This window comes from Chrysemys picta, chromosome 10 (assembly GCF_011386835.1).
Source record: "Chrysemys picta bellii isolate R12L10 chromosome 10, ASM1138683v2, whole genome shotgun sequence".
Lineage (NCBI taxonomy): Eukaryota > Metazoa > Chordata > Testudines > Emydidae > Chrysemys > Chrysemys picta.
Window position 1 is genome coordinate 54,296,207 of NC_088800.1, and position 288,358 is coordinate 54,584,564.

Here is a 288,358-nt window from a genome sequence, read left to right on the forward strand (position 1 = left end):
GATTCACCAAGGGGAAGTCGTGCCTGACTAACCTAATTGCCTTCTATGATGAGATAACTGGCTCTGTGGATGAAGGGAAAGCAGTGGATGTTATTCCTTGACTTTAGCAAAGATTTTGATACGGTCTCCCACAGTATTCTTGCCGCCAAGTTAAAGAAGTATGGGCTGGATGAATGGACTGTAAGGTGGATAGAAAGCTGGCTAGATCGTCGGGCTCAACGGGTAGTGATCAATGGCTCCATGTCTAGTTGGCAGCCGGTTTCAAGCGGAGTGCCCCAAGGGTCGGTCCTGGGGCCGGTTTTGTTTAATATCTTTATTAATGATCTGGAGGATGGTGTGGACTGCACTCTCAGCAAGTTTGCAGATGACACTAAACTAGGAGGCGTGGTAGATACACTAGAGGGTAGGGATCGGATACAGAGGGACCTAGTCAAATTAGAGGATTGGGCCAAAAAAAACCTGATGAGGTTCAACAAGGACAAGTGCAGAGTCCTGCACTTAGGACGGAAGAATCCCATGCACTGCTACAGACTAGGGACCGAATGGCTAGGTAGCATTTCTGCTGAAAAGGACCTAGGGGTCACAGTGGACGAGAAGCTGGATATGAGTCAACAGTGTGCTCTTGTTGCCAAGAAGGCTAACGGCATTTTGGGCTGTATAAGTAGGGGCATTGCCAGCAGATCGAGGAACGTGATCGTTCCCCTTTATTTGACATTGGTGAGGCCTCATCTGGAATACTGTGTCCAGTTTTGGTCCCCACACTACAAGAAGGATGTGGAAAAATGGGAAAGAATCCAGCGGAGGGCAACAAAAATGATTAGGGGTCTGGAGCACATGACTTATGAGGAGAGGCTGAGGGAACTCGGATTGTTTAGTTTCCAGAAGAGAAGAATGAGGGGGGATTTGATAGCAGCCTTCAACTACCTGAAGGGGGGTTCCAAAGAGGATGGAGCTAGGCTGTTCTCAGTGGTGGCAGATGACAGAACAAGGAGCAATGGTCTCAAGTTGCAGTGGGGGATGTCCAGGTTGGATATTAGGAAACACTATTTCACTAGGAGGGTGGTGAAGCACTGGAATGCGTTACCTAGGGAGGTGGTGGAGTCTCCTTCCTTGGAGGTTTTTAAGGCCCGGTTTGACAAAGCCCTGGCTGGGATGATTTAGTTGAGAATTGGTCCTGCTTTGAGCAGGGGGTTGGACTAGATGACCTCTTGAGGTCCCTTCCAACCCTGATATTCTATGATTCTAGGGTCTGAACCTCATGTGATAAGCAATTGGATCAACTGATGGTATACAGTATTACTGTATTATAAGAGTGAAGTCTTTTCTTAAAGCCTATGACACTGGTGATTAATGTTATTGCGAAATGTGTGCTTTAACATACATTTCACAATGACAATATAAGGAATTATGGATACTCATTGATATTAGGCTGTACAGTTGGCCTACACAGGAGGGAATGTCACAGCTATCTACCTGTCTCCTACATCAATTAAACATGTGGAATCAGAAACAATGAAACTCTGTTTACATAGGACTTATTCAGGGGGATAAGAAGCCCACAGGAAGGGAAGAACAGCATGAGGTCATCTTGCCTCTTGAAATAAGTTCATTGAACTTTGAAAGATATAAGCAAGGACAGGCTCCATCTTTGGCATCCATCATTAGCCAGACACAAGGGAACAGAGCCCTTGCAAATTAAGAAAGATGGGTCCTTCAAACAAGTGGGGGGCTGAAGTCTCTGGAAATGAATAAAGACTGGGAGTGGATGGTTCATTACACAAAGTAAAACTGTTTTCTCATGCTAATTCCCCCCCCTACTGTTACTCACACCTTCTTGTCAACGGTTGGAAATGGGCCATCACTACAAAAGTTTTTTTCTTCTGCTGATAATAGCTCACCTAATAGCTCACCTTAATTAATTACCCTCATTACAGTTGGCATGGCAACACCCATTTCTTCATGTTCTCTGTGTATATACATTCTCCTACTGTATCTTCCACTGCATGCACCCAATGAAGTGGGTTTTAGCCCACGAAAGTTTATGCTCAAATAAATTGGTTAGTCTCTAAAGTGCCACAAGTACTCCTCGTTCTTTTTGGTGAGAGAAACCATGTTGAATAAAGCCTGTATCTTGCTAGATTAAATTGTAGACTTTTAGAAGTGTATTTTATTCAGTTTTACTCATAACTCTTTCTGTCTTCATTCCTTATACTTGAACTCAGCTAATCCTATGTCCACTTTGTTAATAAACGTATTTAATTTTTACCATAAACCAACTCACTGCTGTGTTTAAAGGGAAGGGTGTATTGATCCCCAGTTAAGTTAATAAGCTATTATGTGGTTTTGTGTCTTTAAAGAAACAAACAACCCATACTATTTCTCTGAACTGTCCAGGAGAGGGCTGGGCACTGCATAGCACACAGTTTTGGGAAAATTCAGAACTGGGCATGTGTTGGGGTCACCCTGCAAATGGTAACCAAAGCTGGTGGAAGCCAGAACTGGGCTGTGGAGCTGTAGACAGCCTGCTGAACCAGGGTTGTCTAGCACAATGGTTCTCAACCAGGGGTACGCATATCCCTTGGGGTCTGCAGAATTTTTCCAGGGGGTACATCAACTTATCTAAATATTTGCCTAGTTTTACAACAGGCTACATAAAAAACACTAGTAAAGCCAGTACACACTAAAATTTTATACAGACAATAACTTGTTTATACTGTTCTATATACTATTTCAGAGGTTCTCAAACTGTGGGCGAGTTCATTTTAATGGTGTCACCAGCGTTAGACTCGCTGAGGCCCAGGGCAAAAAGGCCAAGCCCAAGTCCTGCTGCACGGGGCTGAAGCCTGAGTTTTCAAGTGAGGTGAAACTTGGGGGTATGCAAGACAAATCAGACTCCTGAAAGGGTTACAGTAGTCTGGAAAGGTTGAGAACCACTGCATACAGACACTCAAAATGTGCAGGTTGTGAGCTACAACAGCAAAGCATTGTGAGGAACCCAAGGTTACAGGGCAGACAGTGACACAATCCCTCACTGGTCTGGATTGCACCCCAGAACACAACACCAGGGACCTCTTGATGCCAATGGGCAGAGGGCATGGAGTGCATATGCAACCCTCATGCCTAATAGGAAAATATTATTTTAAGAGCTCTATAGAGCAGGATGGGGAGGGAGGAACAAGTTGTATCTAGGTTATTGTTGCTACGCAGCTATACAATTAGCATTCCACACCCAGAAGTTTCTGGAATTGGGTGTGGTAGTTTTGGGTATGCTCAATAGATTCCCGGTTGCTGGACTCAGACTCCATTGAGGGCAAGTAATCAGGGCACCTTCTTTAGAAAAAGACATGCGGCTTGTCTGGGTTGGGAGAAGCTGAGTCCCAGGAGTCCAATGCAGGCTATTTTCTCCTAACTTGGAAGCATTTTGCAGCAGGCTAATGATACTGTTAATCTTCCAGCAAGGAAGCCCTGGCAGTGTTAGTAATAGAAAGAGGAAATTGGGAGGGAAAACTAATTTCTTTCATTTTAATGGTATACTTTGAATGTTTGTTTTTAGCCAAATTGTTTTAGTTAAATTGTCTCAACCAGTCTGGTCCTCCAACTCTTTTCCTATTTAAATGTGCTGATGGGGAAAGAATCATTTATATTTTGCTATTTGCAGTTTTGTATTTTTCTTGTAACAGGGTTTTTGTTTTAGATACTTAATCTAAGGGGTTGATTAATTAGTTAGCTGACTAGCTAATTGAGGCCTTGTCTACACTGGCAAGTTTCGGCACAGTAAAGCAGCTTTCTGCGCTGTAACTCCTGAGGTGTACGCACTGCCAAGCCACTTAATGCGCAGAAACTGCACAGTTGTAGCGCTCTAAAAAAACCACTCCGACAAGAGGTGTAGAGCTTTCTGCACCGGGGCTACAGTGCTGCGGTGCCAGTGTAGACACCGTAGCAATTACAGCACTGTGATTGGCCTCCGGGAGATGTCCCACAATGTCTGTTCTCACCTCTTTAGTCATCGGTTTGAACTCTACTGTCCTGCCCTCAGGTGACCAACCATCATCCCCACCCCATACATTCCTTTGCAAATTTGAAAGTCCCCTTCCTGTCTGCTTGGTGATGTGTGCAGTGGTGTCAGTGCAACTTTCCAGGTGGCCATGCCTGCTCCACGCACCAGGCGATCCCCTACTTGGAGCAATGCCAAGCTGCTGGATCTCATCAGCATTTGGGGAGAGGAGGCTGTGAAGTCTCAGCTGCACTCCAGTTATAGGAATTATGATACCTACAGACAGATTTCATGATGCATGATAGAAAGGGGCCATGACTGGAACACACTGCAGTGTAGGGTAAATGTGAAGGAACTGCAGAACGCCTACCACAAGATGCGGGAGGCAAACTGCCGCTCCGGTGCTGCGCCCACAAGCTGTTGGTTCTACAAAGAGCTGGACACCATTCTTCGGTGGCAACCCCACCTCCACTGCGAAGGCCCCTGTGGATACTTTGTTGGCTCGTGTGCCAATCGAGAGTGGACCAAGCCAGGAGAAGGAAATCTTGGATGAAGAGGGGGATGGGGATCCAGGGGCAGAGGATGACTCGGAGGTCAGAGATGCATGCAGTCAGGAGTTCTTTTCTACTCTGGAAGAGCCTAGCCAGTCACAGCAGTCGGAGCTTGGCAAAGTGCAAACAGGAGAGGAGGCCCCTGGTAAGTGGATCTGATTTGGGGAACTGCTGAAGCGAGTTGTTGGGGGGCAGGAGAGTTGCAGGAAGCAGGCTTGTCTCCCACCACATGCCTGGTCTGAATGGCGGAACAGGCTGTTGATTTACTCCCTCACTTCACGTGAATCTCCCTCAGAGATCTCCAGGAAACTCTCATGGAGATACTGGGCAATCCGCTGCCGCAGGTTCCTCAGCAGAGCTGCTTTGTTTCTTGCTCCAATAAACAGTAACTTTCCCGTGCCGCTTTGCCATCATGGAGGTTGTGAGGGGGGACACCATTGCTGCACACAGGCGAGCTGCATAGGGGCCAGGGCTGCGGCAGCTCTGCTCCTCCCCTGACTCTTCGGCTCTGTTTAAGAGCCGAGCGCTACGGGCTTTGGGCAGCCCCCATGCCTCCGGACCCTGCACCGCCGGAGCCCGGGAGGGGAAGTGCCCGGCCGGGGGTGCAGGGTCCAGAGGCATAGAGGCTGCCCGAAGCCCAAGCGCTACCGGCTTCACAGTTTGCCGGGCAGCCTCCAGACCCTGCGCCCCCGGCTGGGCGCTTCCCCTCCCGGGCTCCAGCTGCGCTGGGGAAGCGCCGGCCGGGGGCGCAGGGTCTGGGGGCTGCCCGGCAAACCGTGAAGCCGGTAGCGCTCGGGCAGCCCTTTTCGCGTGTCTGGGAGTGGGAGGGAGGAGGGGGCGGAGTTAGGGCGGGGTTGGGGCGGAGTTGGGTGGGAAATGGGCGGGGCCAGGGCCCCGTGCAGGGTCCTCTTTTTTTATTTGTTAAATATGGTAACCCTATATTAGCTCTTCAAACCAAGCAGCTCCGTGCCTGCCCTCCCCTGCAGCTGTTGTTGCAAAACTCTTTCCCATGCGCATCCTCCTCCCCCCCCCCCCCACACACACACCGCCAACACACTCTTATCAACCTCCTGGCTCCATTCTCTACCCGGAGCATTCCACTCCTCCCTCCTCACAGTCCAGCACTGTGAACTCCCAATATCCACTGCACTCAACACTCATCCCTCTGCAGTTTGGCCCTGCTGAAGTACAATACCTGCTGCGTTGTACTCCAAAGGAGAAGGTTGGGTATGATCCCTGGACATACACAAATCTGTAGCTGTCTTGCGACACACCCCCCCCCGCCCTTCTCCTCTTGAGACCTTCTCTTCTCCCATTCCCCTCCCTGCTGATGAATTTTTTTGTTTGACTCTCTCCTCGGCTTGTTGTCTTTAATAAAAGAATTGTTTGTCTGAAAGCAGACTTTATTCTATTAAGTGAAAGCACAAAGAGCACTGTAAAACAACATACAATTATGTTAAGCCCTCTTCTTGCATCATGTGCACCAATCATCTCCTAGCATTACAAGCACTGCAATCCCAAGCATAGCAACAAATACTAGTGGCTTTCAGCTTCAAATTGCTGCCTCAAGGCATCACGGATCCTTCTGGCCCTGCGCTGTGCCCCTCTAAGAGCCCTGGTCTCTGGCTGTTCAAACTCAGTCTCCAGGTGCTGAGCCTCTGCGGTCCAGCCTTGAGTGATGCTTTTATCCTTCTCTTCACAAATATTATGGAGCATACAGCATGCGGCTATAAGCACGGGAATATTGTGATCGGCCATGTCCAGCTTCCCATACAGGCATTGCCAGTGGGCTTTTAAATGGCTAAATGCACTCAACAGTCATTCTGCACTTAATCAGCCTGTTGAACCGCTCCTTGGTGCTGTCAAGTTGCCCTGGGTATGGCTTCATAAGCCACAGCATTAAGGGGTAGGTGGGGTCTCCCAGGATCACAATGGGCATTTCAACTTCCCCCACGGTGATCTTCTGGTCCAGGAAGAAAGTCCCTGCTTGCAGCTTCTTGAACAGGCCAATGTTCCGAAAGATGCATGCGTCATGAACCTTTCTGGACCAGCCTGTGTTAATGTCTGTGAAATGCCCATGGTGATCCACACCTGGAGAACCATTTAGAAATACCTCTTGCGATTAATGTTCTCTGTGGTACGTGGTCTGGTTCCAGAATTGGAATGTGCATGCCATCTATCGCCCCTCTACAGTTAGGGAAGCCCATATGTGCAAAGACATCCACAATGTCACGCACGTTGCCCAAAGTCATGGTCTTTTGGAGCAGGATGCGATTAATGGCCCTGCACACTTCCATCAACACGACTCCAATGGTCGACTTTCCCACTCTGAACTGGTTAGCAGCTGATTGGTAGCAGTCTGGAGTAGCCAGCTTCCACAGTGCAATCGCCATGTGCTTCTCCAGCGGTAGGGCAGCTCTCATTCTCATGTCCTTGTGCCATAGGGCTGGGGCGAGTTCATCCCACAGTCACATGAATGTGGCTTTCCTCATGCAAAAGTTCTGCAGCCACTGCTCGTCATCCCAGACATGCATCACACTGTGAACCCACCACTCAGTACTTGTTTCCACAGCCTGAAAGTGGCGTTCCACTGTGGTCAGCACCTCTGTGAATGCCACAAGCAATCTCGTGTCATAGTTACTACATGTCACACTCCTCTTGCCTTTGTAGTTTAAGGAATAACTCCACTGCTACTCGTGACATATTGGTCAGAGCGAGGAGCATACTGGTCAGCAGTTCGGGATCCATTCCTGCAGCCCAAAAGAGGCAGGGTGCACAGTACACAAACCATTGAAAGATGGTGCCAAATGCAGACGGAAGCACAGGGATTGCTGGTATGCATCATAAGAACATAAGACTGGTCCTACTGGGTCAGACCAAAGGTCCATCTAGCCCAGTATCCTGTCTTTCAACAGTGGCCAGTGCCAGGTGCCCCAGAGGGAATGAACAGAACAGGTAATCATCAAGTGATCCATCCCCTGTCACTCATTCCCAGCTTCTGGCAAACAGAGGCTAGGGACACCATCCCTGCCCATCCTGGCTAATAGCCATTGATGGACCTATCCTCCATGAATTTATCTAGTTCTTTTTTGAACCCTGTTATGGTCTTGGCCTTCAAAACATCCTCTGGTAAGGAGTTCCACAGGTTGACTGTGCGTTGTGTGAAGAAAGTACGCTATATCCACTGAATCCCCTTGGTCCACATGCTTGTTGATCCCCTCAAAGAATTCTAGTAGATTGGTGGGGCTAGGACCGGTGCAAGGATATTTTGAGCCATAGGCAAAACTTCCACCTTGCGCCCTCCCTCTCCCCCCACACATCGGTTCATTGAGTGGCAAATCCCAACGAGCCTTTATAGACCCCAGGGGCCAGCCTGCCCAGGGGTCAGCCGTGCGCAGGGGCTGCTCCCCAGACCAGGTTCACCCCTCCCCGCCCCTGAACTCCTCTGGAGGGTGCAGGTGCACAGCCTCCCCGCAAACCCTCCCCACCCCACCCTGGCAGCCCCCGCCCCGAGTCCACTCACTGGCTTTGCTGGGCTTGGGCCGCTGCAGTAGCTGGGCAGGGAAGAACTGCCTTCCGAAGGCACCGAAAAGCCAGAGTGTCCCACTTGCGGCGGCAGCGGCAAGCCCCAGCCATGAAGGAGCCGGCGCGGCGCAGGGGGGCAGCAGCCCTGCAAAGGTGGTGGTGCCACTAGCGGGGAGCAGCCACGCCCCCTGCCCCTCCTGCCAAGGCTGCAGCAGATGCATGCAGGCACCGGCCCCCATGCGCCCCCCGGTTCCCCCCTCGCCTAGGGTTACCATATTTCAACAGCACCGGTCAGACGCTGGCTCCACGTGGAGGCAAAATGCGCAGCCGGGCTGCCACGCGCACAGTCCTTCCCCCACAGAGTGCTGAGGCAGCGGGAGGGGGGGAGCTCCGGGAGGGGCTCACATGCTAGGGAACTGCAGAACCTGAGCAGAGCGAGGGGGGTGCCGGGGCACACACAGGGGCCGCCACCCACATGCATCTGCTGCAGCCTGCAGGAGCCTCCCCGGGGGGGGGAGGCCACTGGGCCGCAGCCTGGGCAGGAGGGGCGCGGCTGCTCCCCGCTAGCAGCACCGCCGCTTTTGCAGGACTGCTGCCCCCTGCGCTGCGCTGGCTCCTCCATGGCTGGGGCTCACCGCCCCCAGAAGCTGATGCTCTGGCTCTCCAGTGCCTCCGGAAGCTGGCTCCTCCCTGCTGAGCCAGGGCACTGCTTTTTGGCGCCCCCAACAACTTGGCGCCCTAGGCAACCGCCTAGTGGTTGCACCGGCGCTGGGTGAGGCATGATTTCCCTTTACTAAAACCATGTTGACTCTTCCTCAACAAATTATGTTCATCTATATGTCTGTCAATATTGTTCTTTATTATAGTTTCAACCAGTTTGCCCGGTATTGAAGTCAGGCTTACAGGCCTGTAATTGCCGGGATCACCTCTGGGGCCCATTTTAAAAATTGGCATCACATTAGCTATCCTCCAGTCATCTGATACAGAAGCTGACCAGGGGCATTGGGATGCTCTGCGATCCCCTCTGCCTTCCCACAAGTCTTAATGGCAAAAGAGAAAGAGGTGCTCTGTGGGATGGCTACCCAGAGTGCACCACTCCAAATAGCACTGCAAGTGTGAACACACTATTGCGCAGGCAGCTGTCAGTGTGAACACACAACAGCGGTTTTCTTTCTGCACTCTCTGAGTGGCGCTGTAACTGCTGGTGCTGTAACTTTTCCAGTGTAGACGTGCCCTGAGTGATTTCAGCAAAGGAGAAGAAAGAGTCTGATGGACTTCAGTTGGAAATTTCTGCAAGCAAGAGGTGGGAAGATATTATTGAAGTGCTTGTCACCAGATTGTATAGATCTGGTGATCAAAGACTAACAGACTCAGGTGAACTCAACCTAAGCTCTTGGGAACTCTGAGTTATTTTTCACTGTGTTTTTGTGGGGACTGACCTGTTTAGGTTGAATTTGTTTTCTTTTATTGATGTTTCTGTATAACTGTGAAGGTAATGTATATGGATTATAAAGTAGCCATGTTATGCTGTTGAAATTAAGTTATGTTTCTTGATCATAAGATTTTATAAAATTGGTACTTAATTCTTAAGTTAATTCCTTTTGTTCTTTTTTGACTTGATTGTAGGGGAGGTTCACCCGGTGCAGTCCTTGCTAAAAATCCTCAATGACTGAATTCTGGGTCTCCATATGCTTTTCTATGGGAGTTGTTTTTAGGTACTAGGAGAAGGGCAGTGAAGTACACTCTAGCCCACCCAAAGGTTATATATATAAGGGTTAAAGAGACCCCCTGGGTCTGGTATCTACATGCTAGTTCACCAGAGTGTCGTGTAAGGTCTACTACAAGCCTATGTCACACTCATCATCATAATCTTTATGAAATGTATGTGCAGATAATAGGTAAGGGGATATGTGTATATCTATAGGAAATTGTTTTTAAAGCCCTTAAGTTAAGGCAGGTGACCCAGGTTCCATAAGACAAAAGGTAAGAAACCCTTATCTCCCTGGCAGACCACTGTATATTGAGTGTCTTACAATGGAAGTCTATTTGCATACTATGTCAAGTCCTAAGAAAGAGATTGTGGGAACATCAGGAGAAGAAATTAACAGGAAGAGGTAAACAGAGGGACAGGGGATCCTGTTCACAGGTGAAGAACAAAGGACTGGTCTAATATATCTAGTAGTACAGAGAGATGTGTTGGAATCCTTCATCTGGGAACATAAGCTGCCAGTGGGTTTGGTCTCAAAAAAGGTGAGTCTCAGTCATCTTTGTTGAAAAACACCGTGAGAAGGACTTTGGGTAACCAGTACCTCATTAGACAAGAGGGCATCTTGTTAAGTAAATTAAGGCTCTAGAATGCATGTTATGATTATATTTTCTATGTAACCCTTTTGTTTAAAATATTTCTGCTTGCTATCATTTGAATCTCTGTTCTTTGTTAAATAAACTTTTACTTGCTTTCTGTATCAGAAACAAATCTAGTGCTGTGTGTCAAGCAGAGCAGTGTTCTCTGCTGTAACTAGTGAGCTATGATCTACTGTTCCTTTGGGTACAGAGGATCTGGAAATTCTGTAAGCATTCAGTGAATCAGAGGCTGAACTCTGCAGGCGGATGCTTGGAGGGCTCAGGGGTTGGAGCGTGTCTGTTGTTAGGGACAGTAGAGCCTTTGTAGGCTGAGAGGGGAATGCTTGTGTTGCCAGTAGCTGGTGGAATCAGGAAACTGACCCCTGGCAGGTACAGAAAATTCTTCCTTATGCTAAGGGCAGATGGTAGCAAGGTGACCCCTGGGCAACCTCAGGAAGTGTCACACGAACCAACATAGAATATTTATAGAATATTGATCCCGTCAAACTGACTTGATATTTAGGAGATCACAAGTTTGCTTGATTAAAAGGTAATGTTGGTGTAATATACTTGGACTTCTGTAAGGTGTTTGACCTGGTACCGCACAACATTCTGATTAAAAAATTAGAATATAAAATTAATATGGCACACATTAAATGAATTAAAAGCTGGCAACCTGATAGATCTCAAAGTGTAGCTGTAAACAGAGATTCATCATTGAGTGGGTTTGTTTCCAGTGAGGTTCCACAGAGATTGGTTCTTGGCCTTACGCTATTTAACCTTTTTACCAAAGATCTGGAAGAAAGCAACATAAAATAATCAGTGATAAAGTGTGCAGACAAAAATTGGGGGAGTAGTAAATAATTAAGAGGACAGGTCACGGATAGAGTGATCTGGATTGCTTGGTAAGCATGGCCCAATCAAACAATGTGTGTTTTTAAATGACTACATACAAATGTATATATCTGGTCTACATTCTTTTTTTCCTATACTTACAGGATGTGTGACTCTATCCTGGGAAGCAGTGACTCTGAAAGAGACTTGGGAGTCCTGGTGGATAATCAGCTGAACATGAGTTTCCAGGATGATGCTGTGGCCAAAAGGGTTGTGATCCTTGGCTACAGAAACAGTAGACTCTTGAGTAGGAGCTGAGGTGTTATTTTACACCTGTTTGTTGCTGGTACAACCACTGCTGGAATACTGTGTCTAAATATGGTGTCCACAATTAAAGAAAGATGTTAATTGGAGAAGGTTCAGAGAAGAGCCATGAGAATGATTAAAGGATTAGAAAACATGCCCTATATGATACATGAAAGGAACTCCATCTATTTAGCTTAACAAAGGAAAGGGTAAGCAGTGACTTGATCACAATTTATAAGTCCTGTGACAAAGTTCCTCCTCTATCTTGGTGGGTCCTGCACTTATTGGCAGATTTTCTTGCCTCAGAGATTCACCATGTGAGTTGGAGAACAGCCCAGAGACCTTCCCCTCTGGGAGAACCCACAGTCCAGGTCAATTGGGAGGTTTGGGGGGAACCTGGGCCCACCCTCTACTCCAGGTTCCAGCCCAGGGCCCTATGGACTGCAGCTGTCTATAGTGCCTCCTGTAACAGCTGCAACTCCCTGGGCTACTTCCCCATGGCCTCCTCCAAACACCTTCTTTATTCTCACCACAGGACCCTCCTCCTGGTGTCTGATAACACTTGTGCTTCTCAGTCCTCCAGCAGCACACCCTCTCAGCTCCTTGTACCTCTTGCTCCCAGCTCCTCACACTCCCACCACAAACTGAACTGAGCTCCTTTTTTAAAACCCAGATGCCCTGATTAGCCTGCCTTAATTGATTCTAGAAGCTTCTTCTTAATTGGCTCCAGGTGTCCTAATTAGCCTGCCTGCCTTAACTGGTTCTAGCAGGTTCCTGATTACTCTATTACAGCCCCTGCTCTGGTCACTCAGGGAACAGAAAACTACTCATCCAGTGACCAGTATATTTGCCTTCTACCAGACTCCTGTACCCCACTGGTCTCAGTCTGTCACAGTACCTACATGGAGAAACAAATATTTGATTATAGACTCTTCAATCAAGCACAGAAAGGTATAACAGGATCTAAGAGCTGGTAGTTGAAGCTAGACAATTTCGGACTGAAAATATGGGATACATTTTTTACAGTGAGAGTAATTAACCATTGGAACAATTTCCCAAAGGTCGTGGTGGATTCTCCAGCACTGGCAATTTTTAAATCAATATTGGATATTTTGCTAAAATACATGCTCTAGGGATTTATTCTGGGAAAGAGCTATATGGCTCGTGTTATACAGGAGGTCAGAATAGATTATTACAATGATCCCTTCTGGCCTTAGAATCTGTGAACCTATAAAAATCAAATTATCTTAACCAACTAGTAATTCAAATCAGCAAAACATACAGCATCCCATTCATACCCAAGAGCCTTCCCCAAAAGCCCAAACAGATGGACTTTTCAGTATGCCAATAAGGTCAACAGATTTGGGGTATTTCAGAATAAATGGGGGTCTTCAATCTCATTTCATTTGTTGCAGGTCATCTTTAAACCAGTGTGCCAAGGCTGGGGAACAGGAAGCCTAGGGACTACCGTACTGATGGAGATCAAAAGAATATTATAGAGTCCTACCAAAATCTCAAGAAAACGGGCTGTGTAGGAACAACATTCTCTCTGAAAGCCCTCTGAAAATCCTCTGGTTGCATTAGCTTCTGAGGATAGATCAACAAAATCCCTTGTCCCAACAGGACAGATGTGCCCTATCTTAGGAGGAAATGGTTGGTCCATGATATAGGTATAACGTCCAATAGTCTGCAAAAACAACAAGGAGTTCGGTGGCACCTTAAAGACTAACAGATTTATTTGGGCATAAGCTTTCGTGGATAAAAAACCCACTTCTTCAGATGCATGGAGTGAAAATTACAGATAAGGCATAAATATACTGGCACATGAAGAGAAGGGAGTTGCCTTACAAGTGGAGAACCAGTGTTGACAAGGCCAATTCAGTCAGGGTGGATGTGTTCCGCTCCCAATAATTGATGAGGAGGTGTCAATAACAAGAGATGGAAAATGTCTTTTGTAGTGAGCCACCCACTCCCAGTCCCTATTCAAACCCAAATTAATGGTGTTAAGTTTGCAAATGAATTGTAGCTCTGCAGTTTCTCTTTGAAGTCTGTTTTTGAAGATTTTTTTTTGAAGGATGGCTACTTTTAAATCGGTTATTGAATGTTCAGGGAGATTGAAGTGTTCTCCGACTGGCTTTTGTATGTTACCATTCCTGATGTCTGATTTGTGTCCATTTATTCTTTTACATAGAGACTATCCAGTTTGGCCAATGTACGTGGCAGAGGGGCATTGCTGGCACATGATGGCATATATCACATTAGTAGATGTGTAGGTAAATGAGCCCCTGATGGTGTGGCTGATGGTGTAGTTGGGTGTCGCTTCCATCTCCCTCCTACGCTTATGGCTGGATTCAGACAAAAAGGGCACACTGCCTCCTTGCCAAGGTCCTTTTGGTTCCAGGGGCACTGAATACCCAGCTGTAGATAACTGCACCAAGATTAGTCCAACAGTGATATTCAAACAAGTTTTAGTAATACACACAAAATCAGAGTCCTCATCCTTTACTACATGAGAATTGGCCAGCATTTTATTTATCACCAACTATTCCTTAATCATAATGAACTAAAGAAAGCGGATGAAATTCTGGCCCCATCAAAATCACCTTCCTTTTCTCCAGGCCGCCACAACTATACCAGAACTTGGCAGAGCTGTCCCACCCTCTTTGGTTGAAAGTAGCTATTTGGCAATTAAATAAGGATCTACAGGGCAGACTGGAAAAGTTATCACAAAATATGAACCTGTCCCAAAGCATAGCCTCTTGCCACTAACAAACTTTTTTAACTTCAAGTTGTCTTCCATCCCAAAGTTCTAATCTCTTCAACAACACAAATCTTGTATTATTATTATTTTTTTTAATAATTCAGTATGTATTCCCATCCAATGCAGCTGCTTTCCATCAGATCCTGTAGGAAATTAGACATTTTATATTTAAATCCCTATGTCACTAGGATCTGAACCTTTTCAGGGGGAGGGAGGGCTTTACCCCAACTTCCTGCATTATCTTTTAATTTAATGATTTCTTCATGGCTCTAGGCTTCCATGATAAATGGTATTTACCTTCATGTGTGAGATAAAGATGTGAACACAAATAATTCTAAAGGTAGGCTGTGGGTTTGAGTAAATATACCAATTAATAGTTAAATTCTGAAAGCCACATTGCTCCCTTGCATCCTGAGCTGAGGGATTTCTTTCTTGATAACTTGGCTTACATAAGAGTGATACTCACGGAGGCAAGTCTTCGTTGTAAGATATTGATCATGGAAGCTATTATCTATAATAATAGGGCCAGTTATAATAGTAATATTAATTTCATCTTAATTGCTCATTGTGGACTGTCATAGTATCTAAATGCCTCAGAAAGGGCAGGTTTTTTCAGCAAACAGTATTTTAGTATTGTGCCATCCTTTTATTGCACAATTGCTAAACAAGTTAAAAGGAAATAGAAAAAAATCACTGTCTTCATCTTCAAAGACTTCATTATAATTAACGCACATGGAGAGAGATTCTTTGCTACTCAAACAATGAGGAGAATATTTTGTTTGATATCCTTGTAACAGCACCAGGGACAGAATATTGTGACAAGAAGGTTCCATTAGGGCTTAACAGATGGAATTGGCCATTTGGGAAGGGGACAGCTGGGGAATGGTCAGTAGGAAACTGACAACTGTGAGGAACGGATGGATGCTAGGCAGCTGCAAATGACAATTGGGAATGTTAGATATATGGGAACAACCGTTAGGAACTGGGCAGCTTGAGAGTGGGAAATGGGAACTAAGCAGTTAGGCATGACTGTGGGACTGTTGGAAGTGACAGTTAGGAATGGCAGGTGGGGCTGGGCGTTTTGGGAGTGAGATTTGAGAGTGATAGCTGGGAATAGCAGATGGAAAATGGACAGTTAGAAAGAAAGGGGAAAAAAATGAAGAAAATGCAGTGACAACAGCAGGGAAGCCAGTGGGGAGGGAAAAATGTGAACCATCAGGAAGGAAGAGATAACAGAATTCATGGTAGAGTGTGTGTGAGGAGGACACTGTCCGTTACATACTAAAGAGCTGAAGGAAGGGAAAGGGCAATTGAAAAAAAAGTGAATTTCTAGTTAATTCTCTCACTGTGCTGAGAACATGGAAAAGTGAAAGTCTGCTGTTGTGCACTTTGTTTAATTATGCAAATACAATCTCTTTCCCTATTGAAAAATGATCTGTAAGGTAGTAAATTTTATTGAGAGTGAAAGAGGTTCAGGTACAAATACAGCTAATAAAGTAGTTATTTATATAACATGGTATGATGACTTGGGGTTCCAGCTATGAGTACCAGAATAGGATCATTATTTTCAGTCTTGTCCCATTAATAGTAGAAGGGATGGAATCTTGGGACTAGAAAATTCCATAGCTGTAGAAATCTGAGCAGCTAGACAGTGAAAATGGGGGTTATGAAGAAAGTGGGGCAGGGTCCCTTGGAAAAGAGAAGGGGAATAGACCATTAGGAAGGAATCAGGGTAAAGTGTGTGAGGGGAGTAGTGTCATGGACATGAAAGTGAGTGAAAGGAAAAGAACTGGTGGAGGATGTAGAGGAGGCTTTGCCTGGTTTGATTTGAGTCAGATTATAATATCCTTAACGTCTGCTGAGCTGCCTTTGTGCGTCAGATTTTCCTTCCCATTTTCATATTTCACCAGCCTCCACTGAAGAGAGAGGGAAAAAATAAAGAAAAACAACAGAAAACATGACAGGGAAAACATGGTTAAGGCAAGAAAAATGACAGAGAAACCCCCCTAAAAAGATGAGTGAGATCCTGGTTATTATCTCTGACCCAAGTGAATTTCTGCCTGACCATTTTTAAAAATAGAAAAATAAAATCTATTATTTTATTTTGTTGAATAAATTATTCTAAGACAACGGTTTGTTCTTTAGGGGGAGAGACAAACAGATTCAGGGGGTCAGCCAGGAGTACTGAGATATGTGTGTAAGATGGCATGAGGATGTGTGGTTGTAGCGCAAGTAACAGAAAAAGGAACTCAGGCAGCAGAATGACCCAATAATAAATAAATCAGCAATACTTTGCAATGCTGTAACAGTCACCATTTTAGGAAGAGGAGTTTTAGAAACATGAATTAACTTAACCTCACCATGCTCTTGTGAAGATAGGTGAGCATTTTATTGTACCCATTTTAATGACAAAGGAACTGAAGCACATCCGAAGAAGTGGGCTGTAGTCCACGAAAGCTTATGCTCTAATAAATTTGTTAGCCTCTAAGGTGCCACAAGTACTCCTGTTCTTTTAGCTCCAGGAAGGTATTTAGGCTCATGATTTCCATTGCAATTACTGAAAGTTAGGAGCCTAGCTAGCTACATCTGTGGATCCGGGCCCGAGGGGTGACTAGTTTAAGGTCACACAACAAGTTTAAACCAAGAAGAGAACTCAGGTCTGTGCCTCAGAGAATGGTTCTATTGCAAAATGTTACTCTCTAAAAATAGCAGCATGGATTTCCCGGTGTATGGTCTGTGACGGGTGCTATACCAAACATGCTTCCTTTCCAAGGAAATGGCTTTCTAACTGCCCAGCGCACACAGCCTAGAATCTGAGGGTCAAACTGAATTTCTTCCTCCTAGCCTATCCTCACAATCCGGGCTGTGCAAGACCGAGCGCCTCTCCCTGGCACGGGCGGGACCCTCAGTGAGTTCACCCGAGCTCCGTGCACCCCGCCGGACACGGTGGGACTGAGCAGGCGGGAGTTCGCCCAGTGAGGCTAGGGCGCCCCTCGTTTGCGGCAGACTGTGCGCACAGGGGATGGAGGGTCTGGCCCGGGGTCCGCAGCCTGAGCGCTTCGCCAGGAGACGCAGGGACCGGGCACCCAGCCTGGCTCCCTCCACCCCAACCTGGGGGCGCCGCCCGGGCCCAGCGGCCCCTGCCCCGGATGGCAAGGGCGGCGGCGCGACAGACACGGGTTGGGGGCGGGTGCGCGCGCTAGCGCCAGCGCCGCCCGCTGACCGGGCTCGCCCCCCCGCTCAGTCTTTGGGGCGCGCGCCCGCCTTCTCGCCACGGGGGAGGGTGGCACGGGCACGAGCGCCGCTGCGCGAGCCCTCAGCCCGTTCAGTGACAGCCCGCAGCCGAAGATGGTGGCGGCGGAGACCCGCACCCCTTTGCACCCGCACTCCCACTGCCGCGCCTGAGCCGGCAGCCCCGGTCCCGGCGCCCCCGCCTGGAGGAGCGGGCGGCAGCGCCCCCCCCGCTATCGCCCGGGCGCGGAGCTCCCTGCCCTCGGCGGCACGGCGCCTCCCCGCCAGAAGGGTAATTGAATTAACTCGCCAGCAGGGAGCCGGGGCCGCCAGGGACCCCGCGGCCCCCGAACGCAGACACGAGCGGAGGCGGCGGCCGCCCCAAGCGGTGAGCCCGGCTGGCGGCGCCTGCGCCTGGCCTTGGCGGAGCCGGGCGGCTGGCAGCTGAGGGGGCTGCCGCTCCACGGCGCTCCGGCGGGACTGCGGGGGCCGCCCCCCCCTTCCCGGCCGGTCCCTGCGCGCCGGGAGCCCGTCAGGAAAGAGCGGGGCGGCTCCGAGGCCGAAGGCCCCACCGGTGGGAGTGGAGCCCCCACCCCGGCGAGTGCGAACGGCCGCGCCAGCCCCTGGGGGCGACAGGGAGCAGCACAGGCCGGCGGCTGCCGCACCACAGCGTGGCGGCTGCGTCTCCCAGGCGTCCCGAGGCTGCTGGTGCGAGGGGAATTTTGGGGACGAGGAAAATAACCCAGCACCAAGCGCTGGGCCGCCTCGGCCCTGCCGGAGCAGCGCGGGCTGCGGGCGGGAGCCAGACAGGGCCAAGTCGGGCTTGTTCCTCCGTGTCAACGTCAGGAGTGGGGATGGTGCGGCCGCGGTGAGAGCCACACGCTGCTAACAGCCTGGCCTGGGGAGGCAAGGGGCTTTCTCCCTTCCGCTTCGGTAAGCTGCAAAAAAGATGGAGAAGAGATCTTTTCCCGAAGGGGACTGCTTGTCACTCTCCCGAGACTGATCTGCACTTATTGGAAAGGACCTGGGGAGTGACAGCAAAACTGCAACTAACTTGGAACAAATCGCGGCCAGTTTGTGGACAGCCCGCCGGACATATCTACTACAGCGTTAGATTGGAATATGTGGGCCTGCCTAGCTCCCAGTCTCCTGTTTGTCTTGCCCCGTTTGAAGGATGAGTAACTGAATCATGTGGGCCTGCCTGGTGGTTTCTTTAAACAGGCAGTGATTTCTCAAGGAATTTAAAAGCAACTGTCCTAGGAAAAGCCCCAAGTCAGAAAGTTAAAGGATCACTCTATTTATTGTTTTTAAAGTCCTAAGGACCCATCTCCTAAAGTGCTTAAAGAAAATTTGACAACATGGCTTCCCCACCACACCAGCAGTTACTGCATCACCACAGCACTGAGGTGAGCTGTGACTCCAGTGGAGACAGTAACAGTGTGATGGTCAGAATCAACCCCAAACAGCACCAGGGTTGCTCCTCTTCCAAGCATTGCAAGTACAGCATCTCCTCCAGCTGTAGCAGCTCTGGGGAGTCAGGAGGTGCCCGCAGAGCAACAGGAGGAGGGGGAAGCAGTGGTACAGGTTTGCGCAAGAAGAAGCTGCCGCAGCTTTTTGAGAGAGCCTCCTCCAAGTGGTGGAACCCCAAGTTCGACTCCAACAACCTGGAAGAGGCCTGTATGGAGAGATGCTTCCCGCAGACCCAGCGTAGGTTTCGCTATGCCCTTTTCTACATAGGTGTGGCCTGTCTCCTCTGGGGTATATATTTTGGAATCCACATGAGAGAGAAACTGATTGTCTTCATGGTGCCAGCTCTGTGCTTCCTCTTAGTATGTGTAGCATTTTTTCTGTTCACTTTCACTAAGACCTATGCCCAGCATTATGTGTGGACCTCACTGATCCTCACCCTCCTGGTTTTTATTTTGACTCTGGCTCCACAGTTCCAAGTTTTGACACCTATCTCAGGAAGTGATGACACATCCAATCATACTCCCCCTGTGAGAGCCACAGACACTTGCCTTTCTCAAGTAGGCAGTTTTTCTATGTGTGTTGAAGTGCTCTTGTTGCTCTACACAGTAATGCACTTACCTTTGTATTTAAGCTTGTTTCTGGGACTATCCTACTCAGTCCTTTTTGAAACCTTCGGTTATCATTTCAGTGATGAGGACTGCTTCGCACCCCTTGGAGCCAGTGTAATTTACTGGGAACTGCTGAGTAAAGCCTTGCTTCACATCTGTATCCATGCTATCGGTATTCATTTATTTATCATGTCTGAAGTCAGATCAAGGAGCACATTCTTGAAAGTGGGGCAATCAATCATGCATGGAAAAGATTTGGAAGTGGAAAAAGCACTGAAAGAGAGGATGATTCATTCTGTGATGCCAAGAATAATAGCTGATGACTTAATGAAACAGGGGGATGACGAAAGTGAGAACTCTGTCAAACGTCATTCCACCTCAAGCCCCAAAAACAGGAAGAAAAAACCCTCCATACAGAAAACCCCCATTATATTCCGTCCTTTTAAAATGCAGCAGATTGAACAAGTGAGTATTTTGTTTGCGGATATTGTTGGCTTTACTAAAATGAGTGCAAACAAATCTGCCCATGCATTGGTGGGGCTTTTGAACGATCTGTTTGGCCGCTTTGACCGTCTGTGTGAGGACACCAAATGTGAGAAGATAAGTACTTTGGGAGACTGTTATTATTGTGTAGCAGGATGCCCAGAGCCCCGAGCGGATCATGCCTATTGCTGCATTGAGATGGGTTTGGGTATGATTAAAGCCATAGAGCAGTTTTGCCAAGAGAAAAAAGAAATGGTGAACATGAGAGTTGGAGTTCACACTGGGACAGTCCTTTGTGGCATTTTGGGGATGAGGAGGTTTAAGTTTGATGTGTGGTCCAATGATGTCAACTTGGCCAATCTAATGGAGCAGTTGGGAGTGGCTGGAAAGGTCCATATCTCGGAAGCTACTGCCAAATATTTGGATGACCGTTACGAAATGGAGGATGGAAAGGTGATTGAACGAGTTGGCCAGAGTGTGGTAGCTGACCAGTTAAAAGGTATGTGCTTTATTGTGTAATGAATCTTCAATGAGGGGGAATGTACAAGGTTTCCTGTTAACTGACCTGTGCTTTACTGACCTAGGCAAATTGAGTAGGTTTTACATTTACCAGTACAAGCTGGAACTCAGCAACTTAACAGAAACTGCAGAATGTGACACTTCAAGCAGGGATGACAGGTGTGAAAGAACTTCTAAAGAACTTGCAATATTTGCTGACTTCAAAATTCCTTAACTCCCATGTGGGAATGTCACATGATAGAAAGTAGACTGTTAAATGTCTTCATTATTCAACAAAATGTTCTTGTTTCAATACAGTGCGACATCTTCCTAATTAACTTCTTGTGCCATACATAAGGCATGTGTGTTTTGCAGGCTTACATATAAAAATTGTGAGGTTTTGGTCCTGAAAGTTGGATTTTAACCACTTAAAAAAAAAAGAAAATGACTTAACGCTAGTTATTTACCTATCTGAATAGGCATTTTGGTGGGAAATGACACATGGATTCATAGAAGAAAACTGAGCAGTGTGTATAGCTGGCAGTTTGATAGCAAGTTGTTACAGCTGTGGAGTTAAAACTTGGGGTTGGAAAAAACTACTCAAGATGGTTCACTGAGCTAATAAATGCTCTAATCTTTGTGGCTCTAAGAAAAGTTCAGGTACATGCAACAAATACAAACTTGGTATTAAGAGAGGAAAAATAGATCTCTCCAATATCTTTCATTGTTTATATGGATGTCTAATATTCACTTTTTCTTTGGTGATCATTTTAAATAGAAATCCTTGATTTTTTTTGGATAAAGAAAAGAATGCTTGAGAGTGCATGTATAAATGATTGAAGTATTGTGGATCTAACTGCATCTGTCTTTGAACATATATCTTTTCTGATATCTAAAACTCTGCCGCATTGTGGGTGCATACATCACAAGCATTTTCTGTTTCTACGATGTCATGCGAGTGGTGCAGATGCATTCTTTGCCCTGCAGAGTTTACTGTTGAAATTGGATAATAGATTAAATGAGAGCGGGAGTGGAATGTAGCAGAAAATAAAAAGTATTTGAGATTGTTTAGGTTAGGCATGATTTTTACAGCTTTTATATTTTTTCATTGTACATAAGAGCTTGTGGAGGACATGAAGGGGCAGAACTTGTGGGAACCATATGGAGAAAGAAGGTTGATTATTGGTGGTAACAAGGTGAGAAGTAAGGTCAGAAGGCTTATGGGTAGGCCAGTGAATATGGACATTAGGAGAGTAGTGCAAAACAATGGGGTAGTAGAGTGAGTGAGTGACAGTGAGTTGGTATAATAGATGAGCAGAGGGGCAAAGTCAAATCACATATGGCAGAGAGCTGTTATGGGGAAAATATTACCCATTTTCTTGATGAGAACATTGAGTTATTTGTCCTTACAGATGCGATGCTAAGGTAATGATGTGTGAAGTGTAGATGGAAGGGGTGCTAGAGAGAGAAATGGGTGGTAACACAGGTATTTGGAGGCTCTGAAGGCACAGTTGGAGGCATTGAAGCAGAATCAGGGCTTCTTATTTTACTCAGAGTTTGGGTCAGGGATTTTAATTTTACTTGATGCTGGTAAAAAGTGTTGATACAATTGACAGCTGAGGATACTGAAATCTTTAAGCTTCATTTAAAGAGGGATAGGCAAGAATATACTTTTTAAAAAGTCAGATATTGGAAAAGCTGTCCCATTACTGACCTAGGTTGACTCTGGCCTTTCTGGTAATCGGAAAGGTTGTGGATAAACAACTCTGATTCCTTGATTGTTGTCAAACTGTGTACTGAGATAGGTATATTTCAAAGCTGTCCTTGTGTTGGTGGATGAGGATCTAGTAATGGATGAAGATTAAATCCCCTTGCTGGTCTTATTAGGTCTATCTGCTGCCTTCAGAATCATTGATCACAATGTGGTATTCATACACTTGTGCATGACAGCAAAAGTTGATGGTGCTACTGTTATGTGAATTTGTTATCTTCCAAGGAGATCACAAAGTGGAGTGTAGAGCAATTATTGCTCTACCTCGAGGTTGCTCTCTTGTGGTCTTCGAGGTTCCATTTTGTCTTCACATAAGTATAGAAGGCCATTAAGAGGATTAGTAAGGAAGCATGGGTTGTATTATGACAGGTTTCAGAGTAGCAGCCGTGTTAGTCTGTATTCGCAAAAAAGAACAGGAGTACTTGTGGCACCTTAGAGACTAACAGATTTATTAGAGCATAAGCTTTCGTGGATTACAGCCCACTTCTTCGGATGCATAAATAAATAAAATGTGCTGTACACAGGGTTACACGTTGAATCCATTCAGAACTGACAGCTAGTGCAATACCAGCAACCTGTTTGTTAACCAGAATATCCTGCTATGAGCACATTCAACAAGAGCTTCATGGTCTATACTGGCTGCCTGTGGTTTTCTTTTCGGAGTTTAAGGTATTGATATTGACCTAAAAATGGCTTAAGAGTTTTCTGCCTGAAAGACTGCCTCTCTATGCTATAGTGCTGCTGTTAAATTTTGTGGAGGCACTTGAGTTAGACTCCTCTCAGTATAGGAAGTGGATTTAACCTATTATACTATCAAACAGAGATTAGATGGTAATGTCTTTTAAAGGGATGTTATCAAATTAAATATCACATTTTTCTTTTTTTTTTACTTATAATTATTATAAAAAAATTAGATGTTTTTTTCCCCAATTTATTTCGTGCCTTTGACAGTATTTCGTGTGTAGTCAGTTTCACCTGTCGCTATATGAAAGACTTGCACAAACAGTGAAAGAGAAAAGAAGTAGGGTAAATAAGGAAATGTGAATTTTTTAAAGCACAAAATTTGGCAGGGACTCCAGTAGGCGTAGAACCTGCTTTTAACTAAATTTTGAAAATGGACTAGTTTTCAAGTTAAAGGTGTTTGGATTAAAACTGGGACCTAGAGATGAAAGACAGTACCAATGAATAAATTTTTTTCTAGCGCCCTTCACTTGTGCCCCCCCTACCCTGTTCATGGAACAATTACTTTAATGAGGAAAATGTGAAATATATAAAGTTTTTTTTCTCCCTTCTCTTGTTATAGATCAGCAACTATACTTCTTACTTAGATCTTCTTACTTGTTCTTTACATATACACCTCTATCCCGATATAACGCGACCAGATATAACACGAATTCAGATATAACGCGGTAAAGCAGTGCTCCGGGGGGGCCGGGCTGCACACTCCGGTGGATCAAAGCAAATTCGATATAACGTGGTTTCACCTATAATGCGGTAAGATTTTTTGGCTCCCGAGGACAGCGTTATATTGGGGTAGAGGCAGTGATGAGCTGACAAAATTTTAACAAACGGTTCCCTATAAAAAGTTCTGATTTAAGGGATGTTTCACAGTATGTATTTTTTGTACCAATAGGGTTACCATACATACGTATTTTCCCGGGAGGCGATTTAAGACCCAAAAAGCCTGACATGTCCGCGAAAATATGGATGTATGTTAATTCTACCTAAAGTTCTTTTTTAAATAGATGGGCCTGATCTAGAAATGAGCTCCGTTTCACATGTGTGGGTCCCCGCCACTCCCTGGAGGGGCGGGGGGGAGGCGGGGGATGGGTATGCACATGTGTGGGTCCCAGCTGCTCCCTGCCTCCCTCATTGAAGCAGGGTTTAGGGTTACTGCCCTGGGAACTGCAGGGCACCAGTGGACGTGGGGCCGGCTGCAGACACAGGCATGGGGCAGGGCTAGCTGGAGGCAGGGGGTGCAGGGCTGGCTGCAGTCAGGGCAGGGGGTGCGGGGCTGGCTGCGGGCAGGGCAGGGGTGTGTGGCAGGGGCTGGCTGGCTTCGGGCAGGGGGGCGGCAGGGCTGGAAACAGGCATGCAGGGCTGGCTGGCTGGCTTCGGGCAGAGGGGGGCGGCAGGGCTGCAGACAGAGGAGTGTGGGGCTGGCTGGCTTCAACAGGGGGTGCAGTAGGGGTTGGCTAGAGACAGGGCAGGGGGTGCGGCGGGGCTGGCTGCGGACAGGGGGTGCGGGGCTGGTGCGGGCAGGGCAGGGGGGTGCAGCAAGGGCTGGCTGGCTTCGAGCAGGGGGGCGGCAGGGCTGGAGACAGAAGAGTTCAGGACTGGCTGTCTTCAGGCAGGGGGGTGCAGCAGGGGTTGGCTGGAGACAGGGCAGGGGGTGTGGCAGGGCCTGGCTGCGGGCAGGGAGTGCAGGTACTCACACGGGGAGAGCGGCTCGGAACAGCCCGAGCAGCAGGACACAGCCCAGGCCCAACAGAGCAGCCGGGGACCCACCAGGCAGCAGCGGGAGCCCCAGGGCCAGAGGTCTGAGGAGCAGCAGCAGCAACAGGGCCAGGCGGCAACCCACATGGCTCCCGCAGCGCCCCCTGGCAACCGAAGGAGAAATTACATGCTTCCCGTCCAGAGCCCATCAGAGGCGCAGCACCGTCCGCCCCCACCCCCGCAGGGAAGCCGGTTAACAAGCGGTTCTAAAACTGCTTCAAAATTTAACAACCGGTTCGTGCGACCCCGTGCGAACCAGCTCCAGCTCACCACTGGGTAGAGGTGTGTGTGTGTGTGTGTGTATATATATATATATATGTGTGTATATATGCAAACAGAAATAAAAGTGTGTATGTATGTGGTTTTTAAAAGAAAACAAAATCATATCTGTGTGCATTGGGTGTTGGATATGGTCCCTTTCCCTCATGACAGCAGTGCTGAGAGCTATTATGATGTGTATTTTCTGCAGTGTGTTGTCTCCTCATTACCTTTTTTGCAGGGGAAGGATACCACAGTGTTAGGTGGGCATAAGAACATGAATAAAACAGAATAAAGAAACAGCACTGATATCAGTTTAGCATGGCAGCAGTACTTTGTACAGATATGTGGGGAATCTCAGTCCTGCTTCAGAGAGATTTATTTTTAAGCAGGAGTTCTGAGAGATTTCTGTATTAGGAATTGAAGTCTCCGATGGTTGCTTGTTCTCTTCCCTTGTCCTATGTCCAGGACCTGCTGAGAGGCAAGATGGGTGTTTGTGAGGTGATGCAGTAATAGGAAGTTTTCCTTAACCTCCTGAGTAGATCTTCTGTGGGAATGAGTTGATAGCAGACAGAGAGAAAATTGTTGAACTGGTGTAATCCTAGGATATTAGCACTCTGCTCTAGCATTGTAGTGCTAACTGTAACAACAGACATAAGATTTATTTACTCTTCAGTATTTCATTTCTCAAGCTCCTCCTCTTCCCTCTTGATCTTCAGCTTAGTTTAAGATTTTCTTAATGCCATTCTATTTTGCTTTTTTATATTGCCTCTTTTAATTGTTTGTAGTGCCATAGTGGGAATGGTGGGCTTGTTAAGTTTGATACTAGCTACTTTACATTTCTGGAACACATGCTGAGACTGCTTTTTGTAAACTTAAAAAAAATTCTCTGGGTGTGTCTGATTTAGAAATTTCAAACAGTTAAGTCTTTCTTTCCCCATTTTTGCTGGAGATCTCCTTGGATGACTAGGAAGCTGGAGTGGGAGCTTTTTCAATCATGTTACTGTGATAAAATGCCATTACTCACAATAAAATCCTAAGAGTTGTCAGCATTGGAGACATATCAATGAAAATGAGAGTTCTGTCACCAAAATTGAAGTTAATCAGGCAAGGTGTTTTGTGAATATATATATATATTTTTAAAAATAGTCATCATAATTACAAATTTCTGCTTGATCCTAGTTTCCAAGTGGAAAGTAGGAGACAGTTGAAGTTAATTGGATTAATCTAATCCAGGGCGGGGGAGTACCTCCCTCCTCTGCTGCATTTCCCCTCCCCTATCCATCTGTGTATGCGCCTATGCACATGTGCATGCACATGCTTTCTCTTCTTCGGAATACCCGAATCCTTAGGAAGAAAGCCTTGCCCCTGGAGACCTTGAGAGGTCTAATGCCAGGAGAGGCATTGCAGGGTTTGGCTGGGGAGTGATTGGGGGGAATCTCCTTTTGTGCTCTAGAGGTCAATAGGTGGCTCATTGGGCCTTTTCTAGGAGGGAGGCTAGGATTCCAACAAGCCTCCCCTACTGTTACTTACACTTTCTTGTCAACTGTTTGAAATGGGCCATCCTGATCATCACTACAAAAGTTTTTTGTCCCCTGCTGATAATAGCCCATCTTAATTGATTACTTTCATTATAGTTGGTGTGGCAACACCCATTTTTTCATGTTCTTTGTGTATATACATCTTCCTACTGTATTTTCCACTGCATTCATCTGATGAAGTGGGTTTTAGCCCACAAAAGCTTATGCTCAAATAAATTTGTTAGTCTTTAAGGTGCCACAAGTACTCCTTTTAGCAAAATAAAAGAAAATCTATCATTTGATATATCTGATACCAATCCAGGTGTTTTGCCTGTGTTCTAATCTGGTTGAAGTTATATACGTTTGGTTAAAATTCATTCATTTAGGTATTGTTCTGGGGTAATTAAGTGCCAGTTAGTGATACCCTTATACATATTGTATTTTTACTTAAACTACAAGTAGTTCTAGGAAATCAATGGGCCCCTTGTGGAGAAATTCATATTTCACATTCATATGCTATTCATAAAGAGTATTAGAATCTGGCCTTGTGTGAAGAAAAGGGTTGAAAGCGAAGAAAAGGGTTGAAAGTAATGTGATACACAAGACTCAATTCCCTTGCCAAGTTATTCCTGGATTCTTGTTAATTAGCAGTCTCTGAATTGGTTGCAGACCTAGCAGAAAATAGATTTCTTGCTTTCCTTGTAAGGACAAACTGTGTGTGCGTGTGCGTGCGCGTGTGTGCATGCTTTGAGGAGGAGGGTGGGGGATGAAAATTACCAATAGGCAATAGAGGTTGACAACTTTGGTAAATGTGGACATGTACTATGGCTGTTCTGACAAATTAAAATGCATATGCTTGTATTTAATGACACCGTAACTGAGAGATGTGTGCCATAAGAATAAACTATGCTTTCAAAAGTTGTTTCATAATAGCAAACATTGTTTCATGTTATAAGCATACAAAAGGACTGTTACGTCTAAACTTTTATTTAAAACTTCATATGTTCATGATACTAACAAGTATGTTAAAAGTAGAAGTGACATTTTACTGTTTGAAAGAAGCGTGGTCTTGAAATTTCTTTTTATCTCAAGTGCTTTTTCATAGTATGTTTTCATGATTTTTGTTTATGTAAAGTACTGTACATGAGATGGAGTTCATTGCATTGCTGCCATACTGTTAGTTACCAGTAAAAACTAAGATGTTTTATTTAGAAAACTCATCTAGATCAGTTTTTAGCAAGTGATCCTGACGTCAAATGTGTCTTTATTGCTGGTAGTTCTGTAAATCAAATCTTTACACGTTGTGTCTCTTTAGAGGACTAATAGGCCCCATCCTGCAAAGTGCTGAGCATCTTTGGCTCCCTTTGATTTTAATGGAAGATGAGAAGGAAATAGCACTTGGCAGGAACAGTTCTGTAGTGAGGAAGTTCAGTTTACAATGGTTCTTACAAAATTATCAGTAAATATTTTAAGGCATTGTTTTCAAAGAGACTACACAGTATTAGATCCAAATATTTTTCTGTATTATGCATTACGATGTCAGCAAGGATTATCAAGCAATCTATGGTTCAGAAGTCTGAGGGGCATGTCTACACTGCCCAATAGTTTGGACTAGAGGGTGTGAATAGCAGTGCACCCCAGAGTGTTGCGCAGTAACTTCCCCCATGTGGATGCTGCAGGCACAAACTAAAAGGTTCCTTCTTTGCATTAATGTAATCCAGTTTGAAGAGGACTAACTTAATGTGAACTGGGAACCTTTTAGTTAATCTCTGCAGCATCTCCTGGGGGAATTACAGCACAGCACTTTGGTGTGCCATGCTATTCTAACCCCAGTGGTCTGAACTTGCAGGGCAGTGTAGATGTGTCCCGAGTCTAAGTTTGTGAATTTACTGTTAGTAATGGGTAGCTAGTAGGGTTGCCAGACATCTGGTTTTCGACTGGAATGCCCAGTCGAAAAGGGACACTGGCGGCTCCAGTCAGCACAGCTGACTGGGCCACTAGAAGTCCGGTTGGCCGCAGTGGTCAGGTCCACGTGGCTCCCGGAAGCAGCCGGCATGTCCCTCTGGCTCTTAGGTACAGGGTGCAGCCAGGGGGGCTCCACGCGCTGCCCCTGCCCGTGGTGCAAGCGCCGCCCTGAGTGCCGGCTCCGCAGTTCCCATTGGCGGGAATTGCGGTCAATGCGAGCTGCGGGGGCGATGCCTGTGGACAGGGGCAGCATGTGGAGTCCCCTGGCCGCCCCTCTGACTAGGAGCCACAGGGACATGTTGCTGTTTTCCCGGGAGTCTCATGACGTAAGCGCTGCCTGAAGCCCGCACCCCAACCTCTTGCCCCAGCCCTGAGCCTACTCCCACACCCAAACTCCCCAGAGCCCGCACCCCCTCCTGTGCCCCAACCTCCTGCCCCAGACCTGGGGCACCCTGAACCCCTCATTTCTGGCCCCACCCCAGAGCCCTTACCCCCTCCCACATCTCAACCTCCTATCCCAGCCCAAAGCCCCCCCCACACTCCGAACCCCGCGGCCCCAGCCCAGAGCCCCCTCCTGCACTCCAAACCCTTCATCCCCACCCCAGAGCCTGCATCCCCAGCCAGAGCCCTCATTCCATCCCGCACCCCAATCCTCTGGTCCAGCCCAGTGAAAGTGAGTGATGGTGGGGGAGAGTGAGCAATGGAGGGAGGGGGGATCGAGTGAGTGGGGTGGGGCCTTGGAGAAGAGTGGATCAGGGGCATGACCTCAGGGAAGGGGCAGAGCAATGGTGTTTAGTTTTCTGCTGTCAGAAAGTTGACAATCCTAGTAGCTAGTATTGACATGTTTGAATTTTTTGTTTTAAAATGTCAATTTAAGATTTAACACCCTCCCCCTAAAAGAAAAATAAGTCAGACATCATGGGCCATGTTATTCTTTTGAGTTCAATTGAGTTGTGCCAGTGGAGGATAGTATTTAGTTCTATGACTTATAACCTTTTCTCATATATTTCAGCTCCTTAAATCTGGTACTCAATGGATTTAATAGAAATTTTTAGTTGGCTTTTTTTTTTTCTTGTCTCACCCTCTTCCTATGACGTACCTTTCTGCTATAATAACTACATTTGCCTACCTATATAGTATTTACAATGGTGGTGTAGCTGTGTTGGTCCCAGGATATTAGCAAGACAAGGTGAGTGAGGTAATACCTTTTATTGAACCGTCCCAGATCTGAAGAAGAGCTCTGTGTAAGCTTGAAAGCTTGTCTCTTTCACAAGCAAAAGTTGTCCTAATAAAAGATATTACCTCACCCACCTTGTCTCTCTCTCTAATATTTAGGTTATTGAAGATATGATTGAAATAACTTTTAAATGTTTTTCTTGCTGCTTGGGAAAGCATTTTAGACTAGAAACAGGAAGTTCTGTTAGATGGAAATACTGCAAGAGAATGTGGTGTGTTGGCTATCTCAGAGTGCTGGTGAAGAGCCTGAGGGAAAATAACAAATCAAACAAGAATTTCTGGGACCCTTAGTAATCAGTAATTCCACTTCTTCCACTGAGAATGCTCAATTAAATAGGTCATCATCCGTTATGAAATGTTACTACTGCTGGAAATTCCTCAGGGATGAGAATTGTAAACAACAGGGCCAAGGGTGTTTACTGAAGTAATGTTTCCCTACCTTGACTGGAAACTTTGTTACTAAATTGGTACCTGATGGTAGTCTTTTGTAAAGGTTTATAAAAACTATTTTTTACATTAAAATATATTGTCAGCTACTTGGTATTTATTTATATAATATTAGTTTTGTGCGTGTATTGCATTCCAGTAAATATGTATACACCTCTACCCCGATATAATGCGAACCGATATAACGCGGTAAAGCAGTGCTCCGGGGGGGCGGGGCTGCGCACTCCGGCAGATCAAAGCAAGTTCGATATAACGCGGTTTCACCTATAACGCGGTAAGATGTTTTGGCTCCCGAGGACAGTATTGTACCGGGGTAGAGATGTACTTTTAATTTTTTTGTTAAATTTATCAAATTTAAAAATAAATCCAATAACGTAAAAACACACACAACCCTGAATTTCAGTCCTAAACTAAACTAATTGGACATACTATTTATGTGTATTTTAGATTTCCACTAATAGCTCCAGTCCAGTTTTCAGTTCCTCTGGTTATCTGATAATCTCTCTCTCTCTCTCTTTTTTTCTATCTGGGTTTGTGTTTTATATTGCTGTCCATCACTGTAGTATCTGAGTGTCAGATCAAAATCAATAGCTAAGTTCCTAGGGTGCTTCATGGAGTTTCTGGCTCTCCTCCCTTTTGAGAGTAACATCTCTGCTTGGGGATATGTGTGTGTGTGTGATTTGTTTGAATGCTTTTGTTTGTTTGTTTATTGATTTATTTGTGTTAATAGGGTTGGGTTTTTTATTTTAATTTGCAAGTCTTTGGGTAGTTGGAGATGTCTGTGTTGTGAGTGTCATTTTTGCTATAGGGAAAAAGCTTTTTTGAAGAGGGAAGTTTTACAGCATTTCCTAAAGACAGTCAGATTCTGAATTAACCTAATCTCCTTTGGAAGTTTTGTTCCATAGCCAGATCTCCTCAACCAAGAATTCTTTGTCCCCAGCTCTCACATGTTTTGTGATCTGTGTTGTTCCAATGCAACTGTCTTTGTAGTTCATAGATTGAAATTCAGCATTTAATATAGTTGAGACTTGATCCTTTAGCTACTTTGAAGATTGGGACTGAGGCCTTAAACAGGGATCTGAAACTGACTGTGAGCCAGTGGATGAACTGGAGCACTGGCCCTCATGCTCCTGGTGGCCTAAGCCTTGGAGTAGCGTGGGCAGACACACTCTGTACCAGCTAGAGCCAGAGCATTGTCTTCACATTCAGCTTCAAATACAGTGAATTATAGTACTCCTCACCTGGAAGGGAAGGTTGATGTTTCCTAGCAAGCTGGAGGTGAAAGAAGTAGGGCCATCAATTAATCGCAGTTAACTCATGCGATAAACATAAAAAAAAAAGTTGCAATTAAAAAATTAATTGTGATTAATCACAGGATTAATTGCACTGTTAAACAATAGAATAGCAATTGAAATTTATTAAATATTTTTGGATGTTTTTCTACATTTTCAAATATATTGTTTTCAATTACAACACAGAATACAAAGTGTACCGGGCTCACTTTATATTATTATTTTTATTACAAATATTTGCACTGTAAAATGATAAACAAAAGAAATAGTATTTTTCAGTTCACCTCATACAAGTACTGTAGTGCAATCTCTTTATCGTGAAAGTGCAATTTACAAATGTAGCTTCTTTTATTACATAACTGCGCTCAAAAACAAAACAATGTAAAACTTTAGAGCCTACAAGTCCACTCAGTCTCACTTCAGGTTCAGCCAATTGCTAAGACAAACAAGTTTGTTTACATTTATGGGAGATAATGCTGCCCATTTCTTATTTACAGTGTCACCTGAAAGTAAGAACGGGTGTTCACATGGTACCATTGTAGCAGGCATTGCAAGGTATTTATGTGCCAGGTATGCTAAATATTCATATGCCCCTTAATGCTTCAGCTACCATTCCAGAGGACATGTTTCCATGCTGACGACTCTCGTTAAAAAAATGTTAATTAAATTTATGACTGAACTCCTTGGGGGAGAATAGTATGTCTCCTGCTCTGTTTTACCTGTATTCTGCCATTTATTTCATGTTATGGCAGTCTTGGATGATGACCCATGTTCGATTTAAGAACAGTTTCATTGAAGATTTGACAAAATGAAAAGAAGGTAACAGTGTTAGATTTCTAAAGATAGCTACAGCACTTGACCCAAGGTTTAAGAATCTGAAGTGCCTTCCAAAATCTGAGAGGGATGAGGTCTGGAGCATGCTCTCAGAAGTCTTAAAAGAGCAACACTCAGATGCGGAAACTACACAACCTCAGCCACCAAAAAAGAAAATCAACTTTTTGTTGGTGGCATCTAACTCAGATGATGAAAACGAACGTGTGTCAGTCTGCACTGCTTTGGATTGTTATCGAGCAGAACCCGTCATCAACATGGAAGTATGTCCTCTAGAATGGTGGTCAAAGCATGAAGGGACATATGAATCTTTAGTGCATCTGGCACATAAATATCTTGCTATGCTGGCTACAACAATGCCATGCTAATGCCTGTTCTCACTTTCTGGTGACATTGTAAACAAGAAGCAGTCAGCATTATCTCCCATAAATGTAAACAAAATTGTTTGAGCAATTGGCTGAACAAGAAGTAGGACTGAGTGGACTTCTGAGCCCTACAATTTTACATTGTTTTATTTTTGAGTACAGTTATTTTTTTGTACATAATTCTAAATTTGTAAGTTCAACTTTCATGATAAAGAGATTGCACTACAGTACTTAGGTGAATTGAAATTTTTTTTTTGTTTTTTACAGTGCAAATATTTGTAATAAAAATAATAATATAAAGTGAGCACTGTACTCTTTGTATTCTGTGTTGTAATTGGAATCAATCTATTTGAAAATGTAGAAAACATCCAAAATATTTAAATAATTGGTATTCTATTTTTATTTAACGGTGTGCTTAATTGTGCGATTAATCATGATTAATTTTTTTAATAGCTTGACAGTCCTAGAAAGGTGATGTTAGAAACTCACGCTACCTGGTCATCCAAGCTTAGTGAGGAGTCAAACAGGGCCCCAGGAACCACTCTGACAAGGTGCGGGAGGGGCCTCCGGACTGGGCCGGGGGTTGGGGTGCAGGGGGTGGCTCCGGGGTGCAGGATCCAGGCGGCGCTTAACTCAAGCAGCTCCCGGAAGCAGTGGCATGTCCCCCCTCCAGCTCCTAGGCGGTGGTGCGGCCAGGCAGTTCTGCTGCACACTGACCCGTCTGCAGGCGCTGCCCCTGCTGCTCCCATTGGCTGCGGTTCCTGGGCAATAGGAGCTACGGGCTCAGCGCTTGAGGCGGGGGCAGCGTGTGGAGTGGAGCCCCCTGGCTGCTCCTATATGTAGGAGCCAGAGGGGGCACCATGCCACTGCTTCCGGGAGCTGCACGGGCCCCTACTCTTCTCCCCAGCTGGAGTGCTGGAGCGGGGCAAGCCCCAGAGCCTCCTCCCAGTGGGAGCTCAAGGGCTGGATTAAAACGGCTGGCCGGCAGGATGTGGCCCGTGGGCTGTAGTTTGCCCACCCCCATCTTAGCTAGTTCTAATAGGCATTCTAGTATCTTAGCAGAAGAGGTGGTTGCTTCAGTGGTGAATGATATATTTGGTTGAGTATTGTATGTGCACTGTTGTTAGGTGAGCCTGTGACTTCTCGCCATCTTGTGATCTTATATAAATATAAAGGAAAAGAGGGTATATAGTATGGAATCTTGTGGGACCCTGCAGGTGTGGGCATTCAGAGAGAAGGAGTCATTGCCCATCACCACTCTGAGCTCTGCTGGAAAGGAACAATTGGAACTTCATTGCTGTGCCAATGGCTGCTGTATCATGTAGGGCAGGTCAGCAATATGTTGTCTATTGTTCAGTAATACATTCCACTCCTGCCTCATGTTTGTGATACAGTGTCAATAGATTTAAAACATTGTAGATGATTTTTGAGTGCACACAAACTTCTTTTTAATATTCTTATCGTCCCGCGCTATTTCCTGCAGCTCCCATTGGCCTGGGACGGTGAACCGCGGCAAGTGGGAGCCGCGATCGGCCAAACCTGCGGGCGCAGTAGGTAAACAAATCGGCCTGGTTCGGCCCGCCAGGGTGCTTACCCTGGGGAACCGCGTGCCAAAGGTTGCCCAACCCTGTATTAAGGTTATAACAACCAACAAGAATGCACTTTTATGTAGAAATCCATGATTAAATCGAGTCTTTCTGACTAGTGATTTAAATCAAATTGATTTAAATCAAATTGATTTAAATCACATCCATCCTGGACATTTTTTTGAATTTTTGTATTTAGTTTAATTAATCTACTTTTGCAGGTGAGAGTTATAAAATGTTTCAAAATATAACAACAACAAAAAAATGTCTTTTACGTGTTTAAATGTTTGCAGGGTTGGGACCAAAATGTGGAAATCCATACTATATAAATAGTATATACTTTAGGTTTATCATTTTAAATGAGTAAATTTTTGACTTAATTTAGATTTGAATGGTGTGCATCTGGTGTTACTCATAGATAAGTATAGAGCAAATACAGTTATAAACCGGTATGTTAGTTATGTCATTGCTTTCCATAACGGAGATGGCTGTGCTTTGTTATGTCATGCTGAATGGGCTTCGTTTGTTTTCTGTTCAGAGTAAAGGATTTTGTTAATTCTTGGATTGCTTACCATTAGCCTAGAAGTTGGACCATGTCCTAGCATTTTATGCATTTTTAAACAATAAGCCGTGCTAGTTTAAAGAACATTTTTGATAAAGCCTTTCAGCTAGAGTGATAATTGAAATTCATAAGCAAATCAGAAATTTGTTATGGCAAAAATGTTAACTCTTGGAAATCAAATGATTTCCAGTATTCATAAAGATACCTTTCTTTGAGACTATTTTATGGAAATATAACAGTATATATTTGGTAAACTGCTTAAAAATTCAGTTTATTTAAAAATTACATTTAACATAATAGAGAGATGTAATCTACACTATACTTAAATTGAAAAAAGATTTGAAAAATAGCAAATGACTTGTACAACTTTTATTATGAGTAAAGTGGAATACTTCTAATAGCTTCATTCTAATAGCTCACATAGCTTCATTTTACATTTATTTATTTTTTTAAACATGACTGTGTGTAGTGTAAGGGTAGAAGCCAGAGGTATAGACATTGGGACTGGAATAAGGATAATAGATAATTGCTTCCATTGCCTGCTAAATTTAGAAGTGTACATTTAGAAGTTTTAAATCTCTGTCTGTCATTGGCCAACAAAGAAGCTGACAATATGATTGGGAGACACCAACAAAATGCACTTGAAACAAAGAGGCACCAAAAATGTTCAACCAAAATGAGGTCACAGTCCTGCAGATCCTTATTCATGCAAGGAGTCTCTGCTGATGTTAGGAGTGTAATTAATTTAAGTGGGAATACTTGTGTCAATGAGGATTTTTGAAATGAGTAGGAGTGTTTAGGACGGGTCCCTAATGAACTGCACAACTGCAAACTAAGGGCTGCTAGAAAACATAGAATGGCTAAAAGACAGCTTGGTCCAGATGGGCACTCACTATCTCAGGACATGGTGGAAGATACATTAGATTACAGCCTTTTGGCCATGAGTCAGTCAAATAATGATGTCCATGTCTGAGATGATACAATTAATTTAGAACCTTGTAAAATGTATGAGCACTTCACACTTTTATGTATGGTTGTCTTTCTTTTCCTGTTGTGACTGCCATTCCTTGGGAGTTAAGAATGCTCCTTTCCTAGTCATTCTAGACCTCTTACAGGAAATCTTAAAATAAGTCTATTATGGGTTGGTTATTTCAGGTGCAGGCTGCTGACCTTACCAGCCTTGATGACGGTTACTCTTTCTGTCCTTACTCTATATATCTAGTATTGACTGGCTAAGTTACACAAAAATTTACATTCCTCTTACCAGGATTCCTTTATGGAGATGGTACTCGGAGTGGGAAGGTCAGTATGTGTGAAACAGTGATTAGTGTGGTAGACTAACTCTTCATTCCTCATCTGTGGATAATCTGGTCTGTGGCTAGAATCATCAGAGGCGGAGGTGCTGAGTGTGAAAAGTCCCATCTAGATTTCCTGCTATCAGGCTGTTCACAGGCAAACAAACATGCTTATCATCCATATTGGTTTAGCCAACCCCTGGAAGGTAAGTGGCAGATTAAAAAAAATTATCTAAAAGTATTAAGAAAATGCTTAGAAATTATATTTACTTTTCAGAAGTATCCATAAAATAACCTCTGGGAGGAGGAGATAACTGCTTTGGTTTAATTAAACTTATTTTCATTTATAACTGTAGCTAGAAAGCTCAGCTTTCCTGTTTGCAGTGCTTTTCAGTCAGAGTTACAAAGCTACTGAGCTTGTTAATTTCAGCTTCCAGTTTCATAAACTTTAAGTATTACTGGTATACCATATTATGTAAAAGAGAGTTTACAGGAGTGAACCATAAAATATCACATCTGATAGACAAGTGTTTGCTCATTATAGCTAGAATCAGTATACAGTCAGACATATCCCCCCAGGTGACACACACAAAAATCCTATAAAATAACAGAAAAAATTGCCCGTCAATTATTCATTATTGTTCATTCTAAGAATTGATCTGTGATAGGCAAAGTTGAGCAATAATAAAGCTTGAGTGTAGTGAGCTAATGTAATGAACTTGTTTTTTTGTGTTTAATAAGCAGCAGTATTAAACCTATATCAAAAGTGATCTTCCAGAATACTTTGTGCGTAACGTTTAGACAGAAGATTCTAGAAACTTTTAGTGTAAATGAATTCAAATAGACTAAATGTAGAGTATTAAAATTAGAACACTGCTTTGGTTTCCATGGGATATGGCTAATATGCTTGCTTGATTATCCCGTTCAGGACACTATTTGCTTGTAAATTATCCTTAAAACTCTGAGATGTGGATGTTTTCCCATAGCCAGTTTTGTTCCCACAAGTTTCCTTAATATAGCATCATTTTTTCCCCAGTGAAGCTGACGGAAGGGGGAACCTGGGTAGTTGTATTTTTCCTTTTTGTATTGCTTAAGACTTTAATCAGTGTAAAGTTACTGTTTTGACTAATATAAAATTTGAGAAAAATACGGTGCTTTTTTCTTTTCTGCTGCTTATAGATCAGAGTGTTTTATAAGGTAAAATGTATACCTGACTGAAACTAATTTTAAAACTACTTTAAAATATTTTATAGTTTTAAGTTCCTCCCAACAACTGTAAGTCTAAACCAAATATCAGATAGATAAAAAGAGAAAACAAATTACTAGTTTTCAATCATGCACACATGATGCCTTTCAGTGTCAATATTAAGTTTAAAATGTTTGGTTTAAAACTGTAGTAGCTAATGTTCACAGGTAGAGCTAGAATAACTATTTGTAGTAAAGAATGTGTTTGAATTTCACACTCTCTCATGAGTGGGTACCCATTGTTCAGTACAGTATCAACGTTTTCCCCTTTTCCTGCGCTTTGGTGGTGGAGATTATTCTTGAAACATTTTTTGATGGTTTGTCAGCTACTCTTCTTAGTACTTTTGAGTTATTGCACTCATATTTGGAGCCTAGTTTTCTGTCTCTGTACAAGAAGGCAAAAGTTTCTCGTGAGTTCTCCCTGAGGACTACTTTGTTTCCAGACAGGATTTAGAATTATTTTTCTCCCCCAGGCTAACAGCATTTCTGATAGGGAGATATTGTTGTCTGAAGGAGTTCTGGAAGGATAGGTTTCTCCCATCTAGTGGTGCAGTGACTTCAGGGGCCTCAGCACTAAGAGCAATGTCATCTCCCATGTGCCTGTCTTTCTGCAGCAGCATGAAGAAAAGTGGGTTAGTTGGTGGTTCTTTGTTTTTTTTAAGCACTTTGGGGCCTTTCCAGAGATGGGATCTGATTTCTTGATTTTCACACTACTTCAGCCAGCCAGATAATTCCTTTTCAGATAATGAAGGATCAGGTTAGGGTATGTCTACACTACAAGAGTAGTTCGATTTTACTTAGTGAATTTGTGGAACCGATATTACAAAGTCGAACGTGTGTATCCACACTAAGGACAGTAATTCGACTTTGTGAGTCCACACTAATGGGGCAAGCGTCGACATTGGAAGCGGTGCACCGTGGGCAGCTATCCCACAGTTCCCGCAGTCCCCGCTGCCCACTGGAATTCTGGGTTGAGCCCCCAATGCCTGCTGGGGCAAAAAATGTGTTGAGGGTGGTTTTGGGTAACTCGTCATTCAACCCGCCCTCCCTCTGTGAAAGCGCCAGCGGGCAAAAGTTCACTCACTTTTCTGGTGATTGACAGCGCGGACGCCACAGCACTGCGAGCATGGATCCCGCTGCGATCATCGCTGCAGTTATGGCTGTTGTCAACACCTCGCACCTTATCATCCACCTTTTTCAGAGGCAGATGCTGAGAAATCGGGCGAGGAGGCTACGGCAGTGCGGTGAGGACATTAAGTCTGAGAGGGGCACAGACCTCTCACAAAGCACAGGACTCCGCGCCGTGGACATCATGGTGGCAATGGGTCATGTTGATGCTGTGGAATGGCGATTCTGGGCACGGGAAACAAGCACTGAGTGGTGGGACCGCATAGTGCTGCAGGTCTGGGATGAATCCCAGTGGCTGCGAAACTTTCGCATGCGGAAGGGAACTTTCCTTGAACTTTGTGAGTTGCTGTCCCCTGCCCTGAAGCGCAGTGACACCCGGTTGCGAGCTGCACTGAGTGTACAGAAGCGAGTGGCCATAGCCCTCTGGAAGCTTGCAACGCCAGACAGCTACCGGTCAGTCGCGAACCAGTTTGGGGTGGGCAAATCTACCGTGGGGGTTGTTGTGATGCAAGTAGCCAAGGCAATCGTTGATGTACTGCTGCCAAAGGTAGTGACCCTGGGAAACGTGGAGGCGATCATAGATGGCTTCGCAGCGATGGGATTCCCAAACTGCGGTGGGGCCATAGATGGAACTCACATCCCTATCCTGGCACCGGACCACCAGGCCACCCAGTACATTAACCGAAAGGGATACTTTTCCATGGTGCTGCAAGCACTGGTGGACCACAGGGGACGTTTTACCAACATCTACGTGGGATGGCCGGGCAAGGTTCATGACGCTCGTGTTTTCAGGAACTCTGGTCTGTTTAGACGGCTGCAACAAGGTATTTACTTCCCGGACCACAAAATAACTGTCGGGGATGTGGAGATGCCTATAGTCATCCTCGGGGACCCAGCCTACCCGCTAATGCCCTGGCTCATGAAGCCCTATACAGGCGCCCTGGACACTGAAAAAGAACTCTTCAACTACCGGCTGAGCAAGTGCAGAATGGTGGTGGAGTGTGCTTTTGGCCGTCTCAAGGGGAGATGGAGAAGCTTACTGACTCGCTGTGATCTCAGCGAAACCAATATCCCCATTGTTATAGCAGCTTGCTGTGTGCTCCACAATCTCTGTGAGAGCAAGGGGGAGACCTTTATGGTGGGGTGGGAGGTTGAGGCAAATCGCCTGGCTGCTGATTACTCACAGCCAGACAGCCGGGCGATTAGAAGAGACCAGCGGGAAGCGCTGTGCATCCGGGAGGCTTTGAAAGCAAAGTTCCTCAGTGAGCAGGGTAACCTGTGACTTTAAAGTTTGTGTACTGAGAAGCTAAACCTGCCCCCGTTTCTTTACCCAGGTAATGTTGACTATCCTATCCAGTTACATACCCCCTTCACCCCCCTTCCAACACACGTTGCGAAATAAAAATAGTTCAACTTTGTTAAAGCACACCGTTTTCTTTAATACTGTTTTCGCGGGAATTTTTTAAAACTGGGACGCAGACTGTGGTGCGGAGCGGTTGTAGTGTAGTGACGCGAATGCAGCTTCTAAACTCAAGGATTGACAGGCTCCGCTGCGGTGGGATGGTTGTTTCAACGGAGCCTGTCACCCCTCCTGATCGGGACTGTGTGTATGGGGGGGTCTATGTGACTTTGTGGCAGGGGGAGGACGGTTACAGATCCCCTGCTGTGTGGCTCTGTGATCCTGCCTAAGGACCGCCGCTTAAGATCTGTAACTGCCCTCCCCTGCCACAAAGTCACAGAGCAACCCACCCCCCACCACATAACATGAAAACAACCTCCCAGACTAACCAGGGTAACTAGTCACTGCATCACTGCACTGTGTATGTGCCCTGCTGCTGTGCCTGCCCCCGACTATGTACCCTGCCAAAGGTGACTGTCCTGTCCAATTACCAACCCCCTTTCCCATCCTCCTCCAAAAGAACATGATTGAAACAGTAGTTTACAGAAACGTATTTTTTATTATCAACTACACATGGCATTGGGAGGTGAAACTTGGACGGGGGCTTGTGTCAGGCGGGAAGGAAAGAACTGTTCAAATTTTGGGGAATGAGAGCCTTCTGCTACTAGAGCTCTCTGCAGGGGTGGAGTGAGACTTAGCAGGGACTCTGCCGCCTCTCCTTCTTTGCACTTTGGGTGAGGTGGGTATGGGACTTGGTGGCAGGGGAGGGCGGTTATAGATGGACTGCAGCGGGGCTCTGTCCTCCTGCCTCCGTTCCTGCAGAACATCCACAAGGCGCCGGAGCGTGTCCGTTTGCTCCCTCAGTAGTCCAAGCAGCGTTTGAGTCGCCTGCTGGTCTTCCTGCCGCCACCTCTCCTCCCGATCCATGTTGGCTTGGTGCATTCGGGTCAAGTTCTCCCGCCACTGGGTCTGCTGTGCTGCCTGGGCTTGGGAACAGGCCATAAGCTCAGAGAACATGTCCTCCCGTGTCCTCCTCTTCCTACGCCTAATCCGCGCTAGCCTCTGGGAGTGTGATTCCAGGCTAGGTTGTGAGACAGTCGCAGATGGGGCTGTGGAAATGGGAAAAAGGGAGTGAATTCCTCAGAAAGAAAAATGTAGTTGTGAACAAAGAACATAGTCTTTCTCTGTGAACAAGACCATGCACAGCACCTATCACATGCGCACTCAGCACAAGGTCGAATTTTCGGCCTTCGCATTCAGTGCCTGGGGTCTTGCACAGCACATTTGAGAAGCGGGGCAGCACAACGGAATTTCTGTTGCAGGCAGACATGGTAAGCCGTACACTTGTGGCAGTTTAAAACTTTTAGATTACCACTGGCCTCATTTCACATTTAAAGCTATGTCAGTTCCTGCAGCCAGCAATCCGGCAAGGGGGAACTCTGCCCCGTCCCACCCCCTCGCGGCTGTCCCCGGGAACGATCCCTTTCGGCTGCCCCTCTCCCGCCTCCACCGCGTGGCTAAAAACCAGCGGTTACAGTTCTGTCAAGGAACGGGAAAGCAGTCCCAACACTAACATTCCCCTACCTAATTAAAAGCAGGTCACCATGGGCGACATCACCCTGATGAGGATCTCTGAGAGCGACAGACAGAGAATGCTCCGGGAAAGCCTCCAAAGACCAGGGCCGTATGCCGCCCTGCTATGCAGAGCAATGATTCCCGAGTACGTGATAGTCTCGTGGCGCGGCAACGTCTCGTACTTCGGAGGACCCAATAAGGCCGCTCTCCCCAGGAACCTCATGGAACGGCTTTCAAGTTACCTCCAGGAGAGCTTCGTTGAGATATCCCAGGAGGACTACTGCTCTATCCCCGGACATATAGACCGCATTTTACTGTAGCTGCAGTAGCAGGGAATAAACAGTAGAGCGGCTTGTGCAGGACAATCACTGAAAACCGGACATTGCTAGATTTTTTTTCAAAACTTGCACTGCCCATGACTAAACCGTTAAGCGCATAGGGCACACTAATCATGAACAACCCATTCTTTAAATTGTTAATATTCCTGTTTTGTTAAAAATAAATGTTTAGATGTTTACAACACTTACTGGCTGATCCTTCACCAGATTCTGTGTCCGGGGTAACGGCTGGGGACGCTTTGTAGGGGATCTCTGTAAGGGTGATGAAGAGATCCTGGCTGTCGGGGAAATCAGCGTTGTGAGCGCTGCCGACTGCCTCGCCCTCCTCATCTCCTTCCTCATCTTCCACGTCCCCTAACATGTCCGAGGAACCGGCCATGGACACTACCCCATCCTCAGAGTCCACGGTCACTGGTGGGGTAGTGGTGGCGGCCGCACCGAGGATGGAATGCAGTGCCTCATAGAAATGGGATGTCTGGGGATGGGATCCGGAGCGTCCGTTTGCCTCTTTGGTCTTCTGGTAGCCTTGTCTCAGCTCCTTGATTTTCACGCGGCACTGCGTTGCATCCCGGCTGTATCCTCTCTCTGCCATGTCTTTAGAGATCTTCTCATAGATCTTTGCATTCCGTCTTTTGGATCGCAGCTCGGAAAGCACGGACTCATCGCCCCACACAGCGATGAGATCCAAGACTTCCCGATCAGTCCATGCTGGGGCCCTCTTTCTATTCACAGACTGCACGGCCATCACTGCTGGAGAGCTCTGCATCGTTGCCAGTGCTGCTGTGCTCGCCACGATGTCCAGACAGGAAATGAGATTCAAACTGGCCAGACAGGAAAAGGAATTCCAATTCAAATTTTCCCGGGGCTTTTCCTGTGTGGCTGGTCAGAGCATACGAGCTCGCACTGCTGTCCAGAGCGTCAACAGAGTGGTGCACTGTGGGATAGCTCCCGGAGCTATTAGCGTCGATTTCCATCCACACCTAGCCTAATTCGACATGGCCATGTCGAATTTGGCGCTACTCCCCTCGTCGGGGAGGAGTACAGAAGTCGAATTAAAGAGACCTCTATGTCGAACTAAATAGCATCGCAGTGTGGACGGGTGCAGGGTTAATTCGATGTAACGGCGCTAACTTCGACATAAACGCCTAGTGTAGACCAGGCCTAAGGCCTCATCAGTCTTTTGAGAGGATATGGTAGGACCTTAAAAGGGAATATCCTGGATTGTCTGCTGAACGTCTGGTGGGAAACCAGATGATTGCAGACGCCAACATCTGTCCATAGTTAGTGTGGACACCTTAACTCTAGACACCAAGTAAGCTCCGTTCAAAACTGCTTGCAGGGAGGTTCTAGCCACTAGTTTATCGTCCTCTATTCTGTCCTGAAAATTATGCCTACTCTCCTCTGACAACTTGTCCAAGAACTTCAGAATGTTGTCCCACATTGAGAAATTGTATCTAGCCAATAAGGCCTGCAGAGTGGAGATATGATACTGAAGCCCAGATGTGTTCTCTCTTCTACCCCAAAGGACAAAGAAACAAAAATGTGATTCTTCATTCCCTGCTAATAATACCATTAAGGAACCTGGCAAAGGGTAAGTGTAAAAATGTTCATATCTTTGAAAAGGGACAAGATACCTCCTCTCAATTCTCTTAGCTGTTGGGGATAGAAAAGCGCCAGTTTTTGCCACAAGTACTTTTGAAGGCTCCAGAATGGCCTCATCAAGTAGACTCACTCATCTGAAAAACCCTGCTGAACTTAGAATATCCACTAGTCTATGGAAGCTCTCCTGAACCACCTCAACTTGAATGTCAAGAGAGCTAGGTACTTTCTTTAACATTTCTTGAAATTGTCATGGACAAGAGAGGAATCCCCAGACATTGTGAGCTAATCCAGTGATGAGAAGTTTGAGTTCAAAGAGATTAAGTTTAAACCTCCTGTAATGACGAGACTTCTTGATACTGATCTCAACGTCAAACACAGGAGCCTTAATGTGTTCATGGGATTTGACTCAGAGCCTGCTAGGTGACTTTGCAGCAGAAGGAACGGGAGAGGCTGTGAATGGGAGGCATGCCCCAGGAGTTCCAAAAAGGCCAGTGCTATGTCATGAAACTCTAGCCATAACTGCTCCATGGGTCTTGGTCTCTGGAACATCTTCAAAAATCAGACAATTCCAGGACCAGGATCTTCCCACTGATGATGTCTGTCAAAGCCTCCTATCTCAGGAAGATGGTGCCTAGGAGCCAACCTCAAACTCTGAAGAGGAACTGAAGTCGTTTACAGGCCATAGTTGTGCCATGCCCCTTGATGGCAGAGATGGAGAATGTCTGTCTGGATGATGCTGGTCCTAGGAACAATATACTGGGTTTACCCCTCAACTGGACAGGATGAGAAAGAGTTGGACGTTCTTAGGACTTGACCATCAATGGTACTGTGATCTGCTGTTCCTGCCTTGAAGTAGCATAGGACCCTTCTACTGGCAGCGAGTGTGCCAGAGCCTGGGGAAGGACCAGTACTAATATATCTACCTCTTGCACAACTGTAGAATCCAGCACTGAGAGGCAAAGTCAGGCTCTTTCTGCTACAGAAGCCTCAAGTATTGTCAGCACCGCAATAAGAGTTGGCCTTGATGGCCACAAAGCCAGCGCTGAAGCTGACGACTTGAGCCAGAGCTAAGCAGAGGCCAGTACTGGGGAGCATCACCTACCTGCCTTATCTACTGCTCTGCTGATAGATGGCACTAGGTATCTCAATCTCCTGTCAGGATCAGATCTACTGAATGGTGCTCACCAGATCGCTTGTGCTTTTTCCTCAGCAGACGACAAAGGGATCAGTACTTTTCTTTTGATGGTCTTCTCTGGGGGAAAACGGCAATGACCAGGGCATTCTTAGCCAAGCCATACTTGGCACCCACACCAAGGAGGCAAGGCATGGTGACCAGAAACAGCTCAATTCACTACCTACAGATAATGCTTCTCCTGTTTAATAAATTAGTCTTAAAATAGAAAACGTGTTTTGATATATTAATTTTTTCTAATGTATCCAGCATTTAAGGTAGTTTTATTTAATAAAAAATTTAAACGCTGTTTTTGTACATTTTTAATTAAGTTAGAATGGAATTTATTGGAATTAATTTGCAAATTGGACACCATTAAATTAGGCTTGAACAAAGACTGGGAGTGGATGGGCCATTACACAAAGTAAAACCATTTCCCCATGTTTATTCCCCCCCCCCCCCCCCCCGCTCCTCCACAGTTCCTCATATCTCCATGTCAATTGCTGGAAATGGGCCATTTTCATTACCACTACAAACAGTTTTTTTTCTCTCCTGCTGATAAAAGCTCACCTTAACTGATCGCTCTCCTTATAGTGTGTATAGTAACACCCATTGTTTCATGTCCTCTGTGTATATATGTATATCTTCCTACTGTATTTTCCACTACATGCATCCGATGAAGTAGGCTGTAGCCCACGAAAGCTTATGCTCAAATAAATCTGTTAGTCTCTAAGGTGCCACAAGTACTCCAGTTTTTTATTTAGTAATTTTCTTGATTTTTTTTAATTAAAAACAAACCATACATGTACCCTGAACAAGAAACCCCAAAGAGAACATTACCATGTTGTTTTTTATATGTGGTACCAACCTTCTTCCTTGCCCCCAAGATTCCTTCACATGACTCCCTCTTGAGTTCCCTTTCCCAGCATTTCCCAAACTTTCCTACACACCATCCTCAAACATCCCCCTCTCCTGCCCTCCCTGTTGCGTAACTCTGGTATAATGGATAGTTTTTTTTAAAAATGTTAAGGGCCAACATTTTCCCTGAAGCAGGTTGGCTTCACTCCTATTAGAAGGCGGTGACCATTTTGAAAGGGCATTTTGCTAATGGAAGCTCTGTAGGTTCACTGTCATTAGGAAGAATAGATTATTAAAAATATCAATTTTTTAAATTTACCTGACTGAGCCACAGCACTTTGAGAATATCTGGCATAGTGCTGCAACATCTAGCCATCTTGTAGCAGAATACCTGGGGCTTTTACTAAAGTAAATTTATGCTATTCAGTGCTAGGAAAGGAGACTGCTGGGTCGGAGGAGACAGGAAGAGCTTTTAAAAACTTCAATTCCTGTCTTTCAATCCTATCTTTCAAATTCTTAATTCATAACATATTCCAGAGAACATTACAAAGAGATCATTTTAACTCACAACACTCAATTATTACATCAAATTGTTTACATTATCAGTTTAACAACAAATATATACACAAACATGTAATGCTAAAAGTATTCAAAAAAGGAAATAGTTAAACTAGAGTACTTATGTGATCATCTAGTAGTAAGTCATAAATGAAAGCATAAATAGAGTCATTATTTTTAATGGAGAAAAAAGTACAACGTTTGTTTATACAAGGTTCTGGTTCTCCTCCAAGCTTCAGGTTCCAGCCTGAAAATAACTTTTTAAAACAGCTGGCATATTTTTGGGGGGGGGGGGGGGGTGGCTGCTTTACCAGTGAATATGATTTTTCTGCAGATGTGCACAAGTCATGGCTTGTATCCCATGTTTTCCTGAAGGAGCTATTCCTTTGTGGGCATCTGAGCGCTATATTCAGAAATGTAAAGGAGCGTTCAGGAAGAATCAAGTAACTAGTATTTCTGAACAAAGACAGCAACTCTTAACTTTTCGTTTTATTTCCATCTTCAGCTTCTGAAGAAAACAAGATACCATCAGACCCGTGCAAATAAAATAATTCCCAAAACAATCATGCCAAAACAAAGCCAAGATGAGCTCAAAATAATACAGCTCCGAGATTATATTGTCACAAATTTGTTCTTATGGTAAAAGGAATGATTCCTCACCTCTAGACCCCAGTACTTTTCAAATCCAGCATTCCCTCACTGTTTTCCCTCCCCTTCGAAGACACTTTGAAAGATGACAGTAAGGAAACCTTTCTTTTGAACCAAAAGTCAATTGCCCAAGAGGTCCTATTCCTCCCCACAGCGAAGTAACAAAACAACAGCATCAATGGTCTCAACATAGCTCTAATAAAAGGCTGTGTTAAATAACTGTCTATTGTAGGTACTTAAATGGCCCCCCATCACCACAGTGTATGAGTCTCTCAGAAGCTTTAAAGTATCTGTCTTCATCATGACCCTGTGAGCTGGAGGAATTTTTATCATCTCCGTTTTACAGATGGGGAACTGAAGCAGAGAGACAGGGGGTAGTCATGTTAGTCTGTATCTACAAAAACAACAAGGAGTCTGGTGGCACCTTAAAGACTAACAGATTTATTTGGGCATAAGCTTTCATGGGTAAAAACCTCACTTCTTCAGATGCATAGAGTGAAAGTTACAGATATCAGGAATGGTAACATACATAAGCCAGTAAGTGAACACTTCAATCTCCCTGGTCATTCTATTACAGATTTAAAAGTCACTATCATTGAACAAAAAAACTTCAGAAACCGACTTCAAAGAGAAACAGCAGAACTAAAATTCATTTGCAAATTTAACACTATTAATCTGGGCTTGAATAGGGACTGGGAGTGGCTGGCTCATTACAGAAGCAGCTTTTCCTCTCCTGGAATTGACACCTCATCTATTATTGGGAGTGGACTACATCCACCCTGATTGAATTGGCGCTATCAACACTGGTTCTCCACTTGTGAAGTAACTCCCTGCTCTCCATGTGTCAGTATATAATGCCTGCATCTGTAACTTTCACTCTATGCATCTGAAGAAGTGAGTTTTTTACCCACGAAAGCTTATGCCCAAATAAATCTGTTAGTCTTTAAGGTGCCACCAGACTCCTTGTTGTTTTTGAAGCAGAGAGAGAGTAAGGCCCAGATCCATAGGGGGATTAGATGCCTAAAGACAACATTTAGATGCTAGTGCGATCAACAAAACCTGCACTCGGATACTGCTTAACCCTGTAGTGACGGAGAACCTTAAAATCATTAAGTGCCTACATTTCCAGAATACCCTAACCACTAGACTATGGGATATTGAGACGTGGATCTCTCTCAATTTCTCCTGTTAAAGACGTTTCATTCTGTATAAATAATTAAATATGCATTGGACCAGAGACAGAGAATGACTCTATAATCCAGTACTTAGGGCATTCACCTAAAGTGTGAGAAAACCCCTGTTCAAATCCCTTCTCCTCAGCGGGCAGATAGATGAACTAAACTGAGGTCTACCACACTCTAGGTGAGTTCCCTAATCAGTAGACTAAAGATTATAAGGGAGGCCACCACTGACGCTGCCTCCATCTCCTCCTCCTCCCCGTCCCTGCTGTTTTGTGTGCACTTAGGTGTGCGCCACAACTGTTCTTGCAAGAAATGGCATAGGCATAGACACCTGCCCTCCAGGAAAGGGTTCACAGCTGTGGATCTCAAGCACAGATAAACACCTCCCTCCAGTCCAGACTTAGGCACGTATCTCCATGAGAGGGATGGCATCTGATTCATAGATTCCAAGGCCAGAAGGGACCATTATGATCAGCTCATCTAATTTCCTGTTAGACCACAGAACTTCCCCAAAATAACTACTAGAGCAGATCTTTTAGGAAAACCTCCAATCTTGATTTTAAAATAGCCAGTAATGGAGAATCCACCATGACCCTTGGTAAATTGGTCCAATTGTTCATTATTCTCACTGTTAAAAATGTATGACTTATTTCCAGTCTGAATTTGTCTAGCTCCAACTTCTAGCCACTGGATTCTGTTATGCCTTTTTCTGCTAGACTGAAGAGCCCATTATTAACATCTGTTCTCCATATAGGTACTTACAGACTATAATCAAATCACCACTTAACCTTCTCTTTGTTAAGATAAACAGACTGAGCTCCTGGAGTTTATTGTTATAAGGCCGGATTTCTAATCCTTTAATCATTCTTGTGGCTCTTCTCTGAACCTTCTCCAATTTATCAACATCCTTCTTGAATTGCAGACACCAGAACTAGACAGAGTATTTCAGCAGTAGTCACACAAGTGCATACCCACCCCCATCGTTTCATGCGACACTGCGTTGCATCCCAGCTCTGAACCTGCCCCCGTGTCTGTACCCTGGTGAAGGTGACTGTCCTCTCCAATTACCAACCTCCTTCCCCCCCTTCAAACATACTCTCCTCTAAAAGAACCTACCGCGATGTCCTCGGCGCTGGGTCCCCTGCTTTCTGACAGGTCCGTGCTACTCTCAGACTTCAGGACATCACCGCGGTGCCGTAGCCTCCTCGCCTGACTTTTCTGCATCTGCCTCAGGGAAACCTGTATGATAAGCTGAGAGGCGTTGAGAGCGGCCACAACTGCAGCGATGGTCGCAGCGTGCTCCATGCTCGCAGTGCTGTGGCGTCCGCGCTGTCAATGACTGGAAAAGTGCGCGAAATGATTTCCCGCCGGCGCTTTCAGGGAGGGAGGGCAGGAGTGATGGACGGATGACGACAGTTACCCAAAAGCACCCTCGACACATTTTGTTACCCAGAAGGCATTGCCGGCTACACCCAGAATTCCAATGGGCAGAGGGGACTGCGGGAACTGTGGGATAGCTGACCACAGTGCACCGCTTCGAATGTCGACGCTTTCACCATTAGTGTGGACGCACAAAGTCGAATTACTGTCCTTAGTGTGGACACACACGTTCGAATTTGCAATATCGATTACGAAAATTCGATGCAAGTAAAATCGAACTACTCTCGTAGTGTAGACAAGGCCTTAGAAAGTCTCAGGGATTCCAGAGCCATGTTGAAATTCTTGGATATTTACACACCTCTTCCTACAAGGAAGCAGTTCTGCCCTCAGCCTCTTCAGAGATTCCCATCCTACCCACTTAAGCACCTGGATCAGTTTGGGTTGTGGGAAGGGGGCGTGGGTGCGGGGGATTCTGGGTCCTGTTCCAACGCCCTGTGATGCATTGCTTCGCATCCCAGAAATCCCTTTGTTTCCGTCCACCTTTGGCGCCATCTTTCAATGGTTTCTGTCTGCGGGAAATGGAGTCCGAACTGCTGAGGCGTCTTCTGACGAGTCTCGCCAGCATGTCACGTTTGGCTGTCGAACTATTCCTTAAGATCCAAAGTGACAGTGAGAGTGAGGAGTCCAACGATGCTATCGAGCCGCGTAACGCATATGACACGAAATTGCTTGTGGCATTCATGGACATGTTCAGCACCGTGGAACGCCGCTTTTGGGCTTGGGATCACATCGTCATGGAAGTCTGGGATGATGAGCAGTGGCTGCAGAACTTTCGGATGAGAAAAGCCACTTTCATGGGACTGTGTGAGGAGCTTGCCCCCACCCTGCGGAGCAAGCACACGGGATTGAGAGCTGCCCTGCTAGTGGAGAAGTGGGTGGCTATTGCAATCTGGAAGCTGGCAACTCCAGACAGCTACCGGTCGGTCGCAAACCAGTTTGGAGTGGGCAAGTCGACCGTGTTGATGCAAGTTTGCAGGGCCATTAATCGCATCCTACTCAGAAGAACTGTGACTCTGGGTAACGTGCAGGACATAGTGGATGGCTTTGCACAAATGGGTTTCCCTAACTGTGGAGGAGTGATAGATGGAACGCACATTCCTATTCTGGCACCACCCCACCTAGCATCCGAGTACGTTAATTGGAAGAGGTATTTCTCTATGGTTCTCCAGGCGCTTGTGGATCACCGTGGGCGTTTCATTGACCTTAACAGAGGCTGGCCAGGAAAGGTGCATGACGCACGCATCTTTCGGAACACTTGGCTGTTCAGGAAGCTGCAGGCCGGGACTTTTTTCCCAGAGCGGAAGATCACAGTAGGGGAAGTTGAAATGCTCATTGTGATCCTTGGAGATTCTGCTTACCCGTTAATGCCATGGCTCATGAAACCCTACACAGGGAGCCTTGACAGCAGCAAGGAACGGTTCAACTACAGGCTGAGCCAGTGCCGAATGACTGTGGAGTGTGCCTTTAGCCATTTAAAGGGCCGCTGGTGATCTCTATGGGAAGCTGAACTTGGCCGAACACAGCATCCCCGCGGTTATATCCGCGTGCTGTACCCTCCATAATATTTGTGAAGGGAAGGGTGAAAGCTTCACTGAGGCATGGACCTCTGAGGTTGAACACCTGGAGGCTGAATTTGCACAGCCCTAGAGCAGGGCTATTACAGGGGCCCAGCGCGGGGCTGCAAGGATTAGGGATGCCTTGAGGGAGCAATTTGAGGCTGAAAACCAGCAGTAATATCTGGTGCCCTGTACGGGAGTGAAGTGCAGTAGTTCCAATCTTTAGGAATCAGTGTTTGCTAAGCAGACTTGGAGTGCCTGTTTATTTCCTGGGCTAAGGAATCTTTTACTTTGAAAACATTCTTTATTAATGCATAAAGCCAAAAAATCCATTTATTGAAAAGAAAATTTATTTATTGAAAAGAAACACAACTGCTTGGGAATCAGAAAGGGCAAGGGGGTGGAGTGGGGAACGGTACAATCACAGATTCGCGTATGTCCTGTCTGATGTGCTGTGCAGTGAGTGCTGCACTTCAGAATAGCTATACTGCATGGTGATGGGGTTTGAGTGCAGAAGGTAAGGGTTGTGGTTTTCAGGGCTGGGTGGTGAAGATACTGGTGTTGGAGGCAGCTGATGGCGTGAAGAACCTGGAAGTTGGGGAAAGTGGGTTAGAGGTAACAGTGGGGCACAAGGGAAAGAGTTTTGAGACAAGGGCTAGGGGCGGGGTGTGTTTGTGTTTGCGGTACTGCTCCTTCTGCATGGCTACGAGCTCCTGGATAGCGTTTGCTTGGCGCTGCAGGATGCTTATGAGCTGATCCGTGCTTTGCTGCCAGTGCTCCGTGCTTTGCCGTCGGTGCGCTGCGTTTTTCTGGCGGATCCTGCTTTCTCTCTACCTCCAGTTCTGTGCTTTTTCATTCTCTTTAATAGATTGCCGCATCACTTCTTCTATTGCAATGCGGCTTCCGCCCTGGCCCATATGCAGCTTGCCTGTGTGCAGCAATGGTCCCCCCGCCCTTCGCGGCACAGTGGCGTGGACACGTTAGCCTGGCTGGGAGAAGGACCACAGTGGCTCTCCCGATAAACCTGCGCAAGCGCATTGCACACGTTCTGGATGAGATGTTCAAAGAGATTACCGAGGCCGATTATTGCGATGTGATAAACCACATCAATGCGCTATTCTGCATCTAGGCATGCATGCCTAACCCTCCTCTCCCAAAGAGCCCGCACCGAAAAAATTCCTTCCCGAAAAAAACCCGCTTACTGGGAACCTGCTCTTCTGTTTGTCCTCCACCAAGTACCGGCCGCTGCGACTGGCTACCTTCCTCCTGGCTCGAGAAGAGCTCCTGGCTGCATGCCTCCAGGGATTCCGGGGTGTCTCCATCCGCCCCACCACCCTCACTCCCGTTTTCCTCCTCCTCCTCCCACCCCGGCTCTGACATGTCCATGGTGGTGCTCGGAATGGAGGTAGGGTTAACCCCAAGTATCGCATCCAGCTCTTTGTAGAATCGGCAGGTCACGGGGGGAGCATCCGAGCGGCCATTTGTGTCGCGGGCTTTGCGGTAGGCACTCCGCAGCTCCTTCACTTTAATCCTGCACTGCAGGGCGTCCTGGTCGTCGCCCCTTTCCCTCATGTCCTTTGATACCTTCCCGAAGGTATTGGAATTCCTGCGGCTGGAGCGCAGCTGGGACTGGACAGCTTCCTCCCCCCAAACACTGATGAGGTCCAGCACCTCGCCATTGCTCCATGCTGGGGCTTGCTTGGCACGTGGAGGCATGGTCACCTGGAAAGATTCGCTGATAGCACTCCACACAACGCCTTGTTGAGCAAACAGGAAGGGGATTTCTAAAATTCCTGGGGAATTTTAAGGAAGGGTCACATGGTTGGTTGCCTGAGGCCAGGGCAGTAGAATTTGAACTGATGACTAGAGTGGCTAGAACAGGTATTGTGGGATATGGCCGAATACTTCTGGAGGCCATTCACAGCGCATTGGGCGGCCACACTGGTGCCGCAGCGCTGCAGCGGCGGCGCAATACACGCTATTCCTCTCGGGGAGGTGGAGTACATGCAGCACTGCAGCCACAGAGATACAGTGCTGCAAATGCCTTGCCAGTGTGGACGGGGAGTGAGTTACAGCGCTGGGGGTGGCTTTACAGCACTGTAACTTGCAAGTGTAGCCAAGGCCTAAGGAAAACAGGGGTGCAGGTATTTCCCTGTCTGGATGGCAGACTGGTTTGGGATCATTCCAAACATCAAGTGGAAGTCAGTCTTACCAAGATCCAGTCTCTTTTCCAGTATCTGGGCCCATTGATTAATGAGGACAAATCTTTCCCTTCCCCCCAGTACAGTGGAAACAATTATAGGGACAGTCCACAACTCTACAGCATTCTTGCCACAAGTCAGGTTCCAGACAATACTATGTATTTCTTTGAATCTCAAAGTCCATCTGCTCACAACAGTAAGAAGCTGTCTAAGGCTTCTGGAACACGTGGCTTCCTGCATGTATGTGACTAAGCATGCCAGACTTTGTTTTAGAAAGTTGCAGGGCTGGTTGAAGTCTCTTTACTCTCCATCTTGTCATACATTGGACATGCTACCTGCAAGAGTCTTTGCCTCTAGGCACTGGTGGATGGATCTTATCATGTGTATGGGAGTTCCCTTTGCTCCTCCTCTGCCCACCATGACTGTAGTTATGGACGCTTCCTTCCTGCATTGGGGAGCTCATCTAAGGAGCCTACAGATCAAGATTTGTGGATGAATTAAGATCTCGCCCTACATGTTAATGTACAAGAGTTGCAGACTATTCACCTGGCATGTCAGGTTTTCCTCCTTCATACTAAGGGAGCTACCTTACACATCCTAACAGACAACACTGTGGGGATGTTCTACATGAACAGGGGAAGGGGCCAGATCAGATCATCTGTCAAGAAGCAATAGATTTTTGGGACTTTTGTATCAGTGATGCGGTTCTCCAACTGTGGGTCGTGACCCCATTTTAATGGGGTTGCCAAGGCTGGCATTAGATTTGCTGGGGCCTGGGGCTGAAGCAAAAGCCTGAGCCCCACTGCCTGGGGCCAAAGCCCGGGGGTGTCAGCCTAGGTGGGGGGGCTCAGGTTACAGGCCCCCCACCTGGGGCTGAAGCCCTTCAGCTTTGGCCCCCCTGCCTGGGGGCAGTGGGGCTTGGACTTTGGCCCCACTTGCCCAAGGTGGCAGGGCTCAGGGAGGCCCAAGCTTTGGTCCCCCCTCCTGGGGTCGTGTAGTAATTTTTCTTGTCAGAAGGGGTTCGCGGTGCAATGAAGTTTGAGAACACCTGATCTAAACTGAGCATTCAGCCAAAACCATGAATAATCTTTCAAACCAGATATTGTGAAATTCATCCTTCAGTCTTGGGGGCAGGTCCCCTGAGAGAGTCCTATTCACTACTCGTCTGAATAGAAAATGCCTCCTCTTTTGTTCCAGGACATAGTAGAGTCTGGACTCCTTGATAGATGCTTACATTGAATTGGTTTTGTTTTAAAGTGAAAGGGCAGTCAGGGAAAGCTGCAGGTACTGTTGCAAAGCTGTTACTACTGAGGAAAAAGGCTAATCTGCTTTTTGGGGCTGCCTTAGCCACTGCTGCTAGTCACTCACTGGAACCCCATCAGTTGTCCCTACCATTGTAGCCCTACCATTGTCTGCTCTTTGCATTTTTAGTCTCAGGGAAGCAGTACAGGTTGGTGCAACAATCTTGACGCAACTCAGTGTCTCCCCAAACTGCCAGGTGGAATAGAATATCTTCATACTTCCAGCAGCAGGCCTCTCTAATGGCATGTTTCTCCTGCTCTGCAATAACACTCATTGGGATTGGAACCTTTAGGCTAGACCTCAGATTTGGTCAGAAAGGTAATTGCTAAACGGTAATTCATGCATCAGCCTTTGACAACCTTCCAATTAAGTAAATAGAACCTTTTTGCCTAGGTGGCCCAGTCCATTTGATTTCCCAATCCAAAAGTCAAATAGACAGTTTTTTTTTTATCCCAGGATTCCCCTGGGCTGAAGGCTATTGGCATAGGCCAATACAATTGCTGTCAAGATACTCCCTCTGCTGCCACTGGTGATGGCCACAGCTCAGTGGTATCTTCAGGATTTTCTCTTTCAGCGTTCTTTTGTTTCCCCATGTCATTATAGCCTGTATTTGGCAGCAAAGCAGCACCCACGAGAATTGCCTAGAGTTTTGGCTCTAAGAATCTGCAATATCATCTTTTTTCCTCGAGAGATTGCTTTACCTGCTCTGTCTGCCTGTTGCCCTGTGGGTTTGTACCGAACCAGGAAATGAATTGTGGGCCCCATTCAGACATTAGTCTGGTTGGCAGTCTCTGGAGCTAAAAAAACATGGTTTAGAAAAATTCAGATTGGCACCTGAGCGGTAGGGAGAGAGCGAAAGGAAGTAAAATGTGCCATCTTAGTGAAAATGTCAATGAATACAAGGATGATAGTGCTCCCAACGTTGGGAGCAAGGTAGTTCTACAAATGAAGCCCAATAAAGAACATGGATGAGTGTTGAAGTGAGGTGGGCAGGGGCTGGAGTAGACAGAACAGTTTATCATGTGGGCACTTTCTCTGACAGCACAGGTCAGAAGAGCCAACATATTTTTTCATGTCAGTACTTACCATGGCCAATAGAAACTTTGTATCACCAAGTCCTAAGTCTTACTGAGGCCAAAATGGCCGGCAACCAGCATGTGATGGCACATTCTTACCACTTTGAGCCTCGGCTGAGCTTCCAGAATGTAAAGACATTTCTCAAAATACAATAGACCATCATGCAAATGGAAATCTGAGCTGAATGGGTGTCAGAGGTATCAAGTGTCTGACAGATTTTGTCCACCTGTGTGTTTTTTGGGAGTAGAGTCCAAATAAGGGACAGCAAATCCCGGACTGTAGTTCCACAAATACAATTTTGGGGTGCCATGTTTGGTTTGGTGTATTTGTCCTGGTGCAAAAGAGCAGCTGCTTTCCCTTTTCATGACCCAGAGAGGCACTGGTAGGCAATGATGAAATCAAACATAGGAAAGAAAAATGACCAACGCTCTGGATGCACAAGAATGGGAGCTGAAGTGAAGGCTTTCTTAGCTGGTCAAAGGCAGACAGTACAGACCTCCACCGAACGGAGAAAATGAACCAATTTTTGGAGAAGCGTAGTTATCAGTTATACTAGTTGGGAGAATCTTTTAATGAAGGGCTGATAATTGGTAAATCTGAGAAACTGTGGAACCTTCTTTACATGCTTTGGGTGCTCTATTCAGTGATGGCAGACACTTTCTGTGGGTCCATTGTTAGGACCTCGGATGGAAATGATATAACTGAGGAACTCGATAGTGTCCTTGTCAAATTTGCATTTTTCCGGTTTGACATAAAGACAATTCTGGCAAAGTTGGTCAAGAACAAGGCACACATGTTACTTATCTATCTTTTGGTTTTCAGAGAAGACAAGAATATCATCAAAATAAATAACAAATTGGTCTAGCATGTCCCGGAAAATGCCATTCACAAAATGCTGAAGCGTAGCTGGAGCATTATGTAGCCCAAATGCCATAACTAAATACTCAAAATGCTCATATCAAATGTGGAATGTCATCTTTCACTCATTGCCTTACCTGATACAATACAGATTGTAGGCTCTGTAGAGGATCAGTTTAGAAAAAACCCTGGCCGAGCGAAGTCTTTCAAGAAGTTCATTAATAAGCGGCAAAGGATAGTGAATTCTCTGTTCAGAGTTCAGTAATCAACACGGGTGCAGGAAATCGTCCTTTTTTTTTTTTTTTTTGCCATGAAAAGGATTCGGTACCTTGTCAGAGAGTTAGAAGGATGAATAAACCCCCTCGCTAAATTTCTCATGGAGTTATTCCCAGAGCATCTGGAGTTCCGGTTCTGAGAGGAAGTAAAGACATCTGAAGGGAATGGCAGCCCCAGGCTGCAGGTCGAGGGGGCAATCAGAACTGTGATATGGTGGCAAAACATCTACCCTTCTTTTATCAGATACATCAGTGTACCTTGATATTTCTCCAGGATACCCAAAGTGGATAAAGGAGGTGACAGAGGAAGCATCTACCTTTGAACCCTCCCTCTTCCCCCCGAGCTGCTGCATCATGAGGGGGTTTGAGTCTCAAACGCAACTTTGGGAAGCATAACTGGTGGCAGAATCTTGACATAAATGCACCATGCTTGCTCCCCATGGGATGTGCAGGTTGTGGGCAACCAGCCAAGGAATTCTGAGGATGATAGGAAAGCCTGGAGTGCAGATCAGTACAAATTGCAGGACCTCCCAGTGGTTCTGGAGTGTGGTCACAGTCAGCAGTTTTGTATGATGAGTAACTGGGTCAAAGGAGAGGGAAGACCCATCAATGGATTCTACTAAATCGGGTATGGTCTTATGCTGAGTAGGAATGTTATGGGTCTGAGCAGAATCTAGGTTCATGAAGTAGTCGGAGGGCCCTGAATCCACCAACACCCTCAGCTCGACATCAGACATGGCAGGATGTCGTAACCGACAGCTCATTGGTTGACTATGGCCACGATACTGGTTCACAAAAGGGGCTTTCCTAACCGGGGCAGGCCATGAGTCTTACCAGGGCACCCTTGGTTGTAGTGCCCAGGTTTCCTGCAATATAGGCACACATTTAAGACTTGTTGCTGGTTCCTTTCTGCATCATTAAGACAGAGTTGAATCTGGTCAGTCGGGGGGGGGGGGGGGGGTTTGAAAACTGGACTCCCTCTCTAGTTGGCATTCAGCCAGGTAATTGTTTAACACTAATGCACAGCTTGACCAGAGCATATAGGTTAGATGGTGGCTCTACCTGCACCAGCTTGTCCTAGATTTCTTCATTCAAGCTATGCTGGAAATGGTAGTGCTGTGCTGCCTTGTTCCATCTACTGTTGACCGCTAAGCCTGTAAATTCCGCAGTGAACCTAGCTATTGGTCTAGTGCCCTGCCATAGGTTCTGAAGTGTGCTCTTGGCAGAGTAGGTTCAATTCAGGTCATTGAAAACAGTTGCCTTGGCTCGGATGAATTCTTCAAGTTGTCCCAGCAAGGGACTGGAAGTCTCCAGGAGGTTGGATTGGGTCTAATGGTCAGAGCCATGGGTGTGACCAGGCCTGGAGGTTAGAGCAGACACGAGTTAGAGTAAAGAATCGTAACCACAGGATGCCCGGGAGTATAATCGAGAGCAGAGCTGAGGGTCAGAACCAGGGATCAGAAGCCGAAAGCCAGAGCCAATGGGTGAGCTGAACACATGGTCAGGAAGCAGAATTAGGGGTGTCGAGGATGGAGAAGGGCACGAACTGAAGCAGGCACAAGAGCAGACTGGGCAAGAAGCAGGACCTAGTGCAGCTGTGGGCATGGAAAATGTTGAGCAGCCAGCAAGCCATGGCTAGTTGCTTGGTCAAGTAGTAGCTAACTTTGCTCCCCCACCAATCAGGGAGTGCAGGATCAGCTCTGTCCATTGTGTTGCTGGGAAGCTGACCCTGCTGCAGCTCGCTCCCTGACACCCTGCTCCAAAGCATGAAGGTGCCAGAGTTTCTCAACGAAATGGTTGCAAGAATTTTTTAACACAGATAAAACTATATATTTTCCCCAGTCTGTGTATTTCAAATTTGAGTAGCAATCTTTAATACTGTGAGTTCAGATTTGTGGATCTTAGAGAATTGTAGTCACTCTCTGATTGATCTGCAGAAACCGTACTTGCAGGTGACCTGCTCTGCGCCTCACTCTCCAGTGCTGTCTGTTTCCATTGATGTTTCTGATTGACTGAGCGCAGCACAGAAAGTTATACCAAGTTAACTGGTGTTGCTCCAACTCTGACTGGCTCTGGAGTGATAGGGTTTAAAACAGGAGAAACTTCATAAGTTAATATATCACCCATTTGGTGCATCTGTTTTATGCTTTAAAATTACTTTGTGATTAGTTCATTACCTGATTTATTGTTTATGAAGAATCAATTTTGATTTTTTTCAGTAACAGCACAGAATACATCAGGATTGCTATGTGAAGATGGTTTAGTTTTTGCCTGAGAGACTACCCATGCCTTTACATGTAACGTCAATAGTTTCTGCACTCTCCTCCAATCTCCACTCTCATTGACATTGTGGTCCATAAAAGGAAACAATTTTTTTGGCAAAACTGTAGCTGCCCAAACCCATTTACTAGCTGGGAAAAATAACCCATGGCTTGTTGGTGCAGCCTTGTGATGCTGTACAGATTAAAAAAGTAAACATTTACTTATACTAACTTGCATTGTTAGTTTTTCAGAATCCTAGGGGAGGGGAAGTAATTGGTTGTGCCAGCTCATAAATGGCCACAGTGTAGCAACTTAAAACCTAGAGGTAAGGGTGGAGAAAAAAATAGGCTAGACTTTTTATTGTGATGAATACAGCAAACAGTCACAAACATCTTACTTTCCAGAATTATGTAATTTTGCAGTAAAAATTGACTCTAGTTTTTAAGGTGTCTAGCCTGGAGATGTTTTTGTTTTCCTAACCTCAATTACAAAGATTGATTTAACTGTGTATTAAGTTATTACATAGCTTTTGCATCCATATCTTCCCTCATTGGTTTTGATTCATTTTTGTGCTTGCAGCAGTTTCTCTTTAAAACATTCTACTTTGCTTTTTGTTGGCATATTATGTAAAATATAAAAGCTAAAAGTTTCAAAACACCTTATGGTTAAGATATGTATAAAAAGTAGCTGTAGTGCATGAATTACTGTATAAGAATTTCCAGTGTTCTCTGAGTGTGCAACATTGCTCGTTGATTGTACACCATATTTTTTAAAGCTAAGTTAATATTTCAGAAATCAGCCAGTTGTTATAGTTTGAGCTACTGTCAATCAAATAACCAGCAAATTGTTCTAAGCGTTAATTAGCAAGGCTGTACTGTATCTCAGACTGCTTTAAAAGTTCCTGTCACAAGTCACTGTGATAAATTCTGATCTGTTACACTCTCCTGTACCATTGACCCACAGAGAATTGGGCACAGAGAGATTTTTGAATCATACCATTCAATCCATATTCTGGTCTAGAGATACTCTGAGTCTTGACCTGCCTCAAGTGATGTCTGATTCCTGAGAAATGGAAACTGCCAAAGTTCATGGAAGTGGCTCATTGGAAAAGCCATACTGATTCCATTTGAAATCCTATTAGGGCCAGTACTCCTTGAGTTTTAATGATGTTTCATATCCATTTGTAATAAAAAGGCTTTCCCCATAACATCTGTATAATAAGATTCCAGGATTGTCACTCTGTATGTCATTCTAAAGCCTAGAATGTTGAGTCAGTTTGAAACAATGGAAACACAAGCATGGTTTAAACTAGAGCTCTTTTTAACAATATCACCAGGTTCAATCATCACTGGGATTTGCGGTCTGTTACCATCCAATTTTTAAATTCACAGCCATTTTGACTTTACAGATTAAACCCTATATGACTGCAAGGCATGTATTTGCCATGCCAAAAGTCCTAGACCATTGTGATATCAGAGATAACTCAGTTACCACCAAAAAAAAAAAAAAAAACCAGGAGTACTTGTGGCACCTTAGAAACTAACAAATTTATTAGAGCATAAGCTTTTGTGGGCTACAGCCCACTTCTTCGGATGCCCACGAAAGCTTATGCTCTAATAAATTTGTTAGTCTCTAAGGTGCCACAAGTACTCCTGTTCTTTTTGTGGATACAGACTAACACGGCTGCTACTCTGAAATCAGTTACCACCCTTATTCTATGGCTAATTTGCATGCAACTGGTTTTTTTTGGTATATAAGGGAGATTGTACAGATGGTAGAGGGATTACCATGGTGGCTTAACTGCCACAGTTCTTCAAAATTACCCACACAACACAGCCAGCACACACACTAATCCCAAACACACACAACCCTTCACGGCAGTACCCACCCCTTATTTGTTACTTGCCCAGTTCCACACAAATCTCTCAGCACAACACAAACTTCTCACAAATCAACTCTCCCAGCACAACACACACATTCATCCACCCTCACGCATACTTACCAAAAAGCATACATTTGAGTGGCAAATCCGCAGGCCCATTGCTACTAGAAAATAATATGCATATAATTAAAGTGGTGTATAGTCCCCTTTTGTTGTTGTTTGTAATTCCTCTTAATATGACTTAATGTTTTTCACCTTAGTCATCACAGTGAGAAAGTGTAGTTAACTTTTCTCACTTTCTTTGGAATTTGCACTATGACACCTGTGGGTTGCAAGAGTCTGAGATAAATATGATAAATTTACATACTCGGTGTCTTGAAGCATTTAGGCACATGGCACAAATTAAGGGTGGAATGAGAAATCTCTGAATTTCCTGCCTTTGTGGATTTAAGTAAGATCCTAAATGTTATTTTAACATAATTCTTGAGTTTAGTAGTACTTACAGAAGTTTTATTGCAGCATATCTATGTCATCAAAACTGGCCGTCTTCCATTTGGGCACGAAACCAGTGAAACGGAAGCTTCCAGTATACTTTGACATTGCATAACAGCTGTGCACGACTTAAAGCTAGTTTAGCCCAGGCTGAATCAATCTGATCTTTGAACTTAATGTTTAATTTTTTTTCTGTTGAAATAATATTGTAAGGACACACACCTATGTTGTTCAAGAATTTATTACAATGGCATCTGGTAGCACTAGTATAGCTTAGCATCTGTTGCATCTATTAAAACTTGGTTTGGGCTGAAACTTAGCGTGAAAGGGTTTAGTTTGAGAGATTTTTAAAAATAAATTTCTAAAACTTGGGTTTTCTTCCCAGACTTATAACTAAGGTTAAGATTTTGTCACGGTTATTTTTAGTAAAAGTCACGGACAGGTTACGGGCAGTAAACAAAAATTCATGGAAGTCTGTGACCTGTCTGTGACTTTTACTAAAAATAACTGGGGGGGTGGGGGAGATGAGGGAGGCTGACCTGCTGGGCCTGAAGCCCAAGCTTCATGGGGGGGGAGGACTGACTGCTGCAGGCCCTCCCCTCCCCCCTGGTAGTGGCTGACAGCTTCAAGGTCCTCTGCTGCCCCAAGGTGCATGGCTGAAGCGGAAGTAGTCATGGAGGTCTCTTAAAGTTACGGAATCTGTGACGTCCATAACAAAATCGTATCCTTACTTATAACATTTTGATTAAAAATTCAGAATATCAGCAGTTTTGAACTTCACTGCAAAATATGAATGTTACTCTTTTTGAAAACTTTTTCTTAATGTTCTCAAATGTAATCTTCATAGAATGTATTAATATAATATAAGGGTCATCCTGTACTGCTGACATGATATATTTTGTAGATATGAACTTCTGTGACTTTAATTGTTGCCATCATAGACTATTAGGAGAGGCTGTTATTTATATAATGTCAACTCATGCTTTCTTATATTTTATTCTCCTAAAATGTACTATTTCTGTTACTACTACTACCGAGTCCTATTTTTCAGTCTTTGGCTTAGAAGCCTGTAAGGCTGCGGGACTCACCCCTGCGGCACCTCCTGCTGGTCGTCTCCGGGAATTACCTCTCCAGCCGTTGGAGCGCCTTCTGCAGGCCGGTGTCCCGCTACCGCTTGGCCCCCGTGTCCCTCCTGGACCCGGTGCCCCATTATCTGGAGTGCTGTCCCCTGGCAGGAACCCCTTTCTCTCAGGGCCTTCCCTCTCTGGGGAACCCCTAACCCTCTAATCCCTACCTTGCCTCAGTCGTGGGCTACTGCCAGTCACCAACTAGCCCCCGTTCCCTGGGGCAGACTACAGTATAAGCCACTCATCACTGGCAAGGAGGGTTTGGACCTGCTGCCTCTGCCTACCCATGGGCTGCCCTCTGCAAGGGCAGTACCTGCTGGCCTTCGGCTAGGCCGCAGCCTGGAGCTTTCCAGGCTGAAGCTTCCCCAGCTCCTCTGCCTTTCCCCAGCTTCTCTGCCTTTCCCTAGCCCTGCTCCACTCAGGTACTCTGCTCAGGTCCCTGCAGCCAGGTCCGTCTCCCTCTACAGCTAGAGAGAAACTGCTGAGCTCCTGGCTCCCAGCCTCCTATATAGGGCCAGCTGAGACCTGATTGGGGCGTGGCCCAGCTGCAGCTGCTTCCCCAATCAGCCTATTAGCTGTTTTTCCTGCCACAGCCCTCTCCTAGGGCTGTTTTAAGCCCTTCAGGGCAGAAGCGGGGTAACCACCCCGCTACAAGCCATTCTGCAGTTTTTTCCTTCTAGGACTCAGTAACTGTCTGCAAGAGAAATATTGCACTGCATAACTGTAACACTCATTGTTGGTTCGCAACTCTTGTCCGGCCTGCCATACTTACTGCATCTAACATACGGTTGTCATGATATATACCCAACATGAGGCATGCAATATCATTGGAAAAATAACTCACTGATCATTAATATTCTTGTGTGATATATGTATGGGATGTGCACAGAAAGTTATGAATATGTGCTAGAATTATGTTCTTAAAATGTGTTTGACAAGCAATGCATAAGCAGTCTGCTTTAGACAAAGGAATATCTATTTCTCTGACTGGCCTGATCAACAAATAGAGACAATGAAGGTGCATTTATGTGAAAGGTAAACAAAACAGGAGCATTGCCAGCAGATCGAGGGACATGATCATTCCCCTCTATTCGGCATTGGTGAGGCCTCATCTGGAGTAGTGTGCCCAGTTTTGGGCCCCACAGTACAAGAAGGATGTGGAAAAATTGGAAAGAGTCCAGCGGAGGGCAAAAAAAATGATTAGGGTGCTGGAGCACATGATTTATGAGGAGAGGCTGAGGGAAGTGGGATTATTTAGTCTGCAGAAGAGAAGAATGGGGGGGGGGATTTGATAGCTGCTTTTAACTACCTGAAAGGGGGTTCCAAAGAGGATGGATCTAGACTGTTCTCAGTGGTACCAGATGACAGAACAAGGAGTGATGGTCTCTAGTTGCAGTGGGGGAAGTTTAGGTTGGATATTAGAAGAAACTTTTTCACTAGGAGGGTGGTGAAGCACTGGAATGGGTTACCTAGGGAGGTGGTGCAATCGTCTTCTTTAGAGGTTTTTAAGATCAGGCTTGACAAAGCCCTGGCGGGGATGATTTAGTTGGGGATTGGTCCTGCTTTGAGCAGAGGGTTGGACTATATGACCTCCTGAGGTCCCTTCCAATCCTGATATTCATAGAATCATAGAAAGCCATCAAGCTAACTAGGGAAGGAGGTAATGATTCATCTATCGCCAGTGGAGCTGGAACCAGCACGAACCAACAGACCACATGCTGTCTCTTCCAGAAGGAGAAAAGGAAGTTTATCTGAAAATACATTTCAGTGGTTTACTGAGTTATAAAGAAGGGGTTCTAAACCTCAAATGATAAATCATTGAATTAACTGATTGTATACAGTATTACTGTATGATAAAAGTATATCAAGTAAAGTTGTTTAGGAAAGCTAATGACACTGGTGATAAATGCAGTTGTGAAATGTATGTATTAACACTATATGAGGAATTATGAATACTCAGATGTTATGCTTTAAAGTCTGTGACCAAACAGGGAAAAACAGGTTTTCTCCCTAACAGGAAGGAAGGCATCTATCTAGCTGTCTCCAGTGAAGTTAAGCCAGGTGTGATCAAAAGCAATGGAAGCCCCATTTCCATACAGGTCAGCAGGGGAATGAGAAGTCCTCAGGAAGGGAAGAACCGCATGAGGTCATCCTGAGTCTGGGGACAAATAAGGAGAGAGAAGAAACTATCTTGACATCTATTACTGGACAAACACAAGGAGCCAGAGCTTTTGCAAACTGAGAAAGATGGGCCCTTCAACCAGGGGGGTTGACATCTCTTGGAACTGAATATAGGTGAGAAACCTGCTTAGGCAAAGATCTTTCACCAAAGAAGACAAAGGAACCAAGAAGACAAAGGAATTTTGGACTTTATGGGAGCTCCCGACCAAAGGGGTGGTTAGCCATCTTGCAAGAAGGAGATGTGGTAAGAATCTTACCTTGAACTGAGAGCATAGTTTTGATAAATTACTAGAAATCATTTTCACTTGTATGTGTGCATAATCATTTCTGATTTTTATCCCTTATACTGGAATTCACTTAAAAGCCGTCTCTTTTAGTAATAAACTTGTTTTACTTCTAATCTAAATCAATCCAGTGCTATGTTTGAATAGAAGTGACTGTTCACTCCAGTTAAGGCAACAAGCTGCTGTGTCTTTTTAAAGGAGCAATGGACCTTATTGCTCCTCTGAATGTTCCAGGAGAGTGCTGGACATTTCAGGGCAGATGGTTTGGGGAAAATGCGTGACTGGGAGTGTGTTGGGGTCCCTTGGCTAGTAGTAACCATGATTGGTGGAGACCAATGTGTGCCTCTGATGTAACAAGCAGGCTACTGGAGTCAGAGTTGCTGAACCAGGGCTGCTCAACACATAGAGACACAGTGCATACTTGTATGCTGGCTTGGAACATCCAGAAATGGAGCTGCAACAGCAGAGCATTTTATGGCACTTAAGGTTACAGGACAAGCAGTGACACAATCTCTCACTGTTCTGAATTGCACATCAGAATGTCACAATAATAACCCCCTGGAACAGCCTCTGGCTGTGAGGTAATAACTCTCCTCAGTATTTTTCTGCAGAACCTTCTTCCCTTCTCTTAGGAAAACATCCTCCTCCTCTTCATCTTTTCCTAGGAATTTTTAATTAGGTACCTTTCAGAGCTGCCTGGGCACCTTGCCGGTTTTACAATTCCAAGGGCTGCCTTTTCAGCAACACCCACTCCTGAAGTCTCTCTTCTTCTCCCCTGCCCTCAATTTAGTGATTCCTTCAAAATCCCCAGTGATTATGACATCCAGTCACTTCCATGGGTGTGAGCTGACACCCACTGGGTAAATCCTGCAAGAAGAGAATGACTAAAGGCGATTACTTCCGTTTACAGTCTAATCTCCTTGTAATCAACATGTTAGGAAAGAATACTGAAAAATTATGCATTTAATGCAGAAAATGTTTATAGCCATATTTGGTCTTTGAAGAAAAGATGTAGATGATGTTACTTCCTTTATTTGACCAACAAATGTGTAATGTAAGTAAACTTTTTGTGGCCAAAAAAGCCATTTTCTAGTTGTTAGAAATGTACCGTATAATAAAAACGTAGTCTTTCATTTAGAAAAGAAATCTTTTCTATAGCAATCCGGTATCCTAAATCAGGGAGATGCAGTAGCACTTATTGTTTATCGTTATTGTTTTAGTGTTGTTTATTTTTATTATGATTATGCCTAAAGGCCCCAACCAAGATTAAGTCCCCATTGTGGTAGGCACTGTACAAAAATGGAGTAAGAGAGAGACTCTGCTCCAAAGTGTTTACAATCTAAAACAAGTCAGATACAATAAGGGGAAAAGGGAAAAATCTTCAAGCAGAAATAAATACACACATACAAGAAAATATAAAAATAATCTAAAAATAACTATTTCCTTTATTATCCTTGAAATAAGATTGTTTTGAAAATGTCATTTAATTTCCCCTTCTCTGTCTTCAAGAAACTTGGAAGTCTATGCCCATAGCCATCAAACATATTATAGAGATAGGAGCAATACAGTTTTAGGTACTTGTGTCTGGTGAGAATCCTCCAAGGAAAGCTTTCCAATTCCTATTATATATCTGTCCTGTGAGTCAAGTTTCCATCTGTCATTCATATATGAGAAATAAAAACTTGACAGCATGGTTATTAAAAGGACAAGATTCATGAAAGAGCAGATGAGGTCAGCTTGTCTGTCTTCAAAGAAACAGGAAAAATGCTTATGTTAGAGAAAAAGCTAAAATATATACTTATGTATTCTGAGGCAGAAGATTGTACACTGACAATCCATGAACATCTATGACTTCTCTGCCTTACTAAGCCCCCTCTTTCCTCCATTGATTCAGTTAGCAAATTCTTATTGACTTTTCTTCTATCTTCCACTGAAAGTGCATCATCTTAACCCTCAACCCTGACTGTTTTCAATATCCAATTACTCCAGTCCTGCTCTAGGGCCACTGAACACCTTTGGCAAAGTGCCATGACCGCACAGACTTCCTGCACTTCAAACTTGTTCTCTTCTCTCTCGTCTCTGCCATGTTCCTTGCCAAACAATGCAACTTCTCCACCTTCTTTGACTCTTGCCGTAATTTCAGATGTTTGTTCACAACCTTAAAACTCCTAACAATGCCTCCTAAAAACTCTCTCTCCATCCTGGGACCCTTTTCCTACTCAGAGATGTGGGATTAAAATTTTCATAATTGTTTAAGTCACTTAAGAGTCTAAATCCCATTGATCTTTCTCAATGGTATTTAGGTTGCTAAGTGACTTAAGTGCTTTGGAAATTTAACTCCGGGCTGATTTTTTTCAAAGAGATCAGTCAGTGCTGCAGTGATCTCTTTCCACTCGCCTTGCCTTTTTTCTCCTCTCTTGTCACTGATTCGTTTCTTGCCTGCTCTCCTTCTCTACCCCCTACCTGTGATCTCACCTTCTTCTGCCTCCTGATGTCCCTTGTCACTTCTCCTCATCTCCTTCTTCCTTAATTTTTAATTCTGGTCTGTATTCTGTCCTCCAAAAAATGTGACCCATGGTGCCTGGGGACCTCCCTGAAAATGCCAAGGTCAGGGTAGACTGCAAAAAGGAGAATAGATTCTCCCGAAGACTGGTGGTCAGCCACTCCTTACAGGGCTTTCTTCCTCTTCATCACCAGATGAGGCAGTGGCAGTTACTTCTGTAGCCCGGGCCCTGGAGGACAACAGGGTTCTGCAGCAATTGCTGCAGTGGGTTGCCCAGGGCCTGGGCATTCCAGGCAGAGGAAGTTATGGAGGAAGCTGATCCCATGGTGGATATTCTTGCCCCCTCCGGCCCTGCACCATTGCCCTGCCCCTCATAAAAAACATTTTGATGCCACAAAGACTTTGTGGCAGATCCCAGCCTCATTGCCCTCCATGGCTAAGTGAAATGAAAGACGCTATTTTGTGCCATCAAGGGGCTACGAGCACTTATATATCCACCTTCCACCTGATTCCATGGTTGTGGACGCTGCCAACCAGCATGAGAGCCAGGACTACCAGGGATCTTCCCCAAAGAATCAGGAGGCGAAAAAACTTGACCTCTTCGGGAGAAAGGTCTACTCAATTGGTGGCTTGCAGCTCCGCATTTCAAACCAGCAGATACTGCTATAATACTTGTGAAGCAATGGCTAAGTTTGCGGACTTAGCTGCCGCAGGACTCCTGCTCTGAGTTTTCAGCCCCGGTGTAGGAGAGCCAGCTTATTTCCTGAGCCTGGGCGGGGCAGATGCGGCTACTCGGGTTATGGCCATGGGGGTTGCCATGAGAAGGAGCTCATGGCTACAGGTCTCTAGTCTGCTGTATGAAGTCCAGCAGACTATCCAAGACCTCCCCTTTGAGGGTTCAGCTCTCTTTTCAGAGAGAAAAGATAAAAGGCTGAATAGCCTAAAGGACTCAAGAGCCACCCTCAAGTCGCTGGGCCTCCACACTACTGCCACGCAGTGGAAACACTTCAGACCACAACCTCCCCCACAGTTCTAGTAACCACAGAACCAACAGAATGGTTCCCGGAGGAGAAACAGGAGCGGCAGAAAAAGACTGCACCCGTCCTCAGGCCAGGGCTCTAACCAATCCAAGCCGTTTTCGGGCCAGAAGCAGGCCTTTTGAAGGCACGCTCAAGGATGGCGCACCAGTGCATGGACTGGATCCAACCCACTATGCCTTCTCATCCCGACTATCCCCTTTCTACCCTGCTTGTCCCGTATCACATTGGACCGATGGGTGCTCCGCACAGTAGAAAGGAGATACTCTCTCCAATTCTCGGCTCTCCTGCCCTTCCACCCCCTCTTCAGGGACCCTTCTCACGGGAAGCTCCTCAAACAGGAGGTGCACTCGCTCCTATCGCTGGGAGCAGTTAAAGGTTCCTCAGGAGCTGAAGCGCAAGGGTTTCTGTTCCCGGTATTTCCTAATACCGAAAGCGAAAGGCAGGCTGAGGCCCATCCTAGACTTGCGACAGATCAACAGGTTCATGAAGAAACTCAAGTTCCGCATGGTCTCTTTGGCCCTCCATCAGCCCTTTACTGGATTCAGGGGACTGGTATGCTACCATCGAGTTGAAGGATGCGTATTTTCGTATAGAAATCACACCGTCCCACGGAAGGTACCGCAGGTTTGTGGTGAGCAACAACCACTACCAGTTCACAGTCCTCCCGTTTGGGCCCTCAGTGACACCTCGAGTATTTACCAAGTGCATGGCAGGCATGGCTGTGTTCCTGCGCAGGTGGCAGGTATATGTGTTCCAGTACCTCGACGACTTGTTGATCAAGGGCTGCTCCAGAGCCCAAGTGGAGGCACAAGTCGACTTCATAAGAATGACATTTGATGAACTTGGCCTTCTCCTGAACATGGGGAAATCTACGCTGTCCCCGGTTCAGCGGCTAGAATTTATAGGGTTGGTACTGGATTAGACACAGGCCAGGGCATACCTTCCGGAAGCAAGGTTCTGGGCCCTGGGTAATATCATTCGAAGTCTCAGGCAGTTCCCCACCACCACAGCAAGGAATTGCCCGAAACTCCTGGGACACATGGCCGCTTATACCTATGTGGCGCAACACGCCAGGCTCAGACTCCAGCTGCTCCAATCGTGGCTAGCCTCAGTGTATTGGCTGGTTTGGGACAGTTTGGACAGGGTCGTGACTCTGCCTCACCCGGTCCTCGACTCCCTCCTGTGGTGGCTCGACCCGCAGTTAGTGTGTGCAGGGGTCCCCTTCACCAGCCCTCAGCCATCCCTCTCACTAGTGACCAACGTGTCAGCCTTGGTCTGGGGAGCACATCTGAGAGACCTCAGGACGCAAGGCCTCTGGTCTCGGGCAGAGCTCGCTCTCCACATCAATGTCAGAGAGCTGAGAGCAGTCTGCCTAGCATGCCAGACTTTCCAAGCTCACTTGGCAGGAAGATGTTTATCAGTTATGACAGACAACAGCATAGCAAGGTATTATATCAACAGACAGGGCCGCTCCTCTCCCCTGTGCCAGGAAGCGCTCATGCTATGGGACTTTTGTGTAGAGCATTTGATACACCTGCAAGCATCATACCTCCCTGGAGTACAGAATGAGTTGGCGGACTCTCTCAGCAGGTCATTACACAGCCATGAGTAGTCCCTACGCCCAGATGTCATAAACTTGGGGCTTTCCCCAGATAGACCTGTTTGTCATGCAACGCAACAGGAAGTGCCAGCAATTTTGCTCCTTCCAGAATCATACAGCCCAGGCTCCATCACAGACGTGTTCCTCCTCCCATAGGAGGCCATCTCCTATACGCATTCCCACCCATCCCTCTCATTCACAAGGTGCTCCTCAAGATACATAGGAAAGAAGTTTTGGTGATATTGATAGCTCCAGCCTGGCCCCGCCAACACTGGTACACATCTCCCCTGGAGATGTCTGTGGAAGCCCCAGGCACCTTGCCACTCTTCACGGACTTAATAACTCAGGATCATGGCCGTCTCCAGTACCTGAACCTTGAGTCGTTGCATCTAATGGCGTGGAAGCTCCATGGCTGAACCCGAGGGAGCTCTACTGCTCGGACCCGGTTAGACAAGTCCTCCTTGGCAGTAGGAAACCTTCCACCAGGGCTACCTACCTGGCCAAATGGAAGAGATTTTCAATCAGGTTGGCACAACACTGTCCGTCTCCAATGCTCACTTCTATGCCACTCATATTGGACTACCATCTCCATTTTAAGCAGCAGGGGCTGTCTATGTCATCAATAAGGTTCACTTGGCCGCCATTTCTGCCTTCCATCCAGGTGCAGAAAGCCGATCGGTCTTTGCCAAGCCAATGGTCAGCCGTTTCCTGAAAGGTCTTGACAGGCTATATCCACACGTCCGACAACTGGTCCCGGCCTGGAACCTTAATCTGGTCCTTTCCAAACCGCCATTTGAACCGCTGGTGATTTGCTCCCTGCTCTACCTCTCGTACAAGGTGACATTTCTGGTAGTGATAACCTCACCCAGTAGGGTGTCTGAGCTCAAGACCCTAACATCAGAGCCTCCTTACACAGTGTTCTATAAAGTCAAGGTTCAGCTCAGGCTACATCCAGCTTTCCTCCCAAATGTTGTCTCCCAATTTCACATCAACCAGGACAATTTTCTCCCAGTGTTCTATCCTAAGCCGCACTGAAGTAGCAGAGAGCAGAGGCTTCACTCGTTGGACGTCCGCAGAGCGCTAACCTTTTACATCGAAAGAACAAAACTGTTCCAGAAGTCCATTCAACTGTTTATGGCTGTGGCAGACAGGATGAAAAGTCTTCCAGTCTCTTCTCAACGAATTTCGTCATGGATCACGTCCTGCGTCTGAGAGTGCTACAACCTAGCAGAGGTGCCTGCCCCTCTGCTCATAGCTAATTCCATCAGGGTGCAGGCTTCTTCAGCAGTGTTCCTGGTGCATGTTCCCACACAGGAAATCTGCAGAGCAGTGACATGGTCCTCAATACATATCTTTATGTTCATGTCCATTCCAATACCCACCCTCCTACCCCTCTGTCGGAGTAGCCAGCAAGAAGGAACTGAGGAGGTGGCTCTATATTGAGCGCCATGAAAATGTGACTCTGGGGGGTGCCCAGGCTGACCTGATGGATGCTGCTATGGGAAAAATCTTCCGGCTGTCGTACATATGCCGGCTACAAAAGTGCCATGCAAACACCCATTCTCACTCTCAGGTGACATTGTTAATAAGAAGCAGTCAACAGTATCTCCCGTAAATGTAAACATATTTGTTTGTCTTAGCAATTGGCTGAACAAGAAGTAGGACTGAGTGGACTTGTAGGCTCTAAAGTTTTATATTGTTTTGTTTTTGAGTGCAGTTATGTAACAAAACAAAACAAAATCTACATTTGTAAGTTACACTTTCATGATAAAGAGATTGCACTACAGTACTTGTATGAGGTGAATTGAAAAATACTATTTCTTTTGTTTATCATTTGTGCAGTGCAAATATTTGTAATCAAAAATAATAATATAAAGTGAGCACTGTACACCTTATATTCTGTGTTGTAACAGAAATCAATATATTCAAAAATGTAGAAAAAACATCCAAAAATAGTTAATAAATTTCAATTGGTATTCTATTGTTTAACAGTGCGATTAATCGCAATTAATTTTTTTAATCACGGTTAATTTTTTTGTTAATCATGAGAGTTAACTGTGATTAATCGACAGTCCTAATTATTATTATTGGTATTGCAGTAGTGCTTAGGAGTCCCAGTCTTGCCTGTGTTCTTAGATTATGAACTGTTTGGCCTTGTCTTGATTAGGTTTTGAAGGTGCATTGTTACCTAATACGTGTTAACTAACACGTTTTATAAATCTAGTGCAGATAAGGCACATCTGACTTTAGCAGATGGTAAACTGGTTGCATTAAAAACTACACTCTCTTCCTAGACTCCCCTTCTAGGCCAGTTTAGTACTTGTTAAAGACAATGTAGATTGTCTTACATTATGCTTTTAAAATGTTAGTTGGCAAGTTCATGTGGTAACATCACACTTTAAATCCTGCTTTAGAAAAGTCCTTGGAGGCAGGCATTACATAGTATAAGTATGATAAGAATTTAGCACTTTGTGGATGTTACCATAATGCAAACCTAATACATTTGTATCCCCTTTAAAGGATGGTCATTTGTTGTGTTTAATGTGCTCAGGTTCAGGTGGCTGCCCAGAAATGTATGTTAGGCAAAAGGTCAGTTAACTAGCCACTCTCAAATTTACTGATTCCTGCAAAATGTGAATCAAATAAATATGATTCAGATTAGAAAATGTTGTTCATGGGATCAAAATGTAGTACTTCCAAATCCTTACAGGTGCACTTATGAAATTAAATTTTTTATCTTCAAAATAGATTTCTTGACAACAGTAACTTCTTCTGTATGGTCAGTTATTGATGATGATGATGAGCACTATAATAATGTCATTTACTCACCCTGACCTTGAAAAGAGAGGATACTTATGTATAAAGAGTGCAAGTGCGCCTAAAAAATTATCATAAGTTAATGGATACCTTCAGCGGTACCATAGCTCTCTTCTTTACCTTTTATGCTATCTGAAAAGATGGTAAAGGATCCAAATGGTCTATTGCTAGCTGAATTTTTTTGATATAATAAAAAGCGTTACCAGTCTCTCTTCTCCCCAGAGGAGTAAAAGGGTGTTTTCTGGAGGAACTGGCTAAATAAGGGCATGTGCAGCATCAAAAGGGATTTGCAGAAGCCCGAGCTTGACCAAGTAACTGTACTAGTTGCACTTGGTCATCTGCTGAAGCAACTTTTGCTGAAAGATCTTTCAGGCTTTCCTTCATGAAGATCTTATTGATTTGCTTAGTAGCCTTGAGAATTTTGTATAAGACTTCCTTAATTTTTCTTTTCCATCTCAGTTTTAGTCACAGCTAGCTTCTTCTCTTAAGCAGGGGACTGGTGGTATATTGTAAGTTGAATAAGAACATTTTGTTAGAGGATTTATTTTTGAGAAACCCTATCCACTAATACAGTGGTTCTCAAACTATGTGGCTGGCCTCTCAAGGGAGACATGGGAATGTGTCAAGGGAGGCGTGGGAATGTGTCAAGGGAGGCAGGAGCTGTGTGCTCTTCTCCCCGCTCCCTCCCCCCAAGAGCTCTGGCTGTCAGTCCTGGGCAGCTGGGGCTCATGCAGAAGGGCCGGGCACACCCAAGAGGTGTGGGGATGAGAGAGAAGGGACAGCCGGAGCCCTGCCATACGGGCTCTGATAGCTGGAGCTCTGCCGCTCAGGCTCTCCTCCCCCCCCCAGTCCCTCACTGGGAGGCAGCAGTGGGGCTCCAGCTTGTCAGCCCTGGTGTGGCAGCAGCCGCGCAGAAGTAAGGGTAGCAATGGGGCTGTAAGTCTGCTGTGAAAAGTGAAATTGACAAATAATCACTTTTCACATTGCCACCCTTACTTCTGCACTGCTGCTGGTGTGGCGCTGCCTTCACAGCTGAGCACCCAGCCTGCTCTCCGCTCTGCCTTCAAAGCTGGGTGCCAGTATATGTACCTGGGTTGGGAGGGCATAAGGGACTACAGACACAAAGAAGGGAGGCCCAATCAAAGAAGTTTGAGAACCACTGCACTAATACAGTTCCTCTTTGGGGAAGAATATAATAATAAAGAAAAAAGATAAAAAGATAAAATTGTTACATAGTTATCAATTTCTGTATTTCTGCTGATGTTTAAACGACAACCCTGGAAGAACTCTTTCTGGCGAAAATTCCAAAGGGGTTGTCTCTTCCAGAAGATCTGCCAGTGAACTGACACTAGCACAAACCTTTACCTTATTTTGAACTATTTTGGTTCACCTCGCTCTCCTCCCCTCCCCTCCACTCATCCCTACCCCCCTCCATTTGAAACGAAGGTTGTGTAAAGCAAAAAGCTAGAAAGCTAGTACAGTTGAATAGCAAGTAATGTGCTGTAAAAGATTCTGGATCATTTTATCATATCTAAGGTTAAGATCTTGTCACTGTTTTAGTAAAAGTCATGGACAGATCTCGGGCAATAAACAAAAATTCACGGAAGCTGTGTCCTGTCTGTGACATTACTAAAAATAACCGGAGGGGGCACGACTGGGGTGGAGGAATGACAGCTGGAGCCCCACCACCATGTGTGGGGGCACAGTTCCAGCCGCAAGCACAGGTGGGGGGGGCACGCAGTCCCAGTGCCAGCCCTAGCTGTAGCAATGGGGTAGGGGCACACAGTCCTGGCTCCAACCACAGCCACAGGGGGACAGAGGTGGCAGCCCTGGCCCTGGACATAGCCATCGGAGTGGTAGGGTGGGGGATATATGACTCTGGCTTCAGCCCCTGTCACAGCCATCCGCCCTGGCCAAAGCCTTGTGGCGGGGAGGGCGCACAGCCCAGCTTCAGCCTCGGCCGAAGTTGCACAGTCCCAGCTCCAGCCCCAGCTGCAGCCATGGATGGGGGCCCACACAGTCCCGGCACTGGCAGCAGCCCATGGGTGCTTAATCATAGGTCCTTTTCTCTTAAAATGCCAGGGTAGTGTATTTTTTAGAGCAACAAAATTTTAAGGACAAATACTGCATAATCAAAGCAGCATGTACTGCACTGTTCCAGCACGAACGTGTAACAGACATTGCCCTAATTCAAGAGTTTTGGAAAAACAGATTGGACAAGGTTTCATATTCACATCTGAGAAATCTTAACCTACGTAACTGTTTATATACTTGGTAACTTCTTGATTTTTTTATTTGACTTTTATAAATACATGTTTCTATTTCTTTTTTATTAATGTTAACAACACTTGTATATTATAACTCTTGAATGCATTTTTAAAATCTTCAATACCCACTGGTTGTATTACTAGATAGTTATAGCACATAACTTATATCTTATCTTGCAAAGGATATCTTGAGCAAATATTTGATTTATATTTCCTGAGGAACAGTCCATGTAATTTTACAATAATGTGGAATTTAGTTTGAATGAGCCATCTAGTGTAGCAGTTCTGTATGTGTTTCACTTGCAGTGGTTGCTTTGTGTACCAAAGATTCATTGGAACTAGTTTTATTGACACGTTTCTGTGATAGTATAATAGTTTACGTCCATTCCACAATTCATTTGGTATTTACAGTGTTGCTATGCAGTTGACTCCACCCCAGTCCTCTACACCTGATGTAAGCCATAGCTTTTGGAATTGATACCTATGTCATCCAAAAATATTTTGACATCCAAAAATATTCTCTCTTCCTGGTGACAATTTTTGTTGTTGTTTTAAATCTTAAAAAAAAAAGGGAAAGATCAAAGCATAGTCTGTTCTTTCCTGCCCTTCTAGATATACAAAACAGCTGCACGGCACAATCAACTATTGTAGTTACGAGCCCAAGTTCTATAAATAGATATAGCTTCAATCTTAAACTGTTCTGCTAGAAAGGCCAGGAGATTTTGGCTTCAAATTACAAAACATTCACATCCACTGACATATTTCTTTTAAAACTATGATTTCTTAAGCAGCAGTATTTGTATCACTACATTTAAATTTAAGGGTTTTTTTTTCCATGAAGGTTTTTAAATATATTTTTAATGTTTTCAGCTCTCCTACCCTGTTATTTTTCAACATTAATTTAGAATCACATACATAAGCAATTTCTGACTTTCTGAAGAAAATTACAATTGCATTGTGTGTGTCTGAAGGACTCAGCATGTTTTTGCAAGGAGGTGGTTTCACTGTGATATGTCACCCTTTAGCCTCTAAATCTGCTGGGCAGAAATTGATAGAATAGTTAAATGTTCTTTTGAACTGGAAAATCTGCAGCTTCGTCAAGTAAATTCAAAACTGGCAGTTGTTAGTTAAACATGAAAATAAATAATACAATCTGTACTGAATCTCTTGGGCTGTTTTATTTTGAGTTTATCCCAGACTTTCAGTTTTCAATGTGCCGCACAATTTTATTTATTCACAGTGCATAACTGTATTGGAAAAGTTGGAGATGTGGGAGCTAGATGTTTTGTTAAATGATGAGGGGAGAATTAGGGAATTTGGTACTAAGAAGGCTATGGAGATGATTTGAGATTTTAGTATCCACAAGGTGGTTGAGGCTTTTGTCACTTGGCCAAGTATATGCTTTTCCTCTCTTCCTCATGGGCAAGTGGAGGTGATTTGTAATGTTTTTGGGGGTTCAACTGCAGGGTGGATTTGATTTAAATCACTAGTCAAGACTTGATTTAATCATGGATTTCTCCATAAAAGTGCATTTGTGTTGGTTGTTATAACCTTAATACATATTCTTCACAACTCAGAGATAGATGTAGGTTTCATTTTTAGAAGGTACACACTATACATTTTTAAAGTGATTTAAAAATCACTGCTGCCATTATAGGTTTTCTCTTCTAGTGAGAGAATGGTATGGTAGATCTCAAATCAATTAAGGCTACACTCAGAAAGACCTCAAGACTTCTGGAATATGCTGCTCAAACAGTTTCATTTTTGTTGCTACTGCCTGTCCCTCCCTTCTCACATTTATCTAGGGTGACCAGACAGCAAGTGTGAAAAATTGGAATGGGATGGGGTGTAATAGGAGCCTATATAAGAAAATGACCCAAAAATCAGGACTGTCCCTATAAAATCGGGACATCTGGTCACCCTACATTTATCTCCAGACTTCTTCTCCTTGTCCAGATCTATTGCGCCCCTAACAATCATCTATTGATTGAACTTTTTGAAACTTTGCACTTTTAGAGAGAGGTAAGGGATTGACTTCAGCATTAATGCTGTGTTGAGTTGAAAGGGCCAGTTTACACTTCTCAGGTATTTTTTTTCAGGCTGTTTGCAGATTCCTGAAGACTGCACTTTGAACTCAATTTGCTAATGCCATATCAGGGGTCAAAGAGAGGACAACAATTCCTGTGGAAGGAGGAACAGCTGTCAGAGAGCCTCCTGACTGAAGAAAGTGAGGTATCTCTGAAAAGATCCTTCAAGGCTTCAAGCCTATCAGTATAACTTTCACATTAGGCAGCATGCACCTCCCAAAGGATGGTGAAGTGGCTACAGGCACTAGCAGGTCTCCAAAGATGATAACTCTGAGCTGGCCAAGGGTCTCTAACATAGGGGCTCTTGTTCCTATGTGACATAAAATCCAAGTGACTTCTGGAGCCATGTTCACTTTGGAGGCAGGCAAGAGAGCCCTGTGGTTAAAACATTTGGCAACCAGTTTTTCCTCACTGGTCTTGCTTTCACCGGGCCTTTCAAAGGCAGACTTCTTTTCAGGGAAGACTTGGAGAAGAGCCAACAAATCTTAGCTGCTCAAAGGACAGGAGCCTAAACCTGGATAGGTCCAGAGGGGAACGGCAGGATTGCAGTCCAACCAAAAGCAGATCCAAGAAGACTAGGGCCTACTTTCCAGGAAAAAAAACAGCAAAGAAAATTCAAGAAGATGGCATGCTTCAACTGAATTAACTTTTCATTTCCAAAGAAGAGGTGCAAAACAACAGGAGGTCCTTTCTGATTTTAAACAGTCAGCCTGAAGCTACAAGGTCCGAGTCAGGAGTTCCTGCATCAGGGAAAGATGGATGAACGTCTTAATCACCTGTGCCCAAACAATATTTGACTAATTATTACATGGTAGCATATGCTTATGCAGTACAGTTCGGTTTACACTGACGAGAGACTGTCTCAGTCTGTTCATTCATTGTCAGGAGTTAAAGGTCAAGTGGCCTCTGACTCCACCATTTCTAAATGGATTGGGAACTGTTCAGAGGGGCTTATGTTGCAGTGGGAAAGGAAGCATCACAGTCTTTTAAAGCTAGCTTTACCCGTTCAGTAGAACCTTCATTGTCAGAAAGAGGAAAAGCTTTTTTTAGTAGAGATTTTGCAAGGCTGCCTCTTGGTCTTTTACTTGCACCTTTGTCATATATTATTATAGAATAGTCTTGCAGTCATAGCCTTATCAGAAAGGTGTTGTAGGAGGTAGTCAAATGTCAATCTCACCCATTCTAAAGTAATTGATTAATTTGGGAGATCCCAATAATCTGGACTAGTATAGATCATAGAAGAGGAAATTTTCCTTATCCTGTATCTTTTTTCTTTAAGATCTTCCATACCTGTCCAGATGCCCTCCCTCTATGATTTACGTGCCTGTCACAGGGTAGCTGACCCTTTACGGAGAGTTGGGCTTTTGCCCCATCTCTGACTAATCATTTCTCTCCCGGCAAAGGTGATAGCTTGAAGATCAACTGATCTTCATAAAAGCCAGCAAGTGTTCAGTTGCTGGGGAGAGCTGCAGAGGGAGTAGGTAGGCTCCTGTTGGAATCCCTAGGTCATGAGAAAGAGCCCAGTTTGTATGCAACTCCCAGGCATATGGCCTGTGGAGTGTAACCCTGCAGGCAGGAGGCTAGGAAGGAGCGTAAGAGCTGCAGGGAGTAGATACATTTTCTGCAAGAGCCTATCAGTGTGAGGTGGGGGAAGGAGAGTGTGTGGGTGGGGGAAGAATGAGATTGGTATATTGAACTTGTATAAAGAGTGTTATTTTTGAAAAAATCAAATGAAAGCCCTGAAGAAAAGGGACTGAAATCTTGTGGCTGGAGAATGTCCTTTAGTGGGCAGGCTAATTTACAGCACCTTTCACATTGGTCAGATATTTTCAGAATATTACTGTTATTAAAGGCATTTTTTAAAGGTTATTGAACAGTGTCAGCCTGAATTTTTTACTCCTTTCAAAGTTTTCATCTGAAGGGCAAGAGATGGCTAGGCCCTTCTTTGAGAAGATTATGACTTCCACCAAATTTTTAGGGTGGGATTTTTTTCAATTGAATTTAATGGGAGCAAGAGTTAAACCATTGCTGAGAGTGTTTGAAAATTCTACACTTCATTTTCTGTGAGTAATAGGCTAGATGAGGAGAAAAAGGAACCAAAATCTTCTAGTTCGGTAGTGCTACCTGATTAAGGAAAGGAGGAAGAACAACCTAGTTTCCAGATTACTGGAGTATCCCTTTTAGTAGAAAGTTCTAGTCCATGTTCTCTGAACATACAAATGTATATTACTAATAATGTATTTGTTTTTCCTCTAGAATTTACATAATGACCTCTTTATTCTATCCAAAAAACCCATATCAAGATGGACATGGGTGGATACATGCTACAATTAAACTGCATTTAGATAGCTAATACTCTATCACTATCTATGCAAAAGCTGTGCCCTCCCTTCCAGCTCAATGCTGAATAGACCTTTATTTCACAACAAGTAGTCCAATAGGTTGTGCATATGACAACCTACATAAACTTCCATATGCAAAATCTCCCGAGTGTAATTTCCTGCATCAGAGCATACTTCTGTAAAGTGTGCTCTGAAACAGGTATTCAGTGTATTCAGTGTCCTATCATATCCCCCTTAGTTGTCTCTTTTTTAAGCTGTATGGTCCCAGTCTTTTTAATCTCTCCTTGCGTAGACACTGCTCCATATCTTTGATCAATTTTGTTGCCCTTCTCTGTACTTTTTCCAATTTTAATATATCTTTTTTGAGATGAGGCAACCAGAATTGCATTTAATATTCAAAGTTTGGGCATACCATGTGTTCATATACTGGTATTACGCTATTTTCTGTTTTTATTATCTATATCCCTTTCAGAGGGATGTTTTCAGAGAACTATCCACAATGACAGCAAGATGTCTCTCTTGGATGGTAACATTTGCACTTGTCCTTGATGGTTTTCCATTGACTGTTTTGGGATGGGGCAAGGATAAACAATGGAACCTTACATTACATCACTGCTGACCAGGGAGGATGACAACTTCCTCCCACTTGAATGGGCCATCACCAAGATTCAATAGTGATTAACTTTTATTCCAAGACTATAAAGCATAGTTTTCAATATAGTTACAATTAAGTATTACCCATGTACACATCTTGCAATGATTATGAGTATTGGTAAGTTACAAGCTTTCAATAGAGACCTCACATGCTACCGTCCCTGGATAAATGCCATGAAAGTGATGTATAAGGTGTAGTGAGTTTGTCAGGTCTGAAACAGGAGTTGCTTGTATAGAATTGTGAACCCGTTGCCCATTATAACCAATCTTTGTCACACCTCCCCCAACATTGATGCAGTAGGGCTAGCCACTGGCTATTTTGCAGTTGTCATTTCTGGGCTGTCTTTCCTAGACAAAGCATCTGTTACTACATTTACTTATCCCTTGATGAGCACAAGCTCCATCTCACATTCCTGTAGCACTGTGCTCCAGCGCAGCAGCCTAGAGTTGGTCCTTGTGGTTCTGTGCAGTGGGGTGTTTCTTGTTACTTTCCCCAGCTTGCTTTAAAACTGTCCCCAGTCTGGAGTTGGACACATCTGTACATAGCTTAAATACTTGATTAAAATTAGGACTTGCCCATACTGGCTTTCCTGACAGAACCTCTTTTACTTTATCAAAGCCCCTTGACAAGTCTCAGTCCAGTTTATTCTTTTTACAAAGGTCTGTGTTGGCTGATAAAATATCACTAAAAGCTCTCTGTGTCTTCAGTCTTTGGCATAGGCTAAGGATCAGTTCGTGTGACAGCATTATATTTTCTATAATCAGCACAGAACCTTATGTTTTCATCCTTTTTGGGATTCATAACAACTGGGGAAGCCCAGGGACTGTTAGACCCAGTGATTACACCCAATTCCAGCATGCTCTTTATTTCTGCCTGAACTTGTCCCCTCATGTTATCCTTTGCACATTGTCACTAATGGGCCTCAGTATCACACACCTCAGCCTTCTTTATATAATCATTTATTAGCTCTCCTTCCCTGCCAAGTAGAGGATTTACACTTTCCTTCATCTTTCTCTTGCTCCTAATGTGTTTAAAGAACCTCTTCTTACTGCCTTTTATGTCCCTTGTTAGGTGTAACTCATTCTGTCCCTTAGCCTTTCTGATTTTGCCCCCATGTGCTTGCACTGTTCTCTTGTACCGCTCCTTAGCAGTTCATCCCTGTTTTCACTTTTTGCAGGATTCCTTTTTGATTTAATGGGTGGGTTTTTTTAATATGAATAAGCCAAGCCAGTTCTGCTCTGAAGAATAAAAAAGTGAACTCTATAGAAAGTGGGTAGAATCAGGAAGCAAGAAAGGAAACCAAATGTTATGAATGAGTGTCTGGACTATTGAAATAAAATTAGAATAAAAATATTTTGTGGAAATAAATATGCATAGTAGTTGCAAGTTGACTGTATTTGGAAATAAAGGTCTTACCAAATGGCCTTAGAGTTAATAAAATCAAACCATCATTCTGTATTTAAAAAAGAAGCTCAGAATACTTTCTCAAAACATCAGTCATATCGCAACACTCTAACTTTATTAAACTATCCCAACCATCATGGCCTCTCAGTGGATCAGTTTCTTGGATCTGTTGCCACTGTTGCCAGTGGTATACATCGCTGGGTAGTAGATTATTTAAATACCATTTTAATGCAGAATTTATATTTCTATTATTTAGTAGTGGTACAATTTATGTCAGCAGTAACATTCAAAGAGTAGCCAGGTTAGTTTTCAAAAGGTTTCCTTTTCCGTTTGAGATGGAAAGTACAGCACAAATCCAGACAGGAGTGATTGTTCAGAAAAGAGTGAGTTGGAAGAGATAACATGTCACAACCTGTTACCAAATCAGGAATGGATAGTGATGACAAATGGTAACAGGGACTAATTTCCTAAACACACTGATACTGTGCTGTATCCTGGGCAGACATTTGGTATATTGTACCTACCTCTATCAAAGACCAGGGTTTTTGTCTCTTTCGGACTTTGACAGCTCCCTTGTAAAGCTTGTTCTGCTAAAAAAAAAAAGAATTTTTATTTTGAATTGCCTTCACACTCAGTCCTCAATAACAGCTGTGCAACCCCATGATCTTTAATGGGTGTTATTAAAGGTAGAATTTGGCACTGCAACTGGGACTTGATTATCAACTCTGTGGCTAATCATAGACTTTAAGGTCAGAAGGGACCATTATGATCGTCTAGTCTGACCTCCTGCACAACACAGGCCACAGAATCTCACCCTCCCACTCCTGTATCAAACCCCAACCTATGTCTGAGGTATTTAAGTTCTCAGATTGTGGTTTAAAGACTTCAGGGTGAAGAGAATCCTCCAGCAAGTGACCCTTGCCCCACGCTTCAGAGGAAGGCAAAAAAACCTCTGCCAATCTGCCCTGGAAGAAAATTCCTTCCCGTCCCCAAATATGGTGATCAGCTAAACCCTGAGCATGTGGGCAAGACTCACCAGCCAGACACCCAGGAAAGAATTCTCTGTTGTAACTCGGATCTCACCCCAGCTAACATCCCATCACAGGCCATTGGGCATATTTACCACTATTAGTCAAAGATCAATTAATTGCCAAAATTAGGCTATACCATCATACCGTCCCTTCCATAAACTTATCAAGCTTAGTCTTGAAGCCAGATATGTATTTTGCCCCCACTGCTCCCCTTGGAAGACTGTTCCAGAACTTCACTCCTCTGACGGTTAGAAACTGGGATTTGATTATCAACTCTGTGGCTAATGTATGAGCAGTAATAATGTCCATCTGTCTTTCTTGCATAGCCCTGTGTTCATTGCAGTGCTAACAGGAGGGAAAAGTAGTAACTTTTGTTATTAAAGTTGAGCAGATTAGACTGTGAACACACAGAGCAATTTAGGTGAGGTGTTTGCATCTCCCTCCCCCCATGGCCCTGTGCCTCCACTCCTATTCAGCCCCTGTCCTCCGCCACTAGCCCTTATGAGCCCTGTCTGATCCCCACCCCAGCACTCCATAGCACCTATCTCCTGACCTGGCCTGACAAGCGCTGCGAAGGCAGCTCTCTCTCTTCCTTTGCTGGCGGGAAGCTGCAACTTTGTTCTATTACCACAGCACCCTCATGGGGAGCAAAAGGCAGAACTGCAGCAACATTTTGGAGGAGCTTTTTTCTGTGCAAAAAATTAGAAATCTGAGTGGCTCATTAAATATGTGCGCGTGCAGTGGCGCAGAATTCCCCCAGGAGTAATGTGCATCAAACCTGTCCTCCCTTTTCTACGCTGGCTTCCCATAGGCTACAGGGTCTCATGCTTTGTTGCTTCTGTAGGTTGCGCTCATTGTACACACCAGGGGCGTCTTGCATCCTCCATCCCCCCACAAGCTCCGTCTGTGATATACTCCAATCCCCCTCTGTTTCAGGGACTTGCCACAAACCCCATCCTGCATGTCTAGGGCCCTACCAAATGGACAATCCATTTTTGTAAATTTCACGGTCATAGCATTTTTAAAACCTCTAATTTCACAGTTTCAGATATTTAAATCTTAAATTTCATGGTGGTGTGACAAAGTATGAATATGTGTTTTAGAACAGCAAAATATAAACATGTAAAGCCCTTACATCAGCATTTCTCAAACTGGTGGTTGCAAGGCTATTGGGGGCCGGTGGGAGGGGAAGGGGGAGAAGGAGGGTGTCGCAATATTGCCATCCTTGCTTCTGCATTACCTTCAGAGCTGTGTGGCTGGAAAGTAGCTGTCTAGATACCCAGCTCTGAAGGCAGCGCCATCACCACCAGCAGCACAGAAGTAAGGTTGGAAATACAGCATACCATGCCACCCTTACTTCTGCACTGCTGCTGGTGGCGGTGTTGCCTTCAGAGCTGGGCAGCTGGAGAGTGGTGGCTGCTGGCCAGGCACCCCGCTCTGAAGGCAGTACAGAAGTAAGGGTGGCAATACTGTGACCTCCCTCCCCCTTACAATAGCCTTGGTCTACACTAGAAAGGTTTTTGCCAGTATAGCTATATCTTTTGGGTCAGGACCCCAGTTTGAAAAATACTGTATACTTTTACCGTATAGTATAGGGTAAAAGTACACAAACGACAAGGTTTCATGGGGGATACCAGATTTCATGAATTTGGTAGGGCCCTACTCATGCCACTGGCTCTGTGTGCCCAGATTTTCCCTTCTGACACATACAAGGAGCTCTGTGTCCTCCATTATCCCCAGTGCCCTCTTTTCCCTCAGAACAAGGTCCATCGTTTCCCCCCCCCCCCACTGAAGTGCTGTGCCCCTTTGCTCCCCAGGGAGGTTGTGTGCCATGGGGTCTGTGTGCATGTCTCTACTCCTATACTAGGTTTCTTCATTTTTTACTATGCGATTAAAATATATTGAATTCCTTCAGTGTTACATTCTGAACAGTTGTGTATAATTATTTACTTTCAACTAACCTTGCAGAAGGAAAAAAAAAAAAAAAAAAAAAACTAGGTGAGGAGTAGAGATTATTTGTTGGTTTTTGGTTTTGTTTTGTTTAATTATTACTTGGAAATACTTTGTGTTTCATTGATAAAATGTTCCTGGATTTGAGTTAGTTTAATAAAAATCATGGTAATTTTGCATTACCCTTTTATAAATCAGTCTGAAATAGGTGTATGTATTGTCTTTGAAAAGTATGAAGTTTCTGATCATTACAGTAATTTATCAACAGATTATTCAGGAGTGTTGTATATTTAAAATATGATGATGCTTATGTAGATAAAGTGATATCAAAGATCTCTTAAACAGCAGTCGGGCCACATTGAAAGCAGAGTTTCCTCTTCACAGTTGAAAACACATAAAGTATTCTTACACCCACAAAGTTAATCATGTGATTGAAATAATCTGTGTATTGACAGAATGGAAGTCTCTGCAAGTGTAAATTGTCTTTCAGTAGAACTGTGTGTATCTATACCAGCTGAGAATTTGGCCCACTGATTTTTCACTTAAATTTCTTTTGCATACCAAATACATTCCTGTGCTCATTAGTAATAGCTTTCTGCCTTAGGGAAGTTTGAAATTTAACCAACTAGTTATTATCAGCAAATCTGAAAATGTGTTTGCAAAGGATGAACAAATCAAATATGGAACATGAACAGACTGAAGAGCTAATTGCCTTCTTGAGTTGGACTTGCGTTTGGTATGAAACAAACTGACTGAACTGCCAGGTTTATATAGAATGCAAAGAATAACATGGTATGACTTGTGAAATAACAACCTTGGAGCAGCAAAAGTATTTCTTGTATCCGTCTCCATTGTATGCCACTTGAGGGATTTCTACTTTTTTGGCTGACAGCTATCTTGGTATCGTCTTTGGACTAAAAAATTGATTTGAGTGTCAGCACTAGAGCCATGTTGCTCTTGTTGTGGGGACTGCTCTGGGGATTAACGCATCTTCATATACAGTAGCAAGCCAAAGTAACTTGACAAAAATCATGTATTCAGTGAATGAGTAGTTAATCATACTTGATGTAACCTTCATGCTCGGTAAGTTCAATGACATTACATAATGTCAGTCAAGCCACTTTGAGTGACAAGTGACAATTTGAATGAGATTTAGGAATATTTTTAGTATGCAAAGTGCTATTTTGGTACATGAAAGAATTAATTAGATGTTTATTATGAATACATTTAATGGGTATGTTTTGTTTAAGTGAAAATGAAAATTAGTTTGTCAGGTGCATGACTGTAGTGACTGACAAGTTATTAAACTGGATTTTGATAGAGGGTTTTAAATTCAATGCACAATCCTAGGATTTAAAACTTTGAATCTCTGGATAGGAGTCATCTGAGAGTTTGATTCAACCTTGATTTAGTTTGCCAGCTGTCTGACTGGAATTCTTGAGATGAGCTTGAGATCTTGGCCTTGCTCAACAGCTAGTCAGTGATCTTCCTTAGCTCTTCATGGAGACAAGTGGAGTGCATCTTTCTCTCCACCCTTTTCACTTTTACAAGGAATAAGCTTTCCCTTTCCCTCAGGGCTTAGTGCTGAACAGATCCCTTTAGCAGTGATTATAGTACAGTAGAACCTCAGAGTTACAAATGCATCGGGAATAGAGGTTGTTCGTAACTCTGAAAAGTTCATAACTCTGAACAAAACATTATGGTTATTCTTTCAAATGTTTACAACTGAACACTGACTTAATACAGCTTTAAAACTTTACTATACAGAAGAAAAATGCTGCTTTTAACCATCTTAATTTGAATAAAACAAGCACAGAAAGTTTTCTTACCTTGTCTAATCTTTTTTTAAACTTTCCCTTTATTTTTTTAGTAGTTTACATTTAACAGAGTACTGAACTGTATTTGCTTTTTCTTTTTTTCCTTTGTGTGTGTGTGTGTGTGTGTGTGTGTGACTTCCTGATTGCATACTTCTGCTTCCAAATGAAGTGTGTGGTTGACTGGTGTGTTTGTAACTCTGAGGTTCTACTGTAATGGAGATGAGAGACAGTAATATTAGAGGAGAGGAAGAAAGAATCAGAGATGGAAGTAGTATGAGTAAGTGGCAAGCAGATTTGCAGGGAAAAAAGACAGCTTTCTCCCTAAGGCCTTGTCTAGGCTGGAACTATGTCTACGCTAGAAAGGTTTTTGCCAGTATGGCTATATCAGCAAACCCTCCTAGTGTAGACACAGCTTTTATTTTTGCCTATATAATTTATAACGATTCAATTAGCAAAATAAACTAACCTAGCAAAAGCACTTGTATGCAGTTTATAAATGTCATAAAAAATCCCATAGGCCTAACTGACATTACTATACAGTAGAACCTCAAAGATACAAACACCAGAGTTATGGACTGACTGGTCAACCGGACACCATGTGGAACCAGCAGTAAGCAATCAGGCAGCAGCAGAGACAAAAAAAAACCCCCAAAACAAAAACAAACACCAAACCAGCAGATACTGTACTGTGCCTGTATTGCATTTAAAGGTAAGCACATCTGGGCTGCCTGTTTCGACCCCTTCCCTCTACTCACCACATGGGGGGGCAGCCACTTACAGGTAGGAGGTGAAGATGCTGAGTTTCATAGGAACAGCTGTGAGCCCCGAACCAGGCAGAGCAGGGTCTGCAGCTTTCCTGTAAGCCAGGGGCATAGTTCTCTCCCCCATCCCACTTTGGGAAAGAAACTTCCTGAACTCCTGCTGGAACCTGGCCTGGAGTGTTTGCTGCTGGAGCCCAAGCTTTTACCTGGAATCTGTGCTCTGGAGGAGCAGCTCAGTTTTAAAGGGCCACAGACTGCACTGCACACCCACTGTGCTGGGGTGCCTCAGGGTGCCTCAATCATCACCCTTGCAGCCAGGGGGCTAGAACCAGCTGCCTGTGCACACCCCCACTTGCCGGGCAGCCACATACAGGTAGGAGGTGAAGATGCTGCAGTTCGCAGGCAGAGCTGTGAGCCCCCGCTCTGAGCAGTCTGCCCTGAGGAGCATCCCATAACGTCTTGTTCAGCGTTATGAACTTTTCAGAGTTACAAACAACCTCCATTCCTGAGGTGTCCGTAACTCTGAGCTTCTACTGTACCAACAGAAAGTTTCTAGTGTAGAGCTAGCCTAGGAAGAAGGCATTGTTTTTTTTCCTAAATGTGTTAGCTAATACATTATGTTTAAAAACATGCTAGCACCTAGAATAGACAGGTTTTAACAACTTTAAAAATGATGAACCCTAAATGGAAATATGGAACAGAAATGTAGGGCTGGGAGGAACCATAAGTCATCAATTCCCACCCCTTGGGCTGAGGCAGGACCAAGTAAACCTAGATCATTCCTGATAGGTGTTTGTCCAACCTGTTCTGAGAAAACTCCAAGGATGGGGATTCTACAGTCACTCTTGGAAGTCCGTTCCAAAGCTTAATATCTAACCTAGATATCCCTTGCTGCAGATTAAGCCCATTACTACAGGATAGTATTCCAAGAACATTTCTTTGGGAATGTGGCCAGGGGTGAATAGCTTCTCCTTAATAACTGATTTAATAAGTGTTCAAATAAATTAGAGTACTTGATCAATACAGTAAGTGTTCAAACAGTGCTGATATGAGCTGTTGATGGGTGAGAAAACACTGACCTTGTTCTCTACTTTGGAAACTGATATATTAAAAGTAAAGGAGCCGTATGCAGGTATGGGAATGGCCTCTGTCTTGAAAATGATTGCTTTTGCTTTAATTATCTTCGTGGGTTTTTTTGTTTTCATTTAGTGTGAAAGCTTATAAACCTTGTTAAGGCTATTCTTTCAGTTAATGAAGTTTTATTCAAACTAATGTGAGTTTAACAAACAGCAGTTAAATGTCAAGAAACTTTCGTATTGTCTAGAATCTGACACCGTTCCAAAGAACTATTTTTAAGGCTCCTTACAGAATGCAAAGGTCAGTAAGCATGTCCAAGAAGCTCTGGTGGCAATAAATGTTTATTGAGAAAAGCTGACTTATGTATTGCAGTGAACATTAGATATAATATGAAACTTGGATGATAAGTAGAAATGTACACAAGCAGCTTTGCCAAAGTACTTCCATACCTTTTCAAACAATATCTTTATCTCACTATGGGTTCTTGTAGTACAAAAGTGACAGGTTAACACAAACATTTAATATGCAAACAGTTATCCACTACTGAGATAAGGTTTGAATGTGCAAGTGTAGTTTTAGCCGTTGTTAATGCATGTCTAGTAATGGCTACAGAAGGGGCAGAGATTTCTTGCATGTAATAAGTGAAGACACCCAGACATTTTGAGAATATATTTTCACTTATGACCTATGTGAAAATTTTGGCTTTTATTGCATGTGTTTGGTGGGTTACATAAAATATAGTTCTACTGTGAAAAGTAACTATGTAAAAATGGCACCCTCGTACTCAGCAGATTGTCGTCTTTTGCATATTCAGAGTTGCAGATACCATTTAAAATAAATTTACAGCTTTTTACTCTTGTTATATCTGCAGAGCCAACATAGCTAATAATGAGTGGACTTTGGAGTCTGTTCCAGAATTGTTTATTAAATTCCCAGTCAATTACTCCTGTGCAAAGCCACTGAAAGCAGTGAAGTTGCATAGGTGTCACTCAGCGCATAATTAGAAGGCAATGGTGTAACTAATTTGGCATGCAGGATTTTCATTACCAGTGATACACATGATGGAAAGAACTCAGCTTTACTGTGGCCCTGTCAACACACAGAAATTGCACAATTTAAGTAAATAGATTACTAAATTGATTTAGTTAAATTGGTGCATCCCCATTCTGTGGATACTCTTTAAATCAGTTTGTGTGCTTAAAATTGAGTTAATTCAGTTTACCAAGTGTCTAAGCATGCCTCTAGAACATCAAATTATGATGTTTTATGAGACATACTTTCATCCATCATGCATGCTTACTGTTTATATTGCCACCGGTAATTCTTGCCATTATCTTCATACATTATCTACAACAGTATGCAGTAACTTTTTGGGCGAAGGAAGTCAAGAAAGTTACTAAGATTAGAATAATTTGTAAAGAATTTATTTCACTCATTTTTTGTTGACCTCTATGTTCATAGAATCATAGAATTGTAGTACTGGAAGGCACCTAGAGAGGTCATCTAGTCCAGTCCAGGGCCGGCTCCAGGGTTTTTGCTGTCCCAAGCGACGAAAAAAAAAAAAAAAAGCTGCGATCGTGATCGGCGGCAGCTCAACCGCGCCACTTTCTTCTTCGGTGGCAATTCCTTCTTCCTCCGAGAGGGACCGAGGGACCCGCCCCCGAAGAGCCCGACGTGCCGCCCCTTCCCCTTGGCTGCCCCAAGCACCTGCTTTTTTTTTTTTAATTTTTCTTTAATGAAATAACAGGGACAGGAGTGCAATCAAAGGGTCAAAAGAAGGGAACCTGATGGGGACACCGAGCAGAGAACGCCGGACAGCGCCCACTGCTCCTCAAAGGCGTCAAGGGAGCCAGTGGACGCTGCCCACAGGAACTCTGCCCGGATACGTGAACGGGCCCCACAGTCACAGTAGTCTCCATTGGCCAACCTCCTCTCCCTGATTTTATAGATGGCTGTTTTAGCCAGGGCCAGGAGGAGGTCTTGTGACTTTGTGGGGCCATGGATAGGGAGTGCATAAAGACGGAGGTGAGGGGAAAAGTGCAGCCAGAAACGTAACAGAATATTTGTGAGGAGCCGGTATAGGGGCTGCAACCTGGCGCACTCCAAGTAAATGTGCGCCAGGGTCTCCCTCACGCCGCAGAATGGGCAGTCCCCTGCACTCATGGCAGGACTAAGTATCTAGACCAGCGATTCTCAAACTTTAGCAACCCGAGGACCCGCATTTTGATTTAAATTTTTTCTCAGAGCCCCATGCTCCCCTCTCAGACCCAGGCCCCACCCCCGCTCCACCCCTTCCCCAAGGCCCCACCCCACCTCTTCCTGCCCCCACTTCACCCCGCCCCTCCTCTTCCCCATTTCTTTCTACTCCATCCCCCGAGTGCACCCCATCCCTGCTCCTCATCTTACCTCCCAGCGCCTCCTGCACGCCACTAAACAGCTGTTCTCCAGTGTGCAGGAGGCACTGGGAGGGAGGGGGAGGAGTTGATCAGCGGGGCTGGTGGCCCCAGACAATATTCCGCCCTGCTCTCCCCCGAGTGTACCCCCACCCCGCTCCTCCCACTCCCTCTCAGCGCCTCTTACACACCGCTGAACAGCTGTTCCCCAGTGTGCAGGAGATGCTGGGAGGGAGGGAGGGAGGGGGAGCATTTGAGGGAGTGAGGGGGTGGAGTTGATCAGCGGGGCCGGTGGCCCCAGACATGATTCCTCCCCTGAGCACACCCTGTCCCCACTTCTCCCCCTCCCTCCCAGTGCCTCCTGCATGTCGGGGGACAGCTGTTCCATGGCATGCGGAGGCACTGGGAGGGAGGAGGAGGAGTTAATCAGTGGGGCTGGTGGCCTCCCTCTCTCTGCGCCGAACCACTTCCGGAAATGACCGACATGTCCCTGCGGCCCCTGGGGGAGGGTGCAGCCCTACACACACCTATCGGAGGAGTGTGTGCGCCAGTCGCTTTGGAAGCCACGCCACCCGAGATAAGCTCTGACCCCTGGCCCCCTCCCATACCCCAATCCCCTGCCCCAGCCCAGAGCTCGCACCCAGCACACAAACTTCCTCCTAGAGCCTGACCCCCACACCCTCTCCTGCACCCCAACCCCCTGCCCCAATCAAGTGACTGCAAAGTTTGGGACAGTTTGTCTTTGAAAAGAGATGAATAAGAGGGGACATGATAAAAGTATACATAATAATGGACGCTATCGAGAAGATGGATCAGGAGCTGCTTCTTTTTTTCCTGTCTCATAACACAGGAACTGGAGGACACAGAATGAACCTGAAAGGTGGCAAATTTAAAACCGTTAGAAGGATGTTTCCCACAGAGAGACTAACTCTCTGGTTTTGCAGGATCTATGTAGTCCTCCTTTTGAGGTTATCAGAGAAGGCTTTTTATGTTTTTAATCATTAATTGTTTCTAATAGTAATAATTCCTGCTTTCCAGGCTTCTGAGATGGCATTTTTTTCTTACAAATCCATTATTAATTTTACATAAAGAAAAAGTTGGTCTGTGTATTGCAGGACACTTATTCATGCTGTATTTCAGCAGAATCAGGACATTTTAGTTACTTCATTTTTGCTATTCTCCTTACAGTGAGCCTGAGATCTGTCTACTTATCTTAAATGACAGAAGGACAATGAAATTCTTTCAGAATAGATCATAAGACTTCAGATTTGAGAGCTTGTTCATTTACTGTGAGGGACTGAAGAAAGGGCACAAGGCCCATACAAACATACTGTCAAAATGGATTAGCCTATGTACTGTCCTGAAACATATGCCTCTTGAGTTAATCATATCATCTCCCTTGAAAAATAATTGCATCTTTTGAGCTGAGAGTGAGGCAACATTTCCGTAGAATAGATCCTCCAAACATTTCAGTAGAACTGCTCTACTCTTTTTCTTGAGAAGCAGTCCCAACCTAATATTACATTGAGAGTAGTGGTGACCATTATAGTTAAGGTTGCATAAACAGTTCCTTTATTTCACCTTCCCCTTCACTTATAATATAACAAAGTGTTCACTCCTTGGGGGGAAATTTTCCAGGGTGGATCTTTGCAGAAGTATGGGTTTTTTTTATAATATTGAAGCAAAAACATGTCAGCCATTTTGCAGTATGAGAGAAGAGAGTGCGGGAAACGTGTCTTCCTTATTATAATATTCTTGTGCTTAAACAGCTCTAGTGCTGAAATATCTGGAGGTAAAAAACGGAAATATAGCATGGCAATAACATATGGAAGAGTAATTTGGGGGGTGAAAATTTGTTTTGGTTTGTCCAAGTTGTGAGCTCTTGGAAAGTGCACTTTGTCCACTTTTCTCCTGTTTGTGATAGGTGGGCAGGAAGAGAGATGCTTCCTGTGGCTCTCCTCAGTTGGACAGGACAAAGCATTCTGATGCTGTTCAGTCAAATAGTTTCATATTTTGTTTTTTCTTTAAAAGTAAAAAATGCCATTAAATATCAGATATGTTAAGAAACTTAAAATTTCATTGTTAAACTGATAAATCTGGAAATGACAAAATTAATGTTAAATTAGCAACCTTAACTCTGTCCCTTTGTTCTTATATGTTATGGTACAGTCTTTAATTACATGGTACCATAACTTCTTGACTAGTATAATAAAATACAAGGATTTTTTTCTATTTCCTTGGATACACATGTTGAAGAACTGGTAGTACTGTGTATGTCAGACATACTGCATTAAAGTCATTTGTATAAAATAAGTACACAGTAAGACATTCTCACATAGAGTACTACTGTAACATTACGCAGGGTACAATCTGGGCTTTTGAACAGCTGTGTTCCCCCAGTTCTCCAACCTGTGGTGTCTCTTACACTGCTTTACTGTGAGAACAGCCACTCCTGATGAGTCAACACTAGAGATGTAAAATGTTAACCGGTAAGCATTAGTCTTATCAGTTAACCTGCCTTAACTGTTAATTCCTGGACTGGCCAGCTGGCCAGCCCCAGCAGCCCCCACCAGCTGGATGGCCTGCTGACCCCAGCAGCCCTGCGCCACCTGGAGCAGCCAAGCCATGCTGCTCGGCTGTAGCAGGCCTGGCCTCATCGCCCAGCCAGAGCAGCGCCAGCGTCCGGAGCAGCACCACCTGGCTCCTGGAGCAGGCCCAGCCAGCCGGCAGGAATGACCCCAACTGCTTAATCAGTTAACCACTTAAACGAAATATTTAAAAAAAAATTTAAACGGTTAACTTTTTAAACGGTATTTACATCGCTAGTTAACACAGTCTCCAGCATGTAAAGTGCTCCCAGTTGCACAGTATGAGTGCTACTAGCTAGTCCCTAGTCACTTAAACTGCAGAGCAACACCAGCAAGCTGTCTAGTCCCAGATTTACTCCTAGAAATGTGTGTCTTGTACTGTCCAGCACAGCTGAACAATGCAAGCTCATTTAAAGTCCGTCATTTCATCAATGGAAAACGATATGCACCAGCTTTGTTATCCCAAATGGAGTTTCCCACCTACTTTAGTCCAAACAAGCTGGTTAAGATAGAACAATAAGATAAGTTTATTAACTAAAGAAAGAAAAAAAAAGATTTTAAGTCACTACAAAGAATGATGCATAAAAGTCAGGATTGATTACAAAAGAAATAAAAGATAAAGCGCAACATTCAACTTAACAAACTAAAATGGATTCAGAGCAAATATGTCTCTCTCACCTATATGCTATAATAGGCTGGATGTTCTTTCCAGCCAGGACTCCCCCACACAGTTTGTATGCCTTTCTTTGTTGTTCAGATGTTGATGGTGTCATCAGCAGAGGTAAAGGGAGGAGTGGAGTGAAGTGTTTTTACCCTTCTTTTATATCTCAGTCCTTTGTGCTAGAAAGATGTTCAATTTTCAATTGTGTCATTTGGTGACAGCCTGTCTCTTATGGACGTGAACTTCCAACCGTCCCTTAGATTAAATGTAAATTTCTTGTTCACACCTTCCCGTTGCTGGAGAATGGCTGCTTAAGCAGGTGATGGCCCTTTAACACTTGCCTGGGGTGCCCATGTGCCTTTGTCTCTGAAAAACTGGTTGGGGCCTGCTTTTCTTAATGGTGGAGAATGTTATAACAGTGTTATACAGCAGAATCTTATAACTTTACATACAATGTTGCCATACATATTATACCAAGACAATAATGCTCAGCATGTTATGTGTTTTCAAATGATACCTCACAAGACATACCTTGTACAAAATTTACCAGAGTCTTGTAAAAGTGGTAGACATAATGATACACATTTTCACAATTACATATTAAATATATAGCATAAGGAACAATGGAAAATTTACCAGTAAGCCAGTAGATGTGCTGTCTAAATTAGCTTAATCGTTAAATACCTCTTTTGCTGAATTGCACATGAGGAAGTCTGTGCTGCTGGCTGAAAAGAAACTGCTGAGGAAGGACCCAATTCAGCAGTGAGATGCAGAGACAAAGGTGAAGGACCTGTGTAATAACACTCTGGACCATGGTCTTTTGTAAGAACTGAACCCAGGACCTCTAGATCTAAAGACATGAACCTTCACTGCTTAAGCTAAAGGATCAGGTGTATGAGTTAAAATGCAGTAATTAACTCAAACCTTGGTATGTGGTCTAGCCACTAGAGGGGGACAGAGAGCCACACTGTGTTAGTCTGGTTTATACCTGTGCAGATGAGGGAAGTAAAAATGCACTGTACTGTGGACATGTTTCCTAAAACTGTGGAATAAATGCAGCTACAGCTTGAGTTATGGAACCAGCTCCACATCCCCTCTGTGAAATTTTTAGTGTGTATCTCCATGCATTTGGGGAAAAGGGTGAGATTATGCAGGAAAGTAGGCATGGCCAACTTGAGGGCTGTTCAATGTTTAGGGTCATACCAAATTCACGACTATGAAAAACCCGTCACACACTGTCAAATCTGTTTTTTTGTATACTTTTACCCTATACTATAAAAATACCCTATACTATAGGGTACAAGTATACAGCATTTCTCAAACTGGGGGTCCTGACCCAAAAGGGGGTCGCAAGGTTATTGTAGGGGGTCACGGTATTGCCACCCTTACTTCTACTCTGCTGCTATTGGCCTTGCTGCCTTCAGAACTGGGCACCTAGCCAGGAGCTGCTGCTCACTAGCTGCCCAGCTCTGAAGGCAGTGCAGAAGTAAGGGTGCCAATACCGTGACCCCCTCCCCAATAGCCTTGTGACCCCCTTTTGAGTCTGGACCTCCAATTTGAGAAACGCTGAGTCTGATTCATGTTTATATTTTACTGTTTTCAAATACATATTCATGTTTGTTACAACACCGTGAAATTTAAGATTTAAATATCTGAAACCATGAAATTCAAGATTTTAAAAATGCTGTGGACGTGAAATTTACGAAAATGGACTGTGAATTTGTTAGGGCCCCATCCAAATTTAATATCAGGCAAAAGATGTACATAGTGGGAGCAGAATGAGACAGAAATTACAATGCAACCTCAGCGCTGGAGTAACAGATTAAATGCAGAGATGAAGTAGCAGATTATATCCTTTGGACCTTCAACCTGTTCTCAAAGAATGAGAGAAAATTGCATTCTTTAGATTTTATGTCTAAAATATTAGTTAACTAGGACTACGGGTAATTTCTTCAGGAAATCAGATAAACTTGCTTTTGCACAGCAAATAAGGGCCAGCTGGCAGGCTTGGCTAGGAGATTGTTTCAGTTGTATGTGGGTCCTGCAAACTTGCTGGAAAAGCCCCTCCTCCTTCAATTAAAGATCATTCTAATAGCGCTGTATCCTGGGCATAATGCCTTGGTGTAGGAAATTTGTAAGCTAGGACTTGGACTTTCTGTACGCTCTTTTGTTAAGAGTTACCCAACTGGATGTTTGATCATCTGCCCATGTCTCTTTTAGGAGGAAGGTACTGCAAGCAATTGTTATGTTACTATCCCGCTCTGTAAATTGTTGGCACTAGTTAGTCCCAGTAGTCAAGGGCTGATGCAAAGAATAAATTAGAAACTTAATTTTTCCTATCAGAAAAATTGTTCACTGTGAGTACCTCTCCGGGTGATGTAATTTAAAGTAAGACAATTTATAGCACTGATTTAGATGGCTTGAAACGTAAAAAAAATTATGTATTGAGGCTTTGTTAGAACTAATTAGGAAATTTGTGCTGTTGCACCTTTAGGTTAAAATGTATAATGAACTAAATTACATTTTTTTTAACATGTCACAACTGGTGTTAGGGTATCTTTTTGAAATTTACAAAACTGCTATAGGCAAAAAAACCAAAATATTGAAAGTCAAATACTTAAGCACATGTGTAACTTAACTCACATCAATAGTCTTCTTTATTTCAGTGGGTACTCGTGTGTTTAGAGTTAAGCATGTACATAATTGTTTATAGTATCAGGGGCTAAAATTGTATTTTTATTAAAAACTTCTCAGTGTCAAAACTTTTGTCACTTCAAAACAAAATTTCTTTAGTGTCAACAATGAAAAGATATTTAGACTTTCAACACATTAAAAAAGTTATTGTGAACCTTTTAAATACACACAGATTAAATTTTTCAAAAATGGGAGCTTAAATTTGTGCTTCTAAGTCGCATTGACTTCAGACTGGAAACCCTGACAGAGGAGTATAGCCTGATAGAAGCATTTCAGCATTTTTGGCTTGTGGCAGTTTGTTATATTGGAAGGTAATGCTGGTTGCAAATATATCATGAGCTTTTTGCATATCCATTTTGTGTTTTCACAGTAGGGATATTAAACAGGTGCAGGGCTTACCTTTTCCAGCAGAGGATGAGCATAAGTGTGAAACTTTTTAGTAGATTAAATCTCTGAAAAATCTGAAACTCGTCATACAGTTAAGGAACTAATTAAAGAAACAAGTTAAAAACTTTCCCTTTAGCAACTTAATACTATAAAAATTGGAAAAAGTAAATAACAAGAAACATGTAACTATCAAACCTAGTTTAAATATATATTTTTAATTATGATTTTTATTCAGCTGTAACCTGGGTACCCTCCACTTGTTTAGACTGATTATCCAGTCATTGAGTTAGGAGGATTTTTATTCACTTTTTCATATGCTTAATTTTTCAAAGGTGGAACATTCTGTTGCTCTAGAATTAAATAAAAAGTGAGTTTGAATTCAGAGGTTTTTTGCAGTGGTTAGATTTTGTTGTTCTTCGAGTGCTTGTTCACATCTATTCCAATCAGGTGCGCGCGCGCTGCGTGCACAATCATTGGAAAGTTTTCCCTTAGTAGCACCCGTTGGGTCAGCTGTTGAGCCCCCTGGAGTGGCGCCTTTATGGTGCTCAATATATGACCCTGCTGACCTGACCCCACCCCGCCCTTCAGTTCCTTCTTGCCGCCCGTGACGGTTGTTGGAACAGCATTCGCTTGTCTCGAAAGTGCTTCCCTTAGCTTGTTCTTTAGGTTCAGTTTAGGTTTCAGTTCTTAGTTCAGCATAGTTTAGAGTTACAGGTTTGGTTAGGGACCAGGGTTCCACCCTATCCCTTTCCTTCCCTCGGCTATGGGGCAGGCCTCGCGGCCAAGGGTTTCAACTGTGCGGGACCTGCAGTAAGACCATGCCAACGGGCGACCCCTACAACGCGTGCCTGAAGTGACTGGGAGAAGAGCACCGAACAGACAGGTGCAAAATCTGCAGGTCCTTTCAACCCAGGACAAAAAAAGAGCGGGACTTCTGTCTCAAACAGCTTTTGATGGAGTCCGCTGTCCGTCCTCAACTCGCCTTGGAGCACGGGGACCAGGCACCGAGTGAATCGGTGCACAGTGCTTCTGCCTCAGTGCATGATACGGCACTGAGGAAAGAGTCCAGAGACCCTCGGCACCGCTTCCCGTTATCGCAGATTATCCGGCACCGTTCCCACTCGCCGGTACCGCACAAGCGGAAGAAAATGGACAGAGGCCGCTCACTGAGGCTGAAGGTGTCTCAGCCTCCGGATGCATGAGAAGTGCATCCCAAGAAGGAGCATTCAGCACCTAAGGGTCAGGAGTCAGCACCGTTGACTTCAGTTCTCTGGGAGGGACCGCTGAGTCCGGCGCCCAGTGACTCCCTGGACAGGCAGTGCCAGGTGGAGGAACTGGAGCTCCCCTCCACGCCGGACACTTTCGAAGCTGCCAGTTGATAGAACTTATGGCACCAAAACCCTGGGCGGTCAGGGACAAGCCCCCTGTACCTCCACGCCCGGTGCCATCTAGAGGAAAGCTCGCTATGATGCGGCGTTCTCCTCGGCACCTCTCGCCATCGCCCAGGCACCAGCAGCAATCTCGGGACTCCTTAGACTTGTCCCTGGTGCTGGCCGGGCAATCCAGATCTCCAGCACCATTGGAGCAGCACTGACCTCCGGTGCCCAGCTCTCAGCACCGATCCCCAGTGCGGTAGCATCAGCACCTATCCCTTGCAGAGTACTCGTCGGGGCCACCGTGGTCGTTCAAGTCCACACTGCGGTCGTTGGATTCAGATGCAGAATCCTTCTACTCCTGCCACAGTGGGCGCCGTTCCCACAGACACGGGAGTGAGGCACCTGTAACTTGACCTCCATGCTGGCAGCCTCAGCCACAATGGCCCTTTTGGCCCCCCTGGGCTTATCACCAGGCACGGGGTTCGTTCTCCAGAGACTCTCGTTTGGTCATCTCCGAATCCAGAGCACCCCAACCACCTAGGGATCACCGAGCCCCTAAGGGTTCGGAGTCGGCTACTTCCCATGTGCAGGTGACCCAAGTCATCACAGAGGTTGTCGCGGCGACAACACCGATCGTGGACAATAGCCTGCAACCAGGGTCAGCCCACGGGGCCCAGATATCGGACAGGAGGAGGCCAGAGAGCTTGAGTGACAAGAGAACCCCATGCCACCCCTAGCCTCCTCATCCTTATCCCCTGACAAGGCAGTGGCAGGGACCTCGACCTCTGGACCTCCACCAATAGACCATAGGGCACACCAGATCCTTCTGCGCAGGATCGCCTGCAACATGGGGTTGCAGGTGGAGGTTTTCAAACATGAGGACCCCATGGTTGATATCTTAACGCCAGAGGGCCCGTCCAGAGTCGCTCTGCCCCGATTAAAACTATACAGAGCAATGTAAAAACGCTCTGGCAGACCCCGGCGTCCATCCCCCCACTGCGAGGGGTGTCAAATGCAAGTACTTTATCCCGTCCAAGGGATATGAGTATTTGTTTTCTCATCCGCAGCCATGTTCCCTGGTGGTCACTGCAGTTAATGAGAAAGAAAGACCGGGGCAACAGAGGCTGACTCCGAAGTCAAAGGAGTCAAAACGGTTAGACCTATTTGGCAGGAAAGTCTATTGAACTGGAGGCGTACAGCTAAGGATAGTTAATCAACAAGTTATCCTTAGCAGATATAACTTCAACTCGTGTGCCTTGATGTTGAAGTATAAGGCGCTTATACCATCGGACTCCAGAGCTGAATTTACTATTGTTGAAGAAGGGAAGTTGCACCCCTCCCTTCAAGTTTCCCTGGATGCAGTGGACTCTGCCGCCCCCACACTTTCATCTGGCCTAGCTGTGAGAAGGGGTGCATGGCTGCAGGTGTCTGGCCTTACTCCAGAAGTGCGGGAAACCCTGCAGGACCTCCTGTTCAAGGGCGCAGGGTTATTCTCAGACCAGACTGATTCTAAGCTGCACAGCTTAAAAGACTCTCGGGCAAAAACATTTCAAGCCCCAGCCCCAGCCCCAACAGCAAAGGTCCTACCATACTCACCCTAGACAAGACTTTTACAGACGGCGTCCTAGAAATTCTAGGTACAAACCACTTCACTCCCAGTCAGGACAAGGCCAGGGCCCGACCAAGCCATCGTGTGGCTCAAAGCAAGCATTTTAGACCTGCGTGGACTCAAAAGGTTCATGGTAAAGTTGAAATTCTGCATGGTCTCCCTGAGCACAATTATCCCTTCCCTGGATCCGGGTGATCTGTGTACTTCCACATAGGCATTCGACCTCAGCACAGATGGTTTCTGCAGTTTGTGGTCAGCCACAAACATTACCAGTTCACAATCCTCCCGTTTGGCCTATCAAATGCACCCCAGGTGTTCACTAAGTGCATGTCAGTAGTAGCAGCCTTCCTCTGCAGGAAGCAGGTACAGGTATATCTCTACCTAGACGACTGGCTGCTGCGGGGCCATTCCAGGAAGCAGGTGGACTCTCACTTCTGACTAGTCGAATCCACGTTTCAGAGACTAGGATTCCTCCTCAATATGAACAAGTAAACCCTATCACCGACCCAGAGAATAGAATTCATCAGGGCAGTATTGGACTGAGTACAAGCAAAAGCGTACCTACCAGAGACATGATTTCAAGCCATAGAGGGCATCATTCAGGGCATCATTCAGAGCCTCATGCAGTACCCAACCACTATGGCTCAGGGTTGCCTGGCCCTCCTCAACCACATGGCAGCCTGCACTTATGTGGTCAGGCATGCCAGACTCAGGCTCAGGCCACTCCAAGCGTGGCTCGCTTCTGTATATCACCCGTTGCATGACAGGCTGGACTCAGTACTTATGTTGTCACAACAAGTACTCCAGTCCCGCCAGTGGTGGCTCAACCCCCCCATACCGTGTGCGAGGGAGGTCCTTTCAACAGCCCACTTGACCCTAGTAATGGACGCTTCATCGTTCGATTGGGGGGCACACGGGGGGGACCACCAAATGCAGGGGCTATGGTTGCAAGACGAGCTCTCTCTTCACATCAATATCAGGGAGCTCAGAGTGGTACAATTGGCCTGCCAAGCGTTCCTGTCCATACTGTAAGGCCAGTGTGTGGCAGTGATGACAGACAACACTACTGTCATGTTTTACATCAACAAGCAAGGGGGAGCACGTTCCTCTCCCCTATGTCAAGAAGCCCTTCAACTTTGGGAATTCTGCATAGCCCACTCCATTCATATGGAGGCGTCCTATCTCCCAGGTGTGCAGAATGAACTAGCGGACCACCTCAGCAGATTGTTCCGCAATCACGAGTGTTCCATTCGACTGGATGTCATTCACTCCATCTTCCAAAAGTGGGGATTTCCCCAGGTTGATCTCTTTGCCACCAGGAACAACAGGAAATGCCCAGTGTTCTGCTCCTTTCAGAACCACAGCCTGGGCTTCCTCTCGGATGCGTTCCTATTACCCTGGGTAGACCACCTCATGTATGCCTTTCCACCAGTCCCTCTCGTGCACAGGGTACTGCTCAAGATCTGCAGAGACAAGGTGAAGGTAATCCCCCTTGCTCCAGCAAGGCCCCATTAGCATTGGTACACCACACTTTTGGAGCTGTCAATGGACTGCCCGATAGCTCTATCACTCTGCCCGACCTAATCACACAGGACCACGGTTGCCTTCACCACCCAGACCTTCAGTCCCTCCATCTCACTGCCTGGAAGCTTCATGGTTAAATCCAACAGCGCTCTTGTGCTCGAGTCCTGTGAGGAACGTCCTTCTCAGCAGCAGGAAACCATCCACCAGGGCCACTTATTTAGCCAAATGGAAAAGGTTCACATGTTGGTGTGAGGAGCATCATACACCTCCCTTACATGCACCAGTTCCACTCATCTTTGATTACCTACTACACCTGAAACAACAAGGCCTTGCACCGTCCTCTATTAAGGTACACCTCGCGGCCATCTCGGCCTTCCACCCGGGAGCGTCCAGCCGTTCCATATTCAGCAATCCCATGGTGGGGCGTTTCTTGAAGGAGCTGGAAAGGTTATACCCGCATGTTCATCAGCCAGTATCGGTGTGGGACTTTAACCTGGTATTATCCAGGCTTATGGGGCCCCACTTTGAGCCACTGACAACTTGCTTTTTGCTCTATTTGTCCTGGAAGGTGGCCTTCCTGTTCGCTATTACATCAGCTAGAAGGGTGTCTGAGCTGAAGGCACTAACCTCTGATCTACCTTATATGGTCTTCCACAAGGACAAGGTGCAACTCAGGCCTCACCCGGCTTTTCTGCCCAAGCTGGTGTCTCATTTTTATACCACCCAAAATATCTTCCTGCCCATGTTTTATCCCAAGCCTCACATCAGTGCCTGTGAACAATGGCTTAATTCGCTGGACATCTGGAAAGCGTTGGCATTGTACATCGAGCGTACTAAGCTGTTCAGAAAATCGAACCAACTATTCGTCGCACTGGCAGATCAGATGAAAGGGAGCCCAATCTCTTCTCAGTGTATTTCGTCTTGGATCACAGACTGTTTCCACACATTCCTATGAGCTGTCCAAGGCCCTAGCTCCGCCTATTACGGCTCACTCCACAAGTGCTCAAGCCTCTTCAGCATCATTTCTGGCCCAAGTCCCGGTACAGGAGATCTGCAGAGCAGCTACTTGATCATCGGCGCATATGTTCACCTCTCACTACTCTATCACCCATTATTCCAGATATGATGCAGCTTTCGGCAAAGTGGTGCTCCAATCAGTAGTTCCTTGACTCCGAGCCCTCCTCCAGGGTACAGCTTGGGAGTCACCTGATTGGAACTGATGTGAACAAGCACTCGAAGAAGAAAAAATGGTTACTCACCTTCTCGTAACTGTTCTTCAAGATGTGTTGTTCACGTCCATTCCAATAGCCACTTTCCTTCCCCCCTGTTGGAGTAGCCGGCAAGAAGGAACTGAAGGGGGGTCGGGTCAGCAGGGTCATATATTGAGTGCCATAAAGGTGCCACTCCAGGGGGCTCCACGGCGACCCCAGGGGTGCTGCTAAGGGAAAACTTTCCAACGATCGTGCATGCAGTGTGCGCACACCTTATTGGAATGGACATGAACAACACATCTTGAAGAACAGTTATGAGAAGGTGAGTAACCATTTTTTTTCTGTCTCTGCCTGTTGATCAGAAGGTTAATTGTGTAGTCCCAGAAAAATGTGGAAACATCCTGAGAACTATTTTACAAGAAATAAAAGTTCCTTTCTCTCATCTTCTAGTCATTGCAGATTCAAGCAGGATTCTGCATTGTGGGTTTATAGAGCTTCTTTTAGATGTGTTTTTTCATGGGTTTGTGTTTGCCTGCAAGTGTCACTTATCACTAGAAAAAGTAGTACATCTTTACCTCGATATAACGCGGTCCTCGGGAGCCAAAAAATCTTACCGCGTTATAGGTGAAACCACGTTATATTGAACTTGCTTTGATCCACCGGAGTGCGCCGCCCTTCCCCCTCCCCCCCGGAGCACTGCTTTACCGCGTTATATCTGAATTTGTGTTATATCGGGTCGCGTTGTATCGAGGTAGCGGTGTATCTGCCTTTTTTGATTGCACTATGGTTTCTGTAAAGCCAATACTCTATGCCCACTTCACTTTAACTAGTTAATGTATTTAAAAGATGACTGATTGGGCACTTCATTGAGTACTTATCTGTGTATATTTTTCCCCTGAATAGTTAAACTTTCTAAAATATTGATGTCCATTATAATAAATATCAGAAGAATATGTACTGCTGAATTACCACTAATCTGTCTGATAGAAAGGAGCTCCAGTGCTCTTTGGAGTAGTGGGTATATTACTCTAGGGAGACACTTCAAGTAAATTTGAAAAGCTTTAGCAGCTATTTGATTTTGAGACTCAGACAGCTGATAATCTTTTTAGACACAGCAGTAACAGTACAAAAGATTTAAATATCAAAATCCAAAGGACACACAAATTAATGGAAGTGATAGCAGGCATAATATTATTGTTGATTATAAACATCTGTAATTGTTACTGGAAAAACCTGAAAATATTCAGGTTTTAAAAGAAAAAACTTAAATAAACCTGGCTTGGCAGGTAAAAGAGAGACATTAGATACCAACGGAAAACAATTAGTTTAATTAATTAATAATAGGAGTAGTTGTGTCCTGCAGGTAATTTTTTGCCACTGTTTTCCATCTCATATTGATCTCCAAAAATGTCTGTACATTAGAGACCTTAAAGAGCAACTCCAGACTGCTCCAGAGAGGTCTGATGGTAACATATTTCATTACATGGGGGAATCAAAATTTGGGTTCTAGTTTTCTTGTTCCCTGGATTGGGCTTGGAAACCAGTTGTTTTTCACTCTCTGGTGATTGGAAGACTGAAGGAATGATACACAGATACTTTAGAGCAGTGATTTTCTAAAGGAGTCTGCACTTCCATTTGAGATTTTTTTAGGGGTCCGCAAATGAAAAAAGGTTAAAAACCACTGCTTTAGAGGTAGGGGGAAATGATTTAGGATGTTTTTTTTTTTTTTTTAAAGAAAAATAAAAGATTGTGGAGAAACTTCATCCCCAAAACAGAACCCTAGAGTGCCTCCAACCCAGTCAGGAGAAATTCTGAACTGTAATCCCTTTCTTGTGAGCATATTATGCTACTACCAGACAGTTGTGAGCCTCTAAAGTTTCTCTCTCTTTCTAAATTTAATATCTGGGCTCTTGACAAAAATAACAACTTCCTACAAAAATCAGATACTAAACTACCGAAAAAGAATAGCCTGAAATTCATGATAATTAATGCTACCAGGAAACACCTGCAGCCCAGTTGCTCTCTCATGATCAAGTTGTTTTCATCAAAAGTCTGACCAAATCAATAAGTTTATTTCATGCCCTGAAGACTGCAGCAGGTCATCGGTTGGAATTAGTTCCACTAGTGGAATGCCACCTGGTCTTGAAATGTTCACACCTATGAGCTGATAGCAGGAGTGTCTCAGTCATTATTAATGGATTTTTCAGGGGGTATAGGGGAGAAGCTGTTACTTTTCACTCACTTTCAAACTTGTATAACATGAAGACAAGCAGGAGTGATGGAACAATTTGTATAGTGGGAGTTCTGAGAGACATTGAACCAAACTGTAAAACCTGTATATGATGGAAACCACTTCAAGCCAGGGGGTGCAGCAGCACCCCATGTTCCAGTCCCTATGAAGACAAGTGAAGGAAACAATTTGTATATTTCATAGATAATAGCTGAAGGTGCCCATTTCTTCAGAGGATAGAATAAAATGTAAATTAGAGCAGGGTGTTCTTTCAGTTAGATGTGCAACATATAATATAGAGATTAACAGATTTCCAAATATTTGACATCCCAGAGAGGTTTTTGTGAAATAATTTTCCTCTCTTAATAAAGAGATAAAATAAGATGCTGGAGAAGGCTTGGTAATGTAGATTTTCATTGTAAAACCACATGAAGTGGCATTGTTTTAAACAGTGAATTGGAATAGGTCTGGTAGAGAAGAAATGAACAGAGTAAATTAGAGAGGAAACTTTTTTAATAAAAATGTTTGAGGTTTCTTCTATGAATGTAATAATGCTAGCATATCGTAGAATTTGCTTTACTGTGACGGACTAATTCATATATGCTGTGTTGGGCAGCAAGATATACAAATACCGCACCAAATGCTTGTGGTGTTATACATACAATAACAGCCTTCCCCCTTATTGGTAGCAGACTGATTTAATACTGCTACAGTACTTGACTGATTAAGCCTGCTGTGGGTTGTTTGGTCTGAATATTTTAGGTATTCTATCCTTTTTTTTTTCTTCAATGCGACAAAATAAAATGTTGATTGTAGTTACTGGCTAGAATTGCGGGAGAAAACGATGCCTTTTTATAATGGGTTTGAGAGAGTTTCATCAATTTATCAATCATAATAAATAATAAATGATAAGCTTTACAAAATGAACAAGCATTGTTTGTCAGCTTTGATTTAAAAAAATCTTTAATTAGATTGACCACAGATGCTCTCTTGCTAAGCACTTTAATTAGAATCACTGGCAAAATAGAGCAAAGCATGTATCATTATGTTAGGGTGGCAGAAATTTAATAACAAAATCAATACAAATAAATATGTGGAAAAGGTCAACTAGGAAAGTACTATGATGATTAAAGATTTTAAAACGTTTTTGTTAATTTTCAAATAATTACAAGAATTCCATCTAATTTGCTTCCTTAAGCCTTGATCCTGCAAACACACGTGCTTCACTTTAAGCATATGAGTAGTGCAATTAATTTTGACATTATTAAAGTAAAACATTTATTTAAGTGTTTGCAGAATGGTGGTGTTAGTGTGTCTATTGAATCAAACATTTTGTATTATGCTTCCTGATTAGTGTGTGTGATGGGAGTTAGGAGGACAGAGAAGGTGGTAAGCGGTGTTTTTTTTATAGGTTAGGTTCCCTTTCTTAGGGCCAATAATCAACTATTTTAACAAACTTAGACCCTAGAACTAAAACATAAGGGACAAAGCCATGTGTGTGAAAATACTTCTTAGTGTCAAATGTTACAAAAACTAGTTTTGGTTTGTAGGGTTTACCAGTTATAGGAAGTACGAAGGGTGGAATGGGGATAGAGGAATCACAATCCATTGTGGTTAAAGGTTGTGAAGAATTGAGAAGCTGCTTTTCCAAACAAGTTTTCAATTACTGCAGTACAGGCTTTTCACTTTTTTGTTGGATGGAGAACTCAAACTGGAGATAATTTTATTTACATAACACACATACAAAAATATTGTCAAAGAGCTCAAATGCTGTACAACAGAACAGAAACAAATAGTGTTATAAAAACAGAATAAAATACTGCCCTAACATACAAAACAAAGGGGGGCAGCACATTTTTAAAAAGGGAAGAAAAGCATTGGACAGGAAGATAATAAATGAGCACAACAACTTTAAGGGGACTTTTAAAAATGGGGGAGAGAACAAATTTTAGTGGATAGTGAGTTCCTGCTGCAAAGCTCCCATAATAAAAGTGTAATTGCTTGCTGACTGATTATTGTGATGGGTTCCTTAAAAGAGCTGCACATAAGTGCATGCCCATCAGTACAAGTCTCAAGGAGCCAGTGTCAGATATACAGTAGCCAGCCCAAGCCAGACATAGGTAAGAGCTAGAAAAAGGACTTTAAAGTCCTACATTTTTATCAACTTGCAAGTAACAGAACAGCCCTCCCCACAGTCAAGTGAACACGGTGTTATAATAATTAAATCATTATCACAAGCAGATATACTGATAGTGTAAAACTGTCATGAAATAAATAAAGGTTCAACTGGTTTGAATGGCACGACAGAAGAAAAAACAACAACACTTCTCTACCACATCAGACACATGATTTTCCATTTGAAAGGCATGGTCCAAAATTGCTAAAATTAACCTAATTCTCTGTAGCTGAAGAAAATCTGCCCAACAAGTGAGGACATGAAGGGGAGTGAGCCTTCTTATAAGACAGATTTTATCCAAAAGTAAGAATCCAGTCTTCCTACGGTTGAGAATAAATCAGCCCCAGTGCATCTAGCTGGCAGTATTTTTGAAGAATTCTTCCAGAACAGAGAAACAATTGCAGGATCCTCAGGGCAAGAGAAATACAATGCTGTTTATTGTCAACATAATGATGATACTTTAGCTCAGGTTTCAGAAAATGATCTCATTAAGAGCCTTTATCTATTTGACCAAAAAGTAAAATAGAATAGAACCTTTAATGACACCACATTTCTCAATGAGTATGCACAATTGCAGATTAATTTCTATCTTCTAGGAATAACTAGAACCACTGGTAGACAATTCCAGAGACACCAGTAATGTTACTCAGTTGCTGAAGCAATAGCCTGTGGTCAGTCATATTAGAAGTTGCTCAGAGGTCCACTATGACCAAAATGGCCAGCTGACTCTGATGTAAAACCAGCAGGAGATCATGCATGGTCTTCATGAGCACAGTTTAAAGGCCCAGTCGAGTCTGGAACTTACCTAGGATATCATTGCTGTTCCAAGTGAACCTGGAATTGAATAGCCCTCATTCTTCTCTTTGAAAGGGTGAGTTTGCAACTGGGAAATAGTGGACAAGCATTCCAGTGTCAAGTGATGGTTTCTTGAGGAGAAAGGTGACCCTCAGTATTCAGGGATGGTTAGTGCCCTTCCTCATTAAGTGAGACATTCATAATGCCTGTCAATAATGGAATTTAAGGCTAATTCACTTGCCTTAAGCATCCAAGCTAGATAGAGGTCAAAGCCCAGAGTGGTGATGTACTTTAGCCATCTCCTTTCCAGTCTACGGTTTAGCTATTGCAACTGTCAGAACTCACTGTTAAACCACAGTGGCTTATGGGGAACTAGTGACAACACATTACACTGAGGGGCCATGCAGATGAGCCCCATCTAAAGGCATAATTGTCTGTGAGCTCATGAACTACCTGACTGGAGAGGAAGGGGAGACAAGGTCTGCCCCGGAATCCATAGATAGGCTACAGAAATCCATAAGATTCATAAGTAGCTGAGTCTACAATAAAACAATTGGATCCTCACAGAATATGGATATCAAATAGTCTTTGTATTGAAATGCATGAAGTGCTGGTTAATAGGCAGAAGGTTTAAAACAAACAAAAGGAAGTATTTTTTCACAGAATGCACAGTCAGTCTGTGGAACTCTTTGCCAGAGGATGTTGTGAAGGGTTCAAAAAATAACTAGATAAGTTCATGGAGGATAGGTCCATCAATGGCTATTAGCCAGGATGGGCAGGGATGGTGTCCCTAGCTTCTGTTTGCCAGAAGCTGGGAATGGGATGGATCACTTGATTATTACCTGTTTTGTTCATTCCCTCTGGGGCACCTGGCATTGGCCGCTGTCAGAACACAGGATACTGGGCTAGATGGACCTTTGGTCTGACCCAGTATAGCTGTTCTTATGTTCTTAAACACCAAATGGAGTGACCATTAAGCCTCACTTACTTATTTTTAAAATATTTTTGGACAAACTATATAAATGCATGTAGCACATACAATTCTTTAAAAATATATACATTTCCGAACACCCAACACTAGAATGGCAAAAACATCTATGAATTGCCAATGCATCTCTGCCAGTTCTCGGCTTATAAATTAGGGTATGTCTACACTGCAATCAGAGGTATGATTGTATCTTAAGTAGGCATACCTGCACTAGCTTTAATCTCGTTAGCATGGCTAGTGAATATGTGGCAGCATAAACCCCATCCTATACTGAAGCCCATGATGCCATGTCTTCACTGCTATTTTTGGCCTTGCTAGTTAGATTTAAGATAGCATAGGTATGCTGCAATCACGCCTTCATTTGCAGTGTAGACATACCCCTAGTTAAATCAGTACAACTTTTGGATGTGGACGAAACCGAAGGGAGTTAAGCACCCATCTATGACCCTAAGAACACTACAGAATTAGGTTAACACAAAGCAGCTTAGGTCAACTTTATTCTATAAATGTCTACACTAAAATTTCACTCCTGCTGAGGTAACATGCTCGTTACACCAACTTAATAACTCCACTTCCATGAGAGGTATAGAATCAATATCCATGTAGTTAGGTCGATGCACACTGTGTTGTTGTTTACATCAACTGTTACTGGCTTTCAGAAGCCGTCCCACATTGACAGTGTGGACACGCACTGCCAACACCAGGAGTAAAGTGTAGACACACACAAGCGATGTAATTACTGTAGTGGCTATATGGTGATGTAAGTTAGAGCAATTTAATTTTGTAGTGTAGACATGCCCTCAATATCTGTGAAAAGGAGGCCATAAATATTTTGCCAAAGGCCACTGAAGGAGTTGGTTTCAGAGCTTGGATTAGAATTTTGAAGTTTCTGACTTCTAGTCCCATGCATATGCCATAGCTTTGTCTAAATGAGTACAAGAGGGAGAGCAGAATAAAGTATGCATCCTTCAACCATCTCTACAGTTGTTGCAATTTGTTAGGATTTCCTAGGATCATGTATTTCCAGATACAATAGAAAAATGTAACTCCCAACACGTTAAAGCTAATATTATCCAAACTTTTCAGGTTTGTGTACAAATGATAGTTATTTCTACCTTATCATTGAGTCTTGAAATTCATCAGGTGTGGAAATCTATTATCCATATTGTGTATCTAAGAAATCAAAGAATGAAAAACTAAGAACTGCTTCCATAAATGACTTTTTAATTGTGTAATTTTTCCATAGGTTTGAAGACTTACCTGATATCTGGTCAGAAAGTGAAGGAGTCCCATTGCAGCTGTTCACAGACATTGGTTACTGATCTGGAGGCAGGAGACGGAGCCAACATACAGGGAGCGTCATCAGCTGAGAATATTGGTGACTTGGCAAAGACTCTCAAACACTCTGAGAAACCCAAGGTTAGGGGTGTTGGTTTTTGTTGTTGTTGTTGGGGTTATTTGTTTTGTTTTTTTAATTCAGGCAAAGTATTTTTAGAACCCTAGAGTTATGAAGCAAGTTATGGGCATAGGGATAAGAGAGGCTGTGATGGGGTTCACTTACCACGGTGGTGCCTCCTGCTGGCCTTCCTGGGGATTAGCTCTGCCAGTTGGTGCACCCTCTTTCAGGTGGTGCCTTTCCCGCCTTCCTCTCACCTTGTGGACCCATCTTACTCCAGGAACTGCAGCCTCCTCTTCATGAATCAGCCTCCATATTTTCCCCTTCCATGGTTACCCAAAGTCCTTCTATGCAGACAGTCCCAGGTAGACTTCTCTTGTGCTTCCCTGATGGTGCCACTTCTCCAGTGGCCAGTAAGGGAACCCAGGCCCGTTCGCTACATCTGGTTCCAGTCCAGGGACCCTCAGCTCAGTAGTTCTGGGCTCTGCCTTCTCAACCCTCACTGCTCCTTTGAGAATTGCTTTCTACTATTCCTGGTTCCCCCCCTTCTCTGGGAGTACCAGCTCCAAACCCGTTCCCTCATCCCTCTTCCCAGGGAGACTGCAGACTATCTTCCTGCAGCCCCCAAACACTCCCCCTTCCCAGGGAGTCACTGCACTTTCCCCAAAGCCCTGTCAGGTCTCAGCTCCTGGGCTTTATAGGCCCAGCCTATTCCTGCCCAGCTGAGCCTTCTTTAATCAACTCCCTGCTCCCTGCTCCCTGGCTACTCCTCCACCTGTAGCCTGGGCAGTTAATTTAACCCCTTCTAATCCTGTGTAAGATGAACACCCCATCACAGAGACCTTCTGTTGCTTGCTTGCTTACATGCTTTGTTTATTTTTTATTCAAAACGTCAGTTTGGTCTATGAGTAAAGAAAAATAAATTCAAAGCTATTTATCCAAGCACCTGACAAATCAGCCTTGAAGTAATGTGGTGAGTTTTCAGATGTGCCGCTGAACAAATAATTTTTAAAATATCTGTAGTTCAGAATAAGTATAAGTAGGAGCATTGCCAGCAGATCAAGGCACGTGATCATTCCCCTCTATTCGGCGTTGGTGAGGCCTCATCTGGAGTACTGTATCCAGTTTTGGGCCCCATACTACAAGAAGGACGTGGAAAAATTGGAAAGAGTCCAGCGGAGGGCAACACAAATGATTAGGGGGCTGGAGCACATGACTTATGAGGAGAGGCTGAGGGAACTGGTATTATTTAGTTTGCAGAAGAATGAGCTGGGATTTGATAGCTGCTTTCAACTACCTGAACGGGGTTTCCAAAGAGGATGGATCTAGACTACTCTCAGTGGTATCAGATGACAGAACAAGGAGTAATGGTCTCAGGTTGCAGTGGGGGAGGTTTAGGTTGGATATTAGGAAAAACTTTTTCACTAGGAGGGTGGTAAAGCACTGGAATGGGTTACCTAGGGAGGTGGTGGAATCTCCTTCCTTAGAGGTTTTTAAGGTTAGGCTTGACAAAGCCCTGGCTGGGATGATTTAGTTGGGGATTGGTCCTGCTTTGAGCAGGGGGTTGGACTATATGACCTCTTGAGGTCCCTTCCAACCCTGATATTCTATGATTCTATGAATAGACAAATTAACAAATTCCTCTTTCAACAGTCTGAACAGAATGTTAAAAGAAAATGTATCTGTGCTTGATGTAGGTACTTTGGCACACTCCATTAGCTCATTTCTAACTCCTGGGCTACTACTTTTCTATTCTCTGTTGAGGGATGGGAATACCACTGCTCATGCTTCAGACTTCACACTATCAAATTCTCTCCTTTCTCGGCTGACACTGGCTCCCTCTCCTGTTTCTTCCTCTTTCTCTCTCTCCCACAAGAGCCTTCAAAGTATGTGCAATCTAGTAATCAAGTAATTTTGCTTATGAATATGCAATAGATATCAGTAAACCCAGGGAAGACAATACTCCCTGTGCAGTCAGTGATTGTAGGGTTAGTCTATGTGAATTGCTCTCCGTGTCAGTTGCTGTAAAATAGATAAATGTGCTCTGGTAGGCTAGGACATTATATTTTACTTAGCTGCTTGCTTTAGAAACTTAGTTTAAGTTATATAGAGATAAGGGCAGTAATTTGTATGAATTACTTTCTGAGTATTGAAAATGACAAACGTTCTTAAGAAGAAAGAAAAGGTAGCCTAGGAAATGTGGATTCTGTTTATTGTTACACTGTATTATTTCATCTCAAAACTAAATTGATAGAGAACAAATTATTATTCTTTCCTTGCACTTGTGTTGTGGTTCCTCCTAGCCAGCTGATGGAGTTAGACAACTGAAGACCAGATCTTCCAGAGTGATATGGCCACTTGGACTGCACTGCCAGCAGATTGCAGTCATACATAAAACCAGCGAATCTAGCCCTGAGAGCAGCTCCTCAATGCAAAATGCATTTTGCGGTGGAGTAGAGTTGACAGGAAAACGTTTATGCCACCTCCATTTTGCTGCTACTGTAAAGCCGGGGGGGGGGGGGGGGGAACAGGGGGAGGTGTCACCAGTGCAAGGAGGGCATAACTTAGACCCCTCTATATCATTTGTATCCCTGGTCATAGGTTTGGCCCCTCAGGTTGCTTAGCTGCCTGCAAAACTCAGCGCAGCCCTCAGGCTCTTCTCACCTACATCTGGGAGACCATGCCTTCACACAGTGGCCCCAGGATTAAGGGAGTGGAGAGATGAGCTTTATACCACTTTAGCGTATCCTGTCTCCCAAACCTGTATACAGCTTGGTTTATCCCAAGTCTTTTGGTGACATGAAACCCCTCTTTCTATACATTCTTTATTTACCTGTTCACATAACACTAGAAGCAGGGGTCACTCAATGAAATTAATAGGCAGCAGGTTTAAAACAAACAAAAAGAAATGCTTCTTCACACAACACACAGTTGACTTGTGGAACTTGTTGCCATGGGATGTTTTGAAGGACAAAAGTATAACTGGGTTTAAAAAAAATTAGATAAGTTAATGGAGGATAGGTCCATTAATGGCTCAAGATGGTCAGTGAAGCTACCCCATGCACAAGGTTGTCCCATAACTTCTGACTGCCAGAACCTGGGACTGGATGACAAGGAAAGGATCACTCAGTAATTGCTCTGTTCTGTTCATTCTCTCTAAAGCATCTGGCACTGGCCACTGTTGGAAGACAGGATATGGGCTAAATGTCCCATTGGTCTGACCCACTATGGCCATTCTTATGTTGTTATATTCTCTCTCTCTCTCTCTCATATATTCTGCCTAGCCAGACTTAAGTTGTTTTTGTCTCCTACTGTATCTCAGTCTAAGCTGTAGCATCCAGGCTAGGAAAATCATATTGACTAAAAACCCAGGACAATAGAACAGAGCAAGTATTAGGTTTTCTGTCTGCCATACAATGACAGTGAGACAGAGGGACCACTGAGTGTTATCCGTCTCAGCAGTTTTGTGCTAACAGCTGGAAGTGACAGAGTCTAGAGGAGACTAATTAGAGAGGTGCAAAAAATTGAGCTGTTTCAGGCATGAGAGGAGGAGAAAGAACTAAGCAGAGCAATAGAACTGAATTGCCAATGAGAGCAGAGTAGGGCAAAAAAAGAAGGGACTAAGCAGAGCAATAGAACTGAGCTGCCAAACTGAGGGGACGAATTTGGGCCTGGTTGACTTGGCACAGATGTAAAGCCTTAACAGGAAGGAGAATGAAATCATGGCGAGTGCACTACTGAGTGTGCCTGAGACTTAGCTTTGAATGTGTTGTCTGTTAGTGCTCTCTCTCATCATAGGTTTTTTCGTGACTGGAGGTAGTCAGATGGTTCAATGGCAGTTATTTTTACCAGAAAAGTAAGTGATTGCTTAATTTGCCAAGCAAGCCAGAGTAGGCTTTATAGTAAAATAAACTACAATTTAATTACTTGCTACTGCTGCAAATATGATTTGATTTTAGCAGGGAGATGGCTTCTCTCCCATGCGTGTTTGTAGTCTTTCAGGGCCTGGCAATGTAATTTGTAAATCAATCCAACACTTACTGTTTTAAATGCAAAGCAGGCAACATTGGCAGTGTGGGAAGAGCTGGTAGAAAAATTTTCTTAAGAATGATTTTCTGACTAAAAATGCTTTTTCACTTTCACTTTGTAAATGAAATTGACAAAAATGTTGTCAGAGGGCTGCCAAACTGAGATCCCTGGCCTCTCTGCCTTCACATCTACTTCCCCAGATCTAGGAACCTGAGAGGCCCCCTGGAGCTGGGAGTAAGGCAGGGGGGCTGAGCACCCAGCTCTCTTTTGGTTCTTCGGCAGCAGAGCTGGAAGCATAGGCGTGCGCAGCCCATTTCATTAGGGTGTGCACCCAGGGAGCCCCGCCCCTGCCCTGCCCTAGTCCTGCCCCCAGCCACTCCCTCCTACTTCCCGCCCCCTGACTTCCCCCCTCAGAACCCCCAACCCTCCCTGCTCCTTGTCCCCTGACTACCCCCTCCTGGGTCCCCTGTCCCTAACTGCCCCCCAGGACTCCACCCCCTACCTAAGCCTCCCTGCTCCTTGTCTCCTGACTGCCCCCCTAGGACCCTACCCCCTACCTGTCCCCTGACTGCCCCGACCCTTATCCACACCCCCGCCCCCAGACAGACCCCCAGGACTCCCACGCCTATCCAACTGCTCCCCATCCCCTGACAGGACCCCCAGAACTCCCGACCCATACAACTCTCCCGCTCCCTGCCTCCCCCAACCTCTCTCCACACCCCTGCCTCCTGACAGCACCTCCCAGAACTCCTTACTCATCCAGCCCCCCCCCCAGCTCCTCATCCCCTGACCACTCCCTCCAGAGGACCCCCCCACACTAACTGCTCCCCCAGGACCCTCCTTGCTCCCTGTCCCCTGACTGCCCTGACCCCTATCCACCGCCCATCCCCTGGAAGACCCCGGGACTCCCGTGCACCATGCAATTCCCCCTGCTCCCTGACTGCCCCCTCCAGAGATCCCCTGCCCCAAACCACCACCTCCCTGGGATCCCACCCCCTATCCAACCCACCCTGTCCCCTGACTGCCCCCACCCCTTATCCAACCCCCCTGGCCCCGGACCCCTTACCATGAGATGAGGCGCCTAGCCTCCCCGCAGAGCCAAACACTGCCCCGCGGGAGTGCACAGCCCCGGCCCCCAGAGCACTGCATGCGGCGGCATGGCTCCATGGGAGGTGGGAGCGTGTCTGACTCCCCGCGGAGCCCCGGCCCCCCAGAACGCTGCGCACAACAGCATGGCTCCAGGGGAGGGGGAGCATGTCTGCCTCACCGCGGAGCCAAACGCTGCCCCGCGTGAGTGCGCAGCCCTGGCCCCCAGAGCGCTGTGCATGCAGCAGCTTGGCTCCAGAGGAGGGGGAAAGGCGGGGGAGGGGCCGGTGGCTTGCTGCGTTCAGCCGGGCGTTCCGGCCCGGGAGCGCGGACCCCACGGCTTGTTGCACCGGGGAGTGGAGCCATTTTCCCACCCCTGCATTAGGGTGTGCCTGAGCACACCCGGCACACTCCATGTGCACGCCTATGGCTGGAAGGAAGGCTCTTCTCAATTTCACCTGAGAATGGGAAAAGGTACCTTGCAGTATGTAAGTTGTTACAACATTTCAGTAGCATCTTACTCGCCTCCCCTCAACAATAATATGCTGTAGTTTAAATGCAAAACCTCACAGTTGAGCTAGGACGTGGGACTTGTACAGAATTAGGATGGTGAAGGAAAGATGCAGAAAATTTTAACTAAATTTACTGCATATAGCTAGAGCCCTGCAAATCTGCAGATAACCGCTTTATATCTGCGGATGCGGATATCCTTGGACCATTTTTATGGATTGCGGATCAGATGCTGATACACATTTTGTATCCACGCAGGGCTCTACATAGCAATTACTGAGTCAAGTAGATGACTCTTGTATAAAACATTGTAATCTGTTACTTATTTTGGTACCAAGTTTTTTGTACTGTATTTTGTTAAGCTTCATATTTTACTATGATTAGAAATCATAAACTACTGTAAAATATATTAGTATCACTTCTCTAACACAAAATTAAGATGTGGTTTTACTTGCACTGGTATTCATTGAAAGTTCATTCATCTACTATTCAGAATGTCTAGGACACACATTCACAAAGTATTTATAAATGTTTACAGTTATTAATGAAGTTAAGAATTGAGACTTTCTGGGGTTTCTGGCTGTGTTGTCATTTGTTGAGGCATCACAGTTCAAAAAGAGGGCAAAATCTGCCTGTTTGCAGATAAGGATGTTCTGTAAGTAAGCCCCTCACCCCGGGAGGAGCAGGCATGATGGCTCACTTGCTGAGAAAATCTAGAACATCCATCTGAAAAGCAAAGAACTTCATAGGCTTGTTGAACCACTGTGTGGACCAATAGCCTAGGGAATAAGGACCTGGAAGAAACTCCATGGAGTAACAGTTCTCAGACTTTCAGTGTTATCATGTTACATTTAAAACTCAAAAATGCTTGACCAGGCTACCACCTCATAATTTCAGTCATTGTTGTAATAGTTTCTTAATCTTGGTTTTTGAAACAAACTGCATACTGCTAAATTGTGGCCTGCATATTGCCAGCAGTATATGTACCACAGTTTTGAGAACTGCTGCTATATAGTGACCAAGAGAAACCATCCCCCTTTCCTACGCATCTGAGGGGTACAGACCCACACCTCTACAAAATAACAAAGATGATTGCCAAATGGCATTGGGTCAAGGGAAGAGGAAGGGTGGGGCCTTGCTTAAATAGAGCTTTTTGAAGGAGTGAGAGGGGAATCCTGAAAACAGGATACAAAATGGCCATAAAAAATCAGAGGTTAAGCCACACAAATGAGTAGTTGATATATTTGGACCAAAGGAAAAAGAACTCCAAAAGGTCAAAACACACTTCTCTGGGCTCAAAACAAACAGAGAAGGAGGTCCTGGGATACTGGGTTTGGGGAAAGTGTGTTATAGATAACTAAAACTGCTTGGTGGTAGCCCTGTCAAGATCTTCTCCAGTACAGTAGGTTGACAAGACTTGATTTTGTGTGCCCACTTTAGCATTCTGTCCCCAAAGGCAGATGTGCATACAGCTGACAGTGATCTGTTGGCAAGTGTGGTGACATCAAAAGCCACACAGGAACATAGCAGTTACTATAGTGGGTCAGATTCATGGTCCATCTAGTCCAGTATCATGTCTCCAACAGTGGCCAGCACCACACAGTACAGAGGAAAGTGCAAGAAATTTGCAAAAGGCCGATGTGGGATAATCTCCCAAGAAGGCCACATCTGAATCCTCAATAGTTAAATTGTGTTAAAATCAGAAACGTGGGGTTTGACGGGTTCCCCCCGGGGTGCCACCTTGAACTGGTGTACCCCTGAGCCCTCTGACTCACCAGCCTGGGCTCCCTCCTACGCTGTGCTGCCGTGACAAGCTGCAAAGCCCTCCAAGCGAGCACTTTCACCAGCATTCACACAGGTAGACACTCCCAGCTGCAGTTACGTGCAGGTTGACCAGCCACTGCATGAATGCATAAAAAGTCTACAGCCAAAATAGCCACCAGCTTCCCAGCTGTACCATCCTGCCCTGGTCAAAATCCTTATCCAGTTTGCCTCCCCCTCAAAGTGGAGAGGAAATGTAACAGCCTTTGCCCCTTGAGCTAAGATTTCCAAGTACTTATTTCAAAGTCACTTGTTTAGATAAAGTAAAAATTTATTAACTACAAAAGATAGATTTTAAGTGATTATAAGTGATAGCAAACAGATCAAAGCAGATTACCTAGCAAATAAACAAAAATGCAAACTACACTTAACATACTAGATAGATTGGGTCTGAATTAGCAGTTCCTCACCCTGACTGCTGGGGTACAAGCAGGCTTGCAGATTCTTAAGGGTCAAGCTGCATTTACTTTGCAGCTTGGGATCCCCTCCCCCGTTCGAAGTCCTTTTTCTTAGGAGCTTCTCTCAGGTGTTCAGTTGTGGGGGAGTGAAGAACAACATATGATGTCACTCCCTGCCTTATATAGCTTTAGCATATGGTGGAAACCCTTTGTCCCAAACTTAGTTTGTGGAAAAAACACTGGTGTCCAAGATGGAGTCCAGAGACATGTGGTCTGGTCACATGCCCTTGCAGTGTTATAGCAGCCATTGCTTACAGGCTGGCCAAAACGCCCGCAGGAAGGTTAAGCTATTCCACAGTCCATTGTCTTTGCTGATGGGCCATTAGCCCCGTCTAGCTGCTTCATTATTGTACTTGAAAGTCTGGCTGTGGGTGTTTTCCAGAGTAAGCCCATTTGAAATACAGATCCCTAATCAATATTTATAACTTCAGATACAAAAATGATACATGCATAGAAATAGGATAATCATATTCAGCAAATCATAACTTTTCCAATGGCACCTTGTACAAAATGCATCACAATTATGCCATAATTATATAATAATAATATTACTAGGATGAATATGGGGTGTAGTGTCACATGGGGTTTTCATATCCAAATTTTGTGTCACTATTAACTGTTATAACGCTTTATATTCTTGTTATCCATATAAATGTCCAATCCTTCCTCGAACCTTGTTAAATTCATGATCTCAATGGCATCCTGTGGCAATGAATTCCATAGTCTAATTGCAAAGAATTGTAGAAATATATGTCTGGAAAGGACCTTGAGAGGTCGTCTAGTCCAGCCTCCTGCATTGAGGCAGGACAAAGTATACCTAAACCATCCCTGATAGGTGTTTGTCGGTAGTGTTCTTAAAAACCTGAAATGACAGGGATTCCATAACCTCCCTTGGAAGCCTATGCCAGTGTGTAACTATCCTTATAGTTAAAAAGTTGTTCTTAATATCTAATCTAAATTTCCCTTGCTTCAGATAAAGCCAATTATTTTTTGTCCTATCTTCAATGGACATGAAGAAAAAGTGATCATTCTCTTTTTTATGGCCCATAACATATTTAATGAGTGTTATCAGGTCTCCCCACAGTCTTCAAGACTAAACATGCTCAGTTTTTTTAACCTTTCCTCATAGATCAAATTTTCTAAACCTTTTATTGTTTGTGTTGCTCTCCTCTGGACGCTCTCCAATTTATCGTTATGTTTGTTAAAGTATGAATACCCAGAACTTGACACAGTACTCCAGCTGAGGCCTTACCAGTGCTGAGTAGAACAGGATGATTACCTCCCATGTCTTACGTATGATAGTCCTGTTAATAAACCCTAGAATGATATTAGCCTTTTTTTGCAACTGGATCACATTGTTGGCTCGTATTCTCTTTGTGATCCACTATAATACCGAGATCTTTTTCAGCAGTACAACCACCTAGACAGTTATTCTCCATTTTGTACTTATGTGTTTGATTTTTTCCCTCCTAAGTTTGGTACTTTGCACTTGTCTTTATTGAATTTAAACTTGTTAATTTCAGACCACTTCTGCAGTTTGTCAGGTTTAGTGGACAGGATTAGAATTCAAAAGTGCTTGCAACCCCTCCCACTTAGTATCATCCACAAATTTTATAAACCTACTCTCCACTACATTATCCAAGTCATTAATTAAAATATTGAATAGTACTAGTCCCTGTACTGACCCTTTTTGGATTCTGCTACATATGTCCACTCAATTTGACAGTGAACCACTGATAACAGCTCTTTGAGTATGGTGTCTCAACCAGTTTTGCACCCATCTTATAGTAATTTCATCTAGACCACATTTCCCTAATTTGCTTATGAGAATATCATGTGGGTGTGACGAACTGGGCCTGTTCTCACTGTGGTCTGTGAATGCTGACAGGGGAGTGTGGCTGGGATAGTCTGCATTGGGGGATGGGAGTTTCCCCAGGCGCATACCTGAGTGTGTAACATGAGAACCCAGGAAGGGGTTGAAGGCCAGGTGACTCCTTAGCCCGGGAAACTGAACAAAGGCTGTGGGAGGGGTCGCGGAAGGGAGTGTGCTGGAAGCAGGCTGGAGAGATGGCTGGGAGACAGAGATGGCTCTGACCCCCCTTGAGGGGGGGGTGGGCTGGAATGCCCTGGGACCCCAAGCTGGACTTAACTGAGGGGGTCCTGTTGTCTGCGCCTGCAAGACCTGTCTTGGACTGTATTCCTGTCATCCAAATAAACCTTCTGCTTTACTGGCTGGCTGAGAGTCATGGTGAATCGCAGGAAGCCGGGGGTGCAGGGCCCTGAGTTCCCCAATACTCCGTGACAACTGGTGGCAGCGGTGGGATCTACTGCACCCCGTGGACGGCGCTTCCTGCAGTAAGTGACTGGGGAGCAGTAAAACGAAGGGGGATTGACGGGGACCAGGCGTGCTGAAGAGTGGGAGAGAGACGGTTATTACCCCTGGGAGTGTGTGACCAGCGAGAAGGACTTTTGCAGTAACAGGGTCCCCTGGGGGGATCGCAGCGAGTGGTCCCAGGGGCGGAGGAGTCTGCAGCTCGACCCTGGCAGAGAGGTGGTGACCTCGAGAAGGGCTGGCACACTAGGGGTCCCCCTGGGAACCGTGGGGAGCTGTGAGCACACAGGCCGGTGAGTGGCCAGCAGGAAGATGTATGCCAAGCGGCTTAAGAGCGACCTGGTGGAGCTGTGCAAGCAGAGGCAGCTGCGCATTGGGAGGCTCACCAAAGAACAGCTCATTGCCCAGCTGGAGGCGGAAGATCGCGCGAATGAACTGATCCCTGTGTCTCAGGGAAGCAGCCTGGCAAATGCAGCGCAGGCACCAGTGTCTGTCCCAGCTGGGAGTGGTCAGCCGGCTGCTGAGGGCTTCCCGAGACCCCTCCTTCCTATGCCTAGGGGAAGGGTGGGGAGGAGCCCAGCAAATACCGAAGGCGCCGTGACCCCCCCGGCCAGCAGGGGGTCCCCCCGGCGAAGCCCGCCGGCCAGCAGAGGATCCTCCCGGCGACGTTCGGCATCCGGGGAGCGGAATTGGCTGGAATGGGAGAAAGAGCTAAAACTGAGAGAGCTGGAGGATCGTGAACGACAGAGACAGCATGAACGGGAGGAGAATGAGAGACAGCATCAGCGTGAACGGGAGGAGAAAGAGAGACAGCATCAGCGTGAAGAGAGACAGAGACAGCATGAACGGGAGGAGAATGAGAGACAGCATCAGCGTGAACGGGAGGAGAAAGAGAGACAGCGTCAGCATGACCTGGAACTGGCGAGATTGAAGGGCAGCGAACCCCCGGCTGCGGTGAGTGAGGGGGGACCCAGGACTGCACGGGGCTTTGATAAGTGCATCATGGCCCCATACAAGGAGGGGGAGGACATGGATGACTTCCTGGAGGCCTTTGAGACGGCCTGCGAGCTGCACCGGGTGGATCCCGCGGACAGACTCCGGGTCCTTACCCCCTTACTGGACCCCAAATCCGTGGCATTGTACCGCCAACTGGGAGAGGCAGAGAAAGGGGACTACGAACTATTCAAAAAGGCCCTGCTACGAGAGTTTGGGCTGACTCCTGAGATGTACCGGGAAAGGTTCCGGAGTCAAGATAAAACCCCTGAGATCTCCTATTTGCAACTAGCCGTCCGCATGGAAAGATACGCCAGCAAGTGGGCTGGTGGGGCCCAGACGAAGGAGGACCTGATTAAACTGCTGGTACTGGAGCAACTGTATGGGCGGTGCCCATCCGACCTGAGGCTGTGGTTGGTGGACAGAAAGCCAGAGAACCCGCGACACGCCGGGCAGCTGGCTGATGAGTTTGTAAAGAGCCGGTCAGGGGGTGGCAGGGAGGAGCCCCAAAGGAACAGGCCCGCCGCGATGCAGAGAGAGAGTCACCCTGGGACCTCCCAAAGGGGGAGTATGGGGAATCCCCTCCCACGGGGAAGGCCCAGCATCAGGGACAACCGACCGGCTCGAGGGGACCCACGGGACCTGAGCTGCTATTACTGCGGCCGAAGAGGCCACGTTCGGGCCCAGTGCCCCAAGCTCAAGGACAGACTGAGCAGACCGAACCCGCACCGGGTTAACTTGGTAGAGGCCCAGATGGACGAGGGGCAGGCTTCCCACGCAAGAGGGGCTGGCAGCTTATCAACTGCTCTAGAGAGAGAAGGGCCCCCGGCCAGCTTCTCTGGAGGGCCAGATGCTCCGGATTCAAAGTTCTCCGTTTACAGGGTTGGTGCGGGGCTGTCCCTGCGGAGCGAGTGCCTTGTTCCCCTGGAGGTGGATGGGAAGAAAGTTTATGGATACTGGGACACGGGCGCAGAGGTGACACTGGCCCGGCCCGAGGTGGTGGCCCCAGATCGGGTGGTGCCCAACACCTTCCTGACCCTGACCGGGGTGGGCGGGACCCCATTTAAGGTTCCCGTAGCGAGGGTACACCTGAAATGGGGGGCCAAGGAGGGCCCCAAGGACGTGGGAGTGCACCACCATTTGCCCACTGAGGTGTTGATGGGGGGGGACCTAGAGGACTGGCCAAGCAGCCCCCAGACCGCCTTAGTTGTGACCCGCGGTCAGAGCCGGCGAGGGGCACTGCGCCCTGGCCTTGGGGGGGGTGCCTTGCCTGAGGCGCAGGACCCTAACCTGGTGGGGAGGGAACGCCCAGGGACGCGGCTCAGGGAGGCTGCAGCTTCGGACCCAGCGGGCGAGAAAGAGCAGGTGGCCATCCCCGTCCCAGCTGCTGAGTTCCAGGCCGAGTTACAGAGAGATCCCTCCTTGCGGAAGATAAGGGACCTGGCCGACCTCAATGCGGTACAGACCATGGGACGAGGCGGCCGGAAAAGGTTCCTGTGGGAGAAGGGGTTCCTGTACCGAGAATGGGCTCCCCCAGGGAAAATGGAGTCAGGGGGGATCAGGAGGCAGCTGGTGGTACCCCAGAAGTATCGCCGCCAGCTGCTGTGCCGGGCCCATGACATTCCTCTCTCAGGGCACCAGGGAACCTGGCGTACCCAGCAGAGGCTGCTACGGAGCTTTTACTGGCCTGGGGTCTTTGTTACTGTCCGACAGTACTGCCGATCCTGTGACCCCTGTCAGAGGGAGAGGAAGGCCTGGGACAAGGGGAAAACAGCCTTAGGACCCTTGCCCAGCATAGAGGAGCCTTTCCGGAGTGTGGCCAAGGTTAAAAGGGCGGCTCTAAACCAAGAGAGCCCAAAGCACAGACCTCCAGACTGGAGCTCTGGGAGAAGACCACAGCCCAGTTGGAGCCCCAGAGGTATGGGGGTGGGAAAAGGGCACAGGCCGCATAAACCTTCCCACATGCGAACTGCGAGTGCCATCAAGCACCCCCGATCTAAGGGGGGGCGTGAAACTGGAGGGGCCTGGTGTAATTCTCACCAAGGAATGGGAGGGATGCGGGGGCATCCATGGGAACGGGGGTAGGTTCGAACTTCCCCGGGTCACTGGCTAAAGTGACCCTGCTCAGTTCGGTCTCGAAGGGGGGAGAGATGTGACGAACTGGGCCTGTTCTCACTGTGGTCTGTGAATGCTGACAGGGGAGTGTGGCTGGGATAGTCTGCATTGGGGGATGGGAGTTTCCCCAGGCGCATACCTGAGTGTGTAACATGAGAACCCAGGAAGGGGTTGAAGGCCAGGTGACTCCTTAGCCCGGGAAACTGAACAAAGGCTGTGGGAGGGGTCGCGGAAGGGAGTGTGCTGGAAACAGGCTGGAGAGATGGCTGGGAGACAGAGATGGCTCTGACCCCCCTTGAGGGGGGGGTGGGCTGGAATGCCCTGGGACCCCAAGCTGGACTTAACTGAGGGGGTCCTGTTGTCTGCGCCTGCAAGACCTGTCTTGGACTGTATTCCTGTCATCCAAATAAACCTTCTGCTTTACTGGCTGGCTGAGAGTCATGGTGAATCGCAGGAAGCCGGGGGTGCAGGGCCCTGAGTTCCCCAATACTCCGTGACAGTGGGCCTGTGTCAAAAACCTTATTAAAATGAAGATATGTCATGTCTACAGCTTCCACCCATCCGCAAGGCCAGTAACCAGAATGACTGGTCTATTCCTCATTGTTCTCCTTTTTAAAGATAGGTACTATGTTTGCCTTTCTCCTGTCCTCTGGGACCTCACTTGTCCTTCATGAGTTCTCAAAGATAATCACTAATGGTTCTGAGATTGTTTCAACTTAAATACCTGCGGTGCATTTCATCAGAACTTGCTGACTTGAATAAAGCTAACTTGCCTAAATATTCTTTAGCCTGTTCTTTCCCTATTTTGGCTTGTGTTCCTTCCCCTTTATTAATATTAATTGGGTTGAGTATTCTGAAGCAAAAATAGGAATTAAACACCTCCGCCTTCTTGATGTCAGCAGTAATTAGCTCTTTCCCTGCTAAGTAGAGGACCTATGCTTTCCTTCATCTTTCTCTTGCTCTTAATGTATTTATAGAACATCATGTTATTGCCTTTTTTTGTCCCTTGCTAGGAGTAACTCATTTTGTGCTTTAGCCTCTCTGATATTGTTCCTACATGCTTGTGCAATTCTTTTGTACTCCTTCTTAGCAATTTATCATGTTTCCACTTTTTGTGGTATTCCTTTTTGATTTTCTTCTCCTGATGGAGCTATATTGGCTTCTTATAATTCTTCCTATCTTTCCTTGTCATCAGGATAGTTTGATGTTGTGCCTTTAATATTGTGTGAAAAAGTATTTCCTTTTATCAGTTTTGAATGATCTGCTTTTAAGTTTTGTTGAATTCCCCCTTATTTTTATGTTGGGATAGATCAGGCTTCTAATCTCTCATCTCCTCTCTACTTTTCATTATTTTGTATCCTTTTATCATGTTCTCCCTCCCCACATTTAAGTCCTCTCTGAGATAAACAATCCCATTTTTTTAAATCTCTCTTCATATGAGTTTTTCCAGGCTACTAATTCTCCTCACTCTGCTCTGAAGCTCCTCTAATCATGCCATATCTTTTTTGCTACACATTAAGGCAGTGGTGGGCAACCTGCCCATGGGTCGCATGCTGCCCATCAGGGTAATCTGATTGTGGGCCACGAGACATTTTGCTGACATTGACCATCCACAGGCACAGCCCCCCGCAGCTCCCAGTGGCCACAGTTTGCCGTTCCCAGCCAATGGGAGCTGTGGGAACGGCGAACCGCAGTCACTGGGAGCTGTGGGGGGCCGTGCCTGCGGACAGTTAACATCAGCAAAATGTCTCGTGGCCCATAATCAGATTACCCTGATGGGCCGCAGGTTGCCCACCACTACATTAAGGCCTTGAACTGTTCACAATGATGCCCAGATTTTTTACCTATGCAGATACAGTTATTTAGAACCCTGGAAGGTGTAAATGTAGTTCAAAATTTTATCATACAAATGTGTATTGCTTTGCATTTATCAAAATTGATCTGTATCCATGTTATCCATTCACTTAGTTTGGTTAGGTTTCTCTGAAGTTCCTCACAGTCTTTTCTGGACTTTACTAACCTAAATTACTTTGTGTCATCTGCAAATGTTTCTGCCTCACTGCTCACTCCCTTTTCCAGATTGTTGTTAAATATATTAAACAACACTGGACCTAGGCCTGGTCTACACTATGAGGGTAGGTCGAATTTAGCTGCGTTAAGTCAGTTTTATAAGGAATGCGTCTACACAACCAACCCTGTTCTGCCAACCTAAAGGGCTCTTAAAATCAACTGCTGTACTCCTCCCCGATGAGGGCAATAGCGCTGAAATTGACCTTCCTGGGTCGAATTTGGGATACTGTAGATGCAGCGCTGTGCAATTCAATGGTATTGACCTCCAGGAGCTATCCCAGAGTGCTCCAATGTGACCGCTCTGGACAGCACATTCAACTCTGATGCACTAGCCAGGTACACAAGAAAAGCACTGGGAACTTTTGAATTTCATTTCCTGTTTGGTCAGTGTGGCGAGCTTAGCAGAACAGGTGACCATGCAGTCCCAGAATCGCAAATGAGCTCCAGCATGGACCGAACGGGAGACACTGGATCTGATTGCTGTATGGGGAGAAGAATCTGTGCAGGCAGAACTCCGATCCAGCAGAAGAAATGCTGATATATATTCCAAAATCACACAGGGCATGGTGGACAGAGGCTACACCAGGGACACACAGCAGTGCCGCATGAAAATTAAGGAACTCAGGCAAGCCTACCAAAAGACAAAGGAGGCAAATGGTCGCTCTGAGTCAGAGCCCCAGACATGCTGCTTCTATGGTCAGCTGCATGCCATTCTGGGGGGGACCCTACCACTACCCCACCACTGTCCATGGACACCTGCAAGGTGGCAGCCTCATGCAACAAGGAGGAGGACTTTGTGGATGAGGAGGAGGAGGAGGAAAATGCGCATCAGGCAAGCGGAGAATCCGTTCTCCCTGGCAGCCAGGACCTTTTCCTCACCCTGGAGCCAATACCCTCCCAGGGCGTATTGTTCCTGGACCCTGAAGGCAGAGAAGCACCTCTGGTGAGTGCACATTTGTAACTACACTTCTGGGGTTAAAAGCAATTGTGTTTAATGTTTGATTTTCCCTGAACAATTGGGATGCATTCACGGCCAGTACAGCTACTGGAAAATGTGTCTGGGGATGGAGCGGGAATCCTCCAGGGACATCTCCATGAAGCTCTCCTGGAGGTACTCTGAAAGCCTTTGCAGAAGGTTTCTGGGGAGGGCTGCCTTATTTCGTCCTCCACAGTAGGATGCTTTACCGCGCCAAGCCAGTAGCAAGTCTGGAATCTCTGCAGCACAAAACATGGCAGCAAATGGTCCTGGGTTTTGGTCACATTCATGAAACATTCAGTCTTTATCTTTCTGTGTCAGCCTCAGGAGACTGATATCGTTCATGTTCACCTGGTTGAAATAGGGGAATTTTTGTAAGGGAACAGTAATCCCCTCTGTTTGGTGATCCCTGGCACATTAGACCCCGGTCATGCTGGGCTGTTTGAGCTTGGCTAAAAGGGATCATCCCGGAGAATAGCCACGCAGGGGTGGGGAGGAGTGTCCTGCACATCCACCCCAAAACCATAGCCCCTCCTTTTAAACGGCAAACCCAACCGGCATTGGTTGCTATGGGAAAGGAGGGCACTGCAGTTTGAAACCATTCCCACATGTTATGAATGTGGAAGAAGCCAACCCCTCGTACTCTTTGGCTTACCATGGCTGCCTAGAAACCGAATTCTGTTGCCCAGCCGTGTGTGATGTGTCACCATACCGGCAGGCGCTCAATATAAAAGGCAAAATGCAACCTTGTACTTAAAACACATGTGCTGTCTGCTGTGAATTGCTTGATTCTCTGTGAAAGAGTCTCCCTTTTGCTCTCAGAAATTTATCTTCTTAAATTCTGCTCTCCCTTTTTCTCCCCTGCAGCTGCAAATGTTTCTATGCTCCCCATATCAACTCTATCCCTGAGGTTATCGCAGATTAGAAAGCAAAAATACCGCACTCGCGATGACCTGTTTTCAGAGCTCAAGCAGTTCTCCTGAACTGATAGGGTACAGCTGAATGCATGGAGGCATTCAGTGGTAGAGGCCAGGAAAGCATACAGTGAGCGTGATTGGAACACACAGGAGGAGATGCTGAGGCTAATGGGGGAGTAAACGGACATGATGAGGCGTCTGGTAGAGCTGCAGGAAAGGCAACTAGAGTACAGACCCTCGCTGCATCCGTTGTGTAACTGCCTGCCCTCCTCGCCAAATTCCATATCCTCCTCACCCAGACGCCCAAGTACGTTGGAGGGGAGGCTCCGGGCACCCAGACACTCAACTCCAGGGGTTGGCCCAAGCAACAGAAGGCTGTCATTCAAACAGCTTTGATTTGTAGTGTAGCTACAATAAGCAATGTGGCCTTGTCCTTCCCTCCTCTCCCACCCCACCAGGGCTACCTTTTACTAGACAGCGTTGTCAGTGATCTCAAGTTTTTTTTAATAAATAAAGAATGAATAGATTCAGAACAATAGTGACTTTATTTCCTGTGCCAGCTGTGGTCGAAGGTGGGGTGGGGGATTGGCTTACAGAAAAGTACATTCACCAAAGGGGGCGGCTTTGCATCAAAGACAAACACACACAACTGCCACACCATAGCCTGGTCAGTCATGAAACTGTTTTTCAAAGCCCCTGTGATGCGCAGCGCACCTTGGTGTGCTCTTCTAATTGCTCTAGTGTCTGGTTGTTCAAAATTGGCCACCAGGCCATTTGCCTCAACCTCCCACCCCGCCATAAACGTCTCCCCCTTACTCTCACAGATATTATGGAGCACATAGCAAGCAGCAGTAACAATGGGAATATTGCTTTTGCTGAGGTCTAACCTACTCAGAAATCAGCACCAGCGCCCTTTTAAATGTCCAAAGGTACATTTTGCCACCATTCTGTACTTGCTCAGTCTATAGTTGAATTGCTCCTTACTGCTGTCCAGGCTGCTTGTGTACAGCTTCATGAGCCATGGGAGCAAGGGGTAGGCTGGGTCCCCAAGGATAACTATTGGCATTTCAACATCCCCAATGGTAATTTTCTGGTCTTGGAAGAAAGTCCCTTCTTGCAGCTGTTCAAACAGCCTGGAGTTCCAAAAGATGCGAGCGTCATGCACCTTTCCCGACCATCCCACGTTGATGTCAGTGAAACGGCCCTTGTGATCCACCAGTGCTTACAACACCATTGAGAAGTACCCTTTGCGGTTTATGTACTGTTTGGCAAGGTAGTCCGGTGCCAAGATAGGAATATGCATTCCGTCTATCGCTCCACCACAGTTAGGGAACCCCATTGCAGCAAAGCCATCCACTATGACCTGCACATTTCCAAGAGTTTCTACCCTTGTTAGCAGAAGATTATTGATTGCCCTGGCTACTTGGATCACAGCAGGCCTCACAGTAGATTTGCCCACTCCAAATTGATTCCTGACTGACCGGTAGCAGTCAGGCGTTGCAAGCTTCCACAAGGCTGTCGCCACTCGCTTCTCAACTGTCAGGGCAGGTCTCACCTTGGTATTCCTGCGCGTCAGGGCGGGGGAAATTAACTCACAAAGTTCCATGAAAGTGGCCTTACACTTGCGAAAGTTTTGCAGCCACTGGGGATCATCCCATACCTGCAACACTATGCGGTCCCACCAGTCTGTGCTTGTTTTCTGGGCCCAGAATCGGCGTTCCACTGTATCAACATGCCCCAATGCCGCCATGATATCCCAATTGCCACATCCCGTGCTTTCAGGAACGTCTGTGTCCATGTCCTCCTCACAATCTTCCTCATGTTGGTGGCTCCTAGCTAGGCTCTGCACATACTCCAGGATAATGTGCGAGGTGTTTACAATGCTCACAAAAGTAGTGTGCAGCTGAGCGGGCTCCATGCTTGCCGTGCTATGGCGTCTGCACGGATAACCCAGGAAAAAAGGTGCAAAACGATTATTTGCCATTGCTTTCAGGGTGGGAGACTTGACGACATGTACTCAAAACCACCCGCAACAATGTTTTTCCCCCATCAGGCATTGGGAGCTTAACCCAGAATTTCAATGGGCAGTGGGGACTGTGGGATAGCTACCCACAGTGCACCACTCCGTGAGTCTATGCTAGCCACGGTATTGAGGACGCACTCCGCCAACGTAATGCGCTTTGTGGGGATATGCACGATCGACTATAAAAATCGGTTGCTAAAGATTGACATCTATAAAATCGACCTAATTTCATAGTGTAGACATGTCCCTAGTGTGAAACCATGAGGTAGGCACCTTTTGCCATGATGAAAATCGACCATTTGTTTCCTGTCTCTTTTTGGTTCAGGACAGTATTTTGCCTCTCACCTCATGACTACATTGTTTCTTTAGTAGCCTCTTGTGAGGGATCTTTTCTAAATCCTTTTGAAAGTCTAAATGAATTATGTCAATTGTTTCTCCTTTATCTGCTGTTTTATTGTCATGTTCAAAAAATGTGATAGCTTAGTGAAACATGATTTTCCTTTGCAGAAACGGAGCTGTTTAGAGCATATCATATCATATCATATCATATCATATCATATCATATCATATCATATCATATCATATCATATCATGATTTTCCAGATGCTCTTATTCTGTTTTTAATTATTGTTTCAACACTGAGTGGGAGGATGAGGCCATCGAGAGGAGTGAGGCCTCGAGGAAGGGGGGAAGAGGGAATGGTAACTAACCAGTATCCCTGTATATACAGGATTTCAGCATAATCCAGTTGCTTTCCTGTTGAAGCCTTGACTTTTATATTTTCTTATTTTTATGATTTTTTTAACTGTACAGTCTCAACATTGCACTAACAGTTATTTGGCATGTAATTTACAGCATAGACGGCAAAAATGCAGTCCAGCACAATATTTCTAATGTGTTCCATTGGAGAGTATCCTGTTTATTATCTGTATTCCACCTGTGAGTCCCCTATCATGCTGCTGATCCAGAGTCCACATTAGAGGCAAGGAGTCCTTTAAGAAAAGGCCACTGAGTAGAGAGCCACTTGCACTAACTTATAGGTGACATATTAATACATATTTAACTTTATTTTAGTGTGAAGATGACATACAGTACTGTACAGTACACCTCTACCCCAATATAACGCTATCCTCGGGAGCCAAAAAATCTTACCGCGTTATAGGTGAAACCGCGTTATATCGAACTTGCTTTGATCCGCCGGAGTGCGCAGCCCCCCCCCCCCGTGTTATATCTGAATCCGTGTTATATCTGAATTCGTGTTATATCGGGGTAGAGGTGTATATACAGAGTTTTAAATTGTGCACTATGATTTTTAGACCAACCAAAACAGGATTTTTAATATGCTTTGTGACAGCTTTGGGGCAGTTCTTTGGATGGAGCCAGACTCCATACAACACAGATAGAGATGGGGGTGGGTGGAGTGCAAAGTTTACCATTGAAGTCTCTCAATCCTGGGACTGTTCTGTGCAGTCGGTTCCCCAGCATAAATTAGAGCAGCCTGAGGGTTGCTTTGACTTATGTTGGCTATTATAACAGCCCTAACGAGCTGAAACTACAACCAAGGATTGTTAAGGCTTAAGGTTATCCCAGCCTTGGCCTTTGTACTAGCAGCCCAGGTAGGTGGCAGTGTCTGTTGCAGCTTTCTATTATTGCATGAGGTGGTAGGGCTTTCTCTAGAAGCAGGATGTACTGGCACAAAGTAGCTACACCACATTGGAGAATCTGGTCCTGTACGTGCATGGAAAAGCATGTCTCATCTGTCTAAATATGCTACTACCATACATTATAAATTAATTCACAGGGATTAAACACAGTGCATAATAGCCTATTATACTCAGTACTTCAGGTAAATATTACCCATAAAACTCTTAAGTAAGAAGAACATCTGGGATCGTTCACTGGCATTCCCCTTTCTGCTCATTGTTTTCAGTTCTGCTGTTTAGTTTTCACTTAACTACACAGCAATTATTCACAATAGCATTTTGTGGCCTTACACAGCATCCAGCTAAAATTGCAGTATGGTTGGACATCCTATCATGCAATTCTTATTGAAAGGGAATCTTGGAATATGGACAGTTTTGAGAGTCTACGTGTGGCAGTGAAAATGAGTCTGTTGTGAAATGCATAATTTTCTGATGGTATCTGAATATTTCTGTTTTCAATTTTTTGTCTTCTTGCAGACGTGTCCTTCATGTAGCGTTACATTTGCTCCCAACAGTGATGTCAGTATAGAGGAAGGAGCTATCCAAAATGGCTGTCAGGATGAACATAAAAACAATACCAAGGTAACTTACGTTTTCTCACTCCTGACTCCCCTACATCAGTTTTAATAGCCTCATTTTTGTACTGGGTTCCTCCTCACTTCAATATAACTGGCAAGCAGCAGAGCCAATTTCAGAATTTCAGAATAATCCAGTAGAATTTGGGCACCAAATTCTAGTCATTCTGGCCAAGGTTTCCAAAAGTGACTAGTCATTTTGCATGCCTCAATTTTTTAGTGCCCAACTTGACACCTTAGAGCAGGCCTGCACAACATGCAGCCCGGGGGCCGCATGCGGCCCACGGGGGGTGAGTAGGTGGGTTCACTGTGTGGCCCGCGGGGCGTGAGTAGGCAAGCGGCGGGTGAGGGAGGGGGGCTGAGGAGGCAAGCGGGCGAGCAGTGGCAGGGGGGCAGGTGAACCGGCAGCGGGAGGGGGGGTGGACCTGAGGAGGCGAGCGGGTGGGCAGTGGCAGGGGGTGAGTAGGCGAGCTGGGGAGAGTGGGGGGGCTGAGGAGGCGAGCGGGCAGGCAGTGGCAGGGAGGCAGGTGAGCCGGTGGCAGGGGATGGGGGGCTGAGTAGGTGAGCCGGGGCGGTGGGGGCCTGAGGAGGCAGGCGGGCAGTGGCGGAGGAAGAGTAGGCAAGCCGGTGGGGAGTGGGGGGCTGAGGAGGCGAGCGGGCGGGCAGTGGCGGGGGGGCAGGTGAGCTGGTGGCGGGGGGGGGGGGCTGAATACGTGAGCCGGGGCGGTCGGGGGCTGAGGAGGTGAGCGGGCGGGCAGTAGCGGGGGGTGAGTAGGAGAGCTGGGGGAGGGGGACTGAGGAGGCGAGCGGGTGGGCAGTGGCAGGGAAGCAGGTGAGCTGGCAGCGGGGGTAGGGGGGCTGAGGAGGCGAGCGGCGAGTCGGTAGCTGACCTGTTCTACTGATCTGGTCTGGCTCCCATCCCCTCTCCAAGGGTTGCAGCTGTCTGGAGGTGCCTGCCTTCCACGCCTTCCTCATTCACACCTCATTCATTCAACAGGGCAATTGATTACAAAGTGGGGGGAAGATCTTATTCTACTTCTAGCAAAAAGACATTTTTCTTTTACCTTATTTATACTACTTTAGGGCCAGCTGTAACATATTACCAAGGTTCAATACTGCTGTTTCAGCAGGGTGGCGCTGGGGACGGAGGGTTTTTTCCACAGGACGGGCAGGGTTCGGGGGGGGCGGGGTGGGTTCGGCCCTCAGCTGTTTTCTTTGGAGTAATATGGCCCTTGCCGCTTTATGAGTTGTGCGGGCCTACCTTAGAGGACCTGATTTTCAGAAATTGCTGAGCACCTGACCTCTGAACGTCTGACTACTTTAAAATATCTCAAGTTGGAAACCCCAAAACTTATGCACTCAAAATCAATTTTATGAAAATATTTCAACTTATGATGTTCTCTTCTCAGTTACACCTCTGCCTCAAATAATAGATAGGCACAGCAGAAGCACTGTTGTATTTATTTGGATGAAATATATGATCCAAAGTGTTAACATAACCCAGTCACTCTCCAGTATTAAACAGTGTTAAACAAGGGTTAGGTTTTGTATACAGAGACCTCAGCCTGCTTAGTACCATGGCGCAAACACCATTAAAAATCCTTTTAACCTTTTATTAAAGATAAAGAAAAGAAGGAAAAACAGTTAAAGTGTTGAAATGTGAAGTATTAATTAAGGCTTTCATTTTAACAGCATCCCTGGTTCTCTTTCCCTTAGCCTGAGAGTTTTAGAAGGAAAACTCCCCTTGCTTGACAGTCTTTTAGATGGTATCAAAGATGGTAATAACAGCTCTTGGTTAGAAAAGAAGAAGGTAGTTGAGATGGGCTATAGCTACTGTTGTTACTGCTATTGTTAAAGTTTCATATTGTTTCATCTCAGGGGTGTTTGGTATTCAGCTGAAGCTGGTAGGGGTTGGCAATGTCATCTGGATCCCTCTCTCTGATCTGGCCTGGTTCAGGTGATCTCTCAGGATCAGAATGACGAAGGCCCGGGGTCCCAGTGTGGGAGGTAGCCATGATGGCAAAGCTCGCCCCAGTAACCTCCGTCTGTTCTTCCTCTTTTCCCTCTAATGCCTGTTCTTTTAGGACCCACAGAGGGAATGGTGAGTGGAACAGCCCATTCCACATTATTTTATTCACCAATTAGGCCTAATTTCTGACACACCAATTTTGGTTCATTAATTTCCAGACCCACATTTTCTTGCTTACCATGCATCATCTTAACACAGTCCTTCATTTATGAATCAGCACAGACATCTTTTAAGCTCAGAAAGGGCAGAATATGCAGTGAATGCAGTCTCATTTGAGCCTACTGTATTGGGTCCTGTATGCTTGTACTACAACTCCACCATTGCTCACTCTGAGCGAGTTAGAGCAGAGTGGGTACAGGAAATTTCGATTTCTTCTTCGAGTGCTTGTTCATGTAATTTCCAATCAGGTGTATGCATGCACACGTGCACAGTAGCCGGAAGATTTTTCCCTAGCACCATCTGTCAGGTCGGCCTCGGTGCCCCCTGGAGTCGCGCCTTCATGGCGCTCAATATATAGCCCTGCCAGTCTGCCACCTCTTCAGTTCCTTCTTACCATCAGTGACAGTTAGCTGGGACTTCCTTTTGCTGTTGTCTTGACAAGCGCATTTAGCAGTTTCTTACGTTGTTCTCCATTAGTTTTCCATTTTGTTAATAGTTAGTAGTTGGTAGTTCTTTAGTGTTACATAAGTCTCCTTTGCGGGGGAAGAATTCCCTCCTACACTATCCTGATGCTGGAACATGCAGGGGTCTCCAGGCTTCAAAGCCAGCGAAGCCTGCGGCAAGAGTATGCCCAGAAGCGATCCTCACACCTCCTGTCCAAAGTGTTTAGGAGAGGGCCAGCAGAAAGATCATTGTGCCATTTGTAAGACCTTTCAGTCCAAGACTTTAAAAGATAGAGAGCAGTGCCTGAAGGTCCTGTTGATGGAGGCACCACTCCACCCCCAGTCCGACTCTGGGTCGATGGACCCTGTGTTGAGAATCTCCTCCTCGGTGCGGAGTGCATCGGCACTGTCAGCACCGGTGCCGGGTAAGGATAAGGACTCACGGCACCGTCACAGCTCCACTTGCGGTTCACATGCCCCATGGAGGCACTGCTCACAATCGCTGGTGCCGCAAAAGAGGAGGAGGCCAGAGAGGGGTCGCTCTCCCCCTTCTAGGCCTAAGGAGCCTGCCGCTGTTAGACCCAAGTTGGGCCACACTAGTGCTGCTCCACCGGCGATGGTCGTGCTGACTCCTGCCCGCATAGAAGGGCAGTTGAGTCTGGACCCTCCTCGCTCGCCAAGGCCGAGCTGTGAGCTGCACCTCCCTTTGACACCGGAGGCGTTTGAAGCAGCCCAAGAACTGCTTCACGTCTTGGCAGCATTCTCTCCTCCAAACGGGACAGGTCACCAGCACTGGTTGTTCCCCGGGCCCACTATGATGGCCAGCTGATCTCCAACCCCGGCGCGCCATCCCCGGCACCAGAGCACACCCAGCAGCCATACTGATCCCTGAGGCCTTGGCGCGAAAGCATGGTGCCTAGAAGTACCGCTCCCCCCGTGGTCATCGTTTTCAGACACCTCGGAGTCAGAGTCAGGCTCCTATCAGTCCCAGAGGAGTAGGAGCAGACGGTCCACGTCAACTTGGGACCGACACCCTTACCCAGCACGGTGGCCTGCCCAATGGCAGCCCCCAGTGCAATGGTCCTTTTGGACTCCCTGGGCTTTTCATCAAAGCCAAGGTAGCAGCCAAGAGTCTCATTCCAGGGCAACGTCGGTGGCCTCTGCCTTGTTTGTCCCCCCCGCCAGCACTGGCAGGGTTGGGGGTAGGCCTATTACCACCCTGCACTACCATCTCGATGCCTCCAGCACAGCCGGCACCAGGCCTGGGGGGCCCGGCATCAGCAAGGACTCCAGTGGCGACATCAACTCCGGCGCCAACAGCAATTCAGACCTTGAGAATGATATCGGCACCGACGGCACTTTTGGCACTGGCGGTGCCTGCGTCGGTGTATGCAGTCCCTACACTGAGGGGCATGACACCATCTGGGTGCCGCGGGACCTATCGGTGTGGCAGGAAGGGAGCAGCCACCACTCATGGGGGTCTCGTTCTTGCCAGATGAAGCGTTGGTGGGAATGGCGACAGCCCCGGCCATGGAGGACAACAGGGTTCTGCAGAAATTATTGCAGAGGGTTTCCCAGGGCCTGGGCATTCAGGCAGGGGAGGTAGTGGAGGATGCAGATCCAATGGTGGACATTCTCGTCTCTTCTGGACCTGCATGTATTGCCCTGCCCCTCATAACAACCATCTCTGACACCACGAAAACTCTGTGGCAAACTCCAGTCTCGTTGCCCCTACAGCTAAGCGCAACAAAAGTCGCTACTCTGTGCCATCCAAGGGTTACGAGCATTTATACACGCATCACACACCTGACTCTCTCATGGTCAATGCTGCCAACCAACGCGAGCGTCAGGGCTTCCAGGGGCCCTCCCCGAAGAATCGGGAGGCTAAAAGGCTTGTCCTTTATGGGAGAAAGGTCTATTCCATGGGAGGCTTGCAGCTCCGCATATCTAATCAGCAGGCCATCGTCAGCAGGTACTCCTACCACACCTGCTCGGCGATGGCGAGATTCACAGAGCTGCTCCCCTCGGATTCCCATGCCGAGTTTTCAGTGTTGGTTGAGGAAGGGAGACTCATCTCAAGGGTGTCCCTTCAGATGGTACTTGAAGGAGCAGATGCGGCCACCAGGGTTATGACCACAGGAGTGGCTAGGAGAAGGGGCTCGTGGCTCCAGGTTTCTGGCCTCTCCTGCGATGTACAGCAAACCATCTGCCTTTTGAGGGTGAGACTCTCTTCTCAGAAAAAAAAGACAAAAGGCTAAACAGCCTTAAACACTTCAGAGCCATCCTCAGGTCCCTGGGCCTCTATACGCCTTCAACGCAGCAGAGACACTTCCGTCCACAGTCTCCTCAATGGTTCGATCATCAGAACTGCCAAGATGACTCCAGAAGGAGAAATCGGAGCGGCAAGAGACGGCCACGTCAACCCTCTGGCCAGGGCTCAGAACAATCCAAGCCATCTTCAGGGGCCAAACCAGCTTTTTGAAGGTGCGGTCGAGGACGGCGCACCAGAGCAAGATCTGGATCCACCCCGCCTTACCTTTTCATCACGACTATCCCCTTTCTACTGTGCTTGGTCCTGTATTACTTCGGACCCCACTGGGTGCTCCACACGATAGAGAGGATACTCCATCCAATTCTGTGCCCCTTCCATCCCGCTTCCCCTTCCCTCTTCAGGGACCCCTCTCACGAGCAACTCCTTATACAGGAGGTTCACTCACTACTATCGCTAGGGGCAGTGGAAGAGGTTCCTCAGGAGCAGAAGGGCAAGGGCTTTTGTTCCCAGTATTTCCTAATACCGAAAGGCAAAGGCGGCCTCAGGCCTGTCTTGGACCTGAAAGAACTCAAGTTCATTAAGAAACTCAAGTTCCGCATGGTCTCTTTAGCCTCTCTTCGCTAGATCCAGCAGACTGGTATGCCACCCTTGACTTGAAGGACGCGTATTTTCATATTGCATTTACTCAGCCCCACAGAAAGTACCTCAGGTTTGTGATGTACAGTACCCACTACCAATTCACAGTCCTTCTGTTCGGCCTGTCAGCAGCACCTTGAGTCTTCACCAAGTGCATGGCAGTCGTTGCTGCATTCCTGCGCAGGCACCAGGTACAGGTATTTCCGTACCTCAACGACTGGCTGATCAAGGGCCGCTCCAGGACCCAAGGGGAAGCTCAGGTCAGATTCATCAGAACCACCTTCGACAATCTGGGTCTCCTTCTTAACAAAGCAAAATCGACTCTGTCCCCGGTCCAGAGGATACAGTTTATGGGGCAGTACTGTGGACTCGACGCAAGCCAGGGCACACCTGCCAGAAGCAATGTTTCAGGCCCTGACAGATATCATTTGAGGGATCAGACAGTTTCCCACCAACACAGCAAGGAACTGCCTGAAGCTTCTCGGTCACATGGCTGCCTGTACCTACGTGGTGCAGCATGCCAGATTCAGGCTTCGACCCTTCAGTCGTGGCTGCATCAGTGTATCTCCCAGCCCGGGACAGTTTGGACAGGATCGTGACCCTGCCTCGCCCAGTACTCGACTCCCTCCTGCATTGACTCAACCCTCAGGAGGTGTGCTCAGGGATCCCCTTCACTAGTCTGCAGCCATCTCTCTCGCTAGTGATGGACTCATCAGACTTGGGCTGGGGAGCTCATCTGGGAGACGACAGGACCCAAGGTCTCTGGTTTCACGCAGACCTGGCTCTCCACATCAACATCAGAGAGTTGAAAGCGGTGCTGTAGGACTTCTGTGTGGAACATTCAATACACCTGCAAGCAGGCCACTTGGTGTTCGCCAACTCTATGATCAGCCGATTTCTAAAAGGACTTGACAGACTGTACCCTCACATCCTCACACCCTGTCCCCATCTGGGACCTCAACCTGGTCCTCTCTAGGTTCATGGGACCACCCTTTGGACCATTGGCAACATGCTCCCTGCTCTACCTCTCTTACAAGGTAGCCTTCCTGGTAGCTATAACCTCGGCCAGGAGGGTGTCTGAGCTCAAGGCCCTAACATCAGACACTCTCTATACCGTGTTCTATAAGGACAAGGTTCAGCTCAGGTCTCACCCTACATTTCTCCCGAAGGTTGTGTCACAGTTTCACATCAACCAGGACATCTTTCTTCTGGTATTCTACCCTAAGCTGCACTCTACTGGCAGGAAGCAGAGACTTCACACACTGGATGTCCACAGGGCGCTAGCCTTTTACATCGAGAGAACGAAGCCATTCAGAAAATCGGTCCAGTTATTTGTGGCAGTGACGGACAGAATGAAAGGTCTGCCTGTTTCATCACAATGCATTTTGTCATGGATCACATCCTGCATTCATGAGTGCTACAACCTGGCGGGGGTTCCCGCACCCCCAATCACTGTGCACTCTACCAGGGTGCAGGCTTCATCAACAGAATTCTTGGCGCAGGTCCCCACTCAGGAAATCTGCAGAGCGGCAACGTGGTCCTCCATCCACACTTTCACCACACACTATGCAGTTACACAGCAGGCCAGAGATGATGCAGCCTTTGGATGAGCAATGTTCCAATCAGTGGAAGACTCTGACCTCAACTCCTGAACGTAGGCTTCTCGTAACTGTTGTTCTTCGAGATGTGTTGTTCATGTCTAGTCCAATACTCACCCTCCTATCCCTCTTTCGGAGTTGCCAGAAAGAAGGACTTGAGGGGGTGGCGGGTTGGCAGGGCTGTATATTGAGCGCCATGAAAGCGCAACTCCATGGGGTACCCAGGCTGACCCAACAGATGCAAGGGAAAAATCTTCCAGCTACCGTGCACATGCGCGCGCACACACCTGATTGGAATGGACATGAATAACACATCTCAAAGAACAACAGTTACGAGAAGGTGAGTAACCGTTTTTTCCAGTGCAGGCCTCAGCACATCAGGAGGCAGTTACTTCAAAAGAAAGATGTTGCTGGTCATCCCAAAATGCTGAGGTGATATGCGTAGGATACTTTTACCCCTTCTGCTTCTGTTTAAGTGTCACCTACCACAAACTACCAGAGACTCTCTAAAGCAAACAACCTTCACACAGGCTGAATTTTTCTTTGAGATTTCCACCACTGCATCTCCATCAGTGGCAGCAGCGGTTATGATCCCTAGTGTGTATTAGCTGTTGACATTTTAACCACAGTTTCATCTGTCCCTACTTAGAGGAGGTCTGTGGAACAATGAATAAAATGCCGGTAGTGTTTTCTACACTAGTGCCACTTTGAGCTGCAACAGTGGATAACTAGAAGAAAAATGCTAGTGTACACAAGTTATATGCAGTGTAGTTGTAGCCGTGTTGGTCCCAGGATATTAGAGAGACAAGGTGGGTGAGGTAATACCTTTTATTGGACCAACTTCTGTTGGTGAGGGACCTAAGCAATAGAGCCACACAAGAGTTCAGAGACTTGAAGAAGAGCTCTGTGCGGCTTGAAAGCTTGTCTCTCTTACCAACAGAAGTTATTCCAATAAAAGATATTACCTCACCCTCCTTGTCTCTCAGCGTACACAAGGTCAGATGTGCCTCATTTATTCAGTTTAAATATTACCAAACAAAGTGAGACTGATATATATATGCTGCCCGGTGACTCTGGAATGCCTACTTTAAATAGAAGCAGGTTGAACACAAAAAAACTAAAACATGCAGTGACACTTGAGTCCCAGGTCCTACAGACGCCTTAAGTTTCTTGAGGAGAATGGCAGTAAGTTTCCTCTGGCAGCCTTCTTTCCCTAGAGACTGCCCACTCTTCATAATCCCTTTATTAGAAATGCCTTATAGCTGCCTTTAGATGCCAGCTTAGTGTGTTCAAGCACCTCTCTCAGTTTTCCTAAACTACATAAGGAACTTGTCTGGCTCCTAACTTCCTGTGGAGTTCTCCTTTCCCAATATGCACCTCTCTTTATTAGAGGAAATTGGGATAGGGTGCATCAATCAGTCTGCCAGTCACCATCAGAAACTACTGTACAGCTAGAGTTAGCAACATTTATTAAATAGGGATTTTCTCCTGCCACACAAGCAGTTTTAAAATCTAATCTTGTCCTGTTAAGATTAACAGAGTGGCGATAGCCCAGAAAAACCTTGAGCTGACGGAAGGGAAGATTTTTCTTAGGGATTTGAGCCTCTGCCAGAGAGCTGAAAGAAAAAAAGGCTCAGAGAAGTCACAGTCGCAGAGTTTAAGGCCAGAAGGACCATCAGAGCATCTAGTCCAGCGGTTCTCACAACTAATTTTTTGGTGACCTCAGAGTGTGGCTGTGACGAAGTGGGACTGTTCTAAATGTTTCCTCTGAATACTGTGTGGGTGCCTCAGTTTCCCCTATGCGTTTCTTAGGTCTCTAGGTGGTGGGATAAAGGCCAGTGTGCATAAATCACTGACACTCTGTCTCACTGGCAACAAATGGCCAGAGCCCTTCCCCCCTTCAAGGAAATAGCTAAAGGTGAACAAAGAGATCAGGTGACCTCCTGGCCCGGGAAAGAGACAAAGCCCAGAGAAGGAGGGGCTGGAGGGGGTTTCAGTTTGGAGCTGGCTGGGGACTAGGAGTGAGGGCAGAAGACTGGGGTGTCTGGCTCGCGGGACCCCAGGATGGATCCAGCTGAGGGGTCCGGTTCTTTGTACCTACAAGCTCTGTTTTAGACCGAGTTCCTGTCATCTAATAAACCTCTGTTTTACTGGCTGGTTAAGAGTCACGTCTGACTGCAAAGTGGGGGTGCGTACAGGACCCTCTGGCTTCCCCAGGACCCCGCCTGGGCGGACTCGCTGTGGGAAGCGCATGGAGGGGCATATGCTGAATGCCCCAAGGTCAGACCCAGGAGGTGAAGAGGTGTGAGCTTCTTGCCCTGAAGATGGTCTGCTCCGAGGGAGAGGAGGTTCCCCAAAGTCCTGACTGGCTTTGTGGGGAGCAGTTCCAGAGCATCGCCCGGGAACTCCGTGACCGTGGCCACCTTGCTGGTGGCTGCTCTGACAAATTTTTCCTAAAATACGTAACTTTAGGAAAAACAAATAAATATGTGCATGTACATGTCCAAATGATTGTAATTTATGTATGTAGTAGGAAGGCGGTAGGCAGTAAAGCTCCCCATTCAGTGTTCCCATTCTTGTGCTTGGAGTGTGTCACGGGGCGGGAGCCCCTCACCCTGCTGGGGAGCTGCCAAGACCTGCAGCAGCTTGGAGCTGTTGAGCTGCTGTGGTAACTACAGCAACTGTAAACAGCAAGTGTGGCTCCATAGGTAATAGGTAACAACTGTTCAGGAGCAACAGCTGGTCACTGCACGGAGGGATCGCTGTTTCCCCCCTCCCCCCCAAAATCTTAATTCATGCTTTGGAGGCTGTCATGGTCGCAAAAAAAAATCTGCTGGTGGCCACATTTGAGAAATGTTGATCTAGTCTGACCTCCTATGTATCACAGACCATCAACACCATCCAACAGCTGCACACGAAAACTAGACCAAAGTATTACAGCCCCCAGAAGACTAAACCAATATGCAACAGGAATAGAATAGGAGAGACCAAGGTGCACTCATGCCTGAAGCGCCTGCAATGGCGGGGAATTAATTATGGGAAATATACCCAGATAATCTTGGCAAGTGATCTTCCCTCCATACTGCAAGGAGGGCGAAAAAACCCCAAGGTCCCTGCCAATCTTACCTGGGGGAAAATTCCTTCCTGACCCCATGTATGGTAATTAGTTAGACCCTCAGCAAATGAGCAACAATCAGCCACCTAAGCATGTGAGAGAGAAAGTGCTTGGTGCCACCTCAGCACTGGCCCTCCCCATCCAGCGTGTCAACTCCAGCCGTGGCCATCTCCAATGCTTCACAGGAAGGAGACTAAAACAAACAAAAACACGCCCCTTCCTGGACCAGAGGACCATCTCAAGCCCTGAAATATGAACTTTAGGAACAGAGGACATAAATTGGAAGGGACTCCCAGCCCTGCCCCCAACCATCACAAGCAGCCCTGTGATATAATTGCTCTTCTAATTTCCAGCCTGAATTTGTTCATGGCCAATTTATACCCTATTGTTCTTCCATATCAGGCTTCTCCACATCACTCTAAGGAAGCATACATTTTCATCAGTTTCCTCAGATGAGCAGAAAGAATTAAAAAAATAATAGTCTAAAGAGATATCTGTCATATTGTAGCTTCTATATAAACATTTTCTACAGTTAATGTATTTTCAGGCAAAGAAACTTACTAAAGTGTTAATTAAAAGAAAAAAGAATACCTTCAAGTGGGGTGGGAATTACCGGTTAACCAGCTCTTGATTTAGTGGATTCCTTATGGAGATGGTCCTGATTTAAATTCCTCTAACCAAGTAATGTTTAAATACAAGTACCCTAGGTACAAGAAAGATTCAGATGGAAAGGGATCGTTCCTCATTGAACCCTCCTGTCTGCACTAGCATATACAATCCTCATTCCTTCTGCAAGATAGCACGTAGTCTCTAAAGATATATTAGTCAAAAAAACTAATGAGATTCAGAAGGTATTATATATGGTCTTTTGGCAAGAATCAAGTATTCTGTCAGTTTAAATATCTGATATAGTAGTCTTTATTTGGAGACTATGGTCTGTCTTTGCAGAGGATGAGTTATGAGCCAAATTAGTTGGGAGAAAGAATTTAAACAGAAAAATGTAAATGATTATTAGAAATTGTTTAAAAGCATTTTATTTGAGAACAAGCTCAAAAAAACAACAATCCCACAATCAAGAAGGAAGGCTGCACTGGTTAAAAAAGCCAACCGGGATTAGGGAGAAGTGAAGGCAACTGTAAAAACAAAACAATGTATAGCAAATGGAAGAAAGGGAAAATTGATAGTATAAATATAAATCAGAAGCTATGAATTGTAGAAAATTGTTATGGGAGGCAAAACACCACAAAGAGAAATCTATGACCAGAAGAGTTAAGGACAATAAGAAGGAGTTTTTCAAGTATATTTAGGAACAAAAGGTATCTTAACAATGGTATTGGTTCCTTACTAGATGAAAATGCAGAAAATGCTGAAGTGCTTGGTGAAAAAAACAGATGACATATTAGTATCATATGATAACACTTTCCATTCATTAGTACGGTAATTATGGAAGGTGTGGAACAGCAGCTACTAAAGACAGTCATTTTTTAAATCAGCAGGTTCGGATACCTTGCATTCGAGAGTTTTAAAAGCGCTGACTGAGGAACTCTCTGTACTGTTAATATTGATTTCCAATAAGCCTTGGAACCCTGGAGAAGTTCCAGAGGACTGAAGGAAAGCTAATGTTGTGCCACTATTGATATCTTTTTTTATGAGATTAAAAGTTTGGTTGATAAAGGCATTTGACTTGGTACTACACAATATTTTGATGAATAAACTAGAGCAATACAAAATTAGCATGGTACACATTAAATGGATTCAAAACTGGCTAACTGATTGGTCTCAAAATGTAATTGTAAAGGAGAAATCATCATCAAGCAGGTATGTTTCTTGTGGGGTTCCACAGAGATCAGTTCTTCATCCCAGCAATTTAAAATTTTCATCAGTTACCTATAAGAAAACATAAAATCATCACTGATAAAGTTGGAAGGGGACCCAAAGTTGGGGACATGATAAATAATGAAGGGGACAGGTCACTAATATAAAGCAATCTGGATCACTTGGTAACCTGGGCTCAAGCAAACAACATGCATTTTAATGTGACCAAATATGAGTTCATATCTAGGAACAAAAGATTGTGGGCCATACATACAGGATGAAGTACTGTGTCCTGGGAAGCAGTGACTGAAAAAGATTTAGAAGTCATGAACATGAGCTCCCAGTGCATTGCTATGGCCAAAAGGGCTAATGCAATCCTGGGATGCATAAACATGGGAATCTCAAGTAGGAGTAGAGAGGTTATTTTACTTCCGTCTTTGATGCTGGTGTGACCACTGCTGGAATACTGTGTCCAGTTCTGATGTCCACAATTCAAGAAGGATGTTGATAAATTGGAGAGGAATCTGGGAACAGCCACAAGAATAAATAAAGGATTAGAAAACATGTCTTATAGTGAGAGGAGCTCAATCTAGTTAGCTTAACAAAAAGAAAGTCAAGGAATGATTTGACCAGTCTATAAATACCTACACGGGGAGCATACATTTGATAGTAAAGGGCTCTTCAATTTAGCAGACAAAAGTATAGCAATATCCAATGGCTGGAAGTTGAAGCAAGGCAAATTCAGACTAGAAATTAACCTTCGGAACAATTTACAAAGGATTATGATGGAGTCTCTATCACTGACAACTTCTAAATCAAGATAGGATGTTTTTCTAAAAGATATTCTCTAGTCCAACAGAAATCAATTCAGGGAAGTCTTATGGCGTGTGTTACACAGGAAGTCAGACTAGAAAATCACAATGGTCCTTTCTGGCCTTATCTATATAATAAAATTCCAGGATTGTCACTCTGTCAGTGAGTCACTCTGAAGTACAGAATGTCTGTTGCATCAGTGTGGAATGATGTAAATAGCTACAGGCATCGTTGAGAGCTCTCTTTTTTTAGAATATCATCAGGTTCAAACCTCTGTGCCGTTTGTATGTTTTCTCACATATTTATTCCTTCACTCGTACATTTCTTCTTGCTATGAAGCAGACTCCTGGACGACGCAGTCCAAAGACCCAGAATGGACTTTTGCGTCCTCCACGGGATGAGAAGCTGAGCAACAGCCAGACATCACTTTATGAGATGTTGCAGGAGAAAGGAAGATGGGTAGGAGTGAGTTTGGACCAGTCGGCACTCCTTCCACTGAGGTTCAAAAACATCAGAGAGAAGACAGATGCTCATTTTGTGGATGTGATTAAAGAAGACAGGTAAGAAGGAACTAGCTACATAATTTTAAAATAGTGTGGTAGAAAGAAAGCAAACATGCTCCATGCATTTAATCTCTATTCCCCTGCTCTTGTGTGCTGTTGGTCATCATACTGTAAGTTTTCTAATGTTAGTCTGCCTGCTATTCTGTAACTACAGTAGGAACTCACCAATCTGAAAATTCTGCTAAGAGGAATACCAATGCAGGTTTTTACTTAACTTTATTAATCTTTCTCTTTGAACAGTTATTTTACATTTGAGTCTTTTGAACTAAAAATATCCTCAAAAATGACAAAATCTTTGTAATATGTTATAGTACATATGTTATTTGCATTTGCTATTTTTACTATAAACATGGAGCTACAAAAATTTCATATCTGCTTATAATAATTATACCTGGTGACATTGAAGTGTTTAGGAAAATATATACATTCTGTGTCTTGGATGCTGAACAAATAGAAGGGGACTGTCATGAAAGTATTGGTCTGATATTGTCCTAAATATACTTTCTGTAAAATTAGGCCCTCTCTCTTCACTTTAGGATTTTAAATTGTCACCCCTTCTATGGGCAAGAAATATAGGAAAATATAGGCTCCAAGATCCCGCAGTCGGTGACTTTACACAAACACACACAATTTCCCTCTTAATATGGCCAGACTTTAACTTGAGTTTGTCAAAAGAATAGCTTGTGAACATTAAGAATAACAACATTAGATAATAAGCTATTTCTATTGTGATAGCAAGCAAATCCCCAGTTAGATTAAGGGCTTCATTGTGCTTGGCTCGGCTCTATATAAGCACATAGATAGTAAGTGTTTAGGGGACAGGAACAATGTCTTCCTAATTACAAACATGACAAAACCAGGGATGACAGAACAGAGAGAGTGTGAATGGGGAGCCCAGATTGCAAATAAAAGATTCTGGGATAGCTAGTGGTACAGAGCATACATCTTTTTTGGTTTTTATTAAATGTTGCATACTATCTGTTTGTTTTCATCACACCTGCCTGTTTAACTTCTTCTCATTTCCTGTTTTATCAAACCCTGGTCCTTTCCATTTTTACACACATACATATCCATATAATTATATATAAACTATATCCAACCACTTAGCCATTTTTAAGGGTCTGTTTGTTTAATTATTTCTAAATACACATCCATTTCTCTCCCCCTTTCTTTTCCCAATTAAAGTTTCTCCTAAGGCTACCATCAATAAAAGTTCTTCTTCAAGTGCTTGTTCAGGTCCATTCCACATTAGGTGTGCGCGCGCCACGTGCACGAGCGTCGGAAACTTTTCCCTTAGTGGTACCCGTCAGGCCAGCGGGGCCCCCGCCTGAGCGGTGCCATTGCACCGTGCATATATATCCCCGCTGGCCCGACCCCCTCCAGTTCCTTCTTACCGTCCGTGGCGACTTGGAACAAACTCTTGCTCTCCAACGAGAAGCAATCCCTTAGCTTTAGAGTACTTAGCTGCTATCAGTTCATTAGCATTCTATTGTTGTGGCCACTTAATAGATTAGGTGCTTGGAGGCTTCCAGCACCCACCCCGGGCCGCGGGGCATGCCACAGGCCCAAGGGTTTAAGGCTTGTGCCATGTGCCGCAAGCCCATGCCGGTTAGTGACCCCCACAACTCCTGTCTATGTTGCCTGGGGGAAGCACACCAAGCAGAGAGATGCAAGATTTGCAAGGTGTTTAAGCCTAGAACAAAGAAAGAGAGAGACTTTCGCTTGAAGCAGTTGTTGATGGAGGCAGCACTGCAGCCATCGGGCCCGGAGCGCCTGACGCCGGCTCTAGCCTCCTTGGTGCGCAGTGCCCCGGAGTCGTCAAGAGACCCGGTGCCGGATAAGCACCGCAAGCCATCGGCCTCGGAGAAAAGTAGGCCACAGCACTGCTCATCCTCCCCGGTGCGGCCCGAGGCAAAACCAAAAGAAGGGCACGGACGTTCCCCACAAAGGAGACCGGCACCAACTAAGGGCCCAGGCACCAGAAAGAGCGGGATGGACATTGTGCCTGCGCCGGCACCGATGGCACCCGCGTCACAAGTCCCACTGAGTCCAGCCCTAAGTGAACTCAGAGAGGACGACGGGCTCGAGGGAGTAATAGATCAGCCCTCCACGCCTGACATCTTTGCGGCGGCGAAGGACCTTATCGGGTTGTCGGCAGTGAGCCCCCTCCCGATCAGGGAGAAGCCTCCGCGCAGTGCTGTCGAGGGGAAAGCCGGCAATGGTGCGCCGTTCGAGGACACCCTCCCAGCATCGCTCCCGGTGTTGGTCCCGGTTGAGCGTCGAGTCTGTGGACTCTGTTACCCCTGACGCAGAAGGAAGCCTCGGTACCGGAGACAAGTCAGCGCACAGGGTTAGTGCAAGGGACCCGATGCTCTCCAGCACCCTCCAGAGACCGGCACCAGGAGAAGGCAAGCCGACCATCGCCAAAAGCTTCCAGAAGTCACCGGTCCAGGTCTCGGAAGCACCGATACTAGTCCCGGTCCCACGAGCAGCGGTCCCAGTCCCGTTCCCAATCAGCAAGAAGCCGCTCGTTGGCCTCCCGCCAGCACAGGTCGACGGCACCACCGTAGGCTTCGCGCTTGGTGTTGCTGGAGTCCGGCGCCGATACAGTTACCCGCACCGGGTACCAGACAGCAGAGAATACCAGGCTGGGTGGCAACCCCAGTGGGGACCGCTGGGACACTGGCCCTTCTGGACCCCTTGGGCCTACCACCAGCGGCAAGGAGCTCCCTCCAGGGCCAGCTACTCGGTGTCCCGGTCCCCCCACCAACACTCCTCCTTGCGGGAAGCTATGGCATCCACACTACCTGCACCGTCACCGAGCGAGAGACCGGAGAAACCGGCACCAAGTCTGGTGCCGCCCCAGGGTCAGCTGTCTGGGCCCAAGCCGGAAGCCCCTCCTTTGGGGGAGGGGGACCAAGGGGACCAGCAGGAGGAAGCGGAGCAGCTGCTGACCTCCTCGTAATCACCGGATGAAACAGTGGCAGGCACAGCGCTATCAGGACCGCTGCCAGTAGACCACAGGCCCACCAAGAGCTGCTGTGTAAGGTTGCTCATAACTTGGGATTACAGGCCGAGGAGATGGTTGAGCAGGAGGACCCCATGGTGGGCATCCTGAGCCCAGAGGGTCCATCCAGAATAGCACTTCCACTCATTAAGACCATGCAGTCGAACTATAAGACTACATGGCAGACCCCAGCCTCCAGTGCTCCAACAGCCAAAGGTGTGGAACGCAAGTACTTCGCCCCGTCAAAGGGGTACGACTTCTTGTTTTGCCACCCAAGCCCATGTTCCCTGGTAGTCTCGGCGGTAAACGAGAAAGAGCACCGTGGGCAGCAGGCCCCGGCCCCTAAGGCCAAGGAAGCAAAGCGCCTTGTCCTGTTTGGCAGGATGGTGTATGCCTGAGGGGGCCTCCAGTTGAGGATTGCTAACCAATAGGCCATCCTCAAGAGACATAATTTCAACTCCTGGGCGGCAGTGGGGAAGTTTAAGGACAACCTCCCACAGGGTTCCCAACAGGAGTTTACGGCGCTGGTGGATGAGGGCAAGGCCATAGTGAAGACCTCTCTCCAGACGTCCTTGGATTCAGCGGATGCAGCGGCCTTCACAACCTCCTCAGGTAAGGAGTTCCACAAGTTGACTGTGCGCTGTGTGAAGAAGAACTTCCTTGTATTTGTTTTAAACCTGCTGCCTATTAATTTCATTTGGTAACCCCTAGTTCTTGTATTATGGGAATAAGTAAATACATTTTCCTTATCCACTTTCTCCATATCACTCATGATTTTATATACCTCTATCATATCCCCCCTTAGTCTCCTCTTTTCCAAGCTGAAGAGTCCTAGCCTCTTTAATCTCTCCTCATATGGGACCCGTTCCAAACCCCTAATCATTTTAGTTGCCCTTTTCTGAACCTTATCTAGTGCCAGTATATCTTTTTTGAGATGAGACCACATCTGTACGCAGTATTCGAGATGTGGGCGTACCATCAATTTATATAAGGGCAATAATATATTCTCAGTCTTATTTTCTATCCCCTTTTTAATGATCCCTAACATCCTGTTTGCTTTTTTGACCCCCTCTGCCCACTGCGTGAACATCTTCAGAGAACTATCCAAGATAACTCCAAGATCTTTTTCCTGACTTGTTGTAGCTAAATTAGCCCCCATCATATTGTATAGTTGGGGTTATTTTTTCAAATGTGCATTACTTTACATTTATCCACATTAAATTTCATTTGCCATTTTGTTGCCCAATCACTTAGTTTTGTGAGATCTTTTTGAAGTTCATCACAGTCTGCTTTGGTCTTAACTATCTTGATAACAAAAGAATCAAGATGTATTTTGGTTTGTCAGCTTACAGACATTTGAGATAATAGCATCAGAACTGTGCTTTGATTAAATGTTAATGTGAACTCAGCAGTAATGAACTGCTGAAAGACTGTTGGTTTATCTGGGATAAGGTTATAGGAACCCTGTCCTTGTGGTATAATTGCGGTCTTCACTCTGCCACAGCAATGCCAATTCTAACTCTTGTTAGTGCATTTGAGACCTTTGTGCTATGAACAGTTTCAATATGCAAGTTGACTGTTGCAGTGCCATCTTCTGTATATTTTGTTCATGTAACAGCTGTATGGTGTCATTTGGCACAGATTACTGTATCCTGTGCATTTTTACCAAAGTACAATTACTATGCTACAATTAAAGCAAGTGGCAGTTCTGCATTTTTACAGTAAATGTTGCATTGTTTTATATTAAGCTTTACCAAGAACAGTGTTGTATATTTGGTGAACAATGTACTATTACTTTGAGTTTTAGGTCTAGCTTTACTAATGCAGTTATAGAAATGGGTCTCTTCCATGTTTATTTGTAGTCTTATGTGCAATACTGTGGTTGTTAAAAGACAGTAAAACTGAATAAACAAGACGGTAAAGTATGAAATGCTTAAGCTTAATTCTTTAAAGACTCATGTTCTTGAGAGAGATTTCTACTTCCAGTGTGAGGTCAGCTTATGTAATAAATTAGGGTTACCATATTAAAGATTTTTAAAAAGAGGACACTCCATGGGGCCCTGGCTCCACCCCTTCCCCAAAGTCTCCGCCCCCTCCCCTGAGCACCCCGTATTCCCCCTCCTCGTCCCTCCCAGCCAAGTGAAAAGGGCTGCCCGAGCGCTACCAGCTTTATGGTTTGCCGGGCAGCTCCCAGACCTCCAGACCCTGCGCCCCGGGCCGGGCACTTCCCCAGCGCAGCCGGAGCCCGGGAGGGGAAGCGCCTGGCTGGGGGCGCAGGGTCTGGAGGCTGCCCGGCAAACCGTGAAGCTGGTAGCGCTGGGGCAGCTCCGCTCTTCAGCTGCACAGATGAGTTGTCTGGGGGGAACTGCAGGCGGATTCCCGGCGGCGGCGGCGGCTGCTGCTGCCCGGCAAACCGTGAAGCCGGTACGCTTAGGCAGCTCGGCTCTTCGGCTACACAGAGCTGAGGTGTCTGGGGGGAGCAGCAGCAGCCGCAGCGGGGAATCTGCCTTCAACTCGCAGCCTGCCGGAACCGCTTGGGTAAGCAGGGGACTGGGGCAGGGATGCCGGCATTTTTCTGGACATGTTTGGCTTTTTGGCAATTCCCCCCGGATGGGGATTTGAGCACTAAAAATCCGGACGTGTCCGGGAAAATCCGGACGTATGGTAATCCTAAATAAATGAAGGGGGGAGGAGAGGGTAGTTCCCTTTTATGGACACCCAGCCAGTTAGCTATAAAATCCTTGTTACTAGCTGTTCTCTACTTGTTTTATCTGTAAAGGGTTAAAAAAGTCTACAGGTAAAGGAAGGGAGTGGGCACCTGACCAAAAGAGCCCAGGGGAAGGCTAGAACTTTTTAAAATTGGGGGAAAACTTGCCCTTTGTGTCTGTTGTTGTTCTCTGGGGAAGGGGGGGGAATAGGGCAACAGTTATGCTGTGAGAAGCTGAAGGCCAGATATGTAAGTAGGTCAGAAATGTCTAGAAAGACGTGATTACGTTTATTTCTTTTATTTTGTAAGGCTTATGGACTCCTCTGTGCTAACCCCAAATGCTTTTGTTTTGCTTGTAATCTTTAAGCTGGACCTCAAGAAGGTTATTCTTGATGTTTAATTTTTGTAAGTGGGATTTTCAAATCTAGTAAAAGCCTAAGATCCAGATGTATTTTCTTTCCTTTTGTTTTTAATAAAGTTTACCTTTTTTAAGAACAGGATTGGATCTTTTGTGTCTTAAGAGGGTTGTGCACATGTTTTTAATTAGCTGGTGGCAACAGCTGATTTCTTTGTTTTCCTTTCTCAGCTCTTCCCCGCAGGGGGAGTGAAAGGGTTTGAGAGTACCCCACAGGAAGGAATTCCCAAGTGAGCCTTCCTGGTTTCCAAGGGATTTTGCATTTGGGTTGTGGCAGCATCTACCCAGCCAAGGTCAGAGAAAAACTGTAACCTTGGGAGTTTAATACAAGCCTAGAGTGGCAAATATTAATTTTTAGAGTCCTTGCAGGCCCCCACCTTCTGCACTCGATGTGCCAGAGTGGGGAATCAGCTTTGACATGGCAGAGCAGTGGGATCATTTTGAACAAGAAGCTCAGACCTCAAGATTTTAAAAGGACGCATTTTTCCTTTTGGCTGCTTGAAAGCCAGGGAGGGTTTTTTTCTTTCTTTTCTTTTCTTTGCGGCCTAAGGGGGAACAGGCACGCAAAGGATTCAACCTGCAAAGCCAGGAAGTCCAACAAGCACTGTATTATCTTTTTCTTTTCTAGCTTCGTGGCAAGGAAATAGGCTAGAGTAGGGCAGCCTGTGCATGAGGTTGAGGTCGGGCACCGAAATCCCAAAGCAGCACGCCACAGAGAAGACAGACCCAAATCAAGCCCAGACATCCAGCTCCATGACAGAAATGCAAGGAGGGGATGGGGACCAGGAATTTCCCAGGAGGAAAGGATCAGCCCTTCCCAACCTGAGATGCAGGTGCCAAGATGAAGGGATGCCCTTAACCCACACTGAGTTCTGACTGCGGAATACAGGGATTTCTTCCTACAGATGATGCGCTTGGAAGCGGAGGACAAAAGCGGGTGAAGCGCTTGGAGTTGGAAGCGGAGGAGAAAAGAGAGGCGAAATGCTTGGAAATGAAGCACTTGGAGGCAGAAGCGGAGGAGAGGAGACAGGAGAATCGCTTGGAGGTGGAAATGCAGGTGAAGCTCTTGGAGGTGGAGTTAGAGCTGAAGTGCTTAGAGCTGGAAAGGGCTAAGCTGGGTCCACCAGGTAACCCTAACAGTCCTTCTCCAGGTACCGCTCCCCATTCCAAGAAATTCCCCACATACAAGGTAGGCGATGATACAGAAGCCTTCTTAGAAAATTTTGAAAGGGCCTGCCTTGGATACAACACCCCTACAGACCAGTATATGGAGCTGAGACCACAACTCAGTGGACCCTTAGCAGAGGTGGCAGCTGAAATGCCTAAAGAACACATGAACGAGTACAAACTTTTTAAACTAAAGGCCAGAATTAGAATGGGGTTAACACTCGAGCATGTCGGTGGTTCAGAGCCGGAAGGTGGAAACCAGACGTGGCATTTTCCCAACATGCCTGCCACATTGTAAAAAATTGGGATGCCTGGATATCAGGAGCAAATGTTAAATCTCTGGAAGATTTGTCTCTCCTAATACAAATGGAGCAGTTCTTAGAGAGCGTTCCTGAGGAAATAGAAAGGTACATCCTAGATGGGAAGTCCAAAACTGCAATCGAGGCGGGGGAGATCGGAACCAAATGGGTCGAGGTGGCGAAGAAGAAGAAAGCTAGTAGCAGTTGGTGTGGATACCAGAAGGGGCAACTCAAGACAACACCCCACCATCAGAGTCAGCCCAAAGACCCACCTCGCAAGGAGGAGCCCTCCACACAGCCAGGGAGACTCCAGATGCCCTCTCGTCCCACCACCCACCTCGCCCCAGCCCACAGTCAGCTGCACGATGCTTTAAATGTAATGAGCTGGGGCATGTAAAGGCCAACTGACCCAAGAGCACCAGCCGACTGCAACTCATCACCCCGGAGTCCCACCGAGAGCCTTTAGGCCTAGATGCCTCACAAACACCCCCAGAGCGAAGGGAAACTGTGAGTGTGGGTGGGAGGAAGATTACTGCATGGAGAGACACTGGAGCTCAGGTGTCAGCTATCCACCAATCTCTGGTGGACCCCAAATTCATCGACCCAGAGGCCCAAGTGATGGTGCAACCCTTTAAGGCAAACTCTTTTAACTTGCCTACAGCCAGGTTGCCTGTCCCGTATAAGGGCTGCTCAGGCATATGGACTTTTGCAGTCTATGACGATTATCCCATTCCCATGCTGCTGGGAGAAGACTTAGCCAACCATGTGAGGCTAACAAAATGGGTGGGGATGGGGACCCACAGACAGGCTAAACAGGCCTGCACACCTAACTCCATTCCTGAGCCTCCAACAGGGACACAACCAGAGGTGGTGGAACTCGATCCCAGACCAAAGTCTATGGCAGCAGTTGTACATCAGTTCCTGGGACCCAGTCAGAACCAGCCCAAGAATTGGAACTGGCAGAGCAGTCAGCACCAGAGCCCGTGCTTGCAACCCCACCAGAGTCTGGGGAGCCAGCACCTGCAGCAGCAGCTAAACCGGCACAAGAAGCTCAACCGGAGCCTGAAATACAACCTGGTGCACCAGCGGAAAGCGGTTCACAATCAATAGAGACAACCCCATCACCTGCATCGTTTCCAGTGAGACCAAGTCCACAACCCAGTGAGGAACTAATGTTTCCAACATCAAGGGAGCAGTTCCAGGCAGAGCAGGAAGCGGATGAAAGTCTCAAGGGAGCTTGGATGGCAGCACGGAGTGACCCACCGCCTCTCAGCTCTTCCAATAGGTCCAGGTTTGTTATAGAAGGAGGACTCTTATACAAGGAAACTCTTTCTGGTGGGCACCAGGAAGACTGGCATCCTCAAAGACAGTTGGTAGTTCCAACTAAGTATAAGAAAAAACTCTTGAGCTTAGCCCACGATCACCCTAGTGGCCATGCTGGGCTGAACAGGACCAAGGACCGTTTGGGGAAGTCATTCCACTGGGAAGGGATAGGCAAGGACGTTTCTACCTATGTCCAATCTTGTGAGGTGTGCCAAAGGCTGGGAAAGCCCCAAGACCAGGTCAAGGCCCCTCTCCAGCCACTCCCCATAATTGAAGTTCCATTTCAGCATGTAGCTATGGATATTCTGGGTCCTTTTCCCTAAGAAGACACCTAGAGGAAAGCTGTACATACTGACTTTCATGGATTTTGCCACCCGATGGCTGGAAGCAATAGCTCTAAGCAACACCAGGGCTAAAAGCATGAGCCATGCATGAACAGACATTTTTGCTGGGATAGGTTGGTCCTCCGACATCCTTACGGATTCGGGAGCTAACTTCCTGGCAGAGGCCATGAAACATCTTTTTGAAGCTCATGGGGTGAATCACTTAGTTGACCCCCTTTACCACCATCAAACGAAGTTTAATGGGACTTTGGGGGCCATGATACTTAAATTCTTGAATGAGCACTCCAATGATTGTGACCTAGTGTTGCAGAAGTTGCTCTTTGCCTATAGGGCTGTACCACATCCCAGTTTGGGATTTTCACCCTTTGAATTCGTTTATGGCCATGAAGTCAAGGGGCCATTACAGTTGGTGAAACAGCAATGGGAGGGGGTTACATCTTCTCCAGGAACTAACATTTTGGACTTTGTAACCAACCTGCAAAACTCTCTAAGACTCTCTAGCCCTTGCTCGAGAAAACCTATGTAGAAGAGGTGAGCCTTTCCATCACCCTTGGGCATAAGCAGTGGCAGCAAATACAGGAGCTGTGCACAAGCTTCACACCAGTGTTTTCAGCCACCCCAGGACGGACAGAACGAGCGTACCACTCCATTGACACAGGTGATGCTTGCCCAATTTGAGCCCAAACCTACTGGATGGCTCCTTAAGCCAAACCACAATAGAAAGGGAGAGCAAGGACATGTTACAGATGGGTGTAATCCACCCCTCTGAGAGTGCATGGTCCTCTCCAGTGGTTCTGGTTCCCAAACCCAATGGGGAAATCCGCTTTTGCGTGGATTACCGTAAGCTAAATGCTGTAACTCGCCCAGAGAACTATCCAATGCCACGCACAGATGAGCTATTGGAGAAACTGGGATGTGCCCTGTTCATCTCCACCTTAGACTTAACTAAACAAGTGCTGCTAGATGACCCAGCCAAGGAAAGGTCAGCCTTCATCATCGCTGTAGGGCTGTATGAATTTAATGTGCTCCCTTTCGGACTGTGAAAAGCACTCGCTACCTTCCAGAGACTGGTAGATAACCTTCTGGTTGGATTTGGGGAATTTGCAGTTGCCTACCTTGACGATGTGGCTATATTCTCAGATTTTCAGATGGGCAGAACACCTGGAACACCTCCAAGCTGTCTTCCAGCGCATAAGGGAGGCAGGATTAACCGTTAAGGCCAAAAAATGTCAAATAGGCCTAAACAGGGTAACGTACCTTGGACACCAGGTGGCTCAAGGAACTATCAACCCCTTACAGGCTAAAGTAAATGCTATCCAAAATGCCTAAAGTCAAAGAAGAAGCAAGTCTAATCCTTCTTGGGGTTGGCCAGGTATTACCGACGATTTGTACCACACTACTGCCAAATTGCCACCCCACCGACAGACGTAACCAGGAAAAAACAGCCAAATGCAGTTCAGTGGACTGAGAAGTGTAAGAAGCCTTTAACCATCTTAAGGCGGCCCTTACATCTGACCCTGTACTTAGGGCCCCGGACTTCAACCAACCGTTCGTCGTAACCACAGATGCGTCCTAGCAAGGTTTAGGAGCAGTTTTAATGCAGGAAGGACCAGATCAACAATTCCATCCTGTCGTGTTTCTCAGCAAAAAAATTTCTGAGAGGGAAAGCCCCTGGTCAGTCTCAGAAAAAGAATGTTAAGCCATTGTGTATTCTCTGGAGAAGCTACGCCCATACATTTGGGGACAGCGTTTCCAGCTGCAGACTGACCCCATGCTGCACTAAAGTGGCTTCACTCAGTCAAAGAAACTAACAAAAAACTTCTTCAGTAGAGTTTAGCTCTTCGAGACTTTGATTTTGAAATACAACACATTTCAGGAGCCTCTAACAAAGTGGCTGATGCACTCTCCCGGGAAGGTTTCCCAGAATTATCAGAGTGAAAATGTCCCCTGTATTCTGAGTCATTGTAGACCTTAAAATGTGAAAAGTAGTTTAGTTTTTCATGTAATTATTAGTGAAATTAGAGGTACATGTATCTTATTAACTCTGTTTCCTAAACCTCCGGGAAGAAATCCCAGCCGGTGTGGACCTGACCTAAACCAGGCTGGCCAGCACCATCTGTGATTTGGGGTGTGTGTGAGATAAATGAAGGGGGGGGGGAGCTCCCTTTTATGGACACCCAGCCAGTCAGCTAGCTATAAAATCCCTGTTAGTAGCTGTTCTCTACTTGCTTTACCTGTAAAGGGTTAAAAAAGTCCACAGGTAAAGGAAGGGAGTGGGCACCTGACCTAAAGAGCCAAATGGGAAGGCTAGAACTTTTTAAAATTGGGGGAAAACTTGCCCTTTGTGTCTGTTGTTGTTCTCCGGGGAAGAGGGGAACAGGGCAGCAGTTATGCTGTGAGAAGCTGAAGGCCAGGTATGAAAGTCATCAGAATCAGGCCTAGAAATTGCTTATTTGGAAACCCAGATATGTAAGTAGATCAGAAATGTCTAGGAAGACGCGATTAGGTTTATTTCTTTTGTTTTGTAAGGCTTATGGACTCCTCTGTGCTAACCCCAAATGCTTTTGTTTTGCTTGTAACCTTTAAGCTGGACCTCAAGAAGGTTATTCTTGATATTTAATTTTTGTAAGTGGGATTTTCAAATCTAGTAAAAGCCTAAGATCCAGATGTATTCTCTTTCCTTTTGTTTTTAATAAAATTTACCTTTTTTAAGAACAGGATTGGATTTTTTGTGTCTGAAGAGGTTTGTGCACATGTTTTTTAATTAGCTGGTGGGCAACAGCTGATTTCTTTGTTTTCCTTTCTCAGCCCTTCCCCAGAGGGGGGAGGGTGAAAGGGTTTGAACGTACCCCACAGGAAGGAATTCCCAAGTGAGCCTTCCTGGATTCCAAGGGGTTTTGCATTTGGGTTGTGGCAGCATCTACCCAGCCAAGGTCAGAGAAAAACTGTAACCTTGGGAGTTTAATACAAGTCTGGAGGGGCAAGTAATTAATTTTTAGAGTCCTTGCAAGCCCCCACCTTCTGGACTCGAAGTGCCAGAGTGGGAATCAGCCTTGAGAGCTCTTAAAAATGTTAATCCTCTGAAATACTGGTAACTGTTCCTTATATCCCAGCCATGACAGTATCTATGGTGCACTTCAGTGCATTCTAAGGTCTCTTCTAGCCATGGCCTACAGAGTAGCACCCTAATATGCTCCTTTCTTCATACCGCTTCATCCTTTTAGTGTTGTTTCTTTGACCAGATTCCTCTTTTAACTACAAAGGTGATTTATTTCAATCTTCATTTTCCTAACACTATTTGATTAATAGAAATCAGAGGCATGCAGGCAGTAGCTAGGGCATTATAGCAGGCACGTTCTCAAAGGCCCTATAGATGCTCAGTCTGTTTCCTGACTCTGTTTAGAGTCAACTGGACTTGGTGCCTCATTCCACTGGACCCTAGTCTTTGGCGCTTTGAGGCCTGTTCTCCATTCTGGCTTTTTTGACACTTTGTTTCTTGAAGTGAAGTTACATTCTCTGTCTTCTTTTGTTGTTAAGATTTCATGGAGGAAGAAAGTCCAACCACCCAAAAAAGCTCATAAAATTCATACATTGGCAATTTGGCTGAAGTGTACTTTGCCAAGATGTCACCCTGACTTATCAGAATGCCAGATGAGTGTCTGAAATCCCTGCTAGCCTCTGCAAGGATGCCCAGGTCTTCATGGACAGTTCAATAAAAATAGCTCTAATCATGCAGGAGGAGGAGATTTGATCAGAGTGTAACTTGTCATTTTCTTGGTGCCTCCAATAATGCTTTCAGTATATAGCAAGGGCTGAGATAATGAAGTAAAAGCATCGCCATTATTCATGGTTGAAGTCTTCTGGTCTTTCTCTGGAGATCCAGTCAAGGATTGTGGTTTGACATTTGAAAGCTGACCTTAAAAACTTAACACATTAAAAGCACTTTGGTACAAAGTCATTGGCCAGATATCTGGGATTGACTTGTCCTGCATCTCCATAGAAAAATCTCCTTTCTATTATCTTATGCCATTGAGTTTGTGCTTCTAGGGCTTCCAGAACACTTCCTTGTCAGCAGCAGAGGAGTAGGCAACTCAAGAGAAAACAATGTAAGTGGAGATCAGCTCCATGGGATCCTTAAGCATCTTCATGTAGTTGGCATCAGATTTGATAAATGACCCCAAGAGTTTTTTTCAGTGTGTGTTTCAGAAACTTTCACTTAGCGATGATTGTACCGGATGCATCCAACTTGAGATGGGTCATTCATTTTCTATACTGTATTACAGTTTTTCAGGCAGGGACACTGTCAACCTCTGTGTTTGAAAAGTTCCTAGCACATTTTGGACACAACTGCAACCTTAATAATAATAAAAATTGACTCTAAACAGCCAGTGTAATTACAGAGACAAGGTGGATGAGGTCATATCTTTTATTGAACTAACTTATATTGGTGAAGAAGAAAAGCTTTTGAGCAACACAGAACTCTCCTTCAAGTCTCAGAAATGTAATTATGGTGTACAAACGGAATCACAGAAGGATATAATTGCATATAAGTAAGTTGGAGCTCCAGGGAGTAGAGCTCCATGTTCTCTGAAATCTTTCCTATCTCAGATTAGAGGAAAAGAGGTGCTGATTACAGTATCACTGCAGAATATTACATAAACAAGGTGCACGAGCATACTCTGACACTCTGCCATAAAGCATTGTTAATGATGTACACAGCATCAGGCTCATCCAGCTGCCTGACATCTACCAGGGAAAGAAAACACTTGCAGATGACAAGTGTTGCAAATGTCAGAGTTAACACAAGCGAACATGTTCTGCCATAAATCTGTTTACATCCATTGTAATCTCAAAATGTTCCATCTCTTGCTCAGAAAGCCTTTCTACTGAATCAGAATTGAGGCTTCTCCACCAGGCACTGGGAGGAAAAGGTGAGAGAGTCCACAAACATTCCTTGTATCTGCTGCCAGGCGCATCAGGTCTAGTATGTCATTCTCTTTGTTCATCGGTGCCTTTGGCTCTTCTACCAAAGGTTTTTGGATCTCCTGTCTCAGAAACAAGGCTGAGCTCTCCAACTCTGTCTCAGATTCCTTTACCTGGTTGTCTGGATTGTCTAGTGCTGTTGTTGTATGATCCTGGGAAGGTTCAGAGTTATTATTAGTCTCTGAAGGCAGTGACAACCAAGTGCTGTTCCCTGCAATGGAAAATACTTTATTAATAATTTTTCAACTTTTTATCAATTTCTGATATTTGATATGCTTCAGTTAAAAAAAGGCTGTGTCTCTTGCATGTGTCAATGTCTGGAAGCTATTAATGTATACCATTTGCTGATCTGTGGACACTTATTTCTTCAGTTATCCTTTGGTTCGAAAGTTTTTTTAAAAGACTTTTAATGTCTTCCTGACAATTTAAGAGCCTGTCTTCTTTGTTTGTATTAATGTATTAGTTTGTTTGTTTATTTGTAATGAAATGTTTCCTTTTCTTATAAATGTTTTTTTGGGAATTTTCATCTTTCACTTTAAGGATGCGGAGTGATGTTGTAGGTCAGGGGTGGGCAAACTACAGCCCGAGGGCCAGATCTGGCCCGCCAGCCATTTTAATCCGGCCCTTGAGCTCCTGCTGTGGAGTGGGGTCTGAGGATTGCCCCACTCTGGCGCGCCAGCCAGGGACCAGGGTTGGGGGCTGCTCCACGTGGCTCCCAGAAGCAGTGGCATGACTCCCCCTCCGGCTCCTATGCGTAGGGGCAGTCAGGGCACTCTGCTCTGCATGCTGCCCTTGCCCCAAGTGCCACCCCGCAGCTCTCATTGGCTGGGAACCACAGCCAATGGTAACTGCAGGGGCAGTGCCTGTGGACAGGGCAGCATACATAGGAGCTGGAGTAGGGACATGCCATTGTTTCCGGGAGTCGCTTAAGGTTAGCGCCGCCCTGGAGCCTGCACCCCTGAGCCTCCCCCCATGCCCCAACCCCCTACCCCAGCCATGATCCCCCTCCTGCCCTCCAAACCCCTCGATCCCAGCCCAGAGCACCCTCCTGCACCCCAAACCCCTCATCCCCACCCCCACCCCAGTCTGCACCCTCAGCCAGAGCCGCACCCCCTCCTGCATCCCAGCCCAATTTTGTGAGCATTCATGGCCCGCCATACAATTTCTATTCCCAGATGTGGCCCTCCGGCTAAAAAGTTTGCCCAACCCTGCTGCAGCTTCTGATGAACAATGAGAAGCTACCCGTACTTCAAAAGATCAAAACTGTTAAGACCACCGGTTTCACGCTGGAAGCAGAGAGCCAAGAGTGAGAAACCTGTGAAATGGTATCTTTGAAGAAGAATTACAGCTAAGTAAACTCCTTGTAAAACTGTTCACATTGTCTCTCTCTTCTCTTTAGCCTGATGAAAGACTATTTCTTTAAACCACCAATTAATAAGTTGAGCCTGAACTTCCTGGATGGGGACTTGGAGATGGCTTACAGGACCAGCTATCAGGAAGAGGTGCGTTTTCCCCTGAATCGGGTTGGGTGTCAGCAGTCTTTTGGTACCGGTTGTAGGAGCCAAAATAATTATCTCACTGTTTTTGCAAATTTTATTGCAGTTGATGACTGAGATCATGAAGTGTCAAATATGACTTAATATTTAGAACTACTGAGAAATGACCACCTTATTTTAGTTCACCTGTCATGATCAGTTTCCAGGATTTGAACATTAGATTCTTTCTGGCATTCTATTTTCTTTCACCAGTAAAAATGGACCAGAATAAATTTCAGCTGTTGACTCTATACTCTATAAAGTTATGAACACCAGAGTTACAAACTGATCAGTCAACCACACACCTCATTTGGAACCAGAAGTACGCAACCAGGCAGCAGCAGAGTCACACACACACACACAAAAAACATCACTCACAGTACCGTACTATGTTAAATGTAAACTACTAAAAAACTAAAGAGAAAGCAGCATTTTTCTTCTTCATATAAAGTTTAAAAGCTGTATTAAGTCAATGTTCAATTGTGAACTTTTGAAAGAACAACCATAACGTTTTGTTCAGAGTTACAAACATTTCAGAGTTACCAATAACCTCCATTCCCAAGGTATTTGTAATTCCGAGGTTCTACTGTACCTTCATTTTCATATTTAGATTTAGCTTTCACCGGGCCAAAATTATGTAATCAGGTAATAGTGGAAGGCAAATGCTCCTTACTGCCTTTTCAAATATCTTAACTTACAGAATGAAAACTCTCAAAATTGGATCTTGGCTCTCTAATACTTATTGCAGTCCCAAGTTTATCTCATCCTCACCCAAACGTGCTTTCATCTCAGTGTTGTAAATTACATAAAACTACTGCAGTATAAAATTGGAAGTACAGAAGACTTTAGTTAAAGAAATAAACTCCACATCATTTTCAGAATTCTGCACTACCAAATATTAGTGTCCTGAATGTTTTGTCTTTTTATTACATTGCGTCCCACTTTCAGACATGGCAGGTATCCTTGCTTCCTTGACATCAGCTGGTAGCAAGGGATTCTCTACTGGTAAATATCAACTTCAGATGTCAGAGTTAACTGATTAATATTGGGGGAGAGGGTTGAGTTCCCCCCTCCCCAGCCTTCCCTCTACCACTGGTAAGAAATAAATCCTATGGGAACATTTCTTCCTTAATTCTTGTACCATATGATTGCATTGTCCCTGGCCACAGTCCCTATCTTCCTGTAATTTCAGTCTTAATAAATAAGGGCTCATCTACACTACTGCCTAAGTCGATGTAAGTTATGTTGCTCATGGGGTGTGAAAAAACCACCCCCCTGAGCAACGTAACTTACATTGACTTAAAGCGGCATCTACACCATGCTATGTCGACGGAAGACTCTCTCTCACCGACATAGCTTCCTTCTCTTGTTGAGGTGGAGTAATTACGTCGACAAGAGAGCGCTCTCCCATTCAACAGACTCGCTAATTCGGCGCTGCTGCATTGATGCAGCAGTGCCAATTTAGTGCGGTAATAAAAACAAGCCCTCAGACATCTCTAGTTTACCTTATAATACAGTTAAGCATAAATGTGTTTTTAGTGCATTCTGAAACTCTCACTCTATCTTTGAGTAAAAGCTGTGTCGTGATACTACGGAAAGAATTTACATTTAATTTCTGCTGGTGTGGATACTTAAATAATAGATGTGAGCTGTTATTTCTCAGCATGCTAGTATTGCATCTGCTTTTGTCAATAAATTGAGTGAAACAAGGGAAAAAATCAAGCCTACAAAATTTAACTGGTAGTAAATATTTGCTGCTGTTTATAAACCATTATAAAGTACTGGATGTTAATAACATAATGTGTCTATGTGTGTGTACATATGTAATAATATTTACACATACCATATATAGTACACTACATTCAGTGCTTTCCAAATGAAAGGAAAAGAGGAAAGAGCAGTAGCTACATCTTCATGTGTTTATCATAATTTTGTGAGTCCCTCAGATTGCTAAATAGATGTGGGCATATAAGAACCATAGATAAATAGCGTGTATAGTGTGTTATGGGGCTAAGGGTTTTATCAGTGTGATTTTTTAAATGGGTGCATTACTCAAATGTCAAAACAACATGTGGATTATGCAGATATTCCAAATGAGTACAGATAATACTGTCACCAACTTCACAGCTTCATACGTTCTTTATATTTCTCACAGGTTGCAGAAAAAGTATTTTCAAAATATTTCATTCCCCTCAAAATTACAGTAGTCTTGGTATAGGCAGTGCTGAGTCTTTAGTAAATAAAAGGTTTAATGACTGATATCCAATGCCCATATAGATATAATGAGGTCTGTAGCCTATTGGTAAAGCGAGAAGCTCAGATTTCCAATGGGACATGTAGCTCTTCCTTCCAGCCAAATAAGATCCGAGTTACTTTTAAGTCATGACATATTTAGATATAGAAAAGTGCTTTGATACTTCAGTGATGGGTGCTATACAAAACTATAAGATTCATAGCTATTTTAGGTCATATTTAAAAGTGTTTTTGCTTTTTTTTGCCTCTGGGGTTTGTACATTTGGGCTCAAGGTAACTAAGACTCCTGGTTCTACAGGAGGAAGACTAAAATAAAATGGAAAATTTTGTATTTTGATTATTTCATTTCTGGTGCTGTCCTCTACCAGTTCTGCTGCGCTGCTCTTCTGGCAATAACAGAAATAGTTTATACTTGTCCACTGGGTTTCTGGGCTTGGACACAATCTTCCAGAGCTGTATTGGAACACTTATGTCTTATTAGATACATGAAAATTCTTACTAGTGATGCCTTATATAACTACACTGATCTATGGGGGGGGGATAGCTCAGTGGTTTGAGCATTGGCCTGCTAAACCCTGGGTTGTGAGTTCAATCCTTGAGGGGGCCACTTAGGGATCTGGGGCAAAAATCAGTACTCAGTCCTGCTAGTGAAGGCGGGGGCTGGACTTGATGACCTTTCAAGGTCCCTTCCAGTTCTAGGAGATGGGATATCTCCATTAATTATTATTATTATTAATATAAAGAGGCCATTCTAGAAATACCTGAAAAACTTCTCTGGGTTGGGGTGGATTGGAGGAGAAGTCTGTCCCAGAAAGGAAGTCATCAGGTAATAAATTTTCTGTTATTGATCTCTCCTCCAATCTGAGACATTTGACATGTAGTGAACTGTAAGGAAAAATGAAAAAGGAGGGAGAAATAAATGGGGGGGGGGGAGTAAAGGACTCCCTCCTCTAAAATTAGTAGTATTTATCTATTTTGGGGTCACTAGGACTCCTTTTGAACTAAACATTATTTCCCTCCCCAACCTCTCTTTTTCTGAAATTATAGCATACTGAAAGCATGCACCAAATAATCTACTAAAGTAGAAATTTGCAGCTTATTGCTTTATTGGACTAGTGTGAAATGAAATATCATTAGCTATTTTAGAATGTAAATTGCTGAGAATTGGCCAGAATTATGGTTACAAATACTGTACAATGTAGGATGTGTATTTGATTATTTATCTGAAACAAACTATTTCTACTCTCCTTCACTGAAATTTTCAAAGTTTATATTATGCACAGTATTTTTCATAAATGAAAATGGGCACTATAGACTGCTTTCACAAGTTTTTTTCTGAGCTGCTTGATTATCTTTACTTTGTGTCTTTGAAACCAGGATGGAGGTAGAACTCCAAGTGTACAGCTATTTAAAAAAAAAAACGTTGGGGTACAAAATGACCTTCATGGTGGGTATATGACATTTGTTTGATTGGCTTGCAGTCAGCGATCAGTGAAAGCTACTGCCAGTGATACCATAGCTGATGAATTCATCTTAATCCCATTGTTTCAGCTGTATGTTTAGGTTGCTCTCTAATCACTTTCCGTAAAGGACTTCCCCTTGCTGAAAGCTTACTTTTACCTGTTCTATTATGGAGTTTAATCCACTGCTCATGCTCCTTTCCCTGTCACTGACTCCAGGCTCAATGATCCAGTCTCTCAAATCTAGACGCAGTCACCTCTAGAATGTTTAATTTAATTTGAAGATATTAATAAATTATTTAAACGTCTACCTTAATATTTAGCCAATATTCCTCAAATTTGTTGAATGAACAAGTATTTGCAAAGGTTTTGTGGAGCTTTGTGTATTTCCCTCTATAACTGTTTTGTTCATTACGCCATATATCTAAAAATATTAAGCTATACGTACTGCTAAGGGAGATCCAGCATATACATCACTTTACAGAATTTGAGAGCAGTATGTACCCTTAGGGGAAGCACAACAGGAAATGCACAGCATTATCCAAGTCCACTGCTGAGATCTATACAGTGGATCTTACAGAGACACTTCCTAAGACTCAAAGAATTCCAAAAGGAGTCAAGTACTTTATCTGCTTTGTGAGCTTCCCCTCATATCAGATACTACCATTCTTCTTCGAGTGGTTGTTCACGTCCATTCCACATTAGGTGTGCGCGCGCTGCGTGCACGACCGTCGGAAATTTTTCCCTTAGGGGTACCCATCGGGCCGGTGGGGCCCCCGCCTGAGCGGCGTCACTGCGCCGTGCATATATACCCCCGCTGGCCCGACCCCTCCAGTTCCTTCTTACCTTCCCCTAGCTTTAGAGTACTTAGCTGCTGTCAGTTCATTTGCATTCTATTGTTGTGGACACTTAATAGATTAGGTGCTTGGAGACTTCCAGCACCCTCCTGGGGCTGCGGGGCATGCCGCAGGCCCAGGGGTTTAAGGCTTGCGCCATGTGCCACAAGCCCATGCGACCCCCACGACTCCTGTCTACGTTGCCTGGGGGAAGCACACCAAACAGAGAGATGTAAGATTTGCAAGGCATTTAAGCCTAAAACAAAGAAAGAGAGAGACTTTCGCTTGAAGCGATGGAGGCAGCGCTGCAGCCATCGGGCCCGGAGCACCTGACGCCAGCTCCAGCCTCCTCGGTGCGGAGCGCCCCGGAGTCGTCAGGAGACCCAGTGCCAGATAAGCACCGGAAGCCATCAGCCTCGGAGAAAAGTAGGCCACAGCAGCGCTCATCCTCCCCGGTGCAGCCAAAGGCCAAATCAAAAGAAGGGCATGGACGTACCCCACAAAGGAGACCAGCGCCATCTAGGGGTCCGGGCACCGGAAAGAGCAGGATGAACATTGTGCCTGCGCCGGCACCGATGGCACCAACGCCACAAGTCCCACTGAGTCCAGCCCTAAGTGAACTCTGTGAGAACGACGGGCTCGAGTGAGTAATAGATCAGCCTTCCACACCTGACACCTTTGAGGCGGTGAAGGACCTCATCAGGTTGTCGGCGGTGAGTCCCCTCCCGATCAGGGAGAAGCCTCCGGCACCCGGGCCCGCAGTGCCATCAAGGGGAAAGCCGGCAATGGTGCGCCGTTCGAGGACACCCTCCTGGCATCGCTCCCGGTTAAACATTGAGTCTGTGGACTCTCAGTTACCCATGACGCAGAAGGAGGCCTCGGTACCGGAGACAAGTCAGCGCACAGGGTTAGTACAAGGGACCCGACGCTCTCCGGCACCCTCCAGAGACCGGCACCAGGAGAAGGCAAGCCGACCATCGCCAAAGGCTTCCAGAAGTCACCGGTCCAGGTCCAGGTCTCTGGAGCACCGATATCGATCCCGTTCCCGATTGGCAAGAAGCTGCTCGTCGGCCTCCTGCCAGCACAGGTCGACAGCACCACTGTGGCCTTCACGCTTGGCGTCACTGGAGTCCAGCGCCAACTCGGGCTGATACAGTTACCCGCACCGGGCACCAGACAGCAGAGAATACCAGGCTGGGTGGCAACCCCAGTGGGGACCGCCAGGACACTGGCCCTTCTGGACCCCTTGGGCCTACCACCAGCGGCAAGGGGCTCCCTCCAGGGCCAACTACTCAGTGCACTGGTCCCGGTCCCCACATTGACGCTCCTCCATGCAGGAAGCTACGGCATCCACACCACTTGCACCGTCGCTGAGCAAGAGACCAGAGAAACTGGCACCGTGTCCGGTGCCGCCCCAGGGTCAGCTGTCCGGGCCCGAGCCTGAAGCCCCTCCTTTGGGGGAAGGGGACCAAGGGGACCAGCAGGAGGAAGCGGAGCAGCTGCTGACCTCCTCGTCATCCCCGGATGAAGCAGTGGCAGGCACAGCGCTATCAGGACCGCCGCCAATAGACCACAGAGCCCACCAAGAGCTGCTGCGTAAGGTTGCTCGTAACTGGGGTTACAGGCGGAGGAGACGGTTGAGCAGGAAGACCCCATGGTGGACATCCTGAGCCCAGAGGGTCCATCCAGAATAGCGCTTCCACTCATTAAAACCATACAGTCGAACTATAAGACTATATGGCAGACCCCGGCCTCCAGTGCTCCAACAGCCAAAGGTGTGGAACGCAAGTACTTCGCCCTGTCAAAGGGGTACGACTTCTTGTTTTGCCACCCAAGCCCATGTTCCCTGGTAGTCTCGGCGGTAAATGAGAAAGAGCACCATGGGCAGCAGGCCCCGGCCCCTAAGGCCAAGGAAGCGAAGCGCCTGGACCTGTTTGGCAGGAAGGTGTATTCCTCAGGGGGCCTCCAGTTGAGGATTCCTAACCAATAGGCATCCTCAAGAGACATAACTTCAACTCCTGGGCGGCAGTGGGGAAGTTTACGGACAACCTCCTGCAGGGCTCCCAACAGGAGTTTACGGCGCTGGTGGACGAAGGCAAGGCCGTAGCGAAGACCTCTCTCCAGGTGTCCTTGGATTCAGTGGATGCAGCGACCAGGACAATCGCGTCTGGCATGGTCATGCGACACTCGGCGTGGCTACAGGAGTCAGGTCTGCCGCCTGAGGTCCAGAACTCGCTCCAGGACCTCCCCTTCAAAGGGTCTGGGCTCTTTTCGAACCAGACAGACACAAAGCTGCATAGCCTCAAGGACTCAAGGACCACACTCAAGTCGCTGGGTATGCACACCCTGGCGATCCAAAGAAGGCCCTTCAAGCCACAGCCTCCTCCTCAGTGTCACTACCAACCTCGTCCTAGGCAGGAGCCCTACTGCAGGCAAAATAGGGATAACAGGAAGCGGCGTAATGATTATAACAATAGCTCCAATAGGCCGGGCCAGAGCCAAGGCCAGCATAAGTCTCAGCCCGGCCCTAAACCAGACTTTTGAAGGTGCGCTCGAGGACAGCGTACCAGACCAATCACCAGATCCATCCCCTTGTTTCCTGAATCACCTGTCCCGCTTCTCCCATGCGTGGTCCAGCATTATGTCAGACCGTTGGGTGTTACGCACGGTGCAAGGCGCTTACATGCTGCAGTTCTCCTCCCTGCCTACCTCCCATCCCCGTTCCCCGTCCCTCTTCAGGGACCCTTCTCACGAGCACCTCCTGTAAGAGGAGGTTCGCACACTCCTAGAGGCGGGGGCAGTAGAGTTGGTACCGAAGGACCTAAGAGGGAAAGGGTTCTATTCCCACTACTTCCTCATTCCCAAGGCCAAAGGAGGCCTTCAACCCATTCTGGACCTGCATGGGCTCAACATGTTCCTGGTCAAGGCCCGGTTCCGCATGGTCTCTCTTGGCACAATCCGGGGACCTGGTACGCTGGATCCGGGGGACTGGTACGCTGCCCTCGACACACAGGACGCGTACTTTCATATCGCCACCCACCTGGTGCATCGCCAATTCCTGCGCTTCACTGTGAACCAAGAACGTTACCAGTTCACGGTTCTCCCGTTTGGCCTAGCTGCGGCCCCATGGGTGTTCACAAAATGCATGGTGGTAGTGGTGGCCTTCCTACAGAGGCAGAGGGTCCAAGTTTACCCGTACCTCAACAACTGTCTCCTGGTGGGCCGGTCCGAAGAGGAGGTTCGGTCCCACGTGTAAGTAGCCCGCACGCTGGGGCTCCTGCTCAACGTCCCCAAGTCCACCCTCATTCCAACTCAGAGAGTGGAATTCATAGGGGCGGTCCTAGATGCGGTACAGGCAAAGGCGAGCCTCCCAGTATCACAATTCCTGGCCATCCAGCAAGCAGTGAACTCCCTGTGCCAGTTTCCCACTACAACGCCAGATGCTGCCTGAGGTGCTGGGCCACATGGCAGCATGCGCGCATGTGGTCAAGCATGCCAGACTGAAACTCAGAACGCTGCAGGCTTGGCTCGCCCGTGTATACTGCCCAGGCAGGGACCCCCTGGACTTGGTAGTGACTGCCCCGGGGGACGTATTAGACTCCCTGTGGTGGTAGCTGTCTCAGACCGTGGTTTGCGAAGGCATCCCCTTTGCTGCACAACAGCTGGACCTGGCGCTTGTGACGGACGCGTCAGACCTCGCATGGGGTGCTCATCTAGGGGACCTCAAGACTCGGGGCTTGTGGTTGAGAGTGGAGCAGTCGCTCCATATCAGTGTGAAGGAGCTCAGGATGGTTCGTTTAGCCTGTCAGACTTTTCACGCCACTTTGAGTGCTCACAGCGTGACAGTTCTGATGGACAACATGACCGCTATGTTTTACATGTCCTCACCGCTCTGCCACGAGGCTCTCCTCCTCTGGGACTTTTGCATAGCCCACACCATTCATCTCGAGGCGTCACATCTCCCGGGGGTGCGGAACGAACTGGCAGACCACCTCAGCAGGTTGTACCGCATGCACGAGTGGACGCTCAGAGTGGATGTTGTGTATTCGCTCCTCCGCAAGTGGGAGTTTCCCCAGGTAGACCTGTTTGCCACCAAGGGCAATGCCCAGTGCCCGCAGTTCTGCTCGTTCCAGGTCCGCAGCCCGGGCTCAATAGCAGATGCATTCGCGATCCCGTGGGGAGGGAAATTGAAATACGCCTTCCCCCCGCTTCCCCTGGTGCACAAGGTCCTGCTCAAGGTGCGCAGGGGTGGGGTAGCAGTCATCCTCATCGCCCCGGCCTGGCCCTGCCAGCACTGGTTTACCACGCTCCTGGAGCTGTCGGTGGAAGCCCCGGTAACCCTGCCCCTACACCGGGACCTCATCATGCAGGACGGAGGGCAGCTCCTCCACTCCGACCTGCAATCACTGCATCTAACGGCATGGAAGCTCTGTGGCTGAACGCTTTGAAGAGCCAGTGCTCCCTCCCTGTGCAGCAGGTTCTACTTGGTAGTAGGAAGCCCTCTACCAGGGCGACTTACCTGGCCAAGTGGAAGAGGTTCTCGTGGTGGTGTGGGCCTTAACAGGTTCAGCCACACCAGGCTCCGGTGCCTGCCATTCTAGAGTACCTACTGCACCTCAAGCAGCAGGGGCTGGCCCCGTCCTTGATCAGGGTGCATCTGGTGGCCATCTCCGCCTTCCACCCGGGATTTCTAGGGGGCTTTGTGTTTTCCCACCCAATGGTGGGGTGGTTCCTTAAGGGGCTGGAGAGGGTGTTCCCCTACTCACGCCCCCCAGTCCCTCCATGGAATCTCAACTTAGTCCTTTCTAAACTCATGGGGCTCCCGTTCGAGCCCCTTGCTACCTGTTCCCTCCTCCACCTTTCCTGGAAGGTGGCATTCCTGGTGGCCATCACCTCGGCAGGAAGGATATCTGAGCTGAGGGCACTCACCTCAGAGCTACCATATACGGTATTTCATAAAGACAAGGTGCAGCTCCGCCCACACCCCAAGTTCCTCCCAAAGGTGGTCTCACAATTCCATCTAGGCCAGGACATTTGTCTGCCAGTGTTTTTTCCCAAACCCCACGCGGACCCAAGTCACCACAGCCTGCACACCCTGGATGTCCATCGAGCGTTGGCGTTCTACTTGGAGCACACCAAGCCTTTTCGTAAATCCACGCAGCTGTTCGTGGCCGTGGTGGAAAGGATGAGAGGCCTCCCGGTGTCGACGCAGTGAATCTCCTCCTGGATTACAGATTGCATTTGGGCGTTTTATGACCTCGCAGGTGTTCCGGCCCCAACGGTCATGGCCCACTCGACCAGGGCGCAAGCAGCTTCAGCGGCTTTCCTGGCACAGGTCCCGATCCAGGAGATCTGCAGAGCAGCCACCTGGTCGTCGGTGCATACCTTTACAACCCACTAGTCGGTCAACCAGCAGGCCCGAGAGGACGCGGCGGTTGGCGGGCTGGTCCTCCGATCAATTGTTCCGTGAGTCCTACCCTCCTCCGAAGGTAAGCTTGTGATTCACCTAATGTGGACTGGACGTTAACAAGCACTCGAAGAAGAAAAAATGGTTACCTACCTTTTTGTAACTGTTGTTCTTCGAGATGTGTTGTTCACGTCCATTCCACCACCCGCCCTCCTACCCCTCTGATGGAGTCGCCGGCAAGAAGGAACTGGAGGGGGTCGGGCCAGCAGGAGTATATATGCATGGTGCAGTGACGCCGCTCAGGCGGGGGTCCTGCTGGCCCGACAGATACCGCTAAGGTAAAAGTTTCCGATGCTCGTGCACGCGGCGCGCGCACACCTAATGTGGAATGGACGTGAACAACACATCTCGAAGAACAACAGTTACGAGAAGGTAGGTAACCGTTTTTTCATTGATATCTATCTAAGAGCTATCAGTCAACTGTGTTTGAAACTGGTTCAGAAATCTGTGTTGGTTGTTTACTAATGATGTGGAAAGAAAGCCTTTGCTCCCTGTTCAAATTTCATTTTTTAAAAAGCAGGTGACACTTCTTTTCACTGAGAAGTATTTAAAACTAGCAAAAATACTTGAAACCTGCTGTCAAAACATAGGTAGTCATTAGACTGCACAATTGCAGGGCCAGCTCTAGGTTTTTTGCCATCCCAAGCAAAAAAAAAAATAAAAATGCCACCCCTGAAATTGTGCCACTTGCTTGGTTTGCTGGTGCCTAGAGCCGGCCCTGCACAATTGGGTTTGGGTGACCCTGTGGGACTAGTGAAGACCCTGAATCATTGCTAATTTTGAACTCTGATTTATATGATATGACATAAATTAGTAAGCATTAGGGTTTCTGGCAGTGCAAATTAGGCTTTATTCAAATGCTGAATGAACCTGAAAAAAATTTATTCTGGTGTGACCCACTGTTTTGTTTAATCTTCCCTCGAACACAGAAAAGAGGCCACTTTTGATTTTATGCCATTAATTTTAAATAATTTTTCATCCTGGCTTTTCTTACACACAGGCATTTGGTAAAGGATGACAAAACTACCAAATATGGCAGGCAAACATTTCATTCTCAGTCTTTATGGCACCTTAGTCCTGTACAGATTGAATAAGTGTTTGAGGATTTTGCACCATTATGAACTAGTACATTGATAAAGAAGAATGAGCCTTGCATGTTTGTGAGTCAGTGTACATCTGGATACAGCCAACAATTTATTCCTTCTTTTTCTGTTTCCAGCAGTAAGATATTTGCTATGGAAGCTGCTTCTTGTGAACCAAAATCTAAACTGACTTTAATGGGGACAAGAACTATAAACTCTGCTCAGTTTGCTGTTTATCTCAAGAGCGCACCTGAATGTTAGTTTCTAGCTTTAAGGATGATAAAAGGAAAGATGGGGGAGTTCACACCTCTGAGTAATTATTTCAAACTACATGCAGACTCTCATTGAAAAGGTTTTCTCTGTAACCATGAGAGCCAGAAGTGGGTTTTTTTTCTTTTTAATGAAAGAAACTACAGAATCTGAATATGCCAGGGAGGTCAAATAAATACATCAAGAAGGCTGGATACAGCCCCTTGGGTCCTGGGATTGATACCCTTGCTCCATCTGCACTCTCCAAGTGATAGATTTGGAGGGGACAATGTGCTCTATGGGTTGAGAATTAAATTCTGCATAGCAGTAAGTGATTTTGTATCTTTTTATCCCCTCTTGTGTTCTTGAGAATGTTTTTACCTAGTCTTTACATGCTTTTTGTGTAATTGTGACGTTCCCCTCTGGTGTTATGCGGACCGGTGATCTGCTAGGTCACTCTAATCCTTGACTCTGGGAGCCAGCCTTACCCTGCTCTGCAGTGAGAACCCCCACTCCTGGGCTGTTCATGCACAGCCTCTGGCATGTAAGCTGCTCCTTGGATTGTGCAACCAAATGACACTAGCCAATATCTCCGGTCCCAAATACAACCTTAGGAACCTATGTCTTGCAGTGTCCAGTTATGCCCGCTGGACGCTGCAAGCTTATATGAGTTTGTCAATTTAACAAAGAAATTGATATGTACCAGGCTTGCTATCCCAAGAGGAGCCTTTTACACACTTCAAACCAAACACACTGCTTCAGGTAGAATAAACAAACAGATTTATTAATTAGATAGATTTTAAGTGATTATAAGTCAAAGCATAACAAGTCAGATTTGGTCAAATTAAATAAAAGCAAAATGCATTCTAAGCTGATCTTAACACTTTCAGTGCCCTTACAACCTTAGATGCTTCTCAGCACTGGCTGGCTGGTTGTCTTTCAACCAGGCTGTCCCCTTTGATCAGTGCTTCAGTCATTTGGTGTGGTGTCTGTAGATGTAGGTGGAAGAGAGAGAGAACATGGCAAATGTCTCTCCCTTTTATCATGTCCTTTCTTCCCTCTTGGCTTCCCCCCACCCCCTTCAGAGTCAGGTGAGCATTATCTCATCGCAGTTCCAAACTGAGCAAAGGAAGGGGGGGTGATTCCCTCGAGAGTCGAACAGATTCTTTTGTTGCTGCCTAGGCCAGTGTCCATTGTTCCTGTGAGGCTGGGCTGGGTTTGTCCCATATCTGCCCTGATGAGGTGTGAACTGCCTCTCTGCTCTCAAAGAGTTTTTTCCTGGGCTAATTTTAAGCCATGAGAATACATTTTCAACCTCATAACTACATACATGAAATTATAACCTGTAACATCACTATAACAACAGTGCTCAGTGCATCATGAGCCTTCCAAAGACACCTGACATGACAAACTCTGCATTGGATACCACACAATCATTTTACAAGGATGAACATGGGGGTGCTGGGTGTTCCCCCAAGGTACAGAGCATCGCAGTAATCTTTCTATATTATTAGCATTCTGACAACGTTCTTTGAGCCCTTTAAAAATATGACTGTGAACAAGGGTGCAAATTTTGATGATGTTTTTTGTGATGTGGACTCATCCACCAGGAACTGGACTGAGACTACCAACTCCTTTCACAGTGGTCATTCAGTATTTATGTTGAAGTGCTGAGCTGGCAAAGTGCTATGTATTCTTTCTCTTTGTTTTCAGATATGTTTCTGGAGTGTAGTACAATGTAATCAACATAGAAAAACTTATTCATGTTCTCTTCCACTTCCTCTCACCCCCCATATTCCAAACAGGTTATAAAGAATGCTCCTGTGAAGACATTTGCCAGTGCTACCTTCAGTTCACTCCTGGATGTGTTCCTGTCCACAACAGTCTTCCTCATACTCTCGATCACCTGTTTCCTGAAACATGGGATGGCCCTATCCCCTCCCCCACCTGCAGCAGTTGTGGTGTTCATCATTGCCATCCTGCTAGAGGTGCTATCTCTTATCGTCTCAATTAGGTAAATAAAGTGAATCAGAGTATGGGAAATGGCTGGGATCACAACCCCCAAGAACTAAAATGGTGGCTGGCTTGAAAACTTTTGTTTTAAAACAACTTCAGGAACTTGCTCTCCCACTTGGGGAACAAGGTGGGAATGGGGGGGTGGAGAAGGAAGATACTGTTTTACCTACAACTCAACAATTACCGAGTAAAAAATAATTTGAGGGTTTTTTTAATTAAAAATAGAACGTTGTACATACCGAATCTTTCGCAGCCTGCTGTAGTGCATTATGATTTACTGGGATTTACCATACTGGATCAAATAATTGATCTGCCAAGTCTGGTATCCTGCCTCCAACATTGGTCTGTACTTGATGCTTGAGAGAGAAGTTAAACTCTTTCTTGGTACCAGCTGCAGCAGTCATGCTGCCTTACTGCACCATGGAAATGAAGACTAGAATGTGACAGGGATGTAGCAATTATTTAAATATGGAAATTCTTATTACACCAACTGACACACGCAGCTACATAGAATGTAATCTCCTAAAGATGTGTAATGGTCAAAGTGTTGTTGGTCCTTCAAGCCCTCTCCTTAAGTGTCAATCGTTTTTTTCAGTTACTTGTAAGTGTCTGACAGGTTATAGCATCCAGAGGCTTTAGGACAGCATCTTCCCTATAGTGCTGCTTTCTCCAGCATGCAGTGAAGAGTTAGAAGAGCCTCTTTATATAAAGCCCCTGACCCCTCCTGTTCCTAGCATGCCATGTTAAAAGCAAATTAGTAGCTAGGTCTCTCCTCTCCACTCGCTCTGCACCACACCCAGACAGAGTCTCACTGTGAACTAGGGACAGATGTCCCAGGTCCTGCTTCCTGCATTTTTCTGAAAGAAAAGTTGAGTACATTAGGAGAACAAGGGAGCCGTGATCCTTGCTCCTTTTTCTTCAGCCTTGGAGCCCTAACAACCATTGTAGAGAATAAGTGCATTTTTTTTAAAAGCATGGATTTTTCTACCCCAAGCGCCTTTCTATTCCCCATGGCCATGTGCTCAGTTACACTGCCCTGAATTCACATTGCATATTAAGCAAATACTAAGTTCATTATGCTGGAGTTCTTCTGATCTGTTTCTTAAAAAGATCTAGCTATTGGTTTAATTAAAGAATACAAACAATAGAAGATTTCAGCATGGAAACGGAATCTGCCTCCCTTCACTAGCCCCCTTTGCTCCATCCTGCAGCTGACTGAGAGCCAAACTGGCCTTTGGTGCAACTTAGAGTAGGTAGAGGCCTGTTTTGAGCCTTTGTAAGACCAACATCAATCCTTCAGTACCTGGTAATCTGCCATGGCTTGTATAAGGTCCTGTGAACTTCAGAAAGTGCAGGAGGCAAACATGAGAGAATCAAAATATGGAACCTAGTGCAGCAGAAAGGCTGGGCAAAAAGGAGAGGTGACTTCAAAAGGCCGGCTGGGGAGACAGGAACCAGTTCCTATCGCTTACATTCACAGTGCCCTGTCAACTTAGGAACTCCACAAAGGATGCTGCTCCCTGCCCCTCAGTGAATGTCACAGACATTTAAAAACATAACAAAACAGAAACCATAAAGAAATTCTCATGCAAAAAAGGCATTAATCTTGTGGCAAGATTGTGCATGTAATAAAGGTAGTGTGGGGCTAATTATACATTCATTTACATCTGTGAAAACCCATTGGGTTTGCATAGGTGTAACAGCATTTGCTTGTAATTGTAAATCAGCAAACAATTCTGTTGATGATGCAGTAGAATAGAATACAATCCACATTCTTAGTTATATTAGCTTTGCTGGTCCTACAAGAGTAAAAAGCAGTAAACTTGTCTTTGTCACTAAAATAAACCTATACAAATTATGAATACCTACAAGAAAGACATCTGTTGAGTAAGAAGATGCCAGCTTTTACACAGTCATTTTGCAGAGCACAGCAGAACCCTGTTCCTTACCCTGGGGACTTTTGCAAAATAAATAATAATTGTTTTTAAATAACCCTACACAAATATTGTATCTGGCAAGAAACCATCATTTGAAACTCAAGAGGTTCAGCATTAAGATCTAACTTGGAAGAAACTCAAATGTAAGATTTGTTAATTAAGGCACCCAAACACTCTTAACTCCACCCTGTAGAGAGGCCAGTTTTCAAACTTTCTTTTTTCCTTCCAAGCCTGTTTTATAAGATATGTGAATTTTACATTAAGGTTTTAAGAAGTCTGTGTCTAAAGCTTCAGACATGTTACATGTGGAGAAAATATTAAGCTAATACAGCTTGTGGGTACAATGTCAAAAATATTCATCACATGACCTTTTGTTTTATTATTTGTTTTGTTCTAATTTCTCCAACACTGAATGTGATTCTTCATCACCACACTAATCTAGGCTGTTTTCATTCAAGTGCTATAAATTAATGATCTGAGCGTGTAGGCTTTATATGTAGACACACAGATTCTGAGTTTAGTGATATTCTGGAATTGGTGACACATGAGATCTTAAGGAGAGAGGGTTTATTCAGTATGCTATTTGTGTAATCAGGAATTTGCAATTGGATCGTGTACGACTGCAACAATGACCAGAGACAGCATGCCTACTGTGCTATTAAAAGAAAAGCAGTCTAGTTTTTGTGGTCACTAATGAGGTGATCTTATGTGGAGAAGTAATGGTGTTATTCTCTTTGAGAATTGCTACTGGGACAAAATTAATGTTGGATGCCTTGATTGTGTATTTCCATATTATTAAATTATTGGGTTTGTTTTAAGTTTAACCTTAACTCGAAATGTCTTGGGTTTCTAATAGGGGTTGTTTTTTGTTTACATCTACAACATACCTTTATTTTTTTGTTTTGTTTTTGTTTACCCTAAGTTACAGACATAGACTCTTAAATGATGTAGGGGCTTTTGAAAATTTTACCCTATGTCCCATTTTCAAAAGTGATTTAGACACCTACAAGCCTACAGTTCTTTGAAAGTCAATGGTACTTAGGTTCCTAAGTGTCTAAATATCTTTTGAAAATAGGACTTGGGCTCCTGAGTCACTTAGGTGCTTTTGAAAAATTTACCCCAGCTCTCAAGCTTAACTCTAGCTTGGAAAACTGTTTGTCTAGGTCAGGGGTCGGCAACGTTCGGTACGCGGCTCGCCAGGGTAAGCACCCTGGTGGGCCGGGCCAGTTTTATTTACCTGCTGATACGGGAGGTTCAGCCGATCGCGGCCCCCACTGGCCGTGGTTCGCCGTCCCGGGCCAATGGCGGCGGCAAAAAGCCGCGGCCGGCACATCGCTCGCCCACGCCGCTTCTCGCTGCCCCCATTGGCCTGGGACGGCGAACCGCGGCCAGTGGGGGCCGCGATCGGCCGAACCTGCCGCGTCAGCAGGTAAATAAAACTGGCCCGGCCCGCCAGGGTGCTTACCCTGGCAAGCCGCGTGCCGAATGTTGCCGACTCCTGGTCTAGGTAATCTCCTACATTTGAAAAGGTATCCAGTAAGCAAGCATCCAATCTTGAGATGCATATCTTATGCAGTCCCATCTTTAGAAATCATTGCTGTCTTAGATTTGCAATAAATAATGCATTGGCAATACAAAATGCTACCATTTATCCCATTTATGCTAATAACCATTCACAGAATATTTATCAAGTATCAAGAAACGTAATTTCTGTACAACTGCTATTCCTTTATGTAAAGTGATAACCACAACAGATAGCTCACTTTTGTAAATAGTTAATAGATTGTTATGCTACTAGTTTCTCACCCCAGATATCTTCAGCAAAATAGCTTGGTATATAGTTCTAATTTTTTATCAAGTCCAGTAATCAAGAGTATTCAGTGCAGCTTTTGTGATCCAGGGCCTAGTCTAGCTGGAATGAAGGAGGGTTGAAGGGTGTTGAACAATATGTGTCTATTAAACTACAAAAAGTTAATAAAAAGGAGTTCTTGTTGCACCTTAGAGACTAACAAATTTATTTGAGCATAAGCTTTCATGGGCTAAAACCCATTTCATCGGATGCATGCAGTGGAAAATACAGTAGGAAGATATATATATATATATATATATACACACACACACACACACACACACAGAACATGAAACAATGGGTGTTACCATACACACTATAACGAGAGTGATCAGTTAAGGTGAGCTATTACCAGCAGGAGAGAAAAAAAACTTTTTGTAGTGGTAATCAAAATGGCCCATTTCCAGCAGTTGACAAGAAGGTGTGAGGAACTGTAGGGGGAAAAATAAACACGGGGAAATAGTTTTATGCTTTGTGTAATGACCCATCCACTCCCACTCTTTATTCAAGCCTAATTTAACGGTGTCCAATTTGCAAATTAATTCCAATTCAGCAGTCTCTCGTTGGAGTCTGTTTTTGAAGTTTTTTTGTTGTAATATTGCGACTTTTAGGTCTGTAATCGAGTGACCAGGGAGATTGAAGTGTTCTCCAACTGATTTTTGAATGTTATAATTCTTGACATCTGATTTGTGTAGAGACTGTCCGGTTTGGCCAATGTACATGGCAGAGGGGCATTGCTGGCACATGATGGCATATATCACATTGGTAGATGTGCAGGTGAACGAGCCTCTGATAGATGGCTGATGTGATTAGGTCCTATGATGGTGTCCCCTGAATAGATATGTGGACAGAGTTGGCAACGGGCTTTGGTGCAAGGATAGGTTCCTGGGTCCATGTTTTTGTTGTGTGGTGTGTGGTTGCTGGTGAGTATTTGCTTCAAGTTTGGGGGCTGTCTGTAAGCAAGGACTGGCCTGTCTCCCAAGATCTGTGAGAGTGATGGATCGTCCTTCAGGATAGGTTGTCGATCCTTGATGATGCACTGGAAAGGTTTTAGTTGGGGGCTGAAGGTGACGGCTAGTGGGGTTCTGTTACTTTCTTTGTTGGGCCTGTCCTGTAGTGGGTGATTTCTGGATACTCTTCTGACTCTGTCAATCTGTTTCTTCACTTCAGCTGGTGGGTATTGTAGTTGTAAGAACTCTTGATAGAGATCTTGTAGATGTTTGTCTCTGTTTGAGGGGTTGGAGCAAATGTGATTGTATTGTAATACTTTCAAGACTTACTGGAATGGTCATGCCAAGGGGGCATCATGTGAAAGGGAAAGGAAACCCCTAAAACGAGTAACCTTTTTAAAAAGCAACAGAGGGTCCTGTGGCACCTTTGAGACTAACAGAAGTACTGGGAGCCAGTTTCTTATTAATAAAGAAACAAATCAACAGAGCCAGACGTGTACCCAGAAGCCTTCTGCTACAAGACAGGCCCAGAAGAGAAACCAACAGAACTCCACTGGCCATCACCTACAGTCCTCAGCTTAAACCTCTCCAACGCATCATCAGTGATCTACAACCCATCCTGGACAATGATCCCTCACTTTCACAGACCTTGGGAGGCAGGCCAGTCTTCGCCCACAGACAACCTGCCAACCTTAAACATATTCTCACCAGCAACCACGGACCGCACCATAACAACTCTAACTCAGGAACCAACCCATGCAACAAACCTCGATGCCAACTCTGCCCACATATCTACACCAGCAACACCATCACTGGACCTAACCAGATCAGCTACAACATCACCGGCTCATTCACCTGCACGTCCACCAATGTTATATATGCCATCATATACCAGCAATGCCCCTCGGCTATGTACATTGGCCAAACTGGACAGTCACTACGCAAGAGGATAAATGGACACAAGTCAGATATCAGGAATGGCAATATACAAAAACCTGTAGGAGAACACTTCAACCTCCCTGGCCACACAATAGCAGATGTAAAGGTTGCCATCTTACAGCAAAAAAACTTCAGGACCAGACTCCAAAGAGAAACTGCTGAGCTCCAGTTCATTTGCAAATTTGACACCATCAGATCAGGATTAAACAAAGACTGTGAATGGCTATCCAACTACAGAAACAGTTTCTCCTCCCTTGGTGTTCACACCTCAACTGCTAGCAGAGCACCTCACCCTCCCTGATTGAACTAACCTCGTTATCTCCACACTGATATATACCTGCCTCTGGAGATTTCCATTACTTGCATCTGAAGAAGTGAGGTTCTTACCCACGAAAGCTTATGCTCCCAGTACTTCTGTTAGTCTCAAAGGTGCCACAGGACCCTCTGTTGCTTTTTACAGATTCAGACTAACACGGCTACCCCTCTGATACTTGCAACCTTTTTAAAGTTATTATAGTCCCGTCCAATAATAACTTGTTTGAATCTCTGTAAGTGAAACATGCAATTACCATGAAAATTGGTGCTATAATAATTAAATAAATACATAAATAGATTTTTCTTGGTATGAAACCTCTACTTATAAGCGGACAGGAAGTGTCATCTTCAGCTGCCTAAATGTAACACAAAGAGTGTCCTCCCCTCTCTTTGAAATCTGGCTGCTTTAGCCTCCCTGTGTAGTGTAATGAAACTTGGAGTCTGGTATTTTATTTTATAAAATGTAATGCGTCTTAGAAAATGGGCATGGGGCAGCTACAGCTTTGTAAGCATGAAGTTTCACTTCAGCACAATGCTTGCATACAAGTGAAGTTGTAGTCACTTTTCTTAGGGGTTGTGGAAATATTTGAACAAGAATACTGTTCATAGAATTCAGCCCATTATGCCTAGGTGTAAATACAGGAGCTTTCATTAGCTAGATATTTTTGGCAACCTATTCTTGTTCTGAATTAAAGATCAGTATGAATGAGATTGCTGAAGAGAATGCTATATCTGTGACATCCTTATTAACTGGAGTTTCCAGAGGCAATGAGCTATGGAGCACCTCAACCCCCGTTTAAGTCAGTGTAAATTGGGGGTGCATGACTTGTGAGGAGAGAGAGTTTCTGTTTTGTTCGGTTTGGGTTTTTGTGGGGGTGAAGCTTTTAAGCTATATACATATTTTAATGTTAAAAAGTGGAACATATGCAACGTTAGCAGAAAGAAGCAGAAAAATGTCTGTTGGTTGGCTCTACAAAGTGCTGTATTTTGGCCGTCTGCTGCCAGAATCACCTCCTTCATCTTACCTCAGTAATAAAGCAAGATGTATTGATCATGCACTTAACTGTGTCAAGATAATATAGCCTATAAATATTTTTTTTAAAATATTCTACTTATTTGAATTGGCTATAAGCAAAACATTTTCTCTGGAGCTAGAGATGAGTGAGCCAGCTCTATTTGCGTTATGACTTGTGCAGTACACAGATGCAAAAAGTAATTATGCATTATCTCTGCCTTATTTACATACATCCTTGATGTACTTTGGTCAGGATCCCAGCTATGGGGTGTGGGTGAAATCCAGGCCCTGGGTTGCAGGGGATGTGGTCCAAGTTCAATTTAGAGGGTCAAGGCCAAAAGCAGGAGTCATAGAATTTAAGTCCACACAGGTACTAAACAACCGAAATGAGACTAAAGAATTACAGCCCACAGGAGACTGGAATATTATGTGCCACTGGCTGAGAATAGGAGGGACTGAGGTGCACCAGTTCCCAAGGCCCCTGCAACAGCAGGGAAATGATTGAGATTAGACTCCGATAATCCCGGCATCCGCACACTACAGAAGAAGGCACAAAAACAAAAAAACCTCAGGTTACTGCTAGTCTGACCCGAGGGAAAATTCCTTCCCAGCCCCACATGTAGTGATCAGTTAGACCCTAAGCATATGTGCAAGAACCAGGCAGCTAAGCACCTGAGAGAGAGAATTCTTGGTGCCGCCTCAGATCCTTGGCCCACCCCCCATACCCTACCTCCCAATGTCCCATCTCTAGCTGTGGCCATCTCCTGATCCTTCAGAGGAAGGAGATTTAAAAAAAAAAAAAAAAAAAACTCTCCCAGAATACATGAGGTAGGTGGGAATCCCTTGTTGACCCCTACCAGTGGCAAGTTGAAAACCCTGAATTATGAAGTTTAGGAATACAGGACATACACCAGAAGTGAGCCTCAGGACTGCTGAGCCCTGTCCCTACCATCACAATCAACCCTGCCATACAATCACAACTCCTATTGGGAGGCTGTTCTAGAACCTGGCTCCTCTGGTGGTAGGAAACCTAGTTTCCAACCTGAATTTGTTCATGGCCAGTTTGTATCCATTTGTTCTTTTAGTAAAGTGTCTTTAAGCTTAAATAGCTGTTTACCCTCCCTGGTATTTATCCCTCTAATTTATTTACAGAGAGTAATCATATCCCCTCCGCGCCTTTTTTTTTTAAATAGGGTAAACAAGCCAAGCTCTTCCAAGTCCCCTCCCATAAGATAGGCCCTCCATTCCCCTGATCCTGCTTGTAGTTCTTCTCTGCACCTGTTCCAGTTGAAATTCATCATTCTTGGCACAGTGTCAAATGTTCTACTGAAGTCCTGCTGTATTTCCCATATCTAAAATATCTGTTATTTTCTCAAAGAAGGAAATCAGGTTAGACTGGCATGATCTACCTTTGGTAATCTTCTCTATTAATTTAATTATTCTTTCTTTCACAATTTGTTATAAAATCTTGCATACAACTGAGGTCAAATTAACAAGTCTGTAATTGCCTGGATCACTTTTTCCCTACTTTTTAAAATGTAAGTATGTTGTTCTCTATTGTCCAGCCATATGGTACTACTTCTGAATAGATAAAAATCCTTGCTACTGGATTAGCAATCTTATGTGCCAGTTCTTTCAGTATTCTGGGGTGGAAGTTACCCAGTCCCCCTGATTAGAGCACATTAAGAACTAAAGTTTTTCTTCCACTTCAGAGGTGATATTTTCCATTTCTAGACACTCATTTCCATCAGCCATACTGCCTTCATGCACGGGTTCTTTATTATCATGATGACTGAAAACAGAGGCAAACTATTAATCTAGTTTTTGGGCCATAGCTAGATTACCTTTAATCTCCTTCCCATCCATGCTGCATAGTGGCCCAACCCTCATACTTCCTTATTCTCTTTTTATTTATATAACTAAAAAACCTCTTTATTATTTATTTTAATTTCTTTGTCAAGAATGAATTCAGCTGGACTTTAAGCAATTCTCACTTTATTCCTACATTTTCTAACCTCCACAATGTAGCTTGCTTTGTTGATCACCCCCTTTTCCCTTTCCCAGGAGCTCTGCGTACTCCTAATACCTTTTTTTGATACTGCCCCCACAGCCATTAATTTACTGCATCTCCCACTGAAGTCTGGATTCAATGCAGTGCTTCCTTTTACTGCTTGAAGGGAGGTGCTGCATCTAGCACAGCGCAATTTCTTGGCAGCTACTGGACTGTGAACAATAGGGTTGAATAAAATTAGCTTTGATACCAAAATGTGGAATAGTACAATTGCGATAAATCCTATGCCAAAGGATCAGTGTGAAGATGTAAATATTATTGTCAAATGTAGAATTTTGCATTGTTCTGGAAGTCATGGTGGTTTGTTCAAATACTTTGCTTAAATAAAGGATCATCATGGGATCAGCTGATCAGATTTGCTGATAGATTTATCATAATGCTTGCCAGAAGACTAGCTAGGGTAAAATTTGACTGTAGTGTGGATGTCCAGCACAAGGCCCTCTGTATCACCTAATCCCTGCATGGGGTATGTATGTAGGTTGGGATTGGGGTTTTTTGTTTGCTTTTTTTGTTTGCTTTTTGTTTTTTTGGTGGGGGCAGGATCAACTGGCTGACCTGCTAAACAGAGGTGTTTTTGCATACGCTGCATGCCACAGAACTGGCCTTTGTGCCAGCCTGTGTGATGGTAGGATGGAAGGTCACTTTGGAGATAGGCTGGAAAGGAGTTGCAGATCTGCATTTATAGACATCCAGTCGCCCTACTGTCCCATGCAACTGGCAGACAACAAAAAAGTGACAAATTTGATAAGTTCTTGTATACAAATGCTAGAAGTCTGAATACTAAGATGGGAAAACTTGCGTGCTTGGTATTATAGGCATCACAATAACTTGGTGGAACGATGATAATCAATGGAACACGGTAATACCAGAGTACAAAATATATAGGAATGACAGAGTAGGTCATGCTGGTGGGGGAGTGGCATTATATGTGGAAGAAAGCATAGAGTCAAATATAGTTAAAATCTGAAATGAATCAAAATGTACTATAGAATCTCTCTGGATAGAAATTCCATGCTTGAATAATAAGAATATAATAGTAGGACTATACTACCAACTACCTGACCAGGAGGTTGATTGTAAAATGATTAGAGAGAGAGAAAGATTAGAGAATCGAAAACTCAATAATAATGGGGGATTTCAACTATCCCCATATTGACTGGGTACATGTCACCTCAGGACAGGATGCTGAGATAAAGTTTCTAGACACCATTAATGAATGCTTCTTGGAGCAGCTAGTCGTGGAACCCACGAGGGATGAGAGGCAATTCTTGATTTAGTGCTAAATGGAGCATAGAGTCTTGTCTAAGAGGTGAATATAGCTGAACCGCTCAGTAATAGTGACCATAATGTAATTAATTGTAACATCCTTATGGGAGGGAAAATACCAAAGAATGCACAGTAGCATTTAACTTCAGAAAGGGGAACTACACAAAAATAAGGAAGCTAGTTAAACAGAATTTAAAGGTACAGTCACTAGAGTGAAATATCTGCAAGCTGCATTAAAACTATTTAAAAACACCATAATAGAGGTTCAAACTGAATATTCCCCAAATTAAAAAAAAAAAAAAAACAATTTAGAGGATCAAAAAAATATCACCATGGGTACACAGAGTAAAAGAAGTGATTAGAGACAAAAAGGCATCCTTTAAAAATTGGAAATCAAATCCTCCTGAGGAAAATAGAAAGTAGCAGAAACTCTGGCAAGTCAAATGTAAAAGTATAATTAGGCAAGCCAAAAGAGAATTTGAAGAGCAACTAGCAAAAGACACAAAAACTAACATCACATTTTTTTTAAGTATATCAGAAGCAGGAAATCTGCCAAACAATCAGTGGGATCACTAGATGATCGAGGTGCTACAAGAGCACTCAAGGAAGAAAAGGCCATGGCGGAGAAGCTAAATTAATTCTTTGAATCGATCTTCACTGCAAAGGATGTGAGGGAGATTCCCACACCTGAACTATTCTTTTTAGATGACAAATCTGAGGAACTGTCCCAGATTGAGGTGTCAGTAGAGGAGGTTTTGGAACAAATTGATAGATTAAACAATAGGAAGTCACCAGGACCAGATGATATTCGTCCAAGAGTTCTGAAGGAACTCAAATATGAAATATGAACTATTAACTGTGATATGTACCAGGTAGGATAGCTGGTAGGAGGGAGGATAGCTAATGTAACGGCAATTAGTAAACCTAACCTAAGTACAAAACAAATTGGATGAATCACAAGACACCTAAATGAACACGTTATTTATTTGGGAAGAGTCAACATGGCTTTTATAAAGGGAAATCATGCCTCACTAATAACCTTGTGGACCCCCCTACAACTACCTTTTGGGCCAGGACCCCCAATTTGAGAAACACTGGTCTCCCCTGTGAAGTCTATATAGTATAGAATAAAAGCACACAAAAGACCAGATTTCATGGGGGGAGACCAGATTTCACAGTCTTTGATGCGTTTGGCCGTGAATTTGGTAGGGCACTAATGATGGAGCTCTGTAAAATCATGAATGGTGTGAAAGAAGTGCATAAGGAAGTGTTATTTAGCCCTTCACATAACACAATAAGCATGGGTCACCCAATTAAATCAATAGGCAGCAGGTTTAAAACAAACAAAGGAAGTACTTTTTCACACAATGCACAGTCAACCTGTGGAACTCGTTGCCAGGGGTTGTTGTGAAGGTCAAAAGTATAACAAAGTTCAAAAAAGAATTAAATAAGTTCATGGAGGAGAGATGCATCAATGGCTATTAGCCAAGAGGATTGGGGACACAACCCTTTGCTCTGGTTGTCCTAAGCTCTAAGTGACAAAAGCTCAGAGTGGATGAAAGGGGATGGATCACTCAATAATTACCCTGGTCTGTTCATTCCCCATGAAGCATCTGGCATTGGTCACTGTCAGAAGACAGGATACAGGGCTAGATGGACCATTGGCCTTGACCCAGTGTGTCCGTTCTTATGTTCTTATGTTGTATTGTAACACATTGGCTGGAGAAACAGCTGGGACGGGTCTAGGCAACCCATGTTGGGAGATGAATATCATTGCTCCCACCTCTCCATATTCCACCCACATAAACATTTAATATTCATACTTTATATAGGGAAGTGAATTTCACTTTCAGAGAGGTCAATTTAGGGTGGGATTTTCAAAAGTACTCAGCATTAGCCTAAACCTGCTTCCATTGAAATCATTGGAAGTTTACCAGTAACTCTAGGGGAGCAAAGCTGAGCTAATGCTATATATAACTTGAGTATTTTATTTTATTTTGCCTTGGAAATTTTTTCTATTGTCAGACTCTTTGTTGGAAAGTATTTTTCTTTACTTTATATAAAGTAAGATTTTGTGGTTATTTTTTTCTTAGATAAAAAACTGTTAATCTAAACTGGAAAATCCCATTTCCACTGGAGTTTAAAAAGCCTATTAGCTCCCTCCTGTGAGGCATTGGAATATTACAAATGTCTCACTCCTCATCCTTTTGCTACCCATAACTCGCTCTCTCTCTCTGTAGTTCTGTATGCATTCCCAGATGAACAAAAGCTTTATTAAGCTGAAGTTAAAAAAAAAATAAAACCTCAACACCTTAAAAGGCTATTGTAGTTTTCTCACAAGAACCACAAAAGTTTACTCCAGAAATTCAACAAGTTACAACTGACAAACAAACAAAACCTCCTTAGAAAGTATGGAAACACAGTGTTAGAGTCCCACAAAGAACTTTAGCTCTGCCTTTGTTCTCTGCCAGCCTCCCACTCTGCATGTCCATCACATCTGGTATTTAGGATGAAAACATATTTATAAAGAAAGTTTTGAAAAGGACTATTCATCCTGTTTCAGTGGATCCTAAATCTATTTTATTTGTACCGTTTGCCAGTAGAGTCAAGGAATTCAAGAATATGTGGCTTTGATACTCTATATATACTTCTGTGATACTTAAATGTGAACCTCTGCCCCAGTGATTTGGTTACCTAATTTTTGTTCAGGCTCTAAAATATGAATAGTCCCAGGTATGGTAACTATCAGTCTATGCTTAGTCTCACAGCATGAAACTTTGTAACAGTTAAAATCCGATATACTTTTGGGACATTTTCCCAAGCCATTGTCCCAAATATGGTCTCTCTTGGTGATAAGCTGTAAAAGTCTGTCTCTATCTCTCCTGTAACTGAGCATGGTCTTAAAGAACGGAGGAGTAGTTTGATGTAGCAATATAAAGACAGACACACTTTGATTTGAATGCTTTAGTAATGTACAATTAGTGTATCAGCAAGAATGAGGTAGTCCAGTTAGATCACTTCAGTTTTCAGAATCACTGATCCTGTGAAGTTGTGTATTGTGTGGAAAGGACTGTCTTCTTATTTTCATTCGCTCTGTGGGCAACGTGATACAGGTCCAAATGTTAGGTAGTTTGGATGACCTTAACTTCATTATGTTACTTTCTCATTTTCTTTTTAATTTTAAACTGAATATCAACTGTGATTTTCCAGACTAGCTAATATTTGTGGTTTTTTAAAGTTATGTTTCTTTAGGTTTGTTTCCTTAAATAATTTATAGTTTTGTGCAACTTTAGCTCCCGTGTTAGCTACATTTCTCCCCCACTCCCGTAACTATCTTGGATTTTTTTTTCAATTGAATTCTTCAGTAACAGGAATCTCGTGCTACATGGGGATAAATTTCACTTTTCCCTTGACCAGTGGTTCTCAACCAGGAGTCCGGGGCCCCCTGGGGGACCGCGAACAGGATTCCGGGGAGCTGCCAAGCAGGGCCAGCATTATACTCACTGGGGCCCAGGGCAGAAAGCTGAAGCCCAGGGCCCTGAGCCCTGCCATCTGGGGCTGAAGCCAAAGCCTGAGCAGTGTAGCTTTGTGGGGGTCCCTGTGGCATGGGACCCCAGGCAAATGCCCTGCTTGCTACCCCCTCACACCAGCGCTGGCTTTTATATGCAGAAAACCAGTTATTGTGGCACAGATGGACCATGGAGTTTTTATAGCATGTTGCGGCGGGGCCTCAGAAAGAAAAAGGTTGAGAACCCCTGCTCTAGACTGCATTGCGCTTTCCCATATGGTTCACTCAGCACTTGAGAGGATTGGGTCTTTAGTTTGTAAGCAATTGAGGCAAGGATTGTTTCTTCCCAAAGAGTGTTTTGTGCAGTGCCAGCTACACTGGTGTTTGCTATAACAAGTACAAATGGACTGCTGGAGGACCATGTGAGCTGCCAGCTGGCCTCCCAAAGTGCTCAGCATGACTTCTTTTTGTGCACTGAGGTCTTGCTGATCCAGTCAGTCATGAGCCCACACTCTCCTCCCATTCCTTGTTATTAAGAAGATACTGAGCCTGATACCTTAGGAGAACTTCTGTTGATTTCAGAGGGCAGCTTCTGTCAAGCTGTCTGGCATTGGGAGAGCTAGTTCAGAAGACTTTAAAATGCTAGAAAAGCATCTACCCAAACTCTTTAAGTCTGAAGCTAACTGATTAACAACGTTGTTAACTGTTCATGTACACTCCCACTTTTCCAATGTTTTTAATGTTATTTTAAACAACTTTTTTGAGTTACAAAAGCATTTACTTCAAAAAACAGCCCAATTTTTTTTTGTAAACAGGGAAAAACATGGTTTTTTTCCCACACTCTCATATCTTCCAAGTGCTAGAAGAGATTTTCTTCAAGCTTTTTTTAAAAAAATGGTTCATCTTTCATCTTTTACTGAACACTGATTTGTTTCAGGAAGTTATAAGCAAGTGATAGCATGGAATTATGCTCTGATTAGTTATGCAGCATTAACTATAGCAATTGGAGTGACCATATTATTATAGGTAAATCAGATACATTAAGTGATGCATTGGGGGAAAAAAATCTTGGTTTGTGCTTTCATTTGTTCCAGAATGGCATTCTTTCTGGAGGAGGTGATGATTTGTACTAAGCGCCTGCTGGAGGTGATTGCTGGCTGGCTGCCTCGACATTTCATCGGTGCAATCCTAGTTTCCCTCCCGGCTCTTGCAGTTTTTTCACATTTCACCTCTGACTTTGAAACCAACATACATGTAAGTTATAGGACAATGTATCCTGTCTAACTTTCTTTTAGATTTAATGGAGTAGATTGCCTCTCTCCTTGTCTTCTCCCCTTCCCCATTCCCTTCATCCATGTGATCTATATCTCTCAAGAGGATAGGACTGATTCTGTAAGATGGTATTGCTAATAGAATGAATCAGTTTTTTTACAAGCATTACCTTTAGGCAGAATTTAATGTAAATACATTTGAACACATCTTAGGAATTTTTCACTATATTAAAGGATAATTTCTGAGCGGGAATTCCTCCTTATCCAATGAGATGCTGAATATCCCTAAGGACTTGCATGGCTAATTGCTGAAGTTCAGCAGCAGTAATGGTATTAGCAGTGGATTGTGTCTGTCTGTCATATCAACAGCAATGCTGTGTTTGCACACTGTCAAAATAGGTGGAATATTTTCAGCAGCACAAAAACTATTAGTCCTCTTCTAAATGGCCCTGTAGCTCTTTTTCTCTATGTAATTTGGTGAAGTTTCCAGCATATTAAAGCTATATTTTCTTTCATTTAAAGGTGAATGTTTTCCTCATTGAACCAATTGTAGAACTGTGGGCCTGTAACAGGGTGTGACACCCACAACAGCACCAAAAGAGTTAAATGCATCTGAGAGGGTTGGTAGTCTCACTGTTTGCACCTGGGGAGGGGATGGATTTAAAAGAGGAGATAGAAGGTTAGTTGGAGAGGAGGAGAGGTAGGAAAGAGAATATAATGAATTCCCTCTCTCTGGGCAGGGGCCTGTTAGAAGGCTAAGAAGGCTGGAGGAAAGAGAAGCAGACAGTCTGCTCTGGAGATGAGCCTAAGGGACAATCGGGGAGACGCTGAGGGACAATGGCCTGCCTGAAACCCTGGGAAGGTGGAGAACTGTGCCAGTTCTAGACTGTGTTAGGGAGTGAGGCACAGCAGACTGTGTATAGATTGGAAGATCACACATTTGGTGTTAGGAGTCGTATGAGAGCAGATTAGTACCCCTGGAACTGAGTGGAACTGTGGAACTGGTATTCCAGAGAATAGAAGATCAGATGGTACCAACCATTCTTCCTGAATTATGCAGAGGCAACTGGCTGTGTTCAGGGAGCAGCAACAGGCGGCAACAGTCCTCAAGGTTGGGGGACTGGAAAGGAGTATAGAAGAAACTGCAGGGACTGGTAAACTGAGTCACACCCCAGTCAGTTTTGTGGGACTACAGGAAGATTGGTGAGACAGGCAGTGGAAGTGGTCTGCCCAGCAGTGGACAGTCTGGGGGTGATGATCAAAGTTAAGTTGAGACAAGGAAACCCTGAAATAAAGGGTGGTTCTACTTGCAGAGTTTCAGGATGGTGTAAGAAGGCAGGCCCTGTCAAGAATTGTAGGAAACTCTGGGTAACTTTGTGTGGATAGTCCTGGGGAATTGGCAGAATTAATAACCTGAACAGAGTTTTTCAGAAACTCAAAATCTGCAATTCAGGCAGGGGAACTGAAGACACCTGGGATTACACTTTTGACTGCTGGAGAACAGCCTGTCCTATATAGGGTGACAGAACCCAAGCAACACAGGACCTGAACCTGAAAGGTGCTGAGCACCTTCAACCCTTTTTGACTTCTGTTTGTCTTACATAGGCCCATTCCCTATAGTACTTGAGCACCTCCTACATATTTTTAAAATACAGTAACTATAACAATGGAATTTGTGGGTGCTCAGCCCCTCTCAGTTTCAGGTCATATGTGCTGAATGCCCCAAGTAGTAGCAAGTAAGAATGGTATTCATTACACAATTGTTCATGCACTACCCTTTTTTTTCCTGTTTCAGATCCCCTAGAGTTATTGGGTTGTTGATTCACTCACCAAGAGATGTTCCAGCTGGCCCTGTGCTCGGTGATGTTGCAACAATCATGGAGCTCTGGGGAAAGGGAACCAGTCTGTAGAGGGTCAGGTAAGTGACATATTTTACTATGACATGGTTTTGCAAAGTTTTTTTATTAATAGCATTCTATACCCTCCCCGGATGTAAAATAATAATAATAATAATTTAAAAAAAAAACTTTCCAAAGCCATGCTTACGTAGTAAAACACGACACTTACTGACCCTCTATAGGCTGGCTTCATGATGGGGCTTCACTTGAAGTCAGAACCAGTGCCCTGCCACTTTACGAGACCTGAAATGGGGGAAAAAATAAATTTAAACCAAGTTGTGTGTGGAGGTTTTTTTTAAATTCAGCTTAGCTATTCAGTTATTAAAACATGGAAAAATTGTGGTCATGTTTTAAAAAAATGTAAGTAAGTTATGTAAGTTTTACTAGTTTGCCTGTTGTGGATAAACTGTTTTTCTAATTGTAATGTGGCCTTGCTATTCTGTTCAACTGTTGTTGTGCCCCAGAAAACATAATAAAGCATTCCAAATTTTCAACTTGTAAAGCAAAGCAATGGTGTTCCACTCCACTCACAATGGAAAAGATTATGGCCACCAGAAATCATAAAGAGCAGTATAGTTAATGCTACTGAGAATAAGACCTGCAGTACAATTTTGTGGAGTTCTCTATTTTAACATTGGATCTTCATTGATTTTCTTAACACAGTCCTACTTAGTACATTACGTAAGCCGGACTTTAGCATTTGCTTATTGCAATATTGCATTCTGGGGAAATTAAGATATGTCTCAGAAAGCATGTGCTTTGCACTTCAATTTACCTATCTAGTAAAGACATGAAAAGGGAGGTTTTCTGAGATTCTTGGATTTGAGACCTGGAACAGAAAGGAAAAATGGAGAACTACCCCTTCAGCTTGGCACAAATACCAATTTCACAGAGCATCAATTAACATTATGTTAAACTTCTGCCCACTTCTGTTCCTCAAAGGAATAATTATCCACGTTGAATTCAGCACTTAGTGGAATAATAATATCCTGCAAAATATATTATATGGGCCAGCCAATTTGACAGAGTTTCTGGGACTCAACACATGTTATGTTTTCAACCCGAAAGTATAATTTGATATCCAATTTAAAACACAGGTGTGATTTAATGAGAAGCCTTAGGAGCATAATTGAGTATATGATGGTATCTATGAATGCTCAAACTGAATAGGAGGAAGTGAGTACTTTACAAAGGTGAGCTGAAGATGGAATTATAAAAAAGTAAAACTGTACCTCAGAACTCCAGCTAATGAAAATTGTGACACATTATCTGTGGTAGAAGCTTTCTTGCTTATTGGAAGCAAGAACTTTTCTAGACTTGTAGTGCTGTTTGCTGAAATTTATACAAAGGTATCAGAGTTAATTGAAAAGACAATATACTTGTTTATTTAATGTATGGATCATTTTTATTTAAATAGAAATTGTGTTCTCACCATTCAGATCATTGAATGCCTTTATTTAAATTGGTAACTATTTGTGTAGGGACTCTAATGGAAAAGAAAAGGCTAACTTGTCATTCTTTCTGTTCATTGCAGTATACCATGTTTATGTGTTGTGCGATTCTCATCACCATTGTCCAGTACTGTAACTTCTGCCAGCTGAGCTCCTGGATGAGATCATCATTGGCCACTATTGTAGGAGTGGTGCTCCTCATCTTGCTCTACATCTCTTTATGTCCAGACAGGTGAGTATTGCATGTTATCACTGGAGGCAAGGTATCGTGAGCTGCATTTTGCCTCAGGATTAACTAGTTCAGTCCCAAACAGGAAATGTTCATTCCTGTGGAGAGTGGTACAGACAGATGGATTGGGTCCTGTTCTCTGTTGGTCAGATAGAGAGGTGCCAATTTGAATGAAGCATATTTGCACATGGTTCTGCCCCTTCCTCTGGTCCCTGTAGGTGGGTTTTGCAGTTTGTTTCCTGCCTTGCTTCAAGAAGCCACTCGTGTCTCTGGCTGATCGGCCATCTTGGCTTATTTTTTCCTTGCCCTAGCCCAGTGTTTCCCAAACTTGGGACACCGCTTGTGTAGGGAAAGCCCCTGGCAGGCTAGGCCAGTTTGTTTACCTGCCACATCCGCTGCTCCAGGCCAATGGGAGCTGCTGGAAGCTGCACGGGCCGAGGGACATACTGACCGGGAGCAGTGAACTGCAGCCAGTGGGAGGTGCGATCAGCCAAACCTGGATTTCTCCATCATTGCCATCTTACAGATCCATCTGGGAGGAGAGCTTCATGATTTCTAGGAAGATCAGTCTCAAATACTAGAATCCCTTTCCTTTAATCTCTTTGAAAGTACCCCACCCTTGCAAGTGATCCATTATCAGCCAGCTTTTCCCTCCTCCCTCCTGTTTAGAATGCTCTAATCTCGGAAGAAACTTCCAAGACATGCTCTGGTTTTTTTTGTCCTCATCCCCTCTTGAATTCTGTCCAAGGATTTATTTTTGGCTTTGGGTGATGAGAGATCCCTGTATCTGACTCTGCAGCTTGTCCTTGAGGAGTGGTGGAGATTCCTATCTTTAGCAGGACCCTTCATGACCTCTTCCGTCTATTTCTCCCTCATCACAGAATCCCAGGATCTTGTATAACCACGTGAAGAATGGGATTATATTGTCTCCCAGACAATTCAAGCTTTTGATTATTTCCCATGTTGAGCAGTCAGCTCCTAATGAGGAGATTGTTTCTTGCAAGGCAGTTAGTTAGGAGAGTGTCCTTCCCATCAGCCATCCACACTGTTAAAACTGTACATTCTCAGCAGCTTACAAAGCTTCTTACTAGGGCTGTCAATTAATCACAGTTAACTCACACGATTAACTCAAAAAATTAATAATGATTAATCGCACTGTTAAGCAATAGAATACCAATTGAATTTTATTAAATATTTTGGGATTTTTTCTACATTTTCAAATATATCGATTTCAATTACAACACAAAATACAAAGTATATAGTGCTCACTTTATATTATTTTTATTACAAATATTTGCACTGTAAAAATGATATACAAAAATAGTATTTTTCAATTCACCTCATACAAGTACTGGAGTGCAATCTCTTTATAATGAAACTGCAACTTAAAAATTAAGGGTTTTTTGGTACATAACTGCACTCAAAAACAAAGCAATATAAAACTTTAGAGCCTACAAGTCCACTCAGTCCTACTTCTTGTTCAGCCAATCGCTAAGAGAAACAAGTTTGTTTACATTTACAGGAGATACTGCTGCCAACTTCTTAATTACAATGTCACCTGAAAGTGAGAACAGGCGTTTGCATGGCACTGTTGTAGCTGGTGTCGCAAGATATTTACGTGCCAGATTCGCTAAAGATTCATATGCCTCTTCATGCTTCGGCCATCATTCCAGAAGACATGCTTCCATGTTTTTTCCATTTTAAAAAAATAACGCGTTAATTAAATTTGTGACTGAACTTCTTGGGGGAGAATTGTATCTCTCCTGTTCTGTTTTACCTGCATTCTGCCATATATTTCATGTTATAGCTGTCTCGTATGATGACCCAGGACATGTTCATTTTAAGAACACTTTCACTGCAAATTTGATAAAACGCAAAGAAGATACCAATATGAAATTTGTAAGACAGCTACAGCACTCGACCCAAGATTTAAGAATCTGAAGTGCCTTCCAAAATCTGAGAGGGACAAGGTGTGGAGTATGCTTTCAGAAATCTTAAAAGAGCAAGACTCTGATGCGGAAACTACAGAACCCAAACCACCAAAAAAGAAAATCAACCTTTTGCTGGTGGCATCTGACTCAGATGACGAAAATGAACATGTGTTGGTCCGCACTGCTTTGGATCGTTACTAAGCAGAACCCATAATCAGCATGAACGCATGTCCTCTGGAATGGTGGTTGAAGCCTCAAGGGACATATGAATCTTTAGCGCATCTGGCATGTAAATATCTCGCGACGCTGACTACAACAGTGCCACGAAAACGCCTGTTCTCACTTTCAGGTGACATTGTAAACAAGAAGCAGGCAGCATTATCTCCCATAAATGTAAACAAAATTGTTTGTCTGAGCGATTGACTGAACAAGAAGTAGGACTGAGTCGACTTGTAGGCCCTAAAGTTTTACATTGTTTTATTTTTGAATTCAGGCTTTTTTTGTACATAATTCTACATTTGTAAGTTCAACTGTCATGATAAAGAGATTGCATTACAGTTCTTGTATTAGGTGAATTGAAAAATACTATTTCTTTTGTTTTTTACAGTGCAAATATTGGTAATAAAAATACATATAAAGTGAGCACTGTCCACTTTGTATTCTGTATTGTAATTGAAATCAATATATTTGAAAATGTAGAAAACATCCACAAATATTTAAATAAATAGTATTCTATTATTAACAGCGCGATAAATGGCGATTAATTTTTTTAATCGCTTGACAGCCCTACTTCTTACCATGAACTTTGGCTCTCTTGTCCTAATGTGTAACTTGGTAGTGGCCTCTCGCTCTAGACCATTCTACCTCCCACTGGAGGCCAATATTTTACGTCCTTTTCAGAGACTTCCTGGACCACACAGTGCAGGAAGCTGATGGCCAGGCAACATGCTCATCAAAGCAAGTCCCCTCAAGAAGCATCTAAGGCATTCTCCACCTCTCTGCTGAGGTTCTTAAATCTGGGTCTAGTAAACAAAATAAAATTTCCTTAACAGACCCTCCTTTGCTCAGAAGTGGACACCAGTGCTATGGGAGGAAAAGTCTGCCCCCTTTGGAAAGAACTCAGAACTGGAGTCAACCATCAAGACAGCATTAAGCAGTCATCTTCTCTTTCTCTCATTCTGCAAGTCACTGATTGGAATGTGGATAATGTTCTAAAATGTGGTTCCTTGCATATATTTTTATTACAGAACTTTTCAACAGTTTCTACTGAAAGCCGTCCAGGTAGCATGGGAGAATCTGGAAACACTTCTTCAAGTCCCAGTAGCTAGTGGATGGATCAATCAAACACTCCTTCAGGATCTGCCCTGGATATCATCACAACTGATGCCATTTTCTTGGATTTCAGCGGCTTATTGATCACTTTTTGTCACTCCAGGTGTGGTGGTTGAACTTCATTCCATTCCCTTTCACATCCTCTCCTGGAAAGTGGTTTTTAAGAAACCATTACCTCAGTTCATTGTGTGGGGATGTTAGTGCCCCTTTCCTGTAATTTCCCCTAACTGATTTTTTTTTATGAGGGAAAAATAGTTCTTTGCTCCTGTCCCAGCTTTTTGCCTGAGTTGTAGCCTTCCTCATTAACAAGATCTCTCGTCCAAGTTTCTGACTTCACCACAAGGCACAGATGAATTTCTTATACTCTGGTGCAGCCTAGAAAGAAATCCCATTACCTAGTCATCCTGTTCCAAGGTCCCAATAACGGACAAAAATCCTCTAGTTTTACAGTCTCTGGATGGATCTGGCTCTGCAGTGCACCTGTTCAGTGACAGACTTCTTGTGCTGTCCTTAGATTAGAATGATCAATTGTTTCCCATTCCTGAGCAGAAACAGGGCATATATCCATGGATGAACTGTGCCGTGGTGTTACCTGGGATTGGTACACACCTTCCTCGAGTACTGTCCCTTTGACCCCTCCTCATTACCCAGGTGTTTAGTTTCCTGACAGCCTTAATGGAAACAATCCAGTTACTAATTTCTGGTTCCTTCTCCTCTCACCTTCGATCTCATCTCACTCTTGTTCTTTCTTTAGTCCAACTATTGGTTTCTTCTGGGGGTGCTGCAACCCATCTGTCTGGGGGTGCTGCAACCCATCTTCTGGGGGTGCTGCAACCCATCTGTCTCTGCCAGTGGCAATCTCTCCGTGAGAAAATCAAGTTTCTTACCTGTTAACTTTTTTCTGTAGTACAGTGGCAATCCTACAGACCCCCTAGCTTAAGGCCCACCTGGGCTTTGACTTTGGCTGAGAAGTTAGTGTTAGGGATACGGTAGGATAATCTAATTTGCTCATAACTCTAGATGTCATCGCACTGGAAAGTGGGCCTGCAAAAAGTTTCTTAGCCGGGGTGGAAAATGTTCATTCTGATTGGCATTTCCTGGCTGATTGATTGTGTCAGGTCACATCCCATTTGTCTATTTTTGCCAAATGCCATGGGTATAGACAAATGGGATGTGACCTGACACAATCAATCAGCCAGGAAAAAAATTTAAAGGTAAGAAACTGGATTTTATGTCTAATTCATTATTTCTAGTCTTCTAGAGAAAATTCCAGGTGCAAATAGCTGGTCAGATTGTATCCAAGCACTACAGAGTTATAACTTCTCCTGCTCCCCCTACATCTCAGCTGAGTGCATGGATTGCACAAGGCTCATGTTACTAGCCATTCCAAAAGGCTGGGGCGACATCCTCACCCACGTATCAGCCAACACAGTCAACTTACACTGCACCCTCTTCGGGGAGTGGGGGGAGGGTGTTCATGACAGATTCCCTTGGTGTGTTAGGGTGTGTCCAGGAAACACCATGTCTCTGGAGTTTCTGTTGGGTGGGTTGTCTCCAAGCTCCCTCCAGCACAGGCCTATGCCTACAAGGCACAATTATAGTATATTTTGTCCTGTGTTTTGTAAAGCAGTGACCGTTAATGGACAAAGTACAGTAACTGCAGAACATTTTGTCACTTTATTTTATAAAGAGAAATTCATATCCAAAGTAATACACACCCCTATACAATCCTAGATCTAGCAAAACAATGACTAGAAGCAACAGAAAAACAGAACATGAAGACTAAATCACAGCTCCCAAGAGTTTTCATTTGAAAACCTTAGTAATAGCTAGTTTTCTTGCAATATCTACGGTGTTAATCATGCTTTATTGCCACAGTATTGGCAATTCTTCATACACTATAGACAGACCCATTGTTGCACATTTATTTTTTAAACAGTAACTTGCTGGTGGTAGTTGTTCTTGGCACATGTAACTGAGCACTGTGTGCCTGGCTGTTCTTTATATTAATTGCTGATAGAAGAGCCTGGAATGCAAAATTCAAAGCCTCTCTGAGTTGTTCTTCTGTAATGGCATCTTCATAAAGAGGCTATTTTTCCTCTTTTGCCACTTTTTACAGAGTTGATCCAATGAGACTGGGAAGTAATTGCCTTTTAGTGTTCTTAACACACTCCTCCATGTATCTCCAGCTAAGTGTGAGGGTTGGAACTGATCTGAAAATGGCTTTTTCCAGCCATTGCCTTGACTACATTACCTCCAGTTACTCTTAGCTGGAGAAACTTGGATCATCGTCTCTATGCTTCTGCCACTCCCAAGCAAAAGTTATTGCTGAGGGCTTGTCTACATCACGCAGCTTTTAGCGACAAGGCTGTGTCGACACAGCCTTGTCGCTAAAAGTCAGCATGTGTAAATGCTCTTTGTCGGTACTTTGTCAGCACTTTTGCCGACAAACTACTTCCAGTCCTGCGAGTGACGTTAGTTTTGTCGGCAGGAGAGCGCTTCTGCCAACAAAGCCACGTTCACACTGCCACTTGCATTGGCAAAACTTTTGTCTTTTGTGGGGGGGCTTTTTTAAGCACCCGTGAAAGACAAAAGTTTTGTCGACAACTTCGCAGTGTAGACATACCCTTCAGTCACATTCAAGAAAAGTTTGTCTGGAATTCAGGTGCAAAACAGATTACTGATCATAGTCCCTTACAAACAAAAAAGTTCAACTGAACTAATCTGAAGTATTGTCAGGTTGCTTTGCGTAATGGTCTTGTTTTCTTTCTAATGTTTTAATACCTTTATATTTCAGCTCCACTGAAACTTCCCACCTAGATTCAGTACAGAACTTTAGGTAAGCTTTACATACAGTGCCCATCTCTACTATGTTATGGAAAACCTCTTGTTTCATTCCTTTTTTTCAACATTATCTTTTACAAAAAGTTGTGTAAACTAGATAAAGTATAGCTTTAAAATGTTTGTATGAAAATGTGTTTTCAGTCAAATGTATGTAAAAAAACAAACTTTGGGTGCACAGCAGCATACAGGGATTCAACAAGTTGTGTCTGTGCTATGTGAGTACGCAGGAGAGCAAACTAACTCTACAAATGCATAGAAGGAAATCAACAAAGTTGATGCTAATATGTGAAATGCTCCCTTATTTATATGATTTTCTAAGAAATCGAGAGTTATTGTGGCAGATAAATTATAGTATTTGTTTTTCTAGTGGTAACTTCTTTTATTTTCTTTTTTAAGTACTATGCACAGATCATGGGCCAGATTCTTTCCCTCTGTCCTGTCTGCTTTGTGCCACTCAGCAGTACATACTATGGGGAGTCCTTAGCTGGCTCCTACACCAACTGTCCCCAACTCCAGTTTAGAGAGTTTGTTGGAGGCAGTGTAGAGCACAGCTGCAGTCTGCCAATTCATAATTGGCAAGTGGTCCCGTGGGCACTACAGCCAGCTGCTGTAATTTAGAGTAGCTCCAGACTCAACACATTTGACAGCATAGCCCCCTGTTTTTAAACAAAGCCTGTGTTATTAATGACCCCTTAGAAATTGAAAATTTCATAGATGCAGTTTACTTGTCACTATTTCACTGTGGTCAACTCCCATGATTTTATCGCAAGTTGCTGAATAAAACAACTGCTTTCACTGAAGTTAGTAATTGTGGAAACATTTCTTCTGGGCTTGGGTTTTCTAAAAGTATGACGCTCTCTTTGATTTAACTAGTGACTATGTAAACATATTATCAAATAGTAGCTCCAGGAAGAAGTGTGTTCTGAAGATCACTGCTCTTCCTTGGAGTATATATTATAGGAAAATTACATTGCTCAGTTCTTCTCTACGTGAATGCAGTCATAATTTCAAAGAATGTATGCATTTTTCTGAGGTCTGAGGATGGTAGTTGTGCTTTCCAATTCTAGTATAGGATTAATTTATTATGTCTCATATTGCAGGGATTTTTGAGCATTTTGTGTGTGTGTGTGTGTGAGAGAGAGAGAGAGAGAGAGAGAGAGTCATTAAATATACCATTATTTTTAAACTGGAATTATAACTTGGACAAGCTATAAGCCAAGCTACTACAACAGACTATACATAAATTTAAAACTGAACATATAAAGGCATTGTGACCAATGAAAAATAATGTCATAATATTTTCCTCAGCTTGGGTCTTCCTTATTAGTTCATGGAATTAGGCAGGCACTTCTGTAGCTCAAAACTGCCAGTGGCTTCCAGATAACTATTCATGAGCACTAGAAAACCTAGCTGGCTGTTAATCATTTAAAAATAATTCTGATTTGTGTAATCAAGGGCAAGCATGACTTCATTTTAGTGACTAATCTTATACTTGCAATGGTCCTACAAATAACAAAGCTAATAGCCAGAGAAAATATCCTAGTATGAAAGTATTTTACTTTTGAAATTATAACAGTTCACTTATAGTTGATAGATAAAGATAGGAACAGATAATAATGCTGAGATTTTCAAAGGAGCCTAATGAAATTAGGCATCCAAACCCCAGTGGAATTCTACAGAAGATGGACACTTAATTCACTTGATTTCCTTAATGAGTCCCAACCTAAAGATGTAAATATTGACTGATACAGTGACCAAAATACATGTCACATCAAACACTTGTATGCTCTACAATCTCATCAACGTTCTTACCATGAGGAGTTTGTAGTTATATTTTTTTCCAAATGATCATTACTTTACTGAAAAATATAAGTGTGTGTTGTCGCGTGTGTGTGTATATATATATATGTGTGTGTGTGTATGTCTGTATTAGACACCTTATGCATGCTTGTGAACATATTTGCTCTTTCTCTATAAGGTGTGTGACAGTTTTAGCAGGCGTTGCTTGGTTGGCTGTCATCTTAAATTTAAATTTGGAAACCTATATAAACGCAATAGGAAGTTTGCAAAAGTGCAAACTGAGGACACACATAATTGAATAGTGGCACTGAAAATCGGCATAGTTTTTAGATATGATCTGTTGTAAAGATACAGAATTGTGAATTAATTCTATTACCATCTCTGCCACAGATTTGCTGTGCAATCTAACTTACATTTTCAGCTTTTTTATTTATTTTTTGTTTTGTTTTCTGTTTTCTGTTTGAGTTCTAGTATTTTGTATTAATTAGGGCTTCCCCTCGCTCCAGGTGATTGGAGACTGATGAATCAATAAGAAGCTGAGATCCTCCCTAGGAGAAGTTATTGTTGTCTCTATTCTCACTTAACTGTCAGCACACAGACTTTTTCTGTGTTCTGCTGGTGGATTTGTAACAAGTGTACCTGGAGGGAGACCTTTCCCCTTTTGTTTTGCTTGACCGAGAATTAAGATCTTTATTAAAGTGGTATCAAAACAGCTACCATCTGTGAAGTCTCAGCACATAAGCTCTTCTAAGATTTGGTCAACACATAGCTTTTTTGCACCTGTGCAGCTAAATCAGTACATCAGATTTGCCTCATTGCTTTCCAATAGAAGGCACACCATTGCTTCTTGTGTCCCATGTAATCAAAACAAGATGCTGTTAAACAAATGTCCTCCCAGTAAGAGTCAATACTCTCCCTGCCTCAAAGCAGATAGTATATTTTTTTCTCCACTGTTCATAGTTCCCAAATGGAATGATGGATAGGCCTTTTGAGATAGAGACTCAAATCTGCCTTGTGATTTAGAAAAAACTCACACCCCTACTTTTCTTCCCCCACCTTTACCCTCCAAAAATTTTTCTAAATGGAGTTCCTATGTCCAGTATCTTCTATACTTGCATCAGGGTATAAAATAGAGTGTTCACACCATCTCTGTCCATCACCCCAGGATGCTTAACATCTTATATGTGTAGCAGCATCCCATTTACAATATCTCAGATTCTACATGATTCATCAAAAATTCCAATGCACAGCTCTATTGGTCTCCTCTCTTTTTCTCATTGTTCAGCCCTTGTATTCTCTCCAAAGATCTAGTTGTTATGCATCTGCTTTATATATAGGAAAATACAATTTGAAACCCAGATTACTAGCTCCTAGGGAAAGTGTCCAAGAACCTCTGCTATAAGGAGAAAGCCATTATGTTGCACAGTTTTTGTGATCAATCCAAAGGAAAGCTTCCTGGCTCCAGCTAAAGAATTTTCACAGGTGCTGTATTCAACACACAGAGAGGATGAAAATTCCAACTAACTTCTCAGGCTTTTGTGCCTGAAAGTATTTAAACTATTTAAACTAAGAGTCAGCTTGAGTTTTTTAAATTCACCAATTTTTAAAATTCCATTTTCTATTACTACACCCTTTAAACAGCCCTGAATTTTTTTGTATAAGCGCCTTTTAAAAAATTTGTAAGGCTTTGGTTTTGGTGGGGATTTTCTGCTTCTCGGTTGTTGCTTATAAAGGTCATTGTATTTCACTCTTGCTAATTACGCAATCATATTGTATTGTCAAATACACAATCTAAACAAACTAAAAAAAAGAAATATTGTTCCATTAACTTCTTGCAGCTATAGTTATGCTAGGTCAAAGGTGTTAGTTGTAACCATAGTAGGTGCAACATTTTCAGAGATTTGATTTTCAAGATGAGGGCATCACTTCAGTAATTTCCTCCTTCAGATTAGTTCTGTGGTTTTTTTGCATAGCTGATTCTCACTGTAGTCACAATGGGATGAAAAAAATCTGTGGTCTGGGAAAGGTCTTGTATCCTCTCATTTGAGACACACAGCTCCCTGCCTTGTGGATGAATTCAGTCATCTAAAGGGAATTCTCATGTCAGATCATGAGTGAATTGTTGTCATTACAAAAGTGAGGCGAGTATACAGGGACACCCATATTGGAAACAAGCTCAACCAAGTAGTTGAGGAACTGACAGATGCTCACATGTCAGCAAGTTAGAAAAGAGAGCAGTAAAGTTCTGTCTTAAAAGTCAGATCGTGTGCTCTACCAGTCTTGGTAGAGATTGCCATCACTCCTTTTCAGGGGGGTAAGTGTTTTCAGGGAGCCACTTGGTATGATGCCTCTGCTCAAGAAACAATCTCTGGAGTTGGATAAACTTGCCAACTACCCACTTGTATTAAATCTCTGGCACTGGATAAGCTTACTGAAAAACTTATGATGAAGAGACTCTGTTGGTAATCCCCAGTCAGTCTGAGTTTGGACCTGATTTCAGAAAACGCACTGGCATTGTGTGGATCAGTGGTCTTCTCAAAGTGATTTGGGCTACACCCTGACACCACCCAGAAAATTACAGTTGTACAGAATGCAGCCACTTGCTTGTTCGGGGATGCTTCACAGAGGAAGCATATTATCTGCAGAGGCTGCCAGTGAATTTGTGAATATTGCTCTTGATCTGTACACACCCTAAAAGGTTGATATTGTGGCTAGTTGAGAAAATTGCCTATCTCCCCATAATAAGCTTCATAATAAGCCCCATCCTCCCCAGTTTCATTGTAAAGTGGCAGATTGTTCTCCATAAAGTTCCTCAGCTCTGCAGTTCTCTTCCTCCCTTTGTCCTAAATGTATTGATCTTCAAGACACCTTGCAAGGCTCATCCTGTTTTCTCAGGTCTTTGGAGAAGGGGCAGGTTGAGGGATATAGATGGCCTGAAGCAGCAGTTTGTGTTCTATTATTGGTAGTTAAAAAAAATTTTCCAGGCTTGATTTCTGAATCAGGGATGCAAGAAGTCACTATAAATACAAAAATATATATTTAATAATTTTAAGAAGCAATATTATAAATATATATGGAAAGACAATATACTCCTCAAAGAGAACTTTAAAATTGTCAAGCATGGGCAGTATTTAGGCCAACATCTCAACCGGGTCCATTTAATTTAGTTCTAGTTAAATTTAGCATGAAAGAGTTCTACAGCATCAGCATATTTAATAGCAAATAAAAGTAGAATTTTATAACTACAGTTTGGTTTTAGTGAGGCATTTTTAACAATTGAGATTTAGAGATTAAGAAGTCATGAATCTGTATTTTAAAATGCCCATCTTTATTTTTCTTTTCCCCTGCACTGCCCCAGCTCTAGGAAGAATCCATGCAACAGTTCAGTGCTAAATGATATAAAGAAACCAGCAGACCGGATTGGCCAGGAAGTGATACTGGTTTTCTTTCTCCTGCTCCTTTTGGTTTGGTTTCTGAATCGGGAATTTGAAGTCAGTTACCGCCTCCACTACAATGGAGATGTAGAGGCTGATCTTCACCGCACCAAAATTCAGAGCATGAGGGATCAAGCTGACTGGTTGCTGAGGAATATTATTCCATATCATGTGGCGGAGCAGTTGAAGGTTTCCCAGAGCTACTCCAAAAACCATGATAATGGTGGAGTGATCTTTGCTAGCATTGTGAACTTCAGTGAATTCTATGAAGAGAATTACGAGGGGGGCAAGGAATGCTATCGAGTCCTAAATGAATTGATTGGGGACTTTGATGAGTTGCTCAGCCAACCACATTACAGCAGCATTGAGAAAATCAAAACAATTGGGGCAACCTACATGGCTGCCTCTGGATTGAACACTGCACAATGTCAGGACAATAACCATCCACATGGACATTTGCAAACCCTTTTTGAATTTGCCAAAGAAATGATGCGAGTGGTGGATGACTTCAACAACAATATGCTGTGGTTTAATTTTAAACTTCGTGTTGGCTTTAACCATGGCCCTCTCACTGCTGGGGTCATAGGCACCACCAAGTTATTGTATGACATTTGGGGTGATACCGTGAACATTGCTAGCAGGATGGACACTACTGGCGTGGAGTGCCGGATACAGGTGAGTGAGGAGAGCTACCGTATCCTAAATAAGATGGGATATGACTTTGATTATAGGGGGACAGTCAACGTGAAGGGGAAAGGTCAGATGAAAACCTACCTTTACCCAAAATGCATGGACAATGGGGTTGTGCCACATCACCAGTTATCTATATCTCCAGACATCCGGGTTCAAGTGGATGGCAGCATTGGTCGGTCTCCTACCGATGAGATTGCCAATCTGGTGCCTTCTGTACAGAATTCTGACAAGACATCCCAGGGCTCAGATAACAACTTAGAACCCAAGGATATGCTTCCATCCTACAAGAAGCTCCAAAAAGAGTCATTGAAAGCAGAAGACAGGTGCAGGTTTGGCAAAGCTGTAAAGAATGATTGTGAGGAAGCAGAAACTGAGGAGGTCAATGAACTGACAAAGTTAAATATCTCTAAGAGTGTATGATGCAGTGACAGAGAGCTGCATGATGTGCTCTGTCCATAGAAACACAAAGACATTTACAATTGGCTGCTTTCTTTTCTGAAGAAAGACGTTCTCAACACCTGGGTTATTTGTTTTCATATTAGCACCTGATGCTGTGTGGATCACAGTTATTCAGGGCTCATTTTCATCTATCTCTCCCCTCCATGCCCCTTAGCCCTCTTCCAAAACTCCCCAACTCCCTGTGTAACCCTCTTTCAGCTGAGTGGAGCATATTAAGTGCCTTCAGATATACTCCATTGGACTCCCTGTCTAGGTACAAAGGCCCCAAATAAAAACATAGCTTTGGGTATCTATTAATTTTAAAAGAAAAGCTGTGGTCATGATATCATTTTTATTGTTGTTTCTCACAAAACACTTTTTTGGCTAATGCAACTCCTTGGGTTTTTTTTATATATATATGTGTGTGTGTGTAATATTTTACTGTTATCAGACCTTCTGTATGTAAACACACAGACAGATTTGCGTGTATCTACCGTATGAGACTGATATAAAAAGTGCCAGTAATGTACCACAAAATAATGTCGCTGAGATGAAGTAATACAGTTTTGCTTTTGTGTTAGGCAGGAGGATGAGCTGAGTTCTACAGTGGCTCAGCGTTTAGATGGAGCAGGCAGCACAGGTGTTGTAGTTTCACCCTCCTTTAACAGTGTTTTGATCAGATATGTGCCATTGTATGCTTAGGATGCACTGCTTTCCTTACATCCAATGGGTTATTGATATGTGGGGATGGATTAAGGGATCAGATTTCACCAGCTCTCAGGATAGGGTTCCAAAAACAAACAAGTAACCATTAAAGTTTTTACAATCCAGGTCTCAGGTGTTTAAAAAGCAGTTTTCATTTTACCCCCACCCCAAGGGATTTGTGAGGTTTTGAGTGAAGCTGATGCCTCTAAAACTGTTCTGATTTAAGAGAGGGGCGGTTAAATAAATGTTTTGGGGTTACATTTATTTATTTATGTATTTATTATTTTAAAATTTGTGTTTGTGGAAGATATTAGGATTCGTAGGGGTGGTAATTGGTGTCACTAAAATTAATCAGATGCCCATTAGTGCTTCATCCTCTTCAAACTGCCAACCACTGTGAGGACATTACCTAGGCAATACTTATGTCAAAATTGGTGATACTGCCAAAGCCACCAAATGCAGATTGAATCTGAAAATCCCAGCTTCCTTCCATACTGAATTAATGGTGCTGAACAATGTTCTTCAGGTTTTGCCCCTATGCTGTGCTTTTGCAGCATAGACATGCTTCCCATGTGCCATTTAAAGTAGGAATAGGAAGGTCTTTTGCCATGAGCTGAGAAGCACAATATTTCAGGCCTGAGCCTACAATTGACTGCGTGGGCAGACCCCTGTGCCTACAGAGAGGCTCACTGACGTCAGTGGGACTGTGCACAGGTGCCAGGGTCTGTTTGCATAGAGGCAGTTGCAGGATCAGGGCCTCAGACAACACTAGTCCCAGGGATTTCCCTACACCCTGCTTCCCCCTCACCCCCAATTGCCCCATCCCTCCCACAGTGGCAGTGTTGCCAATTTAGTCGTTTTCCAACCCCCCTCCCCCATAAATTCAAACACCTCCTCTAATTTCAATTCCTGGGGAAGACTCTGACTAGTTCTCCCTTTGCATACTTCCATAATTTTAACCCCTTTTCACTCAGTTTTTGACCAAGTGGATGACCCACTTCGGATAATATTAAATATTGCAAGGTTCCAATTTAAACAAATATTTCTTGTACCAACAAAATGACTATAATATTTCTGCCCAAAATAAATTCATCTTCCAAGGGAAATAGGTGATTGTGGGGAAATATAATACTGTTTTGTCTGCACAGTCATATTTTTTTAGTTATTTCTTTCCATCTTCAGTCCAAAAAAAATGACTTTAAACTGAAAGCTGAAAATAGTCACACCTACTGCTTTAAGAACGGCCATACTGGGTCAGACCAAAGGTCCATCTAGCCCAGTATCCCGCCTTCCGACAGTGGCCAATGCCAGGTGCCCCAGAGGGAATGAACAGAGCAGACAATCATCAAGTGATCCATCTCCCTTGTTATGTTCTTATGTCCTGTGTTGTTTACATGCCTTCTAGCATTAGAATATGTGTCCTGAGGTGGCTAAATCCTTTTTTCCTTTCACTTACTCTCTCTGATTTGATGGCCTCCACAATGCCCAGTGGTAAAAGTGGCATTTCTCTGCTGTTGTGTTCTTTCAATGTTAGCCGTGATCCATCAAAATATGCCCACAGCTTTTCTCTGATTGTACGATTGTTATACTCACCACAACAAGCCTGCACCTGTAAGAGGTTCACACATTGCAACTAAAAGTGAAAGAACAGCATAATCTAGGGATTCCAAGCATATTTATTTTGAACAGGAGCCAGGACTGAGAAAACCTTATCTCTAATTATTGCAATAATGCACAATTCAGTACAAAGATAGTCCTTTAGCTTACAAAATTAATAAAGCCAGCATGGTTGTTCATGGCTGTTACTACATGAGTATTGTTAGTCTCTTAGTACTATCTCATTAGAGTACAGTAACTCCTCGCTTAACATTGTAGTTATGTTCCTGAAAAATACAATTTTAAGCGAAACAATGTTAAGCAAATCCAATTTCCCCATAAGAATTAATGTAAATAAGGGGGGTTATATTCCAGGGAAATTTTTTTCACCAGACAAAAGACTATATTTATATATATATATATATATACACACACACACACACATATATATATATATACACAGTATAAGTTTTTTAAACAAACAATTTAATACTGGTACACAGCGATGATGACTGTGAAGCTTGGTTGAGGTGGTGAAGTCAGAGGGTGGAAGAGGGTGGGATATTTCCCAGAGAATGCCTTATTGCTAAATGATGAACTAACACTCAGCTGAGCCCTCAAGGGTTAACACATTGTTAATGTAGCCTCACACTCTACAGGGGAGCGCGAATGGAGGGAGGGGAGACAGCATGGCAGACAGAGACAGACGCACACCCCGTGTCTGTGTGTGTAAGAGAAAGAGATGCGCATTGCCTCTTTAAGTACACTGACCCCACTCTAAGTATACTGCCTTTTTAAGTAGATCAGCAAGTTGAGACAGCAGCTGCTGCCACGAAGCTCCCTCCATCCTGAGCCCTGTTGTGTCCCTATGCTCTATGGAGTTGGGGTAAGTGGGGTGCAGGGGAAGGGGGACACCCTGACATTAGCCCCTCTCTCCCGCCCCCGCACAGCAAGGCAGAGGGCAGGAGCAGCACATGGCAGTGGGGGGAGGGAAAGCTGAACTGCCAGCAATTGATAGCCTGCTGGGCGGCTGCCGCACAGGGAATTTAAGGGAGCAGGGAGCTGATAAGGGGGCTGCCGGTCCAACCTGGTTCCAAGCCCCCACCAGCTAGCTCCAACGGGCTGCTCTTCCTGCAAGCTGTGGACAAAGCAGGCGGCTGCTAGGGTTACCATTCGTCCGGATTTACCCGGACATGTCCTGCTTTTTGTGTTAAAAATAGCGTCCGGGGGGGGAATTTGTAAATCACTAAAAATGTCCGGGATTTCCCCCCCATTCAGAGCGAGGCGCGGCTGGGAGGGCTGCAGGAAATTCAGCCGCTCGCATGGGGCTCTGGCAGCCAGAGCCCTTCCCCCGCAGCTTGCCGGGCTGGACTCCGGAGCAGCTGTACAGCTCCTCCTCCCCGCTCTACCACCCCCCCCCCCGCATTCAGAGCCGGCCGGCCTGCCGGGCTGTTTGCATCAGGCCTCGGCAGCTCCTCCTCCCCTGCTGCCCAGCGCCCCGCTCCGGCAGCACTGGGTGGGATGGGACCGGGTTGTGTGTTGCGCTGGGGAGCGCAGCCACGTGTCCGGCTCCGCACAGAGCCCAACACCATGTTCTGAGCAGCAGGGTAAGGGGCCAGGGGGCAGGAGAAGGGGCAGGGAGATTTTGGAGGGGGCAGTCAAGAGCCGGGGGGGGGGTCGGGAGTTCTGGGGGGGTGGAGAAGGTTTTGGGCAGTCAGGGTACAGGTAGGGGGTAGGGTCCTGGGGGGCAGTTAGGGTGGGGGGGTCTTAGGAGGGGGCAGTTAGGGGACAAGGAACAGGGAGGCTTAGGTAGGGGGTGGGGTTCTGGAGGGCAGTTAGGAGCAGGGGTCCCAGTAGGGGGCAGTCAGGGGACAAGGAACGGGGGGGCGGTTGGGAGTTCTGGGGGCGGGGCTGTCAGGGGACAGGGGTGGGGAGAGGGATCAGAGCAGTCAGGGGACAGGGAGCAGAGGGGTTTAGATAGGTGCGGGGGGGCTGTCAGGGGGTGGTTGGATGGGGCGTGGGAGTCCCAGGGGTCTGTCTGGGGGTGGGGGTGTGGATAAGGATTGGGGCAATCAGGGTACAGGTAGGGGGTAGGGTCCTAGGGGGCCAGTTAGGATGCGGGGAGGGTCTCAGGAGGGGGCAGTCAGGGGACAAGAGGCAGGGAGGCTTAGGTAGGGGGTGGAGTCCTGGGGGGCAGTTAGGGGCAGGGGTCCCAGGAGGGGGCAGTCAGGGGACAAGGAATGGGGGGAGGGTTGGGGGTTCTGAGGGGGGCGGGAAGTGGGAGGGGCGGGGCTAGGGCGGGGCTCCTCCCATCCTCTTTTTTGCTTGCTGAAATATGGTAACCCTAGCGGCTGCCAAACGACGTTAGAAGGGAGCATTGCACAACTTTAAACGAGTATGTTCTCTAATTGATCAGCAACGTAACAATGTTAACCGGGACAACTTTAAGTGAGGCGTTACTGTACTGAAAAGGGTATCAAACTTAGTAGTATCATGGCCTCTTTTCTGATGTCACTAAGCAAATAAAATGGCCTAGGTCAGAAACATTTCTGGGCTCTGAATTCAAGGGCTGCAGTGTGTTCTTGCAGTGGAGCTGTTCTACATATTATTAACACCTTTGTGAGTTGAGTGCAGCCAACATTACATGCATTCAAATTAAATCTGGGTAAATAGTAGCTAATAGTTAAGTCATGAATTGTATCGCTGTTTGCTTATTGCCACCAAAACAATAGCCACATTTAACAGCTTCACCATGACCAGGTGCCGTGATCCTTACCACAAAGGTCTTGAATCTCTTCTTTTGGGATTCAGAAACACAGCTATGAATCCCTACCCCACAAAACATATGGAGGAGCTTTTCAAAGGCACAAAGGGCAATGAGACACCCAATTCCCACTGAAAGGCAATGGGAGTTGGACCCCAGACTTCCTTTTGTGCCTTTGAAAAGCAGTCCCAATACTTGCAAAAAGTAATGGGTTTGTGGTGGTTTTTAATGGCATAATGCTCTCTACTGCATCTCTCTTAGTGTATCAGAGAGTCCAAAGACAGGCCATGTCATACACTTGCATGCCAGTATCAGAGTTTATTTTATAAAATGCCTTTTGTGCTTGTTCTGTTGCTTTCTGCGTAATAATTTTAAAGAAACACAAACATTATGATTAGCCCTATCCCCTGAAAAGTAGTCTACCAAAAATTGATGCTTTGTTTGCTTGCTCTTTTCTTTTCTTGTATGTTTAGAATTTCTTAATGCTGATCATTTCAAGATCACCCACAGGAAAAAAAATTTAGTTGTTAAATGCTTTCAAGCCCAGGAGTTCCGCTCCTGTTATCCCTCACCCATGTGAGTGATTCTAGAGTTTATAATGTTGAGGAAGATACTGAGTATTTTCTGCAACATTTCCTTAATCTGCTGCTGACACACCATTGATTATTTTCCCTCACAACTCCTTTAAGACCAAACAGATTTACTTCTCATAAATAAGTAAATAACATTCCAGTGTGTTTGTTTTAATTACAGCAAATTTTTAAGATAAGTACAAATTTGTTATTGTCCAGGATTTAAGGTTTTTTGAGAGTGGGGTTAGAGGAAGGCTGTTGGGTTTTGTTTGTTTAATCTAATAATCAGAATGTAATAAGCAACAGAGAGTCCTGTGGCACCTTTAAGACTAACAGAAGTATTGGGTAAACTAACCTTGTTATCTCCATACTGATTTATACCTGCCTCTGGAGATTTCCATTACTTGCATCTGAAGAAGTGAGGTTCTTACCCACGAAAGCTTATGCTCCCAATACTTCTGTTAGTCTTAAAGGTGCCACAGGACCCTCTGTTGCTTTTAACAGATTCAGACTAACACGGCTACCCCTCTGATACTTGACAGAATGTAATACTTGCTCTGAGCAGGGTAGATAGTGGTAAAAATGCCAGCTGCCAGTCAGCAATTCCTACACTATTATTCACTAATATTCTTAGTGGAGAGGCCACGATGGCATAAGGTGAAGGATGATGGAGTCTCAAAAAAAGGCTAAGTAGCAAACCTTTCACTACCACTTTGCTTAGCACTAGTTATTTGTGAACATTGGCAGGGATTAACAGAAAAATTCTCTTCTGAATCTGGGTACTGAAACGATTGACAGTTTGAATATAGAGCCAAAGAAAGTGGTTTTTCAAAGGATATGGAGGTTCAATGAGTAAAGATAAAAGGAATTAACAAAAACAAAGGACTCACAAGCTTTTATCTAACGAAGTGCTGTATCTTGATTAGAGAAACTATCTTTGAGGTTGTCTGTAAACTCTAGTATTTGAAAATTGCTTAATTCTCCTGTTTCTGTAACTTTCTCTGATGTTGAAATTTAGAATGATTTATAAAATGTTGGGTTTCTAGTGAATGTCACATGATGTTCATATGTAAAAATATTGAAAGCGAATAATTGTTCTTAACCAGCTGATACCTTATTTTGCAAAGCATGTCCAAATAGCAGCATTGAGCAATTATTAGTATGAAGTTGATTGTCATCAACTTTCTAGCTGTCTAGATTTTTTGCCAGATTTCAAGATTATTTGTTTCCCCTTTTCTTTGTGTTGCATTCTTCTGTATTGAGCATGATGAGATAGTCGAGGGGTGGTTTTCCCCCATCATTGGATTAGATCTTCTGTTTTAACAGCAGTATTTGAATTTCTTTGGTGCCAGATCATGGTTTCATGTCAAAAAACTTTCTCGGTGCTGTAAGACTTCCTTAGCTACTAGCTAATACTAGCAGTATTCTCCAATTTATTGGAGTTTGGATATTTGCCTTGTTATTTCGTAGTGGTCCATTTGTCCAGTCACAACTTTACTACTGTGTTCTGTTGGTTTTCTGTCTTTTCTCTTCCTTTTCTTATTGTAAGCCGGTTTATTTTAAGTTATAGAAGAGAAACACATCAGAATAGTTAAACTGACAGCAATTTATGAAGAGTAAATCTGCCATCACAACAGAAAAACACAAGAGTACACCATTAAGTCATAGCAAACTTACATAATAGGAGGAAATGAAACATAAAATCAAATGAAACTGCTAGCAGCATTGAAATTCATTGAAGCAGAGTTTAGATAGACCCATATTAACAAAAGTTTTCTCAAGGAGTCTGGGTAGACAGATCTACAAAGCAAAGCACATCCACATAAAGGGCATACTTTATATATTCATGACTAATGCTGCTTCCGTTTACCATCTGTAGTAGAAAATATAATAAAGCATCAGAAACATACGTCCACTTTCTATAAGTTCTTAAACTGCTACTTATGGAGAACTGGCTGGCAATACGTTGATGGTTCCTTATTTCTGGCAACTAAATTGCATTAAAAGACAGCGAAAAATACATTAAATACTCCCTAATGTCACCTTCCCACATATGCAATTGGTGTAGATGCTGCAGGGATGTTGTGAGATTGTGAATGGAAGTGGAACATTTGTGAACAGGAGGGGAAGTAAGTGGCCCACATGGTGAAAGATGTGAGACTCCCAGTGCTACAGCATAACAATAGAGTAAAATAGCACTGCTGCCCTATTACAAATGCATCCAGGAAAACAAACACAAACTGGGCCTCCGAACATTTTGGAAACTGGGCTAAATATAGCTGTGACAACTAAAATGTGCAGAATATTTGTTCAGGGAACTGTCCATTCTACTCCAGAAACAAAATTTTCCAACTCCCTTCATTGTAGTTTTCTATCTAGGTTGTAGTGGAACCATTTTTGCTTTTCCAGGGACAGTGTCCCAATGACTCTATGTTACAATAAATCTGAATTGTAATGCACTATTAATATGAATACCCATATAAGCCAATGGTTCCAAAGTTTTGTCTGCTCTGATCAATTTTAAAATTAAAAATGATCAATTATAAAAACTGTTTTAGGAAAACCATAATCATTCATCAAAAACAAATCCCTACCGGCATATTTTAGCCTATGCCTTTAGTTTCATTTAGTGGCCAGTTTGTGGAAAGTGTCTCAGCTGTACAATCATGGAGGAGGTTATTAGACTAATGTGTAGTAAGGTAAAGAAAACTTGAGAGAGGGGAGAACTAGCCCTGCATTCACAAAAATGGAACAACTAGAGTGGGGATGTGCTAAAATACTCCCCTCATCATGTAAGCACAGGGTAATATCTATACAAATAGGATACATAATCTAAATCAACAGGTATGGAATAAGGACTTGTAGATGTGCCACATTAACAAACTGGCCAGATCTGAAAATTTGCCACCTACCTGCTCAGAGCTATCATGCTAAAGTTCTTTCAAATGTTATGCCACCCTTGAAAGATGTTATGCCACCCTGTCAGTCTAGAGGTGAAACGTAATATGAATACATACTACAACACCAGACACCAAGCTCAGCAAAACTACTGGCAAATAGAGAAGGGAAATATAAAATTGGATGTCTGTTTTTTTAAAAGGTTGATCCTTGTTCACAAAGTTTTTTGTCTTTGCTCCTGTGAAGGAACAGGGAACTTGAAGGCAGATACGAAATCAGGGGCCTGATTCTTTACTACTCTAAGGCTGCTTCACACCATTCTGGCAGGGTAAAGGGACCTTAAACTGAGCATAAATATAATATATTTACAACCCACTTTCAGTCTTAATGAGAATCAGGCCTCAGAAGTTTGTTTTCTTCTTACTAGTGTTGCTTAAAGGAGAACACTACTGAAATTCTAAAGAGACTCAAACAAATCCTACAATGTGTATATATGGGGGTTTTTTAACAGCTGTTCCATGTAGAATGGTGGTGAGGGAAAGGGTTTCAAGGTGGTAGTACTTTCCTATCTTCAGAGGAAAAAGGATTAAGCTCTGGCAGAAAAAAACATGAAATGAAAGTGTTAGGTAATTTTTGTAGAGTCTTTACCCAGTGGATTAAATCTCTCATACGGTATTTCCTGATTGCACAGATGGTTACTAAGTACTTCACTGCTTAAATGGTTTGCACACAAATACTTATTATTTGCTGAGGAGAAATGTCTCTGGTTTGAATTGCTCACTTTGAGCAGACCGGATTAGGGGTTTGTGGGGCCCTGGGCCAGAGCAAGTGGGGGCCCCTCTGCACCCCTTCCGCCTGCAGTCCCCCCTTCTCCCACGCTCCAGCCGGGGGACAGGGTTGGGACATGGGGGCTTCCCCCACTCCCCAGCAGGAACGCTGGGCGGAGTGGGTCACAGGGCATGGGGGCCTCCCAATTGGTCGGGGCCCCTGAGCAAAGCCCCGTTGGCCCAGTGGCTAATCTGCCACTGCTTTGAGAAAGAAAGGTATTCTGAAAAATTGATTGTAAAAGATATTTAAGGCTTTATCCCTGGGTCTTAGTTACATCAGTTAAACATTTCATGTTTGACTAATACAATGGTATTATCCAAAACCCAGTGAAGTCAACATGAAATTTTTCTGTTGATTTCAGTGGACTTTGGTTCTAGACCTAGAGGAAGGAAAGAAACAAAGGCAATGCATTTTAAAGCCAGCCATTCCATATGCAGTACATTTACTGCCTTTGACAACAGGCAGCTTTACATGCAGAGTTTCTAGTTTCACATCCGTGCAAGGAGATTTGGTCATTTGAGTTTTGCAATTACTGAAAAATGCCTTAAGACTGCTTTCTCTGCTCTTTGCAACTTAGCCTTCAGCTATCTTTCTGTGTGTTTTATTTTGTTCTTTCTTTGTTTTTTTGTTTTGCTATAACACTTATTCTAATCCTTTAGAAATGGTAGCATTCAACATACCTTAACAACTGCAAATAAGGTATTGGCATTGGATGGGTTATTTTATATTTTAGCTTTTGATTATGTATTCTAAGTGGTTTATATTGAATGTATGGCTACCATGGGTAGTAGGATGATCTAGTCTAACCCATTAAAGCACTGAGACTGTCTAAAGACCCTTCACTTTTCTCTCATGGTACTTATTAGTAACAAAGTTACTGGAGAAATAATTTGCCCTTTGGAGGCAGCTTTGAATCTATAATTGTCGAAAGATAAGCTCTGGGGAGAAAAACAAAATGTGCTACAGTGAAAAACAGTTATCTGACTGAATGTGTACCTATGCACGTGGGGTGAAATCCTGACCCCATTCACCCAGGGTTTTCTCACTGTATAAAAAATTCCATTTTGTTCTCGCCTAGTGAAAATTGGCAGACCCCAAAAATGGTGGCCTCTTCTACACCATTGCCCAAAGCAATGCCTTCCGCAGCACCATTACACTCGTTATAAAAGCCCTACCAGTGTCAAACATTTTTACTCTCAACATTCACTAATTCAACAGTCCACAGCTGCTGGAGGAAATTTCACCCAGACTTTACTTCCCGAATTGCAGTGTTCTGAGGCCATGGTTCTGTATATGCAGAGCCAGGGGCTCCAGTAAGACCCTCTGATATTACAGCTTTAAACTGAGCAGTAATAAATAGAAATATAAGTAATAATTAAAAAGCCAAGAGCCTTAACTAGTCCTAACAACTATTTAAAGACAAAGCACAGTTGCAAATTTATTATGAATACTGCATGCAATTTGCATTATAAATGGAGGGTGTCTCTTATTGATCAGGTAATAACCATATCCTATTCTGATAAGCACCATGTCCAAAATTATTGAGTTAACAGGGAACACCCAGAAGTTAACAACACACTGAAATGTGCTGTCCCTCACTGTTGTGCCTCTCAGGAAGGGTAATCGCCACACTCCAACAGCAAATGTGATTTGTTCTATATTGGATTTATTTTAAAAGCTTCCTCTATCCTGGCAAAGGTTGTTTTTACATTCAGCATAAAAAGCTGCAAATATTGGTGTGGGGGACTGGACGCTTCCATTCTCCCTGCCCCGGGTCAGTGCTGCTGAGCTGAAGCTAAGTGGGGAGGAGTAGCTTTTAAAGAAAATATAATCTGAAAGGCAAATGACTCAGGAGAGGATTTAGCATTCCTCTAGAGCAAGGAGGACAAGGGGCATATGGGTAGCAGGGTGGGGAAGGCATGATTAGTTGAGGTGTTGTAGTCACCTGGATGTGGAGTTCTGAGAGCAGTAACCAAGCAGAGCACGGATTTGTATGCCATACAGTTATGCCAATTGGACACACACACATCCCAGCAGAGAGCTACACAGAGAAATAATTGGACAGTTGTGGGGTCAGGAACTGTGCTGCTTCCCTGCACCACAGTTGACTGAGACAATTCTGCTTCAGCCTAACTATTGTTCATTGAGTTTGTAAAAATGCCTTTTCCCTCTGCATTTTTCTTTAAATTGTTCATGTGAATAAATTTTGAGCTGGCAGTTGAAATTGCATTTTAAATTCAGACACAGCTACCCTATTACCAAAGTTTAGTGGTAGGTGGGTTTTTGGTTTTTTGTTGCTTTCTTCTTTTTTTCCCCTGTATCATGTTGTATACAGTATTATACATATATGACATTATGTAAACAATTTCTGTGCATAGAAAGCTATTGCGACTGGCTGGAGTGTTACAAGATTACAAAAACCTGCAGTAGGTTCATCTTAAAGGTAGAAGTGCAAAATGGATCCTTCCGAGTTGATTTTTGTTTCACAAGAAATTGTAAGTTGGGCAAAGATATAATTTCTGCTCAAACACCTGCTTAAGATTCCTGCTTGGCAACATGCCTGGAGATAGACATCATCTCCATACCATTATATGCTTCCTTTAAAAGCTGCCTTTAGACCAGTATTAGCCCAAGTGCTCTAGTACTTTGATATTGCATTGCCTGTCCCTCCACAAATGCACATGGAATCAGCACAAAACCACTAAGCATTAACTGAAAACAATTTCCAATTCAAAAAACAAAACAAAAATCCTAATCTCCTGGAAAGTGTTACTTTAATGATGTCTTTGCTTTTTTTCCCCATCCCCAGTAAACCCCATGATCACACTACATTCTCCCCTCCTCTTTGCAAACAGACAGAAAAGGCCTGTTTACAAACACTTGAGAGGGGAAGTTTGTAACTTCCACTTAATTATTTGCAGGGGAAGGTGCTTCCATTCAGCAGATGAATTGTAAATATTCTGCATATGCTTTGTTGACAACACACAAAATGGAAAAAAGTTGTATCTGTGAAATATTAAGCTATATATGTATATAGATAAAAATACATACTATCTTTGACTCGTTACTACAGAGCTGTAATCAACTGTATATTAAACTGTTTTACTGTATTGCAGAACATTTCACGCTATCTGAGATGTAGAAAAGCTGGGAAAGTAATTCACAATACAGTATGTCAACTTCAAATTTGTTTGCTTTTTTATTTTGCTTAGGCACCACTTAAACCAGAATCTGTGCCAGTTGTACATTGTTTCAGAGAATTACTGTTTGGAACATACACTCTTGGACCTTTTATTTACTGAACATTGACTCCTCACAATAGTTCTTTGTGATTGCTTATGAAACTTCACTCATTTCATTTGTGGTTAGGTAGGATATTTGAGAAGAATTTTAAAAAGCAAAGGGACTTCTCAGGTAGTCTAGGGCTCAGATTAGAAGTACTCTAATTATTTGGTGGTAAATGACCTTTAAATTTTAAATACCAGTTTTTACAAAACTGCTTTCTGAGACAGACATTTTTTTATAATACACTACTATACATTGTGAGTCTGCGCTACAGCAACAGTTAACTGACAGACAATGCTCTTGGAAGAGTGCTGTTGTCACTCTTAATTCAGGTGCAAATCTAAGGAAATGAAGAGAAAGAGCCATATTGATTTTAGTTTCAGTAGAATCTCTAAGGAAAGAGTTCGACTAAGACTTTCAAAGCCTTAATGTTTGTCAACTAGAAAACTGAACACTATAGACAAGGTGTAGTATGGTAAGTAGCACAGTACACTGTACAACTTGGGTATCTCCAACAGCATCCTGTTGTATTTTACTTGGGTTCATGTGGCTTTGATATATTTAACTGAAAAGATTTAAAGAAAATTCTAAACTCTTGCAAAATAAGTGCAGAAGAAATGAAGGTTTTTTTCTTTTTTTCTGGATTCTATGTCCACCCTACTCCACCCAGATGCATGCACTCTTCTTATCTTTATGCCTGCCAAATGAACCTTATTTATTTACATTTGCCACATCTTTTAAAGGACATCTTTACATCCTTTTTACCTGGTGATGACAGAGCTATCCAGTTGTAGATTATTTTGCATGTTAAATTGGACAGCAAATGAATTGTGGCTTTACTGTTATTATTTACATAGCCCCATTGGTATGCAATGAGATTTCATGCTTCATCAAGAACTTTGTCCCTCACTGAACCATTAGAGTTACAGTCTGATTTTTCTTAAAGTTTTCTCAGAAGGACAGGTAAGTATCAGAGAGCTTGTATAACGCACATATGGTACCATTCAGTCTTAAGGCAGCCAGCCATTAGCCACATTTACCACCATATTACTCAAACCCAACCCAGGAATTTTTATACCAATACATATATTTAACCAATACTAAAGAGTTCCTGGGTGTCAGCCTTCTGTTGTAGGTGAAAACTGTTTGAACATTATCCGAGTATTTCTGTTTGTTTTCATTGTAGATCACGGTGATTGTCAACAGCCAAGAGACATTTTTTAATAAATCTTATAAAGGAATTTCCAATAAATCCAGTCTTCCTGTTTTCCTTATTAATTGTATGTTGTCTTCTCCAAAAGTAAACTATTTTGAAGGTCCTAAACTTCCCTAGTTACTAAACTCTTGGAGAAAAATGCTGTGTGTACAGATATGGAGTTAAAATTATCCAGCGTTGTACAGCTAAAAATACTGCATGTAGGAGGAAAAATGTTTTCCAGAGATTTTTCCAACTGTATAACATCAGACACATTAAATAGCATTTCCAAATATTGAGATGGCTAAGTTAGACCATATGTGTATAACTTTCCTATCATCCACCTTCAAGATCCTGGGGTGGTGTGGTTTAGGAAGCCTGGTGTCCCACCTAAAGTAAACTGTGCACTATATTGAAAAATCTAAGTTTAAATCTGGAGCAAGCATTGTCCCGCTGGGTAGCAGTGTGATCTAGTGAACTGAGCACTTGAGTAAGAGCTAGGAACTCCTCTAAGATCTCCCAGCTGACCTTGAGACATTTACTTAATGTCTCTGCCTCAGTGTCCACATCTATAAATGGGAATAATGATACTCATCTCATGCATGTGTTGTGAAGAATAATTGTTAATTTTATATAACACTTTAAAGCTGTAAATTAAAAGTACCATATAGTTGCTAACTACTATTGTTCCTAATTTAGTCTTCCTCGTTGTTCTTTCACTGTGTGAGGATATGTGCCAAGATTTGTCCAGGATTCCTGACACTTAAGCATCTTGTGATAATTGGGCTTTAATGGCTGTGCAAGGAAGTTGATACATCTGTTGTGTACACACTGTATGAGTCCAGGTAGGAATCAAACTTAATCAGTGTATTTTACCAATTTCTAGAATGAGCCCAAGTCATATCTGGGAACAATGAAATAATGCAGAATTGTGTGGGTTTTACTATAATTAGGGCCCTACCAAATTCATGGCTGTGAAAAACATGTCACAGACCATAAAATCTAGTCTCCCCAGTGAAATCTGGCCATTGTATGGTGGGTCACGGTATTGCCACCCTTACTTCTGTGCTGCCTTCAGAGCTGGGTGGCCAGAGAGCGACGGCTGCTGGCCAGGCACCAAGCTCTAAAGGGAGCACCACTGACAGCAGCAGCAGCGCAGAAGTGAGGATGGCATGGTATGGGGGGGGTGGCACTTTTGGGGGGCAGTGCCGCCCTTACAGGTGGGTGACGTGGGCGACCATCCAGGATGCCGTGATCGGCGGGGCATTGTGATCACTAACCCATGCACACAAAAGGCCCCTTTAACTCCTGAGCAATGGGCCTGGAGCCAGACAGGGGCAGGGCTGGGGGTGCCCCAACCGGGGGCTTCTACCATGGACAGGGCTCCAGCTGCTAGTCCCAGCCAGGCTGGGGAGGGATGGGACTTCCTCTTCCCCTGCACGGGCAGCTCCCTAGGCCCGGTCAGACCCACCTCTGGGAACCTCCCCTGGCTGCAGGAAGCGCCACGGCTGGGAGCCCAGCTCTGAAGGCAGTGCTGCCGCCAGCAGCTGCACAGAAGTAAGGGTGGCCATACTGCGACCCCCATACAATAGCCTTGCGACCCCTCCTCCCCCCGGCGGTTGTGTCGGGACCCCTGCAGTTACAACACCATGAAATTTCAGATTTAAATATCTGAAACCATAAAATTTAAGATTTTTTTAATTCTCTGACTGTGAAATTTACCAAAATGAACCTTGAATTTGGTAGGGCCCTAACTATAATGACGTTGCCATAGCATCCAAAATATACGAGCCCTATAAACCATAGGACAATATGGTTCCCATCCAAAGCACTTACAACCCAAAGCAAAACAAAAACAAAAAAGAAGGAGTGAGGGGCAATAAGGTAAGAAGACCCAGGTGAACAGGGTGATGACAGCTGCACACACCACTTATCCATTCCATTTGTAAAATATCTTTTTCTAAAACTTAGTGCTGTGGGGTCTTTTTCTGGGGAACAGTCAGAATTGAGAGGTGAGAGAGGAATGTGTTTTAGCCGAACCAACAGGTACTAGTTGTAGGGTTGGTAAATAACTACGTCAGGAGTGTAATATGTAACTTGTTTGTATCAATGTATAAAACATCTCCATCTATTATCCTGTCATCCTGATGTTATCTTAGGAGTGTGTTCATACCATAACTTTATGTTGGGATAGGCCTGTGCTAGCCTTCTGGAATGAGTTTACGGGAATACCTATTGCCTAGTACTTGTTAGTAGTGTCTGTTTTAGCAACGCCAGCCATGTTTTTGCCAAGTTCATGTACCAGATAGTGAAGCAGGCATTTGCTTTATGACAGGGCCTGACCTTGGTTCATAGCCTGGCTTTTGCTGACTTTGCCTCAGGCCTTGCACCAGGCCCTGTGCTTCAGATTCTCTCTTTCTACTCTCCTGAGGGGGAAAGCACAGTGAATAGGTTAGTGAGTCTGGGCAGCTGAAAGGTTGTGGTAGTCAGATGGGGCCAGATGAAGGAGGGAGCAACACACTAGTAAATGAAAAGCCCAGAATCCAGAATTGAGTGAATGATGGTTGAAGGCCTCTTGGCTCCTGCTCCCCTTATAGAAGTGAGGAGAGGAGGACACTGGGTCTGTGCCATGGGCAGGACCAGGGGAGAGGACCGAGCGGAGGCTGGAAGGCCCAGACTTCTGCATCTTCGGCAATGGTAGGTGCTAGTTGCTTTGGAAAAGGAGCCATGAAAGAGTGGAGATTTGCATAGTCCAGCTCCTCCCAGATGCTGTTACAGTGCTCCAGGTACAGGCTTCTGAGTCAGGACAGGCTGGCCAGACATCCTCAGATCCGATAAGGGTCAAGCAGCCAAGTCTTGAACCTTTCACATTGTCAGAGCCATCCCTCTAAATAGGGAGGTTTTGTTTCAATCATTTTAGTTCTTACAAGCACAATGAACTGCTGTTCACTGGAGCTGATAGCGGTAGAACCGTCAGATATAAATCAGTGAATCAGAACTCGTGGTCGGGCAGCTAAGTAATAAACAGAAATTCAAGAGCCTAATGCACCAGAATGTGTAGGGAGCTACGTGTATGGTACCTGAACTGTCTCGCTTTATTCCCACTCAAACCCATATAAAAGACAAGGGTGACCATATGGTCCCTGAAAACCTGGAATGCACCAGTTGTCTGTCTGTTGGGCTACAGTCCCCTCTACACTGCAGCCCCCTGAGCCAATGAAACTTGCAGCAGGCTGGCTGAGCACAATAGCCCCTGGCAGGTCTCTCCTGTATCTCCATGGTGCCCCATCATGAAGCCTTCCAGGGTTTGTAGACTGAGGCTTGGCATAAACCACGGATGTTTGTCCTAAAACCAACAGTTTTGGAATGTCTGGAGAATTAATTAATTTATTGCCAAGTAACTCAAATTGAAACAAACTGTACTCTAGACAAACCTCCTTGAGCCAGCCCTCACTCATGCATAGTCAGATATATGAGAAATTGGAGACCTCAGGCCCTGGGCAGGCATCTGCACAGCCACCATGTTCAGGGCAAACAAGTAACTGAACAGGCATAGGCGCCGACTCTGTGGGTGTTCTGGGGCTAGGTCATCCACAGAAAAAAAAATAGTGGGTGCTAAGCACCCACCGGCAGCCCATTGATCAGCTCAAACCCCCTCCTCCCCATCGCCTCCTGCCCGCCAGTGATCAGCTGTTCAGTGGGGGTGCGGTGCCCTCGGGGGAGGGGGCAGAATGGGGCAGGAAGAGGTGGAGCGGGGGTGGGAAGAGACGGGGTGGGAGTGGAGGCAGGAGGGGGGGTCGAGCACCCCCTGGCAAATCACAAAATCGATGCCTCTGTGAGCAGGAGTCTGCGGGTGAAATGGAGCTGGGGAGAGCTATTGATGGAAGAGAAGAGGGAGAAGACTGGCACATGGTGGAAGATGAAAAAGTGAGAAAGAGTGAAGAAAAGAGTTTAGAAATATACTCCCCAAATCTGCCCTCACCCGCAACCAAACCATTGCTGTGGCTCTACCCCTCCTTGCTCAGGACAAGCCTCCTGGATTGGACTTTGAGAATCTGATCACTTATGAAAGTAAAATAGCCACATTAGTCTCTTTCACTTTTCATTTTGCAGTCCAGCAGCGTTCTCTTTGGTGGCAAAGTTTACGTTGAGCTCAGTGCACCACCTTGGCTTTGCCCTGTTCTGTGGTGCTAATCTCTGCCTGCCCTCGTTCCCTAGAGCTGCTAGAGCCACCCTCTTAGCAGACAAGAGTCTGCAGTTCTGCACTGCAGGACCTCTATACATGGTTGGTTCCCCCTGAGCCCCAGAAGTCACGCCCATGGACCTTGCCAAGGAGAATAGGTAGCAGGAAATAAAAAAGGCAGCTATCGTTTCCTCTCCCTGATGCTACAGATTCCCTGCTTCAGGCTGAAACAGCAGGAAACACACAGAGGCTTGGACACCAAAAATCTGTCCATTCTGGAAGTAAAGAGGACACAGAATATGCAGATTGCAGGTAAGAGAAATAACAGGCAAGGGGAGTCTCTACACGGCTGTATAGACCCAGCATTTGGACAGATGCCAGAGCCATTCAAGGACCATGCTATGGTGTAAGTGAAGTCTTTCCTCCTTTCACAGTCACCTGACATTCCCCTCATGCTCCCTCTATGGGTCTCTACTTGCTCCCCAGTCTCTGAGGTCCCATCTCCTTCTGTAACACCCCCCCCCCCCAGCACCATTTGAGATACTGAAATAGCTAATCTTCTCAGCGGGCAGACAGGACAGTATCACAAGGGAAAGCCTGTCCTCCTGTCACCCTCCCTCTTTCGTCGGGCATCAGGCCCTGTTGGGCTTCATATCAGTTGGATACAGATGGGCTCTTCCAGCCAGCAGACTAAGCTCAGCACCTGCCAGTTAAAGCCCTCGGTGCAGCCCTCCAAATCAAAAGGAGAAAGCAGGAAAGTCAGATTAAAGGAGCAGATATATTAAATCCAATCCTAGTAGAGTCCATTCATTAACGACTTGGATCCCTTTCTACCAATAAATGAGATGAGATGTTAGATGTACATCTGAATTGCCGTTTTCAAATATCTCTGTTATTCTATGAGGGAGATGAGGGTACTCAAAGTGACCAGAAATCCAAGCTCAGAACAAGGCATTCTGGGAGCTCTATCTCAAAGAGCCTGAGGAGCTAAAGCAGAGTCTCCAAGAATACACATCGAGAGCCAGGAAAGAAAAGATTCCTCTCCCAGCTCATTACCCAGCATGGAAGGAGAGGTACCAGACTCAGAGATGGAGGAGACAGGGATGGAGATTCAAAAGACTTTCTCCTGAGGAGAGGTTTTCCAGACAAGGGTAAAAAAAAAATTCTGAAGGTCCTTCCCCAGGAAGTAGAACAAGAGAAGGGAGTTTGTGGGTAGCAGACTTGAAAGCAGATACTTCCCCTATGGGTTGGAAAGGAATCGTTTCTACCTCTCCCTGGAATACTAGAGGATAGTGTCAGATTAGAATGGGACATCCAGCCAAGCGTAGAAGGTCCAGCAGACACCAGAGACTCTCCAGTCACCTCTTTGGTAGAGGATTTGGTCATCCTGTCAGAAAATGATTTTTCATGTAGAGGGCCATATCAGTACCTAGATGGACAGATAGGCAGACAGACAGATGCATTGATTTACTCAATAGGATTCACATCCAGCAGCAGATGGTATCCATAGTGACCAGCTGGAAAGAAGACATGTGGGCAAAACAGTTATTGGCTTTCTTCAAACACTCTGGAGGGAAATTAATTGCACTATTTGTGGGCAAGTAGACTATTGAAACAGCTGAGAAGAACCAAGAAAACAGCTGAACATGCGGGAAGGGATTTTAAAGCTACCTACCAGATAGGGCTGCTATTCTTTTGGAGCAGCAGATATACCCAGTCTAGTGGAGCAGATGCTGGATTCTCTAGAGGAATATGTTGAGAAGAGTCCATAGAAAGTATAGGGGTGAAGCGAATTGGATTCCATACAAAATAAATAGAATTTTAATTTGCAAAGATAGTCTCCTCTTTTAAAACTTGCCAAATGGGTCTGGTTCTCTAGAGCCCTTACAACTTTTAAGTGACTTCATGGTGCTCTGGTGCCTCTGTTTCTGAGTCCAGTCACACTTCCCCGTTCTCATATGACTGAGAGTCACTTCCGAGCTGTACAGGAACACTTCAGTTTCCCTTTCTCCCAGGGCGTATGCACAGATAAATACACTGAAGATTGTGGGGCTCTCAGATTCCTGGTAACAGGGGCCATACAAGTCCCTGAGATAGATAATGCTTCAGTCTCTTCTGCCCTGGTGCTGTTGCAGGCCTCCACTTTAGGACCCACCAGGGTGACCAGGTGCCTGCCACGCAGAGCTCCATCACAGGTGCTCCCAGTGCTCAAGTATTTGCCTGAAATCATTGTTTAAAAAAACAATAACTTCCCCGCTTCCAAGGCAAGTCTCCTCCTTTGCTTGATGCAATGGATGCTTATGCTTTGTTTCCACCTTAGGCTTGTCTATACAGTGTGCAGCAAGCTGGGGTGGATATCTTACATCACATTACCCTACTGTGCACTAGCTGTCCATATGGACCCTGCTGCCATGCACTAGAAGTTCCCTAGCACATGTTGACCAGGGTGGATAAAAATTAATGATTTTTTTTTAATCAAAAAAATCAGATTTTTTTATTAAATGCTTTTTGAGGAAAAAACCTATCTAAAGTTAGTTTTAATTAAGGTACATTATAGCTCAAAGATATCTCATTATGTAGGGTTACCATATTTTGTGCCTCCAAATGGAGGACACTCCACGGCCCACGGCCCCGCCCCCAGCCCCGCCTACACCCCCGCCCAACCCCGCCCCCTCCCCAAAGTCTCCGCCCCCTCCCCTGCTTCCCGCGAATATTTGATTCGCGGGAAGCCTGAAGCAGGTAAGGGGGATGTGGGGGGAGGAGGCGCGGCCCAGGCTGGCCCCCCGGCGTTTCCAGCCTGGGTCAGCTCGGGCCTTGGGGTGCCGGCCCCGGCCGACCACCCCCGGCCCGCCCAGCACTGCCGGCCCCCGGCAGCCCGGCGCACCCCCCGTCTCCCAGCCCCGCGGGCCCGGCTCCCCGCCGGCCCAGCTGACCAGCTCCCCGCCGGCCCGGCTCCCCGCGGGCCCGGCTGACCCGGCTCCCCGTGGGCCCGGCTGACTCGGCTCCCCGCCGGCCCGGCTGACCCGGCTCCCCGCCGGCCCGGCTCCCCGCCGGCCCGGCTGACCCGGCTCCCCGCGGGCCCGGCTCCCGGCTGACCCGGCTCCCCGCTGACCCGGCTCCCCGCGGGCCCGGCTCCCCGCCGGCCCGGCTGACCCGGCTCCCCGCGGGCCCGCCTCCCCGCCGGCCCGGCTGACCCGGCTCCCCACGGGCCCGGCCGACCCGGCTCCCCGCGGGCCCGGCTCCCCGCCGGCCCGGCTGACCCGGCTCCCCGCGGGCCCGGCTGACCTCCCGATTTTCCCGGACATGCCCGGCTTTTGGGGATTTCCCCCCGGACGGGGATTTGAGCCCCCAAAAGCTGGACATGTCCGGGAAAATCCGGACGTATGGTAACCCTACATTATGGAATAGGGATTATAAATTCTAATTCTATAGTATGAGACAATATATTAATGTAATGTTTAAGAAAAGTTTTGTAAATGAGTTCTAGTAGTTCATGGATTAGGGACCCAATCTTATGGGGTTCCAGGGACTTCTGTATAGATTATTAGGTTAATCTTTCTATCTACCCAATGGGACTCAGTGCTCAGTCTAGAAGATACCATCAGAGATGCTTAGTTTTGCGGTTCTCAAACTGTGGATTTGTGTCTCCAGAGATAACATGCTTGTTAACAGCAAAAATGTTTTAAAATAAATAAATAATATATAGCGGTGAGAAATAACAGACCTCAACCATATTGTCCCTCTGCAAATTTGTGTACACAGAATCAATCCCTTACCTCTCTTTAAAAGTGCAAAGTTTCAAAAAGTTCAATGAATAGAAGATTGTTGGGGGCGGAATAGAGCTGGACAAGGAGAAGAAATCTGAGATAAATGTGAGAAGGGAGGGACAGGGAGTAGAAACAAAAGTGAAACTGTTTGAGCAGCATATTCCAGAAGTCTTGAGGTCTTTCTGAGTGTAGCCTTCATTGATTTGAGATCTACCATAACATTCTCTCACTAGAAGGGAAAACCTCTAATGGCAGCAGGCCATAAAAGAGACCCAGTTTGGGAATATTTTAATTAAGTTTCTCTACCTGTGGGTAAGACAGGCATGTGTGCAAAATGCAAACAGTGCAACAAAGAAATGCAAGGCCTGGTTGACCGAATGAGACAACATCATGAAAAGTGTTCCTTCTCAGGAGGAAGCTGCGCTGAAGATAATGAAAGGCCCATGTCTGAACATGCAGGATCTTCAGGTGGGTAAACTTTTTTATTTCATACTTCTTTCTTAAGGACTGCCTGTGTTCCTTCTGAACTATTCTTGAATTCCCATGTTTGAGCAAAAAATATAGTTGTTGCTCTATGGTACTATCATTTTAGGGGCAGTTGTGATAAAAATAAATTGCTGAAATAGGCAGATCTTCCTTTTACAATTTCACCTTTAAAGTAGTACTGAGTGTCAGTGAATGCAATGAGTAATACTAAATGAGCAGTATTGTAATAATAATTAAATAACTGAATTGACTTGATTTTGTTTAGGAAACTCCATCCTCAACATACAAGATTCTGAAGACTATCCACCTTCAAGATCACCATCATTTTCTATAGTTTCAGAGTTATCTGCCAATGATAGTGTTTCCGTCACATCATGTATGTCAGATACCCACAGTATATCATCTGTACCAAAAAGAAAAAAAATCTCCATCATCCAGAAGCAACCATAGATAACTTTGTGATAAGAACCAGCAGATTACAAAAAGAGATAATTGATGAAAAAATTACCTGGTTTGTTTATGCAACAAACTCTCCTTTCTGTATGATTGAAAACCCACACTTCACTAACATGGTTCAGTCATTAAGACCAGGATACAGTCCACCTGTGACGATGCGGTTCTGGCGGGACCCAACTGAGAGTGCCAATTCAGGACAAATTGCTAAAAACAGGGCAGTTACAGCCCAAGGCTGGGGTTTTTCCACCTCTAAGGCAAACCAAACCAGCCAGACTAAGAGGACTTCGGTCTCACCCCACTGGCTAACCACAAGTCACACAAGCAATTCCCTTAGACACTCCAGTTTCCCAGTATCACCACCAGTGCCACTCGTTATGGGGACAAATGGTTATGAAAACCAATACCCCAATAAAAGAAAAAACGTTCGCCTGATCCCATAGGACCAAGCCCCAGATCCAGGTCAATATACAAATCAGATCTTATCCACAAATCACGCTGTTGCCAATCCTTTAGAATCTAAAATCTAAAGGTTTATTCATAAAAGGAAAAAGATATAGATGAGAGTTAGAATTTGTTAAATGGAATCAATTACATACAGTAATGGCAAAGTTCTTGGTTCAGGCTTGCAGCAGAGATAGAATAAACTGCAGGTTCAAATCAAGTCTCTGGAATACATCCCCCGCTGGGATGGGTCATCAGTCCTTTATGTAGAGCAGGGGTAGGCAACCTTTCAGAAGTGGTGTGCCAAGACTTCATTTATTCACTTTAATTTAAGGTTTCGCGTGCCGGTAATACATGTTAACATTTTTTAGAAGGTCTCTCTCTATAAGTCTATATTATATAACTAAACTATTGTTGTATGTAAAGTAAACAAGGTTTTCAAAATCTTTAAGAAGCTTCCTTTAAAATTAAATTAAAATGCTGATCTTACGCCGCCAGCCTGCTCAGCCCGCTTCCAGCCTAGGGTTCTGTTCACCTAGGCCTGCAGCGGGCTGAGCGGGACAACTCGAGGTCAGGGCAGAGGCCTGGGGTGTGTGTGGAGGTGCAGGGCAGAAGGCTGGGTGTTGGGGGGAGGTCAGGGCAGAGGGCTGGGGGTGTGTGGAGGTGCAGGGCAGAAGGCTGGGTGTTGGGGGGAGGTCAGAGCAGAGGGCTGGAGGGTGTGTGGGGGTGCAGGGCAGAAGGCTGGGTGTGTGTGGGGAGGATCAGGGCAGAGGGCTGGGGTATGTGTGGAGGTGCAGGGCACAAGGCTGGGTGTGGGGGGGGTTCAGGGCAGAGGGCTGGAGGGTGTGTGGGGGATGCAGGGCAGAAGGCTGGGTGTTGTGGGGAGGTCAGGGCAGAGGGCTGGAGGGTGTGTGGGGGATGCAGGGCAGAAGGCTGGGTGTTGGGGGGAGGTCAGGGCAGAGGGTGTGTGGGGGATGCAGGGCAGAAGGCTGGGTGTTGGGGGGGTGCAGGGCAGAAGGCTGGGTGTTGGGGGAAGGTCAGGGCAGAAGGCTGGGGGTGTGTGAGGGTGTAGGGCAGAAGGCTGGGTGTTGGGAGGTCAGGGCAGAGGGCTGGAGGGTGTGTGGGGGATGCAGGGCAGAAGGCTGGGGTGCTCGGCTCGTGGGGGTGCTCCCAGCCCTCTGCCCTGAGCGGCTCATGGCAGGGGGCTGGGAGGGATATGTCCTGTTCCACCCCCTTCCCCAAGGCCCATCCCTACCTCTCTCTGCCTCCTCTACAGAGCAGCAAGCACGCTGCCACTCAACTCTGCTCTGCTCCGCTCCCCCTCCCCGTCGCAAGGGCCGTCGCTGGCAGGGGGAGGGGGGAGGAGGAGGAGGAGGGGCCGGAATGCACCACATTGTGGGAAGAAACGGGGGAGGAGGGAGTTTGGCTGCCGCAGGACCAAGCTTCTGCCTCCTGCCGCCGCAGGGGACAGCGGTGTGCAGGGGGGCTGGGGGGCAGGGGGGCGGGACCCCACCCACCGCTCTCCCCTGCAGGGGCAGGAGGCAGAAGCTTGGTCCTGCAGCAGCCAAGCTTCCCTCCTCCCCCGCTTCTTCCCCCAGCGTGCCGCTTTCCGGCCCTTCCACCCCTCCTCCTCCTCCTCTCACTGGGCAGGCAGCATGCCACTCAGAATTGGCTCGCGGGCCGTGTTTGGCATGCAGGCCGTAGGTTGCCGACCCCTGGTGTAGAGCTTCCGTTTGTAGCAAAGTCCCTCCAGAGGTAAGAAGCAGGATTGAAGACAAAATGGAGATAAGGCATCAGCCTTATATAGTCTTTTCCAGGTGTAAGAACACCTCTTTGTTCTTACTGTGGAAAATTACAGCAAAATGGAGTCTGGAGTCACATGGGGCAGTTCCTGCATACTTTGCTGAGTTTCAAGGCATATTTGCCTTCTCTCAATGGGTCCATTGTATAGCTGATGGTCCTTAATGGGCCATCAAGCAGGCTAGGCAGAGCTAACACCAGCTTGTCTGGGATGTCACCCAGAAGCATAGCATAAGTTTGAAATACAGACAGTATAGAGCCAATATTCAGAACTTCAACTATAAAATTGATACACACATATAAACAGCATAATCATAACCAGTAAACCATAACCTTGTCTTAGACACCCCATTTGACCCCCTTTATACAAGATTTGGGTGCCACTATAGGACCTTGATTGCAACAATAATCTATATTGTCCCAGATTATATCAATAACGTCACACCACCCAACAGAGCAGATGTCGCAGGCAAATTGCTGGATAAAGCGTATGAAAGAGAAATTGAGCAGCGTGCAAAAGGTCTGGAGGGTAAAATTGTTAACCTGAGTCTTGATGGGTGGAGCAATGTCCACAATGGATCCTGTTGTATGTGCTTGTGTAACAACAGAGGAAGGGAATGTCTTCCTTACAGAAACAATTGATACATCAGGAAATGCACACACAGCAGAATATTTACAAGAAGTAGCAGTAAAAGCTATAACAAACTGGAAAAAAAATTCAAATGTCTAGTACACAGCTTGGTCACAGACAATGCTGCAAATGTATCCAAGATGAGAAGCAATTTAGACGAGAGTGAAAAGAGTCGTCAAGCTAATAACATACAGTTGCAGTGCTCATTTGATGCACCTCCTAGCCAAAGGCTTCAGTGTTCCAGAAATAAAGGCTAATGTTGAAATTGCAAAATACTTGCATAATAACCACTTTGCAGCAGCTGCTCTGAAAAAAGTGGGAGGAACCAAGCTAACTGTCCCATGAGACGTGCGATGGAACTTAGTAGTGGACTGTTTTGAGCACTATATCAAGAACTAGCCTAATCTGACGGCAGTTTGTGAACAAAATTGTGAAAAAATAGATGGCACTGTCACAACCAAAGTTCTCAACATTGGGCTTAAGAGAAATGTTGAACACATGCTGAGTACCCTGAAACTTATTTCCATAGCCTTCAACAAAATGCAGGGAAATAGCTGTTTTATTGCTGATGCTGTTGAAATTTGGAAGGAACTGAGTGAGATCTTAAAAAGAGAAATATGCAATGACAGAGTTAAATTACAAGCATTAAAAAAATGAATGGGACAAGCACTATCTCCAGCTCATTTTCTTGCAGATATTCTCAATACTCGGTACGAGGGTCAAACTTTAACTGCTGAAGAAGAGGAGTTGGCTATGACATGGACATCCAGCAATCATCCCTCCATAATGCCACCTATAATAAACTTCAGAACTAAGGGTGAACCATTCAAGAAATATATGTTTGCTGATGATGTTTTAAAGAAAGTCACACCAGTGAACTGGTGGAAGTCACTTAAGCACTTGGATTCAGAGACTGTTGAAGTGATAATCTCACTTTTAACAGCAGTAGCTTCTTCTGCCGGTGTCGAAAGAATATTTTCTTCCTTTGGACTAATTCATTCCAAATTGAGAAATCGTTTGGGACCTGAAAAAGCAGGAAAGCTTGTTTTTCTTTTCCAGATTATGAACAAACAGGAAAATGAAGGTGAAGACGACTGAGTTAGCTGCAGAAGCCAATATTTTAAGTTTCTCATGTTGACCTGGCTAACAGTCAATTTAATTTTTTTTTAATAATTCATTCAACTATTTTAGTTAAAAACAATTTTAACAAAAACAAACCTGATTTTAAAAAACTTGAATGTTTAACTAAATTCAAAAATTCATATGCTTGTTTTGTTAAAATATTATATGTTTGCTGTTGAATAAAAAAATCCAGAATACATTAATGTTGTTGTTTTAGTTAAATAAAACAATTTAAATGTCTGTCTGGTGATGTTCTCCGCCTAATACAACATAGCAAGAAAATCCTCCAAATATTAATGATTAACCTGTTGAATTGAAGATAGTTCACCTCCTAGTGACTTCATAAATATCTGCTTCAATTACCTTTGGTAAATGAAATAACCAAACAATCATTCAGTTTCTGATATAGCTGTAAAACTAATCTGAAAAGTTTTCAAAATAAATCACTTTAAAAATGTATAGTGCGTACCTTCTAAAAATGAAACCTACATCTATCTCTGAGTTGTGAAGAATAGGTATTAAGTTTATAACAACCAACAAGAATGCACTTTTATGTAGAAATCCATGATTAAATTGTGTCTTCCTGACTAGTGATTTAAATCATGATTTAAATCAAATCCACCCTGATGTTGACCTACTCCCATTTCCAAGCGAGGGGGATCAAAGCGCAGTGCGGGACTTTTAGTGCACAGCAGCAGGGAACACACGGACATTTAGTGCGCAGCAGGCCTAGTGCAAGGTAGAGTCACACCCCAGCTTGCAGTGCACTAACTGTTCATATGGATGAGCCTCTTGTGGTGCAGTTCCAGATGTATTTCAGTCCAGTTGAAGGCCCTGGAGTGGTTTGTATTCAGTTACCATTGACATTGAATCCCCAAGTTTGTTAGATATAATTCAGTGCCGATTTCACACATCAACTGGGGGAGAAGGGGCCTGCTGAATAATTCGCTGTAATGTGCTGCATAGCACAAGGGCCTCTGTCTATGTGTAAAAGCCTGGTAGTGATTTTAGCATGCTTTTGTTCAGACTAGTTAATCATGGTTTTGGTTTTGGCAACTAAATGTAGTTGTTCTTTTGTATCAAGCAGCAATTCTAATTTCACAGCTTTCTAGGAATTTTATGGGACTTTAAAAAGTAGATGCAAATGAAATCTATTAACATTTTTAATTATCTTGTAAATGTAACATCTATCTGTCTTGAATATGCTTCCCAGGAGACGCACAAAGACAACCAGCATCGTTAAATTTGATATCTTGACTCTGAGAGTATGTCTACACTGGAGCTGAAAGGCATAATCTCCAGCTCAAGTAGACATACCTGCTCTAGCTCCGATCAAGTTAGTGTGCTAAAAATAACAAGCATAGCTGCCATGGCACAAGCAATGGAAGGGATTCATTAGGTACCTACAGTCTGGGTCAGGATCATACTTGGGATGGCTAGCCCTTCCTTCTGCATATGACATCACAGCTTCTCTTCGATTTTTAGTACAGTAGCTTGATCAGAGCTAGCACAGGTATGTCTCCTTAAGCTAGAAATTACACATCTAGCTCCAGTGCTGATGTACTCTCAAAGAGTGGGGAGTGGGTCAGGAAGGCAGTCAGGATGGTGGAGTCTGCAAAACCTAGCCCCCAAGATCCAACATTTTGTTTGCTTAAATGGGACCACAGTGGTGGATGAGAAGCTTTCAGAGATGATAACGTCTTAGCAGCCCTCCTTAGACCAACTCACTGACCAGGCAGATGGATTCCAAACTCAGCCAATGGCAGTGAGACCAAGAACAGTGTCTGAGTCAAAATGAACAACCAGCCCTGTCTGCAGAGCCTGGAAAAGAGTCTTCAAGGATAAACCTGAAGATATCAAAAACAGACACTACCACCTCGATATGTGACTCCTAGGTCTGCCAGAAGGAGCAAAGAACCCCAGTCTAATGTCCATTGCTTCTGAATTGATCCCTGAACTACTGGATCTGTTAAGAGAGAGAAAAATTAAAAATGCAGCCCCACAGATGTCATTTGCGGACACCAGGAATGGCCTTTGCCCCCTGACGTGCAATTGTCTGCTTATATAATCTTAATGGCAAGCAACCCATTATACAGGCTGCCATGAGAAAGGGAGCTCCAGTTAATTCACACAGAGAACATTGTCATTTCCCAGAATTCTCTGCACTACCAAAAGGAAGAAGAATTGCACTCCATCTATCAAGGAAACTACTTGCCTATCCCCACCCCAACTATCATCTCTCATACACAATAGAGATACTGACTCCACTCTGCCTGGGATGCCAGCCTTCATTGCCCGCTTGCTACATTTTCAAACAAAGCCCATACCTGTATTCTCCCATGCTGCCCCTCTTGCATGGGAGGAGTTCCTGGTAAGCATTCACCAAGCCCGCCTCGTTGTCCTCCTTCAAATCCCTCCATAAAACTCTGCTTGGCTGTTATCCCTACAAAATATTGACAATGGTTAGGCAGATAGTGCACTGAGACTATTGTCTATCATGCTGACCAGGAGCATCTGTTTCCTTGTGCTGCCCCCATCTGTCTATCTGTCTCCAACTGTTTCTTCTTTTATACTTTGATGATAAGCACTTGGGGACAGAGATTGTCTTTTTGTTCTGTTTTACAATGTCTAGCATGATGGGGTCCTGCTCCATGACTGAGGTTGCTAGGTTCTGCCACAATACAAATAATTGATTATAATCAATGTATATTACCTGGAGCTCTTTAAAGGAATACAATATTTTGTGATTAAAAACCCAGAAGAAGTGAAATTTGCAAAGACTCTTGTAGAAAATTTTAACTCAAAGTGTGTTCAGGTTTCTTTGTGTTAAATGTCTGTGGTCTGTAATTAAGATGGTTGTGCTATTTGTTCAATGGAAAGCCTTAAACTAGTTCACATTTCTTACTTCAGGTCTATGGTATGTGCTTGTGTGATCCACAGTAACACTGTGGCTTTGTCCCCCTCTAGTGGCTGGAACATAGGTTTATGAGTCTGCTGCAGCCTCTGAGCTAACTGACCTGGTCCAGTAATTCAGGCAGTAGAGTCTCATGCTTTTAGAGCTAGAGGGCCTGGGTCCGGTCCCTGCAGACAGTCGGATCCAGGCACATCTTTACACTCGACTTCATTGTTTATATGCTAACTGACAGGGAACAGCTCCTGTAATAATGTTACGGCAACTTACCCTCTGATCTACTGGATAAGAGCAGTGTTCGCTTTCCATTTAGTCTACAGACAATATGCTAATTAATGGCAAATATCTAAAATACCACTTACATTTCGATTGATCCCAGACTATTCCCAAAACGCTTTACTTTCCATGTGGTCCTAGTTTCCCAGATATTGATCCTTAGAAATTAATTAAGACTGATAAACAGAGGTAAGCTCATGTTCCTGCTTTCACTCAAGAGCATATTTTACTTTGTTGCTTAATTACTAAATTACTAGAGTGAAATTTAGTTAATATTTAAGACAATTTTGTAGCACTTGAAAAGTTCCCTCTCCTTGTCATATAATTGGGGGGTATAAAAGAGATGCAGTGGTCAGAGGAAGAATTAGCTGTCTGTTAGCAATACAACTTTGTTTTATCATTTCTGTCCGAGTGGAATGGTGAGGAATGTATGCTGTATGGTTAATAATGTTGGTTCTGTGGTCAGTTTAAATGACTGGATCCTTTGTTCTGTCTTTAAACATGACCATTTCATAACAGTCCACTCATTTGGACTCTGATCTTGTTCCCATTGAAGTCAATATAAAATGCCCCCAGGATGACCTTAGCTCACAGCAGGGTTCTGTATGTAGTGTGGTTATTATGTTTAGGAATGTTGTTAAAATTTAGAAGCTTCCTTTTATTGTTCTCTTGGAAACATACTGGTCCCCCCATATTTCACCGTTGCACAGAGCTGACTTAGACAAGGATTCCTTAAGCAAAATACAATCCCCCACCTTAACTCCACAATCCCCCACCTCTGCATTCTTTAAAATTCTATACATGGAATAATAAGAGCATTAGACACTAGATAAAACCTAAAAAAATAGAGAAGTTGAATATTGCCATAATTCAGAAAATGTCGTGCACTGAAAAAGGACATGGTGGCAGGGAAAGACAGGAAACAAGTATTTGCTGCATATTACACTGCTGAAAGGAGGGCAGCTACATTAATACATGAAAGCTTACCCTTTGTGGTTAGCTGATTCTTTACAGGTGATTTCTTGCTGTCTTGCAGTAATGTTACTATTTGATTGATATATATACCCCTCCTGATGAATTTATATCAGCTTTGTTTATCAGTTACTCCATTCTTACAGATGTAAGCAGAGTCAGGATGAGCTCTACCCTGACATCTGGTGGTGAATTATGGCGAGTGTGGAAAAGACCTCCAGGGGCTGATCTTGTTTGCATAGGCACACCCACTCGCCTGGCAGGAAACAACAGCAACTCAAAGTGGTTACTTTGGCTGGTGTGGGATCCCCAGTTTCTCTGTTATTGGGGCAGGAAGAATAAAGTTTTGTTACCCTGATTCTGTGAATCAAGGCCAGTGAACCTGTTGTATGACAGAAGGACTGAGTGAGTCCTTCACCATTACCTAAGTAGCACTTGCTTGACAAGGGGCATGGGTTACAAAACCCAGTGAATAGAGAGAGGATGGGGACAGGTATTTGTACCTGATGGTATGGGCCCCTCTCTGAGGGGTTGAAACACCAATTGCACTACCTCCTCTCTCCACTGTTGAATATCAAAGCTAACTTTGATTCCATTAGAAGTCTAGTTACAGACTGCTGAGCTGAATTCACTTTGGGCCAATGGTGCACTAGCACTGGGGCTCCCCTACTATGAGCTGAAATCACTAAGAGCTGAAATCACAAAAGAGCTGAGATCACTGAGGCTGTGTTAACTAGTGGGGGAGCCTGAAGCTATATTGCTAAGCGGCTGGCGGAGCAGCTAGCAGAGTGGAGCCTCACGGGGATGGTTGGAGTGGAGCTGAGCGACTCACAGGTCAGTGAGCAGGACGGAGCGGCTGGAGAAGCAGCGAGCAGAGCGGAGCCTTGTGGGAGTGGCCCAAGGAACGGCTGAAGTGGAGCAGAGCTGAGCGGCTCACAGGTTGGTGAGCAGAGCGGAGCAGCTGCCAGAGCAGTTCGTGGACGGCGGGAGCGGCTCGCGGGACAGCTGGTGGAGTGGAGCGGCTCGTGGAGAAGGCTGTGGCGGAACCCCACGGAGAGGCAGCCGGTCGGCCTCGGATCACGTAAGGTGCCCCTTAACACCCTGCGTGCCTCCCCCCCCCCCTTGAACTCTGGGGCTGCACTGACCAGGGACAGAGACTTCGGGGGGTTGTTGGACTTTGGGGACTTTGGTGATCCTTGGGTTGCTGGACCCAAGAGACTTTGGGGGGTTGTTGGACTTTTGGGACTTTGGTGATCCTTGGGTTGCTGGTTTCAAGAACCAAAGGGAAAGGACACAGCCCAATTTGCTGGGGTGAGTTTTTTGCTCATGAAGCCTGTTTGTGGTGTTTTTCCAATTTAATGCTGATGTCGTTTACCTCATGTTATTAAACATTTTCTGTTACACTCAGACTCCGTGCTTGCGAGAGGGGAAGTATTGCCTCTTAGAGGCGCCCAGGGGGTGGTATGTAATTGTCCCAGGTCACTGGGTGGGGGCTCGAGCCGGTTTTGCATTGTGTTATTGAAACGGAACCCCTAGATACAGAACCCGGCCCTTGTTGCTGCCAACTTAGATGGGCAGAAGGGTTACACATACATGAATTATATCCTAGAGGAGACTTTAATGTTTGGGGAAATCCAGAGATGAGCTGCTAAAATCTTAACAACCGGTTCCCTATAAAAAGTTCTGATTTAAGGGATGTGCCACAGTATGTATTTTTTGTACCAATAGGGTTACCATACGTCCGTATTTTCCCGGACAGCAATTTAAGAACCAAAAAGCCTGACATCTCCAGGAAAATACAGATATATGTTAACCCTACCTAAAGTTCTTTTTTTAAAAAGATGGGCTTGAACTAGAAATGAGCTCCGTTTCACCTGTGTGGGTCCCCGCCACTCCCTTGGGGTGTGCCAGAGTGATCAGATGTCCCGATTTTATAGGGACAGTCTCGATTTTTGGGTCTTTTTCTTATATAGGCTCCTATTACCCCCACCCCCTGTCCCGATTTTTCACACTTGCTGTCTGGTCACCCTAGGGTGTGCACATGTGTGGGTCCCAGCTCCTCCCTGCCCCCTCTCATTGAAGTAGGTGTGCAGGGTTACTGTCCTGAGACCTGTAGGGCACCAGTGGACATAGGGCTGGCTGCAGACAGGGGTGTGGGGCAGGGCTAGCTGGAGGCAGGGAGTGCGACACGGGCTGGCTGCGACAGGAGCTGGCTGTGGGCAGGGGGTGCGACGGGCTGGCTGCAGAAAGGGGCTGGCTGTGGGCAGGGGATGCGACGGGCTGGCTGCAGAAAGGGGCTGGCTGTGGGCACGGGGTGCGACGGGCTGGCTGTGGGCAGGGGCTGGCTGCAGGCAGGGGGTGCAACAGGGGCTGGCTGTGGGCAGGGGCTGCAACGGGCTGGCTGCGGGCAGAGGGTGCGACGGGCTGGCTGCAGGTGGGGTGCGACGGGCTGGCTGCGGGCAGGGGCTGGCTGCAGGCAGGGGGTGCGACAGGGGCTGGCTGCGGGCAGGGGGTGCGATGGGCTGGCTGCGGGCAGGGGGTGTGACAGGGGCTGGCTGCGGGCAGGGGATGTGACAGGCTGGCTGTGGGCAGGTGCTGGGGAGAGCGGCTGAGAGCAGCCCGAGCAGCAGGATGCAGCCGAGGCCCAGCAGAGCAGCCGGGGACCCACCAGGTAGTAGCAGGAGCCCCAGGGCCAGAGGTCCAAGGAGCAGCAGCAGCAGCAACAGGACCAGGAGGCAGCCCACATGGCGCCCTCAGCGCAGCGCCCCCCGGTGGCCGGGAGGAGGAATTACACGCTTCCCAGCGGAGCTCATCAAAGCTTCCCTCGCAGGGAAGCCAGTTAACAAGCGGTTCTAAAACCGCTTCAAAATTTAACAACCGGTTCGTGCGAACCGGCTCCAGCTCACCCCTGCGGAAATCCCAAGGCTGAGTAAAGCCCACATAGCCAGTTCTATCTTTTCCCTGATTATAGCTATGAGCAAAGAAGAGCTGCTGCACTCCAGTGGCACATGGCAGGCATAGCAGCCCTTCGAAGGGGCCCATTATCAACAGAGGTAAGTTAGAGCAGCCTCAGGGCTATTTTAACTTGCACATACCCCAGAATCAAGGAGTGCAAAGTGGCATAAAGTTCAGCTGGACTCAATAATTGGAGCCAATTTTTAAATGTTGAAATAAAACCATCCATGTGCTTTCAGAGATTGTGTCCTGTGTCCAGCAGTTATAGCTGCAATAGTAATGGAAGAAAATAAAAGAACTGATTTTAAAAAAACTTATTGTTTAAGTTCTACAAAAAAACTATTCATTTGAGGAGCTCCTACTACAACACAAATACAGAGTGTTTTGGAGAACCTAAATAGCCTACAGTTTTCTAAAGATGGAAAAGGTGCAGGTTGAAGCAAAGATCTCAAAAGACAATGTTCAGAACACAAGGGAGCTTCCAAATCTCTACAGCCAGCAGAGTGTGTCACCAGCAAGTTCTGGAGCTTCTAGTGCTTCAGACACCCAACTCTCCATCCCTGTCTTGTACAGGGGAAGGTTCCCAGTTCCTGCTTGGAAGTCAGTGTAATTACTCATGAAAAAATTTAACACTTGGGCAGACTGGAGATCAGAGAAACTAACGTCATTTAATTAAGCTAGACAGCAAAATAGTGGCAAAAAATCTTAGCAAATCCACTGCCTCTAATAGAGCTTGAATTCACTGCAGAGTTTACTTGAGTTATAACTTACAATTTGAGGCGTTCAGTATCTCAGCCAGAGGTTATGGGTCTATTACAGGAGTGGGTGGGTGAGGTTCTATGGCCTGTGATTTGCAGGAGATCAGATTAGATTATCATGATGGTCCATTCTGGCCTTAAAGTCTCTGAATCTTGCCCCTAACTCAAGTCCCGTCTATACACACAAACCTTAACTTGAGTGTGGTGGTGCTTTTAGCTCAAGTTGGCCAGCTCGAGCTAGCACAGCTCATCAACTGTAACCCAACCACTCTGTGCAGCTGGAGACTTATTTCACAGCATGGCCGCTCATGCTTGAACTAGGCATTAACTCAAGTGTAGATAGCTTGAGTTAACTCTGCAATGAAGACATAGCCTGACCCTGTCACTGCGAATTCACATTAATCAGTCCAGCTTGAATATAAGAACGGCCATACTGGGTCAGACCAAAGGTCCATCTAGCCCAGTATCCTATCTTTAGACAGTGGCCAATGCCAGGAGCCCCAGAGGGAATGAACAGAACAGGTAATCATCAAGTGATCCATCACCTGTCGCCCATTCCCAGCTTCTGGTAAACAGAAGGTAGGGACACCATCGCTGCCCATCCTGGCTAATAGCCATTGATGGACCTATCCTCCATAAAACTTATCTAGTTCTTTTTTGAACACTGTTATAGTCTTGACCTTCACAACATCCTCTGGCAAGGAGTTCCACAGGTTGACTGTGCATTGTGTGAAAAAATACTTCCTTTTGTTTGTTTTAAACCTGCTGCCTATTAATTTAACTTGGTGACCCCCTAGTTCTTGTATTATGAGGAGGAATAAATAACACTTCCTTATTTACTTTCTCCACACCAGTCATGATTTTATAAACCTCTATTATATCCCCCTTAGTTGTTTCTTTTCCAAGCTGAAAAGTCCCAGTCTTATTAATCTCCCCTCATAAGGCATCCATTCCATACCCCTAATCCCTAGCTTGATCCCATGAAAAGTCACAAATCATAATATTTGGTGAAGACCAGCATCTTTTTTTGCAGTATATAAACAAATAAAAGCAGCTTTCCTCTAGAGCAGGGGTAGGCAACCTATGGCACGTGTGCCGAAGGCGGTACATGAGCTGATTTTCAGTGGCATTCACACTGCCTGGGTCCTGGCCACCGGTCCGGGGGGCTCTGCATTTTAATTTAATTTTAAATGAAGCTTCTTAAACATTTTAAAAATTTTATTTACTTTACATACAACAATACTTTAGTTATATATTATAGACTTATAGAAAGAGACCTAAAAACATTAAAATGTATTACTGGCACACGAAATCTTAAATTAGAGTGAATAAATGAAGACTCGGCACACCACTTCTGAAAGGTTGCCGACCCCTGCTCTAGAGTTAGGTGCAAAGGGGCCGTTCTGTAGGGTTCTGTGAAATGCTCTAATACTGGAGATGTTTAATTCTGGACATACCTTTGTAACTTCCATTAACTATTCTACAGTTATCTATGGTCATTCCTCTATTTAAATGGCTCTTGATCAGAGACATTCTCCTTAAGAGTGGCACAGAGGAAAGGTATATTTTGTGACATTTCTGGTTTGCTCTATTCATTGACTTCCTTGCAATAGCTACCAGAGATCCTCCAGAGAGACTCAGGAGCCAATCCAGGATAAAGAATATAAAATTGCTCTTTCACAGATGACATCCTGCCTCAGTTGAAACACAACAAAGTCATAGACCTATGTGGTCTCCGTGTCAATATGACCCAATCAGAGGTAATACCTCAAGGTACCCATCCAAGCATCATCCATGCTTGTGGATCCCTAAATCTATAACCTATTATCCCATAAACAAAACTTGGTTGTGTGACATTTCCCTGGTGCAAACCCCACACAGCAAGGCATGGCCAAGTTCTAGGTGCCTCTCCGCTATACCCAAATGCCCAAACAGCATGTTTCCAGTGATGTTGATGGACTCTGCATCTTCCCAAGGAACCTCCTACTGCTTCAGCTGGTCGGGAAACACACTACACATTCGTCTCCCTCCCAGTATAACACAAACTTTAATTACAACCTCAGCATTAGCAAACAAGCTGCATTGACAGATGTGCACAACATAGGTGTGGTGTGTGCTTGTGGGCACATATTGAGGTTATAAATAAGGTTTTGCGTTATATTTGGAGGGAGACTGTTTGTGTTTCCTTAGCTGCTGAAGGAAGAAGGAGGGTATGAATAGTTTCCAGTGGGTAGCTTCACTCCCATTCTAAGTGATGGGAGCTACTGGCCATTATGAGTAATGGAAAATTGTGAATAGAATGGGAAAAAAGTAACGTCCTTTAATTACAACCCAAGTTCTTCAATATGTTTGAAGTATGTTTAACCATGTGAAAGCTGTGATGGATTGAAAAACCCAGATGTTAGCAAAAGGAGAAGCACAAGACCTTTTGTTCTTCAATGTCCCATTTTTAATTAAATGTAACTCAGAGTGAGGAGCAGATTTGCTTGAACATCCCCAAAGAATTCAATTTTGACCCACAGATTGTACTCTAAAGATACACTGTATTCGTCATACAAAATAGAGAGGCTGAATCCCTGCTTTAAGTGAACCAAAACTTATACAGAAGCACTACTGCGACGATATAATATCTTAAACCAATACTCAAAGATGGCTTATTTCACCCTTATCTGTTTGGCCAAGTCAGTTTGACCAAAACAAATATTTTCCCCCAAGTATTTGTACTTTCTACAAATCCATAATCTTTATCTACTTGGATATATATTTTTAAAAAACCTAGACAGAATACATATTAATTTTATTTAGCATGAAAAGTGACCAAGAATTCAACTTGTAGAGACTCCAAAGACAGAAAACCATAGAAGTTGCTGTACTCCCCAAGTAGAAATTCTAGAGCTGGACAGCTCTATAACCTTTGGAACAGGTTACATTTTAGAGAAACGCAAAACAAGAGCCCCACATGGCAAAGCACTGGAGCAAGCAACATATTGTTCTCCTTCTTTATTCTTCCCAACATGTTTTGTGGCAAAGACACCTTACTCCCACAGGAGATCAGACAGCATCCTGTCCTAGGAACCACTCTGCAAACATGGACAAAGAGAGTGCCTTGGTATACTGCCAGAATTCTCATTGACTTACCAGACACACCAGTTACCAAGTTTTCCTCCAGGACACTAAGTTTGAGAGAGAGTATGTCAAAGAGTTGTTGACAGCTGGAGATTTTTCCAGGACATAGCTCTACTGAACTTTGAACAGCTCGGAATTAAATTTCATCTACCTTCTCGAGATTTCTGCATGTACCTACAAGTTAGTTAGACCTTAGACCTTGAACTAGACATGCCTTAGACCTGATTATTAGAAACAAATGGGGAAGAACCAATTAGAGGCAGCACTCAGGGTCCTAACCTAATAAGATCCTATCTGTACTAAACTGGGGCACTTTCCTACCATTATTAACCACCTTGAGACCTTCAAGTGGAAAATGCTTACTATATATGTGCTATTTATGATTGCATTATAGTCTTTCCTCTCTTCCCCCTGCTGCTCTCAGTGGTCTGGTCTACCACCTGTGTTCTGTAGTGGAAAAGGATTTGAAGAGCAGTTGAGTCTGCTCCTCCCTTTATGCCCTCAGGTGGGGAGACACTCAGGGAGCAGCCCCAATAGACCCTGCTGGCCAAAAGAATCTGATCATACATGCGTGGGGTGCATGCACACCAGAAGTTGAATGTATGTGGACAACAGAACTCGAAGAACCACGGTTACTGTCAGGTACGTACCACATTTTCCAGTTGTCATTTGCTGCAGCATGAAGTGGAGCTTGTGGGTCTTATTCACCCAGTCTGAAAATAACTAACCCAGACTTCCAGCTCCCTTCAGCCAAGACTCCTTCATGGTGAAATGAAGAGAAAAAGGCAAGGTGGCCTCTCAAAAGCCAGAATATGAAAATATGGAAGCCCCCTCACCCCATCTGACAATGTAGCACCCAGTCAATAAGCTGCTGGGATAGCCCTTTCACACATCTCTTTTAAAGCTTGACACTTTCAAGTAGTTAAGGTCCCAGATGTATTTTAAAATTGTAAAAGTCTCTGGGAGAATGTATATGGTTTATAAATAATTTTTCTTTTTTTCTTTTTTACTGTGTTAAATCCAGTTAATTGCTGAGAATTTAATTGGAAAAACCTTATTTTGGAGGGACGTGAAATGAAGAAAAAGCCCTTGCTGACTGTGGCCTAGCAGGAGAAGAAAGTTCCAGTGGCTAAGATAGTAGCTTAAGATTTGGGAGATCTGAGTTCAATTCTTTGCTTTACCACAGCCTTCCTATGTGACCCGGGGCAAGCTGCATAGGCCCAGATCCACAACGGGACTTGGGCATTGCAATTCTAAGGGCAGGTCTACACTACAAATTTCAGCACAGCTGCATCAATGCAGCTTCACCACTGTAGCACTTCTGGTGAAGACGCTCTAAGCCAATAGGAGAGAGCTCTCCTGTTGGCTTAATTACCCCACCTCCATGAGAGTATGTCAGTGGGAGAAGCTCTCTTGATGACATACTGCTTTCTACACTGGTGCTTAGGTCAGTATAACTATGTCACTCCGGGGTGTGGATTATTCAACCCCGGAGCGACGTCGTTATACTGAAGTAATTTTGTAGGATAGACCGGAGCTAATTGTTAAGTGTCTGGACAGCCGATGGAATCCACAAACCCTGGGTTAGGTGCCTAGGCTCTCTGTATAGTACATGCGGAGAGAGTGGTGCCTGAGAATGGAATCCACAAAAGTATGTTAGGCAGAGAGCTGCCTCAGCTAGCCAAAAGGACTGATGCAATCCTTGGATGTACAAACAGAGAAATCTTGAGTAGGAGTAGACAGGTTATTTTTCCTCTGTAATTGGCGCTTGCGTGACCCCTGCTGAAATATTCTGTCCAGTTCTGGTGTCCGCAATTCAAGATGGATGTTGATAAATTAGAGAAGGTTCAGAGAAGAGCCACAAGAATGATTAAAGGATTAGAAATCCGGTCTTATAACAATAAACTCTAGGAGCTCAGTCTGTTTAACTTAACAAAGAGAAGGTTAAGGGATGACTTGATTATAGTCTGTAAGTACCTACATGGGGAACAAATATTTAGTAATGGGATCTTCAATCTAACAGGGAAAGGTGTAAGAAGATCCAATGGCTAGAAGTTGAAGCTAGACACATTCAGACTAGAAATAAGGTGTACATTTTTAACAGTGAGGATAATGAACCATTGGAACAACTTGCAAAGGGTCATGGCAGATTCTCCCTCACGGGCAATTTTAAAATCAAAACTAGATGCTTTTCTAAAAGATCTGCTCTAGGAATTATTTTGGGGAAGTCCTATGGTCTGTGTTATACAGGTCAGACTAGATGATCACAATGGTCTCTTCTGCCCTTGAAATCTATGAAAGTCTCCTTGTTTCTGTTTCTTGAGGGAGGACTACACCATTCAAAAATGTGGAGAAGTAGAATTTAAAAGAAAAGGAAATTGGCCCTTCCCCCACCCCTGCCTATGGAAAGCATTGTGATTAGCACAGTAAAGTTGAAAATTGAGAGGAAATATTTTCTATTCAGGTCAGTAGTCAAATGTTTATAGAAAATGCAAAAACATTGATTGATACAAGCCATATTTCTGAAATGGGATGCTGATCCATGAAATTTCCCATTTTGTTCCATGAGAAATGACACTCTTATTTCTGTAGCAAAAAAAATACAGCTTTAATTACAGGCCCTCCTGCTGCAACATTGTGCTCCTTCTTATTGTAAAGAAACCCTGAAAACATGAACCAAGTAAAAACGGATCCAGTGTCATCCACAGACAGCCTATAACAACTGCCTTGTTCATCTCCACAGTCTATTAAATTAGACTTGCACACTTTTTAGTGTCATGATGTATGAAGGCACCCTGAAAGTTTTCTTTCTTGAGATTTAAAAACACAATCAAAACTTTAGGAATATCAAGTGAGATTCTTCGTAGTTTTGCTGGAGAACATCTGAGAGATGTCAGGGATGTTTATTCTGACACCTTAACGGAAGGATAGTGAATTTTTAACAGAGGGTTCCGTCACAGTTCCTGAGGTAATTACTTCTGACTCTCTTCTGACTCCTTCGAGGGGCCCCACTCATGTCTCAGGCCTCCAGCTGTCACCTTTCTCAGGGTGGGATCCCATGATCCATTCGCTCCAGAGCAGGGCCTGAGGCTGCTGACTCCTGGAATTCTGTGTGATCTCACCAGGTCAGAGTTCAGTTCAGTACCCACCATCCTGTTCTCTCAGGGGCAGTGGCAGGGTCATCCAGTGCCCAGCCAGAGCTCATCAAGCAAAGTACTATTTTTACAAAACAAAAACATTTAAGAGAAAACCTATCTTGAAAAAAATCTTATATATAGGCCTGGGCTTACCAGGTGGTCACCTGTCTTTCATATGGGGACGCTGGCAGGTTTGAAATCCTTCAGGTCCTTCCGCAGGACATGTCTCTGGTTGCAGTCTTGTGTCAGTTCTTGCATCAAGTGTCAGTGACTTCTCTCCCTGTGGCAGGACAGTCATTTTATACAATTTCATGTTTGTCTGCCAGGCCTCTTAAATGAAATTGCCACATAAGCTGCAATCATTACACAGGTGAGCCACAGAAATACAGTACAGGATGTGGGGCTTGGATTATGGGCTGCTATGTCACCCCTATGCCAGCAGCACACAGTTCTATGGCTCCTCTCCATTAACCCAGACTCTGCAGTCTCTTTACACTCTCAGCATCTGGGATCCTGCAGAAAGTGAGCTGGCTACAACGCAACCAGGGCCGGCTCTAGCTTTTTTGCTGCAAAAAAAAGCGCCGCCCCCCCGAACCCCTCCAACCGAGCACTGCGCCGCAGGAACCCCCCGCCGAGCGCCGCAGCCTGCCCCCCCTGCCATGCCGAGCACCGCCGTGCCGAGCGCCGCTGGACCCCCCCCCCCGCGCGCCGAGCCCCGCGCTGCCCCCCCCCCGCTGAGCGCCGCCGGAACCCCCCCCCGAGCGCCGCCCCCCCGTGGAGCACCGCGCGCAGGAGCCCGCCCCCCCGCCGTGCCGAGCGCCGCCGGACCCCCCCCCCCAGCGCCGAGCCCCGCGCTGCCCCCCCCCGTCGGAGCCCGCCCCCCGCCGAGCGCCACCGGAACCCCCCCCCCCAGAGCACCACGCGCCGGAGCCCGCCTCCCCGCCGTGCCGAGCGCCGCCAGACCCCCAGCGCCGAGCCCCACATTGCCCTCCCCCCCCAAGCGCCGCCGGAACCCCCCCCCCAGAGTGCCGCCGGAGCCCGCCGAGCGCCGCGCCGCGCCGCCGGAGCGCCCACCCCCGCAGAATGCCGCGCCGCGCTCCCCCCGCCGCCCCTTACCAGCTGCCGCCCCAACCATGTGTTTGGGTGCCTGGTGCCTGGAGCCGGCCCTGAACGCAACTCCAGTAAGATGGATACTCTGTTGAGAGCAGAAAGCATTTGAAATGATGAGCAGAGGTGATGTCTGCACCGTCCCTCGAGCATTTGCCTAGCTTTCACCAAAATGTGTCTCAGCCCAGGGTCTTATTGGCTCCATCATCACTCAGATAGGGGAAGTGGCCTGTTGGGCCTTTCTCCATCCACTGATATCCAAGCAGTTATGCCTGCTCCTCTCTAATGCAGTCCTTCCAAGGTTCATCCACATCTCTGACCTCCAGGCTAGTGTAATGTTTTCCTATGTACTTAGCAATACCCTTCAGCACCACCTAGGAGCTTCAGTTGCTTACCTCACTGTCACGGTAAGTCATTATGAGCACACACCTGTGCTTTCTCTATCTGAAGGTCTGCTACCTGAGAGATCACTTCTCACCTTATACCCTCTCCTTCCTCCCCCCACAGACGTTGAGGTCAGTAGGTATGCTTTGTTGGGATTCCCTCTGAGACCTTTCCACTCGGCTTACTCAGAACACCCTGTCCAAGTCTGGGAGAACACTTCATCCAGTTCACTGGGATCCAAAAGACTCCAGCTTATCATGCAGATTACTTTATTAGGCATGTAACAGCTCTTTGCCCACACTGGCCAGGCCCAGATGCAGGGGATTTAGGTATGGGTGATACCACAATTCCAAATCATGTCACACACCACACAGTTCAATGAGTTCATATATATCTTTTCTAGGTACTAACATCTAGACTTCTTGAATGTGAAGACCAATCACTTTGCAGATTGCGTAAGGCAAGCTTATCAGTTAAGGGTGTTTCTGCTTCCTTTGTTAACTATAAACATACACACAATAGTTAGTTTCTGCCTCCCTTATTTACTATAAACATATTCACAATATTACTTGTTTCAGCAATTACTTGTTCAGCAGTTACTTGTTCAGGCATGTCTTGTCTTAACTTGGGCCTGCTGTTGGCAGCTAAGCCAGCCATACATGCTTGTGCTATTCTTGGCTTGGACTACCCAGGACTGTCTCTGATCATAGTCTTGTGTCAGTTCTTGGATCAAGTGTGAGTGACTTCTGCATAGGTTAGCATTTATCTGCTGGACACGTTATAGGATGCATATGAAGGCTAGTGCAGTGGTACAGTGCTACCTGTCCAGCCTCCACTTGGCTGGCTTCTCTGCTGAGCAGCTGAAGGGGTCTCTGCCACAAATGCAGGGAGCTCAATAGCATAAGCAGCAGCCTTGTGTAGTGGGCTAGATATAGGACTGTGAGGAGGAGTTCCTGCATCCCAGCTCTGGCACAGATTCCCCTCTCTGGCCTTTGTCCACTCACTTAACCTTTTTGCCTTGGTTTCCTCATCTGTGAAATGGTGCTAATTTATACCTCCTTCATAGGGACATTACCCTAGAAGATATAATATGTACCAAAAACATGTGACACTGCCCTAAGGGCCTGTACATTAGTTACTTAATGAGGTATCAAAATCTGTCAGTCTATTGTTTTAGATGTCTAAGCCTATGAATATAAGTTCTCTTATTACTTCCACATGTGTGTTAGAGAGGTTCCAGTACAGGGGAATCTCAGGGGGGATGAGCTGGCTGAGAGAAGTGCTTTTCTGCTGAGGTATCATTCTCTCTCACGCTGTGCCAGTGATATTTCCTTTTGAATGCTCTCTGCACTGCCCAGCAGGAGCGAGGGCGCGTGGCTTCCTGTGTCCAGTACAACTCCTTAACCCTCGCCTCCCCAGTGCGGGGTTGATACACCCCACCACAGAGCGTCTGTTTCTTTTATATCTGATGCAGGGGTTGTGCCCTCAGAACCCTTGTTGTTTCAGGCTGTTCAGAGCTTGCATCTGACAATTAATGAATATCTTTATTAATGATCTGGAGGATGGTGTGGACTGCACTCTCAGCAAGTTTGCAGATGACACTAAACTAGGAGGCCTGGTAGATACACTAGAGGGTAGGGATCGGATACAGAGGGACCTAGACAAATTAGAGGATTGGGCCAAAAAAAAACCTGATGAGGTTCAACAAGGACAAGTGCAGAGTCCTGCACTTAGGACGGAAGAATCCCATGCACTGCTACAGACTAGGGACCGAATGGCTAGGTAGCAGTTCTGCAGAAAAGGACCTAGGGGTCACAGTGGACGAGAAGCTGGATATGAGTCAACAGTGTGCTCTTGTTGCCAAGAAGGCTAACGGCATTTTGGGCTGTATAAGTAGGGGCATTGCCAGCAGATCGAGGGACGTGATCGTTCCCCTTTATTCGACATTGGTGAGGCCTCATCTGGAATACTGTGTCCAGTTTTGGGCCCCACACTACAAGAAGGATGTGGAAAAATTGGAAAGAGTCCAACGGAGGGCAACAAAAATGATTAGGGGTCTGGAGCACATGACTTATGAGGAGAGGTTGAGGGAACTGGGATTGTTTAGTCTCCAGAAGAGAAGAATGAGGGGGGATTTGATAGCAGCCTTCAACTACCTGAAGGGGGGTTCCAAAGAGGATGGAGCTCGGCTGTTCTCAGTGGTGGCAGATGACAGAACATGGAGCAATGGTCTCAAGTTGCAGTGGGGGAGGTCCAGGTTGGATATTAGGAAAAACTATTTCACTAGGAGGGTGGTGAAACACTGGAATGCGTTACCTAGGGAGGTGGTGGAGTCTCCTTCTTTGGAGGTTTTTAAGGCCCGGCTTGACAAAGCCCTGGCTGGGATGATTTAGTTGGGAATTGGTCCTGCTTTGAGCAGGGGGTTGGACTAGATGACCTCTTGAGGTCCCTTCCAACCCTGATATTCTATGATTCTATGATTCTATGATTACAATAGAGGTGGTAATGGAGGGAGATCTGAATTGAAGGAATAAGTGGTCTGCTGAATACAGTTGGGAAGGTGTCAGGAGAAGACCTGCAAAGCAAAAGCAAGTATTTAAAATTATTAAGCAAAAGCTTTGTCCCTTTGGAGCATATTTAATCATCTGTGCCTTTGCTTGAGTCCCTCCTCCATACACCTCTGTTGAGAAATACTACATAGGCAGTTGGAGAGAAAAATAGATTTGGGTCCACAGAGAATCACAAATCCCAACCAAAGTAAAGCAGGGATGGGTGTGGGAGAGTAGCTGAGCTGTGTGACCCACTCTTAATACTCCTGGCTAAGAAGCAGCATTCCAATTTATGCTCCAGACCAGAGGCACAGAAAATGTTCAAACTTCTATCTCCACCTAGTGTTGGCCTCATGCAGTACAGTTATTCTGTGCATTAAATAGGCGAGGCTATGGTAACACAGCTGAGTTTATTCATAAAAAATTAGCAGCATTAACAGTTGAATGATGAAACATTTTAAAGAAAATGTTAGGTTCATGTAAAGAATGCAAATGTTGTGGTAGGCTTATGCTACATGCCTGCTGGTCAGGAAAAAAGAAACTGATCGTGCGGTATTGAGAGAGGTCAAAGAAACAACTAAGGGCTTGGCTATACTTGCGAGTTAGTGTGCAGTAAAGGAGCCCCATGCACACTAGCTGACTCCCCGTCCATACTGGCAAGGCACGTAGAGCGCTCTGACTCCACAGCTAGAGCACTGCTGGTACTCCAGCTCGGCGAGTGGAATAACATTTGCTGCACCCCCGCTGGAGCACCGCGGCGCCAGTGTGGACGACCTGTCCTGTTAATGCACTCTGATCAGCATCCAGAAGTGTCCCACAATGCTTGTTCTAGCCACTCTGGTCATCACTTTGAACTCTACTGCCCTGCCCTCAGGTGACCAACCGTCAGACCCGCCCTTTAAATCTCTGGGAATTTTTAAAATCCCCTTCCTGTTTGCTCAGCCAGGCGTGGAGTGCTCTCAGCGAATCTTTCCAGGTGACCATGCCTCCCCAGTATGGAGCAATGGTGAGGTGCTGAACCTCATCAGTGTTTGGGGGGAGGAAGCTGTCCAGTCCCAGCTGCGCTCCAGCCATTGGAATTATGATACCTTCGGGCAGATATCAAGGGACATGATGGAAAGGGGCCATGACTGGGACGCGCTGCAGTGCAGGATTAAAGTGAAGGAGATGCGGAATGCCTACCACAAAGTCCGTGAGGAAAACAACCGCTCTGGTGCTGCCCCCGCGACCTGCCATTTTCAGAAAGAGCTGGACGCGATACTTGGGGGCGACCCCACCTCCACTCCGAGTACCACGATGGACACTTCAGAGCCCAGTTCAATAAGGCAGGAGGAGGAGCAAAGCGAGTGTGCTGAGGCAGAGGAAGGTACCCCAGAATTCCTAGATGCATGCAGCCAGGAGCTGTTCTCAAGCCAGGAGGAAGGTAGCTAGATGTGGCGGCCGGTGCTTGGGGAAGGACAAACACCAGAGGAGGTTCCCGGTAAGCGGCTTTTATTTTGAGAAAGAAGTTATTCGGTGTGGGCTCTTGGGGCGAGGAGAATTAGGGCTGCATGCATGCCTAGATAGGGCGTTGATATGCTCTCGCACATTGTGGTAATTGGCCTCAGTGATCTCTTCAAAGGTCTCATCCAAAACTTGGGCAATGAGCTTATGCAGATTTCTCGGGAGAACCACTGTGGTCCTTGTTCCAGAAAGGCTAACATGTCCACGCCACTGTGCCGTGAGGGGCGGGGGGACCATTGCTGCACACAGGCAAGCTGCATATGGGCCAGGGCGGAAGCCGCATTGCAGTAGAAGACCCTCCCTTGCTTCCCAGGTCACCCTCAGCAGCAAGATATCTTCCAGGACGAACTGCTGTGGAAAATGTGGGGACAGTGTTCAGTATAGGGGCTCCCTGCCATTGTTGGCTCTCCCCATGGCACAGAAACCCAGAGGACAGTACAGCTGTGAAACAATCAGTCACGCTGGACTCTGTGCTTACTCACCATTTTGGGGCTTCCATGGGTTTGTGTGCACTCGCATTCGGACGGGCAAATTATGCTATTGTGTAGACTGTACTTGCCCTTAAGTACGGGGGGGAATCATTGCTCTGTCTTGTGTGAACAATGCTGCCTCTGTTAAGTGTTGGATTTTGCCTTTACAGATGCAAACTTGAGATCTCAGCCGTCCATGTTATCACCGGCCCGGCCGAAGGACTCCAAAGAATCAGAAAGAAGCCACGTAGAAGCAAGGAAGACATGTTGCATGAAGTAATGCAGCATTCAAGTAATGAAAACCAAAAAGTGCAGGAGTGGCGGGAGAGTGAAAGGAGGATCCGCCAGCAGAACGAGGAGCGCCGGCACAAAAGTGCGGTGCTCCGGCAGAAAAGCACGGATCGGCTGATAAGCATAATGGAGCGCCAAGCAGACTCTATCCAGGCACTCATAGCCATGCAGGCGGAGCACTACCGCGCCTGCTCCCCCCCACCTCCGCAGGCCTTGTCCCCAAACTCTTTCCCTTGTGCCCCCATTTTGCCTCCAACCCACTTTCCCCAACATCCGGGTTCTCACTGCCACCAGCTGCCTCCAACACCTGTAGCTTCACCACCCAGCCCTGAAAACTACGACCCTTACCCACTGCACTCAACCCCCATCACCATGCAGTATAGCCATCCTGAAGTGCAGCACTCATTGCACAGCACCCCAGACAGGATGTAAGCAAATCTGTGATTGTACTGTTCCCCACTCCACCCCACCCTACCCCCTTGCCCTTTCTGTTTCCCAAGCAGTTGCGTTTCTTTTCAATAAATGGATTTTTTGGCTTTGAAAACATTTTTTATTATTGCATAAAGTAAAAGATGCCTTAGCCCAGGAAAGAAACAGGCACTGCAAGTCAGCGTAGCAAACACAGATTCCTACTAACATTGGAACCACTGCACTTCACTCCCGTCCAGGGCACCACACAGTACTGGTGGCTTTCAGCCTCAAATTGCTCCCTCAAGGCATCCCTAATCCTTGCAGCCACACGCTGGGCCCCTCTAATAGCCCTGCTCTCTGGCTGTTCAAATTCAGCCTCCAGGTGTTGAACCTCCGAGTTCCATACCTGAATGAATCATTCACCCTTCCCTTCACAAATGTTATGGAGGGTACAGCACGCAGATATAACTGCGGGGATGCTGTCATCGGCCAGGTCCAGCTTCCCATACAGAGAGCACCAGCAGCCAAAAGCACACTCCACAGTCATTCTGCACCTGCTCAGCTTGTTGTTGAACCACTCCTTGCTGCTGTCAAGGCTCCCTGTGTAGGGTTTCATGAGCCATGCCATTAAAGGGTAAGCGGGGTCTCCAAGGATCACAATGGGCATTTCGACTTCCCCTACGGTGATCTTCTGGTCTGGGAAAAAAGTCCCTGCTTGCAGCTTCCTGAACAGGCCAGTGTTCCAAAAGATGCATGCATCATGCACCTTTCTGGGCCAGCCTGCGTTAATGTCAATGAAACGCCCACGGTGATCCACAAGTGCTTGGAGAACCATAGAGAAATATCACTTCCGATTAATGTACTCGGAAGCTAGGTGGGCTGGTGCCAGAATTGGAATGTGCGTGCCATCTATTGCCCCTCCACAGTTAGGGAAACCCATTTGTGCAAAGCCATCCACGTTACCCAGAGTCACGGTTCTTCTGAGCAGGATGTGATTAATGGCCCTGCAAACTTGCATCAACGATTCCAACAGTCGACTTTCCCGCTCCAAACTGCTTAGCGACCGATCGGTAGCTGTCTGGAGTTGCCAGCTTCCAGATTGCAATAGCCACCCGCTTCTCCACCATCAGGGCAGCTCTCAATCTCGTGTCCTTGCGCTGCAGGGTGGGGGCTAGCTCCTCACACAGTCCCATGAAAGTGGCTTTTCTCATCCAAAAGTTTTGCAGCCACTGCTTGTCATCCCAGACTTGCATGACTATGTGATCCCACCACTCAGTGCTTGTTTCCCAAGCCCAAAAGTGGCGTTCCATGGTGATGAGCATGTCCATGAATGCCACAAGCAAACTCGTGTCGTATGCGTTACTCGAGTCAATATCATCGTCAGAGTTCTCACTGTCAGTTTGGATCCTAAGGAATAACTTGACTGCCAAACGTGAAGTGCTGGCGAGACTCATCAGCATACTCGTCTGCAGTTCGGGCTCCATTCCCACAGACCGAAAGGGAAGACAGAGCACGCAGTACAAAAAAATGTTGAAAGATAGGGCCAAATGTGGACGGAAGCACAGGGAATGCTGGGATGCAAACTGATGCATCACGGGGCGTTGGGACAGGACCCAGAATGCCCTGTCCCCTGCCGCCCCCTTCCCACAAGCCACAGCGCCAGAATGGGAAGAGGTGCTCTGTGGATTAGCTGCCCATAATGCACCACTCCCAATGCCGCTGCAAGTGCCACAAACGTGGCCACGCCAGTGCGCAAGCAGCTGTCAGTGTGGACAGACTGCAGCGCTTTCCCTACTGCACTCTCCGAAGGCGGGTTTAACTCACAGCGCTCTACATCTGCAAGTGTAGCCATGCCCTAAGTCTAGTAACCTGATAATAGTGGATGACTTTGATAATCTGAATATATAATGGCTAAATATTACAACAGAGCAAGTTTTAGAGAGGCAATTTCTCAGCACTTTAAACAATTGGTTTTTTGGAACAACTAGTTCTAAAGCACACAAGATGACCAGCTATTCTTGACATAATCCCATGTAAATCACAGGAATTGGTTCAAACAGTAACTAGAGCTGTTAAGCACTGTGTAACAGCGGCCACAATATAGTGAAGTTCAACATCCTTGAGAGGGATCCTACTAACACCTAGTATGCAGACACTAAACTATAGAATGGGGATTAAAAAAAAAAAACTAGTAAAAAAATGCCCTAAAGTCAAAAGTGAGGAAATTAACATCTTTAGACTCCGCATGGAGGTGACTGACACACAGGGCCGGCTCCAGGCACCAGCCCACCAAGCTTGTGCTTGGGGCGGCACCTGGAGGGGGGCGGTGTGGTGCTCTGGCCGCCGGGGAGAGCGGAGCCACGGCCGGGCTCGCCGCCCTCCCCCCGGCGCTCTGGCCGCCCTCCCCCCTGGCGCCCTCCCCCCGGCCGCCGGGGGGAGAGCGGAGCCCCCGCCGGGGCTCGCCGCCCTCCTCCCAGGGCTCCCCCCGCCCTCCCCCTGGCCGCCGGGGGGAGAGCGGAGCCCCCGCCGGGGCTCGCCGCCCTCCTCCCAGGGCTCCCCCCGCCCTCCCCCTGGCCGCCGGGGGGAGAGTGGAGCCCCCGCCGGGGCTCGCTGCCCTCCCCCCGGGGCTCCGGCTGCCCTCCCCCCCCCCGCGGGGGGGGAGGGGGAGGGCGGCCAGCGGCTTTTTTGCCTGGGGCGGCAAAAAAGCAAGAGCCGGCTGACACATATGGTACCATTACTGAGTCCCAGATATTGGCCATACCTCAGGACAAAACAGGAATCCAGAAGGCAAGAACTAAACTAACATGGCTAAATGGAAAGGTTCAAGTGGTTATTTGAGCCAAACAAATATCCTTCAGAAAACAGAAAGCCAACTCTAGTGAAGCCTGTAGACTGAACCAAAAACAATGGAGGCAATATGTAAACTGAAAGTTCGGAGGGTTAAATGTCAGAAGCAGGAAGCCTGAGAAAGGATTTTTAAAGGGAGCAGTTAAATGAAGATAAGGACACCGCAGAAGAGGTAAGTGATTTCTGTGGTGCATCAAAAGCTGTAAAAATTACAAGCTATAACTTTAAATCCTAAAGGGTTTCCTGGTCCTGCTTGCAGGCTTGGGGGCTCTGTAGGGAAGTGTACAATCTGGGTCTTTCAGCAGTCAGTCTGCAAAGAGCCAGCAGGGTGGGGGAGTTGTGCCTCTCTGCCTTAGGCTGTGTCTACACTGCCACTTTCAGCACTAAAACTTTATAGTTGTTCAGGGATGTGAAAAAACACACCCCTGTTCAGGGATGTGAAAAAAACACACCCCTGAGCGATAAAAGTTTTAGCACTGAAAAGCACCAGTATAGGGGTGGGTTTTTTTTAATTGCCGGGAGATCTCTCTCCCGGCGATAAAGTGTGACTACACTGCCCACGTAACAGCGCTGGCGCGTCCGCACTGTAACATGGGCAGTGTAGACATACCCTTAGTTTTGGTTCTGGAGTGTTAAGCTTCTGGATTGTAAGAAATAAAGTCATGTTGCTTTGCCACCTTCCAAAAAGCGTATGCCATGAACTTTAACAATTTATTTCCATCAGTCTTCACCACAGAGGATGTTTGGGAGATACTTATCATGGACCTACTCTCGTCAGGTAATAAAGATGAGGTGCTCTTGAGGTACGTTTACACTTATGGCAGCGTGAAGGCTACAGACACTGCACGCCCAGCTAGCATGGCTATAAATAGCAGTGTAGACGGTGAGGCATGGCTTAGGCGAATAGAATAAGCTACATGCCTGAGCCCTTTGGGTATACACCCTTGTCATAAACATACAGCTAAGGGTAGCATAAAATCCCTCCTTTACTTGTAAGGGGTTAAGAAGCTCAAATAACCTGGTTGGCACCTGACCAAAAGGACCAATAAGGGAAGAAGATACTTTCAAATCTGTGGGGGGAGGATTTGTTTGTGCTCTCTTTGTTGTTCTCTCCGGGACAGAGAGGGACCAGGGCAGGAAAAAACATCTCCTAAAATCCTACCTGAAATAAGCATCCCAGATTACAAAAATTGTAAGTAATAGCAAGGAAATGCGTTAGCTTATCTTTTGTTTTAGCTTGTGAATTTCCCCTATGCTAAGAGGGAGGTTTATTCCTGTGCTTTGTAACTTTGAAGTTTTGCCTAGAGGGGAATCCTCTGTGTTTTAAATCTTATTACCCTGTGAAATTACCTTCCATCCTGATTTTACAGAGGTGCTTCTTTCACTTTTTTTTCTTTATAATAAAGTTCTGCTTTTAAGAACTGATTGGTTTTTAGTGTCCTAAAAACCCCAGGGTCTGGTCTGTGCTCATCTAGTTTACCTATTTGGTTGGTATATTAGTCTCAAGCCTCCCCAGGAAAGGGGGTGAAGGAGCTTGTGGGGATATTTTGGAGAAACAGGAACTCCAAGTGGTCCTTTTCCTGAATCTTTGTCTAACTCACTTGATGGTGGCAGTGATACCGTCCAAGGACAAGGAAGAATTTGTGCCTTGGGGAAGTTTTAACCTAAGCTGGTAGAAATAAGCTTAGGGGATTTTTCATGTGGGTCCCCACATCTGTACCCCAGAGTTCAGAGTGGGGAGGGAACCCTGACAACCCTACATTGCTCTCTACATGCCAAGCCAGTGCCTCCCGCATCTTCAGGGTACACAGCTATTATTGACCGTGTAGTTCCCCGCTGCCTCCCTGCTGCTGGAGCCTTTTGCTGTGGTGTATAGTTACATGTGTAGTGCCTGTACTCTACATGCCGCCATCAGTGTAGACATACCTTTGAGGTTGAGGTAATGAAAGAGTAGGTACTGGAAAATAGCAACAGAACACAAGGAACTGTGTGGTATTCATACCAGAGTTATGAAGGAACTTAAGAATGAAATGGTTGAGCTATTAACAGAACTGTGAAACAGCGCATTTAACTCAGCTTCCATACCAGAGAATTGCAACTTTTGGAGCTATCTTTTAAAGAAAGTGATTCTGGGAATTATAGACCAATAAACCTTACTTCAGTAATGACTATGTTGGTGTAGCAATAATTAAAAACAGAATTGTAAACAACCTAAAGATAATCAGCAAAGAGGGGCTAAGCAGAATGATTTCTGCAAAGGAAAAATCATGCCTCACCAATCTATTACACTTCTCTGAGCAGGTCATCAAAACATTGTACTAATTAAGCTAGGCTTTCAAAAAGCCTTTGGCAATATACCCTGAGGCCATTAAGGAAACGGAGGGCATGTCTACACTGCCTTGCAGTTCAGAGTAAGATGGTGTGAATAGCAGTGCACACCAAAGTGCTACTCTGTAATTCCCCCATGTGGACACTGCAGATGTGAACTTAAAAATCCCTACATAGTGCAAACTCGGGACCTCTTAGTTCACATCCACAGGGGAGTTATAGCGCAGCTCTTTGATGCACACTGCTAGTCACACCCTCTTACACTAAACTGCAGGGCCGTGTAGACATGCCCTAAGTCATCATGGGTGGAGAGGTGACTTTCTGTCATGATATGAAACAGGTATGGGACAAAATAAGAGTTAGAATAAATTAACAATTTTCAGCAAGGAAAAAGTGAGATTTCACACAGCTCTGTTCCTAGGATTGGTGCTGTTTAATGTATTTATTAATGATCTAAAAGAGGGTGAACAGTGCAATGACAAAATCTTCATATGACAAAATTTAAGACAGTAAACTCTAGAAGTGGCGGTGAGAATTTCAGAAGGATCAGCAAAGCTATGCAAATTAACAAACCAAGGACAGATGAAATTTAGTGTTGATAAATAAAGGGCAATGCACATTGAAAGGAATTATTTGAACTACTCATCCACCTTACTGGGTTCTAAAATAATTGTAGCACCTAAAAAAAGAAGAGCTGGGTGTCATTGTGGACAGTTCAGTTAAAACTTGTACTCAATTTGTGACAGCTGTGAAAACAAACAAACAAGATGTTAGATTGCATAAGGAATGTGATGGAGAATATTATATCATCATATAAATCAGTGCTATGCCCTCATCTGAAATATCGCATTCTTGTTCCTCAGTTTCCCCAACTATAAAATGGGGATAATGATGCTGACTTCCTTTGTAGCGCTAGATAAGAGCTGATAATAATACTTCAGTTCTAATTACCCCAGCTCAGAAAGGATATAGCAGAAATTAGAAGGATTTGGAGGTACTAGAACCATTAGAGGCTTGGAAAAACTCACATGAAAAGAGATTGAAAAGACAGAGAAAAATAAGGTATGCAAATTAATGTGTTGTAGAGAACATAGATCAGGTGCTTCTATTTATCCTCTCATAGCACAAAAACAAGAAGGCATCAAATGAAATTGAAAAGTGACTAAATTAAAAGGAATTGTGATGGGGTGTCCACCCCACAAAGGACTGGAAAGGGTTAAGGGGCCAGGTAGGTCTATTAACTCAGCAGGCTGAACCTGGAGAGGGAGAGCCAGGGAGCAGAGATTGAGTGCAAGCAGATTCAGCTGGGCAGGAAGAGGCAGGACCTATAAAGCCAGGAAGCTGGCAACAGAAAGGGCAGTCATTCCCTGGGAAGAGGGAGGAAGGTTTGGAGCTGGTACACCCAGAGAGAGGAGGAACCAGGAGTGGTAGGAAGCAGTCCAGGGAAGGAGTAGTGAGGGCTAGGAGAGGAAAGCTCAGAACTGCTGGGTTGAGGGTCCCTGGACTGGAACCCGGAGTAGAGGGCAGGCCTTGGCTCTCCAACCAGCCACCTATGGTGTGGCATAGGCTGGCAGGGCAATTAATGTGAAGACTGCCTGAGACTGCTGGTGAGGAAAGACCCGGAAGGGAGGAATGCTGAGTGACCTGGCTGGAGGGCTGAGTCATGAAGAGGATGCTGCAATTCCTGGAGTGGGAGAGGGGTTGCAGACCAGAGAGATGGAGTGATGGCATGCAACTGCAGGAAGGGGCATCAACCTTGAAAGCTAATCCCCAGAATGACCAGGAGGAGGTGGCATACATAACAGTGAGTGCGCCACCCTGTCATATTTGGTGAAGAATGTGGGCACTCGGTCACCCTGAGGGAAGGGCACTGTGAGAGACTGTGAATGATGATCGCCCTGATACAAAGGGCCAGAAGAACAGGAGTACTTGTGGCACCTTAGAGACTAACAAATTTATTTGGGCATAAGCTTTCGTGGGTAAAAACCTCACTTCTTCGGATGCATAGAGTGAAAGTTACAGATGCAGGCATTATATACTGACACATGGAGAGCAGGGAGTTACTTCGCAAGTGGAGAACCAGTGTTGACAGGGCCAATTCAATCAGGGTGGATGTAGTCCACTCCCAATAATAGATGAGGAGGTGTCAATTCCAGGAGAGGAAAAGCTGCTTCTGTAATGAGCCAGCCACTCCCAGTCCCTATTCAAGCCCAGATTAAAGGTGTTAAATTTGCAAATGAATTTTAGTTCTGCTGTTTCTCTCCCTGGTCATTCTATTACAGATTTAAAATGACAGGTTTCAGAGTAGCAGCCGTGTTAGTCTGTATCTGCAAAAAGAACAGGAGTACTTGTGGCACCTTAGAGACTAACAAATTTATTAGAGCATAAAGCTTTCGTGGCTACTGCCCACTTCTTCGGATGCATACGGGGCCGGCTCCAGCATTTCTGCCGCCCCAAGCAAAATAAATAAATAAATAAAAAGCCGCGATCGCAATTGCGACCGGCGGCGGCAATTGGGGAGGTTGGGAAAAAGCCGCGATCGGCGGCGGCAGTTCGGTGGCAGATCCTTCGCTCCTAGAGGGAGTGAGGGACCTGCCGCCCCCGAATTGCCGCACATGCCGCCCCTCTCCCTTGGCTGCCCTAAGCACCTGCTTGTTAAGCTGGAGCCGGCCCTGGATGCATATAGAGTGGAACATATATTGAGGAGATATATATACACACATACAGAGAGCATGAACAGGTGGGAGTTGTCTTACCAACTCTGAGAGGCCAATTAAGTAAGAGGGAAAAAAAATAATTTAAGTGATAATCAAGCTAGCCCAGTACAGACAGTTGGTAAGAAGTGTGAGAATACTTACAAGGGGAGATAGATTCAATGTTTGTAATGGCTCAGCCATTTCCAGCCCTTATTCAATCCTGAGTTGATTGTATCTAGTTTGCATATCAATTCCAGCTCAGCAGTCTCTCGTTGGAGTCTGTTTTTGAAGTTTTTCTGTTGTAATATAGCCACCCGCAGGTCTGTCATTGAATGGCCAGACAGGTTAAAGTGTTCTCCCACTGGTTTTTGAGTATTATGATTCCTGATGTCAGATTTGTGTCCATTAATTCTTTTGCGTAGAGACTGTCCGGTTTGGCCAATGTACATGGCAGAGGGGCATTGCTGGCACATGATGGCATATATCACATTGGTAGATGTGCAGGTGAACAAGCCCCTGATGGTATGGCTGATGTGATTAGGTCCTATGATGATGTCACTTGAATAGATATGTGGACAGAGTTGGCATTGGGCTTTGTTACAAGGATAGGTTCCTGGGTCAGTGTTTTTGTTCAGTGATGTGTGGTTGCTGGTGAGTATTTGCTTCAGGTTGGGGGGTTGTCTGTAAGCGAGGACAGGTCTGTCTCCCAAGATCTGTGAGAGTGAGGGATCATCTTTCAGGATAGGTTGTAGTTCTCTGATGATGTGCTGGAGAGGTTTTAGTTGGGGGCTGAAGGCGACAGCTAGTGGTGTTCTGTTATTTTCTTTGTTGGGCCTGTCTTGTAGGAGGTGACTTCTGGGTACTCGTCTGGCTCTGTCAATCTGTTTTTTCACTTCAGCAGGTGGGTATTGTACTCTGAAAAGGGCCAGAGATAGACTTTGTGTAATTGGGACCCCAAGGGGGAGCGAAGATGGATATGCCTGCAGGACAGGCTTTTGTAGCTGAGGGAAGTTATCCCCTACCAGGGTGGATGCCAGAGTTGCCACTCCCCCAGGGGAGAGCTGGGAGGCAACAGATGCAAGTCCATGCCACATGGGGACAGATTCTTGAAAACCAGGTATACGTACCTATTTGGTGAGGGTAACTGGCCAATAGCAGCATTTGTACAGGATCCTACTGGCAGGAAGTAGGAGAAGACGGAAGGGCCAGGAATGGGAAAGGCACTCTGGGGCTAGGAGGCCAGAGGCCCAAACCCAAAGATGTTACAGTTGTGGGAGCAAGGGACACTGTGGCAGGAGCCACTCACCTCACGTGAGCGCCTCCTATCGGTTCTGCATGTGCCTGCTCTCTCTCTGCTTTTGCGGTGCTCTCTGCTGGCACTTCCTCTTTTCAGGTGGGTTTTCAGTGACTCAGCCCTCCAGCCAAGTCCCACACAGTCCCTGTATGAAACAAAATAGACCCCTTCTGGGGTAATCAGTCCAACAGGGCCTATCCTAGTACCAGCCTTGGTCTTTGGCAGCCCTCCCTGGAAAAGTTCTCAAATAGTCCTTGCTCTGGAATGGAGCGGTGCCCTGGAGACTCTTTGTTCTATAGCGAGCCTTGACTGACACCAGCTGAGTTGCTCTTTCAGTTCAGTTCATCTTCCTTCTGGGGTATTATATTTCAATACATATTAACCCCTTCAGGTTTTAAGATTAAGCTAGATAAGTTTATGGAGGGAATGGTTTAATAGGATAACGTGATTTTAGTCAAAGGAACAGCGTGCCATGGCAGGTAAATAGTATAATGGCTAATGAGGGTCAGGCTGGAGAATCTTGCCTACGTGCTCGGGGTTTTACTGATCGCCATATTTGGGGTCGGGAAGGAATTTTCCTCCAGGGTAGATTGACAGAGGCCCTGGAGGTTTTTCGCCTTCCTCCGCAGCATGGGGCAGGGATCGCTAGCAGGAGGATTCTCTGCTAATTGAAGTCTCTAAGCCACAGGATTTGGGGACTTCAATAGCAGAGTCAAGGGAAAGGGTAGGGACGGCTTTGTGGCCTGCATCATGCGGGAGGTCAGACCAGATGATCATAATGGTCCCTTCTGACCTTAAAGTCTATGAGTCTATGAGTCTAGGGTCTTCAGCCCTTTCCCTATGTAAATTCCCTTCTCAGTGCACTCAGACACTTTGCCTGCAGCTGGTGGGGGGGACCTGGGCCCGCCCACTACATCGGGTTCCAACCCAGGGACCCTACAAATGGCAGCCACCTGCTGCATCCCTTTAACTAACTTGTTGTTGCTACTGTTCCCTGGGCCACTTTCCCACACCCCAGCATGTTCAGCTTTACCCTTACCTTGGGCTAAAGTCTTGCTTGAGACCCAGCATCCAGCTAGGAGCACCTTCCTTGCTCCCCCAATCCCTGCCGGCAACTGAATCTACTCTGTCCAGCAGCTCCCTTTTATATGAGTCTGCTGGACTCTGGCTGCCCCCTGCAGCCTCTTTTCCGATTGACTGCTTCCCTGCAGCCACTCTAGGTAGCCTGGAGGACTCACCTCTACTGTTCTTTTCCTGGGGTAGGGTGTGGTATGACCATGAGGCCTCCAGCAGGGGGACTCTGAGTCTAGTACACCCCGTCACACACCTGACCCCTAAGACAGACTTAGGGTAGTTCTATTGTGGATAATGTCCCTTCTTACCCAGTCTTTTCTTTGTCTCTCATAATTTAGGGTCTTTTCTCTGAGGCCTCTCTGCCCAGAGAGCTATCCTCATTTCTGCCCTGTTTTGATCAGGGTCTTCTTGTCTCTCAGACCTCTCTGCCTCAAGCTTATAACACTCCTTTGCTCCCTTTAGTCAGGTTCTCTCTCCCAGATTTCCATCTGGAGAGCATTTTGCTTTTAACTCCTGGCTCCCTGGGGACATGTCCCTCTGCCCTAACACCCGAGCCCACCTCCTCAAGAAGCAAAACCATTTTATGTGGCTGATCCCTCCACAATAACAGCAATTGAGCCTTGCTAATCTTTCAGCCCGTGGCAGGGTTTCTGTGGCTCTCCTGGCCTTTTGACCTGGCCACCATGTCCTTTCCCCCAAGGGCAAGCCTTCCTTAAATGTCCCACCTTTTCTACACTGATAACACTTCTTAGGTCAGGCCTCTGGCCAACAGCCCACTTGACCCCTGGTCCCCCCAGTACCTATAACAGATGCTGCCTCTCTCCTGCAGGATCTGGAACAGGTACTGCTGCTGTATCCTAGCCTGGCCAGCCGCTGTTGCAGTTCCAGCTGCACCTACTAGCTGAACATCTGTTTAATAGTTTCCTTGATATTCTTGCCCACTTATTCCCTAGGAGCCTTGGGACCCCAAACTTCCTCCCCCTGGAGTCTTTGCTTTCCTTCCCTCCATGCGTTGGGCTCTCCTTCTAAATGGGACTTTTTTTAGTTCCTGCAACCTGCACTTCACCTTGCAATTCAAAGCCCAGCAATGTCTCTTCACATGCCCCAGATCCCTACACTTACAGCACCTTATCCGTGGGGCCTCGCTCTTCTTGGCCCCTGGTGGTGTTTTCTCAGTTCTTATCTCCTTTGTGGCTCGGACCTTTGGGTGCTGTTGTCGCTTCCGGGCTTCCTGCCACACTTGAAACGGGGGCTGCTGGAGTTGTTGCTGCTGCTATATCTGAAGAAAATCCAGGCCTTGTGAACTAATCCCCAGAATGACTAGGAGGAGGCGCCATACCTAGGCTCCTCACACTCGCACCACAAACTGAAGTGAGCTCCTTTTTAAAACCCAGGTTCCCTGATTAGCCTGCCTTAATTGATTCTAGCAGCTGCTTCTTAATTGGCTCCAGGTGGCCTAATTAGCCTGCCTGCCTTAACTGGTTCTAGCAGGTTCCTGATTACTCTAGTGCAGCCCCTGCTCTGATCACTCAGGGAACAGAAAACTACTCATCCAATGACCAGTATATTTGCCCTCTACCAGACTCCTGTACCCCACTGGTCTGGGTCTGTCACATATCCCTCCCCCCTGCTCAACACCAAGGGGTTGGGCAGCTTGGGACGCCAGACAGTGCACACGTGACAAGCCATCGGCGTTGCCATGACGGTTCCCTGCTCTGTGTTGCACCCGGAACTGGAAAGGTTGGAGGGATAAGAACCCTCTGGTCACCCTTGTGTTCTTCTCCTTGTTCCGCTGCATCCATTGAAGAGGGGCATGGTCGGTCACGAGGACAAATCTGCGCCTGAGCAGGTAGTAGCGCAATGTTTCCATGGCCCATTTTACAGCGAGGCATTCTCTCTCCACCACTGTATATTTTTGTTCCCTTGGAAGGAGTTTCCGACTGAGGTATAGAATTGGGTGTTCCTCCTCCCCAACCATCTGTGATAGAATGGCCCCCAACCCTACTTCCGATGCATCCGTCTGCAGGATAAACTCCTTGGTGAAATCAGGGGCTATCAGTACAGGGTTACTGCAGAGGGCAGTCTGTAGGTCTGTGAATGCTTCCTCTGCTGTGTCAGACCATCTCACCAGATCAGGTCCACGGGCTTTCACTAGGTCTGTCAGGGGGCTTGCCCTTGTGGCAAAGTGGGGGATAAATCGTCGGTAATACCCCACCACACCTAGGAACGCCCAGACTTGTTTCTTGTGACTTGGTCGGGGCCAATTTTGGATGACCTCTAACTTGTTCACTTGGGGTTTTACCAGACCTTTTCCCACAATGTAGCCAAGATATTTGGCCTCTGTAAAGCCTACAGCGCACTTGGCAGGGTTTGCTGTAAGGCCAGCTCGCCTGAAGGTATCGAGGACTGCCTCCACCTTCTCCAGGTGGGTTTCCCAGTCTGGGGTATGAATGACCACATCGTCCAAGTAGGCAGCAGCATAATCGTTATGCGGGTGTAATAGCTTGTCCATGAGGCGCTGGAAAGTAGCTGGGGTCCCATGTAGTCCAAAAGGGAGGACAGTATATTGAAAAAGACCCTCTGGTGTAGAGAACGCAGTCTTTTCCTTTGCGTCTTCTGCAAGGGGAATCTGCCAGTACCCCTTTGTCAAGTCTAGGGTAGTCAAGTACTGGGCATTACCCAGACGGTCCACTAGCTCATCTATGCGAGGTATGGGGTACGCGTCGAACTGGGATACTTCGTTTAGTCGCTAGAAATCGTTGCAAAATCTTGTGGTGCCATCAGGTTTGGGCACCAGCACGATTGGACTGGACCACTGACTGTGGGATTCTTCGGTGATCCCCAACTCCAGCATTTTTTTTACTTCTGCTTTTATTTCTTCCCTTTTTGCCGCTGGCACCCGATAGGGCCTCATTGTTACTCTGGCCCCAAGGTTCGTGACGATGTGGTGATATGTCTCGGTTGTTCGACTCGGTTTTGTCAAGAACACATCGTGGTTCCGGAAGATCATCTCAGACACCTCATTCTTCTGGTCTGGTGTTAAATCAGGAGACACTCTCACCTGTTTGGAAGGCTTGTTTTCCTGGGTTAGGTCTTTTTGGACCGTTGTGCATGTCTCTTGTGCATGCCAGGGTTTCAGAAGGTTAACGTGATAAATCTGTTCTTGTTTTCTGCGTCCTGGCTGCCGCACCTTGAGGTTACTTCCCCCACGGGTTCAACCACCTCATAGGGCCCCTGCCATTGGGCCAGAAGCTTGCTTTCTGCCGTGGGTACCAACACCATAACCTGATCCCCTGGTTGGAACTGTCGCACTTTTGCCTGGCGATTGTAATAGGTTCGCTGGGCCTCCTGTGCCTTCTCCAAATGTTCCCATACAATAGGGGTAACCCGGGCTATCCGGTCTCGCATCTGCATTACATGCTCTATTATATTTCTCCCCTCATTGGGTTCCTCTTCCCAGATCTCTTTGGCGATATCTAGTATGCCACGGGGGTGACGCCGTATAATAACTCGAAGGGGGAAAACCCAGTTGAGGCCTGAGGTGCCTCCCGGATAGCGAACATAAGGTAGGGTAGTAGGGTGTCCCAATCCTTCCCATCCCGACTTACACCTTCCTTATCATAGCCTTGAGGGTTCGGTTAAACCTTTCTACCAACCCATAAGTCTGCGGATGGTAGACCGAAGTTTTCAGGGTATGTATATGGAGCAGCGTACAGAGGTCCTTCATTAGCTTCGACATAAATGGGGTTCCTTGGTCGGTTAATATCTCCTTCGGTAGCCCCATTCGGGCAAAGATCCCCACCAGCTCTTTGGCTATAGTTTTAGAGGCCGTGTTCCGCAACATAGCTCGGTTGTGAGCAGCCTGGTCCATCAGCAGGCAATTAGTCTCTTGCTGCAGCCGCACTGCCTCCTGTTGGGCGGCTGCCTAGGCACGGGTAGCCTCCTGCTGGACCGCCGTAGCTTGTATTAGTGCCCGCACTACGTCATCCATTGTGGTGAAAAAAAAATAAACCCTCCTTTTTTTTTTTAAATCACCCTCCTTCTTCCGCCGTGCTGTGCACCCCAAGATCCCACTCCTGACACCAGTGTGACAAAGTTCCTCCTCTATCTTGGTGGGTCCTGCACTTATTGGCAGATTGTCTTGCCTCAGAGATTCACCATGTGGGTTGGGGAACAGCCCAGAGACCTTTCCCTCTGGAAGAGCCCACAGTCCAGGTCAGTTGGGAGGTTTGGGGGGAACCCGGGCCCGCCCTCTACTCCGGGTTCCAGCCCAGGGCCCTGTGGACTGCAGCTGTCTATAGTGCCTCCTGTAACAGCTGCATGACAGCTACAACTCCCTGGGCTACTTCCCCATGGCCTCCTCCAAACACCTTCCTTATTTTCACCACAGGACCTTCCTCCTGGTGTCTGATAATGCTAGTGCTCCTCAGTCCTCCAGCAGCACACCCTCTCACTCTTGGCTCCTTGTGCCTCTTGCTCCCAGCTCCTCACACTCGCACCACAACTGAAGTGAGCTCCTTTTTAAAACCCAGGTGCCCTGATTAGCCTGCCTTAATTGATTCTAGCAGCTTCTTCTTAATTGGCTCCAGGTGTCCTAATTAGCCTGCCTGCCTTTAACTGGTTCTAGCAGGTTCCTGATTACTCTAGTGCAGCCCCTGCTCTGGTCACTCAGGGAACAGAAAACTACTCATCCAGTGACCAGTATATTTGCCCTGTACCAGACTCCTGTACCCCACTGGTCTGGGTCTGTCACAACAGGTAGCATCCCAGACCATCTAGAGCAGCACAAAATGATCCAGCCAAAGAAATGAAGAAAGTGGTAAGAAAATATGATGACACAGTGGAAGTTTGAATTCTCCTTTACTGGATTGGCTGAATACCCATGTGTTATATGCTGCGAAACATTAGAGAATGAGTGTTTGAAGCCATCAAAACTTGAGCGTCATCAGAAGCAAAAACACTGTACATTGCAGCAGAATAAACCACTGGAGTTTTTTGTGATTGGAAAAAAAAAAAAGAACTGAGTAAACAGAGATCAGTACTGGAGAAACCCACAGCGCAAATAGAAAAGAGCTTAAAAGCATCCCACTTGGTTATACTGAGAATTGCAAACCTTACTCATGCTATTAGAGAGGATTCGATTTTGCCTTCCATGCAAGATATGTGTTGAGAGGTTCTAGGTAAAGAAGCTGCAAGGAAAACAGGAATGAAATATCAGCTCATTGAAATGATTGCTGATGCCAGTTATTTGGCATTGCAGCTCAATGAAACCACTGATGTAGCAAACTTAGCACAGCTCATGATTTATGTGCGGTTTATACTCAAAAAGAAACTGACAGAAGAACTTTTATTCCTCAGAGTTACCAACCTGAACAACTGGTGCTGAGATCTTTCAGTTACTGAATTATTTCATTACCTCAAATTCACTGGAGCAAATGTGTTGTGATATGTACGGATGGAGCCGCTGTTATGACAGGTAAGCGAAGTGGAGTTGTCGCTCGAGTGCGAGAAGTCACTCTGAATGTTACTGCTACCCACTGCGGCAACAGGCACCGCCTGAAAGAAATGAACAAAGTGCTGCATCAGATGATATTCTGAATTCTGTTATTTAGCAAAGGTGGGCATTTGTCCTGTTTGCTTTTGTCAACCTCATCAAGAGCAAATGGGACAAATGCCTACTTTTGTCAAAAAGGTGGGGTGTGGAGGAATGTGCGGGGGGTGAGCAGTGATTCCAGCCCCACACAGGGGGGGAAGCAGGGTTCGGGTGGGGGACAGGCAGGGCTTGAGCGAGTAGTGACCGCCAGCCCCAGTCTCGCGCGGGGTGCAGTCAGTGCTTGGGTGAGCAGCAATGCCAGCCCTGCACGGGGTGGGGGAGGGGCCTCAGGCTAGCCCCTCGCAGTGTTCTGTTTTCCCTTTGGGAAATATGGTATCCCTAAATATTTGATCCTTTTCTAATTGGTAGAGAATAGGGTTGGGTCTTCACTTACACAGCACAGATATTCAGATTTTACACACAAAAATAGAACACACAAGGCAGTGTTCAAAGTTGGACAACTATTTTGTTTTAAAATCCAATAATAACACCATTTTTTAAACAATTTTGTTAACGTGTTGCTTATTCAGTTTTATACAAAATTGTGTTTTCCCTGTTTGAACACCCCATTTTGCTCTCAACATTTTTTTAAAGTGTAGTTTCACTAAAACGGTTTGGTTTCAAAGATGTGGAAGCATTTCTCTGAGTGCATATTGCTAGGAATTTCTAACATTACAATTGTTTACATTAAAATGAAAAGGAAATGTGTGCATTGTTTATTTACAGCATTAGAACTTATATGTATGTAATTATTAAAATTAATATTTTTCATCAAGAAGTGTTGTTAATGGGCCACAGTGCTTATTGCAGCTGTACAGGTGGGCCTCAGGGGAAAAAGATTTGGGAACCCCTACCCTAACCCATAAGCGCAAGATGGGGCTGCTGCCCCACCCCCAAACTATAACCACTAGGTGGGAGGCTTGCCCCACTCTAAGGCAGGGACAGCTGCTGTTCAATATTTGAGAGGAACCCATTATCTGTCATGCTTGAGGAGGGCCATTGTATATTGTCAGGCAGTGCAGGAACCAATAAAAAAAGCAGCTGTCAGAGGACAATGAACTAGGCAAAACAAGAGAAACCATCCATGCATTGTGGATTCCTTGCAAGTCTTGCAAGAAGCTGGGATGAAATCCTGAGTGTAACTAGATGGACAGGAGCCTCGCTGAAAGGGAGGTTCAGCTCAGTTATGATAAGAGAATGAGAGCTGAGACTCAATGGCAAGTGAAACCTTGCATGGAAGATCTAATTGTATCTGTATAATCTCTGTATCTATCTATGTAGTTAATTGAGAGGAAGGATGGTCTTGTGGTCAAGGTTGCACTGGGTCTCAGGAGATATTGGTTTAGCATCTGGGTCTGCTATAAGCTCTCTGTATGCCTTTGGGCACGTCACTTAGTCTGTCTGTGCTTCCATTCCCAATCTGTAAAATGAGGATAATACTTTTTTTCTCCCATTGTTTGCCTGTGCTGTTAGTCTTTGCCTGGAAGTCTAAATAAACAATCTCTTACTCTGTGTATATATGTCAGCTCCCTTTGTGGCCGATCCCAGAGATTGAACCAGGGAACTTCAGAAGTGAAGCTGAGCTAGAGAACCACACTCTTAATCTGACAGCTGTAGCAGGTCCACAGAGAGAGATACACAACGTATACTGACCAGTGTGGTGTGTACATATAGTACCTCACTCAATGGGCCCTGGCCTTAGTTGATATCTTTAAGTACTACTGCAGTAGAAATGATAATAGATCATGCTCATCACTGCAGTATCTGAGCTCTGTACAAATTCTAAACATGATATTATATTAATAAAATTCAGGATGTCCAAATTCAGTTACATGGTGTCTGGGCCAATAATGACCTGATGAACAACCGTGCCTAGAGTGACAGAATAGCCTGCTTCCTACTCACTGCAGTTTCTCAGGATTGTTTGGGCACATGGAGGGAGTCAACCAACTGGTTAGAATGGTAGAAGCAAAAGAGTCAAGGGCAGCTGGAAAAGGGCAACTGGGAGGAGGAGATGGCAGAACTGCAGTGACAGTAGCAGGGTGCTCTGGGAGTGGGGATGGGAAGAATGACTAGTATGGAGCAGAGTAACGGTGGTGAGAGGAGCAGTATCTGGGAGGTGACAGAGAGCAAGAGATGAAACCAATGGAACTAGGCAGAAAGTGTAAGCAGATACAATGGGCTATATAGTAATTACTGTACGCAGTGGTTCTCAAACTTTTTTTTTCGCAGACCACTTGAAAATTGCTGAGGGTCTTGGCGGACCACTTAATGATCTTTTCAAATGTTGTTTGTACCATTAGCTAACTATTGTAAAGTGTTTTGAAGGGGGAGGGTCTCTCCCCTGCCACAGCAGCCACAGAGCTGGGGCTGGGGCTGGGAAGGAGGGCCGTCTCTCCCCAGCAGCCGCAGACCTGGACCTGGGGAAAGTCACCTCTTTCTCTGGCCGCCGCAGCTCGGCATGTCCCACCCCCCTTTTCTCACCCCACTGCCCCCTCCCACCTACCGCCTATACCCCCCAAGGCCACCACCTCACCTTACATGTGCGTCTTCTCCAGGGTCCAGGCACCCTCCAGGGTCCTACACCTGTGCAGCTCCACTAATTAGGTGGGAGGCCCTTCATTCTCTTGTGTGCGGCTGCCCAGGAGTGCACCTTAGAGGGAACTATCCGCGGACCACCTGAATGGAGCTCGCAGAGCACAGTCTGAGAACCTCTGCTGTACAGTGTGCAGGTAATAGTGCACCTTGTGGTCACTGCCTGCTTATTCAAGATGCTATTTGAGGAACCTACTTGGAAAGGTGAGTGAGTCCCTGAGGAAACTCTCTTGCAGCCTCAGGAACTGGGGTGAAAGGGTTTGAGCTGTTGCCTGATCCTACCTCAATTTAAATATAAGGAAAAACAATTTCTTAGGTTCCCTATTTAGTTTATTATTTGATTTTCTCTTAGAATCCGATCCTGTGAAGTGCATTGAATGGGAGTTGAGGGTGCTTGGCATGTTGTAAGACTGAGCCGTAAGACAGTGATATTTGGTACTAGTGAGGGCTTAAGAGGCACTGTGTGTGTGAGAAAGAGAAAGGGTTGTTTATGTAACTGGGTGTAGGAAATCAGGGTTACAGCTACAACCGCAATAGTGGACTCCAGATTAGCTCTGCCTAATTGCACAAATTCTCAAGAGCCTTTTCTGCAAAACATTATCTCCTGCTCCCTTTGGGTACATCTACATTGCAATAAAACCCCCCATGGGCCTGTGTGTCAGAGCCCAGGGTGATTGACTCAGGCTCGTGGGGTTCGCGCTGCGTAGATGTTCAGGCTCAGGCTGGAGCCTGAGCTCTGAGACCCCCCCCCCATCTCATGGTGTTTTGAAGCTTGGGCTCCAACCTGAGCCTAAACATTTACACGACAATTTTTAGTCCTGCAGCCTGAGCCCTGCGAGCCTGAGACAGCTGACCCAGGTGAGCCCTGGCCATGCGGTGGGTCTTTTCTTGCAGTGTACACATACCTCGTATGGCAGTTGCATTTAGCATCAAAGCTATTTCATTAAATATCATTGGAAATATACAAAACTGAGAGATCCATGTAAATTCCTATTTTTTTGTCTACCCCTGCCAAAGCTATATCGAGAGGCCATTATGATTATTTATATATATATTACCTGGGAGCCCTAGTCATGGACCAGGTCCCCATTGTGCTAGGCGCTGTACAGACACATCTATAACCCATGTGTCAGACCAATATTGAGGATACAGAGTTAATCTTCATGGGCCACAATCTCTACAAGCCACAAGAAAGTAAATGAAAGTGCCGTGATGTCACAGTGCCTGAAGTCACTGCACCTCTGACCTCTCCATGGCCTCATTGGGTAGGCATTGTAAACCTAGGTCTGTGGTTCCACGCTTGTGGACTCGGTGTTTCCAACCATGTACTTGAGCATCTACACTGCACTGTAAATCCGGATTTACAATTGCTGAACCCAGCTCTCTTAACCATGCTAACACATCCATACTGCACTGCACAGACCTTCTGACTTAGGTCTGTGGCTTGACTTGCATCTACACTGCAGAATGACAGGGCTCAGACCGACTCAGCAAGACTTGGGCTGTGACCCACTCTCCTCGCAGAATCTGCAGGCCTGAGTCCAGAGGGGTTCCTGGCCTGATTCCGACTGATTTTTGTGTGGATGGAAGTGAAGCTTGGTCTCAAACCTGAGTCTGAGGCCAGGTTTACAGGGCAGTATAGACGTACCAACTGAGGCCACCCCACTTAGGTCTCAGGCCTCAAGCTGTCACCGTTCTCAGGGCAGAGTCCTGTATCTCCCTCTAGACAGGGGTAGAATTCCTCCTGCAAATTAATTTACCAAGTCTGAGTTTAGTTCAGCTCCTGCCATCCTGTTACCTAAGGGGTAAAGGCAGAGTTAACCAGTGACTAGCCAGCTCTCACAAGACAAAGTACTATTTATTCAGGACAAAAGCATTTCAGAGAAAACGTATCTTAAAAACCAGAAACAGCTTATACACAGGCCTGGCTTATAAGCGAACACCCATTTTCCACATGGAGGGCCTGAAAGCAACAAAATACTTTGAACCCTTCCCACAGGGTCTGTCCCTCTTGGTCAAACCCTATCAAAAATGGATGAAATCCAAATCCTCACTATAGTTCTTCTATTTGATTTACATCACTCCCAGTCTGTCAAAGCATCCCTTGAGAGAAAATCCACTCCGGATTGTAGCTGTTGCCTAGTCTATGTCATATTGTGTTGATTTGGCTCTGAGGAGATGGCCCTTGATGATAATAACAAGAAGAAGAGAAGGTAGAAGCTGGGGATCAGAGAGGACATGGGAGGATGAAATAAATGTATTTGATGCTTTTTCCATTATAGAATTAAATTATGAACAGGATCAAGATTTCTCCACATAAGAGATTCATTGCAGACACAGAACAATACACTTTCCTAGAAGACCACCCTAATGGCTTACTTATTACCAACCTTGATGTCTTGCTATTGGAAGACACATGATAAATTTCTATCTGAACCATAGGCATAGTTTGATTTCTATATTTGGAAGGGTGGAGGGCTTAATACTATTAATAATAGGTATAGGTCTCATTTCTGGATTTACCGATTGTTAGTGGTACTTAAATTACAGTGTACTTGAACTCACAAATACAGTTTATGTTCATTATTTAATCACCCTTAATTTTTTCTTTTAACTTAATTATTTGACGTTTACCAGCTACCTCTTAAAAATCAACATTATCGTAAAAACAAATTCTTGAATAAACAGAATTGAGCAATTTCATGTAACTATGAATCATGTCTCCCTGGTTTTAGAGATACACAAACATTGTTTTAATATAGAAATACTATATTTACCTTGATGTGGATGCAATCATATTTCCCTTTGGTTAGCATAAATGTCCAATTTTTCCTGGAATCAGCTTTGCAGTTAAATTGGCTTCTATGTGAAGAAGAGCCAGTGAAAAAAATCTTTCTTCTCCCATGGCTGAATGAAATCAGTTTCTAATCTGTCTCTGTCAGGCATGCAGAGAGCAATGTAGGGTTGTCAGGTTCCCTCCCCACTCTGAACTCTGAGGTACAGATGTGGGGACCCTCATGAAAGACCCCCTAAGCTTATATTCCACCAGCTTAGGTTAAAACTTCCCCAGAGTTCAGAGTGGGGAGGGAACCCTGACATGGTGGCAGAGGTGGGATGCTATGAGATAGTTATCAGCTCCCAGGCGCCCTTGGACCATAAATGGCCCGTCCCACGACACTTCCATCTTATGGGCCTGGAGCGCCTTCAAGACCATGACCTGGTCCCCTACTTTGAAGGAATGCTCTCTGGCATGTTTATCGTACCAGGTCTTTTGCTCTTCCCAAGCATCTTTTAGGTTTTCTCTAGCTAGGACTAAAGAGTCTCGGAGGGTGTTTTGCAGGTTGTTTACAAAGTCCAGAATGTTAGTTCCTGGAGAAGGCGTAAACCCCTCCCATTGCTGCTTCACCAATTGTAATGGCCCCTTAACCTCACAGCTATACACAAGTTCAAATGGTGAAAACTCTAAACTGGGATGTGGTACAGCCCTGTAGGCAAAGAGCAACTGCTGCAACACTAGGTCCCAATCATTGGAGTGCTCATTTACAAATGTTCCATTAAACTTCTCCACCAGGCCATTTGTTTGATGGTGGTAAGGGGTGGCAACCAAGTGGTTCACCCCAAATACTTCCCACAGGCTTTTCATGGTCCCTGCCAGGAAAATAGTTCCCAAATCCGTAAGGATGTCGGAGGGCCAACCTACCCTGGCAAAAATGTCTGTTAATGTCTGGCACACACTTTTTGCCCTGGTGTTGCTTAGGGTTACTGCTTCTGGCCATCGGGTGGCAAAAGCCATGAAAGTCAGTATGTACTGCTTTCCTCTGGATGTCTTTTTTGGAAAAGGACCCAGAATATCCACAGCTACTCGCTGAAATGGAACCTCAATTATGGGGAGTGGCTGTAGAGGGGCTTTGACCTGGTCTTGGGGTTTTCCCACTCTTTGGCACACCTCACAAGACCAGACATAGGTAGAAACGTCCTTGCCCATTCCCTCCCAGTGGAAGGGCTTCTCCAAATGGTCTTGGATCCTGTTCACCCCAGCATGGCCTCTAGGGTGATTGTGGGCTAAGCTCAAGAGCTTTACCTGGTACTTAGTTGGAACTACCAACTGTCTTTGAGGACGCCAGTCTGCCTGGTGCCCACCAGAAAGAGTTTCCTTGTATAAAAGTCCTCTTTCTACAACAAAATGGGATTTATTAGAAGAGCTGAGAGGTGGTGGGTTGCTCTGTGCCACCATCCAAGCTCCCTGGAGGCTTTCATCTGCTTCCTGCTCTGCCTGGAATTGTTCCCTTGATGCTGGAGACATCAGTTCCTTACTGGCTTGTGGACTTGGGCTTGGTCCCTTTGGAAGCGATGTAGGTGATGGGGCTGTTTCTGTTGACTGTGAACCGCTCTCTGCTGGTGCACTAGGTTGTATTTCAGGCTCTGGCTGAGCCTCTTGTGTAGGTTTATCTGCTGCTGCCAGTGCAGACTCACTGGTGCCCTCTGGTGTTGGAGTTGTAGACGGGGTTGCAAGCGCTGGATTCAGTGCTGGCAATGGCTCTGGTGCTGGTTGCTCCACCAGTTCCAGTTCTGGGACTGGCTCTGACTGGGTCTCTGTGACTGGATCCACTACTGCTGTTGCAGACATTGGCATGGGATCCAGTTCCACTACCTCATTCTGGGTCTCTGGTAACACAGACGGGGCCTTTGTAGAAGGCTCAGGAACGGAGCTAGGTGTGAAGGCATGCTTAGTCTGGCTGCAGGTGACCATTCCCACCCTCTTGGCTAGCTTCACATGGTTGGCCAAGTCTTCCCCCAGCAGCATGGGAATGGGATAATCATCATAGATTGCAAAAGTTCACATTCCTGACCAGCCCTTGTACTGGACAGGCAACTTGGCTATAGGCAAGTTTAAAGAGTTTGACATGAAGGGTTGAATCGTCACTTCGGCCTCTGGGTTGATGAATTTGGGGTCCACTAAGGATTGGTGGATAGCTGACACCTGTGCTCCAGTGTTCCTCCACGCGGTAACCTTCTTCCCACCCACACTCACAGTTTCCCTTTGCTCTGAGGGTATCTGGGAGGCATCTGGGCCTGGGGAGTTTTGGTGTGATTCCGGTGTAATGAACTGCAATCTGTTTGGGTTCTTGGGGCAGTTGGCCTTCACATTACATTTAAAACATCGTCCAGCTGACTGGTCACTGGGGCAAGGTGGGTTGCTGGAGACTGGTGTGGTGGGATGATAAGGTGTCTGGGGTTTTCCTTGGGATGTAGGTGGGGCCTTGGGTTGCCCCCGGTGGTAGGGTGTTGTTTCGGGTTGCCCTTTCTGATATCCACTCCAACTGCTACTAGCTTTTTTCTTTTCCGCCCCCTCCACCCATTTGGTTCCAATCTCCCCCACCTCGATTACAGTTTTGGACTGTATCTTTCTATTTCCTCTGGAACACCCTCTAAGAACTGTTCCATTTGCATTAGGAAGGACAGATCTTCCAGAGATTTAACACTTGTTCCTGATATCCAGGCATCCCAATTTTTTACAATATGGTAGGCGTGTCGGGAAAATGCCATGTCTGGTTTCCACCTTAGGGCTCTGAACCAACAACGGACATGCTCGGGTGTTAGCCCCATTCTAATTCTGGCCTTTTTTTAAAAAAAGTTCATAGCTGTTCATGTGTTCCTCAGGCATTTCAGCTGCCACCTGTGCTAAGGGTCCACTGAGCTGCAGCCTCAGCTCCACCATGTACTGGTCTGTAGAGATACTGTAGCCAAGGCAGGCCCTTTCGAATTTTTCTAAGAAGGCCTCTGTATCATCGCCTACCTTGTAGGTGGGGAATTTTTTGGAGAGGGGAGCGGTACCTGGAGAAGGATTGTTAGGATTATCTGGTAGACCCACCTTAGCCCTTTCCAGATCTAAGCGCTTCAGCTCTAACTCCATATCCAAGATTTTCACCTCTGCCTCTAAGCGTTTTGCCTGCTTCCTCTCCTCCACTTCCAACTCCAAGTGCTTTAAGGCCATCTGTCTCTCTTCTTTCATGTTCTTTCTGTCTCTCTTCAGCTTCCAATCTGGCTAATTCTAGTTTCTTTTGGACCTCACTTTCCGTCATCCTAGCCTTCCTGCACTTAGCCTAGCCTAACCCGAGAGCTAGAAAGAAAAAAAAACCCAGCTTGTGAATTCCCTTGCTGTAACTTAACTCCTCTGCCTCCAGAACAAACAAACAAAAAAAAGGGGGGGTCCTTTAAAAAAAAAACCTCCCTGGTTTTCAATCAGCCAAAAGAAAAAATGTTTTTAAAATCCTGAGGTCTGTGCTTCTGATTCAAAATTATCCCACCACACTGCCACCATGTCAGGGTTCCCTCCCCACTCTGAACTCTGTGATACAGATGTGGGGACCCGGATGAAAGACTCCCTAAGATTATTTCTACCAGCTTAGGTTAAAAACTTCCCCAAGGCACAAATACTTTCCTTGTCCTTGGATGGTATTGCTGCCACCACCAAGTGAGTTAGACAAAGCTTCAGGAAAAGGACCACTTGGAGCCCTATCCCCCCCACCCCAAATATCCCCCGAAGCCCCTTCACCCCCTTTCCGGGGGGGGGGGGCTTGAGAATAATATACCAACCATTAGGTTAACAAGGTGAGCACAGACCAAATCCCTGGTTTTTAGAACATTGAAAATCAATCAGGTTCTTGCACTTTTTTTTTAAATAAAATTATTCTTTTAAGAATCACACCTGCAAAATCAGGATGGAAGATAACTTTACAGGATAAATAAAAAGATTTAAAACCCAGAGAATTCCCCTCTGATTCTGCTTTCCAGTTACAAAACAGGAATAAAATTATCTTTTAGCATAGGGAAAATTCACAAGCTAAAACAAAAGATAATCTAATGCATTTCCTTGCTATTACTTACTATTTGTAATCTTAGATGCTTATTTCAGGTAGGGTTTTAGGAGATGTTTTTTCCCTGCCCTGGTCCCTCTCTGTCCGAGAGAGAACAACAAAGAGAGTACAAACAAAAACCTCCCCCCACAGATTTGAAAGGATCTTCTTCTCTTATTGGTCCTTTTGGTCAGGTGCCGGTCAGGTTATTTGAGCTTCTTAACCCCTTGCACAGGTAAAGGAGGGATTTTATGCTACCCTTAACTGTATGTTTATGACAGTCTCATTGCAGAAAAGCTTTGTTCCAATGTGGCCGTCCCAACTGGCAATGTGACAGCTAACTGAATGAGTTGATAATAGTTTTGGGTACGTAATCTGAGACATTTCTTCCTGAAGTCTTTGAAAGGTAACCGGAGATTCCATACTGGTAAGAATGTCCATTTCTCCAGCTGCAAGGTGAGGATTTATGTTGAGTGGGTCTGGATATTTCTGCAAGAGTGGATGAATCCCATTTTTGTCACACCTTAAACACTGTGTCACACGCTTCAGGAATTTCCTTTGATTCTTTTGAGAATTGTCTCTTTAACTGCAATTATGGCATCCAAAACAGGAAGGTACAACTGCTGATGCCACCTGTTTTTTTCAGGAGCAGATACAGTCTTGGGCGTTTCACACGCATTTATTGTCTCTTATACATGCTCTCTTTGACCCAAAGTTATTGGGACAATGAAGTCCCTAAGAGCTGCTAAGGCTTTTACTACTCTTTTGCTTTTTGGCGAGTGAAGTGTGTCTACATCTGGCACTGCACTGTTATGGTCTTGACAGTATTCTGTAATTTCTTTCCACATTTCATTCCAGCCTTCTTCACTTCTGAGTTTCTCAAAGTACACTGTCATTTTCTCTATGATAGAGGAAGCTTTTGCAAGTGTGGTATCAATACCTTGAAGTCCTTTGTCAGAGACATGAACTTTCATAATATGTTGAAAGATAAGCAAGCATGCAATAAATGAAACTCCAGGCATGTGATGATAAAGGCTGTTGGCTCCCACAGACCTCCTTTTGCCTTGTTCACTCAGATCTTGTAGACACTGCATGATGGCAGTGTTTTTGGTTGGTTGTGTTTTTACTGCAAACACACTTCTCCACTTACATGCCCAACACATATCACTGGGCTGCATGATCTCTTGATGTTTAAGACCCAAAGCTGTGTGCATGTCAAGAAAACTCTGGTGATTGTCTGGCTCTACAAAGATTGGATATAATTTCTCAAGTACATTTAAAAAGCCCACAGCACTACAACTTACTTTACAGCACTCCATGAGGACAAGGTTGCGTTTGTGTGCCATGCAGTGTAGATACATTGCAAACAGATGGTCTTCTTTCATTTGCTGCTGAATCCCAGCTACGTGTCTTGACATCACAGAAGCACCATCATAAGATTGAGCAACCATCGGCACATTCTGTAACCCACTCATCTCCAAAGCTGTCTTTATGGCAGTATAGATGCTATTTGCATTTTGGGAAGATGAACAATTGATAAAAGCACAGGAACCTTTCTTTAATCTCTAGGTTTTCTGCGTATCTGATGCAAACTGAAAGATCCTCTGTCTTAACTAACCCGGCTTGATCTGCAATTACAGGGGGATGGGGGGTAAACGGTCTTATTCCCTGCCCCTACAATTTCTTTGCAAACCAAATCCGCACAAATCTGCAGCACTTCTTTTTGAAATTCAGGGTGCGTGTAATTAAAATAACTTGCCTGCATTTTCTTTAAAGTTTCAGCATACTTTGAAAAGAAATCACAAACTTCATGGAAATTCATCTAAATTTCAATTTAGATTCCGTTCCCTCATCGTTCCCTCAAAACGGTAAACCAAGTTTCGAACGTAACTTGACAATACCACAAGCCTTAGTAAGATAATCCCGGTTTCTCTCAACAGTACTTTTATGGCTTGCCAAAAGCTTGACTGCTACTGATCCAGTTTCTTCACTATGTTTGAAGCATTGCTATTTTTCCATACACTTCACATGAACCTGGGAAACAGCATGTTTAGATAATTTTTCAGAGATTTTCTTCCAATCTTGCACACCTTTTTTGATAAATGAACCATCCACATAGCCTGTTTCAGAATAGATGTGACGGCAGGGAAAGCAGAATACACCATTTTGTTGAGCAGAATATTCAACCCAAGGAAATTTGTTGTAATGGAAAACTGAAAAAGAATGGTTGTGTTTCCCAAACAATCTCCTTGGAAAATCAGGCAGATGTGGTTGATTAGGCCCATTGCTTTTTCCTCCAAGATCTGTAGGAACAGTTATGCTTCTCATACCATCTTTAGTCGTATCTGTGCTGAGAGAACCTGTACTCACTGCACCCAAAGATTCAAGATCCAGAACTGAGAAAGATGGTGGCAGGGCCTTGCCCCTGTGAATCAGCCGCCAATGGTTCAACAGTCACTTTCACAAAACAATTCCAAATGTCCATTTTAGTTTTTCTTGGTTTTAGATAGGTCTGGAATTGCAGGTGTGTGGAAAATGGTGGGTTTTTTTTTTAAATCTGAATTGTAAACTACTGAAAAATAAAGCAACGTATACAGTTTGGGGGTGGAGGGAAACTCCCTTTCAGGCCCCCCCAATCTCCACCCCTGGTCTGAACTATCCATTTCTTCTTTTTGTGGATTTGTGTCACAGTATTAAGATTAGTGGCTGCTTTCCCAAAGGCTACAGAATGGTTTGTGATATCTTAGATTGTAAATTCTTTGTGGCAGAGCCTGTATCCTCAAACGCATTTGTACAGGCACCCTGACCTGTGTGCTATCGCAATATCAATATTAAATAACAATCTATGATTGTTCTAACAATTGAATAACTTTCCCCTTTTTCAGCTGAAAGTTTCCATGCTTGCTTTCTGCTGGCAGGTGATTTAAAAGCAAATTGTGAGTAAAATCCCTTCCACCATTTTGAAATAGTGTGAACATGTAAATTTTCCCAGGGGATAACTCAAAGATATAAAAACTGTGAAACTTCAAACTGGCCAGGTAAATTGGCCTTCATAAGCAATAAGTACTTTCCTACAGAGAGCAAAGTTGGGAAGCAGCAGGGGAGCCCTGAAAAAGAGTGGGGGCAGAACTGACTGACTGGATTTGAGCAGAACTGTAGCAGGAAGGTTGGATAACCAGCTGGTGTAGTGGTCAGGTTGTGGCTTTATGGTTTCTGCCAGCCTAGTCATCCCAGAGGAGCCCCCAGCTGCATCCTCCATCGCCCCACATGCTCTCTGTGACATTCTGTACCTTGGGGGAGTGCCCTCTAACCCCCATATTCCTCATTTATATATGATTGTAATCTTGCATATAAAGCAGGCTATGTGAGATATCAAGGGAAAGGTTATGATCTGCTGAAAGTCATTTTTCTATCCATATATGTATATCATTAATGCATATGAAGTTATGAGAATTGTATTGTATGGTTGTCACTAAGGGCACGTCTACACTTGCAAAGTTACAGCGCAAGCAGTTACAGCGCCGCTTAGAGAGCACTGAAGGAAACCTGCTGTTGTGTGTTCACACTGACAGCTGCCTGCGCAATAGTGTGTTCACAGTTGCAGCACTTGCGGCGCTATTTGGAGTGGTGCACTCTCGGCAGCTATCCCACAGAGCACCTCTTTCTCTTTTGCTGCTAAGTCTTGTGGGAAGGCAGAAGGGGTTGCGGGGCATCCTGGGTCCTGTTCCAATGCCCCATGATGCATTGCTTCACATCCCAGCAATCCCTGTGCTTCCATCCACATTTGGTGCCATCTTTCAATGGTTTGTGTACTGCGCGCCCTGCCCGGCCTCTTTCTGGCTGCAGGAATGGAGCCACTAATATTTGTTGCTATGCTCGGGATTGCAGTGCTTGTAACGCTAGGAGGTGATTGGTGCACATGATGCAATAAGGGGCCTTAACATAACTGTATTTTGCTTTGCAGTGCTCTTTTTGCTTTCACTTAACAGAATAAAGATTGCTTTCAAACAAACACAATTCTTTTTTGAAAGACAGCAACCAGAGAAGACAGTCAAACGAAAAAATTAATCAGCAGGGACGGGGAGGGGGGAATGGAACAAATGGGGAAATGGAAGGTCTCAAGAGGCAGAGGGGTCCCGGGGTGGCTACAGATTTCTGTATGTCCAGGGATCATACCCTTTGGAATGAGATGCAGTGGGTGCTGTACTTCAGTAGGGCCAAACTGCAGAGGGATGAGTGTTGAGTGCAGTAGGTATTGGGAGTCCACATTGCTGGACTGTGAGGAGGGAGGAGTGGAATGCTGCGGGTAGAGAGTGGAGCCAGGAGGTTGATAAGAGTGTGCTGGGGGGGGGGGCGCATGGGGAAAGAGTTTTGCCACAGCGGCTGCAGGGAAGGGTGGGTGCAGAGCTGCTTGGTTTGAACAGCTAGCATCACCTGGAGCGTGTCTGCTTGGTGCTCCATAACTGTTAAGAACCGCTCCATGGCTTCTTTCTGGTGTGCTGCATTTCCCTTTCGTTCCCTCTTCTCGCTGTCCCACCACTCCTTCAATTCCTTTTTGTCGGCGGCTGAGTGCATCATAACCTCATGCATAAAGTCCTCTTTAGTTCTTCTTGGACGCTTTCTAATTCTTTGCAACCATTCTGCCGCCGATAAGGGAGGCTGACCTCCCAAGGTCATTTCTGTGAAGTTTAAATGCAACATTTTACAGAAGCAGTATTGTTTGCAACACAGACAACACAGTTGCAGTGCTTTAAAACACAGCCAGTACTCACACACCTGACACTAACTGGCTGACCCCAGGCAAGGACACATAAGCCACAAGACCCCCAAGATGGTGAGTAGCTGCAGGGGCAGGGTAAATCACTGTTCCCGGACCCTGCTGTACACTGGGCATGTGGCTCTTGGGCACTTGGGGAGAGCATGCATTGTAGGGGGGGGCCTGATAATCATTCCTGTCTCCACACTTTCTGCAAGAGGTGGTCATTATGGAAGATATCTCGCTGCTGAGGGTGAGCAGGGAATCAAGGGAGGGTCTTCTCCAAGCCTGCAGCTTCCGCCCTGGCCCCTATGCAGCTAGCCTGTGTGCAGCTATGGTTCTTCCCCGCCCGGTGATGGCACAGTGGCGCGGGAAAATTACCGTTAATGGGGCAAGAAACAAAGCAGCTTTGCCGAGGAACCTGGGGGAACGGATTGCCCAGTATCTCCATGAGAGTTTCCTGGAGATCTCTGAGGGAGATTCACATGAAGTGAGGGAGTCTATCAACAGCCTGTTCCACTGCTCAAACTAGGCATGAGGTGGGAGACAAGCCTGCTTTCTGCAACCCTCCTGCCCCCAACAACTCGCTTCAGCAATTCCCAAAATCAGATCTACTTACCAGGGGGCTCCTCTCCTGTTTGTGCTTCGCCAATATCTGACTGCTGTGACTGGCTAGGCTCCTCTGGGGTAGAAAAGAGCTCCTGACTGCATGTATGTGTGGCGTCCGAGTCATCCTCTGCCTCTGGTTCCCCCTCCCACTTTTCATCCAAGATTTCCTCCTCCTGGCTCAGTCCACTCTCAACTGGCAATAAGCCAATGAAATATCCACAAAGAACTTCGCAGTGGAGGTGGGATCGCCACCGAGTATTGTGTCCAGCTCTTTGTAGAACCGGAAGCTCATGGGCGCAGCACTGGAGCAGTGGTTTGCCTCCCGCGCCTTGTGGTAGGCGTTCCACAGCTCCTTCACTTTTACCCTACACTGCAATGTGCCTCGGTCATGGCACTTTTCTATCATGCATCTAGAAATCTGTCCATAGGTATCATAATTCCGAAAGCTGGAACACAGCTGGGACTGCACAGCCTCCTCTCCCCAAATGCCAATGAGGTCCAGCAGCTTGGCATTGCTCCAAGCGGGGGATCACCTGGTGCATGGGGCAGGCATGGTCACCTGGAAAGATGCGCTGAGACCACTGCACACATCACTGAGCACATAGGAAGGGAACTTTCAAATTTGCAAAGGAATGTATGGGGTGCAGCTGACGGTTGGTCACCTGAGGGCAGGGCAGTAGAGTTCAAACCGATGGCCAGAGAGGCAAGAACAGGCATTGTGGGACACCTCACAGGCCAATTGAAGCGCTGTAATCACCATGGTGTCTACACTGGCACCACAGCGCTGTAGCCACAGTACAGAAAGCTCTACGCCTCTCGTCAAGGTGGTTTTTTTAGAGCGCTGCATCCTCACAGTTTCTGCGCACTAAGGGCATGGCTACACTTGCAGATGTACAGCGCTGTGAGTTAAACCCGCCTTCGGCGAGCGCAGTAGGGAAAGCGCTTCAATCTGTTCACACTGACAGCTGCTTGCGCACTGGCGTGGGCACATTTGCAGCACTTGCAGGGGCATTGGGAGCGGTGCATTATGGGCAGCTAATCCACGGAGCACCTCTTCCCATTCTGGCGGGGATACTGTTCCTGATAGCTTGTAGTCCATCTTTGTGTAGAATATTGGTTTAGAGGGCTTCTACATCCATAGTGGCCAGGATGGTGTTTTCTAGAAGATCACTGATGGATTGTAGTTTCCTCAGGAAGTCAGTGGTGTCTCGCAGATAGCTGGGAGTGCTGGTAGCGTAGGGCCTGAGGAGAGAGTCCACATAGCCAGACAATCCTTATGTTAGGGTGCCAATGCCTGAGATGATGGGGCGTCCAGGATTTCCAGGTTTATGGATCTATCAAATAGAATACCCCTGGTCAGGGTTCTAGGCATGTGTCCGTACAGATTTGTTCCTGTGCTTTGTCAGGGAGTTTTTTTAGCAGATGGTGTAGTTTCTTTAGGTAATCCTCAGTAGGATAATGGCCTGTAGAAGGTGGTGTTAGAGAGCTGTCTAGCAGCCTCTTGGTCATATTCCAATTTATTCATGATGACGACAGCACCTCCTTTGTCAGCCTTTTTGATTATGATGTCAGAGTCGTTTCTGAGGCTGTAGATGGCGTTGTGTTCTGTACAGATATGTGCCTAGAAACCCTCTATACCAATATTCCACACAAAGATGGACTACAAGCTATCAGGAACAGTATCCCTGATAATGTCACAGCTAACTTGGTGGCTGAACTTTGTAACTTTGTCCTCACCCACAACTGTTTCACATTTGGGGACAATATATACCTTCAAGTCAGCGGCACTGCTATGTGTACCCGCATGGCCCCACAGTTTGCCAACATTTTCATGGCTGACTTAGAATAACGCTTCCTTAGCTCTCATCCCCAACGCCCCTACTCTACTTGCGCTACACTGATGACATCTTCATCATCTGGACCCATGGAAAAGAAGCCCTTGAGGAATTCCACCATGATTTCAATAATTTCCATCCCACCATCAACCTCAGCCTAGATCAATCCACACAAGTGGTCCATTTCCTGGACACTACTGTGCTAATAAGCGATGGTCACATAAATACCACCCTATGCCGGAAACCTACTGACCGCTATACTTACCTACATGCCTCCAGCTTCCATCCAGGACACACCACACAATCCACTGTCTACAGCCAAGCTCTAAGATACAACCCCATTTGCTCCAATCCCTCAGACAGAGACAAGCACCTACAAAATCTCTATCAAGCATTTTTAAAACTACAATACCCACCTGCTGAAGTGAAAAAACAGATTGAGAGAGCCAGACGAGTACCCAGAAGTCACCTCCTACAAGATAGGCCCAACAAAGAAAATAACAGACCACTAGTTGTCACCTTCAGCCCCCAACTAAAACCTCTCCAGCGCATCATCAAAGATCTACAACCTATCCTGAAAGATGATCCCTCACTTTCACAGATCTTGGGAGACAGACCTGTCCTTGTTTACAGACAACCCCCCAACCTGAAGCAAATACTCACGAGCAACCACACATCACTGAACAAAAACACTGACCCAGGAACCTATCCTTGAAACAAAGCCCGATGCCAACCCTGCCCACATATCTATTCAAGTGACATCATCATAGGACCTAATCACATCAGCCATGCCATCAGGGGCTCGTTCACCTGCACATCTACCAATGTGATATATGCCATCATGTGCCAGCAATGCTCCTCTGCCACGTACATTGGCCAAACCGGACAGTCTCTACGCAAAAGAATTAATGGACACAAATTTGACATCAGGAATCATAAAATTCAAAAACCAGTAGGAGAACACTTTAACCTGTCTGGTCATTCAATGACAGACCTGCGGGTGGCAATTTTGCAATAAAAAAGCTTAAAAAACAGACTCCAACGAGAAACTGCTGAGCTTGAATTGATATGCAAATTAAATACAATCAATTTAGGCTTAAATAGAGACTGGGAATGGCTGAGCCATTACAAACATTGAATCTATCTCCCCTTGTAAGTATTCTCACACTTCTTATCAAACTGTCTGTACTGGGCTAGCTTGATTATCACTTCAAAAGTTTTTTTTCCTCTTACTTAATTGGCCTCTCAGAGTTGGTAAGACAACTCCCACCTTTTCATGCTCTCTGTATGTGTATATTGTGACAGACCCAGACCAGTGGGGTACAGGAGTCTGGTAGAGGGCAAATATACTGGTCACTGGATGAGTAGTTTTCTGTTCCCTGAATGACCAGAGCAGGGGCTGCACTAGAGTAATCAGGAACCTGCTAGAACCAGTTAAGGCAGGCAGGCTAATTAGGACACCTGGAGCCAATTAAGAAGAAGCTGCTAGAATCAATTAAGGCAGACTAATCAGGGCACCTGGGTTTTAAAAGGAGCTCACTTCAGTTTGTGGTGCGAGTGTGAGGAGCTGGGAGCAAGAGGCGCAAGGAGCTGAGAGTCAGAGGGTGTGCTGCTGGAGGACTGAGGAGCACAAGCGTTATCAAACACCAGGAGGAAGGTCCTGTGGTGAGAATAAGGAAGGTGTTTGGAGGAGGCGATGGGGAAGTAGGCCAGGGAGTTGTAGCTGTCATGCAGCTGTTACTGGAGGCACTGTGGGTTCTTCCAGAGGGGAAGGTCTCTGGGCTGTTCCCCAACCCACATGGTGAATCTCTGGGGCAAGAAAATCTGCCAATAAGCGCAGGACCCACCAAGATAGAGGAGGAACTTCGTCACAATATATATCTCCTCAATATATGTTTCATTTTATGCATCCGAAGAAGTGGGCTGTAGCCCACAAAAGCTTATGCTCAGATAAATTTGTTAGTCTGTAAGGTGCCACAAGTACTCCTGTTCTTTTCATGCAATATGTTTTCCTTGCTTTTACGTGGCCTCTTTCTGATTCTTTGGAGTCTTTCGGCTGGTGATAACATGGACGGCTGAGATCTCAAGTCTGCATCTGTAAAGGCAAAATCCAACACTTAACAGAGGCAGCATTGTTCACACAAGACAGAGCAATGATTCCCCCATACCTAAGGGCAAGTACAGTCTACACAATAGCATAATTTGCCCATCCGAAAGCAAGCGCACGTAAACCCACGGGAGCCCCAAAATGGTGACTAAGCACAGAGTCAAGCGTGACTGATTGTTTCACAGCTGTACTGTCCTCTGGGTTTCTGTGCCATGGGGAAAGCCAACAGTGGCAGGGGGGCCTTATACTGAACACTGTCCCCACATTTTCCATAGCAGTTCATCCTGGAAGATATCTCGCTGCTGAGAGTGACCTGGGAAGCAAGGAAGGGTCTTCTACTGCAATGCGGCTTCTGTCCTGGCCCATATGCAGCTTGCCTGTATGCAGCAATAGTCCCCCCACCCCTCACGGCACAGTGGCGCGGAAAAGTTAGCCTTTCTGGGACAAGGACCACAGTGGCTCTCCCGAGAAACCTGCGCAAGCGCATTGCCCAAGTTCTGGATGAGATCTTTGAAGAGATCACTGAGGCCAATTACCGCAATGTGCGAGAGCACATCAACGCCCTATCTAGGCATG

At 45.3% G+C, this 288,358-nt stretch overlaps 2 protein-coding genes and 1 long non-coding RNA gene across 7 annotated transcripts; 1 reads left to right on the plus strand and 2 right to left on the minus strand.

Moving 5' to 3' along the window:
• Nucleotides 1-8,846: 8,846 nt before the first annotated feature.
• On the minus strand, nucleotides 8,847-17,414 carry LOC135973795 (uncharacterized). The gene is made up of 3 exons (XR_010590817.1): nucleotides 11,410-17,414; nucleotides 11,090-11,208; nucleotides 8,847-9,360 (listed from the first exon to the last, which is right to left on the minus strand). It is a non-coding gene; the product is annotated as an uncharacterized LOC135973795 (long non-coding RNA).
• A 215-nt stretch (nucleotides 17,415-17,629) lies between these two features.
• ADCY9 (adenylate cyclase 9) lies at nucleotides 17,630-219,512 on the plus strand. 5 transcript variants are annotated; one of them, XM_042854104.2, is made up of 11 exons: nucleotides 17,631-20,605; nucleotides 110,098-110,270; nucleotides 131,758-131,862; nucleotides 145,075-145,295; nucleotides 160,943-161,045; nucleotides 174,231-174,439; nucleotides 189,386-189,545; nucleotides 192,995-193,143; nucleotides 199,201-199,242; nucleotides 218,092-218,145; nucleotides 219,447-219,512. In XM_042854104.2, exons 1-10 carry the CDS (start codon nucleotides 18,904-18,906, stop codon nucleotides 218,108-218,110), a joined length of 2,883 nt encoding a protein of 960 aa, XP_042710038.2. In that variant the 5' UTR covers nucleotides 17,631-18,903; the 3' UTR covers nucleotides 218,111-218,145; nucleotides 219,447-219,512. The 5 variants fall into 5 exon arrangements, with proteins under 5 accessions (XP_042710036.2, XP_042710038.2, XP_042710037.2 ...); XM_042854103.2 differs by lacking the exon at nucleotides 219,447-219,512 and having other exon boundaries at nucleotides 218,092-218,161; XM_005306178.5 differs by lacking the exons at nucleotides 218,092-218,145; nucleotides 219,447-219,512 and adding an exon at nucleotides 204,406-206,444.
• On the minus strand, nucleotides 40,127-45,102 carry LOC135973794 (uncharacterized). Its single transcript, XM_065558699.1, has 2 exons — nucleotides 42,103-45,102; nucleotides 40,127-41,109 (listed from the first exon to the last, which is right to left on the minus strand). Exons 1-2 carry the CDS (start codon nucleotides 42,677-42,679, stop codon nucleotides 40,634-40,636), a joined length of 1,053 nt encoding a protein of 350 aa, XP_065414771.1. The 5' UTR covers nucleotides 42,680-45,102; the 3' UTR covers nucleotides 40,127-40,633.
• Nucleotides 219,513-288,358: the final 68,846 nt, after the last annotated feature.

Excerpts from the sequence above, each read along its gene's own strand:
- ADCY9 (XM_005306178.5), top strand. The coding sequence starts at position 18,904 with ATGGCTTCCCCACCACACCAGCAGTTACTGCATCACCACAGCACTGAG. Across the intron at positions 131,863-145,074 it reads AACATAAAAACAATACCAAG|CAGACTCCTGGACGACGCAG; the intron begins GTAACTTACGTT and ends CTTGCTATGAAG. Across the intron at positions 145,296-160,942 it reads GATGTGATTAAAGAAGACAG|CCTGATGAAAGACTATTTCT; the intron begins GTAAGAAGGAAC and ends TCTTCTCTTTAG.
- LOC135973794 (XM_065558699.1), bottom strand. The coding sequence starts at position 42,679 with ATGCAGAGCTCTCCAGCAGTGATGGCCGTGCAGTCTGTGAATAGAAAG. Across the intron at positions 41,110-42,102 it reads ATCTGGTGAAGGATCAGCCA|CCCCATCTGCGACTGTCTCA; the intron begins GTAAGTGTTGTA and ends CCATTTCCACAG.